This window comes from Onychomys torridus, chromosome 11 (assembly GCF_903995425.1).
Source record: "Onychomys torridus chromosome 11, mOncTor1.1, whole genome shotgun sequence".
NCBI classification, from domain to species: Eukaryota; Metazoa; Chordata; class Mammalia; order Rodentia; family Cricetidae; genus Onychomys; species Onychomys torridus.
The window spans coordinates 4,632,418-4,873,803 of NC_050453.1; the positions used below are offsets into that span (position 1 = coordinate 4,632,418).

General features: G+C 45.1%; 3 protein-coding genes across 6 annotated transcripts; 2 read left to right on the top strand and 1 right to left on the bottom strand.

The window, feature by feature from the left end:
• Window positions 1–4,381: 4,381 nt before the first annotated feature.
• LOC118593297 (ubiquitin-conjugating enzyme E2 variant 1-like) lies at window positions 4,382–4,857 on the bottom strand. The gene is made up of 2 exons (XM_036202663.1): window positions 4,679–4,857; window positions 4,382–4,552 (listed from the first exon to the last, which is right to left on the bottom strand). Exons 1-2 carry the CDS (start codon window positions 4,846–4,848, stop codon window positions 4,405–4,407), a joined length of 318 nt encoding a protein of 105 aa, XP_036058556.1. The 5' UTR covers window positions 4,849–4,857; the 3' UTR covers window positions 4,382–4,404.
• Window positions 4,858–8,903: 4,046 nt separating this feature from the next.
• Window positions 8,904–169,595, top strand: Rps6kc1 (ribosomal protein S6 kinase C1). Of its 4 annotated transcripts, XM_036202277.1 has the most exons (15): window positions 8,904–9,119; window positions 24,484–24,519; window positions 31,236–31,356; window positions 50,893–51,008; window positions 54,694–54,787; window positions 64,019–64,378; window positions 87,537–87,652; window positions 96,055–96,147; window positions 122,459–122,506; window positions 123,517–123,649; window positions 134,967–136,517; window positions 136,789–136,878; window positions 157,280–157,362; window positions 158,365–158,460; window positions 168,725–169,595. In XM_036202277.1, the coding sequence occupies exons 1-15, from the start codon at window positions 9,015–9,017 to the stop codon at window positions 168,833–168,835; spliced, it is 3,153 nt and encodes a 1,050-aa protein (XP_036058170.1). In that variant the 5' UTR covers window positions 8,904–9,014; the 3' UTR covers window positions 168,836–169,595. The 4 variants fall into 4 exon arrangements, with proteins under 4 accessions (XP_036058170.1, XP_036058172.1, XP_036058173.1 ...); XM_036202279.1 differs by lacking the exon at window positions 136,789–136,878; XM_036202280.1 differs by lacking the exon at window positions 96,055–96,147.
• A 62,332-nt stretch (window positions 169,596–231,927) lies between these two features.
• Window positions 231,928–232,627, top strand: LOC118593249 (60S ribosomal protein L29-like). Its single transcript, XM_036202572.1, has 2 exons — window positions 231,928–231,955; window positions 232,176–232,627. The coding sequence occupies exons 1-2, from the start codon at window positions 231,928–231,930 to the stop codon at window positions 232,625–232,627; spliced, it is 480 nt and encodes a 159-aa protein (XP_036058465.1).
• Window positions 232,628–241,386: the final 8,759 nt, after the last annotated feature.

The window sequence follows — 241,386 nt, forward strand, 5'->3', positions numbered from 1 at the left end:
TGTAAAGCTGTGTGTGTGTGTGTGTGTGTGTGTGTGTGTGTGTGTGTGTGTTGGGGGTGGGGTGGGAGAGAACTACATCACTATGACAACCTGGGCTATTTTTACTGAGAGATGTTAGGCTATCTGGAAATATTTCTCAGGATTTGGAGGTGGAAAACAAAGTGCAGAACACGTGTCATTGAGTAAGGTGAGTTGAGCAACACCTTAAATTCTTTTTATACTTATCTTTTAGTTTTTTCTTACATCATCAAAATATCTTTTATAAGAACAGAAAGACAAAAGTAATTTTATAACTTGTAGTTAAATATGAGTGCTATAGACATATATGTATGATTCTGTAATTGGAATGTAGGAGATTTTCACTTAAAGAACAGGAGAAGTCTACATTAATCATTAATTCAAAATAGATTATTGTATAATATCACAGCACCCATTTTTTTTTTACAACACCTATTCTTAGGTATAAAAATATGGAGAGCTCACAACCCTTTATGCATTGAAGCCATGTTACTTTTCATTATCATTGAAACCAAAACCATATTACTTTTGTTATCATTGAAACCAAGTTACTTTTTGTTATTGTTGAAACCCAAACCATGTTACTTCTTGTTATCATTGAAACCAAGTTACTTTTTATTATCATTGAATCCATGTTAGTTTTTGTTATCATTGAAGTCATGTTACTTTTTGTTATTACTGAAGCCTGGTTACTTTTTGTTATTATTGAAGCCTGGTTACTTTTTGTTATTATTGAAGCCTGGTTACTTTTTATCTCTAACTTGTGCTTTTATTTCTTCTGTTATGTTTTCTAAAGGATCTCTAGGAAGTTTTCATTTTAAAATTATTTAAAATTTAAATTAAAATTATTTAAAATTTTAGATTAAAATTATTTAAAATATTAGATTAGCTTTTGCTTGCATGTATGTATGTATATCATGTGTGTCTTGTACCTCAGAAGAGGATGTCAGATTCATTGGAACTAGAGTTAAGGATGGTCATGAGCCACCATGTGGATGCCAAGAAACAAACCTGGCTGCAAGACCAACAAGTTCCAAAATGCTGAGTCATCTCTCCAATCACCTGCCCATCCACCCCTGTGTGTGTGTACCAGTGTACCACGGACCCATGTGGAAGTCAGAGGACACATGTGGGATTGGTTCTCTTCTTTCACCATGTTGATTTGGAGGATCAAACTAAGGTAGTCAGGCTTGGCAACAAGAGACTTAACCTGCTGAGACATCTCTCCATCCCTGATTAACATTTTTTTAAAAATTACATTTATTTGTGTGTGCATGTGGGAATGCCACAGCATGTGCGTGCAGAGGAGAACATGCAGGAGTTCTCTCCTATCAGTTTGACCCCTGGGATTGAACTGAGGTAATCAGACTTGCTGGCAAGTGCCTTTATGCAGTGAGCCATCGCCGTTGTCCATGAGTTAGTTTCGATCTTAGCTTTGGTTAATTTAGACATGGTTTCTATTATCTATGCTAGTTAAAACCTTTGTCTAGTAGGAGTATCCTCTCTATTTTCTTTTCTTTTCTTTTTTCTTTTTTTCTTTTTTTTTTTTTTTGGTTTTTCGAGACAGGGTTTCTCTGTGTAGTTTTGGTGCTTGTCCTGGATCTCGTTCTGAAGCCCAGGCTGGACTCAAACTCACAGAGATCCGCCTGCTTCTGCCTCCTGAGTGCTGGGATTATAGGCTTCTCTGTTTTCTTGTAGACATTGTTTCTACTGCATGTGTATGTATTTTAAGCCACCCCTGTATGGGGGCCATACTTTATTGTTTTTATTTTTTGGTTATTTTATTATTTATTTATTTTAGACAGGGTCTTACTATATACCCCTGTTTGACTTGGAACTCAAGAGCTCCACCCATCTCTGGGATTAGAAGCATTCACCACCACGACCCCAGTGGAGGCTTGGATGAGAACGGTCCCATAGGCTCATGTATTTGAATACTTGCCCCCCACCCCTCCACCCCCCCGCAATTGATAAAGCTGTTTGGGAAGGATTAGGAGGTGTGGCCTTGTTGGAGGGAGCAAGTGTGTCACTGGGGGTGGGTTTTGAGGTTTCAAAAGCCCATGCCATTCCCAGTTAGCTGTCTGCCTTGTGCCTGTAGATCAGGATGTGAGCACAGATATTGCTTTAGCACCATGCCTGCCTGTTGCCATGATATTCATGGACTCTAACCCTCTGTGTAGATGGACTTTTCTTTGGGCCTCCAGCTCACAAATAATGACATGGAGACTTATTAGTAACTATGAAAGCTCTCCCTTAGCTTAGGCTTGTCCCACTAGCTCTTACAACTTAAAATAACCCATTTATTTTAATTTACCTTTTGTTGTGTGGCTCAGTTACCTCTGATCTGTACTGTATGTCTGACTTCTTTAGAGTTCCCAAGGCATCTCTTTAGCACCTAGATTCCTCTCCTACTTCTTCTCTCTCTGCCTGGAAGTCCACCTATACCTCCTGCCTAGTGATTGACCATTCAGCTTTTAATTACACCAATCACAACAACACATTTTCACCCAGTGTACAAATATCCCACAACACTCTGAAACCATAAGCCCCAATGAACTCTTCTCCTGTATATTGCCTTGATCATGGTGTCTCTTCACTGCAATAAGTGACTGAGACACTCACTTAGGACATAAAACTTTATGGGGTTGGGGGAGAGGTTTCTGTGTTAGGAGTTGGATTTGTTTGTTTGTTCATTTGTTTTTGTTTTTTTGAGACAGGTTTTCCCTGTGTAGCCCCAGCTGTCCTGGAACTTGCTCTATAGATGATGTTGGCCTCAAACTCAGAGACCCACCTGCCCCTGCCTCCCTAGTATACCTGGCAGCATCTCGTCACGGAACACATTTTTTCCCACATAAGATATATGCCACTGAAGTTAGTCAGTTTTTGTCCAGAACATCCTCAGTAATTAGCTTGAATTTTCTAAATGCAACTTTGCCATTCTGTACACCAGCAAGGCTCACTTCAAACACATGACTCTTGAGTCCTTGTGACTAATATTTTCTAATGTTTCTAATATTGAGCATTGCTGGAACTTTCACATCATACCAATCTCTCTTTAAAAATGGATCAACCACTTTCTTCCTAGCTCCTTTCTTTTCTTTTCTTTTCTTTCTTTCTTTTTTTTTTTTTTTTTACCCTTTGCAACACAACAAATTGCCTTTATTTCGGTATGCATCCACATTTCAACATTTAGTGGTCCTGAACAGAGTGGGGAACATGGCGATGAGCCAGGAGGCCAGGCCCACTGATCTAAAATCTCATGACACAGAGCTCCTCCAGGTCCTGGCCGAGGGTCTGAGAAGCAGCAAATACTGAAACCTGAGTCTGCAGGGTCAGGGACTCTGTTCAGCTGTCGGGCTCCACATAGACCTGATGGATGGCCAGGGAGCCCTGTCCAAACCTCTTCAGTGTGTAAAAGCAAAGCAATTATGAGAAAAGGAACCGACTCAGAAACCTGTGCGCTCGGCCTCTCTACATGGCCTGTCTCTAGGCGTCACCACCAAGGCCCCTGAGCACTGGCAGGTTTGTGGCCCCGTGACTGCTCTGTTCACCTTGAGACCTGAGCTCAAAGTGCATCAGCTGATGGTGGCAGCAAGGCTGAGGACCTGGCACCCCATTCCCGGGCTGGTAGCAAGTGAACGTGTGGTCCAGAGCTAAGTGAGGGAGGCCAGGCTCTTCCAACCTCATCTGATGGCTTCTGGCCACAGCAGGTGTTGGGTGGTGATGGGCAACAAGGGAATTGAGGAGGAGTGGAAAGCAGCACCCCTTGATAAAGGTGGGGAGACGGGAAGCCCTGAATTCCTCACCCACAGCCAATTTCTGAGGAAGGGGAGGGTTACAATCTAAGCTTTGGCCAAGGGTGGGAGTGGAGGATTGGGGGGGATGATGGCTTGGATGGGGCATCACTTAAGACTTAAGAAAGCAGGGGTGCGGCCAAACACCCCCAAGCCCAGCAGTGGTCCCACAGCTGCTACCTGAAGCCTTCCCATCTATTCTAAGGGCCACCACACAGCTGTGGCAGGAGGGCGGGGTGGGCAAAGGCAGACCCAGGCCATGTGTCAGCAGCAGGTGATTGTGTGACGTTTCTGTTCACAGTTACGTTAGCTGTGCCCACTGCTCCCAAAGGAAACCGATTTCAACACACCTTCTTGATCCCAGAAGTTCAACTAGGCAGCCAGCGGTTACACTCACCAGAAGATGTTACACAGCACAGCCTATGTATTTCAAATGGACAAGAAATTAGTATCAGAGCAGTGTTCCAGATGGAGTCTCAGTGGAGCTTTCTCTCCAGTACTTTGAGGTCTACAAGATGAATCTAGAAAATTCACTACTGTGGAAAATGAAGACTTAGAGTGGACTGGGGAGGGGAGAATGGGGCCTTGGTGACTAATTGCTGTAACACTGTCCTTCTGGTGGCTGTGGTAGCTTCATGTTCTCTTTTGACATCATCAAGCGCCGAAGCTCCTGCAGGATGACTTTGATGCTGTGGGAATTCTGCCGCTTGGCCAGCACTGCCGTGGCCCTTGGGTCCACCACCTCATTTGAACTGCTCACACCACTCATATTGACTTTTGTTACAAATCTTACAGATGGGGGTGCTTCTGGGTATTTAGGCCTACATTCTATTTTAAGGCTGTATATTCGGTTTTCATAAATTGTTCTTGGAGGCCCAATTATCATCCCTGTCCATCTTGTAAGTGTCATGTCTTCATTGTCCTCTAGACCCCAGCTAACTGTGCCGTCACCTACTCCTTTCTGGCCTTCTTCCAGCTCTTCCAACAGTCGGAAATTTCGAGGGACTTTTACTCCCGAGCCTGTGGTGGCTGCCATCTTGCGTTGCTGTCGCTTGAAGGCCCCTAGCTCCTTTCTTGCTGATCACTCTGGTATCAAAAGGTCTAGGAGACAGCGGTAGGTGGATCTCTCATATAGTCATGTACCTCTTCACAATGTCTTCCTTAGGTAAGTAAAAATGCTAAAGCCTAGGTTTGAGTTGAGAAAACTCATAGTGTTTCATGGTGCAGGTGGAAGTTCTGAAAAAGCCGCCAGTGAGGAGACAGGCACTCAAGCTGACGAGCTGACGAGCTGATGGACAGGAAGCTGCAATTGAAGGACCTGTTCAAAATTCAATTTCTTTTTCTCCTCCTTCTTCTTCTACTCCTCCTCATTATTTATTATTATTATTATTATCTTTTAGATAAGGTCTCTATGTAGCCTTGGCTCACCTGAAGCTCATTGTGGAGACTAGGTTGGTCTTGCATTCATAGAGACCCACCTGTCTCTACCTCCTAAGTGCTGGGATTAAAGGTATGTACCACTATGCTGGCTAATTTCCTGATTTTTTTTTTTTTTTCTTTTTTGGTTTTTTAAGATGGATTTCTCTATGTAACAGCTCTGGCTGTCCTGGAACTTGCTTTGTAGACCAGGCTGGCCTTGAATACATAGAAATCTGCCTGCCTCAGATCCCAAATGCTGGAAAAACATTTAGGGTTAGGGATTTAGCTCAGTAGTAGAGCATTTGCCTATCAAGGGCAAGGCCCTGGGTTCGATCCTCAGCTCGAGGAAAAAAAAAAAAAAGAAAGAAAAAGTTATTGGTTGGGTGAGATGGTCCAATAGGTAATGGTTGCTGGCAAGCTTGGTTGTCTTATGTTCAATCCCTGGAACCCACATGGTGGAAGGAGAGAACCAACACACATGGGGGGGGGGGGGGGGGGACAGACACATGGCACAGGGAGAGAGACAGACACACAGGTACACACACACATATATAATACAAATTATTGACATAGGTTTTTAAATCTCAGATATAATTGTAGAATTGATTTTAGTTTCAATGTTTTTGCTTCATACACTTTAAAGGCTTGTTATTAGGTACTAATCCATTTAGAATTAGTCTGTCTTCTTAATGGATTAGACTCTTTATCAGTAAACTTGATCCTTCCTTATTCCTGATGCTTTTCTTGGGCTGTCAGGCACAGAGCATATGCTTAGCAAGCGGAGATGCCTGCCTTTGAGCCCTAGCACTGCCTAAAATAACAAAATCATCCAAAGGGTGGACACGAAAGGGAACAAAACCATTCTTACGGAGTCCCCTCAGTGGTGTTTTCAATGCTATCTTTTCTTTTTCTTAAAAAAAAAAAGATTTATTTTTATGTGTAGGTGTTTTGCCCGCATGAGTTCTCAGTGTCTAAGGAGGTCAGAAGATGGCCTCAGAGTCCCTGGAACTGGAATTACACACATGGTAGTGAGCCACCATGTGGGTGCTGGAAACCAAACCTAGGTCCTCTATAAGAGCAGCGAGAGCTCTCAACAGCCGAGCCACTTCCTGAGTCCCGGCATTCCTTTTTCTGGTCTATTTTGACTAGTAGCATTTGGTAAATCAAACACTTGGAGACAGTGAGGAAGGCAATCTCTAAGGATGATTCCCAATAGCTGAATAACATAATAACACAGAGAGTAAAACTAGCCAGGGAAACAGGAACAGGGTGTGAAGGAACAGCTCCGACTTTGATCGGCCATGCTTTCAGTGTCAACTGGATGTAGACAGGGTCTAAGACACAGCAGAGAGATGGGAATGGAGACACAGATTTGTGAGTCCACCAGAGCTGACAAAAGACCAGAGGCAAAAATCCTGAGAAATGAGTAAAATAAAGGCAAAGTGAACTCATACTAGGTAAGAGCAATGAAAATGTAAGATCAGCCAGAAATGCCTAAAGCTGAAAGTCCTGGGTATGATGGGGTTATTAGAAAGTTTATTTGGAGCATTTTTGAAGTATCTACCTAGTCCTGAGGCTAGGCTGACCAGGAGCAAGGGAAAGATGATGCAACATTCATGCAACTGAAGGGGGAAAGGCAAGGGGATCCCTCTGCTCCTTCTTTCTGGACTGTCATCCGCCTTTCCATGGCAGCCAGTGTCCCTTGAACAGAAAGCCTTAGGGAACCATTCTGGATTCATAAGCTATGTATCTGTATGATTTCATGCTATGTATCTGTCATGATACTCATCACGATATATTTTGTTACATACTACATAGAGAGGGATGATCTTTGTAATTCCCATGCTTAATTAACATCTGGCACATAGTAGGTAGCGAATTCAGGGTTAATGAATAAGCGAAAGGCAGTTTTTAAGAAGGTATAGGTTTGAGCAGGAGAGAGAACGCAGCAGTTAAGAACACTTGGTGCTCTTGCAGGGGACCTGGGTTTGGTTTCCAGAACTTACATGGTGGTTCACAACCATCCCTAACTCCACTTCCAGGGGATCGGAGGCGATGCTCTCTCTGATCTCTGTGGGTACCAGGTGTGCATGTGGTGCACATACATGTAAGCAGGTAAAACACTCACATATATAAAAGGAATAAATCTTAAAAAAAAAAAAAAGAAGACTATATAGGCCCAGTAGAGCCTCGTAGTGGGAGATTAAACATAGAGTGGACATACTACTGGAACAATGTTTTCCTTCTGTCATGAGGGTAAGATTCAGCCCACAAGGGAAGCAAGTATTCAGCAAGACTGTCAGGCTGGAATGGAGATGTGAGAAGATGAAGAATTAGTGGTAAAGTCACTCTCCTTTTTCTCTTTGTAAAAAAGGTTTTTATGTGTATAGGTATTTTGCCTGCACTTAGGTGTGTACACTGCCTGTGCACCGGAGGAAGCCAGAGAAGAATACTGGATCCCTCGGAACTGGAGTTACAGGCAGTTGTGAGCTGCCACATGGATGCTGGGAATGGAACCTCACTCAGTCCTCTGGAGCAACCAGTGCTCCTAACCACTGAACTTCTGTCTCTAGTGCTTGCTCTCTCTCTCCCTCCTCCCTCTTTATGTGTGTGTGTGTGTGTGTGTGTGTGTGTGTGTGTGTGTGTGTCTCTTACTCTCTCTTTCTTCCAATTGTGTATTCTAAGAGTTAGGCGCAGGGAAGCAAGAGATACTGATCTGAGAATGACAAAGCCTTGCAACGAACATTTTGGAACTGGAGACTCTTTGGAGTGACTTTGCCTCCCTCCATGAACCACCCAATAGATGCGCATTTAAGAATCTAGGAAAGTTAAAAACAAAGCAAAACAAAACAACCCAACCAAACAAAAACTTTAAGCCTGGAGGTGGTGGTGAATGCTTTTAATCCCAGCACTCAGGAGGCCGAGGTAGCTGGATCTCTGAGTTAGAGGCCAGCCTGGTCCACAGAGCAAATTCCAGGACAGCCAGGGCTACACAGTGAAACCCTGTCTCGAAAAACCAACCAACCAACCAACCAACCAACCAGCCAACCAGCCAACCTAGATGTATAGCAGCCTATCCTGAATCCGGTGGCCGAGTGGGTTTTGTCTGTTTTTAGAGAGGTTCTCCCCATGTAGCTCAGGCTGACCCGAAACCTCACTATTTTACTCAAGTTAGCCTCAAACCCGCAGGAGGCCTCCTGGGAGCGCGGGTTACAGGGGTGAACCTCAATGTGTGGTTGTTTGCTGTGCATGCAGCCGTGGTAATGGCAAGCAGGCTGCAGGCGAGAGGCTTCATCTCAAGAAAAATGGAATGTATCTGGGAGAGCGCTGAGATGTCGCTGTGGGTACCGTGCAGGCAACCTGAGTAGGGAAGGAAAGGAGATGCTTGGCTTGGGCGTTCCTGCTTCCATCCCCAGGACTCTACAGGAGCTTGAGCACAGGGCGGGAGGCGCAGACCTCTCACCAGCTCGCAGATTCTAGACTACGTCGGAGCTAGTGCACAGGGAGACTTAGTAGTCACGCCTCGGGTGTCCACAGCGACTGGGACCGGTGCTCATAGGGTACCCGAGGACACAGCTCGGAGAGAATCCAGTGTGGCGCCTCTCCTTTCCCGATCGCTGACGAGGCTGGTCCGGAAGTGTGTGTGGTGATCCGGAAGCAGATCCCCGCGGCAGGCCCCAGGAGCCACCGCCCCCTCGTCGCGGTGCTGTGTGCTGCTCGGGGTCCGCTGTGGCTGGGGAATCCCGATGGTCCCCAGCTGGCGGAGTCAGGGGCGGAGGGAGGATGACCTCTCCTTGGGGTCACAGTGCCGACCTGGCCCGCTTCTACACTGTCACCGAGCCCCAGCGACACCCCAGGGGCTACACGGTCTATAAGGTTACCGCCCGGGTGAGTGCCTGGATAGGGACACCGGGGCGGGGCACCGGCTCCCGACTGCGGCTGGGTGCGGCTAGTGGTAGGTAGGACTCTTGGGGATGGAGACTCAGACAAGAGACCCTAGGTGTTAGACAGAAACTACAGGCAGAGACGGGACCCCGGGATGGAGATGCTGGGGACCCCAGGCAGGAGACAGGGACTCCAGGCATGAGAAGAGACTCAAGGGTGGAGGTTGTAGGGACCCCCGGCAGGAGACTGGACTCCATGATGGAGGGGATGGAGACTCCCGGCAGGAAACCGGACTCCAGGATTGAGATGCTGGGAACTCTTGGCAGGAGTCAGATCTCCAGGATGGAGATGATGGGGACTCCCCAGGATGGAGATGATGGGGACCCCAGGCAGGAGAATGGACTCCAGGATGGAGATGCTGGGAACTCTTGGCAGGAGTTAGGACCCCGGGATGGACATGATGGGGACCCCAGGCAGGAGAATGGACTCTAGGTAGACAGACTAGGGTGGTTGCAGATATGGGGTGGCAGGCTCCACTAGCCATTCTGGGGTGGAATACTGGTGGATGACTTTAAATGGATGACCTAGTCTCTGTCCCATTTGGACTTTTCTCTTAGAATGAAATTTGCAGAAATGGGCTGGCATGATCCCGAGGGAAAACACAGACTTAAAAATGTTAGTGGGTGCGTTGTCTGGCTTATGTAACTGAAGAGCTGTCTCCTTTTAACTTCTCTTTAAATGGGCGGTTTGCTGTGAGGCAGGTAGGCTGTTGGCAAAGGTCTCACTGTTAGTTTGCCTGTCTTGGACCTCTGGCCTTTGGTTCTGAGTCCTTCTGAGCCTTTTCAGATGCATGTGTACTTAAGTGATCTTACCTGAGTTGACTTGAGGGCAGGCTGGGCTGGCCAGATGGCTCAGTAGATAAAGGTGCTTGCTGTCAAGCCTGAGGACCTGTGTTCAGTTCCTGGGACCTATGTGATGGAAGGAGAGAACTCACTCCTGCAGATTCTCCTCTTCCAGCCAAAGGTGTCCCCCCTCCCCATGTCCCCTGCAAGTAAATAAATGTTAAATTTTTTTCTCGAGGCTGTTTACATGAGTTCATTGTTCCAAATTTAGCACTGTTTCTCTTAAATTTTTGTTACTCAGCTTGAATTTTAAAAACTACTCATTTTCCCAAGAGGAAGGTGAGAGTAATGATAACATGAATGTGTAGTGCTTGTGTGTGTAGTGCTTGTGTGTGTAGTGCTTGTGTGTGTAGTGCTTGTGTGTGTAGTGCTTGTGTGTGTAGTGCTTGTGTGTGTAGTGCTTGTGTGTGTAGTGCTTGTGTGTGTAGTGCTTGTGTGTGTAGTGCTTGTGTGTGTAGTGCTTGTGTGTGTAGTGCTTGTGTGTGTAGTGCTTGTGTGTGTAGTGCTTGTGTGTGTAGTGCTTGTGTGTGTGCTAGGGACTTTTTGTTTTAACCCATCCCCCAGTTTAGTTTTCTACTTCACGATGAGGAAACAGATTGAAGGAAGTTTAGAAGTTTGCTAAAGTTTCTGTTGCAAAGCAGTAGCAGCTTTGGTCTTTGGAACCATTTCTGCCTCACTCCAAGATGAACACAGTGTCAGGAATGGACTCAGTTTTGAAGAAGACAGGTATGGGCGAAGGAGTAATACTAGCACAGTATCTATTTAGAAAGCACGCAGGAAGCAGGCCCCGAGAAACCTGAGAGAATAGATTGGGGTACACCAAGCTTGGGACATGCAAGTGGTTGATGGCATTTGGAAATGTTGCAGAGTCAGACAGATGTAAGATGCTGGGTTGAGCAACTTTGTTTAAGATAGCAAGAAGAGCAACTTCGTGAAGAATAGGGAGAAGTTTGCCTTCTCTCCTTGTAGGTCAGATTGTTGTATGGGTGGGGTGTGAGACTATAAGAGGATGAAGGGGTTCTTCTTACACCATTCTTGAGGCCTTTTTAGTCATTGAGATCTGTGGTTTCCTTTCTACAAAGCTTATGGGATCAGAACTGTTCAATAGACAAGACAGCAGTGTACTGAAAGTCCTCACTGTTAGCACCAAGGTCGCACCCATCTGCACACAGACTTTTGCCTCTTACTAGACAGAGAGGAGGTTTCACTTCAGCGGAAGGAACCACTTGCTGCAGTGGCCCCCAGATGGAAGTTTTCCTCTTCTCTTTTCTTTTCAAGATTTATGTATTTTTGTTTTATGTGTGTGAGTGTTTTGCCTGCACGTAGGTACGTGTACTACAAGTGTGCTTGGTGCAGGCAGAGTCCAGAAGAAGTAATCAGTCTCCTGGAACTGGAGTTACAGACCATAGGAAGCCACCATGTGAGTGCTGGGACCTGACCCTGGGTCCTCTGCAGAAACAGTGAGTGCTCTTAACCACTGAGTCACTCTCCAGCTCAGAATGCCTTCCTCTTTATTCTAGGCACCATTTGTTGTGCGTGTGTAGTTCCAGGTACTTGGCTCCATAAGGTATGCAAGGGAGTGCTCGGGCTTCCCTTCTCGATTTATGGGCGGAATGGAGTTTATTGTGCTTAGATACAGTGTATAGGAAAGTGTTTAGTGCCACAGACACCACAGGAAAGGGCTGTGGGAATTCAGAAGACAGATTTTTGTGGCGGGAAGATGGGAGGAGTCAAGAAAGGAGAGGATGTTGGATGTGGAAGAAAGATGGAGCCTATAAAGGCCTGGGAGTGTTGCTGTCTGTGAAGCTTAACCGAAAGCCCTGAGTATGATAATCGTATTATTACTTTTCACAAAGGAAGGTTGATCAAATGCAGATTTAAAATATCCCAGTATAGGGGCTGGAGAGATGGCTCAGTGGTTAAGGGCATTAGCCTCTCTTCCAGAGGTCTTGAGTTCAATTCCTAGCAACCACATGGTAGCTCACAGACATCTGTAATGAGATCTGGTGCCCCCTCATGGCGTGCAGGCATACGTAAAATATTCCAATATAAATTAGGTGATGTAGCTCAAGACGTGCCCTCATGCACTTGCTGTGTATGCCTGTTGCCATCGTCACTGAACTTGAAGATTATTGACACTGACTTTCTTCTCTCTAAGTGCTTGTTGTCCCCATTTACTGCTTGTGTTACAGATTGTGGTTTTTACAATGTTAGTGGTTTTTTTTTCTCCTGTTTTTGTGGTTGTTGTCAGAGCTGGGGATCAAACCTGGACTCTCACAGAAGTGAGAGCCTGTGCCACTGAGCTGTGCCCACAGCCTGAGGTTTTTGTTTTGTTTTTAACATTATTTCTCTGTGTGTGTGCATGTGTCTGTGTGAGTGTGGGCCACTGGCATGCATGCGGAGGTCAGAGAATAGCTTGTGGGAATAGCTTGCCTCCTGTCACTATTTGGGCTCTGGAGATTGATCCTGGCTTGTCAGGCTTATCCACTGAGCCATCCCGGTGGCCCCACAGCCTTCATATTTTATTTTTTAAATTAAGGATCTACATGGAGGTGCATTTTAAAAATAATTAGGCCTAACATTATAAATCAAGTAAAATGTTCATTGCTTTTTGGAACTTAAGAAGAAAAACATTTTTCCTCAGGAGACCTAATCAGGTAAATGGTGCTCCCCCGAGAACTCCCCAAGATGAAAGTTAGGAGAACCTTCTGCATATTTCCTGCTCCTGATTGAGCTTTGAGGAACAGTTAATATATTTTTGATGTCAGGAGTAGAATTAGAATCATTACATTTTGGGAAACAAAGAAACTCTTTTAAGTCTATGTAGTACTTTTCTTTTTCTTTCTATTTTTTAAAAAAAAAAATTTATTTATTTATTATGTACACAGAAGAGGGCACCAGATCTCATTACAGATGGTTGTGAGCCACCATGTGGTTGCTGGGAATTGAACTCAAGACCTCTGGAAGAACAGTCAATGCTCTTAACCTCTGAGCCATCTCTCCAGCCCATGTATTTTTAATTTTCTGGAACCTAGCAGGCTTGCAATAAATGGTAATTTACAGGCAAACCAACAGGTTCCCTATTACTTCTTTTTAGTTTTTGTTTTTAGAGTAACCAGAAGTATTTTACTAGAATGTAAGAATTACAGACGTTTCCAGAGCAGTCATGCACAGTGGTTGGAACCTTTTTTGACCCAAGGTTAGGCTTATATAGGATTGCATCTGAAGAACTGCTTGGCTGGTTCTGAGCATGCCCACTGTGTGACTGCTTATCTTAGAATTGATGAGTTAAAAATAAGGAGTCTTGTGGAGCATGTCGACATAAACATGTCAATTCCCCATTTGTTTAACTCTTCAATCCGAGCAGTCTTTGAGGGTTTCAGTCTCAGTCTCTCTCTCTTTGTTTTTGTTTTTGTTTTTGTTTTTTTTCAAGACAGGGTTTCACTGTTGTAGCCCTGGCTGTCCTGGAACTTGCTCTGCGGATCAGGCTGGTCTCTAATTCACAGAGATGTGCATGCCTCTGCCTCCTAAATGCTGGGATTAAAGGTGTGCATCACCATAGCCTGCCGAGGTTTTCAGTTTTTCACATAATTTGGAATTTCAGGCTGAGCCTACATCTATCCTCATTTCATGTAGCTAACATTTATTGAATGATGATAGCAGATACTTAGATGGTGCTTACTGTGAATTAAGCATTTGATATAAACAAACAAAAAGTTGCCCAGTGAGTGAGTACTGTTGTTTTTTCTCATTTCTGATGGGGAGTTGAGGCTTAGAGAAGTTACTTATTCAGGATCACTAGTAAGCAGGGAGTGGACTTTGCATTTGGATGAAGTTAGGCTGGTGACAAGCACTGTACTGTGCTGCTGATGCCCATATGAAACATTTCATTAGATACTGTTCATGTCCTGCATGGGCTTTCCTGTCTGTTGTGAGTGATGGGCACTTAAATATTGGAAAACTCATGGCTCAGATTTTTCTGTTCTTTCCAGGGTCTGGGTTTATTCTACCCTTCCTTTCGACTGTTACACTGTTTAACCTAAAACTCTCATATGCCAACATTTTAGTAAATGGATTTAAAAAATATAAATTTGTTTATTGACATCTCAGATACTCACATTTGTTTTAAACTGCAGATTCTCTAAACGTTCAGAACCTTTCTTTTCCTTTCTTTCTTTTTTAAAAATGTACATTGGTGTTTTGCTTGCATGTCTGTGTGAGGGTGTTGGATCCCCAGAACTGGAGTTGCAGACAGTTGTGAACTGCCGTTGGGTGCTGGGAATTGAACCTGGCTGGGTCCCCTGGAAGAGAAGCCACTGCTCTTAACTGCTGAGCCATCTCCCCAGCCCCTGAATTTTGATTTTCTTTGAACCTTGGCTGGGAAATAGTTTGCTGTAGTTTGTGCTGTAACTGTAAGTTTGCTAAGAGGAAAACAACAACTTGGGCAGCATTTGAGTGTCTACCATTCAAGTGTTTCTGCCAGGCTCTTGATAGCTGGGGTCTTTAATAATGTAGAAAACTGCTATTCTTGTCTGCTGTTACATTTATTTATTTGTGTGTGATAACATGGAGGTCAGAAGGCAACTTACAGGAGTTGGTTCTCTCCTTCTTCCAAGTGAGTTCCAGGATTTGAACTTAGGTTGTCAAGTTTGGCAGCAATCACCTTTAATCTACTGAGCCACCTCAACAGCCTTCAATTCCTGTCTTAGTCAATTTGTGTTCACCAATAACAAGATACTATTGGCTATGTGGCGTAAGCAGCAGACTTTTTTTTTTTTTTTTTTTTTATCATAGTTCTGGACGCTGGATAGCCCGTGGTCAAGGTGTAGCCGTTCACTATCTGGAGAGTGCCTGATTCTTAGGTTGCAGATGTCTGCCTTCTTCTTGTATTTTATGATTGAGGGCTCATTTATATTCTTCTTGTGAGGATACTAGTCCCTAATTATTTCCCAAAGGCCTTATATCCAGACATTGCGATCAGAGGGAAGTGTCAGCATGGGAGTTTTGGGGGGACACAGACATTCAGCCCATTGTGCTTTCACCTTTCATGAAAACTCATTAGAAAGTGGAATGCCCAGAATTTGTCCCATTGACTTGTCTGTCTTGTCTGGGAGCTCATTGGCGTCAGAGAACTAGGCAATGTAAATGTCTGATGATGGTTTGTGCAGGTGCTGTCTCTGGGGGCCAGACTACCTTGTTGGCAGGTGATAGCTGGCGCGCATCTTCTTGCCAGCCTGTGACACCTGCATCTCTGCAGGGAGGGAGATGCAGGTGCTACGGTGAATTGGAGGTTGAATTTGGTAAGAAGACAATTATATATATGAGCTGAATGCTTTGACGTGCTTAATCATCCTGCCAGAGTCATGGTTTTGTGTGTGTGAGATGCAATTTAAAGATGGCAATGTATCCGTATGAAATTATGGGTTTCCTGAAAGTTAATGTCTGAAAGCCAAGGTTGCATGTGTTATATTGATGAACGTGCCTTTTGGTGTACTGGGTGACCGCAGGGAGTCCTGTTCAGTGTCACACAGAATTCCTTTTGTGTAGCCTGCCATCTCTTCAGCACTCTTACAGATTTGTGTCTGTGAAAGGTAAAACGGGCCCGGCCCTCTCTGATATATTTTATTATCTTTACTTTGCATTTCATGCTGTATTGAAGCACAGTACTTTGTTATTTACCTTCTTAGCTGGGTCCTGATGGTGGAGTAGCCGTGAGAGGGCTTGGGTACAGTGGGTTGCCTGGTGCCCATCGGGCCTTCTGTGCAGTGTCTGCCAACAGCAGTGACCTTAGCAGTAGATGCAGCTAGCCTCTTGCTTGTCTGGGTCAGGCCCTTCCAAGGGACATTTGTGTTTCACATGGAGCTCTTCCTGGTCTAGGCTTTAGGCGTTATGTGGAGGTGCCTTTGGAAAGTCCCAAGGTTCATGTTGGTCAAATCATTGTGTCCACCTGCATCAAGCTGCAAAGCAGAGGACACATGACTGAGATCTTACAGGGTCAAGGTCTCATTTCCTGGCTGTTGGATGACCTCTACCTCAAAGAAGTGGGATATTACTCAGTTTAATACTGATGCCTTGGAGAGCTCAGGGCCATGGATTTTCTCATTTCAGACTGCTGTGGGATCGTATACATCCAAGCCTCATTCCTGAGCACCCGTGATAGGCCCTCTGCTCAAGAGGTCTTACACTGTGTTGCCTCTCCTTTAGTCTTAACCATCAGTAAATCCTGTTTCCTGTCTCTCCTCTCCCCCCCGGCCCCCCCACATGCAGTTAGCTTCTTAAAACTGAAGTTGAACGTTCTTCTGTGACTGGTTTCTGATGGCTTAGGAAATATAGTAATGAGAGCTGAATACTTTTTGTAGTTTTATTTTCTAGTAGCTATTTATTCAAGAAAAGGGAACTCCTTTATACAAATCTGAGAGGATGATGATTAGCTGGAACAGTGTGCATGCACATGTACATGTTTGTGGTGTGTACACGTGATGGTGAGGCTTTACCATACCTCCACTCCTCACACACGCTGGGTGTGTTACTGTCTCTCTTACTGTTGGGGTGAAATAGCTAAGAGAACAGCCTGGGGGAGAAAGCTTGCTGTGGCTCACTGCAGGAGGAGGGAAGCTGTGGCTCACTGCAGGAGGGAAGCTGTGGCTGTGGCTCACTGCAGGAGGAGGGAAGCTGTGGCTCACTGCAGGAGGGAAGCTGTGGCTCACTGCAGGAGGAGGAAGCTGTGGCTCACTGCAGGAGGGAAGCTGTTGCTGTGGCTCACTGCAGGAGGGAAGCTGTGGCTCACTGCAGGAGGAGGAAGCTGTGGCTCACTGCAGGAGGGAAGCTGTGGCTCACTGCAGGAGGAGGGAAGCTGTGGCTGTGGCTCACTGCTGGAGGAGGGAAGCTGTGGCTCACTGCAGGAGGGAAGCTGTGGCTCACTGCAGGAGGAGGGAAGCTGTGGCTCACTGCTGGAGGAGGGAAGCTGTGGCTGTGGCTCACTGCAGGAGGAGGGAAGCTGTGGCTCACTTCTGGAGGAGGGAAGCTGTGGCTCACTGCAGGAGGAGGGAAGCTGTGGCTCACTGCAGGAGGAGGGAAGCTGTGGCTCACTGCTGGAGGAGGGAAGCTGTGGCTCACTGCAGGAGGAGGGAAGCTGTGGCTCACTGCAGGAGGGAAGCTGTGGCTCACTGCTGGAGGAGGGAAACTGTGGCTCACTGTAGGAGGGAAGCTGTGGCTGTGGCTCACTGCTGGAGGAGGGAAGCTGTGGCTCACTGCTGGAGGAGGGAAGCTGTGGCTCACTGCTGGAGGAGGGAAGCTGTGGCTCACTGCTGGAGGAGGGAAGCTGTGGCTCACTGCAGGAGGGAAGCTGTGGCTCACTGCTGGAGGAGGGAAGCTGTGGCTCACTGCTGGAGGAGGGAAGCTGTGGCTGTGGCTCACTGCAGGAGGAGGGAAGCTGTGGCTCACTGTAGGAGGGAAGCTGTGGCTCACTGCTGGAGGAGGGAAGCTGTGGCTCACTGCTGGAGGAGGGAAGCTGTGGCTCACTGCAGGAGGGAAGCTGTGGCTCACTGCAGGAGGAGGGAAGCTGTGGCTCACTGCAGGAGGAGGGAAGCTGTGGCTCACTGCAGGAGGAGGGAAGCTGTGGCTCACTTCTGGAGGAGGGAAGCTGTGGCTCACTGCAGGAGGAGGGAAGCTGTGGCTCACTGTTGGAGGAGGGAAGCTGTGGCTCACTGCAGGAAGAGGGAAGCTGTGGCTCACTGCAGGAGGGAAGCTGTTGCTGTGGCTCACTGCAGGAAGAGGGAAGCTGTGGCTCACTGCTGGAGGAGGGAAGCTGTGGCTCACTGCTGGAGGAGGGAAGCTGTGGCTCACTGCTGGAGGAGGGAAGCTGTGGCAGGGGCTGCTCTGTGTGGTGTAAACATGTGGTAGAGTTCCTTTGCAGCTTTGTAGACAGGAACCAACTAGCCTGGAACCAGACACAAGCATAATCTTGAAAGGCCTGGCCCTGTTGCCCTGCTTCTATCAGCTTGCTTCAACTCCTAAGGTTCCACAACTTCCAAAACCACACCACCTGGGGACCCAGTGCTCAAACATAGGAGTTTACGGGAGACACTTCATACCAAGCCAAGCATTCAATGTCCAAGCTACATATTCAGTCCATGAAAGTACTTTTATCGCTGGGCGGTGGTGGTGCACGCCTTTAATTCCAGCACTCGAGAGGCAGAGGCAGGCGGATCTCAGTGAGTTCAAGGCCAGCCTGGTCTACAGAGTGAGATCCAGGACAGGCACCAAAACTACACAGAGAAACCCTGTCTCAACCCCCCCCCCCAAAAAAAAAAAGTACTTTTGACTTCACTTTTAAGGAATGTTATAGTATTTATTAAGAAGTAGGGAAAATGGGTTAGCATGCTGTGTAATTTTGGAAACTGACTGGTGTTGTGATCTGTTGATCGTTGTGGCCTGAGGTAGGGTACACTGCAGAATGTGGCCATTGTCTCAGGATACACATGGAGGTCATGAAGCAGGGTAGAAAGACAGGGACACTGTAGAGATACGGGAAGGCGGGAGACTACCTTATGCCTGAGTCGGATTGAAGTCTCTGGCCAGCCAAGAAGCACAGTTAACAGCACAGAGTTAAATTCCATCTAACAGTGATCCAGGCTTAAGGCCTGATTGTGTATAACCATGGACAGAGCCTCATTCCTTGACCTGGAAATTTGCCCAAGAATCTCAAATGTAACCATTATCTTAGTTTACTGTGGAGATGGAGATAGCCTACCCTTTGTGTCCCTATGAGCTACAATTTTACTTATTAGCTGTAATCTTTTCTGGCTAGACAGGACCACCTAGCAAGCTCATTTCGGTATCTTGGCAACCCTGTAAAGATAGTAACTTCAAATCTCACCCAAATCCCTGGATGGCTGTAGTAAAAAACAAGGAGCTGCGAGTTTCCTTGAGAGGCCACACCCTCACTTTCTGTGACTCTTTGAGAAGCCCACATGGTACTTCTGGGTGTCCTTCTGAGTGTTTCTCTTAACCATTATGCTTAAAGTTTATATTAAAATGTCCCTGATAAACTCCAGCTCTGCCTCATAAACTAACTAATTGTGAAGTTCTTTCTGCACCAAAGCTACACATCCTGGTGTCCTGGGTTAAGGTCCCTAGAAGTCTAGGGGAGTTCCTCAGGCTGCCAGGTGATGGATGATGGGGAGTTGTGCTCTGGCAGCCCATTCTTTGATTTAGTATTAAAGCGACAGAAAACACAACCCCACGCTAAACCCAACTCTAACAGGTTTATGGCCAGGACTGGAGCCACACTGTTCAACCCCTTTGTTTTTAGTTCAGAGCTCCTTCCTGCTCCGTCTCCCTGCTGTGCTAAAGTGCATCTCCTTCTTTCTTGCTGACTTATTTTTCTTTGGGAATGAAAAATTTAGGGTGTCTGGACTACTCAGTTGTGTTCTGGAAAGGTGGGGTCCTGTCCTGCTCTGTTCTTGGGGCACATCCAGGTGCCACTGTTGTGACAAAGCAAAGCATTTCATTTTCTGTGCAATAGAGGTGGTTAACCTCACTGTAGACTTTGCTTTCTTAAACTCAGGTGACTGCTGGAATGAACTGAGTCACCTGAACTACAAACATAGGCAGCGTCCCACTGTGTTCCAGATTTTAGGTGTTATATTAGTGATGGTGATCATAACGAACCAACAACCTAAACATAAAAGTTGAATTGTCAGGGGCTGCAGAGATGGCTCAGTGGTTAAGAGCATGGCTGCTCTTTCAGAGGACCTGGGTTCAGTTCCCAGCATGTACATGGCAGCTCATAACACACGGCAGCTCATAACTGCTTGTAACTCCAGTTTCAGGGGATCTGACTCCTTCACACAGACATACATGCAGGCAAAACATGAAAACACATGAAATAAAGATGAATAAATTATTTTTAAAAGAGTTGAGCTGTCAGGTGACTCTGGGAGACACCACATAGTATGGCATCCCTTTAGAGATGTACAAGGGTGACTAAGGACTCTTTCGTACATAAAGGAAAATGGAAACTCTTAAGTTCTTCCTTTGAAGCGGATGTTAGTGAGCACCGCTGGTCCATGTGGTGCTAATGCAGCATTGTAAGAGAGTATGTCTCAGGATGATTTGTTGACAAAATTCTTAACACTTAGAGACTCTTGGAAAGAATGCCTGGCGTCCCTGGACCCCTGTATCGGATGCTGCAGCGGATACCGTGACCTTTAGAGGAGTAACCTCCTCATCCAGGTTTAGCGGGACTTGGTGGCTGAACCTTCTGACTGTGTAACTTCACTCAGAAAAACACCGCTAAGCACTTGGCAATCTAGTGAATTTGCAGTGTTTTTATTTTAGTGTTATTACTTGTAATTGCTAATATTCGTTTAAAAGTTCCAAAAGTTTGGGTTTGAGGGATTAATTTTATTCATGTTGGGTGTGGTTAAACACTTTGCTCAGATTTCCAGTGACTGATGAGAATGATGCAGAAAGCATTGCTAGGGTGGGTAGGGTGGCTCAGTGGGTGAGGGTGCTTGTCACCAGATGATGTAAGCATGACAGCCTGAGCTCCATCTCTAGAACCCACATAGAAGTGGAAGGAGAGAACTGACCACAGTTGTCCTTTGACCTCCCTGACACACACACATGCACCCTGTCACACACACATGCAGCCATCACATACACGCACCCCATCACACATATACATGTACCCATCTCACACACCTACACTCCATCACACAGACATGCACCCGTCACATCACACACATGCACCCTGTCATACACACATGCAGCCATCACATACACGCACCCCATCACACATATACATGTACCCATCTCACACACCTACACTCCATCACACAGACATGCACCCGTCACATCACACACATGTACCCTGTCACACACATACATGCACTCTGTCACACACACATGCATGCACCCCATCACACACACACACACATGCATGCAAGATAATAATAAAATCAAGTGTTGTTAGCAGTAGACATTTGGACTCGATTTATGTTATTCTAGTCTTTGTGTTTGTTTACTTTCTCCTTTGAAAATACTTTATTATTTGTGTGTGTGTGTGTGTGTGTGTGTGTGTCTGTCTGTCTGTCTGTCTATGTGAGTGTATGTCACATGTGTGTGAGTGTCCTTGGAGGCCTTGCTCCTGGTGCTGGAGTTCAGAGTGGTTGTAAATACTATCCACTGAGCTCTCCAGCTCCAGGGTACAGGAGGGTAATGTAGGTACAGAGCCCCTTGCTCAGATGGCAGGGATTGAACTTGGCTGTGGATCTGGGCAGTGACAGCATTTTTATGCAAGTAGCATAGGAGACAGACCGTGTGTGCTCCCTTGTCCCCAGTGTGTGCTCCCTTGTCCCTGGTGTGTGCTCCCTTGTCCCAGTGTGTGCTCCCTTGTCCCCAGTGTGTGCTCCCTTGTCCCAGTGTGTGCTCCCTTGTCCCCAGTGTGTGCTCCCTTGTCCCCAGTGTGTGCTCCCTTGTCCCCAGTGTGTGCTCCCTTGTCCCCAGTGTGTGGCCCGTGTGTGCTCCCTTGTCCCCAGTGTGTGCTCCCTTGTCCCCAGTGTGTGGTCCCTTGTCCCCAGTGCGCGGCAGCACAGTGGGCACTAGGGTGTGCTGGATGAATAAATGTAATAATGAAACCTAATGGTGGCAGGGCCTTGTAGAAAGGAGAGATCTTAGTTATTGCTGAAAGTACCACAGAGCAGATCAATCACGGTTCTAACTCCAAGTCTGAAGGTGACTGACATGAGCTTTTGTTGTCTGAAGAGGTGAGTGCACAGTAACCCACTCTAGCATCACTTAAAGAATGTGGAAGGAATGAAATAAATCATTAGTACAAAATGCTGTGCGAATACACAGTCAGATGGTTTCCCTCCTTGGCAGAGTGCCTTGAGCTGAGTCAGCACAGGTCTAGCCAGCCCACTAACGGTGAAGAGGAGGCTGAAAGCAGGGTCCTGGCCTGCTGCTCAGTGTTCACGTGTGGAGCGGGAGGAGGAGCACAGAAGGGAAGCAGAAGCCCAGAGGAGGAAGGAGAGTCAGGACGTGTGGCCCTGTGCACTTGCTCTGACCTCTCTGAGCTTGGCTAAGCTGTGGGGAACGAGACTGCCAATGCTCCACAATTAGCTCTCTTCTCCCCTGTGCACGCCTCAGGACCCTGCATGCCAGGCAAGTGCTCGTTCAGAGCCACATCCCCGGGCCCCACAGATAGCTCTGGTTTAATTTTCTGAATTCTGTCTACATACATTTCTCCTTTCATTTGGGAATATTTGGAGGGTGAAGCGTGAAGCGTAGTGTCTTTTGTAACTGAAAGGGTGGAGACCTTCGCTTGGCTGTCCGAGTCCCTCAGCTTTGACTTCCTGTGTTTCTGTAACAGCCATGAGATGCTTCTGTTATGAAGACTGACAGACTCGACCCTGTTCCTGGAGGTTTCTAGGCTGCCACTGTGTCCAGTGAGGGCCAGTTTCACTGGAAGGGTCCAGGACAAAGTACTGCCCCGCCTGCTGCTTCTCACACTGTGTTCTCTGAGACGTGGAAATAAGTTGGAAAATAGACGCTTCTTCCCTTTGAAGTTCTGTTTTTTCGAGACAGGGTTTCTCTGTGTAGTTTCGGAGCCTGTCTTGGATCCTGCTTTTTAAACCAGGCTGGCCTTGAACTCACAGAGCTCCGCTGGACTCTCTACCCAATTTATATAAGAGATCAAGATGGGTAATTTGAACTAAGGCTTAACTTTAAGTCCAATATTTTTGTTTTTCTTTTGGACTTAAGTGTAGCATGAATCTTAGAAGGTCTTTTTAATAAAAACAAACCTGGAGCCAGGTATTGGTGTGAACGCTGAAAGATCAGAGAAGCAGAACAACCCACAGCTACCTCACCTCACTAATTCCTCAGCTGATCCTGTTTCCTCAGACTGGAAGCTTCTGAGTCCTCATCCAGAATGGATCTCAGCTGAACTGCTGCTCAAAAGCCTAAAAGCTTAAACACCTAGTTTCTGGTCCTCACACCTTAAATACCTTTCTGCCATCACTCCTTGGGATTAAAGACTCTTGTTACTACGCTTGGCTGTTTCCAGTGTGGCTTTGAACTCACAGAGATCCAGATGGATTTCTGCCTCTGGAATGCTAGGATTAAAGGTGTGAGTGCCACCATTTTCTGGCCTCTATATCTAGTGGCTGTTCTGTTCTCTGACCCCAGATAAGTTTATTAGGGTGCACAATATTTTGGGGAACACAATACCACCACACTTAAGTCACAAGTGATGCCTTATTTATTTATTTATTTATTTATTTATTTATTTATTTATTTTTTAAATATTGGGTTTTACTATGTAGCCTTGGCTTGCATGGAACTTGACCTCATGCCGACTAAGCTAGTCCTGAACTCACAGAGATCCTCCTGCCTCTGCCACTGCCTCCTGAATGTGCCACCATGCCTGGTGTAATAAGTTGATCTTCATTTCCAGTTTTTGATATGTTGTCACTGATTATTAAAAACCGTTTCTTTCTCTACCCACAAACAACCATTTTAACGTGCTCGTGTGTGTTTCTCTCTTCAAAACACACCATTGTAGCCCCAAGTTCACTAATGTTGTATTTAAGTAAATAGATGATCTATAATCTAAAATTCATAGGAGATTTTCCCTTCCTACAATGCTATTTCTTTTTCCTTACTGAAGTTTTGTCAGTATTTCGGGCTTTTTAACCTCTGTAATCAGAGAAGCCTGAAAGAGTTGGTTGTCTTTCTTTTTGCTCAGAGTGTAGCTGTGCTTTCCTGTTGCTGGGGAGTGAAGCGAGGGCCTCACATTCACCAAGCAGACACCTTTGCTACGTCCTGGCCTCGCCCCTCATCACGGGTTACTAAAAGAAGGCTTACCCTTGTATTTACATTTTTGTTAATTTTGTTTCCTTTTTCACTGTTAGGTGTCCAGTGATCACTCCTCACAGATATTGAATGTGTTTGAACACTGGGGTCTCCTTATGTTGAAGTGTTGAGGCTAACTGCATTCATACACAATTGTAAGAAATAATACACAGAGTCTGAGGTGATAGCTCACAAGTAGTACTCACCTGTTTGCACGAGGCTGGGCTCAGTCCCCAGTCCCTTGCACCACAAAGGGACAATGTGGAGAGGTCAGTGTCCACGGGCCCAAGTGCAGCTGTCCCTTATGCTTGAGTTTGTCTGGGGTCTGAGAGGTGATAGCTAGCCTGCTGGAATTCTAGTGTGCAGTGACTGCAGCTGAGGTGTTCTCTCACAAATGGGATGCACATGGACTAAATGTTCTCTGCTTTTCTCCTGAGGTTTTAATATCGCAGAGTGAAATTACCACATTGATTGAGTTTTTAGTAAGTGATATAGCATTCATTTTCTTTTGCACAGATGGAATTTTGTGCAAACAATATTGAAAGTAATTACAGGGCTGTGAAATCTTATTTGATAACGAGCTATTTCTGTCTGTTTGGTTTTAGGTTGTTTCGCGAAGAAATCCAGAAGACGTCCAGGAGGTAGCATGCTTATCCATGTGAAAATTCCTCTTATCCTTGTTGAAGAAACTGCCCGAGTTACTTGTCTGAGTGTTTGTGTTTGTATGACGGTTTCTCTAGCTACATGACTTCATCCTGCTGAGTAGGCGTTTAGTGGTGGGCGTGAGGATTTGAGGACTAGTGAGTTTTCTCTCTAACCTTCACCTGACCCATTGCTAGTCAAGGGCTTTGCTAACCTTTTCAGGCATGATGCTTGTTCATTAAAGCACAAGGATTGGGTGGCTCGTGTCAATTCTAAAGCTGTAGTAATAGATGAGGGGCTCTGCATACTCCCACTCCCGTGTTGAGTTAGCATGCTGACGTCACGACTGCGCTGGTATCCCTGCTCATGTTTGACCGTTTTGCTTAGTTCTCTTACAGGCTTCTCACGTGTTCTGCCCGTCATCCTCTCCCCAGGATGATGTGGCCTGGCATGTTCTGCGTAGAGTGGTGGGTCTCACACTTGTGTTACTCTGTGCTTGGTGCTGAGTTTAGGGATGCTGATCCACAGGCTGCTTCCCTCAGTGCATGTTAGTTACTTCCTGTTTGATTCCCACTCACTTTTGAACTGGAGGCACTATGTTAGGGATCCCACCCCAGCCAAGTGTTCAAACAGATGCTGTAAATTTAACAGTTTTTATTCTACGGTGGTGTCGGTTGTCCCCCACTTGGGTTCTTTAGTGTCTTCTTTAGACAGGGTGTGGACTTCTGCTTAGATGCAGGTACCACTCCTGCTCAGAAGCACCTGGCTTGATTCCTAGGTTGGAGCTGATTGTTTCACACTGGTGGTCCAAGTTCATTAGACTCTTGATGTGTCTGACTTGGTAGTTTTTGTCTCATGACTCAAATCCACAGCGAAAAATGACTCAAAAAGATCTCATGGTATCTCCCTCATGGGGTGGAGACACCTTTGTTGTCTCCCTGATAGGGAGCTTATCAGAAGAGAAGGACCTATGTGTGTGTCATGATTAGTTGTTCTCTCCTTGCATGCCCATGATAGCATGAAGCGTTCTTTAGAATTACTGCCACTGTAATAGATTTGGCTTTTGAAAGTTTACAGCTCTGTTAGCCTTGGAAATGGGTTGTGTCACCTTGGATCATGACGTCTGATTGCCGTGCTGTGGTTGTACCTTGATGTTCCCTTTTCCAGGGAGAATCCTGAGCCAGCTTGTCCATGAGTGCACTCTGCCATTTCCTTAGTCCTTTTTTGGGGAAACTCTTTTATAATACCAAGTGCTGGTGACCCATTCATCAGCAAGCTCTTGTAAGTGTCCTTCAGTTAGACAGTTGCATGTTCTGATGTTAGAAATGATAGAAAACACTTAAGGTCCTCTATGTAGCTGACTTCCTAAACCGTAGACTCATTCTGAAGTTGTAACCGTACCTCTGGGCTCTTGCTTGTCATGTGTAACCATTGGCGTCCTCACTGAGAAGTGGTTATTGTTCAGGCTTCCTGATCCTTTCTTTTCATGTTCTTAAGCTGTGAACTCATGGATTTAGTTTCTGCTTTAGAATATACCCAGACTTTCCCAAAGCTCTTGGCTACTAATAAACACACACTTAGTTTAAGCAAACTATGTCTGTACTGTCTTTATAAAGCTGGAGAAATGTTTTTGTCCTTTTGGAGAGCTGGTCTGACCTCTCCAGATCTGTTCTCTTCCTAAGAATGCTAAAAGAATATATACAGGGAGTGAATCACTTGATATTATGTAGGGCAGTTTCCCTTTCCAAATTCCCTCTAAATTTTTAAGAAAAAGTTGAGTGGTTGGGGAAATGATTCAGTTTATTAAGTGCTTGCTGCACAAGCAGGAGGACTGAGTTTGATTTTAAGAGATCACATTTTGCTAGGCGGTGGTGGCGCATGCCTTTAATCCCAGCACTCAGGAGGCAGAGCCAGGTGGATCTCTGTGAGTTTGAGGCCAGCCTGGTCTACCAAGTGAATTCCAGGACAGCCAGGGCTGTTACACAGAGAAACCCTGTCTCAAAAACCAAAACCAAACCCAAACCAATAGAGCTCACATTTTTCCTGGATTCAGTGGTGTGTGCTTGCAGTCTCCGTGCTCCTTGGGGTTGGCCGGCCCGCCAAACATAAAGTGGGCAGTGACTGAGGACGACGCCGATGTCGACCTTTGGCTTCCACATCCACGTGTACACACAGGCAAATAAATAATGTGAAAATTCAAAAAAAGGGGGAAGAAAATGCATAAGCAAGTGCTGTAACAGTCATAATATTTGTTGATAGCAAAGATGACCCAGTAAGTTTATAGTAGTGAACGAGAGTGAAAGTAGAAGTGTTGTTGGGTGACGTTATAAAACATAGGGAAACATGTTTTTTGGTGTCATTAAGTTTAAGTATCTGAAAAAAGTGTTTATCATATGTTGAAATGCTAAAGGGAATGCTTTAATGAAAAATTGAGCTTTTGCCAAATTTTAAATCTACATATGGCCATCCCTGCTGATCTGGGGAAGTGTGTTTTTGTTCTCATTTCCACTTGAGGATTTCTGGGAACTTCAGATTTAGTGGAAAGGAGTAAGAGGAAAGGAGAAAGTGGCTGGCGTTCTGGAGCCTCGAGTAGAACAGGACCGTGTGACGATAAATGGGTATCTGGTGAGAGTGCTGGCCCGACAGGTTTATATGGCTTCAGATAACCCGGTGTCTTAATTGTGACAATGTTCTTAACTAGGATGTTTTATCAGCAAATGTGATTGCTTCATAAGCTCTAGTTTTCTGAATCTCTCATGCTCATCTTGTAATGGTTGGTAACACCCAGTTTGTTCCTGCACTAGCCCTGCAGAAGACGCTGCATTCAGAAGCTCATTATCCAATCCTCCCGAAGCTCTTGGCAGCATGGCACTAGCATAGTTTGGGTTACTTGTATATTTATGGATCCATATTTATTTATTTTTTTAATCTTCTAAGATGTGCTCTTGCTCTCTAGTTCAGACTGTCCTGAAACTCACTGTGTAGTCCAGGCTGGCCTTGGGTTCATGATCTTCCTACCTAGCCTTACTGTGTAGCCCAGGCTGGCTTTGGGCTCACGATCTTCCTGCCTAGACTTCTGAGTGCTGGGATTTAAGTGCAAGTCATCATGCTCAGCTCAGTTTGATACATTTTGAAATGTAAAAATAACACTTTTCCTCAGACAAAATTATGTTTCTGTGTTAAGATCAGAAGCTACAGAGAATCAAGAGCTGTGACAGTTACAGCTACTATTGTCTGCCCGTGCCCTGAGTCCCTGACTTTCTAGGTATTGGTCTGAGGAGGTTGATGCTCTTGCCCTTAACGTTTGCTAGAACTGTTGGTTCTGGTGGCCAATGTTTCTCCTGTTCACTGGCCCTGCAGACCATCTCAGCATAGCCAGGCTTCTGTTTTCCTCTTCCATGCTCCTGCCTGGTCCTGTGGTGTCCACTGTCCCTTGTTGGACTCTTTGTCCCATCGCAGACACAGAGGCAGCTGCTGACTGGTCACCACCTGTCTGCTGATGGCTCTGGTGGGAGAATACTTACACTTAGACCTTAACCTATGTGTCTTGGTGAAAGGCTCACAAGCATGTGATCCAGATGTGCACAGGTGGCTTCTGACAGGCTTTAAGTGCTGCTTCTTCCTTGCTCCCCACCCAGGAGACAGTACCACCACTCCTCAGTTACAGACACCAGGATTCTAGAACTGTCTGCCCTTGCATCTTTCTCTTTAGAAACGTTGTCCACAGCCGCCCCTCTCTACCTCTCCATGCTTTTTCACTCTGGTGACTTCTCCTCTAGATGCCATTCACTGTGGCCTCGTCCGGTGTCCAGGCTGGGTGGGGAGCCCTCTATACACTTGGGTGCATTTTCTCGGCATTCGCCAAGCCCTTTGTGAAGTCATCCAGGCTGGCTTGTTCTTCTCGCCTTGCTGTGAACCCTGAAGGGGGCCTGTGGTTCCTGTCTCATACTTTGGGACAATAAAGTGTCCAGCACAGGGTAGGGACACTGGTTTGGGTGACCATTTTTGTTGAGTAAATGAATAAAAATGAAGCATTGGGCATAAGCAGCTTGTCTAGTTCATGCTGTTGTCGTAGAGCCGCCTAGGCAACTGTAATTATGAACACCAAGAAACACTCTTCAAGGCTAACTAACTTCAGATAATAGGACAACGTTTGACAAGACTTGAAAATGGTGTCTAGAGACATTCCTGGCCTAGTGTTTGGTCATTATCAGCATTACCCTGCAAATACATGAAAACACTTAGACTCTTTTAAAAGTGAGATAATCAGGCTTTTGGGAGGGAAGGAATTTATGATTTAGGTTTTCTTTACTTTGTGGAACTCAGAGCTGACAGTGGCATTAAGGCCATGCATCAAATATTTCCTTTTTATAAAGTGTGTTTTTCTAATTTAATCTAAGTAAGGTCAAACAATTTAAGCTAATGACAGCAAATTGCCTCTCCATGTTGTCTAATCTAGAGGACTGTTACTTTGGTTTTTGCAAATGTGGGTTTTAATTGTATTCTGGTCAATGTTTACTTTGTATTCAGGAATCTTAAAGATTTCTGAAGAAATTATGGAATGTAAACTCATGTTTTCCTTCCTCACAGCCACTTCTCCTCTCTGTTAGTCTTTTTCTTTTTTTTTTTGAGAGGGGACAAATGTTATGTTCTTTTTGTTTAAAATTTGCCTGAGTTGGGGGCTGGAGAGATGACTTGGAGGTTAAAAGCCTTTCCTGCTCTAGTTCCTGCTCTTGCTGAGGACTGGAGTTAGTTGCCAGCATCTACATGTCTCTGTCATGGACCATGGGAGACCAGCTCCCACGATCAGCTCCGGGTAATAAGAGGAATGCCTCAGTATCGAGGGATAGGAAACTTGTTTATCTGAGGGTACTTAGGAATAAGTTTTAATCTGTGAGGGGGAAGTAAGGAAACACACTTGCTTTCTGATGTTAACTTTCTCTTTTACTTCATCTGAAGAATGGTCTCTGACTCTTTGTCTTCACACAGCTACATATCTCCACACTGCTGCACACAGCTACATATCTTTACATACATACATCTTTTCACATGGTTGCATATCTTTCTTTTACATACATTTCTCTTCTACATCTCTTTTCTATACAACTTCATCTTCCTTGTCTCCACACAGTTACAAATCTCCACACAGCCACAGCCGAACATCTCATTTACACAGCGCGCTCACCACACAGCACTTTCCATGGTTGCTAGGCACAGCTCCTCTATGCATCAGCAGCTCTTGCACACAGCTCTGTCTCTCACACTCACACATCTTTCTTGTATTTTATTCACTCACTCTTTATTCACTCTTTCATCCACTCACTTCCTCACACTTCTCTCATGCTGCTTCTTCTTCCCTCACCCAGCATGTGTGCGCACACACTCACACACACACTCACACACACACCACTCACATTCTGTAGCTCTTAAATAGCTCTCTACACAACTGTCTCTCTCCATACTGTCTCTGTTGCTCACTCAGCCAAACTGTGGACAATTATAAGTTACATTTTTCAGGGCCCTGCCCATTCTCAAAACACAAGATAAGTCACACCGTTTCTCTTGGGCTCGTAATGTCACATTGACCCATGCACGTAGCTCTAAGTTGGTGAAGGGTCCCAGACATTAACAGTTGGCTGAACCTTGAGGGGTCAGGGTACGTGCCAAAGGGAGCTACTGTAAGGACTATGTCTTGATGTAAACAGCCTGGTCTTGATATAGCAGTAAACACCACCTGGGAATTAGTCTTTGTGTATATTCTGTAGGGACAGTTTTGGACTAGTTCTAAGGTCTTTGCAAAATCTTTAAAAGGCTATCTTTGAGACTGAGAATACTGTTACTTTCCTGTGTCAATAAAGAAGAATATTCTGGTAATATTTCTGTTCATCAGAACTATACAGCTTAAACAGAAATCCATGGCTAAATGTGTGCCCGGAGATGTAAAACATGCTACCACAGGGCTGTGGAAAGCACCCCACAGCTGTTCTTATAGGGAGGTATAACAGTGGTACCTGAGAAAGTTACAGACAGAAAACAACCGGTTTCCACAGCCAGTGACCCCATGGCTTTGCTAGGCGGGGCTCCCCATCAGGGAGTTTACATGTCTGCTGGGTGGACTTGCCAAACACTGGTTGTCACCTGCTGTGTACTCGCATGGCCCTTGGCATGTCTCACAAGTACCTGCGACTCCAGTTCCAGGGCATCTAATACCCATTTCTGGCCTCTGAGGTCTCCTGCATGCATGTGGTACACATAAACTCATGCAGGCTCATATACCTGCACATAAAATAAATGGATAAATCTGAAAAAAAAAGATTTAAAAAATTGCCCAAGTTGTTTTGTGCCTTATAAGCATGATATTTGAGATACTATTTGTCATTAAATTCATTCCAGACCAATAGTAGCTGGTTTTTGGAGAGAATGCATTTTTTGTAGCATAGTCCATTTTGTACCAGGTGGAATACTTTTCTAGAAATGAATTAAGAGGGTTTTAGGAGACAGGACTTGGAGCCTCAAGTCAACAATATTAGAAGAAGCACTACTCTAGATTTTAAGGTGGATTTTAGTTCACTTCAGACCTTGAACCCAGTAGGCTAGAGTGTGTATATGTTTGCTGTGCATGGTAATTTGGACTATTTAAAGAAAATATTACTTGTGGCACAGAGACAGAATGGTTATGCTTTGAAATATGCATTTAATTTTGTTTTCTTTTCAGATAATTGTATGGAAGAGATACAGTGACTTTAAGAAGCTGCACAAAGAATTATGGCAAATTCATAGAAACTTATTCCGACACTCAGAGCTGTTTCCTCCATTTGCTAAAGGGATAGTATTTGGTAAGTGCTCTTCCGAAATTGTGACTTACTGTCCCTGTCCGTTCAGTCCCCCCACCCTGCCCCCCATCAGACTGGGACTTGAATCTCAAGCCTCATGCTTGCTAGGCAAGTTCCCTGCCACTGATGTACAGCTGAACCCTGAAGTTGTGATTTAATGTGATGATTAGCTAATGATGGTCTGTGTCTAGCCCTTTCACCTTCTGTGGTAACTCACTTAGTTTAGCAAGCACTTGACACTGTTCTCTCATGCCCTCAGTATAGTTCATATAAAATAACGTTTCCTCTTCTAGAAGCTGTGGGGTAGCTCTATCTCTGGCCAGGCAGAGAGACTAGGAAGCTAAGAAAAGATGTATTATCCAAAGTCATACATATTGGTTAAATTATTAAGGCCACTCCACGTAGTTAAAAGGGAGGTTTATTTTGTGGGGTAACTTACAAATGAAGGGGTAGGTTGCAGGGTCTGGCAAAGGTATAGCGCAGTCCGGCAGTGTTCTCTGGAGAACTCTGCTCGGTCTACCTCCAGCGTCCAGGGTCTCTGAACCAAGAGAGAGCCCTCCTCCTGATCCTTGGTCTTCCACTTCCTCCTCCGCCCTGCCTTGTGGGCGTGACCATTACCGAAGCCTCAATGGGGGTTGGAACTTCCAGGCCAGTGCTGGGATGGCTATCCACTACACATACATGTGACCCTGAATGTTGTCTTAGTTAGGGTTTCTATTGCTGCAGTGAAACACCATGACTAAAGAGCTAGTTGAGGAGGAAAGGGTTTATTAGGCTTACACTTCAGCATTGCTGTTCACCTCTGAAGGAAGTCAGGACGGGAGCTCAAACAGGGCAGGGCAGGGACCTGGAAGCAGGGGCTGATGCAGAGGCCATGGAGGGGTGCTGCTTAGTGGCTTGCTTCCCATGGTTTGCTCAGCCCACTTTTTTTTTTTTTGGTTTCTCGAGACAGGTTTCTCTGTGTAGCTTTGCGCCTTTCCTGGAACTCACTCTGTAGCCCAGGCTGGCCTCGAACTCACAGAGATCCACCTGCCTCTGCCTCCCGAGTGCTGGGATTAAAGGCGTGCGCCACCACCGCCCAGCCTCAGCCCACCTTCTTATAGAAGCCCAGGGATGGCACCACCCACCATGGGCTGGGCCCTCTACCATTGACCCCTAAATGAGAGAATGCCCTACAGCTGGATCTTGAGGAGGCATTTCCTCAGCGATGACTCTAGCCTGTGTCAAGTTGACACACAACACTACCCAGTGTAGATGGGTTGACTCTTGCCCTCCAAGTGCCTTTCCTGTGTCCCAGCCCCAGTGTAGCGCCTCTGTGATTGCATTAGTGTCTTGAATTACAGGTGCTTTACCCATGTCACCCCTGTTTGCAGCTTTAAGTACATCATTTTCCACGTCTTTCTCCACCTTTCCCCACTATAAGCCTGGCTAACTGCAGTACCAAGAGATCATGGCACAGCCTGGCTGCTGGGCTGCCTTCAGATCTCCACTACACACATTACTCTATTATTTTTAAATTTTGCTTCACTTGATTTTCAGGATGTAGGCAGAATGTAGCCTGGGTCTTTGCCAGAGTAGAACACAAATGGTTTCCAGCCGAATTCCGGTAGAGTTTTTTTTTTCCTCTCTGAACCTTCTGTCTTGGTTTCTGTGCTTCATTTTTCTGAGCATTCTCGTCTTCTGAGTCCTGCTAGAACGGTCACTAGGTTTTTAGGCCTCTCTGGTTCACAACTCCAAATCCCCCTGTTTCCGTGGCCTGTGAGCCACACAGCATACAGCTCCACTCCCAGTTCTAATATTCTTAGTTACTTTCCTCTTTTCTGTGATAGAAACAACTTATGGGGGAAGAATTTGTTTTAGTTAAGGGTATACAGTCTGTCTCCGTGTCTGCAGTGGGTCTGTGTTAGCGGAGTGTGTGTAGTTCAGGGTATACATACAGTCTGTCATGGTGTCTGCAGTGGGTCTGTGTTAGCGGAGTGTGTGTAGTTCAGGTATACGTACAGTCCGTCACGGTGTCTGCAGTGGGTCTGTGTTAGCGGAGTGTGTGTAGTTCAGGTATACATACAGTCCGTCATGGTGTCTGCAGTGGGTCTGTGTTAGCGGAGTGTGTGTAGTTCAGGTATACATACAGTCCGTCACGGTGTCTGCAGTGGGTCTGTGTTAGCGGAGTGTGTGTAGTTCAGGTATACATACAGTCCGTCATGGTGTCTGCAGTGGGTCTGTGTTAGCGGGTGCTTGTAGCTGCTTGTCTCACATAGTACTGAGGAGGGAGCATAGAGGGAGGACAGTAAGGAACATCAGCCAAGACCTTCATGGCTTGTCTGCAGTGGCCCATGTCTGCCCACCAGGCCCTACTCCTTAAAGGTTCCATAGCTACCCATGAAAGTACTACCTGCTGGAGAGCAGTATTCAAATATATGTGCTATGGGGACATTTTACATCCAAATCCACAGTGTCCTTATGTCGCCCTGATACTGTATCAGGGCTGGTCACTGGGATCTGTAGCAAAGGTGACGACGGTTCCTTGTTTCTGAGGTTTGGCAATAGAAGTCTGTGGCTTCTCCCTTGATGCTGTTTCACTTCCCTCTCTCTCCTTCCCTCCTCCCTTCTTTCCTCTCTCCTTCCCTCCCCCTGCTTTCCTCTCTCTCCTCCTTCCCTCCCTGTCACAGTCCCTTCCCTTGCTCTGAGATACCACCTTTCTTATAGGATACTAGAAACCTGTGACGAGGCCCACATGATGAGAAATGAGGCCTCCAGCCTCAGACACTAAGTACGAATGTTCCCGGCCTGTGGGTGAACATAGAGCAGATTCTCCAGTGCTAACCTAGCCCTGTGATGACTGCAGCCCTGGCTGACAGGGTGGGACCCCACGCTAGAGCCACCCAGCTGCATCTACCTTTAGGTCCTGACGCTCAGAGGCTGTCTGAGATGGGAACTGCGTGACACCAGTTTGTCCTGTAGTAATAACTACTTCATGGATTTCATTGCCTGGAAGTAGGGTTGCTGCCACCAAAGGCACACATGTGACCCTGGTTTTGGAATTGCCCTGAAGAGGTGATCAATAGAAGTGGCATGACTGAACCTTTCCAATGCCCTTCCTGACCTTGGGATAATTCTGAATGGCTGTGTTTATTGGCCCCTGCTCTGTGCAGCATCTCCACAGAGTAGGGATTTCTTCAGGCTGCTGTAGGACTCTCCATCTTCACACTATTTCCTCAAGACATTCTGCATGTTTTATAACTGGAGATTGGGGCACAGATGCAGGGAACCCTGGATGGTCTAGCAGCATCAGGGGCATTCACCTGAGTATGAGGTGGGCATCTAAAACTTGTTGCCAGTATTAATTAACAAATACTTGTAGTCTGAGAGTTTGGTCATTACCCTGAAATAAGTCCTAACGCGTCTTGGGTGCTGTTGATGTTTAAATGTGAACTCTGTCTCAGGGGCTCAAGTTTTGAAGGCTATTCCTCTGCTGGTGCTGTACTGTGGAACCTTTGGAGGTGGGGCCTGGCTGGAGGAAGTGGGTTATTGTAGAGCGGGCCTTGAGGTTTAGAATCCTGTCCTGCTTCCTGCCCTTTTTCTGCTTCCAGATCCTTCCTGGATGAGTAAACTTTTACCACCACATGTCTCTGTCATTATGGACTGTGTCTCTTCAAACCATGGTCCAAGTAAATCTGCCCTTAAACTGTTTCCTTTAGGTATTTTATGACAAATGAGGAAAATAATAGATATAGCGCCATACCTGGAGAGGAAGCACCTTTCTGTGCCAAGCTAAGAGTTCGAGACCTGGGCGTTAGGGCGGTAGCATCAGAACCACTGGTTCATTTCCGCTCCTGAGCACTGGGGTGTGCTGTTCCCCCCGGTTGTTTACGTCTAGCCTTGGGTCTCAGCTCCAGCATTCACAGTCATGTCTCCACTTGTTTCTGTTTACAGTGTGGGCTGCTCTCTGCTGCTGACCTTGGGGGTCACTCTTGTGCTGCCACTGTGCCTAGCAAGCATGGGCAGATGCTCAGATCTGTTAGTCAAAGTCTTCTTGGATGAAATTCAGCCCAACATTAACTTCTTTGAAAATTGTGTGGCACCCTTACTTCAAGAAACATTTAAAAAAGCAGGCATTGGGAATGAGGACCCAAATAAGCTCTGTCCCTGAAGAAACTCAGTGTCCTGCTATGGACGACGTGAGCGGCAGCCTCTTTGTCACATTGCTTTGTCTTGCATGGGAAGCACAAGACTGATACACCACTGGCCCACTTCTGAGTATAAGTGAATGTGAAAATAACTTTATGAAGCTTCTAGGCTCTATGTGGTTGTGCACACCTATAATCCCAGCACTCAGGATGCTGAGGCAGGAGATTACTAGTGTAAAGCCACCCAGAACTACAAGGCTTGTGTCAAAAACAAAACAACAACAAAAAAAGCAAATTGAAAGTGAAGTCAGCGGTGTGAGGAACCTTAGCTGTTGTCTCCAAAACTACCCCAAAGAACTTATTCTACAATAAGAGCACCCCTTCTCTGCTGCTTAATAAATAGTGATGTCACTGAGAGTATGTTCAGGGTCTGCCTAGTGTAGGGAAATAGTCACAGGAGGAGGGTAAGCTGCTCTGTTTGTTGGAGTTGAAGCATACTTTTCCTAGCAATCTTTCAGTGAATTTCATGGTGACCCATTCTCCTGTCTACATAGGAAGTACACATGAATGATGGGCAGGCATTTGGGTTCCAGAAATTCTCTTAATCTTCTTAAGGATGATTGAGGGCCAGAAATGACCATTATTTATATGGATTCTAGCCATCACTATTTATCACAGTAGCATTTGAAAGAAAGAAAAGGGGAACAAAAGGGAAAAGAAGACGCTGGATTTGAGCCAGATTTCAGTTCTGTGATGTGCCACGCACTCCGTGGGAATCCATCTCAGAAGATCTGATGGAAGGAGGATGTTTAACTGTTCGTCTTTGGTGGACCAGAACTTTACTGGTGATTAATTCTTGCAGACTAACTGTACCATAGACTTTGAAGCTCTGTGGAGGAAGGAATGATCTTTCGGAGTGCCGAGTTACAGTTCTTGGGCAGTCTTGTGAATGCACCTGTTACCTCTGTCTGACTGTAACATTTTCCTTTGCTCATTTGGAAAGTACTCTGTTAGGGCTGGAGAGATGGCTCAGCAGTTAAGAATCCGGACTGCTCTTTCATAGAATCCTGGTTTGGTTCCCAGTACCCTCAAGGCAGCTCACTACCATCTGTAACTATAGTTCAGTTCTGATACCCTTTTCTGACCTCCGAGATCACCAGGCACTCATGAGGTGGCCAGACTTACATGCAGGCAAACGCTCATAAGTAAAAATGAATCTTAAGAAAAGACAAATATATATATATTTTCAGAGCTGAGGATTGAACCCAGGGCCTTGCGCTTGCTAGGCAAGCGCTCTACCACTGAGCTAAATCCCCAACCGCCAAAAGACAAATATTTTGATGCCCATGTTTTGCAGATCTTATAGATGGTTCCTGGCTTGGTTAGATGATGCCAGCAAATGTTTATATGGTCAGAGATCTCTAAAAAGATTTGAAGCCCCAGGAAGCTGGCAAGCTCAAGTTGTCTCATGGCAGCAGTTAGTCCTCCTGGAAGTGTTATACTCACTTTTCTTTTTTGAGAAAATGTCTGTCTCCTGTCCAAGTCTGACTAATCACAGTTTGTTCTCCAAGGGTCAGGATTTAATAAACTTAATAATTGTTACTATTTCCTTGAGGGTATTTTCTCAGTGAAACTGCCATGAAAGTTTTAAAACTATGAGTACGTGGCAGAAAGAAGTGAAAGGATTATTAGTGGGTTGGGTGCTGTGGCCTGGTGTCCTGCGGAGAGGGCCACAGTTTGCTACCCTTGTGTCTGGACCATTACACAGTGTCAACACAGAAAGATGCAGTGGCTGCCGTGGTATTATCACAACAATGATTAGCCATGTTGATTGACCCTCAGGACACCTTGGACCACATTTGGAGAATTGTATCATGTGTCTTGTCTTAGTCAGTGTTCTACTGATGTGAAGAGACACCATTGGCTGCAGCAACTCTTGTAAAAAAAAAAAAGCATTTAATTGGGCTTGCTTACAGTTTCCGAGATTTAGTACATTATATCATCTTTGTGGGAAGCATTGCCAATTATAGGCAGACATAGTGCTGGAGAAGTAGTGGAGAGTTGTACTCCAGATCCACAGGTAGCAGGAGAGAGACCCTGGGCTTGGCATGAGCTTTTGAAACCTCAAAGCTCACTCCCAGTGATACACTTCCTCCAACAAGGCCACACCTCCCAATCCTTTCAAATAATGCCACACCCTGGTTACCAAGCATTCAAATTTGTGAGCCTGTGGGGGCTGTTCTTATTCAAACTACCACACATGACATGGATGTACCCCAGTCTGAAGCTATTGGAAATGTGCTGGTATTAAAAGGGTGCATGAAGGGTGTGTGTGTGTGTGTGTGTGTGTGTGTGTATGCATATACATAGACGTGAATATGTATTTAGTTTTCTCTCATCTAAAGTTAATTAATTGATTTTGAGACAAGGTATCATTCTGTGGCACTTGCTGGCTTGGAACTTGCTATGTTGATCAGGCTGGTCTCAGACAGAGATTTTTCTGCTTCTGCCTCCTAAGTGCTAGGATTAAAGGTGTGAGGCACCATGGTCTGTCTGCAAATGTTGAACAGTGTTGTGTTTAGTGAGATTGCATCTGTAGAGAGCAACACTCTTGCCCCTTATGAAGAGCACCTGCCCACGTTGACACCTTCTGAGAGCTATTAGGGATGTTTGTATCCTCTTGTACTTTCTAGACTGTGAATTTTTAAAGCATTTAAGTTATGGTATGTGCATATGAGTGTGGTACCCATGGTCCCCTGGAGCTCAGGTTACAGGCAGTTGTGAGGCATCCAATGTGGGTGTTGGAAATTGAACTCCGGTCCTCTGCAAGAGCAGTATGTGCTTTTAACCACTGAGCCAGCTCTCCACCCTCCTAGACTGTGTAATCTAACAACTTTTTGATGTTGAAGACAAGTTTTGGCTTTTTAAGTCATACAGTTGCCACTGTGTGAGAGTAGCTTCTAAACAGATACTGTCAGCTTAGTGCTTGTTGTTAATGGGTTGTCTTTATCTGTCCCTACATTTCCTCATCACTTTTAATAAATGAGTGATTTATCTCTTTCAGTAAATGGTACAGCTTATTTGTAGCACTTGATAACTCTAGTGAGCCCTGCAGGCCACAGCTGTGGTCTTGTGGAGAGAATTGTTGGTTAGCCATCCATTTTTTTAGCTTCTCTCATACTGAGTAGGTAAAACTCAGCAGTAAGGAGTATTGCTGCAATCTGCAGAATGTCAGTGATGTATTTACTCTGCTGGGGCCATAGTGAAAGAATACTCCATTGCGGTCAGATAGCTTTAGGCCACATCTGCTGCCCAGCATTTATTACTCTTGCAATCTTAGGATCCCATACAGTTCAGGATGGTCTTGGATTTGCTACTTAGCTGAGGATGCCCTTGGATGCCTAATCTTCTGCCTCCTCCTCCCCAGTGCTAGGCATTTGCAACCATATCTGGCTTTGCAGTGAGTCTTAGAGAGTTACTGCCCTCTGTTAGTAAATTAATGGCTGAAATTGCAAGGAGACAGTTCAGCCCTGGAGGATGAGGTATCCCAGACACTTCGAGCTGCTCAGAACAACAGCTCTTTCCTGAAGGTGTCCAGGACACCTAGAGCTGTTTAGCACAGCTCTGACAGCTGGGACTGCAAAGAAACAGCCCAACTCTGGAAGGGAAATTTTTCTGACTTCTTGGGAGAGTCAGGCCTGGAACTGCTTTAGCAGGGAAGGGTATCCTGACTCTTCCGGAAAGTCAGGCTATCCCTAATGTGATGGGGGATGGTCTCCCTACAGGATATAGCAGTCCTGCTCCTCTCCTGGAGAGCCACAGTCTCTGGCTCAGTATTACCAGCTCTCTCTTGCTCAATCCACTATGGGATGTCCCAGCAAGGTTCTTCTGTGCACCAGTGAATGAAGGTCTTCACCCAAAACTCTTTTGAGAAAGAGGTTTATTTGGGAAGGAGGAGTCCAGGAGAGTAGCTGCCTCTACCAGGGTGGAGAGAATAGCTCACAACTGACCAGGAAGGGTGGATGTCCAGGGGGTGGAGTCAACTGTGATTGGTTAGTTTTTTCTGCCCAGGGATTGGACAGTTTCATGGGCAAGGGGCAGAGATGGCCCTGATTTCAGGGCCTAACTGTGTTTCTTTCACTGGCCTTTCTTGGCTTTTTGATACTACCTCTAAGGTCAGGGCACATTTCTTTCACTGACTCTGATTCTAGGGGCCAAGAGTGTTTTTTGGTACTGGTTTCAGAGTCAGGTCATGTTTCCTTGGTTCATTTCTTTGGCTCTGGTCCCAAATACAGGCTGTGTTTCCTTCCCTGGTCTTGGGCCCTAGGGCCAGGATTCTGCTGTGCTGCTCTGTGATTGGTTGGTTTCACAAGTCAGTTGGACAGGGACAGAGATGGCTCGATCTGAGCTAAACTGTGTTTTTCTCACTGGCCTTATCTGAGCCATGCTTCCCTAATTCTGGGCTCCAGGGTCAGGGTGGGTTTCTTTAGCCAGCCCCTTTTCCCTACACCCACTGTAACTTCTCACTGTATATCTGCAGGGCGTTCTTGTCTCCTGACATTAGCTGTTACCTGAAGCGAGAATCTAATTAGTCTTCTTCAATAAACACCCAGAGTCAGATATCAGGGTGAAAGCTGAAAGATGAGAGAAGCAGAGCAGCTGCCACCTCTAGACTCACCGCTATATAATCTCAGACCAAATGCTGATCCTGTCTCAAGGAATCCTCAGGTGAATGTGGCAGATTCTGTCTCTATCCAATTGATAGTCCTGTCTCCACCTCCCTAGTGCTGGGATTAAAGGTGCGCGCTTCCACCCCGGCTCTGTTTCTCTTTTAGACTGGTTCAATCTCACATAGCCCAGGGTAGCCTTGAACTCCTGATCTTCCTGCTTCCTCCTCCCAAGAGTTGGGATTAAAGGTGTATGCCACCACTGCCGGCCTCTATGGTTAACTAGTGGCTAGCTCTGCCCTCTGATCTCCAGGCAAGCTTTATTTTTCAGAACACAAACAAAATATCACACAACAGTTAACCTGTTGCTCAGTTCACTGTCCTGCCCTCCATGGGTCTCCTCTGGCATTGTGCTCCGCTACTCAAGTCTCTGTTTAGCCCTTTAGACTTTCAGTTTATATTTCCTGTGGGCCGAGCTGCTCTCTTTTCCTGATTCTACAGATTATCAACACAGCACTTTCTATTTAATTTAAACTTTTTTAAAAAAGGATTTATTTATTACATATACAGTGTTCTGCCTGCATGTATCCCTGCAGGGCAGATGAGGGCACCAGATCTCATTACAGATGGTTGTGAGCCACCATGTGGTTGCTGGGAATTGAACTCAGGACCTCCGGAAGAGCAGCCAGTGCTCTTAACCCCTGAGCCATCTCTCCAGTCCTAATTTAAACTTTTTGTAAATACTTTATTAATATTTTTAATGCATACTATGTTCAGTGATATCAGTTAGCAATCATTTTATCTTTTTTTTCATTTTTTAAAATTTACAAGTGTTCAGCTTTAGAGAAGAGAACATAAAAGGATGGGGCAGTGGGCACTTAGATACCATTTTCCATGGTTGCTCATTCTTAACCCTTCTGTGTTTTCTCTGAGCACAGGTTCCCCTGCACCATTATTTCAGAATAAGTTGCAATTTTGTCATATTTTAACGGAACTTCCTGTATTTCCCTGATGACCACTGTAGATGTAACCATCTTGTTAAATAAGAAACACAGAGCCAAATACAGAATTAATTGCCAAGAGGTCAGAGCAGTAGCTGAAAACCTTACCCTTCACTGCTGCTGCTGTCTTTCCTCTCCGCCAGAGGCCTACTTCCTGTGTCCTGTCTTTTTTATAGACTTTCTGTTCTGCCTTCTCATTGGTTGTAAACCCAACACATGACCTCCTCGTCACTGCCTGTCTGTACAGACCTCCAGGTCTTCTGTGGTTGGTATTGAGATCAAAGGCATGTGTTGCCATGCTGGCTATATCCTTGAACACACAGAGATCCGCCTAGCTCTGCCTCCCAAGTGCTGGGATTAAAGGCGTGAGTGCTACCATTTTCTAGCCTCTGTATCTAGTGGCTATCTGTTCTCTGACCCCAGATAAATTTATTAGGGTGCACAATATTTTGGGGAATACAATACCACCACATTTCCCCTTTTTTGTCTAAAATTTTAAAAAAGCTTATAACTAATACAAGAAAAACTATCCAACTGTATACAATATATACAGTCAAGAATTACATTAACAATGTCTAGTCCATTAACATTTGACAAATTCAGATAAAAATTCCATTATATATATTAACAATGTGTAGTCTAGTAACATTTGATAAACTCAGACAAAAAATTTTTCATTACTTATCCTATGTAAAACAAATAGTTCCTTTTTAAATGTAGATTCAATAATTGACCTTTTTATCTTATCATATCAATATTCTATTTTTTTTTTCAGAGTTAAAAGCCAAGAGGTCAGAGCAATAGCTGAGAGCTGAAAACCTTACCCTTCACTGATGCTGCTGTCTTTCCTCTCCACCAGAGACCTACTTCCTGTGTCCTGTCTTTTTTATAGACTTCCTGTTCTGCCTTCTCATTGGTTGTAAACACAACCACATGGCCTCCTCGTCACTGTCTGCCATATGCCACTACCGCCCAGCATCTGCTATGGCTTGCTATTAGCTCTGACCCTCAGACAACTTTATTTATTAACATACAAATAAAATCACATTTCAGTACAAATAAAATATCACCATATTTCCCCTTTTCTATTTTAATAAAAAGAAAAAAAGGAAAAAAGCTATAACTAATATAAGAAAAACTATATACAAAAGTACAATAACTATAAGCAATAAGTACCCAGACAATGTCTAGTCCATTTGTATTTGACAAATTCAGAGAAATAATTCCATTATCTATCCTATTTTGGTAAGTCCAAAATGTACCTGATTCACTTTCTATCCTAACTTATATTACTAACAGAACTGTCTTAACGTCTTTCAAATTTATACACTTACACCTCTTAGTGAGTTTCTTTTCTGAAATTCTTAACAAGGACAACTATAACTATAACTAATTGATCTTCAACTCCCTCAGAGACCCAAGAAGGAAATAATACTACCTAATAAAAAATAAAAACAGGAAGTGCATGCAAGCAGCTTCCAAAAAAAATGTGAGTTGACAGAAATAGCTAGCTGCCTGGACAGTCACCAGATGTTTCTCCGCATTGTTGGGGCATCATCTTCAGCCTATAGGCTTAGCGTATCTGACAGACTCATTTGTGAACTAAGATATACACAAGGTCAACAGTTTGACCTCACATTTGGTGAGAGCAGTCCATGTACCAGAAACACCTGAATTCCACTAGTGTCATGTCATGATTCAGGATTTTAAATTCTGGAAATTATTGATGTTTTTCCTTCAATTCAGCTGTCCATTCTTCTTGGCTGTGTATATGTGGCTTCACCTCGGCATCCCGTTCTTCTCCACATCTCTCTATTAAATGCCAGTCTACTATTGAGAGGTGTGAGCTTAGTTACTCTTCAAGAATAACTGTTTCATCTGATGTTCCATTGCACATCAGAAGCCATCAGCCCACTCCCTGTTCAGCTGCCTTTGAAGAAAAGGGCATGATACCTTTTCCAGATTGCAAAGGCCACTCACTTCAGGGATGGTGCCATATTGTCCTGGCTTCAGAAGATGCCTTTTGTGAAAGCCACAACCACACTTGTTTTGGCAAGAATTGGTAGTCCTTTGTTTCATGTCCTGTCTGTCCTGTTTGTCAGCAGTTGATTCGAGGATACTTTGTTGTCCAGTGACTAACTTTTGCCTCAATGAAAGTTAATTCCATATGCAGTTTCTTCAATGCCCATATTTTCTCTGAAGTAGATTGGTCCTTCCAGGAGCCGACATGTCTCATAGTCATAACAAAAAAGAAAAAAATTCTAAGTTATTAAAACATTTTAAATGCCATATTCTGTAGATCTCTGAAGGGTTTGAAGATGATCTGTCTATCTAAAATATAATTTGTTTGATCTTGAAAACACACCTAATATGACTACAAGTTCAATTGTAATGTCTAACTACTAACTTTCATTTCTATATATCCTAATAGTTGGTAATAATAACATTTAAGGATCAGCAAATTGCATTACATTGTTAAATGAATGGTATAAGTACAATATCTTGAGCAAGATTAGAAATATGTGTATGGCATATTCTAACAATCTCAATCACAATATATATATATATATATATATATATTTGTATGTAGTATAAAAAATTAGATTCAGAGGTTTTGTTTAAAAAAAAGAAAAAAGAGAATATAGATATGAGGTAGATATGAATCTACTCTGAGAAAAAAGATAATAAGAGGATAAATGGATAGATCACTGAATCTACTGTAAATAGAAAAAGGGGAAGATATAAAAATGACAGAAGGTAGACTACTGAATCTAGTATGAAAAGAAAAAAGATAGAATATGGATATGATAAGATGAAAAGGTCAGTTATTGAATTTGTTTTACATAGGATAAGTAATGAAATTTTTTATAAAACATTTATTTATTTATTATGTTCACAGAAGAGGGAGCCAGATCTCATTACAGATGGTTGTGAGCCACCATGTGGGTGCTGGGAATTGAACTCAGGACCTTTGGAAGAACAGTCGGTGCTCTTAACCTCTGAGCCATCTCTCCAGCCCTGAAAATTTTTTTTGTCTGAGTTTATCAAATGTTACTGGACTAGACATTGTTAATATATATAATGAAATTTTTATCTGAATTTGTCAAATGTTAATGGACTAGACATTGTTAATATAGTTCTTGACTGTATATATTGTATACAGTTGGATAGTTTTTCTTGTATTAGTTATAAGCTTTTTTAAAATTTCAGACAAAAAAGGGGAAATGTGGTGGTATTGTATTCCCCAAAATATTGTGCACCCTAATAAATTTATCTGGGGTCAGAGAATAGAACAGCCACTAGATACAGAGGTTAGAAAATGGTGGCACTCACGCCTTTAATCCTAGCATTCCAGAGACAGAAATCCCTCTGGATCTCTGTGAGTTCAAGGCCACATTGGAAACAGCCAGGCATGGTGACACACGCCTTTAATCCTGGGGAGTGATGGCAGAAAAACAGAAAGATATATAAGGCGTGAGGACCAGAAACTAGAAGCATTTGGCTGGTTAAGCATTTGGCTGGTTAAGCATTTGGCTGGTTAAGCTTTTAGGCTTTTGAGCAGCACAGTTCAGCTGAGAGCCATTGGGATGAGGACATAGAAGCTTCCAGTCTAAGGAAACAGGATCAGCTGAGGAACTGGCAAGGTGAGGTAGCTGTGGCTTGTTCTGCTTCTCTGATCTTCCAGCATTCACCCCAATAACTGGCCTGGGTTTGCTTTTATTAATAAGAACATTTAAGAAACCTGCTGCAGACCACAGTCCCATACCACACCCATGCAAGGGACATTGGTATAGTGTTGTGAAGTGAGCGGTCCCTGTGCAGAATTCCCATCTGTCCTTTATGTGTTCTTTTAGACCCATAGTTAAAGTTACTAAGCTACACCCCTTTCCTGTCACATGATTTTAGAATGGATTTCTTTAATTAATTAATTTATTTATATATTTTTGAGGCAAAGGCTTACACTGTGGGCTAGGCTATCTTGGAGCTCACTATGTGGCCCAGGCTAGCCTTGCACTCACGTTTCTCTACCTCAGCCTCCTGAGTGCTGAGACAAAGCCTAAAACATGGCCATTGTTCAAGCTACAAAAATCACAAACCTAGGGCTGGTGTGTAGCTCAGGCTAGTACTTGCTGAGTGTGTGGGAGGCCCTGGGTTCCAACTCCAGCACTGAAAAACCAAAGGACAAAAGGAAAAAGGACACTGGTGACCCTGAGTGCTACCACCTCTTTGCATGTCACAGCCTGAGCTTGGCCACATGTGTCTTGCTTCACAGTAAGATTTATTAAGAACGGCAGACTCAGAGAGTCCGAGTCCCTCCCATTCTTCACAGCATGCTACTCTGGACAACCTTTCCTTTCCTGGGCTTTTCTCAGAGCTCTTGACAGAGGCCCAGACTCTGTAGGCACAGTCCTAGGTGCAGTGCACCTGTTCTGCCCAGCTGCTGGGCGTCAGGGATCCAGCTGTGAACCCGCCATGCTTGTTCTCTGTCTGACCTGTGAATGGAGTTTTCCACCTGGAAGAATCATGGCATTAGTACCAAACTTCTGCTGGTTCATGCTGTTTCACACTGGGTGAGCATCAGTTTCAGGTTGTAGGACTCGTGTGGACCACTGGTATTGGCATTTTATATTTTGTGATTAATTAATTCTCATTCTCTCTCTGGCTTAGTCTAGCATAGAACTCACTTTGTAGCCCACACTGGCTTCACCCTTGTGGCAATTCTCCTGTCTAGCCTGAATGCTTACTCCACTGAGGAAGGAGCTTCTGTGCCTGGTTCAGCATTGTGTTTTCAAAAATTGTAGTGTCTGGAGAGATGACTCAGCAGGTAAGAACTGAGTTAAGGCTGTTCTTCCTGAGGTCCTGAGTTCAGTTCCCAGCACCTACGTGGCAGTTTACAACCATCTGTAATGCCCCATGAAATCTAATGCCCTCTTCCGGTGTGCATACACATAACTAAACAAGTAAATTAAAAAAATTGTAAACGGCTCTTTGAGTTCTTCTAAGTCATAGTAAAGAAAATAAGATGGGTACATTGCACACATCTCTAATCTCATGAGGTGAGGCTGGAGGATTGCCATGAGTTCTAGGCTGGCTTAGGCTAGAACTAGATTCTGTTTTAAAAAAATCTTGGAAAAGTGAAATCCCCAAGAGTACTTGTAAATGATAGACAGTGGCTCCTTTTCCTGGGACCACCCAGTTTGGTTAAAATGTTGAGTTCTGCCCAATGTGGTGGTTAGTAAGGAAAGCATTACTGGACAGTTTTCGGTGGGAGAGTAACTTGCTTTGAATGGACAAAGTGTATGTGATTTGAAATATTGTGAAGTGATGAACGTTCCTAAGGAAAACTTGCTAGTATTTTCTGTCTTTGCTGGCAATCTTTCAGTCCTGCTCACGGGCATGCTACCATCAGCGCTGTGAGTGGAACCCCAAAGCAGCTGTGAAGGAGGCACCTATACCGCTTCCTCATGCTTATGCATGTCTAGGGAAATCAGAGTACCCTGGAGGCTAACCATGTGCCAGGGTTGCAACCGTATCTGCCCAGCTCACACTTGAGTGTTGCTACATAAAATTATTAAAAAGCTGGGTGTGGTGGCACACACTAGCAATCCCAGCACTTGGAAGGCAAAGGTGGGGGATCTCTGTGAGTTGAAGGCCAGCCTGGGCTACATAGCAAGTTCTAGGCTAGCCAGGACTGCTTAGTGAGACTCTATCTCAAAAAAAGGGTGACATTTTGCTATCTCTGCTAGGGTCAGTAGTTATTGTAATAGTATTTTTCTGTATTTTTGAGTTTATTCTGCATATGTGTGTGTGTGTGTGTGTGTGTATATATATATATATATATATATATATATATATATATATATATATATATATATATATATTTATTATATGTGTGATGTTTTCATGTATGCACAGATTTGTGTACCCAAGCATGTGTTGCATGTGTTGAGCCAGAGGTAGACATCAGATACCTTCTCTCTCTCCCTTCCACTCTTACTTCCTGGAGCTCACTGATTGGCTGGACGGGCTGGCCAGTGAGCCTGCCTAGCACTGGGACTCCAGGAGGTGCTGCCATGCCTCGCTTTTCATGTGGGTGCTGGGGATTTGAAGTTAGGTCTTTGTGTTTGTGCAACAAGCACTCTATTCACTGAGAACTCTCCCCAGCCCCCAGTACTAATTTAAAAAATTCCAAGATATCTCAGAAACAAAGAAGGGAGGGTGTTCTTTCCTGGTACTCTGATGATATGGTTCAGTGTAATCAAATCTTTTATCACATATGCCATTATTTTTCGTGGTACTCTGACAACATTGACTTTATCTCCTTTTATCCAGATTCAGTTGACTAGAAATGCATTCAGGTCAATAGAAATATAACAGGCAAACTTCGAACAGATAGATCCTGTTGTTTAAGCAGTTTCATTTGGCTTGATGGGAGGGTGAGCTGAGTCATTAGCGTTAGAGACCACTCCATGTCTTTAAACATTTTATTTTGTATGTATGAATATTTTGCTTATGTGTCAGTCTGTGCATCACATGTGTGTCTGGTGCCATGGAGGGCAGAAGAAGGGACTGCAGTGCTGGGAATTGTAGTTATGGGTGGCGGTGAATAGTTGTAAGCCACCATGAATGTGTTGGGTCCTCTGCAAGAATAAGAGGTGCCCTTTACCACGGAGCCATCTCTCTAGTGCCCCCCCCCCACCCCCTTATGTACTTGTTTCAAATAGAGATAAGATCTTTGCAGGGCATCATTAACTTATTAGTAAGTAAGTCCTTTTGACTTTTCAGCATGTACTTCATGTAGTTGAAGATATGTGCAGTGGTTGTGTGGAGTAAAACTGAAAACCAGCATTATTTATGCTTCTGTTCCAAAACCGTAGATGCTTGCAGCAATATTAATTCACTATTAATAACTATTTTTGTGTGTATATGTATTTATGTGTTTGTGCATGTGTATGAACTTGCATGGGCGTGTGTGTGTGTGTGTGTGTGTGTGTGTGTGTGTGTGTATGTGTGTGTGTGTGATGTCTTTTTCAATCATGCTTCACTTTACTTTTTGAGACAGGGTCTCTCAGTGAACCTGGAACTTGCTGATTCATCTAGATGGGCTGGTTAACAGGCACCCAGGGTGCCCTGTGTCCTTACCCAGAGTGGGATTTGAAGCTCATGTTGCTGTGCTTGGCTTCAATGTGGTTACTTCAGATCAGAACCAAGTCCTCATACTTGCATTGTGTTCTGGTTAACTTGACACAAGTTAGAATCATTTAGGAAGAGGGAACCTTAATTGAGAAAATGCTACTACCAGATTGACCTGTGGTTGATTATGGTGGGCCCAGCCCATGGAGGGTGGTGCCACCCTTGGACAGATGGCCCTGAGCTGTATAAGAAAGCAGGTTGAGCAAAATAAGAGGAACACGCCATAAAGCATCCTCCATTGTCCCCGCATCAGCTCCTGCCCTAGGTTCCTGCTTTGAGTCCCTGCCTTGACTTCTTTTGATGATGGGCTGTGATGTGGAATTGTAAGCCAAATAAACCCTTTCCTTCTCAAGTACTTGGCTGTGGTGTTGATCACAGCCATAGAGATCTAAGATACATGGCAGGTGCTTTACTTAACCAGCCCTTTCTCCTCCGAATTAAGTAGTCTTTAAAGAGAGAGATACTTTGGGCTGCAATTGTAAGTACAGGTTCATGCTTACTTACACACCAGAAGGAACCATGGATATTTCACCTGTTTGACTACTGAATTTTTCTTAATATTGAATACATTGTAGATTACTTCAACTCAGATGTTTATTGTACTTATTGAGATGTTTGACATTTTGTTTCCAGATGATGTGATGGATAGGGAAGTGTTCTTGTCTTCAGGAAAGTTGGTTTTACTTGTTGCATGTGAACTGAGAAGAAGCGAGTCAGATTTAGCCTCGTGGGTCATCTGCACTATGGTTACATGTGGCACAGTTTCATGTAAGATAGAAGAATCCAGTTTCTTTTGCATGTTTGGAAGTCTGGGTGCAGCCTGGGATGGAAGTGCCACAGTACCCAGAAGTCCCCTCTGCCTTTCACAGTACCGTTTCCTGCTAGCAGGAAGGGACCCGGGAGAGAAGCAGGGAGAGGGTGTTTGCAGCTGCCTTCTATTGGATTCCGGGGAAGCAACAGTGTGCTTTATGTCGATATTCTGTTAGTCAGACCTAATCAGGCCTACAGGGGATGATGCAGCTTGGCTGGCACGTGTCAGGGGAAGTCAGGGGCATTTTGATAAGGAAGAAAGTGAGAGGCTGGACATGTGGCCTTTCATCTCAGCATTCTGGAGGCAGAAGCAGGCAGATATTTTTTAGTGCAAAGCCAGCCTGGTCTATATAATGGGGTCTAGGCCAGCCAGAGCCTAGAAAAATTTTTATTTGGATAGTGACTGGTGACTTGTTCTATAGTAAACCAGAATTCCAGATGGTAGGAACCCTGCAGCTGACTGCCACTGGCTTTTACCAGGTCCAGGGCTCTTGAGAGCAGTGAAAGAACATGTGGAGTTCTCTAGCATTGCTGACTCTAAGCCTGTCTGTGAGCTGTGGTTCGGTCTGTCTGTGTTTCTGTCTGTCTTTCTATTTACACTGTTAAGGTCTTCTGTAAGAATTTACAGTGTAAGACAGTTTTTACAGAGGATTTTTCTGTCTTTGTTAATTAGCAAAAGCCCACACAGCTTTGCTAGCATACTTTGTGTGCTAGTCACTATGACACTTTGTGAAGATTCAGACACCATGATCATCTGTGTAGTGTTCAGAGTTGTTGTGGCCACAGGAGACTTAACAGTCTGTGACTCACATTGTCTATGGGACACCTTCTAGCAGGGAGTGCAGTAGCTTGTATTTGAATCCAGGACTAGCTCTATCTCCTCCCCCGAGTCCTATAACTTTTAAAAGTTACATAGATAGATAGTTTACCACAAGCACAGGGATTTCAGTGTCTTGGTACCTAGGAGCACCTTAGTCTTAGTATTCTGTTAATGCTCTGCAAAACCACTTAGAATGTTTTTAGGCTGTGAGGACATTGCCCTTTTGATTTGGTATTTTTAAAATGTTACAAGGCAGCAGCCAGTGTGATGCAGGGCAGGCATGTGACATGTCGACGGGTGATCGAATGGGAAAGCTGTATAGCGTTATCACATTGGAAAATCTCGTATGAGTGCTCACATTGTGAGTATCATTAGAACTTGTGTGCGAGCCACTGTGCCGTCTCCTTGTGGAGTGGAGCACGCCTGTGCTTGGTGCCTTCACGGGCCGCCACCAGCCGTACGTAGAAAATTCAGCATGAAAGCTTTCAGCTTCAAGCCGAGGTTTTTGACCCCATTGCTGATACAGATGTTCTCATAATTCCCTCTCTTCAGCCTCCTTTGTAAATAAAAAAGAGTAGAAAAGGGAAAATGATATGAGTAATTACAGTATTAAATTACTAGAGGAAGCCATTTGAATTCTTTAAAATTCTCTTTTCAACTTTAGTTTCAAATTGCCATCTTCTTACATAGTGAGTTTCTTACATGGGCAGGACCTGGGTTGGATACAGTCTATTTATCACTTGACAGTGCTGCTTCATTTCATCAAAAACATTGTAAGGCTTTGATATGACTTTGAAGTTTGCTTGATAAGCACTGCAGATGGGCAGCATGGCCTGTGGTGGCTTTGCTCCCTGGGCCTAAACTGTCACAAAACCAAACCATCCTTCTATCCCTAAGTGTTGATGCTCATTGAATTCTAGGGCGATTTGACAAAACCGTTATTGAAGAGAGACGCCAGTGTGCTGAAGACCTGCTGCAGTTCTCTGCCAACATTCCCGCCTTGTACAACAGCAAGCAGCTGGAAGACTTCTTCAAGGTTCGTAGTTTTTCTGAGAAAGCATGTACTGTAAAATGTTTTCTCACGTGGCATGTAGAAATTCAGGTAAAAAGCTCCATCACTTTGGAGTTTTGGGATTTACTAGGAAGTAGAAGTTGTAGCTGGGCATCTGTTGTATGTGGCAGAGCTTCTGCTTGTGATGGTGTAGGAATTGGAAGTTTTCCATTCATAGATTTTTGGTTTTTTGAGACAGGGTTTCTTTGTGTAGCCTTGGCTGTCCTGCAACTCACTCTGTAGACCAGGCTGGCCTTGAACTCATATAGAGATCTTCCTGCTTCTGCCTCCTGAGTGCTGGAATTAAAGGCGTGCGCTAATACTTCCAGGCTCAACTCATAGACTTTAAAGCTTTGGTGCACAGCGCTTGGAGAGTAACTGATTCTCTGTTGTATCAGAATACATTGAGAAGGTGAGAGAGATGTCATGGACTCTGGGAGTTCCTTCAGGAGGTGTTCTTGAGTTACAGCCTTTCTGAGCAGAGCCCACACTCTTTCCTTGTGAAAGGATCTAGCAGAAGTGGTCATTGCACAGTTTTTTAAAGGTGGATCTGTGCAAATTGTATTTCTGAGGTCCTTGACTGAATGTGGCTCATGTTTTTTGAAGTGTGGCACTCTTGCTATGACTTTTTCATTTGTAGACTTGAGACAGGGTCTCAGATGTCACCCAGGCAGGCCCTCAGCTTGGGACCCTTCTGCCTTGGCTTCCCAGGCACTGGGGAAACAGGCAATGTCATTGTTAATGTTTCCTCACTTGTTTTGAATGTCAGTTGTTGTTGGGTGTCTCTGTTCTCAAACACGCTTCACCATTTCATTTAATTAGCTTTCTAGATAGAGCTGAATGACTGTGTCATGTTTGTTCCTTTCTCTGGCAATAAACACACATTTGTATAACTTCAGTTTCTAGGATATATGATATTGGTTGAAATATTAAAGCAACTCCACATAGTTAAAAGCGAGGTTTATTTTGTGGGGTAACTTACAAGTGAAGGGGTAGGTTACAGGGTCTGGCAAAGGTGAAACACAGTCCAGAGGTGTTCTATGGGGAGCTCCGCTCGGTCTACCTCCAGCGTCCAGGATCCAGGAACCAAGAGAGCTCAGGTCTTAAGCGCTCCTATCTTGGCCCCGCCTCCTAGGGGTGATAGCTTACTGGAAGCCTCAATGGGGGTAGTACTTCCAGGACAGAGCTGGAGCAGCTACCCACTACATATGATCCCCAAGACACATGAGTGCCAGGATATTGAATTTCCCCGATGCTAGTGGATCTAGGCGAAGATGAATTTTTTTGACCTCCTTAGTTGACTGCAGAAGGGTGATCTGTTGAAGGACATTGCAGAGTCACAACCTAGAGTAGTCAGTCCATGGTGCCAATGTTGTCCCCAATGCTCTTCATGCTTCCTTTGTCATTGTTCTGGACACCAGGCTCAGGCCATGAATCTGCTGCTTATGTAAACCCAGTGTAGGGCTTCTGGGAGAAAGGCCAAGCGAAGTTAAGCTGCCTTCTCATGCTTCCCTGTTCTCTGTGGGAGTAGAGTCCTGGAGGATTTTGCCCTATTGAGATATGAAAGACAGGCTCAGAGACTGGTCTGGGTGTTAATGGAAGTTAGATGGGCTTTAAACACCGGAGACAAGGGACCTGCTCATTCTTTGTCTTTGATGTGGGATTGCTGATGTAGCTGCTGCCAACTTTGTTTCGGACATGCAGTGAGATGCACACGTTGACAGTCTGTGAAGATTGGACAGTTTAGGGGAAGTCAAACTGGCCTTGTCTGATACAGGCATTTACAGTAATAACATTTCCCCTGAGCATTCAGCCTCTGCATATATTTATTATATATATTATTTCCATTTTTCTTCAGTTCAGTGTCTTTTCTGATTTATCTGTAATTTCTCTGTTGACTCATTGGCTATCTAGAAGGGTGGTAACATCTAAATATTTCTTGATTTTCTGGTTTCTTCTGTTGTTTCTCTTTCTAATTGTTTTCATTGCTGTCATCTTCGCCTGTGTTGTCATCTATGCCCTCTTGGTTCTGTGTCTCTGTCTTATCTCTCTTCCTCTTCATCCTCGTGTTCTGAGGCAGGGTCTCACTTTGAAGCTCAGCGGTGTCGATCCTCAAGGGCCCCTGGGTGCTGGCTTACAGGCAGGCAAATGCAGGCCCACCTAGTCATTTTTTTCTTGTGATCAGAACACACAGTCTATGGTTTTAATCCCTGTAAATGGACTTATCCCCTAGCATGTCCTAGAGAACACTGCACACGTGCTTGAGGAGTACCTATTCTCTTGTCAGATAGACATGTATGAAGAGTTCACATTAGTGAATCTTATCAGGTGGAGAGGAGAGAGGGTTTCGCTTGGCATTTGATATGTTGATTCTAGTATTGGCACAAAAAACTGTTGAGAAGACCAAGATGGATGTTAGAGCACAAAGGAGTTAGTATTTCAATGATGTAATTGCTTAGGGATTAAACATCTGCTTGTCTGTGATTGGAGTGTTCGGTCCATGAAGTCCCGTCATGGTGTCCCCAACTGTACCACTCTGGTGACTGCTGTCTGAGTGGGACAAAGAGGCAATAGCCTTGAGGCCTGAATCTGTAAACTTAGAGATCCAAGTTTAGTTAATTTTTAAACAAGGTTTCACACTGTAGCCCAATATTTCCCAGTGGTCCGCCTGCCTTATGCCTTAGCCTCTCAAGTGCTAGGTTTACAGGTATGAACACCATACTTTGCTCAAAAAAAAATTTTTTTTTAAAAATATGTCTGTTCTCAGGAGTTAGGGCTCTTGCTGTTCTTGCAGAGGACCTGGGTCCAGTTCTTAGCACTCACATTAGGTGTGCACAGCTGCCTGTAACTCCAGTTCCAGGGACTCTTACACCTCTGGCTCTGTAGTCACTGTACACCTGTGGTGCACATACATCCATTCAGGCACACAAATCTACACATACAATAAAATAAAATGACTCTTTACTGAAGCTACCTTACATTTCTTTATGGTGTGCACAGGTGGCTTTCTCATATAAATGTCTTATCAGATCACCTGAGGTGCTGTTGATATGATATCATTTGTAATTTGATAAAATTTGATGGCTTTCTGATGAGCCCACAGTAGTTAAATGATCAGCCCTAAGGATACTGAGAGTTGTTTTCTTTTCTTTTTTCTTTTTTTTTTTTGGTAGTGGTGCATTAAAAAAAACTCTGTGACAGATTTTAAACAGTGTGCTTTCCCACTATAGCTAGTTATGGAGGTACACACCTTTGATTCCAGCATTCATGAAGCAGAGGCAAGCTTCTGAATTCTAGGCCAGCCTGGTCTACATAGTGGGTTTCAGGTCAGTGAGGGCTAGACAGTGAGACTCTGTCTAAAAAAAGTTACATTAAGCCTGGTAGTATTATTTAAAGATTACGAATTAAAAAGTATCAGATTATCTTTAGAGCAGCTTAGGTTTATAGAGAGATCCTTTAGAAGTCATGTACCCCTTGCATCCCCTATTTCACCCACGGAGTGTGGCTGTGGCACATCATTATAATCGAGCATGGCAGATGTACTTTCCTGTTCTGTAAAGGGGTAGGTCTGTGAAGTAGGTACTGCAAGTCTTGTGAATGCTTCTATGTTTATTGCTGATCTTTTTGTGCTCTTACTGACAAGGGGACACGATTGCTCTGTCCTTTTCAGGGTGGGATAATTAATGACGGCTCTGCGTTAATTGGTCCTGCTGAGGCATACCCAGATTCCCTGCCCGATGCCTTTCCTGAGTGTGGTGCCGAAGGTAAGACACTTTATTTTTCCTGTGTTTCAAAGGTTGCAGAAGATGTGAGTCACACTGCGTTGTAACAACAGCTGTCTACAGAGGAGGAAGGGCCTTCCTTTAGCTGACATCCCTTCCCTTTGGCTCTGCTCATCAGCACTGGTGATGTGATAGCTCACATTTAACCCACAGCTTTGCTCTTTCTTGCTGCGTAAGAAATAATGATTCACCAGGTTGTTCCCGGCAGCTTTGCTATGATAACATAATGAGGATGTTGGACCTCAGGAAGACATTTCATATAGACAATGCTCCTTGCTGTGTGAGTGCCTGATGGAGTCCACCCAGCCATACCTGACTCTTAGCCCATTTCACGGCCAACCTTAAATGGAGCTGTCACCTGGAAAGAATACTCCCAAGGCCTTTGTTTAATGTGTTTCCTAATCACACAAATTGCAACCAAAGCAATGCTTTGCTTTTAACCACTTTAATTCTCTCACTTTGTTTTTATTAAGCTGTACTTGAACTTACATGTAGATTTTAATATATGTCTTTCAGCTTTTGGATTTCCTAACTACTTTTTTTTTTTTTTTCTTTTTCTTTTCAAGACAGGGTTTCTCTGTATAGTCTTGGCTGTCTTAGAACTCGATCTATAGACCAGGCTGGCCTTGAACTCACAGAGATCCATCTGCCTCTGCCTTAACTACTGTTCTTTTAGGGCAAGTTATAGAATATTAAAAAAAGAGAGATTGGGATGGATGGGATGGATTTTTATAAATAAAACAATCAGATTTTTCTGAGCTAGCCTAGGTTTGGCTTGTCAGAGGTCATTCATAGATGAAATAATACACCTTGATGTCTGTCATGAGGGCTGACAAAGGAGGCTGAAACTCCTGACGGCCTGCTGGGAGGACCTGGGGATCTCCTTGGCACTGGGTGCAAAGGGTGCACCAATTAGACATTTGCTGCCACACTGCCCTAGATGTGCTGCTGTAGGACATCTTGGTTTGATAAGACTTGCAAGTTTCTGTCTGTTGTGTGGGCACATGTGTGTATACAGATGCAAATAGGTAGACACACTCACACACATGCACACACACACACTCATACACACTTACACACACTCACGTACCCTCGCTCTTTCATTTTCTTTTGGTGTTACCTCCTTGAGTAGAGATGTGCTCAGCTTGTAGTCTCTTCCTTTGCCTCCCATTCTTTTAGACCTGTATTCTGCAGTGCACACAGCCTGTGCCCAGGGCCTTCATGGAACTCTCCGAATCTGTGACTTCAGCCTCCGTTCTGCTGCAGTCACAGTAAAACATGCTGAGAGTTGTTTTACTTGATGATCCACCGTGCTGTTGAAGAGGATGACTGTTATCTGGGGCTGTTTTCATCAAGGGTTCTTGCATGGGTTTGGGAGTCTGCAGCCCCAGCTTGGGGGTGCTGCTGTGATTGTCACTCTAGAACTGGTTTCCGGGGGTGACTTTTCTGGTCTAGCTGATCTCTCTGTTGCTTTCGAGTCCCTGTTCCTGAGAAGGAAATAGCTGTCTCCTCCTGTGTATGTGCTGATGCTGTGATGCCCAGCAAAACCAGGAGAGCGAGCAAGATTTCTAGGGAGCACCAGTGAGGAGGTGACTCCGGGGTGATGGGTGCTTCTGTTTCTAACGTTAGCTTTGATTTGAGAATCCTGGGCTGTGATGGGGAGTAGCCTTTGGTGTCCACAGGGATTCTTAATTGCACATGGAGATCCACGTGAGGAGGGAGGCTACCCAGAGCCCATTTCATGTGGACGCTGTCATGGGTAGGAGTGGTTTGGAGGCCTGCCTGTACTTTGTGGTGATTTTTTTGGGGATGCTATTTTAAAATATTGAAGGGTGTTGAAAGTGAGCAGATGGCTGACGTCCTCTCCCTGCAGAGGCGTCTAAGCCTGGCTGGTCAGTTCTGCTGAGATGTCTCCTTCAGAGCCCCCCACTGGCCTGCTTCTCGTAGCTCCACCCTGCTTCCAACACTTCCACCACTGATTGGGAACCAGCTCAGACATGTGCCTGTGGGGCACATGGGCACATTCCAAACACAGCACTTGCCTGGATAGGAATCCAGCCTGGGGTGGGCCAGTCTATCTCATCAGGTCCCACAAGAACTACATTTATCTCCTCGGAAGGTGATGTCCTCTGGTGGTTCTACTTCATCACAGTTCCCCCGGGAACCACGCACACAAACTTCTGGAGAAGTCAAGTCCCAGAGACAGGCATGCTGAGTGGTTATTATTACGGTTGTTGTTTGCACTTTAAACATGGCATTGACAAATTCCAATTACTTCAAAGGGAAGTACTGATGGAAACATGAAAATATGGAATTTGTTTTTGTTTTAAGTACAGTGGAAGGAAGAACCCTCTTTCAGATTGCATAAAACAAGAATTTGATGGTTAAATTGGCAACTACTTTAGTGTGAAATCAAATTATGAAATGAGTTGGTTTTCAGACAAAATGTAACATTTTTCTTTAAATTTTTTTTTTTTAGATTTCCTATTTTATATGTATTAACTGCATATATGTTTGTGCACCTACATGTGTGTATGATGCTGTTGGAGGTCAGAAGTTTGTCAGGTTCCCTGGACCTGGAGTTCTGGACAGTGTGAGCTGGGACCTGAACCTGTAGGAGCATGTGCGCTTAACCACTGTCCAGCCCTACATATGACACGAATTCCGCTCTGTCTCCTTTGTCCAGAGCAGTTAGATGCACCCCTGAAAGATGAAAGGAGTACTAGTTGTTCACGAGCGTCTTTTTTCCATTTGAAACTTGTGTGTTTTATTAGAATTACTGAGATGGTGGGGGGGGTCATGGGAACACAGCCTTGGGGAGGGAGCACTTCTCTCCTCTTCTGGCTTGCGTGAGGGATGCAGGTGGCCTTGCTGCCAAACTGCTAGATTTTGGATAGCATTGTTTATTTATTTATTAGGACTAATTGGAAAGGTGCATTGTTATTTAAGTTGGATTAAAAAACAACTCTTTTATAAGGCTGGCTCAGGCCTCTGTGGTGGAGTGCTTGCCATCTCAGGTGTGAGGATCTGAGTTCAGATCCCGAAAACCCACGCAAAAGTCAGGTGCAGTCCCACCACTCCTACAGAGAGGGGAGGTGGAGGCAGGAGACGCCCCAGAAGTGTGTAAGCCAGCTAGCCTGGGGTGTGCTGTGTCATCTGTGTCCATGCTAACACATACAAACATGCATGACATACGTACATGAAAATACAGAGGGTAAAAATACCCTCCCTTTGTTTTAAGTTTTTCTTTGTGTTATTTTTATTTAGTGAATTTAATGTTTGTGCTTCGAGGCAGTCACTTTAAATATGAATATACTTCAGTTGGTCAGCTAACTAATAACGTAAGTCTGTTTTAAGATTATCCTAAAGTGTGGATGGTGCAGAGTATCATGACAAAATACAAAATCCAACTAAAAGCAGTTTACATTTGAAATAGAAGTTTTGTCCTACAAATGTCCACAAGATGGCACCATGAGAACTCAAATCCCAGGGCTGGGCTTCCTCTCCTCCCTCTGTGCCCTAGTGGAGTGAGTGCCTGTCAGCCTGAAGGAGGTCTGCTTTTTGTTCTTACGTGCTTGTCTGCTCACCACTGTTCACTGTCTAATTACATTTGCTTCAGTGGGAACGCTTTCTTAAGATGAGCACAGTTGAACAAGGGCTGGTGGTGCACACCTGTAGTCCCTGCATGCACCTGGGAGATGGAGGCAGGCACATCAGGAATCGAAGGCCAGACTCACCTACACAGTGAGTTTAAGGTTAGCATGGGCTACAGAGTTCCTTTCTCAAAATACCAAACCAATCAAAACCCAACGAATAAACAATAAAGGTAAACACATACGTGAGTGTATATCATTGTATGTATGTTGCTTGAAGAATAGGGGGCACTCCAGGGCTGTTGAGGGTAGCACTGGATATTTGGAACTTTGTGGCAGGGTGAGTGGGCCAAATAAAAAGTTCATGATTTGTTAGGTCACCTGGGTTTTGGATTAGAAGGGGCATTAGATGTTATACAAATGCCCCCTCCTTTTCATTTAGACACTAGAGTTTGGCAGTAGTCAAGTAAATACTTGGTTCTGTTTGGTAACTCCCAGAACTTTGACTTGCTGTGAAGGGATGAGCGCATATTTGGTGGAGGAAGCTCAGGGTGTGTCCAGAAAGATGGTTTAGCACTTGCTGAGTTCAGTTCCTAGAATCCATGTTGGATGGCTTCACAACCTCTTGTAACTCCAGCTCTAGGGGATCTCATGCCCTATTCTGGCCTCAGAGGGACCTGCATGGACATAGCATGTCCACTTCTACACATGCATGTATAGGGTAGCAGAATTGGAACCTGGACTCTACAGAAAGATGGGCAGTGGGACAACAGGCCCTTGGGCCGAAAGGGAGCTGGGGCAGAGCTTAGTCATGTTCTCGCTTGGCTGTACTTGAAGCCTGTTCTGTTCCCAGTGGATGCACAGCAGGGTCTCTGGGACTTTTGGTAGTTTCTCAAAGGTAAAGTTTAGGCTTGTTATTAACCTTGGGACTGTCAAAGGCTGGTTCTTCTTGGTCCGTAGCCATTGCTAGCTATTGAGTAAGTAGCACGGTTGTGTTTAGCATACAGCTCTGGATTTAGGGATTTTCTCACAAACATATTTAGAAGGGCCCGTTTCTTTTCTTTTTAAAAATGTATTCTTCAACAATTTCCTAAATGCATATAATACATCCCTACACCCTCTCACACTTCCCCACTCTTTCTGGACCCCTTCTTCTCCCCAACTAATTTCCCTCCTGCTTTTCCCTATTTAATTTTAACGGCCCACTGAGTTTAGTTGGCTTGCTGATTAGTGTGGGTGTGTGGCTGTTAACTGAAGCATAGGTTTCTTTCCATGGCTACACTACTGGAGAAAAATGACTGCTCTCTCAGCAGCCACTAACTGCCACCAGCTCCCCAGCTAGGGTGGGACCTCATGAGCCTCTCCTCTAAGAAGGGCTTGATCAGATCCATCCTGTCAGGTCCTAGTGCCTTCCGCCTCCTGGTAATCTTGGTTCTGGCTGGGTGCTCTTTGCTGTGCATATAGCAGGAGTGACTGCTGCTGGGATAAGTAGAAACTCCCTTTGGTTGACTGTGGCAATGTTTGAACCGCAGAGTTGAGTAGAGGTGATGGGCTAATAGTAACGAGGCCATGTGTTTTATATATAGTCACCCATGAGAGGCCACCTGTTGTCAAAGGAGGCCGATCTCTTTGTGCAGATGGTCTTCAAATGCGGGGTTCTGATGGCTCATAGTATAAAGCTCCTGTGTGTGGCAGCTCAACCTTTCCCCCAGGCCCGTCTTTCAGAGATGGTGTCCTAGGCAGATTTCGCTATACTGCCTGACTCTGAGCAGTTCAAAGCCCAGAGGTGAGGGCAGGCAGGTGGACTGGGATGCTAAACACACCCCTCGTGTCTGTAGCTGCTTTTTAACAAGTCACCTGGGGCCCTCTAATAGCACCGAGACTGGAATCTCTGTGATCCACACCCGGAGGCAGGAGACTTTCATGGAACCTTTGACTTCCCCTTGTATCACTTCCAAAAGAGGCAAGGGTTTTGAGTGATGGTGCTGTGGAAGGGTGCGCCTGCTACTCTGCTCATGTCCTAAGGGTCCCTGTCAGAATGGCTTGGCTTCAGGTTGGTTTAACTTTGACAGGTAGTCTGTGATTGTAAAAGTACCCATGCTGCCCTGCCCCACCCTCTTCCTCCTCAGCGAGACTCACAGCCTGTAATGTGGTTGTCGCTCCCTGTCTCATACTTACTCACTCCCTGTCTGGGTTGTAGTCTCCACTTCACGGGATGCTCAGATATAGTTTTACATAAAACAAGCTGAGTTGTAGGACCATATCAAGTTGCTGAGCAAGACTTTTTTATTAGCAGATGTACTTAAGTAAATAAAGTAGGTATTGACTTTTATGTGTCATGTCTATATATCTGTAAGTGTGCCCATATGTACATTGGTGTTTTTACACATTGTATCCATATACATCTGTATGTGTGCACAATACACATGTATATTTACACTTCTATCTATATAGCTATACATGTGTGTACATATATATGAGTAGTTACATTTTATATATACAACTAACACACACACATATACATGTGTGTATATTTACCTATCATGTCTCTCTGTACATCTATATGTGTGCACATATATATGTAGTTTGGATTATGTTTGCTGATAAAACGAAGTTGTAAAAGCAGGAGGAAGTGAAACTATGTTCTTAGATTTTTGTGGTCAAAAGCCAAGAAACTGAGTGAACATAATCACCTGCTTGCCTTCTGGTCCTGTTGGGAATGGGAAATCAGGCGCAGCGTTGAACAGCCATGAGATGGAGGAAGGGGAGGTTCTGGTGAGAGGGCTGTGTGGCTGATGGAGCACTGCTCAAGTCAGGAGGCATTGGATAACACACAGAAGCTCCCAGCTCTTTCCTTCTCTAATTATCTGGATATGCAGAATTTTCCTCCAGCCAAACGTTTATTAGTTTCAGTGTGGTAGTTAGACAATGGCAACATTTAAGGAAATAAGTTTGCATTGACACATATGAAGTATTTTAAAATTACTCAAAAAGTTAAAATAGTTTTTAGAATAGTGGGTGAATAACTTTTGGATGCTATAGGAAGATTTTGACTATGAAATGCTATCTACCAGATGCTGTCTTCGTCTAGAATGCCAAGAACTGACCTGATGTTCCCCATGGTCTAGTAACATCCATTTGAAGCTGTGGATTTAATGAAATCTGTTCCTTTTTGGGAACAAGGTAGTTCTTAATAGGGACCCCAAGAATTTGAAAGAAAAAAAAGAGCAAATGAAAACAGTGCTATATTGACAAGGTGCCAAAGTTGTGTGTAAAGCTGATTTGAACATGGACTTAGCTGCTGGTCACATGTTCTTACTCTTACTTTATTTGATAGGAAGTGAGCAATTGAGGCTACCACTGGCTGACAAACTGGTCCCCAGCTGTTTTCCTATGGCCTGTGAGCTGAGAGTGGTTTTTTTTTTTTTTTTATGTTTTTAAATGTTTGAAAACCACAAAGGATATTAGCTTTTGATGTGACATTACATGCAATTAAAGTTTCAGGGCCCACAACTAAAATGTTAGTAAAGCCCAGCCGTGCTCATGTGTCGGGGTGGGCAGCGTGGAAACGAGTGGTTACAGCAGGCCTGACGTATGAACTTCCCAGCTCTCCACAGACAGGAATTGGCTGATCCCTGCCTTAGAACTGTGTCGTCTGATCAGCCTGCACTTTGCATTCTTAGTGTTGACTCCTGTGGAGAGAGCTTTCTTTCAAAATGCCTTCTTCTGGAAACTGGACATTTTATAGTCAGTGGTAGTGCTGGCCAGAGATGTAGTTCAGTGGTAGGATGCTTGTGGTGGATTTGATCCCTAGAATCATCAAAAAACCAAACCAAACCAAACCCTTCCAAAAATCAAAGCCGGGAGACAGCAGTGCAGATCTCTGGCAGTGTCTAAACTGCTTCAGGCAATGTGATCTTGAGTCTTGTCTCAGAATCAGCAGTTTGGTGAATGGTTGAGACCTGTATGTGTTCCTGAGATCTCCAAGGATTCACAAGGCCAAACCCTTTTTAATAATGCAGTCACCTGGGATGTTTTTTTCTGCACTGACCTTTGCACTGAATGTCACACACAGAAGCAATGAGGAGCCAACTGTTGGACACGGAAGAACTAAGATTGGTTATTGTACATGCTCACGGCATAGCAGCAGTGCAATGCCTCCTCTGAGTGCTCTTGAGAGGGCAGTGAGCAGTGTGCCTGCTGTCCATCACAGCCCAGCACACTGGGAAGCACACACCGTGCCTGCAAGGGGAAGGCGGCTGTGAGCAGTGGAGCTGAGCTGAGGAGCCACTTGCTCACAGGAGGCCATTTTGCTTAAATCAGTAGTGGGTAAACAGATGTTGTCACACTTGTGTGTTTGGTACATTTTCTTCTTGAAGTAAAGTGAGCTGAGTCATTAAAGCAGGTCGGGGAGTAGACTGTCTCACCATTAGTGACACCAGCAGTGACAAATAGTACGAGCTGTTCTCCTCCCCAGGTTTGGATTTTTGTATCCTCTTTGTCTGTTTGAATTTGAGTTTCCCAGTGTGATTTTTATACCATAATAAAGAAATGAGAGGTTGATATTTGGAAGATCTGTAGTACCCAGGGAACTGACATTTTAAAAATAAATGATTTGTCAGGCTATAAACAGCATAGATAAAAGATTATTCAAGACAGACTGATGGATTTAAATGTAGTGAACCAACAAATTTCATTGTTTAGATTTTATGTGTTCTGCATTGCAACCAGCTTTCATAAGAGAGCAGCAGCGTAGAGTTTTGGTGTCATATAGAGAAACAGTAGTAGCTGGGCGGTGGTGGCGCACGCCTTTAATCCCAGCACTCAGGAGGCAGAGGCAGGCGGATCTCTGTGAGTTCAAGGCCAGCCTGGTCTACAGAGCGAGATCCAGGACAGGCACCAAAACTACACAGAGAAACTCTGTCTCAAAAAACCACAAAAAAGAAAAGAAAGAAAAAAAAGAGAGAGAGAGAGAGAGAAAAACAGTAGAATGACAAGGCTCAGCAGATAAAAGTGTTTGCTAAGCGTAATGAGTTGAGTTGGGTCTCCAAGCCGGACATGGTAGAAGGGAAGAACTGACCACCACACAAGCCCCCCTCCAAGAATAACAAAAGGGAAAAACAGCAAACTCAATATCTTACAACACTTTCTCTTTTATCCACATCTTCCAACCACAACTGTGTGATGACAGATAGGAGTCAAGGGTCAGAAAGTCCTCATGTTCTGTTCAGCCAGACACTGAGACTTGAAAAATGTCAAAAGATCGCCACTTCTTCCAATAAGTTCTCTTTTGTTTTGACAAATGTAGTTAGTTTTCATTACATTTATTAATATTTTAATAGATTTATTTTTATCTTGTATGAGTGTTTGCCTGCATGTATTAATATGTACCACATGTGTGCCTGGTGCCCTCAGAGGCCAGAAGAGGGTGTTGAACCCCTTGGAACTGAAGTTACAGGCAGCGCAGCATCCGATGAACCAAGCTGAGAAAATCTGCTGGAACCTTTCAGCCACCAGTAGGCCACACTGCCCTGGCTGAGCTGGTTATGGGAGGATGGGCAGTGTGTGTGCCCTGTGGCTACTGCCAGCCTCATGTTGTCTCCTTTCTTCCTCATTCCAGGCTTCTCCAGTGACAGCGACCTCCTGTCCCTCACTGTTGACGTGGACTCTCTTGTAGAGGTAGATGATGGAATGGCTTCCCGTCAGGGTTCTCCCAGTAAAACTTTTGGTCTGAGTCTGTCTGCGGATTCTTCGGCAGCAGGGGCTGCTGCATCTGACGGTGAGCCAAGCAGAGCAGAAGACCGGGAAAGCCGAAGCCTCTTCCCCAGCAGCTTGAAGCCCAGGCTTGGCAGGAGAGATTACCTGGAGAAGGCCGGGGAACTCATCAAGCTGGCCGTGAAGAAGGAGGAAGAAGATGACTATGAAGCTGCTTCTGACTTTTACAGGAAGGGCGTTGATCTGCTCCTAGAAGGTGTGCAAGGTATGGTTTTGCCCACAGTCTTGTCCTGGCACACTTATGCACTGTGAGGAGATGAGAAATGTCTGTTCTGTGCCCGACACTCTGTGTCTCCTGTGTTCAGGGCTGGAAATAAGAAAGCCACATCAGTGACATCATTGCAGGTGCTTGGCACTCTGAGCAATGTACAAAAATGGATTACTTCCAAGAGCAGCATCCCTGAATGCGCTGAGTGGCAGCCTTCCTCCTGTGACAGCACGCACGGAGGGCGATGCTGCAGACTGTCCCTGAGTTTACTCAGTGGACTCTGACAGTGGAGAAGGGGACGCTCATGGTCTGTCCACCACTCTGCTCTTTGTTAGCTGCCGTGACTGTCACCTTCACCTAGTCAGTGCAAGTGACAGGAATATGTGGAGCTGAGCATGCTTTAGTGTCTCTAAGTAGAACTTACTTTGTTTAATGCACCAGGCTTTATTTTTGTTCTCTTCATCTCAGACACAGAATAAAGTGCCCTGTAGTGAGTGAAGCGACTTCCTGCATAGGACGTCATAGTCAAAGACTGATGGCACTTTCTTCAGTGTCTAAGCCTTTGCTCTTTGTTCTGTTGATCTGCTTCCATCTACTAACACTTCCCTTCACTATGTTCTCTCAGTACACCTGGCGTCCTGTTATTCTAGAACCTTCTGCCCTCTTTCTGGAGTGTGTGGTGTTTCCACACTGCTTCTTGTCAAGCATTTTGACTGAATTTCTTCTTAAAGAACACTTTTTTAGGTTTCATTTTATGTGTATGAGTGTTTGCCTGTGTGTATGTCTGTGCATGTACTACTAGACCTTGATGCCCTGGGAAGAAGGCATCAGATCCCCCAGAACTGAAATTACAGAAGTCGTGAGCTGCTGTGTGGGTGCTGGGAACTGAACCCAGGTCCCCTGGAAGAGCGAAAAGTGCGCTTAACCGCTGAGCCTTCTCTCTGGCCGCAGATTCTTCCTTTTAGCCTTCATTTCTACCTGTGGGTTACCTAGTGCCCCAGGTGCCCTAACTTCTGGAGGCTTTTTTTTTTTTTTTACAAGTTTTGTTTTATCTCTCCAAGTGACCCTTTATGACTCTGTACAGTTATGAAGACTGCTTTTTAATTTTATTTTTAGTTTATGGGGGGAGGCAGGCATGTGCGTGTGAGTGTGTTTTGCCCACAGAAGCAAGAGACCCCCCTGAGCTGGAGATGTAGTTTGTTGGGAGCCGCCTGATACTATGGATCTTCTGGAAGAGCAGGATGTGCTGTTCACCACTGAGCCACCTCTCCAGCCCCCATTGGAGGCTTTTTATTGGCCAGGGAAGTACATGTGTATGTTTGCTAACTGCTGCTTATCTAGCGTTTTCACTGGTTCTCTTCTTTTACAAAAAGGGGTCTGAGACACTCTTTCCAGCCATGTATTCCCTAATTTCTAGGGTTTTGTTGCTGTTCTTAGCTCTCTCGCCCTCTGCTCTCTTAGGGCTTTACCCTAGGTGAATTCTCCTGCTGTCATGCTAGGGAGTCTCAGGAGTGCAGAGACGATTGTGTCCCATTGTCCTCTTTAACTGGAGTTGCAGCCTGATTCAGAGGTTGGGTCACAGAGCTGCTGACATCTGTGTATGTGGAGACAAAAGGAGTGGGCTCTGTTTCCTTTTTGGCTGGTAGTTGTCTTGCTGATGTTGCTGGATGCATTCGTTTGACTGTGACATGGAGTTTCAAGAGCTGATTCTGGGAACTTCAGTATTTAAAATTTTATTTTAGCTGTAAGTTTTAACATTTCAAATTGAGAAACTAACTCTGAAGTCATTTGTTTTCACCTTTTGATTGGTAGATGATTTTGGACCATTTTATTTTTCACACCTTTCATAGTCTCGCTGGGGTTTGTGTGTGGAGTGTTCTGTCTAAAGGGCTCTTAATTTCTCTTCTTACCCTAACTGTCATGTGTAATTGGGGTTTGCAGTGGGATGAGTTGCAGAATATCTGCTCTGATGCTTCTCCTTTTTTTCCAAACATAATATACCAGCTTGCTAAGACATCATGGATATTTAGTTAGCATAGGTGAGCCATATCATTGTGACATCTTTCTGTCTAAAAGTTACTTGTACTTAATAGGGACACTTCATAATGTTGCCACTTGATGGCACCAGACAAATAAAAACCATTGCTCCACCATGAGAAATATATATGAAGATCAGCAAGTGACAGACGATTCAGTTGGTTTGTTAACTCTGCTGATTATAGTGGGTTGTATCTCCAATTCGCTACAAAGCTCACTGAGCGTCTAAGTCCAGTTAGCTGTTTAAGTTGTATCTGTCTTTCTATGCATGTCTGTCTGAAACCGCAGTGTTCTGTCTGCTCCTGATAGGGTTTCATTGTTAAGGCACCATCCAGAAAGAGAGCAGTTGACCTACTGCTTGTATTGTTTTCTGTTTACTCACCACAAATGGCTTTATTCAGACAGACTGGGAACCTCAGTTACTGAGTTCAGTTTTCTGTTCTCACTCAGCTCCCATCTATGGAATTCTGATTCTTTATAAGGAATGTGTTTCAGCCCATGCAGTTTTGCATGTGACAGTGTGTAGAATATGACGTCAGAGTGGTGAGCACAGTCTGAGGACTCTGCTAAAGTACAGTGCTCACCACCCTGTGGACCTGTGGACCTTGTCCTTGGTCTCTAGCTGTACTTGGTTTGGCATTCATGCTCAGAAAAGACCCCTCCTTGGGGAAGGTTTGTCCTGGTGTGACAGTTCTGTCACTAAAACGTCCTTGGAGTCAGTACCACTACACATAAATGACCACAGCTCAGCTCTTTCCATGGCAGTTGTTCTCGGGCGGTTTGGGTCTGCATGCTTTGGGTAGTGACTATTTCGGGGCCCCTGGTAATCCAGGGGGAAGCCTTTCATAGAGAAGCCTGCAAGTTTTGTCTATGGTTCTCACGGGTTGGGGGCCTGTCAGGTTGTCGTAGAGCTGGTGGAATGCTGGTGTTTTTCTCACGGACTAGCATTTTCACAGCAGAGACTAATGCAAGCAGAGTGGTACAGACCAGAAGTGCGTCCTGTGGGGGCGGGGGAGTGCTTTGCCCTCTGTGAACCTGACTTTGCTGGAGATGGTTCGCAAAAGAAAGTACTGTTTTCCAGACTCTCAGGTTGCTATGGATTTAAAAGAGAAAGTCTGAAAGTCAAGGTTGCAGGAATAAACCTGAACCTTTGTAGAGGATGGGTAGTCCATTCCACACCATCCTTCCTGTGTCCTCAGAGTAGGCTTCTTGGAGAGTTAGAATAATACAGCATGGCAAATGGATGCCAAAAGGTGCTAATGAATTGTTGCAGCAGCAGCGGCGGTGGCAGCAGCCTGTCATGTGTTAACTGCCCGTCACAGCACCAGCTTTTAAATTTTCAGGAAAGCCAAGCCGAATTCTAGTAGTCACACTGGGCATTGTCTAGGCACACTGCAATTTAGAGGGTGCAAATAGTTGGTGCAATGACCCTATAATCTTGGCACTTACTTAGCAAGAATAGTTATTTAAGACAGGAATCTGCCAGATGGCAAACATTGTTCCTATACCCACCTCTGGTCCCCCTGGGAATCACAGAGCTGATCTTGCTGCCTTTGACTGGTGTGTCTTGGTTGCCAAAGTGACATGTTTACTGCCTTTGAGGTGATCTCAAACCCTCACTTTGAGGTGAGGAGGCCGAGGCCTTCCTGGGGTCGTGCGCCGTAGTCGGGGCAGTGATGTTGAGCTGAGGTTCAGTCTAGGCTTTTCCACACACAGACCTGGTTTCTTGGCTGTGGTGCTGCCCGGTGCAGTACCAGTGTGGCAGCCCTCACCCACTCCTCTCCTGATCAGATGAGCTTTGTGATCCGGAGACACACGTTTGGTTGCATACTGAACTCGATTTTGCAGATTCCTCCTCTTTCCATCTCCTGTTCCTTGACCATCCAGGTGAACATCCTACAAGCATTGTTCACATGTATGTACCATGCACAGAGATGGAGAATTAAGTCATGTTTGTGATGGCTCTTCCTGCTGTATGTGTCTGTGGTGTGTGGTAAAATGGTGTACATCTCCTAAGAAGGTTTGGTGTTTTCTGTCCAGCTACAACTGTTTTTCAGGGACTTGGTGGCAGTGCCACAGTTGACCCTCTCCCCTCCCCCTATTTCCTTTTCCCTTGATATCCCCAGTACACATTAGGAAGGAGATTTATAATGAAAAGATCTCCAGAGTTACTGTTGATATGTATTTTACCTTTGGAAATTCTGTTGGTGTCAGTCACTAGCGTGACTGGTTCTAATGTTACAGCTTAGCTTAGAGACACAATTCACTTTCTGCTGTTTTCATTCTAGCAAAAGATTTAATAGCAATACCCAGCCTTTCCCACAGCTCACTCCACCCCCGTCAGACTATGACTGTGCCCATGTTGTGCCGTTCTGTCTCTTCCTGGACTCTGCCTCTTCTTCCTAGAAGAAACCATGAACTCCTATGTACTTCGGGTGACAGTCACCAGGCGAGCTCTAAATTCAGCCATGTGTCAAATGGCTGGTTTTAGGACATGCCTGGGCCTCGTTGCTGAGGCTACATGGTCAGTCATTCATGCTTAGGTGCTGTGTGAAGCAGCTGCGGTCACGGACTCTTCCCACACATTCAGAACCCCTGTGGATCCCCATGTTTGCTTTAAAGTGGACAGACAGACAGATGGGACAGCCAGGAAAGTGTGGGTCTGATGGAGGTAAGCAAGGTGCTCTGTTATTGGCTCTTCGGAATGGAAAGTGCCACTTGAACCCAGAGTTACTTCTGTCTCCCCTAGTGCTCCTAACACCACATCACAGATGCATTTTCTAGTTCACTTTACCTGCCGCTCACTTCACTACAGACATTGCTGAGCATAAGGACAGCGTGTAAAAAGCTGGTGTGCTTTGTCCATGTACGTGTCTTGTTTGGGAAGGGTCTGACATCCACTGCTGCGGATGCTAAGGTGGTTGGCCACTGGTGACCAGGGATTCTTCTGCCTCCACCCCTTTTCCCAAAGAGCTGATCTGCTGACATGCACCACACACTCCTTTCCTTCTGTTGGCTGCTTTAAGCCTAAGTTCTACGTCCACAGAGTTTTGTGTTGTGATGTGAGTCATGCTGTGGTTTTGTTATTTCTTTTTATTTTATTCATCATTTAGTATGGTTGGGAAAGAGATCTTTTCAGTGAGTAGCATTATTAAACAAATTTAGGTATTTTCTAAGTGAAATTTTCTGTAGTTTTTTAAAATTCTAAAATAAAGATTGTACTTTTCCCTATAATTCAATAAATTGCCTTAATTGAGAGTTTTCCAGATCTTAACTATTTTAAAGCTGCCCAGAAGAATTTTAAAGCACTAAAATTAAGACTGAAAATGGAAGATTTGAAGTAGGTTAAGTACCCTCAGCTCGCCTCTATTTTTTGTGTCCACCAGCACGCTAGTTTCTCTCTTCTCAGGCAGGTTTAGGAATGAGCCAGCAGAAGCCTGTTTGGAGGCAGTGAGCACAGGGACTGTTGCACAGGCTTGTAGAATACCTGTTTCCTTTCAGGTGACACCTGTGCCCCAGTCACTCCTCTCAGACTTCCTGTCACAGGACTTTTCCAGTTATGGGTAACAAACCCTTAGCAGCTCCAAGAAGTTCATATACAGAGGAATGTTAGTCCAGGAAAATGCTCGACTGTGTGGTCAGCTCACCTTAGGTGTCTCAAGAAAGACCAGCTGGTCTGTCTTTGCATTGCCTGCTCTGCGCTCACACTACACTTGCTGTGTTCCTTGCTCAGGTTGGATCCTTGGGATCGTGGGGAAGAGGCTATCCTCCCTCCTAGTTTTAATGAACACCCAGAGTTCACTGCCCTGGTATGGTGTGGTCATGTACCCTCACTTGTTTTCCTAACTTGATAAGGGACAGTCACCCCTGGTGCGCTGGGCAGACTTGTCCCTGGTTGGTGGACTCCTCCTACTAGATAGCAGAACTGCCTAATGTGAGGAGAGTGGGCTAGCACCAGGGAAAACAAAATCTGCTGCTCACCCTCCTGGGGGTCATGGCACTACCCTCTGCTCACCTTCCTGGAGGTCATGGCACCACCCTCTGCTCACCTTCCTGGGGGTCATGGCACCACCCTCTGCTCACCTTCCTGGAGGTCATGGCACCACCCTCTGCTCACCCTCCTGGTGGACATGCACTTCTGCTCACCATCCTGGTGGACATGCACCCTCTGCTCACCATCCTGGTGGACATGCACCCTCTGCTCACCATCCTGGTGGACATGCACCCTCTGCTTACCATCCTGGTGGACATGCACCCTCTGCTCACCATCCTGGTGGACATGCACTCTCTGCTCACCATTCTGGTGGACATGCACTCTCTGCTCATCATCCTGGTGGACATGCACCCTCTGTTTATCTTCCTGGTGGACATGCACCCTCTGCTCACCATCCTGGTGGACATGCACCCTCTGTTTATCTTCCTGGTGGACATGCACCCTCTGCTCACCATCCTGGTGGACATGCACCTTCTGTTTACCCTTCAGGGGGACATGCACCCTCTGTTCACTATCCTGGTAGTTGTTATCATTTATTATTATTTCTTTGGCTGCCCATGTAAAAAGGTTGTTTCTTTTATTTTTAATCGCTTGTGGGAGAGTTAGTCCTCTCCATCTACCATGTGGCTTTTGGGGACCAAACTCAGGGGGCAGGAGTGGCGTAAGCATCTACCCTCCGAGCCATCTTGCTGGCCCTGTTAGTTGTTTGTGTGTTTTCTCTTATTGGTTCTTAGACTGTAATTATCTAGAGAATAGGTAACTCTTTTGAAAAATTTCAAGTATAGTTATATGTTCAGGAGAGTATGTAAGAACATGGCTCCTTGTAGTTCCACGCCCAGAAAAGTCCTTTAGAACTGATACCTGTGCGTTGCATCCTGCGTTGATCAGCATCCTGCCGTGGCCCAGTTCCCGCCCAGCTGCTCCTGTGGTAGTTGCTGTCCAGGTCTCTTCACAGAGTGCAGTGGACCGTCTTTTCCTTCTTGTCCCTTGCAGGGATGGGCTCGTGGTGGAGGTCTGCTTTCCCCTGACTTAGCCCTAGGGGCCAGCACTGTGTTTCTCTGTGGTTGGTTTCTACAGTCTTTGGTTGGCATTTCCTTCTTGCCTTTCACCTCTTCACTGACACATCTTCCTGAGATCACCCGAGCCCTGGTTAGTTTCTGTCAACTTGATAGAAGCAGGAGTCCTTGGAAAGGGAGCCTCAGCTGAGGAACTGCCTCTGTCAGATTGGCCTGTGGGCAAGTCTATGGTGATGGTCCCTTTGAATGAAGTGGTCTATTCATGGTGAAATAGAATGTAGTGTAATCCAGCAAGTGAAGTCAGTCTGTTCCATGTCCTGGTAGTCCCCCATATGTGTGGGAAATCTCATTCTGGACTGGAGGATAGGGTCAGGAATTCAGTGCTCCTCCTTTGAACTGGGCCCTCAGTCCCCAACATCATTTTGTTACCTCATGTCCAGCTAACAGTGACACTTTCACGGTGTAGCTTCTGCCTTGAGAGCCTTTTCTGTTATCTCAGTGACGGCGTCGATCTCTAGTTCGTAGGCTGACTCACTCCTCTCCCAGCTCTCTCTTCACTTTAAGTTTATGGGACTTCATTGCAGGCTTCTTGGACTCTTAGCTAATCTCAGTATTACATGACTTGAGTAACGAGCTACAATAGCATTAGACAGTCACATGCAATCTTGGAGTTTCTTTTAGTAGTCACATTAAGTTCAGGATTTCTAGGGCTGAGGAGATGGCTCAGATATAAAGTGCTTTTTGTCATGAAAGCATGAGGACAGGAATTCAGATTCCCCAGAATCCATGTAAACTCGACTTGGTAGCACCTGTCTGTAATCCCGTGTTCCTGTGGTGGGATGAGTGTCAGACACAGGAGCACCCCTGGAAACTCAGGGACCTCTAGCCTGCTGTTTGCAATGGTGATCAACAAGGGATCTGTTTCCAGCAAGGGGGATGTGAGTACTGAAGGTGCTCACTATATGACCGCTATACATGTGCTGTGACATGTGTGTCCCATTGTCCCCACATGAATGTCTGTGTGTGTGTGTGTGTGTGTGTGTGTGTGTGTGTGTGTGTGTGTGTATCCCTTCCTCCAATTTTTACTGCTGGCCAGCATGGGTAACAGGGACTATATATACTCTTTCTGAAGCAAAATATCACACGTCAGTGAAGGACCATGGTTTCTGAGAAACAGGAACCAGAAGAGGGGAGGCTCATGAGTTCTTTGATTCTGGACCTGTGCTTCCCTAGCCTGTGGTGCAGGAAGAGGCTGGCACAGGGCTCCTGTCTTGTATATTACTAAAGGACCAGCCTTAACAATACACTTCCCAGGGGCCCAGACGAGAAACTATGAACGGCGAGAACTACTTTCGGGAAAAGAATCTAAGCACACCAAGCTCTTTATCCGTCTACTTTGTTCCTCTGGGATAAAATCCTATCTACACAGCTACAGTTCTGTACTCAAGCCTAGCTCCTTTCTTGCCTGATTTCTCTCTACCTTTATCTGCTGTCCCCTCTAAGTTCTAACTTAATCCTCTCATCTTACTTCTGCCTCATCTGGGTCCTTCTCATCTCGTTCTTATCCATTCAGTACTTTCCTGTCTGGTTCTTCCTCATCTTCTATCCTGACCTCCAGTTCTCTAGTCAGAAATCCTCTCCAGCCAAAATCCTCAATATCCTCTCTTCGTTCTCCTTAGACCTCAGTTCCCCTCAGTCTCTGAGGTGTTCAGTTATAAACCCAAGCCATAGCGATCCTCTGGCAGAACAAGGTCACCGGGTTGAATTCTATGGGGTCATGAAGGCAGGTAAGACTTTTCCTCAGGCAGTGGCCGGCAGGCTTTCTTTTACAACTCACGTGAGTGCTAATGATGGGTTAGTCAAGAAGGGAATTTATGTGCTCAGTCTACATTCCTAGAAGTGGTTGGGTAAGAAATTAGGAGTCTATTAGTAAGGCTGTAAGGAAGGAGGATTTCACCCTAAATTGCACAAGAAATAAAGCTATCCTCCAGACCTAGGAGACAGGTGTTGTTTCATTTGGCCTTGGATGCTTGATAGCTATTTTAGATAAATAAATAGGAGTTCGTGGAAGCATGCATAGCATTACAAGAAAATCACTGTAGGAAACAGCTAATATATATGTAAAAGCTAAAATATCACCAAGACTCCTTAAGCCATGGCTTGACCTTCGGAAAAGACCTTGACCTTTCCAAGCAGTAGCTTTTGTGGTAGCAGCTGGGTTCCGTTACACTTTCCCGTGGCTTGCAGCACTCCTGCAGAATTTCCGAGCTAAAGAGGTGCAGTTAAACCACCAAGAAGACCAAAGCTGAGGTATAGTTAGGGCTTGCTGGCTGGAGATGTGGGAAATTCATGCAGTGATGGCAGACTATACCCAGGGCACTCAGCACTCGGAGCAATGCATGGTTATGGGGCAGTCACCACTGCAGGAGCAGGGAGCCACACCATGGGCAGTTGTGCAGAGCTGAGGACAGTGTCTGCTGCAAAGAGGCAGCCTGACTAATTCAACCATGGCTATTGGGTGGGATGCTGAGAAGTAGTAAAATGAGTGTATAACAAATTATAAAAATGACCTCAGAGAATTAAACATCCTAAAATAGACTCAAGAATTAAAAAAAAAAAAAAATCTAAAACCCAACAAGGAAAAGTTCACAGTGGCTGAGAGCCAGTAAAACACCGTTTGTTCAAAGAAGCAGGGAAATGGCCATAAATGAGGATAGCGAAGCTCACTCAGCAGTGATACAGGTGGAATTACTGTCGTGTTCAGTGTGTGAGGCAAGTTAGGCAGAGACAGGAATTACAGAAGACCCAAAGTGAACCAGAGATGAGCGTTACGTTATCAGAAGAAAAAAGTACTGTAAGGTTGATTTCAGCGTCCTCACTTGCTGAAGATTCAGTGGAGATAAAGGTAGATGGGTCCTTACAGCTACCATCCCATTGCATTAGGTTTGGGAGCAGACAGAAGCAACTCCATGTTAAAATGCCACAGGCCTTTGCTTTTCTTACTGCAGTCACACACACACACACCTCTCCCTCAGTTCTTGTCTGTCCCTGTCAGTATCTAGAATTGATGCTTTAGGTAATTTTATATTGTTTTATCTGGGGAGAGTTTTTGCCAAGTGACCACCCCCCCCCCATTCTGGAAGCCTGTCCTCTGTTATCTCTTTAATAACAACTTCATAATTATTTTTACAACTTCTGTTCTTATTGATTGTAACCTATCCTTTCTCTTCTTAGAGCCTAGGCGATCTGTGTGAATGCATGCACATGTTTGCATGTGTGTGGGCCCATGTGTGTGCAGGCCAGACACTGATGTCCTTGGCCTGCCTTCACCTTATGTGCAGAGGCAGGGTTTCCTCCTGAACCTGGAGTTCATGGATAGTCTTGTCTAGCTGGCCAGCTTGCCCCAGGATCCTCTGGCTTGACTCTTGAGTGCTGAGATTATAGGCAATCGACCATACCCACTTGAGATTTATGTAGGGATTTGTACTCTGTCTCCATGTTTGTACAGCAATTGGTTTATCTGAGTGAGCTATTGAAGATGGACTCACTGGTTTTTAGGACTCACCCAGTCACTGTGGCCGCAGGGCTGTGCAGTGGGCTTCTACGTCCCTCCCAGGCTATCTGGACTCAGGCCCCTTTGCTTGCTCAGCTTCAGCCACAGGGACTTCTTGCATCTCTTGGGAAGCACCGAGGTCTTTGCATGCTGGACCTCCGTGTGGCTGTGCTTGGGATAAGTCACTGTGCTCCTCCGTTGGTTGACTTTTTGCTTAGCTCCAATGGCTTTCCTGGAGGAAGTCTTTCCTCAGTTCTGCTCAGACCAGAATCCCTTTCCTGACCTCTCTTGCCACTGTACCCCTTTAATTGTGTTCATGGTGGAGGGATTCCTGTGCTGTCAGTACTCAGGGGGTCTGTTTGTCTTGTCTACAGGGCCCTTAAAGGCAAGTGGTCAGTTTGTTCATTATTGTCTTCTAAGGAGCGCCTAGCACATAAGACATTCTCTGAAAATATGTTTGCATTAGAGAACGATTCTATCTTCCATGTAAGTAGGTGCTTGGTGAGAGAAGGAGATGGTACTCGGAGAAGGCAACAGTGAACTGAATCTTGAAGACTGTGGCCAGCAACCAACAGGCAAAAGTGAGTTTGAAAGTACCAGATGAGTTTAAATGCCCCCACCTGGGGTCTTACTGGACCCCCATCATTTGACACTGTGCAGAGCCCAGCCATTGAATTGCATTAGTTATGTGTGTTATATTATATTACAGCTTTTTAAGTCAGAGACTTTTGGCCTTAGCATACTGTCTTGCTTCCTTTCTGTGCCTTGACCATGTGCTTCCTGCAACCCTGGAACTGGGTTTTTTTTTTTTTTTTTTTTTTTAAATCTATTCAGGAACTCCCTCTAACAGGCTTGGCAACTGGGCAACCATCATTTGCTTGGCTGTGACATTTCTGATCTTTGTGGAAACAGCATGTTGATAGATTCCTGTGGCCCAGCGTGGTTACTCATGTTCAGGAGAAGCAATGTCACAGAAATAGTCCACTGAAGAGCATAGGAGCTAGTTATCAAATATTTATATCCAATAGTTAAGTTTGGACCTGCAGCATTGATTCTCGATGTCTGCAACAGACAGAACCTTTGTGAGTGCTCCTGATGGCCAAGACACCGAGCTGCTGTGACCATGCTCCTGCTTCCCCTTTGTGTTCTTGTTCTTCTTGTTCTTCTTCTTTTTTTTAAATGTATATCTATTTATTTAATTAGTGTTTTTGTGTGAACACAACATACATACACATGCATATTGTATATTTGTGTGTCATGGCATGAACATGGAGATCAGAGGCAACCTGGGGAGTAAGTTCTCTCCTCCTGTGGGTCCCAGTGATTGAACTCAGGCCATCAGGTCTGGCAACATGTGTCTTTACCTACTGAACCATCTCACTGGCCCATGTTTTTTTTTTTTTTCCCCCCTCTCATTTTTATTTATTTATTTTTCTATTATCAGCTTGATACAGTATAAATTCTTATCCTAATAGTGAAATGTTTCGTTAAAGCTTGCCCAGTAATTTAGCAAAACCAAAGCTTATTATAAGCCACAGTCACCCTAGGATCTCCTCTGTTATGTAGCCTCCCTGGTTCTGTGGGTTACAGTCTGATTGTTCTTTGCTTTATATCTAGAATCCACTTATGAGTGAGTACATACCATGTTTGTCCTTCTGGGTCTGGGTTACCTCACTCAGGATATTTTCTAGTTCCATCCATTTGCCTGCAAATTTCATGCTGTCATTGTTTTTCTCTGCTGAGTAGTACTCCATTGTGTATATGTACCACATTTTCTTAATCCATTCTTCAGTTGACGGGCATCTAGGTTGTTTCCAGATTTTCCTGCCCTTGTATTTTAGACAGGGTCTTCTTCTATAGCTTAGGCTGACCTGGAATTTGCAATGTTGCCCAGTCTGGCGGGGAACTCCCTCCTGTCTTTACAACTAGGGCTGAGATCATAGGGGTTAGTCACCACACCCAGCTGTTTTTTGTTTGTTTGTTTTTTTGAGACAGGGTTTCTCTGTGTAGTTTTGGTGCCTGTCCTGGATCTTGCTCTGTAGACCAGGCTGGCCTTGAACTCAGAGATCCACCTGGGACTAAAGGCGTGCGCCACTGCCACCCGGCGAGCCAGGTGTTTTTATTGTTATTGTTTTATTTCTTTGGGGAGAAGGAGCTGGAAAAAATTGTATAGAACTTTGCTTCTTTTGTAATTTTGGATTTCATTGCCTGTAGAAACTGAACTTGAGAGGTCATGTGCATTGGGCCATTAGAATGAGTTATGATGACAGCAGTGAGGGGTGTGGTGTGGTCCCTGTGGGTCAGCTCAGCAGAGTCCACTGACATGAGCAGAGTGGGTTTGGGAAGGACCTGCGTCTTCCTTTGTCAGCTCAGTGTGCACTGGGTGGGCCTGGGGGCCACTGTGTTACTCAGAAGCAGAACAACCTCGTAGCTGGTGACTATGGGTAGCTACAGTGCTGGGGTTCCCCCAGGGTCACAGCCAGAGGAAGAAAGTCAAGATGTTTACAGCATATACTCCTCGAATTTTTCACTATTTTCATGTCAGTTTTTATGTTGAGACTTTCACATTTTAATGACAAAAATGTTTGCTGGAAATTATAGCTTAGAAAAAGAGCAATGCTTTCGTGCTTCAGCAAAAAGCTAGGTAAAGCGCTGGCTGATGTGCATAAAGTAGCCATGGAGTTTTATATTCAGATTGTCTGAGCAGTAAGCAGAGCATCTGAAATCACCACTTGCACATTGCAACAAACACATCATCATCTGCTTAAAAAAGAGTTATAATTACAGTTGACGAAGCATGGACACCATAAAAAATGCATTAGTGTGGCTTGACACATTAATTACCTGTTTTTGCAGATGTTTTTATGTATTGTTGTGTGAACAGTTTACAAAATAATTACAGGAAAGTCATATGGAAAATAAACTAAGTGGGTGGCTTCCCATCTAAATATTTTCATTCATGTGAGTCTGTGTGCGGCACAGCTGCTGTGCCGCCCGGGCGAGGACAGAGAACTCCCCAGGGCTGAGCAGACGACCTCTGTCATCAGCTCAGCGCGATTTTTATATCTTTAGCAATACAGTTTACAAATGTTCACTTCAGCGGATGGGTTAATCCATGTGATTACTAAAAAAATCCTTGATTCAGATCGGAAGAAATGTAAATATCCAGGAATAATGTAAGTCAATCAAGTAGAAAATCAGCACAAAACCCCAGGTGGAGAACAACCGCTGTTGGGTTACCACTGACAGGCTGTGAGGCTCTTCGAGAGAGTTCTAAACAGGAGTCTGTGATTCCTTGCATTAAGAGTTGTAATCCCTAACTTGCAGCTTGTTATGTAGTCATCATTAAACGTCGCTGTTGTCAATTAACCAGTTCAGTCTCCCTGTTGTTGTTCAAAGTCTGAACCTGCCTTTTCTTAGCAGCTAGCGTGCTGCGGTGAGTGATCTCAGAAGTGTGTGTCATTTGATAGATTGCCTCTGTGCTTTTACAGACCATTTAGAAAGGTGTCTTGTACAACTGAGGCTGTCAAGGAGGAGAAATAGTTGGTAGTCTTGTCTACTTACTCGTGGTTTATAATTACTTAGAGTGTCCGTGTTTTTTTTTGTTGATATCGTTTTGACAGTTTCAACAGAATTATGTCTGTTTGCCATTTCTCTTTTTATTGTAGTCCTGCTGCTTAGGGACTGTATTCTTCTAGGTCCCTTTGGGTGCATTTTAGCTACTTAGACTGAAAACACAGCAATTATGGCAGTCCCCCGCTGCACATCTTATGCATTGGTTGTTTTTTAGGAGAAAAGCATGCAGGTCTAGGGAGGGGTAGCAGAGGCACCTCTAGCTGTCTAGGTACAGTCCCTCCTCGCCTGCTCCAGTTTGAAAATAAGTGGGAAATGGAAGAGAGTCACAGTTAGCAGTTATAAATGTGTGCCTGAAGTCTCTTGTCCCTCTGCGCGGGACACAAGCATCCTTTTGTCTAGCTTTTCCTTTTATTTAGATTGTGTACTGGCCTGATCACCAGTCACTTCCAGCTTGTCTTGATTGTAGACTGTTTCTGGTATTGCAGAAGCTTTATGGACTTAGTTCTCTTGGAGACCTTGGGTGTCCACTGGATGTCTTGAGCTCAGTCCTGTGGATAAGGGGAAAACCACCATGTTGTTTGTCAGACCTTGTAATGCTGGCACAGTTATTCGCTTATGTATTCAGTTAGCCAAGTTTTATTGAAGGGTCTTCTGTCTGTGATGTTCTGTGATAGTGCTGAGATGACAGTGTGGCTGGAACCTAGCCAGCGTAGTGACCAGGCCTCGTTCCTGAAGGAGTGGGAGGGCCAGGAATAAATGGAAGAGAGAAGTTTTTCAATCTAGCTACTTCCTTCCTAAAGAGACCATTGATAGGAAGACCCCCGTGCTCTGCAGTTGGCTGGAGCAGTCTAGTCCAGGGGTGCTGCTCAGCCTGAGCTGCAGTGGGAGAGGTGGGTGAAGTGATGGACACCACGTCAGTCTGGTTCATAAAAAGGGATGTGTTAGAGCTGGCGAGGTGGCTAAGCTCAACAAGTCCATTTCCCACAAGCCTGATGACTTGAATCCAATACCTGTGACCCACATGATAATAGGAGAGACTTCCATCTTCTGCAAGTTGACCTCTGACTTCCACTTCTGTACCATGGCATAATAAATAAATAAATAAGTGTGATTAAATTTTTTTAAAAAATTGTTAAAGAAGGGTTGTGTTAACAGAGCCTGTGAAGCTTCTAGGATAGCAAATAATAAAGTACTTACAGCCAGTTTTCATTTTACTTGATTTCAAAGGAAAAATAATGAAATTAATATGATATCAAGAAAACAGATGCCAATGGTGGTGGTGCATGCCATTAATCATAGCACTTGAGAGGCAGAGGCATGCAGATCTCTGAGTTTGAGGCCAGCCTGGTCTATAGAGTAGTTCCAAGACAGCCAGGGCTACATTGAGAAACCCTGTCCTGAAACCCCCCTTCCCCCGCCCCCAAAAAGATAAATAAACAAACAAACAAACAAACAAACAAACAAACAAATAACAGAAAGAAAGAAAGGAAAAAACCCAGTTGTTGTGTTTAGAGATGGCTCATTTGCTACGAGCGTTTGCTGCTCTTCCAGAGGATCTAAGTTCAGTTCCCAGGACTCCATGGTAGCTTACAACTCTCTGTAACTCCAGGTCTAGGGGATCTGGTGCCCTCTTCTGGCTTCTGCTGGCATTGCATTCACGTTATGCACACACATTATATGCAGGCAAAACACCCATACACATAACATGAAAATTAACCTTAAGAAGAAAACAAAACTGTGGTGATATATTGTATACCCTAATAAATTTGCCTGAGGATTACAGGACAGAGCCAGCCACTAGATTAGACACAGAGGCCATGCAGTGGTGGTACACACCTTTAATCCTATCACTTGGGAGGCCAGAGATCTGTGTAGATCTCTGTGAGTTCAAGGCCACACTGTGCTACATGAGATTGATCCAGTATAAGAGAGAAACAGAGCCAGGTGTGGTGGCACACACCTTTAATCCCAGTACTTGAGATCTCATGCCTTTGCTTGGGAAGTACATACGCCTTTAATCCCAGGAAGTAATATGGCAGGGCAGAGAAAGGTATATAAGGCATGAGGAACAGGAACTCACTGTCTTTACACTGAGGATTTCATAGAGGTAAGAACTAGTGGCGCCAGGTGGTGGTGGCACACGCCTTTAATCCCAGCACTCGGGAGGCAGAGGCAGGCGGATCTTTGTGAGTTCGAGGCCAGCCTGGTCTCCAAAGCGAGTTCCAGGAAAGGCGCAAAGCTACACAGAGAAACCCTGTCTTGAAAAACAGAACAAAACAAAAACAAACAAACAAAAAAAAGAACTAGTGGCTGCTGCTCTGCTTCTCTGATCTTTTAGCGTTCACCCTGATATCTGCTGTTGTTTAAAAAAAATAATCTTGGGCTGGAGAGATGGCTTAGTGGTTAAGAGCACTGGCTGTTCTTCCAGAAGTCCTGAGTTCAATTCCCAGCATCCACATGGTGGCTCACAACCATCTGTAATGAGATCTGGTGCCCTCTTCTGGTGTGCAAGCATGCATGCAGGCAGAACACTGTATACATAATAAATAAATCTTAAAAAAAAAAAAATCTTTATTAGGAGGAAGGTGGGTACAGAAGAAAGCGTGGCCAGGCCTGGGGGAGATACACATGCAGGAGAGAGAGAGTGAGGGGAGGAGTCTGTGTCTGGCTTTTTAAGGGCCCCCTGTACATCTGTAGGTGGGCTTATGGAGGTATGCCACACATGCACAGTCACACAGTGGACTGATGACATAAGATGTAAGACCCCTTACTTAGCTACTGAACTGTGCATGTGCGATTACTCAGCTGGAAGAGTGGCAGAATCCTAACACGGTCTGGGTTTTTATAATAAGACGATTTAAGATTTGAGCTGCACAGCGGTTAAGAGCACTGACTGCTTTTCCAGAGGTTCTGAGTTCAATTCCCAGCAACCACATGATGGCTCACAGCCACCTGTAATGAGATCTGGTGCCCTCTTCTGGCCTGCAGGGACATGTGCAGACAGAACACTATATATAATAAATAAATATTAAAAGATTCGAGCTGCAGAAACAGTTGTTGGGGTTGGTTCTTCTGTGGATTGCCACTTCTATCAGGATGACAAAAGAATGAGCAGAGGGCTTTCTGGAAGTTAGGGATCTCCCCATATTTACTGGAAAGTCAGATAGTTATTTATATGATTTTCATCCCAGCTTTTCTTGTATTTTTAGCCCATATTATAAAACACAACAATGTTTTTGCATTTTAGCTGATGAGTTAATCACTTCTATGTGTGGGGGTGAGTGGGTGTTTTGGTGGAGTTGGTTCTCTCTTTCTACCCTGTGGGGCTCAGGGGTCAACTCAAGTCGTCAGACTTGGTGGCAAGTTGTCTTCCCAGCTGGCCCCCACCTTTTAAGTTTTCACTCTTTTTTTTTTTTTCTGTCAAAGTCACCTGTTAGCTGCCTGTCTTACTTGGTCTGTCTCTGTCTCTCTTCTTGTATAGATGTCAAACTCCTAATTCTCCTGCCTCAGCCTCTTGACTGCTAGGACCAAAGGTGTGTGCCACACGCTTGGCAAATTAGTTCATTTTAATGTTTCTCCTGATCCTTTAAAAAGCCCTATTTGCCTTGAGAACATAAGAACATTAGAAATTTAGGAGTTGCCAGTGTTTCTTATCAGAGGTGGGGTTATAGCTCAGTGCTGGAGCCTTGTGTAACACGTGTGTGACACACTGATGGTCCTTTTCAGTGCTGGGGCCTTGTGTAGCATGTGTGTGGTACACTGATGGTCCTTTTCAGTGCTGGGGCCTTGTGTAGCATGTGTGTGACACACTCAAGGTCTTAATTTTAGCACTAAACAATTCATAGAGCAGACCCAGCAGAAAAGCCAGCGGTTAGTGAGTGCAGTGGTACATGCTGTCATGTTAGCATTCAGAAGGAAGATCCCAGTACTCAGGAGCTGAGACACGAGGCCAGGCTGGCTTACACAGCAAGACTTACTCTGTTTAAAAAACCAACCAAACAAAACAAGAGCTGGCTGTGGTGGTGCACACCTGTAGTGCCAGTGCTTGGTAGGAAGATCAGGGGCCATCATGGTCTTCGATGATCTTTGAGATTATATTCCAAAACCAAACCAATAAAAAGACACAACTCAGTTGGCCTCTTGAACTCTTGAACACCCACCCACCCTGTTTCTTGAGTGCTGGAATTAAAGGTGTGCACTACCACACGTGGCCAGTAATGATGTTTTGAAAGAAAGAAATGAAAGTCTTTTGATTATTCCCTTTTAAAATGGCAAAATAAAGAAAAGATAGAGAGCAGAAAGAAATAGTGAGTCTTGGGGTGGCCCTGCAGATGGCGGTTAACACAGGACCTGCTGCTGGTGCTGCCTTTCAGCGCCCACAGGAGCCCGGGAAACTGGTGACTGTCACGGCAGGCATCAGTGGAGGCCATGAGTATTGTTGGGACTTTTGCGTTAACTGTTCTTGGTGACTTTTTCACTTCTGGGGTTACCTCACAGCTGGTTTTCAGAACAACATGGTAGGGAGTTGACTCAGTACAATACAAAGCAGATTCCCCGGCTGACCGGCTCTTGTTAGACTGAGTGCTGATGGCTTCACCTCCTGCAAGACATGCAGATGCATAAATCATCCCTCTCTCAAGGCTGCCTTTTGTTTTCAGAACACTTAACACAGGACAGAAGTGGTAGGCTATACCTGAGAAGAACAAAGCATCATTAAATATAGTCAATCATCACTTAAAAACTGTAGCCACCAAGGCCATCTCAAACAGGAGCATTCTTTTATGTGACCCAGTTGCAAAACAAAAACAAAAACAAAAGAAAAAGTAAAGAAAAAGCAACAAACAAAACTCACTGCAGTACATAGATCGGCCTGACGTCCTTGCCATAGTGCTACAGCCCAGGGAAGCTTGAGGCCTCTGTGTGGGCCCTGTTGGGGTAGAGAAGGGGAGCTCAATAGGGTGTGCTCAGGAGAGTCTAGTGTGGACATCAAGTTCTGTGCATGTGGTGGAAATCTGGCTGAAACACTCCTCCAGTCTCTGGGAACTGCTGGTGAGGCACCCATTACAGACACCTGTCTTCTGAGAAGTCCAGTTCTGCGTCCAGCGATGAGGGCTGATAAAGGAGAGTATCCAGGAAGAGCTGCTTCTGATGTGGGGTCTAAAACTGGGATTTATTCCCTGCCTGACTTACAACATGCCCTTTGCTCTTTGGTAGGTAAATGAGAAAAGACTCCTTGATTTCCAAGTAAATTCTGGGGTAACCAAGATGTGTGAAAGATGTTTTCTCTCCTGCAGGAACCATTTTTCTCATATTGATGTGGTTATGACATTTTTTTCTTTCCAGAGTTACATCAAAATGTAGATTTTCTTTCTTTCTTCTTTCTTTCCTTTCCCTCTTTTTTGTTTTTGTTTTTTGTTAATTTTGTAGCTTTTGAACTAGGTTCTTCCATATTCCTCTGGTGTACCTTTCACAGTGAGGATGTAGCTGTGTGGTCTGTGTTCCCTGCATTTGTCTGTCACCTGGGCATGCTCGGACTCTCCCTCTCTGTACCTGTGCACCTTTGCTCACCACTTACTGTGCTTGTCCATGCCTTGTGTTTTCTTCTTCTACTCAAACTGGACAATCAATTTCAAGGTCTCTTCCTTTCCCCCATGCCACATACTGTAAAGGGGCAACTTGGCTCAGTTTCAGAGGTTATAGTCAAGGTTGGCTGGACCCATTGCTTTGAGGCTGGAAGGTCGATGACTCGGGAGCATTGGCAGAGCTGCTCACCTCTCATCAGCTCGGGGCAGGAAGAGCCCCAAGAACACCGGCCCAGTGACCTGCTTCCTTCACTTAGCCCCTGAAGTTATTTCTGAAGGTTTCTGCCCCCCCCCCCCCCAAGCAATGCAGTCACATGATGACTCCATTTGTGGGTCTGCACACTGGTGAGGTCAGAGCTTCAGGAGTGAGCCATCTCTCAGTGGCTGCACCCAGCAGCTGTGGCCAAGCTCCAACAATATTGGAGCAGGATTGGTTTAGGCGTAGAATCTGACATTACCTCTGTAACTGAGAGAAATGTTTCTCATCCTGAGCTTTTGTTTTTAGTTATAAAGGAGAACAAACAACTGTCTTGTAAGGAGAGTGCAGCTCAGTGACTGGCCCAGTGGTCATGGCTTCTTACATAATTTAGTATTCCCATAGTCTAGCATACAGAGAACATACCTTATGTTGGACATCAGAGTTGATGTCCAGAGAAATGCAGTTTTCAAATTTTCCTTTTATATTGAACTCCACTTTTATGCAGCACTGGAGCTTTTTGACAGGACAGTGATTGCATTGTTATGGCCCCGAAGCCCTCTAAAGCCGATAGGCTGTTTATATGTCTGTGAGAGGAGGTTTGCTAATCGGCTTATGCCGTCAGAGTCTGAGCAGACGCATGGCTGGCTTCAGGCTGGAGAGCCTGGGAAACCAGTAGCTGCTCAGTAAGCTGGATGGCTTGGGACAAGAGGGGCCAAGGACTTTGCTTGGAAGCTCCTGGGCAAGTTGCTGGGAGTACATCTTGAGGCAGGAGGATCTAGAGGCTGGTGTTCATGGGCAGGTAAGTGGGAATGCCCCCTGCTTCGGAAGGACGGAGCTGTGCAGGCAAGCTCCCTTCTGCTTTCCATTCCCCACCCCCAAGCCTATTCAGGGTGGCTCTCCCCACCCCAGCTCCCTGCCCCACATGTCAGTCATTTCTGGAAACACCTTCACAGATATCCAGAAATCTGCTTATCAATTTTCTGGGTATTTAAAAAGTCAACCCAGTAGTTTGACAGCTAGGGTTAACCATCAGTCTTGGATAGTGGGAGTCTTTCTCCTTTGAATGCCAAAGCCCAGTGAAAATTCTTGCTCCATTTGAGCCATTATTTCTTCTTACTCAATTAAGATCTGTCTGAAGCCATATTTGTGAACAACGTGATGACTTGGAGCTGTGCTGGAGAGCTGTAGCTTTATCTTTGTGTTCTGGTCCAGCCCATAGGCACTGGGTGGCAGCTGTCTGCAGGGGCTGGTCTCCATCTGTGGCTGCTGTTTGTCCGTCTCCGTGGCCTCTGAGAGGGCCGAGTGAGGAATCACGGATGTGTTTGTGGAAGGTGCATTCTGAAGCCCTCCCAGCATTTCTCCCGTGCTTGTGGTTTCCATGGGATTGGCCCACCGTCAGCAGGGGGCCCTTTCAGCACTGGCTTCCAGGCCTTGTTTCTGTTACTATGGAGACTGCCTAGAAGGTGGCAGAAAAGCCAAAAGTTAAAAAAAAAACCAAACCAAACAAAACTAGTGATTCAATAACAAATGTGATTGGAACTGTGTATAGCCATGTATTCCATAACTCAGTGTGAATTTCCAGTGAGCGTGTGAGACAAGCTTACCAAATGGGGTGGAGCCCCAGGTGGACCAAAATGCCAAACGGAGGTTTCAGTTAGAGCTTGCTGAATATTATTACCTAGAATGTGAAGAGCAAGTGGGTGGTGGTCATCACAGTCCCAGACTGTGAACCCAGCCACGGCCTTGGGCACAGAACTGGAGAGCAGCATCATTAGTGTGTGATACCATCTCTGAAGCATGCGACAGTTATGTGATTTTTTTTTTTTTTTAAATTTTGGTGTATATGGGGTGTGTATGGTGTGGTGTGGTGTGGTGGTGGTGGTGTGTGTGTGTCCACCTGGTGCTTTAGGAACATTTTAGAAGAGGGGCACAAAGATTCAGCCCGCGGACCAGGAATTCTACTGTGAGGTGGTGTCTTTGTTTGTGACGGGTGCGGCACCTATGAAATCTCACCATGTGGACGGGTGCGGCACCTATGAAATCTCACCATGTGGACGCCTAACACAACCTGCACAGAGACGGCGCCAGTTGTCGTTCCAGAGCGGATGAGGGAAATCCTCACCCTAGATGACTGCTGAGAGAGGGGGAGTCAGTCTTTCCCAGGGAAGCCCCTAGTGTGGTTACCTAATCCCAAATAGTCAGCACTGCACACACGCGTGCGCGCGCGCGCACACGTACACACACACGCGCGCACACACACGCACACACACGCACACACACACGCGCACACGTACACACACGCGCACACACACACGCGCACACGTACACACACACACACACGCGCGCGCACAGTACACACACACACGCGCACACGTACACACACACGCACACACACGCGCGCACACGTACACACACGCACACACACACGCACACACACACACACGCGCGCACACACACACACACACACACACACGCGCGCACACACACGCACACAGCCTTTGGGGGGACCATTAGGTCTCACTTATCCATCTTTGAAGGAAATGGTGCTTCTTAGTCCACATGGCATCCCACTCTGGAGAGGAAGGAGCCCAACACTCAACACGCTCTCTGGAGGTCTTGGGAATCTGGAGGCTGTTTTTAGGAACAGACTTACTTAATCCTATAGTGTCAGGATTTTAGGCATGTTCCTGCTTTCCTGTGTAAGATGAGTGACAACTGGTTGCTAATGAAACAACCATGAAGTTTACACAACTCAGCTAGTGTGTTTTTAATTCAGAATTACCGAAGTGGTTTTATTCTCAGGTTGGACTGGATGTTGGTGCATCCTGCAGTCTGTCAGTCCCATGTCACCGCTCACTGAACAGGCATTATGTTGGCTCCGAGTTTTGAGTCAGAAATTGAATACTGCCTGACCCGGGGTTCCTCTCACCCTCAGAACTGTCTACACAGTTTCCTACACACCTGCCTCTCCCTAACATGCTGAGTTTCAGTGCGCACTTAGACAGCAGCCTGTCAGCTTTGGGCAAATGAGACCCTTGAGGGGTAAGGTTGAAATTATTTCCAAGTTTGACTCTCCACAGTTACAGATGTGAAGAAGCAGTAGACGGGGTAAAAAGAAATAAATTGCTGTATGGGTTAAAAAAAAAAAAAATGCCTGTTTCCCTCTCACAAGGCCAGGCATCTGCTTTGTCCTCTCAGGAGAGTCGAGCCCCACACGCCGGGAGGCTGTGAAGAGGAGGACAGCGGAGTACCTCATGCGTGCGGAGAGCATCTCCAGCCTCAGGGCCACGTCTCAGCTGGACTCTGGACTGCAGGTATGCTGGGGGCCTTCTTATGTTCTTTAGCTTGCCCTCCCTTCCTTCCTTCCTTCCTTCCTTCCTTCCTTCCTTCCTTCCTTCCTTCCTTCCTCCCTCCCTCCCCTTCCTCCCTCCCTCCCTCCCTCCCTCCCTCCCTCCCTTTCTTCCTTCCAGCTTTATTTATAACTAGAATATTTGAGAATTTTGGTCTTCAGAATTTTTCTGTAATTTTCTTTCTTTTTTGGGGGTGGGTGGGTAGTTTTGAAACAGGGTTTTTTTGTGTAGTTTTGGAGCCTGTCCTAGATCTCGCTCTGTAGACCAGGCTCGCCTTGAACTCACAGAGATCCCCTGGCTCTGCCTCCCGAGTGGTGGGATTAAAGGCGTGCGCCACCACCACCGCCCAGCTGTAATTTTCTTAGTTGTCAGAAGGGAAGCCACAAGAGTGGAGTCAGAGGGCCTGCTTCTCTCCGCTCAGCCTCCCACATCTTGTCTCTGCCCTGGGTGGATAAGGACAAGAGTTTAAGGAAGGAAGATTGATTCTGGCTCATGGTGTGAGCAGCTTTCTAGGTGGTCATGGTGTGTGTGTGTGTGTGTGTGTGTGTGTGTGTGTGTGTGTGTGTGTGTGTGTGTGTAGTGAGTGCGGCCTCTGTAGGAGTGCTTCTTTTCCGCTTTTTATTCTGTTCTGGACCTGAGCCCATGGTGTGGTGCTGCCCACTTCAGGGAGGGCCTTCCCTCCTCAGCTCAACTTCTCTGGGGACATCCTCACAGACATGCCCAGCAGTGTCTCCTGGGTAATTCCATGTGAGACTGACAGTGACATGAAACCGTCCCAATCTCACCATCTATTTATCAGCCACGGCCCTGCTCTTCAGTGTAGCATGAGTCTTCAAAGTTCTTATTAATAAGACCAAACCCAAGCCAGGTACTCGGGTGAACGCTGGGAGATCAGAGAAGCAGAACAAGCCACAGCCACCTCACCTTGCCAATTCCTCAGCTGATCCTGTTTCCTCAGACTGGAAGCCTCTGAGTCCTCCTCTGAATGGATCTCAGCTGAACTGCTGCTAAAAGCCTGAAAGCTTAGCCAGGCTCTAGTTCCTGGTCCTCACGCCTTATATACCTTTCTGCTTTCTGCCATCACTTCCTGGGCTTAAAGAGGTGAGTCACCATGCCTAGCTGTTTCCAGTGTGGCCTTGAACTCACAGAGATCCAGGTGGATCTCTGCCTCTGGAATGCTAGGATTAAAGGTGTGTGTGCCACCATTTTCTGGCTTCTATATCTAGTGGCTGTTCTGTTCTCTGACCCCAGATAAGTTTACTAGGGTGCACAATATTTTGGGGAGCACAATACCACCACACTTCAGCTTTGGAAGCCACAGTTCCTGTGCAAGCCTGTGCAGCTTTATCAGTCATGTTGAAACTGTTCTGGGGAAAATTCTGTAAGGATTGCTGGAGACCGCCTATAGCTGCTGAGGCACAATGGTGTGGGGATGTCGTAAGCTATTTGGGACTGCCTCAACCCTGTTTGCATGGCATAAGCTTTAGAAACATTCTTGTTTATTGCTTTGATGTCAGGTCTACCTGGGTTTGGCCAGTTTCTGGAAGTAGCTTTTTTTGTTTTAAATTCCTACTAAGGTTTTCTGAAAATGGGAGAAAGTGTTTAGTTTACTTCCTTAATTGATCCAAGAGGCAGGTAGTCTTGGTATATTCTGTGACTTGAAGCCATGAAAGAGACAACAAAATTCTTTAAAAATTGCAGTTTTTAGTGTGCTTGTGTGTGTGTGTGTGTGTGTGTGTGTGTGTGTGTGTGTGCACCCATATAGTGGGAATAGGTTTTCCCAGTGTTGGTTGGTCCTAGGGATTAGGTTCAGGTTGTAGGCTTGGTGACAAGGTGCTTTCCCGATGAGCCATCCTGCTAGCTCTGCACATGGTTTGGCAGAGACACTTCCTAGTGTCTGTTTCTGAATCTGGAAAATGAGGGTGAGCATGCTCCTTTGCTGGGCAGTTACTATGACTGTTGATAATTATGAACGCAGAACTTCTGTCCCCCATAGAGCAAGTGTCTTCCTTCCTGTGCTCTGGAAACACTGTTGAAAACATCAGATGACATATGTGCTATACTGAATCCATCCTGTATGGCTGTAGTGTCTTATGAATGCCCCCAGGATCATTTTAAATGGTACCTATGCTGCCTTCTGTCCCTTCTGTGCGTCCCTGGTCAGCATCCTACCGGCTTTCCATGGAGTCATAATTTCTTTTTGTAAGATTTACTTTATTAGCCCATACTGCCTGTAATGGTTTATAACATTTGGAACAAGCATATGACATACTTGGAGACATAGCAAATAAACACAAGGCCTCTTTGGAGCTAGTGATTGGAGATTCAGCCACTCTGTGGATGAGTCAGAACCTCACTTGAAGCATAACTTGTAGTGATGCTAAGCTGAGGTCTAAAGAGGAAAGCTGATTGGACAAGGCTGCTCATTCACTAAATGTCTTTTACGACTGGGTGTGTAGCACCCCTCCAGACACAGAGCATGACACAGCTGCTCTTTTTGCAAACCTTACAGCATGACTGAACACAGCTCTGGAGCTCAGGAGGCAAAGCTTAGAGAGACTGTCCAGAGCTGACAATAGTGGAGAATTCTTTCCGAAGGCTAAAAGGGGGTGACCACTGGTTCTGAGTTGACAGGGTATCTGTGTTTGTTTCTGGACGAAGGCAGCTGGAGGAGAGAGTAGACATAGTGTCTTTCTTTTTTTTTTAAATTTTTTTCTTTCTTTTTTTCTTTCTTTTTTTGGTTTTTCGAGACAGGGTTTTTCTGGTAGCTTTGCGATGGTGTCTTTCTTATAGCAAACATTTGTTTTCCATTTTCCATTTGTGTTTTTCTGCGAAGCCTGTCTTTCCACTGCTCAAGAGCAGGCTTGGTTGTTTTGTTGAGATTAGCTTGGTGAACCATTGTCTCTGTCCTTTCACTCGGCCCTTTTCCTTAGATGCTGTGCAAAGCAGACGTGGCGTCTCTGTTGATCCTGTGCAAACATCTCCCTGTAGCTGATTCAGTAGCTAAAGGAGTCCTTGGGGGCTTGAACACTGGTCTCCGGCCCCTCTGGGGCAGTGGCTCCCTCTGCCCTGGCCTTTTCTTTGCTTTATTGAACTTTGGCGCTTTGGAACCTCTTAGGTAGTAAATGTAGAAAACCTAAATTCCCATTATTTGTAATCATATCCTTTGCAAACGAATGCTGGAGAAGCAGCCAGTAGGAACTTTCCCAGCTGTGCTTCACTCATCGTACTGGAGAGGCTCCAGGAAAACTGGAGAGGTAGGTTTCTCATAGAGGTAGAATCTTGACTGTGCCAGACAGGCTGCTTTTATTTTTATTTTTCCAATTTTGAGAGATTTAAAACAGCATTTTTGTCTAAGAAAATTTAAAATCAATTAAATTTAGAACAGGGACAGTAAGTTATCTAAACAGAGGACATAAAACATGTAAATGCCATTTTATCCTGCAGTTACTAGGGGTGAGTGACTGTCACCATGCACAGTGTTCTGAGGTCCTGCAGATTCTGAGCACAAGTGTGGTGCGTCTGTGTTTGCGGATGCTGTTGGCTGACGCGCCAGGTGTCATTGGAAGATGCTGACACTCAGAGAGGTGGCGGTAGGCTTGGGACTCAGCAACAAGTGGCTAAATGTCCGGTGTACCAGCCACCTAATGGAGAGTGGTCGAGCTAGCCATTGGCTCAGGAAATAGTTGTAAAGCGAGAACTCTGTAGAAGAGCTTCTGTTCAGGGACTCTACGTGCTGGATATTGAAGTTCTGAATTTGGATATTTATTTGTTGATCGATTGGATATTTATTTCTTTATTTGAGGCAGGGTCTTGCTGCATCCCCCCGCTGGTCTCCTGTCCTTCCTGCTGTAGGGATTATAAGTACTCACCACTGTCCTCAGCCAGAGTCTGGATTCTTAAACGTTTCTTTCCTTTTGTTTGTTACTTATTTTCCCCAACACCAGTGACCCCTGCTAGGTGTTCTGAGTGGGGCTGGTGAACCAGCATCAGCCGCCCCTTCGGGAGCTGTGGGAAGTACAGAGTCTTGGGTGTCCTCCTGCATCTGATGTTTCACTTTGATGGGTCCTCAGACGATGTGCATGAACACTGTGGTTTGAGGACTGCTCGCCTACAGGTGGGTGGAGGCTGCACAGTGACAACACCCAGTAAAAGACTGTGGGTAGGTCAGCCGGGCCACAGAACTCTAAGGAGCGGCCAGGCGGTCTTCACTCAGCCTTTTAGAGAACAGAAATAGCAACCGGGTTTGAATGTGTGCTCACTGCAGGTAACAGGTACCCGCTGTGGGGAGCACTGCAGGGCGCTAGGCGTCCCAGCTGCCGGGCCTTAGGTGAGCAGCATGATCTTGCCATCTCCTGGGTCTTCACTCCTTGTCTCATCTCCCGTGTCTGTGTTTAGTCCTGGCATAGATGATCTCACCATCCTTTCTTGGCCCCTAGAGTAGCTCTTGCATATAAGAGAAGCACTTGGGAGTCACCCCTGCTCCTCTGACAGTGTGCTGCTGTTGCCACTGGTGGTAATAGAGGTTATTATTTCATTCATTGTGGGACAGGGTCACCTTCATGGCAATCCTCCTGCATCAGCGTCCTGAGTGCTACAATTACAGGCTTGCACTACCTCCCCTGGGTACAATTACAGGTTATTCCTCTCTTCTCTTACTAGCTTTTGCCATCATAGATGGCTTAGCTGTGTCGCTTCCCAGTTTCCTCTGTTAGAGAGAGGAAAGAACCTGAGGTGTAGATTTGGTCTCTGCAGCCTCTTTCTAGTTTTATAATTCTGTAGATTTATGTTTCCCTTTGCTGTCTGAAGACAGGAACAGATCTGTGGAGTTATACATAATTTAAATGATACCACATAGAAAGGATAAAAGATTTTTAAGAATAATATGTTTATTTTTTGAGTATTTTGTTTGTCTGTACAATATATTTTGATCATGTTCATTCCTCACTTCTCCCAGATCCACTCCCCACTTTCCTTCCCACCCCCTTCCAATTTTGTGTCCTCCTTTATGACCCACCAAGTCCAAGTGTACTATCTATGTACTCATGGGCGTAGGCTAGTAATAGGGCATGGGAGACCTACCAGGGGCCACACCCTCAAAGAAAACCGACTCTCCCTTCCACAGAAGCCAACCATACAAGGTTTTTAAATGATACCTTTATTTGGTAATCCTTGAGTGCCCTGTCTCTGGTCCTAAGCTTGCAAAGCGGTTTAAAGAATTAAGACAAATTTTGTGTCTATTGCCTTTGCTGTTCCCATCAGCACCCAGCTCTGTTTTATGGCTTCTTTCGCACATAGAACACCTGCTCTCCCCACTAGGAAGAGGACTGTGCACATGTTTCTTCTTGGCATTCCAGTGCTGTGGAAACTGATGCTAAGTATGGACTTTGGTTCTCCTGTCCTCCACTTGGAATGCTTCCCTCACTCAAGGAGACCCCCATGCCTCTTACTGATTTGTAGTGTCTTTGTTAGCTTTTTAATTGCTGGAAAAGGATGGAAGGGTTTATTTTGGCTCATGGTTCCAGAGGTTTTAGTCTGGTCACTTGGCTCTGTTGTTGCCAGCCTATGGCAAAGCCTTGTCATGATCAAAGGCCTGTGGTAGACATGGGTGTGGGAGGCAAGTCTCCAGTGACCCACCTTTCTCCACTTAGGTCCACTTCCTAGATCCCATTAACACAGCACCCTTTTAAAGCTACAAGCCCCTAAGTGGATTCATTTATGACATCAGAGCCCTCAAGACCCAGTCACCTCCCAGAGGACTCACTTCTGAATCCTGCTGAGCTGGGACTGAGCCATCAACATAAGGGCATTGAGTGGCCCCCCAGTCCAAACCCTAGCACTGATATCTGTTACTGTGCATGGGATGGTGCAGTGGAGATTTCTGTGGTTCTTGCTTTGCTGTTGTGATAAGTGAAGTAAACTGCGTTCTTTGGAAACTGAGAGAGCAGTGAACAGTGACTGACAAGTGTGAACAGAAGACAGGGTGCCATGTTGGGGCATTTGGTGTATTAAACGTCAAGTGTAATGGATAAGATATCACTTTCCCCTGATAACTCTTTTGCTGAAATTACAAACAGGTCTTCCTTTTTCTTGGTAATGCAGAAGGGTGTGTGTGTGTGTGTGTGTGTGTGTGTGTGTGTGTGTGTGTGTGTGTGTATGTGTGTGCTGTATAGTAGGATTGCCAGCAGCAGTTCAGGGGGCTGAGGTCTGTCTAGGATCCCACTGTCTCTCTTTGTGATGGAAGCAATTCACCTTTCCATTTTCCTTTATGTAAAGTGGGTATTATTAGAGCAACTTTTCCTGTGAGCATCACATTCCCAGTGGGGATGGGAGGATAAAGATGAAGTAATACAATATAAACCATGTAGAAGAGGTTTTTTACAATAGTCCCCACGTGTAACACTAATATCATGATATACATTTGTATGCATAAACATCCTCTTTAGATTGTAAGCTTTTAAAGAGGCATCTAGTTTCTGACATCTGCTCTACTTCCTAATGAAATGGGATATCAAATAACATTTGTTGAGACAGCTAAGAACTCCAAATCACATGATTTTTAAAAAGGTTATTTTTATCTAGTACAATTGAGATACTTTCTCAAGTTAAAGTATCTCTAGAACAAAAGCTGGGGCTGAGGATGGCTCTGTTGGTAAAGCATGAGGACTTTGGATCCCAACAGCATGGCATTGTGTGCTAGCACAGGAGAGGTGAGGACAAGACCTCAGGATCCACGGAGCTTCCTGACCAGCCAGTGTAGCCATTCAGTGAGTTCCAGGTTCAGTGAGAGACTCCGTCTCCAACTGTAAGATAGAGAGTGACTGAAGAAGACACCCAGTGTTGACTTCTGAACTCCTCATGCATGTGCATGCACATGTACACACACACACACACACACACACACACACACACACACACACACTCACATACAGCCTTAGCCAGCTGTAGTACACACCTGTAATCCCAGCATGTGGGAGGCAGAGTGAGATCAGCTTTGGTTACAAAGCAAACTCAGGGTCAGCCTGGGTTACATGAGTCCCTGTCTACAAAATCCAAACCACACCAGACACCTCCTCCAGATGATCTGGATTCAGCCTTTGCTCTACAGCCAGAGATAAGTAGACAAGCTGCGGGTGGGTGGTCAGAATGGCTTCTTTAGACAGTCTCATTATAACTGGCACCAGGCCCCCAGACAGCCTTCTTGCTAGCTCCCCCCTGCTTCCTCCTTTCTGTTGGCCAACCACCATCTCAGCTGCTGCTGTAGGACCTCCCCCGCCCCCCAAAACAAAACAAAACAAAAAAACCAAAGGTGACCAGGCTGCAGTTCTTCTTAGGAGCTCTTTCTGGCCATGTTGGTCTGCAGAGGGACATAAATGTCCAGAGTGGCATCTCAGTAATTCCTTCACCATGCTTGAGTATTTGCTGTCCCTTCTCTGTTCTTATCTAGTTGTTGCTAAGGCCTTCTGTCCTGTGTGACAAGGCTTTATGTCCCCTGATATCCTTCCAAGCGTCGCTGTTGTACTGTGAGGAATAATTACAGAAGTACTTTCTGGACATACGTGCCAACTGGAGATGCTCTAAGTTTACTTCCAGGGCAAAGCTACCTGGAGTTTGGAAGTTAATACTGTTCTTAACTGTACCACTCAAGCATCCCGCTCTCCTGTTCATTATCTTGTTTGTAGCTAATAGACTGTTTTCCACATCACAGATACTCAAATATTTGAAGAAAAGTTCTTTCTTCCGTAAACCACCCCCAACCTTTGTTCTAATAATTACTGGGTATATTAATGAGACTTTTTTTTTCACCGTTGTTTGGTGATTTTTCTGGTTGAATTTGAATGTGCAGATTCTTCTTAAAACATGTGGTCCGTATTTAAGGATCTAAGTGCTTGCTTTGTTCTGTAAGGAAACACTAGAGGACTGTAGTTTCAAGGTAAGAGATCGTCTGATGCCCTTCTGTTCCAAGTGAATCTGTTAATTACTATTTTTTCTTTGTTTCCCTCTTCTGAATTATTTTTGGTCTGCTGGGGTACACACAAGGTTGTCACTGACTCTGGCCCACTTACTTGATTGTTAGACATTTTCATGATAGCTCTGTACCAGCATCAGCTCATTAATTTTTCTTTTTAAAAACCTGTTTTCAGTGCTATGACTTATTTCCTTGTGCTTTTGTCTTGCTTTGCCTTTTAGATTTTTTATTTTGATTTTTTTATTTTGCATTACAGACAACAGTAGCTTCCCCCTTTCATCTTCTTTTCTCTGATTTATGATAAATTTAGTTTCTTTGGCCTGACGTTTGCTGCAGTAGGCAGTCTTCCTTCAAGTACCTCCCTGATTGATGTGTAATCTTTGATATCTTCCATTAGCCTCCAGGATCACTAAGTTCAAGGCCCCCTTGGAACCTAAGGAGCCCTGCCGAGGAGCTGAAGGCCTTCAGAGTCCTTGGGGTGATTGACAAGGTAATTCTTCAGTGTCTCTTCAAGAGTTCAGTCATAAATGGACTGCATGCTGGCATTCTGTCTTTGAAGCTTTGGATCTTAAGGATATGAAACAAAAGAGGAAATGGCTCAAGTGCATCCGCACTTTCAAATGACAGAGCAGCGGGGGGAGCTTTTACCTCAGCTGTTCTCTTAAGGTCATGCAGAATACACTGTGCTGAGGAGAAGGGCTGTGTTTGTGGGCGTTCAGTTGAGAGCGGGGGTTTTAATTTTCCAAAGTGTGGCTGTTGGATGATGCACTTTGTGAATGTGCAGCTGTGAAGCATTCGTCAGTACAGTCATTTTAGTGGTCAGGAAGAAAGATGGAATTCCTGGTAGCTGTCATTTATGAGCACCTACTGTGTGCCTACCCCACATTTATTTGAAGTGGTTTATGGAATCCCTCTTACAACCCCATTATTTGCATCTTGATGGGAAAGTGATACAAAAACATAGAGTAACTTGCCCGGAAGTCCAACTTGGAAGACTGCTGATTGAAAACCTTGAACTTAGTTGACTCCAAAAATGACTTTCTCAGTACACTGAGCCCTTTCTACACCAAACACACACACACACACACACACACACACACACACACACATCACACACCACACACCACACATGCATACACACAAAGTTTGGTGACATGTCAATGATGCCAATTGTTTATCAACACTGAGCCTATCATTTGCATGCCTTGGAAACACTAGATTGTTCTGCCGTTATAACATTAAAGAAAATGCCATTTATGTTGACATAAATGAGTCTTTGACCTTGTGACCACTTGGCATTGCTCCAAGACACCTTGGTGGTGTTCGTTTTGGTTCATTAAATGCCACCTAGTCCATGCTGCTCCTGAGCAGCGTGCAGCACAGCTTGGAGGCTGGGGCAAGTGCTCACAGTTCGGAGTGTTCCAAAAAGAGCATCAAGTCAGAACTTGGATGATCCTTGTCTCAGATAAACCAGGACAGATGAGTTGGAGCTTAAAGAAGTCTACAGTGGGACTTCTGTGTTGTTTCAGAGTCTGCGATATTCTGTGACTGTCCCTGTAGCCTTTGCATTACAGAGAACATTCTGTTTGGGAGTAGACACTGAGCGGATTCAGGCCCTGTGAGTTTGGGGTAGACATGCCATCTGCACGTGCTATCTCATCACCTCTTAGACTGTGTCTTATGGCCCTGTGACTGGTCATTGTTGTGCTATGAGCCTCAAGTCACACTCAGTTCTGGTGATAGCTAGAAGTCCCCAAATGAAAACAGGCAGACGCGAGCCGTGGAGGAACCTTGCTTCTTCAGCTGAGGCACAGTGCATTGCCATCTGTCTCCATTAGCCAGTGCCACTCAGATGCCATTTTCTAAGTGGCAAGAAGTGCTCAGTGTCTGGGAATCAGTGAGCTTTGCAGGTAGTCTTAGCTTATCACATCATCTACTGGTAAAAATATTCGAGCAGGCAGATTTTAAAATTTGGATTGTTCAAGGTAAATTTCTTTCTGTTCTACTAAGGAATACCTTAAATTTGGGTTTTAGCAACTTGGGGTTTGGGAAAGAGGTGTTGAATAAATTCAGGTCTAGAAAACACACACAGGGTACGACAGTGCTGATCTGGGACAGCAGTTTCTCTGATTCTAGTGTTTTCTGATTCTAGATTTTAGTGTTTGCTATTTGTGAATTACCTTGAGTTGTTTATTAACTTAGCAAGTTCAGTTTTGTATTGAACTTCATTAGGAAATAAATTTCCTAAACCTCTATCTAGAAAGCAAATGAAGTGGCATTTTTATTAGTGTCTACACTGCGGACTTCATGAAAACAACGTTGTGCTCTTTTATCTCATACTATGTTCTTTGTGCCCAGAATTATGCCTAGCACACCTTGGGCCCTCAGTGAAGTTGTTGAATGAGTGAATTGAAAAGAATTTAAAATATGTCATAGAGTGACACCTACTGGTATAATGTGAGACTGCTGCTCCCTAGAACCATTCTCCAGTGAGTGTCTGCCCAGGGGAGGGGGACAGTCATGCTGTGGCTGTTGTTGGCTTAGTGTTCTGACAGTGGGAAGTGATCTTCTGTTCTTGGTTGGGACTGTAGGAGCCTTTATGCAACAAGGAACTGAAGCACCAGGGCTCTTAAAATTTAGAGCATAGATACACAGGCGCCCATTCCGTTGCAGAAATGATCAGGCTGATGAAGGCCTTCAGAGTTTTATTTTAGGAAGACCAGATGGAGAAAGCAGACATTTTCACCTATCACATCATGTGTAGACTTCAGGTATTTGAGGGCTGGAGCTCTGTCATGCTCGTTAAACCTAGAGGGCAAGAAGAGCATTGACTATGCTGGAAAACCAGGGTATTGGAGCCTCCCTGTGAGGGCGCAGTAAGGAGTGGAGCTGCTTGTTCTCCCTTCCTCTCAGGAGGCAGCTAGAACCAGAGGAGCTCCAGCTGCAGAGAGCAAGAGGGAACTGCATGCATGGTTAGAAATACCCATTTTCTTTTCTTTCTTAACTTTTCCCCTCCCTCCCTCCCTCTCTATCTCCCTCCTTCCCACCCTTTCTTCCATCCTTCCTCCTCCTCCTTCTTCTCCTCCTCCTCCTTCTCCTCCTCCTTCTTCTCCTTCTCCTCCTCCTTCTTCTCCTTCTTCTTCTCCTTCTTCTCCTTCTCCTCCTCCTTCTTCTCCTTCTCCTCCTCCTCCTTCTTCTTCTCCTCCTCCTCCTTCTCCTTCTCCTCCTCCTTCTTCTCCTTCTCCTCCTCCTTCTTCTCCTTCTTCTCCTCCTTCTTCTCCTTCTCCTCCTCCTTCTTCTCCTTCTCCTCCTCCTCCTCCTCCTCCTTCTCCTCCTCCTCCTCCTTCTCCTCCTCCTCCTCCTCCTCCTCCTCCTCCTCCTCCTTCTTCTCCTCCTCCCCCCCCCCCACAAGACAGGGTTTCTCTATGTAGCCCTGGCTGTCCTGGATCTCGATCTATAGACCAGGCTGGCCTCAAACCAGGCAGCCTGCCTCTGCCTCCTGAGTGCTAGGATTAAATGTGCACACCACCAGTGCCCAGCTAGAAATACCTTTCAAGGACTAGTGTCTTAACTAGAGATGGGTTAGATCTGAGACCTTATGAGCATCTTGTCAGTAGAGGTGTCCAGGGAATGGTGGGGGTGTCAGTGGACGGATGCTGTGGAGGGATCCAAGCATTTGGTGGATTTTGTTCTAGATAACTTTGATCTTCTTCTGCTTCCAGCTGTGTTTGTGGTGTGGCTGCAGAAGGAAGCGAGAGCAGAACTGGTGGGTGCCGGGGGTGGGCGCCTTCCTCCCTTGGAAGGCTGTTGCCTGTGCAGGCGTCGAGCTTTGTGCTGTAAGCATGTGGAGTATGAATGCATGCTGTGTATGTTCCAGTGCACAAGTGCTAACATACAGTGTGGTGGTATTGTGTTCCCCAAAATATTTTGTACCCTAATAAACTTATCTGGGGTCAGAGAACAGGACGGCTACAATATTAAACATAGAGGATAGGCAGTGGTAGCGCACGCCTTTAATCCTAGCATTCCAGAGGCAGAAATCCATCCATTCAAGGATACAGCCAAGCATGGTGACTCATGCCTTTAATCCTAAGAAGTGAGCCTTTAATCCCAAGAAGTGAGCCTTTAATCCCAGGGAGTGAGGGCAGAAAGCAGAAAGGTATATAAGGCCTGAAGACCGAAACTAGCAGCATTTGGCTGGTTAAGCTTTCAGGCTTTTAGCAGCAGTTCAGCTGAGATCCATTCTGAATGAGGACACAGAGGCTTCCAGTCTGAGGAAACAGGATCAGCTGAGGAATTGGAGAGGTGATGTAGCTGTGGTTTGTTCTGCTTCTCTGATCTTCCAGCATTCACCCCAATAACTGGCACCAGGTTTGATCTTATTAATAAGACCATTTAAGATTCCTGCTACACTACAGTTCGTTTGAGATCTGGCTTGGTTGTTTGGTGGTTAGAGAGCAAAAGCTGGGAGTGTTTCTGAAGAAGCTCACTGTTACACAGCTCACTTTCAGGGCATAGCCTCATGAGCAGTTAAGAAGCTTTGTCAAATTCCTGACCTTGCAGCTGTATCGATGCTGCATAGGTTCTCCTCATGGACAACTAGACGAGGAGTAAACAGGACATTTTTAAATAAGTTGCAACTTCCTGTGAGTTAAAAACAAATTCAAAAACAAAAAAAAAAAAAAAAAAAAAAGCTGAACCAATGGAATTGAAAACAAGATCAACAGGGAAATTAACCACACTAAAGGTTGGTTCTCTGACCATCAGTGAGGTCACTAAACCTTTAGAGAGGATAACTAAGGAAGAAAGAACTCTGTAGGAGAAACCAGAGAGGGGACATCACTCCATCTTCTACAGTGAACAGCTTTAATCACTGTACAATTTCCCACTACCTCCCTAAGAGACAAAGCCTGCTAACTCACAGAAAAGGAACAGACCATCTGGGGAAGTGCATATCTATCTACTAAGGAAATTGAGTCAGTACTTACTAACCACCCCAAATAGCAAGCACTAGGCCCCAAGGGAGTTGAATTTAGTCTAATATTTACAGAATACATTGAGCCAGCCCTCTCTAATGTCTTCCACATATATAAAAGGAACTAGTGGTTTACAGATTGGGAAGGAAGCTTTCTGTGTTTACCTGGGTATGACATGGCTGTGTAATATGAAAGAACCGACAAACTCTTAGGACTGATAGACGGTCACATCAGGGTTGCAGGATACAAACCTAGTGCACCGTCATCAGTTGCTTTCCTATGTGACCCATTAGATTCTGAAATAAAAAATAATATCAAGTGGTTGATGTTGTAACTCAGTGGTAGCAGGCTTGTCTAGCATGCACAAGGCCCTGAGTTTGATCCTCAAGCATCAGCCAGATGGTGCACATCTATGATTCCAACACCTAGGATTCTGAGTCAGGAGAATTCTGAGTTTGAGGATAGCCTGGGTTACATAATGAGATCCTGTTTGACCCTGCCCTCCCTCAAATCTCCAAACATACACTATCATTTCCATTAGTGCCCCAAATTAAATACTGATGTGTAGCATGAATCTTAAAGAGTCTTATTAATAAAATCAAACCCAGAGCCAGTTATTGGGGTGAATACTGGAAGATCAGAGAAGCAGAACAAACCACAGCTTCCTCACCTCACCAATTCATCAGGTGATCCTGTTTCTTCAGACTGGAAGCCTCTGTGTCCTCATCCCAATGGCTCTCAGCTGAACTGCTGCTTGAAAGCCTGAAAGCTTAATCAGCTCTAGTTCCTGGTCCTCGTACCTTATATACCTTTCTGCTTCCTGCCATCACTTCCTGGGATTAAAGGCGTGAGTCACCATGCCTGGCTGTTTCCAGTGTGACTTTAAACTCACAGAGATCCTGATGGATCTCTGCCTCCCAAGTGGTAGGATTAAAGGCGCAGAGTGCCACCATTTTCTGTTCTCTGACCCCAGATAAGTTTTTTAGGGTACACAATATTTTGGTGAACACAATATCACCACACTGATGTATAAGTTTAAGAAAGTATGCATGTTACCTATATAAGGAAGACTATATAGTCCGATTAAATAAATCAAAGAACTGTAATGGAGAGTTACAGGCATGAGTAAGAAGAGCCTTGTTGTTGGGAGGAGATCGGTTCCTTTTAGCCTGAACTGTGGATTTAGTATAGTCTGATTCAAAATCTCAACAGGTAACTTTGTGGACATCAACAATCTGATTCTAGAATTTATATGAAAGGACAGAAGACCCCAAATAACCAGAGTCATATTGAAAGAAAAGGGTAGACATCAGGACTGACATTTTCTGACGTCAAGACTTACAAAGTCTAGCAGTCAAGATGGTTACAAGACAGACTTAGTAACTGTGAAAACCACTGCGGTGGGATGACAGACAAGCCTAGTAGACTGGAGAAAATCCTTTTAAAACTCAGTGACAACAGAGGAGCAAGCCTTGGTGTTCGCAGTGGCCTGTGGTGAAAGTAACGGGTAGGTTTGTCTGTGTGTCAGGACTGCTGTGGTGGAGGCCGCTAGCGGGGGCCAGCTGCGTGTGTTGGGAAATTGCATTTTTGCATAGTTTTGCCAAATTGTTCTAAAGACAAAGTATCTAAAATGGAAACAAAACAAAACAAAACAAAAAACTACCATTTGGATGAAGATGTGTCTTTAACAATATCTTCATCCCAAACTTTAATACCACAATTAATGTGAAACTATTAAGAGACACAGGAGAAGCATTTGGCCCACACAGCAGCTGCGGGGTGGCTGCAGATGCAGGGTGGTCCTGTACCTTTGTGTGGGGTTCTGATTGCCAGGGGCAGCCTCTGGATTGCAGACTGCCTGTCTGTGCAGGCTTCTGTGGTCTCTGTAAATTGTTTAGATTTTGACTCAGGAGTATGGATCCTTTTTGTGTTGACAGAGCGAGGGTTTGAATCCAGATCTGTCTCTTTCCAAAACTGTAACTCTTCTCGTTGTTAGAACTGGATTGTTGTAATGATGATGTCCATATTTTCTATCAACCTTTTCTATTCCATTCTCAGTAAAATTTTATACAAGCAATTGTGCCTAATGAACATAAATCAATATGTGATTAACACCATTTTTAAAGCTATAGAAGTAGAAAATCCCCATAATGACTAAAAGGACTTAGTTATTACTAATTGAATAATAGCTAAGTCATGATCTCATTTATCCTTAATACCTACTGTACATGAGAATTTTACAGACTCCTGATGTCTCCAAACTATACCATTTTAAAGACAAAATTATTGTGATTGTATTTATTGGTTAACAATTTGAAATGTACATAATTACCATTTTTAATGTATAAACATTAATTTTTTATACAATGTAGTTAGGAAGTGTTCTTCTCAATTTTCCTGATATTTTCAGACTGTTCTGCATGTATTATAAGTCACTTAATTACCTCCCTATTGTTTAGCCCTAGATTACTTTACTGCTTGCCTCTGTTTGTGCTGAATGTGCCAGGAGGCAGATTGTCTCCTGCTATGACTTTATTTTAGAGTTGGAGATAGTAGGTCAAAACAGTGCACCTGTGTGTCCCTCCTTCTGTCAACTTGTACCAGTGTGGCCCTGTCAGTGGCCTGGGGACCAGGCTTCCTCAGCCCAGCACCACCTGCTGTTTGCTGGCTTAGAATGTGGACTTGAGGTTGTGGTGAGGTTGTGGTGAGGCTGTGGATGTAGTAGTCCTCGTGGTCCGGGTCCCTTCTGTTTCTGAGATGCTGATCCATATTATTTTAAAAGTAGACTTGTTTATTTTAATTTTATATGCACGAATGTTTTGCCTACATATTTGTCTGTGTACCATGCATGTGCCTGGTGCCAGAGGTCAGAAGAGGGCGTCAGATCCCCTGGAAGTGGAGTTACAGGTTTTTCTGAGCTGCACGTGTGTGCTGGGAACGGAATCCATTTCTTCTGCCACGCAGCAGTGCTCTTTTCCGTGGAGCCATCTCTCCAGCCTGTATGTGGTTTCCTTCTGTCTGGTCCAGTGACGTTCAGCAGTTATCTGAGAGTATATTCATATCAGATTGGGGGGCTGGTGCTGGCGTGTCAGCTTGCTGTATCAGAGTGATGCTGGCTTCCCTCTGGTCTCCATCATTTGCCTCCAGTGTTGTGTGACTAGCTTCTTTAATCACCAGGAACGTCCCCCTGTGCTGCTTTGTAGTTTTACAGCGTAACAAAGCATTGTATTCTACATTGATTAATATGAGTTATCCCATTGTAGGCTTGTTAGAATATGCTAAAATGGATTACACACACACATGCACCACATACATACACACCCACACTATACACACACATACATACCACACACACATACACACCATGCACACATACACACCACTTATACCATACCCACAGATACACCACACATACCACATACACACACATACACACTACACACACACATACACACTACACACACACATGCACACCACACACACCACACACATACCACACACACACACACACACACACACACACACACACACACACCACACCTGTGTTCTGGCACTCTTAGTTTGCAAATGTGAAGAAAACACCCCCCCCCCCCCACACACACACACAGGGTTTCTCTGTGTAGCTTTGCGCCTTTCCTGGAACTCACTTGGTAGCCTAGGCTGGCCTTGAACTCACAGAGATCCGCTTGGCTCTCTGCCTCCTGAGTGCTGGGATTAAAGGCATGCGCCACACCGCCTGGCGAAAATAGCTTTTTATAATTTGCTGTTCAATAGTTATTACTTCAATTGTTACTTTTAAAAATTTTGATTATGGGCTGGAGAGATGGGTCAGTGGTTAAGAGCACTTATTGCTCTTCCAGAGTCTTTGGGTTTGTTTCCTAGAGCCCACATGCCATGTAGCTCATAACTGCCTGTAACTCCAGCTCCAGGGATCTGATTCCTTCTTCTGACCTCCATGGGATCCTGAATGCATGGGGTGTAAGTGTAGTTATGTGTATGTGAGGGTAGGTGCCCTGGACCTAGAGTTCCAGGCAGTTGTGAGATGCCCAATGTCAGGGCTGGGAACTGAATCTGGGTCCTCTTCAAGAGAAGTACATGATTGTAATGGCTGAGCCATCACTCCAGCCCAAGAATGATGTCATTTTTAACTGTGTCCAGATCCTTGAACATTTCACCAATCCTGAGTTGCCTGTGGTCTGAACTACAGAATCATATACCCAGCTTTAGATTCTTGTCATACACACAGTTGTCATACACATATTGTGGACTTTGTGTCCAGTAAGTTGATGCTTTTTGGCTTGATGCTGGCATAGAGTTCTATCAGAGTTCGCTTTCTGGTGTTTATTCCCTCTGAACTGATGCATTAGGATCTAGCTATATGAGACGTTGTGTAGGAAGGGCAGTGTGCTGGGGAGTCACGGTAGACAGAGGTATCCCTCAGAATGTCTGTTGTGGTGAGCGGGGTCATGCATGAAGCAACCTGAAGTTCTGTGACTGGACTCTCACTTTATGAGAACTTCGAGGATATCTGTAAGAGACCAGGTTATTTGGATCGTGCTAATAACTTCAGAGGAGTGGAGAGATACCGTTGAGAGGGATGAGCTTACCTGTAGGCATTTATAGCATATGTATAAAGCTAGAGCAGCAGGGTTTATCTAAGAGTTCTGTATCGAAGAAACTACCTGGAACATAGTAATATAGTGATAATATAGTAATATAGCTGTGTTGAAATTGGGGCAACTATATATTTGAGAGACACACATTTTAGTTATGTTAATATTAGTATTTTGTGCTTTGCTATATTATTCCGCTGTTTATATACTTTTAATTACATGTAAGATATGCCTATCTGTCTAGCACCTTATTACAAAATTCTTAATGCATTGGATTTATCGGTTATTTGTTTTGTTCCAAAGGACTCAATTTCTCGAGATATGTTTAGAAATAAGGCTGAAGAGCAGTTTTATACTAGGACCCCTTAAACAACTATGAAGTAAGGGGAGTAGTCTCATGTTGCCTTGTAGCTCAGGTTGTGTAACCTCAGATTCAGGAGGACCCTCCAGGCCTTCTTACCAACATTGGAAATGCCTGTTGAAGGCTACCAGGTGGCAGGCACCTGTTAGGAGATGGGGCAAATGTGCCATCTGACACATGGTCCTTTGTCTAGCTGGAGGGACCCAGGGAGGTGCATGAATGCTGGGGGGCTGGAGGCATCTGTAAGGAAGCAGAGATGCAGTGCTCTGGTAGTGTGCCTGGCCCTTTAACAGTTCCAAGTCCTGTTGTGTCTTCCACCAGATGTGGTTCTGTCTACCACCCCTTCCCAGGGGCTGCAGTTTACTTCTTCAATCTGGTTAGGTTGTCTTTTGATTAACCTCTTTTGTGTATGTGACTCTTTCAATGTTTATCTTGATTAAACAGGCCCAACTTTCAGCCTGTTGCAGTACCTTTGGCTCTTCCTTGTATAATTTTTTCTCTTGGGAAAATAAATTGCCTTAATTTCTTGTTCCTGTAAGTGTAAATGTACAGATCCTCTGACAGACTGCAGACAAGCCTGAAGTGGAGACACCCAGAGCTTCCCACAGCGCCGTGTCCTCAGGCCTCTTCAGGACTCCTCTCTTGTGTTCTTGACTGTTGACATCCTGGCTCCTGCTTTGCTCACACTTACCTATGAGTGTTTTCTTGTCCATCTTTCTTTGCTGCTTTCCAATCTCCAAACCTTTGGGTGGGACCAGCTTTCTCTTGCCTTTTTCCTCTGTGGAGGATATAGAATTTTCTTTTTGGTTCCTGAGTTCTAAATTCACAGTGGCATGTTTTGCGGTGAGGTCTTTTCATCTGTGAGTGTGAATGTGAGCATAGCTGCTCTTTGTCAGTGTGGGAGCCATGTGGACACTCTTAGACTTCATGTGGGCCAGTCTCTGTAGGGAGTTTTTCTTGGTCCAAAGGGTCTACTTGGAAATGAACACTCCAGGGGTTCATGTGGGGCATGCTCAGATCTCCCTGGGAAGGGGAAATAGAGATTTCGTGAGTGGACTGAGGGTGGGTGGAAATGGGAACATGAGCGATCAGGTTGGGGGGTCAGAGGGGGAGAGGAAAGAGATTACTGGAAGTGGGGGCATTTCCGGGTCAGGTAAAAATCTGGTTCAAGGGAATCTTCCAGGAATCTACAAGGATGACCCCAGCTAAGACTTCTAGCAATAGCGGATATATAGCTTGAAGTAGCCACCTCCTGTGACCAGATTGGTGCCTAATCCAATTGTCATCAGAGAGGCTTCATTCAGAAACTGATGGAAACAGTTACAGACCCATAGAGAAACATTAGGCAAAGTATGGGGAATTCTGCAGAAGGGGAGAAAGGATTTTAGGAGCAAGAGAGGTCAAGAATACCACAAAAAACCTCACAGAATCTCATAAGGGCTCATAGAGACTGAACGGACAACCAAGGAGCCTGCAGGGACTGACCTAGGCACTCTGCATATACATGACAGTTGTGTAGCTTGGTCCTCCTGTGGGACTCCTAACAGTGGGAACAGGGACTGTCTCAGACTCTTTGACTGGCTTTTGGACCCTACTCCTCATACTGGGTCACCTTACCCAGCCCTAAAATGGGGACGTGGTCAGTCTTACTGTAATTTGATATTCCATGTTTTGTTGATGCTCCTGGAAGACCTGCCCTTTCCTAAACAGAAACAGAAGAAGAGTGGATTGGGGGGTGGGGACAGGGTGGGGCTGGGGAGGGAGGAGAAACTGCGACCAGGATGTAAGATAGATAAATTTGTTTAAAAGAAAAGAACACTCCAAGCTCTTGTGTGGGGTTGGTGTAGGAGCGATAGTATTGTAGGAGCCCCCGGGGGAAGGAGCGGCAGTGCCTTGTGTCCTGCTTCCGCTGATTTCAGTACCCATCTCAGTGCACGTCTTCAGAGGACAGACCTCAGGCTGCTGCTGTGTGGCAAAAGGCAGCAGCTGCCTGGCAGGTTGCATAATGGCAGGGAGCATGGAGGCTTTCTCACATCTTCCTGTTGAGGGTGCCTGCTCTTTCTAGGGTTGTGCAGCAGAAATTAGCTTGCTGTTTGGTGGCGTTTCTGCCTGTAGACACCCAGCATTGCTTTCTGTCTTCTAAAATGTTGCCAGCCTTTTCCTGTGCTTTCCTGTTTGCCTGGAGTCACTGTTGTAGACCCTTAAACCAGTGGACCTCAAAGGGTCGTAATGCTGAGGCTCTTTAACATAGTTCCTCGTGTTGTGATGTCCCCCAACCATAAAGTAATTGTTGCTGCTACTGCATAACTGTAATTTTCATATCGTTATGAATGGTAATATAAATATCTGTTATGCAAGGTATCTGATATGCACCCCCATGAGGGGTCATGACCCACAGGTTGAGAACCATTGTCTTAAACTCTTTCATGTTAGTTGGTGGTAAACTGATGTCAGTCTGTTCCCTCTAGACACTAGTTGTAGTTAGAGTTTTCCTGCCTGGCCCAGTCAGGACAAATCTCTCTTACCCGCCAGTCCCACAGTCGCTCAGACCCAATCAAGAAAGCACACAGACACTTACATTGTTTAGAAACTGTATGGCTGTGGCAGGCTGCTTGTTATCTACTTCTTCTCTCTTAAATTAACCTATTTCTGTTAGTCTATACTTTGGCACATGGCTTGTGGCTTACCAGTGTCTTTACATGTTGCTGCTTCTCATGGCGGCAGCTCGCAGTGTCTCTCCCAGCCTTCTACTTCCCAGAATTCTCTTCTCTCTTGTCCCGCCTATACTTCCTGCCTGGCCACTGGCCAATCAGAACTTTATTTACACAGAGCGATATCCACAGCAACTAGTAATCACACCCAGCCTTTCCTTTATCTGTGTTTCAGATTGAAATGCAGATAGACAGAATCATGTCCAATTTTGAAGTATGTATTTTCTTTATCCCCATCTTAAAATGCACTGTCCATGTTTGTGCTGGTTTTCCTCCATCATTCACACTGATTCTGCAATCACTTATGAAGCTGATGCTTTGGAAGAGCAAGCCCCTAAAACTGAGCACTCCTTGTGTAACCTTCACACAGACTCCAGGCATCATCATCTTGATGTAGCCCCTCCTCTCCTCTCTCGCTTCCTTTTCCTCCTGCAGAACCGTCGCCACCTCAGTGTTCTGTGGTTATGGCCCTGCTGTCTTTCAGGTCTGAATGCAGTGTGCAGTAGAGCATGTGCCCAACACTCCCTTCTCCTACTTATTCACTCGCTTCTCACCTTTATTTCCGCTTCAATGTTGCCCTTGCTTTCCTCTCCAGTTTTATCTACTTCTCTTTTGCTTGGGCTCTTTTATGCCTTAATTTATGCTGTAGAATTGGTCCGCCTTATGCACCAGTTTCCCTCCCTCCTTCCTTCCTTCCTTCCTTCCTTCCTTCCTTCCTTCCTCCCTCCCTTTCCCTTCCTTCCTTCCTCCCTCCCTCCCTCCCTCCCTCCCTCCCTCCCTCCCTTCCTCCCTTCCTTTCTTCTTTCCCTCTTTCTCTCTTTTTCATTTTAAAACAGTAGCCTTGGCTGCCCTGGAACTCATGTAGACCAGGCCAGACTTGAATTCAGACATCTATCTACTTCTGCCTCCCCAGTGCTGAGATTAAAGACAAATACCACATACCGGGCTGTTTATAGTTTTGATAAAGATACTCACTCTTAGCCCCAGCTGTCCTGGAATTCAAGGCACTCCTTTGTCAGTCTCTTAAGTGTGGGTTATGGGCAGGAGCCACTCTGTCCAGCTCTGCACAGTAGATTTTGATGGTTTCTGTGCCTCTCCCAACAAGCCTTAGATTCCTTGAATGGCCAAGCATACTCATTGAGTAATTTTGTAGGCAATGGGCAGAGACAGTAAATATGCTGCATGACTTCCAACAGTGTTGAGGCTGTGCACACCTGCGGCATTGCTGGTGCACCCCCACCGTGGTCACAGCTCCCACAGAGCACAGCTCCCACAGAGCACACCTGTGGATTGTTGGTAGGTGCTAGGTCGCCATCAATGACATTGCCAGTTTGACAATGAGTGTTGTGCCTTTGTGTTTTATAAGGGTTTGAATTGTTGGGAGGACATGAACACACTGCATTCTTACACTAAGTACATTTTCTGGATTACATCAAAATGCTACATTTCAACCAGTACCAAACTTTGGCTTCATCTTCTATAAAAGTAAAAACTCACCAAAAAATTTGAAATAGTTTTTAAAACTTCCTTGCTTTTGAGGCATTTTCCTTTGGAAAGGGAATCAGGCTTCCCAGGCAGCTGATTGGGGCATGTACTAACAGGCAGGGAGTTGCTGCCATGTCCATTATCATTGAGAGTGAGCATCTGATTGGCCTGTACTTGCCATTTCTCACCAGTGTATGGTAGATGGCTGTGTGGGTAGACTGCTGCTTTTTGGAGCCCGTTCTAACTTCTAGGCATTATACCCTGATTCTGGCATATCTGTGGAGGGCATGGGCAAGGAAAGCCTGAATAGCAATCTAAAGAGAATTAGGTTTTCTCAGCAGATGCAAACACGTCTCTGAAGTGGGAATATAATAATAGACTATGGTTTTAGAGGGATTGATTTTTACCTGAACTTAACTTAAGTCAAGCTGCCATCTCGGGGAAACTTCAGAATTCGAGCCAGAGAGACAGGATAAAGAACTCAGTATGGACTTGAACGGCTGGCCTGAACTTGGGCTTGTGGACCCAAGACTTCAGTGTTTGTCCTCTCCTTAGTCATTCTCCCTCTCTTTATGGCTGTGGGCAGGTTCTGCACGAAAACAGAAAACATACGTACAATTAAGAAGACAAAGATGTTTGGCTCTGAGAAGAGCTTCCTGAGTGTTGTTTTCTTCACTCTTCAGGTGTCCTGTTAAGCCGTTCTCTGTCCTTTATACCCTGCCTCTGCTGTCTTTGTGTGTGGTTCCCTGATGAAACACCATGTTCTGTGGAAACGGGTGTTATGCAGTAGTAGGTGTATAGGCGTAGGATTTGAAGACTCACACAAAAGCTGTCTCTGTGATGGAGTATTGTTCATGGAGGCTCACCCCGCACTAGAGGTGCCGCTGAGGGGAGTTCAGAGACTTTAAATGGATGTTTGTGTTTGAAATAGTTACTGCCTGGGTTATTTAGTGGAGAATAACCCACATTTGCCTTGTTTTAGCATATGAGACATTTAGTTATTTGCTCCAGAGTTGGAGATTTGGCCAAATGACTTGTAAACAAAGATAAAAGATATAAAGACTATTTTTAGAATAGTTTTAGGGTAAGCACAAAAGTGAGAGGAAGTAGAGAGATTCCCCATCATCATGGCTACACACATGATAGCTTTCACTGGTGTTGGCCAGAGAGAAGTTATGTTACTCAGTTTGGTCTGGAAGCTACAACCCAAGAGCATAAATTAAGCTAAAGACAGCTTCATAGTGTATGCAGCCCCTTAGGCTGTGACAGAGTCCCTCAGTAGTCAGTTGCAGAGGAAGACAGGCTGATTTTGGCTCATGGTTTTGGAGGTCTTTGCCGATGCACTCTTGGCTTTGCTGCTTGGCCTGAGGAGATGTAAGTGGCCTGTGCTGCCCTTCACACAGACAGAAACCAGGACTTGAATGTTCAAGCTGTACTTTGTTCAAAGAGCTGGCAATCTGGGAAGACAGTGGGTTAGCATCCTAAAGATCTGCCTGCCATTCCATCTTCAGCCAGAAGATTCAGGGCTTATGCCTGTGGTAGCATGTGTCATAGTCTATATCGTAAGATTACATTTGTGCTTCATACTGTAGGAAGGTTACACACACACACACACGCACACACACACACACACACACACACACACACACACACACACACCTGTTCTGAGTTGATTGCTCTAGCTCAGGGCAATGCAAGACTTGATGGCCTTGGCCTTTGTCTCCAACCCCATACACCATACAGAGAGGAGCTGAGGAGAAAAGCCCAACACTGTGAGATGGACTGCCTCTCCAGGACAGTCTGACTGCCTTTGTGTCTCTTTAGCTAAGGGGCTAGGGGCCAGTATCCAAGGATGGACTCCTGCCCTCATGCCCTTCTCTTGGGTCCTCTATACTAAAAGTTCCACCACCCCCTGACAGCACTTTGAGCTGCTTCTAACACATGGGCCTTTGGGAAGTGTTCAAAGTCCCAACTATCACACACATTTTTATAACAAGTTACTGAGTCTCAGCCAGTCACAGCAGCCTGGCTCCAGTCAGTTGTAGGCAGCCAGCTGATCAGACCGTGTTCCAAATAGGCAAACGCTGCACTGTAACTATCTGAGCTGCCCTGCTCTGCTTCCCTGTTCTGTCACATATGCTACCTGATGGTGTTATCTGAACCTGCTCTGTCTCCAAGGCTGCTTGATCACAGATCTGTGCTAATATAGTTACATTTTAATTTAAAAAGGATCAATTATATTAAAAAAATTCTATATATATATTTGTGTGTCTGTGTGTGTGTGTGTGTGTGAGTGCAGGGCCTGCAGAGGCTAGGAAAGGGGTGGGTGGGGCCCCTGGAGCTTCAGTTACAGGGGGCTGTGAGCTGCCTAATGGAGGTGCTGGGAACCCAGTTCAGGTCTTCTGGAAGAACAGCAAGTACTTTTCACTGCTGAGCCATGTCTCTTGCCCCTAAAAAATTGAATTTCAACGTATCCTCATGCGTATCAAGGCTCATTTTTGCTGTTGTCTGCAGTGTATGTCTTTGTACAGGTGTATGATGACTTGTGCCCACACCGCTGTGGTGTTATTCAGGGTGTCTTCATTGCCTTGCTCCTCTGGCCATCCCTCCATCCTTTGCCCTGCACCGTGGTGCTTCTGGTCCTTTCCCTGTCTCCATGGTAGTGCCTCTTCAGGGTGCCAGTGTGCAGCCTGCAGTCTGCCTTTCTTTACAGGTGAGGTGTGTGGACGTTTCCCACCTCTTCACGGTTGCTCTCGGCAGCATCTCACTGGACTGCACTGCAGTCTGTTCATCCTCTTGGCTACTGAAGGATGTCTTAGTTGTTCCTGAGTTCTAGTGAAAAACCTGCTGTCCATTTTGTGGGCATTTCTGTGTGGGCATATTTTCAGTTCCTTTGGCAGACAACAAGAACATAATTGCTGAATCATATATGGAGAGGGAAGACGTAGTTTTGTAAGCAACTACCCAGCAATCTTCCAAGGGAGCTTTGTATTTCTACCAGCTGCTGTGCAAGTAAGTCACATGCTCTGTGTCCTCCCCAGCCTTTGGTGTCAAATCCAGGACCTCTCCATGCTCAGCAGGTGCCTTACCACTGAGCTCCATCCAAGAAAGAATTTTAACTGACATCCAATGATTGTATATGTTTATGGGATACAGTATAGCATTTCAGTAGGTGTGTGTGTAGTGTGCAGTGAGCAGGGTAGTTTGTATAGCCCCACTTGAAGTGTTCAGTTCTTGTTGCTGAGCAGATACAAAATCTTCTTTATAAATTGTTTGGAACTATACAATTATTTGTTGTCAGCCTTACCCACCCCCATTTCTGGCCTGTGAGCCCTGCTCTGTAGGTGACTTTTACAATCCATTTGCTTTTAGCTCTTGATGTAAGTGAGAATTGTAGTTAGAGTTTTCCTGCCTGGCCCAGTCAGGACAAATCTCTCTTACCCGCCAGTCCCATAGACGCTCAGACCCAACCAAGTAAACACACAGAAACTTATATTGTTTACAAACTGTATGGCCGTGGCAGGCTTCTTGTTATCTACTTCTTCTATCTTAAATTAACCCATTTCTATTAATCTATAAGTTACCACATGGCTCGTGGCTTACCAGTACCTTACATCTTGTCATGGCAGTGGCTGGCTGCATCTCTCTCCTTCGCCTTCCACTTCCCAGAATTCTCCTCTCTCTTTGTCCCGCCTGTACTTCCTGCCTGGCTACTGGCCAATTAGCATTTTATTTATACAGATCAATGTCCACAGCAGAGAATGCAGTTTCTGTCTTTCTGTCTTTGGCTGGCTTCATGATGGCAGGCCCCAGCTTCACTCCTGTGTGGCCCACTTTAGAGCCAGGCTTCTGCTTCTTATTTCTGAGTTTGAAGAATCTGTGCGTGTTTGGCTACTGGGCCATGCTTTATGTTCACATTGTCTTTGCAGAGCAGAGGTTTTTAATTTTCATGATGTCCACTTATCATTTTTTCATGACAATGTGTTGGCTGGTTTTATGTCAACTTGACACAAACTAAGAGTCACTGGAGAGGAGAGAGCCTCAGTTAACAAAATGGTTCCTTAAGGTTGGTTTCTAGGCTAGTCTGCAGTGCATTTTCTGGCCTCCTTGGACACCACACATGCATACATACCTACAGGCAAAACACCCATACACAAAAAATAAAATCAATACAAATTAGAATAAAAGATTGGAATCAACACAAACTGAATCACCAATTATCATTTTGAGACTCAATTTAGAAGATGCTTTTGGTGCCATTTTGTTCTATTTATTTATCTATTTATTTATTTTGTTACATCATCATTATTATTATTATTATTATTATTATTATTATTATTATTAAATTTTTGTGTGTGTATGACAAGATCTCACCACGTGGCTCTAGCTGTCCTGGAACTCACTCTGTAGACTAGGCTGGTCTCAAACTCGCAGAGATCCGCTTGCCTCTGCCTCCTGAGTGCTGGGATTAAAGGTATGCACTACTATGCCTGGCTTCCTTTTATTTTTAATTGTTTTGCTTTTGGTAAGTATTTTTCTAAAATTTATTTTGTGTATTTTTTCTAACTATGGTTAAAAGATGAAAAACAAAATTTTATTTTGATGAATTTATGTTAAGGTGAATATATTTTTTGAGATTCAGTGTTACAGTTGAGCAAACACCACAGTATTGTGTGTTATGTATGATAGCTAAATGTGGTTATTCCCTTAAGTAAAGTGATGTCTGTCTGCCTGTCTGTCTGTCTGTCTGTTTCTCTCCCTCCCTCCCTCCCTTCCTTCCTTCCTTCCTTCCTTCCTTCCTGCCCTCCTGCCCTCCCTCCCTCCCTCCTTTTCTTTTTTGAGTCGAGATTGGCCTTGAATTTGCAATCCACCTGCCTTACCTTCCTAAATATGTTTTCTAAGCACCGAGATACCTTTCTTCCAATATTGCAATGTTATGATTTGTCATGATTATTAGCATTTCTTGGAAGATTAAGTTACTCTGGAAGCATTTGCTTTTTTTAGTAATTTATTACAATTAATAATGATAATCACTAAAAAAAAATCACGAGTGGTGGTCAAGTACATAAATATTTACAGGTAAGAATTTGTTTGCTGGGGTACAACATTGTACACCCAGTACAATATTGCTATAGACATGTGCCACCATGCCTGGAGAGATGCCATCTGTCTTCCCACATCAGGTTTTGTATTTGGTGTTCTGTTAAACTTGTTCCAGAGTGTATTTTCCTTGGGAAATGTTTGGACTTGAAGTGCCTGGGAGAGAAGTCCTTCCTAGCATGCACTGTTTGTGTCTGTGTAAACCTTTGATTTTATTGTCATTATTCATGGGTTGAACAAACAACTTAAATCTTACATTTTGGCTTACTCATAACAGGCTTATTTTGAATAAGGTTGATTTTCCAGTGTGATCAGCCTTCTGTTAAAAAGAAAAGCTTTCACATCTCCTCAGCAATGGTGTCCCTTGCCCTTGTTTTGGCTGGTGGAATGGCTGTGACCTTGGGTACTTTTCAGTGTGTGGCTGCTTCCTCCCAGTGTTCAGTATTTTCTGGTAGCTTGCCCGTTGCCTGCCTCTGGCTTCATCATCTCCCTTATGCTGACTTAGGCAGTATTTCTTCAGTCTCTTATCTTTGGGCTTTGATGCATGTGTTCTGAAGGTGGCCACCGTGACTTTGGGTAGCAGCAGATGGTAAACCTTCAGGCCGCCACTAGCTATACTGGTGCTGAGTCGGGGAGTTCACGTTTGATGAAGAAACAGAAGTGTGTATGAAAGCTTTCACTGCCTAAATACCTTCTCATTAAAAAATTAGCATACGGAAACCTTTGCAGCTGCCTGAGCATTTGAAGAAAATGAAAATTAGTTGTTTTCTGAGAAATGCAGTTATTTACCAGTTTCGTGTCTCATTGCTTGTGCCTCCTAACAGCTCTTTCTCTTTTGTCCCAGTTTGATTTTGGCAGTAGTTGAGGCAGCCAGCTAGGTGATTAGGTAGACTGAAATAGGGGGCCCTTTAGAAGTCACAGATGTTTGTACACTTTAAATTAAGGTATTTTGAATTTTACTTGCTAAAATATGTAGCTCTTGAGTGCTTTACACAGTTTTGGTAGATTTGATTTGCTGTTTTCTACTTTGGAAGATGTTTCTGGATTAAATACATGCTTGAAGAGTTCATCCTGCCCCAAGGCTACCCTGCTTTGTCTGACAGAGCAGGTGACTTGTGACTCCTGTTCACAGGTGGGGTTCCATGGGTCATGTATTCACTTCATAGTGATGTATCAGGTTGGACGGAAGTGCTAGCATAAAGAAAACTTTGGTTTCATCTAAAGAAATTTAAAATTATTGTGGGTGAATCCTAGAAGTCTCATGCATTTGCTACCGAAACATCTTGAGTGTAGGAGGCGAGAGTGTCTTGGAGTTGAGTATCCAGGTCACATTTACTTTTCAGACTTCCATTCTTTTCAGAGGACTTCTGGGAAGCCACAGACAGATGGCGTCTGATCCAACAGGAGAAGCATCTTTGCAGTGTGTTCTCTTGGGGCCACTTCCTATACTGTAACTTCCTGGATGAGCACAGTGGCTCATCTCTGGGTTTCAACATTGTGGACAGTGTACTAGAAACATCATGGCCTGGCCTTGTGGTGCTTGTGAGAGAGACTTAGAGGGCTGATGTCAAAGGAGCCCAGTACCCTGCCCTTTTCTCTGGTAGTTGAAGTTTTATGAGTGATGGCTTATGAGAGTAGGCATGGGGCTAACAGTCAACATTGGAACATACTTTGAGTTTTATAAGAATGCACACTGAGGTGGGTTTAGATCAGAGTATGGAGAGCATGTGATCACCATCATGTTACTGAGGACATTGAAGTTTTAGTGCTAGAGATTTGCTGTGTACAGCCAATTCTGCAGAAGGGTGACATTTTAATGTTGCCGACACAAATTGCTTAAAACTTTGCCTAACTGTAGTCCAGTGCAATGTGGCCTATTTACAAATGAGAATGTAGCGTGCATCACAGTCCTCTTCCCTCAACTAGGAGATGGCTGGTTTGTAAACTGTAGGTTGTTTATTGTTTTCTCTTCTGTTGTGAGTGAGTGAATGAGTGTGTGTGTGTGTGTGTGTGTGTGTGTGTGTGTGTGTGTGTGTATGTGGGAGGGTTGGGGGGTGAAGAGGAGTGTCCTAGTGGTGTAACTTGTTGACTGCTTACTCAGATCTCACCCAGAGAACAATGTAAGTGTCCGAGGTGACATAGTTCAGGGCCAGGCTGCATTTGTCTAAGGTGATTCTCCCGATCCCATCTCCCTTCTCTCTTAAGCACAGAGTCCTACAAATTACCACCAAAATAGAGGCAAGAATTTTCCTCCAAATTATTTGGTTAATTTTTCAGACTTCTAGACTTCTGATGCCAACATTTAAATTAAATAAAAAGATTCAGGAATAGGCAACCGTTCCACTCTGAGAGCTTGTATCACCCTTTCATTGCAATTGTGGTGTGTGTGTGTGTGTGTGTGTGTGTGTGTGTGTGTGTGTCTGTGTGTGAAGATCTCTTTTCTTCTCTTCAGCTTTAGTCTTCTTCATATCATTAAATTAAAATCATCATTTGATGCCTTGGGACCCCGCCCTGTCTTTGCAGAGGTGTGGTGTGGTTATCTACATATCTTCCCTACTTGGGCTTACAGAGCTGCAGACCTGTAACCACTTGGGACTTCTGCTATGAAAGAAGAGTGGGCGAGGGTCTTGGTCCTGCTGGCATTGAAGCACAGATGAAATTAGTTGTCCGCCCCCAAATCATTGTCTGTATTACTGTGGGCAATCCTTTCCGTTAGGCCATATGTTAATATAGTGCTGATACATAAGTGTGAAAAATGAAAGAGAGAAATATGTTATTCTTTCAGTAAGATAGGCTGTCCAAGGTAATTATTTCATACAGTGTTAGTAATAGTACTTGTTTTATCATGAAATAAAAGATGGTTTTAGGAGCCTTTTATTGGAAAGACAATTGTATCAAATTAGTACAAATTAGATTTTTGCCTTTACAAAGGTGACCGAACCCATGAGCAGTTTTTAAATTGCGTTTGAGTCTACAAATGAACAAATTCAGTTTGAGGGTTAAAGACGCTGTTATTTTGTCCTTTATGCTGACAGCTTCGTTACGGATTGGCCTACTGTTGGCACTAAAAACATGTCTGGCTCCTTATGATCTTTGTGTGCACAGCTATGATATTGATGCCATACCACTGTTCATCAAGGACTCGGCTTCAATGAGGCTGCAGCGCGCAAATGTGGAGAGATACAGATGTTAAATGCAGACGTTTCTCTTTGTGTACAGCCGTATGGCTAATAATTTCCAAGTGGCTAAAGCTCTTGTTAGCAGGAGTGCTGGTGTGTTAGGAATGGTGCTATAAATAACTTTAAGAATGGAAGTTGAAGGTGCTTCTTTTAAAGACTATTGTTAACTAAACATTATTGCCAAACAGATGGAGAGCACTCACCAGCCTGATGTTTTTAGGTCTAATTATATTATCACCAGCCCTGTATGGCTCAGTTGAAGAGGTGTACCCAGAGGCCAATTTATAATCATTTAGACAACACCTGTTTGGGAGAAATTGACAGTCAAAGGGCACATTTAAAAAAAAATCACATATGTTCTTGTGTTTATTACCTCAATGTGAACGTTGTCGAGTCGCAAGCAAACTTGGTAGGAGAAGAAAGGCTGTATCAGCCTGCCGCTTTCCTGCCGTTTGTCCATCTCAATTCATCGTATTTATTTGTCTGCTTCATGCTTCATGACAGAGTGAGGCCAGCAAAGAGAGGAATCCCCACCCTCTTCCTGCAGGTATTTGCTGTTCTGTCAGGCAGGTGGCTTCTGGTAAGAAAATGAAGTTCTCTGGCCTTACCTTTTACCCAGAGAGATGTTTTCCATTTCATGTAAATGTGTCTTTGCAAACACGATTGGCTCTCTGGGGAGTGACGTAGAGTTGTAAGTTGATGTAAAACCAGATGAGATGCTAGCAGAACAGATGCCTCCACAGAGCCCACAGCTGCCCATCACCTTCCATGTAGGGAGGGGACCACTGTGTGATTCACCTTCAGGTTCAAGGGCTATGAGTTTCCTTCCATTCCTTGGAGGGTCATTCCTTCTGGAAACTGTGTCGGTAGCCCTGCTGGCAGTTAAGAGCGATAGGTCTTTCCATGGGTAAGTAATGAAAGCCTAAGCCTTTGTTTGAACTGAGGGCCCACATCCCCTTTCATTCAGTCTGTCACCCCAAGTTTTCATTCATCTGATTGACTTGGAGCCACCTGGCTTCTGTCTTAAGCAGTTTATGACAGTGACCTATGACTTCCCCATGCCTCCTCCAGTATTTTTCCTCAGTCCTTCATGGCGGCCGCTGCTTAGAGGGTGGATTGCTCCCCACGCCTGTAGTTCTGTCTCACATCTGAACCACTCTTTCCTTGTAGCATCCTGCTTTTCCTTGCTGCTTCCATACTTACCTATAGTGTTCCAAGTGTGCACAGCTCTCTAAATGAGACGTCAACAGTATTTGTTTGCACATGCGCAGGGCAGTTTCGCAGCAAGGGAGGAAGCATTCAGAGCTCACTGTCCCAGTACAGATTGTCCCTTCTTTGCTTGGTAGCTTTTTTGAGCAGGGTCAGTTAACATTTACCATTGTTTTCTCACCTTCACAATTTGTTGATTAGACATGCACACTTGTTTGGGATGTTGAGAGTGTTTCATGGTTGAACTACTCTCCAAAGCCCATATTGCGCATGTTGTGAAGGGACATTTCAGTGCAGTTGTTCGCTGCCTTGAGGTTGTGTCTTTGTGGGGAATGCTCAAATATAAATTCTTGGTCCTCACTTCTTTTTTTAAAAAATATATTTTTATTTTATTTTTATGTGCATTTGTGTTTTTACCATGGGTGTCACAGTCCCCTGAAACTGGAGTTACAGACAGGTGTGAGCTGCCATGTGGGTGCTGGGAATTGAACTCGGGTCCTCTGGAAGAAGAGTCAGCACTCTTAACCCCTAAGCCATCTCTCCATTCCGGTCCTCACTTCTTTTCCAAGTTCCATTCCCACCTTGCATGTCCATTAGAACTTGCTAGCTGTGTGCTTACTGGTTTCCTGTGTCAAAACAGAAATACCATTTCTACCCTACTGTCAACCATAGCCCATCATAGCAGATTTAGTGTCTGAAGACACTAAACGTATTATGTTAAAGTTGTGTAAGTCAGAGGCATGATGCAGGCCTTATGGGCTGGCAACACGACTTTCCTTGCGGTAGCCTGTGGAGGACCTGCCTCCAATGTGCACTCACGCCAGTAGGCTGCTGCCTCTGCAGCTGTAGGCACCAGCTGTCTCCTTGCTGCTGGCCAGCTGAGGGCTGCTCTTGCTTCTGCTCCTCCCATACTTACTCTGAGCTTAGATGTGCTCCTTTGGTTCTTGCCCCTTGGTGGGTCTACATCTTAGCCAGGTAAACCCTTTCATACTAGAAAGACCCCCTTCTACCATGTCACTGTGCTTCCCCTTCTTTCTGTCAGGATGCAGTCTTTACTTTTAGGTCATGTGATTCAACAGAACCCACCCAGACAACCCAAGTGATCTGTCAGCTCTGAATTAATCACATCTGTGAAGTCCTTTCTAGCGCAGCACGGTCCAGTCACAGAGTCTGGAGGGGGTGAGCATTTCTGAGGACTATGACACTGACTGTGACAGGCCCATAGGAGTTTGACATCTGGTTGGGAGATGGCAAATGAACAAATAAAGCCAAGTTGAAGAGTTGAGATGCCATAATAGAAGTTAGCGCCATATAAAATGGGAGGACATAGGAAGCAACCGTGGCCCTGGATGTGCTTTTGTGAGATCACCTCAGAGAGATGCTCATCTGTGGCGGCCACCGTTATCACCTTCCATCACAGCATCACACCCAGAGCTGTAATGTCGGCGACTGTGGAAGAGGATCGGTTGTTGAGAGGATCCACATTGATCACCCATGGCTGACATAGCACACACTTACAATGAGGCCAGTGAAGGAGCAGGAGGCGGTTAACAGGGCTCAGGAAGTACAGTTGGCTTGTTGACTTAGTGCTGATTCTGTAGTTGGAGAATTGAGAGAGATTTGGAGCGTGGGTTTGGGAACTCTGCAGGACATCAAGGAGCTGTCTATGTGAATAACATTCTGTTGCAACACAGGTTGACTTAAATAGCGCAGCTCAGGTGCTCAGGAGATGCTGAGGTCAGAGAAGATGTCAGCAACATTCTTAATGCCTGTGTCTAAGAAGGGACTTGCCATGTTATCCCTGCCCTCACCTTCCCACCTGCAGCTCTGTCTCCTCACCATTCTTTTGTTTGCAAGCTCAACAGCCCACCTTTGCATGCCGTCCCTCCTCTAGGGGTGCTGTCAGCCAGCTCTCTGAGGGAAAAGTCCCATTTGCAGTGTTCGCTGATTTCTGTTGTATAAATTCTATCTAATTTGAGACTGTGGTTGGCTGGCTAAAGTGATGCATTTGAAAGATGATAGCAGACACTTAAGGGCCTGCAAAGTCTCGAATATTTGCTAATTGGCCTTTGTGGCCTATCTCTGCCATAGTATTTAACAAAAATAAACCATGGTTGTGGTAGGATTTGTCCGTTTCCTTCTCCTACGGTGGCAGGGATGGCCATTCAAGGGGGCCGTGTGTGAGATGGTCCTTGTGTGGGGGGGTGAGAGAGTGACACACTGAACTACACTTAAAAAGAAAGCCTGAGCCGGGCAGTAGTGGTGCACGCCTGTAATCCTGACACTCGGGAGGCAGAGGCAGGTGGATCTCTGTGAGTTCGAGGCCAGCCTGGTCTACAGAGCTAGTACAGGACAGGCTCCAAAGCTTCAGAGAAACCCTGTCTCGAAAAACAAAAACAAAAACAAACAAACAAAAAAAGAAAGCCTGGTATTTTGAGAATTGACCATAGAGCTGTGCAGTGCGGAGGGAGCAGGGGGCTGTGCCAGCTGGACAGAACTGGTTCTTGCTGGGTTGGGGGCATTAGTGGGAGGGGCAGGGCAGGACCATGGTTGAGTATAGAGTCAGCAGGATTTGCTGACATGGAAAGAGGAGTTAAGCTCTGGTCCAGGGTTTAGAAGCAGTACCCAAAGGACACCTGAGATGGCGCTAAAGACTCAGTTATTGAGCTCATGTTACGGTGGGTCACTAAGAGATTTCAGAAGGAAGTTGGAATTTATGTTTTAATAAATTATGTCCTATTTACCATGGGAGAACATTCTTTGACCGTCTACCCACCCGTACCACCACTACCTTGATTTGGAGTTCTCCTGCTCTCAAGGGTGGCCTTGTTCTTGCCAGGCTTCTGTCACCAATTTCCAGCTGTACCACCAGCTGCATGTGCACCGTGCCTGGCGATGGCCTGTACTTTTAAGAAATATATTTAAAAAATAAATCCAGGAAGCATAGTGATGTTTCTATGCTGTAGCATTTTTAGAAAAGAAAGTTGCAATAAATCTATTTTGGACAAGGCTGTTTGGGTCTTATGAGTTAAGATTTTTAAAAAGTCTCTTCAGAAAATAGAATTTTGGAGAGAATCAGAACTCCACCCCAACTCTTAGTTTCTCAAATTAAAGCATTAATATTTGATTATATTTTGTTAAAATTATTGCTCGTGTCTTTTGCATAGGTTTTACTTGTAATGGACACAAGGACAGACCAAACATTCATTTTAAAAGTAAGTAGAATTCATATGTTTAGTGAATTTAAAAAATGACTTCCAAAAACTTAAAAAACATGCTTTTGAAAGAAAAAGTAATATTTGCATAGCATTTTAGTCTTTTATGTTTGTGGTGATCCATATTTCTGTCTTTCACAGCTGATAACATGCTATAGCTTCTCTTTAGAAAGTTTATGTTAGAGAACGTGTTCTCAGAGTGCATCTGAGAACCAAGAGTGTTCAGCTATGTTTGCTGTGATTTGTGAGTCTTACTTGGGTTGTGGAAACTGTTACCTGAACTCTGACTTGTTCCTCAGTGAGAATGTAGTATATAATTAAATGAATAACTTTAGTTTTGAAATTGTTTTTGGAATGGATTATGATAGTATGTATTCTAAGTATGTCCTGATTAAACATTCCTATGACACCCAAACCAGAAGCTGCTTGTCTTGAGCATCCCCTTTCTCTTGCTGGTCAGGCTTGATAGACATGTGTGAATCCTGCCTGTCTTTGTGGACATTCCGTTCCATCACCCAGTGGCATTTACCAAGGTTTTCAAACCAGGGTGTAACACCAGAACATACATACGTCTGGTCCTTTGGAAGGTTAGTTGGTAGTGTTTTGGAATAGAATTTAAAGGTTGCTGCTTCATCCAGAACACGTCTGGTGCCTGGAGAATGTGACTCTAACTGATTGCTGCCTTAAAGATGTACATAAGGAAAATCAAACTTAGAGGTCGTCGAGAAATAACTGTATGTCATCCTGATGACTTAGTTTGAGAGCATCGCTAATAAAAACACTGACCCACGTAATTGATTTTAATGGCAGCTTTGTGGCATCTTCTGTTGTCTGGATTCACGCCAGATGCCATCAGCGGAGCCTCCGGGGACTGAGGGGCACAGAGCAGCAGATGAGTGGTTTCTCTGAAGCCCGAGTACCTCGGATAGATTAGCGTGGTTGATCAACACTGAGCACAGCAGGCTCCAAAGGCAACTGTGGGCACAACTGACCTTTTTGTTCTCTGTAAGGGTCTAAGGAAAAGCAGTGAGTACAGCAGGAACAGGAAGACCATCATCCCCCGCTGCGTGCCCAACATGGTGTGTCTGCACAAGTACATCATCTCGGAGGAATCGGTGTTTCTTGTGCTGCAGCATGCTGAAGGTGGGTTGGCAGGTCCGACTGTGGCCAAGTGGAGAGCATCACCTGCCTTGTGCTCGGTGTCTGGGATGCTGCTTTGCCCGTGTTCTTTCATGAGCACCAAGATGGGGAACTTGTCTCCCCACTCCTGCTCAGCCTCCTTGCTGTGAGTTTGGGGGGAAGAGGAAAACCCAGGTGACCAGCCAGCTTCACTTGAACTGTGGGGCCATCCTAATGTGTTCACTTTGCTCTGGAATTAACTGACAGGGTGAGAACTTGACTGTGAACGCATGCCGAGAGAACTGGGTTTTATTTAGAGATTGAGTTCTGTTCCCTTGTCTGCACTAAAAAGCTACACTTCCGTTAGATGACTAAAAAAGCATCCCCTGCAGAATTAATTAATTGCTTCCTTTACAGGGAGGGCAAGGGTGTTTGCTTAACGTTTGACATTGCCTCATTTTCTGATCTGAGCCTCATGAGCACAGCCATTGGCACCTCATGTGAGTACAAAGCAGAGGCGTGAGCTCTGCCTTCAGCCACTTCCCAGGGAACAGGTGGCAGAAGACACTGTGTGGATCTGGTTTTTCCTCTTAACACCTGAATTTAAATAAATATTCCTTTATTTAGGTGACTGTGGCATGTAAATATAAATTCACATAACACATATTGCCTTTGGGTGTTTAAACAGATGTTCTTAAAATAATGAAGAAAATTTAAATTATTTTCCATATTTCATGAGTCATCCTTATTTTTACATTGAAAATACAATACTATATTTTACTAATAGGTGTAACATTAGAATTTAATACCTTTTTCTCAGGAAAAAGAGGCACTGCTTTCTGGAATGAGGTCTCTCATAATAACTAATGCAAGATTTTTGATGGGGGCAATAAAGTACTAATGTTGTTATTATGAAGTCCACACAAGGTAACTACAGATGGAAGGAAGACCTCCATATGCAGTGTTTAATAGGAAACTCAGAGGGGCTCCATGGTCTCACAGGTATTAAGAGAGTTAATTGCGTGTGTGAATTGGATAACTAATTCACCTTTGTTCAGACATTATAGACAGCTTTTATCTGAGGATACCAGTGCATTACAGACATTATTGAATTAGAGGTCATGTCATCTGATAGCAAAATACAGCCACCTCTGGTGTGGAACAAAATAACTTGCGTAGTAATAATCCATAATAATTTAGAACAAGGTCAGTAGGATGAATGTAATTATGGTCAATATTCTATTACCCGGTGTGGATTATTCATGTTGGAGATGATCTGTGGCAAAGCTTCCGCCCTCGCTTACCTCCACCGTTGGCGGCTTGCCTTCCTCCTCCTCCTGAGTCTCCCTGTTACACTTGTTTTCCTGTGCTGTCCTCCCTTCCGCCTCTCAGCACTGAGGTTGTAGCCGATGCTGGTTCCATGAGGCGTGCTAGGGTTACAGTGCGCTGACGTCAGGCCTCCTGCTCTCGGAAGCCGTCTTGTCCACAGGTGACAAGTCGGAAACATGATTGAAGACTGTCATGGACTTGTAAACCTAGAAGGAATGTTTCAAATGTCTGTGGCTTAATTTTCTAGAAGTCTTTGTGACGTGAAGTAAGTTAGTGCAAACAGTAATCCTCAGTTCGTTTGCTCGTAGCAGATTGATTGAGTGTGCTGCACAGTGTTTCCAGTGAGCACAGCAGCGGGAGGCCTACCCTTTCCACTTAAATTGCTGCTGAGGAATCAAACAGGAGAAAACGAAAACAAGAAAGTACTGGATGCAAGTCAGGCTGCCACTCTGATCCTTAACACAGGGTGACCTAACAGGTCACAATGAAAGGACTGCTCATGTGCTCAAGGAGCCCTCTTTGAAATGGGGACATTTAGGAGGAATTCTGAGTCACAACCCCCCTGCCATTTGCATGTCAGGTCCAAACACAGGGACAGTGTGACAACAGGGTGTTTGATGAACGAGAAGGATACTGTGGCTGTGGCTGTGGCTGTGGTCGTAGGTAAGGACAGCAGAGATGCTGAGGGCTGTGGAGGCTGAACCTGCGGAGTGAGGTCACTCACTAGCCAGTCATCTCAGAAGCAGGAGAGGGTCCCTCCTGATGTCAAACAAACAGAACCAAAAAGGCCACTCCTTGTGTGGAGGTTGGTGTCCTAGTCTGCTTTCTGCCGCTGTGACAAAAGCACTGTGGGGGAGGAAGGGTTTGCGTGGTTTACGTGTTCTGATCACAGTCTGTCATGGAGAGACGTCAGGGCAGGAGCTTGGGGCAGGCACCTGGAAGCAGGAACTGAAGCAGAGACCATAGAAGAGTGCTGCTTACTGGCTTGCTCTTCGTGGCTTGCTCAGTCTACTTTCTTATAGAACCCAGGACCACCAGCCCAGGGATGACCTCCCCCCCCACGATAGGCCAAGCCCTTCCAAATCAATCATTAATCAAATAAATGCCCCCACAGACTTGCCTACAGCTCAGTCTGGTGGAGACAATTACTCATTTGACCTCTTCTTTCCCCTGATATGTCTAGGTTTATGTCAAATTTACGAAAACTGGCCTGCACAGATGGGTGTAGGTGAGCTAAGAGCAGAGCAAGTGCTGATGTAGAGTCCTGGCAAAAGATGATGGTGTGGTCTTCGTGGTCCTGTGGACCTGTGCATTTCCCAGGTTTGGCTCAAGTAGTGGAGCTGAAAAGTGTGTGTTCTTCTATCTACCATGCCCTTCTGCGGCACCTCCATGGATGAAGATGTTGTGCACAGTTCCACGTGGTGGAAGGAGAGGACCAGCTCCTGTGAGTTGTCCTCCTACTCCCACATACACTGTGGCACTACCCCTGAAATGATTATAAAAAGGATGCTTTGATAGTGTAAACTCCCACATACACTGTGGCACTACCCCTGAAATGATTATAAAAAGGATGCTTTGATAGTGTAAACTCCCACATACACTGTGGCACTACCCCTGAAATGATTATAAAAAGGATGCTTTGATAGTGTAAATAGTTCTGCTGAACTTAGAGCATTTATGATTCACAGATTTGGCTACCTCCATGTATTTTCCCACTGTTTTTACTTCCTTCAGCTAGAAGCTTCTTGAGAGCTTTCTGGGGCATAGATGTAGTTCTAACACAGCAGTCAGCAGTGCAGAAGAGTTGGCCTGCATGGAGCCCACATGGTGTTTGAGATGGGGGCAGACGGTAAACATGGACATAGGAGAAGATACGCAGCTGGAGGGAACTAAGAGCGCAGAACGGCAAGGGATGGCGGAGTTGTTCTCACTGATGGTCACCATACTGAGAAAGGAGCATTTGATGAGGGAGAAGGAACAGTGTGTGTTTGTGGGGGAAGAGTGCCTTGGCAAGAGAAAACAAGCGCATAAGCCCAGAGCCACGAGTGTGTTTGGTGGATAAGCAGCAGCCAGACGAGGGTGGCTGAGCAGAGCAGGGGATGTGAGAGAAGCAGGAAGCCTGGAAAGCAGGGCCCATGGTGTCTCATGGGCCACTTTCACTGTTTGTAAGAACTTGACCGAACAAGAGGAGCTGTTGCTGTAGATGCTAAGTAGAAGCATGGCAACATAAAGGCCACTGTGCCTGCTTTGTGGAACATGGTAGCTTGGTGACCAAGCAGAGCAAAAGGCGTGAGGGCAGCTTGGAGGTTTTGCAGCAACTAGACAGAGTGATGGTGCTTGGGGAGTGTTCACACTAGCCCTTCTCTGACACCCTGGACAAATACCTCAGGCACGCACCCAGGCAGGAAAGGATGTCCAGGGCCGTGGGACTTGCGTCTGCTTGGTCCTCGTGACCTCCCACTGAGAGGCAGCAGCACAGTGTTGGGCTCCTGTACAAGACAAGGTAGGAGGGTGAGAGAGAGGTCAGTGCAAGCCTAGGGTCCCATGAGAACTGCAGTGATTCCTTCCCCAAGGGTGAAACCCAGAGACCCAGTGGCCTCCTCTGGTACCACTCTCAGAGGTCTCCATCTCTTAGCAGCCCCACACTGGGACCAGAGTTATGGCTTGTGATCTGTGGGAGACACACTTTGGCTATATCCAGGCCACAGCAGTGCTGGTGTGTGCTGGTGTGTGCAGGTGTGTGCTGGTGTGTGCTGTGTGTGCTGGTGTGTGCTGGTGTGTGCTGGTGTGTGCTGGTGTGTGCTGTGTGTGCTGTGTGTGCTGGTGTGTGCTGGTGTGTGCTGGTGTGTGCAGGTGTGTGCTGGTGTGTGCTGGTGTGTGCTGTGTGTGCTGGTGTGTGCTGGTGTGTGCTGGTGTGTGCTGTGTGTGCTGGTGTGTGCTGGTGTGTGCTGGTGTGTGCAGGTGTGTGCTGGTGTGTGCTGGTGTGTGCTGGTGTGTGCTGTGTGTGCTGGTGTGTGCTGGTGTGTGCTGTGTGTGCTGTGTGTGCTGTGTGTGCTGGTGTGTGCAGTTAGGATGTTTGTTAGCATCTGAATGTCCAGGCCCACACTCACTTTTTATTGTTTGAGTCTGAATGCATTTCAAAAGCAGATCTGACTGATAGGATTCTATCTTGCAGGACTTCAGGGTGCTTGGCTCAAAACATTGAAAAGGGGGCTTTTAGCAAGTTGTGGGCAAAGTAGATTGAGTCAGGAAAAACAGGGCTTAAGGTTTGGAAACAGGACTTGGAGGTAGTGTGTGTGTGTGTGTGTGTGTGTACGTACATGTGCATGCATGTCAGCTATAGATGTCATTCCTCAGAGAGCTGTCCACATTGTGTTGTTGAGACAGGGTTTCTTACTGGGCTTGGGGTTTGCCGAGGAGGCTGGTCTGGCTAGCCAGCAAGCCCCAGGGATCCTCCAAGTGTTGGGGTAAAAAGCATACCTCCACCACACCCAGCTTTCTTATGAGGCCCTGGAGATTGGCCAGCAAGCACTTTTCTGAGTGAGCAATTTCCCCTGGGGATGCTTATTAGTACCAAGATGAAAGTGGCTATAGCAGAAACATTTTCAAGAGAGCTGCAGAAGACAGCTTAGTGGTAGAGCACTTGCCTAGCATGCTATAGTTCTGTGTCCAAAAAACAAGTTTGGAAGACAGGTTTCAAATAGTCACTGTTCTTTTTAATGATTTTCTTAACTGTGTTTGAGGGAGCAAGATGGAGAAACCATTTAGTCAAGGCTGTAAGTGATAATGTTACTGAGATGGAAGGTTATAGAATATTTTCAGATACAGCCTGGCCACTAGTGGCATGCTCAATGCGTGGATGGTTCTTAGGGAAAAAAAAAAGAATGACCAGGTTAGAAGCCCAAAGCAATGAGAGCAGAGCAGGGCATGAAGGACCTTCTCCTTTTATTAACTGAGTTTTCAAATTATTAGCACACAGACTCCAGCTCTGTAGATGTGAGGAGAGCCTTCTTGTTGGTGCGGATGCTCAGTTAGAAGTCCTTTCTCTTGTGGACACAGTCTCCTTCTGTGACCCAGGCTATCTTTGAATTTGTGATCCCCCTGCCCCAGCTCTACAGTACTGAGATAACAGGCCTGAGCCATTGTGCCCATTATTTCTGTTTTTGTGTTTTAATATAAACAGGTCTTACATGTTGCCTCTGGTCTGCTTGTCACCTTAGCAATGCACATTAGACACCTTTCTGAGCTTACATAGAGCTGTGTCATAAAAGGTCATGGACACTGTGTGGTGGCACACACCTTTCATCCCAGGACTCAAGGGGCAGAGTCAGGCAGATACCTGTGAGTTCAAGGCATCCTGGTCTATATAGTGAGTTCCAGGCCAGGGCTAGGTAGAATGCATAGTGAGACTGACTGACTTGACTTCTCTCTCTCTCTCTCTCTCTCTCTCTCTCTCTCTCTCTCTCTCTCTCTCTCTAAGTGTTCTCTGGGTGTAGTGGTATCCATAATCCCTGTATTTAGAAGGCTGAGGCAGGGGGTTATAACAAGTTCAAAGACAGTCTGGAATACAGAGCAAGAACGATGTGAATGTGAGTGCTGTCTTACCATTACTAGTTCTGTGACCTTGGGCACATTGCTTAGCCTTTCTGTGCCTTAGTTTCTTTGTTTGCAAAATAGAGACATTGCAACTATGCACTCAGTAGGACCTACAGAAGATTAAATTGCTACATGTGTACAGCACTTAGGGTGGCAGGCATGTGGTGAGCATGCATGTCTTTTAAGGTGGCAGACATGTGGTGAGCATGCATGTTTCTTAGGGTGGTAGGCATGTGGTGAGCATTCATGGCTGCAGAGTGATGCAACTTGTTCTCTCCTACTTGCTTTGTGAACTGTTCTGTTATTTGCATGTATTTATCTTTTTGCATTTTTATTTTGTTTTGTTTTTAAGAATTATTTGTAGGGCAGATATTTTGAAGTGGGAATTTCTAGGTCAAAGATGACCTTTCCCATTGCTATAGGAATATCATCTGTGTTAAATCCAAGTTTTAATTCTTCTCAGGCAAATCCACATATTTACTGTGCAGTCTTACAGAAAACCAGCAAATTATAATGAGAGACAGAGGGGTTTAATTAAATGTTATTAATTACTATTTTATAGCTTAAGATGGTTCAATAACTGCAATTTCCTATGCTTTAAGGGGCCTAGAAAATATCAGTTATGTGCTTGATGTGCTATAATGATCAATAGTTTGGATGTTCTCTGTATTTGAGATTTAATGAACAACAGTTGTTTTAAGTTAATGTTGTTATAATAATATTGATGTTTGGTATATTAGTTTGTTAGGGTTGGTCTTAATTCTGAAGAAAGCATAACACACTCAGAGTTGTAGGAATGATGTGTTCTGGTTTTGTAATTCATGGTTTAGCAGTGCAGGAGAGGATGTGATCTGCACTGAGCTCTTCCACACAGAATGCTAGGTTGAATTGGTCCCAGAGTGAAGCTGGAGGAGCCCAGACAGCTTCTTCCCCTCCTGGAAACCCAGTTTTTATAATTCATGTTAGGGAACTTGTGTGAGCCCAGAAGGTTCCAAAAAGAAAGCGCCGACAGTCACATTTAAGATTGTTACCCAATAGTGAAAACAATGGAAATTAAACAGGATGGCATGATGGTTAATAAAATGGTAATTGCTAATGTCTGGTACAGGCAGCTTGCTGAAGGAGGTGCTGTGTTGTCCATTGTGTATGGAAGGGATTTTGGCAGAGCAGCGTAGCAGCCCACACACAAACCTTAGAAATACTCATGCTCTCTAGTCAGCTGCCAGGTGCATGGTGGTGACCTCAGGGCCTGCGTACCAGCTAGAGGAGGGTCTTCTCATCTACCTGCCAGTTCCAGGCTAGCCTAGGCTGCAGGAGACCTTTCTCAAAAAGCCCTTGCTCTTACTCGATGGAGCCATCCTTCTTGACTGAGCACTCTCACAAAGTGGTTTATTATTTTAAATAATTCTTACAGCAAAGACTGGAGACTGTACTCCACTAACAAAGGAGTGTTTAACTGTGTTATAAACCTACTGTGTATGCGGCCATGCTGAACACTCATTTCAACTCATTTTCTCATGAAAATGTTTATATGATACTATGTTAATTATGAGTAAAAGCTTGAAAATAAAGGAATGGTTAGGAGTGTCTGTCATTGGTGGTAAGAGTATGGATGGTATTAGGGTTTTGTGCCTTCTGTTTTTCTTACTCTCTTTGGCATTTGCTAAGAATCTTACAGTAAAACCATATATGAGTTATAACATAGGAAGAGCCAATGACCCCCTACATATAACACAGTTTGTACTTACATTTTCACCAAAAGCTTTTGAAAAACATTATAAAGATGTCATACATTTATAGCTCAGTTTAATAAATTTTTATTAAGTGTGTTTTATGTAATAGGTAGAATTCTCTGCCTGTAGTTATGAAGCCCTTGCTGTCTCTGAAAGGACACTTCAAGGACAGTGTCTTACTCACTGTTTTATTACTGTGAAGGGACACCATGACCATGGAAACTCAACTCTTATAGAGGAAAGCATTTACCTGGGGGCTGGCTTACAGTTTGAGAGGTTAGTCCATTGTCATCATGGTGGAGAGCATGGTGTCATGCATGGTGCTGTAGCAGTAGCTGAGAGTTACATCCTGATCCACAGGCAGCTGGGGAAGAGGGGGAGAGAGAGAGAGAGAGAGAGAGAGAGAGAGAGAGAGAGAGAGAGAGAGACAGAGAGAGAGAGACAGAGAGACAGAGACAGAGAGACAGAGACAGAGAGACAGAGACAGAGACACACAGACACTGACCGATCCCTGGCCTAGTGTGGGCTTATGAAACCTCAAAATCATCCCCAGTGACACACTTCTTCCAACAAGACCACACCTCTTGATCCTTCTAATCCTTCTCAAACAGTTCCACTCCCTGATGACTAAGCATTCAAATATATGAGCCTCTGGGAGCTGTTTTTATTCAAACCACCACATTCTACTTGCTACCCCCCCCCCAATAGGCTTGTAGCCATATCATCATGCAAAAATGCATTCAGTCCAACTTCAAAAGTCCCCATAGTCTACCAGGATCTGCTTACAAGTCCAAAGTCTCTTTTGAGACTCATGCAATCTCTTAACTTTAATCCTCTGTAAAATCAAAATAAAAAAGCAGATGACATACTTCCCACATACAGTGGCACCGAATATACATCCAAAAGGGAGGAAAGGAGGCACAGTGAGGAAACACTGTACTAAGACGACCTAAACCCAGCTGGGCAAACTCCAAACTCTGCGTCTCCATGTCTGATGTCAAAGCACTCTTCAGATCTCCAACTCCTTTCAGCTTTGTTGATGGCAACACACTTCTGTATGAGCTAGTTCTACACCTGGTCTGCAGCTCCCTTGGCAGGTATACCACGGCTCTGGCATCTCCAACATCTTGAAGTCTCCAATGAAACCCAGGCTTCACCTTCACAGCTTCACACAGTGGTTACTGTTGTCAAAGGATTGTGGCAATCAGTTGAAAGTCAAGGTAGATCCTTAAATGTTAGTGTACTTAGAGGGAACTCTGAAGCCCTGAACATACTCTAAAGACAACAGGAGACATGAAGGGCTACACATTGTCTGTACTCCCACCAAAGTGGGAGAAACTTACTGCATGGGGGGGGGGGGAAGAGAGAGAGAGAGAGAGAGAGAGAGAGAGAGAGAGAGAGAGAGAGAGAGAGAGAGAGGTGCGAGGCGCGAGGCTTTGGGACTGACACAGTGACAGTTACAGCCTGCACTGCTCTTCATGCTGGGGGCAGGGCAAGGTGATTTGTGGTTTCACTGAAGTCCTTGAATTGTGAAGTAGAAACTTCCTGGGTGGGTTTGGTGGCCAATGGCTCATGATTATTTGCTTTGATCTAGCTCCTTTGGTATATGATGCCCAACAGCAAATGAAAACTGGTCTGAAAATTCACCCTCTTCATCTAAGAAGAGAGGCTTATTTTAACTCATTCTTTTAAAAAATTTATTTCTTGCGTATGTGGATGTGCACATCATGATGTGCATGCAGAGATCAGAGGACAGTTTGCAGAAGTTGATTCTCTCCTTCCTATAACATGAATCTTAAAAGTTCTTAATTTAAAAAAAAACAAAAAAAAAAAACCAAACACAACAACAACAACCCAGAGCCAGGTATTGGGGTGAATGCTGGAAGATCAGAGAAGCAGAACAAGCCACAGTCACCTCACCTTGCCAGTTCCTCAGCTGATCCTGTTTCCTCAGACTGGAAGTATGTGAGTCCTCATTCAGAATGGATCTCAGCTGAACTGCTTGTCGAAAGCCTGAAGCTTAACCAGCCTAGTTCCTGGTTTTCACGCCTTATATACCTTTCTGCTTTCTGCCCTCACTTCCTAGAATTAAAGGCTCACTTCTTGGGACTAAAGGCGTGTGTCATCATGCCTGGCTGTTTCCAATGTGGCCTTGAACTCAGAGATCCAGACAGATTTCTGCCTCTGGAATGCTAGGATTAAAGGTGTGAGTGCCACCATTTTCTAGCCTCTATATCTAGTGGCTGTTCTGTTCTCTGACCCCAGATAAGTTTATTAGGGTGCACAATATTTTGGGGAACACAATACCACCACATTTTCCCTTTTTTGTTTAAAATTTAAAAAAAGCATATAACTATACAAGAAAAACTATATCCAATAAGTATATACAATATATACAGTCAAGAATTACATTAACAGATGTCTAGTCCATTAACATTTGACAGATACAGACAAAAAACTTCATTATATACATTAACAATGTCTAGTACAGTAATATTTGATAAACTCAGACAAAAAATTTTCATTACTAATCCTATTTAAAACAAGTAGTTCCTTTTTAAAGTAGATTCAGTAATCTACCTTTTATCTTATCTTATCCATAGTCTTTCTTTTTTCTTTACTGAGTAGATTCAAAAGTCTACCTTTTATCTTATCACCTTCCCCTTATGTGGGTCCCTGGGATCGAATTCAGGTCGTTAGACTTGGCAGCAAGCTGAACCATCTCCCTTGTCCTTAGCCCCTCTTTCATTTCCCAGGTTTTGAAGCTGGTTCTGTCTTGGTAGAGTGTGCATTTGCAGCTCCACTTCTTGAGACTTTGGCACTAGATTTAATGAATTTTTCTTTTGATATGATTTTTAATCATTAAATGTTTAATCCATTATGGTTTCTATGATTTTTTAAAATGTAGATTCTAGTTAGAAAACCTCTCTGAGTTTTTAAATGCTTAAAATAAGAAATCTATAGTAAAGCCACTATCTAGCCAGCATTGTAGGTGGTATATTGGGTTCATTCGTGCTCACTTGGTGTCTGTGGTCTTAGTTTAGTTCTGTGACATCAGTGGGCTCTGGGCCCAAAGGTGTGTATCAGAACACATTGTCAGGGAATTCTTACCTCGGTGGTTCGCCTTACTAAGAGCTGCCTAGCTAGTCTTCCCCAGTAGTTGTATCTGTTCTGACAAAGCGTGCGGCATGTACTAGGGGCAGAAGATGGGAAAATAAATCAATGTGTCACTTATGAAGGCTTCATTATGTAGCTTCCAGATCCCCACTCCAGTTCTGGACTGGGCATTTTCAGAATGGGGTGATGTTGTTGATCCCTTACTATAGTATATACTTTTAAGTAGCACATATATCTCTGGTTGACAAATTTTGACCTCAGCAGAAGACTAAACAACATTTAACTTAAAGATTTTAGTTATGTGAGGATTACAACGAATTCCTTTCACAGGAAGAAACAGCACCAGGAGATGCATGTGTATCGTACTCATGGTAGTACTTAGCAGTAGTAAACTCTAGAGGAGAGTGTCACATTGTATTGCATATAATTGTCTGAAAACACATTGGATCTTTGATATTAATGAATTTATTGACTTATTTGTTTTTGGATATATATATATATATATAAAAGTGACTTAAGTATCTACCAATTTGGAGATCTTAATTCTTCGTTGTACTTGTTCACAGGTGGCAAACTCTGGTCATATATCAGTAAATTTCTAAACAGAAGTTCTCAAGAAAGCTTTGACATTAAGGAAACGAAACCTTCCTTGCCTCATCATGTTTACCTGAAGCAGCCAAGCGCTAGTCCTCAGGACAGCAGCAGCTTTGAGTCCAGAGGGAGCGACATGGGGGGCATGTTAAAGGTCCTGCCGCTGAAGACTAGCCTCACCCCAAGTTCTCAAGAGGATAGCAACCAGGAAGACGACGAGGACGAGGGGCGGGATGGTTCTCCCAAATGGCCAGATTCAGGCTCCAGTTCAGAGGAGGAGTGTACGGCTGGCTACCTAACACTATGCAATGAGTATGGGCAGGAAAAAATTGACCTGGGGTCCTTGAATGAGGAGTCTATCATGCAGCCTGGAGGGGAGAGAGCTGACACCCAGGCTATTCTCAGCTTCCCAGCACCCCTTGTTACTGACAGTCTGAGCCCTAGCACCCAGCTCAAGTTCTTCCCTGGAGATGAGGACCTAGAAGTAGCTTGTTCCCCTCAGACATCCGATTCCCTCACTATGTCCAAAAACAGCCCTATGGAGTTCTTTAGAATCGACAGTAAGGACAGCACAAGTGAGCTCCTGGCACTGGATTTTGGCGAGAAATTGCACAGTCTGAAACCAGAACCTTTGAAAGTGCTCTTTACCCTTGCAGATGGAGACAGAGAAAGCAAGGGAGAGACAGCAGCTCAGGACTCCATCAGCCGGGGCTCAGATGACTCCGTCCCAGTTATCTCATTTAAAGAAGCTGCTTTTGAAGATGTCAGTGGTGCTGAGGAAGGAAGGCCCGACCTTCTGGTAAACCTACCTGGTGAACTGCAGGCAGCCAAAGAGGCCTCAGCAGTGGGTCCTACTGAGTTCTCACAGGCCAGTGTAGGCAGGCTGGAGAGCCAACTGTTGGAAGCCCCGGATGTGTTATGCCTCAGGCTGAGTCCCGAACAGTACCATGGCCTAGGAAAAGAAGGCCCGGAGGAACTGAGTGACCCCACTACATCCTTGCCCTGTGGTGTGACCCCAAAGCAACATGCTCAGGCAGATCTCGGGGTGTTATTCACAGCTGCTGTTGATCACGGTAGCTCAGGAGACCAGTTTCCCAGCTCCTATCCAGAGTCTGAAGGGCTGGCACAAGTGGAGGCAGTGGTCACTGCACATGACACAGGAGAAAGCCTGTGCCACATTTCTAGTCCACGCCCAGGTGCCACGGGGCACCGTGCACACACCGACACTGCCACAGTGGAGGAAGTGTTACTGTTCACAGAGCAGGCTAAAGAGGAACCGAGCTCTCTATTTCAGAGAGACTCTGAGACCAAGGAGCAAAGCGTGCTCGCCCTAGGAGGAGACAAGGAAATTCATCAAATTTTTGAGGATCTTGATAAGAAATTAGCAGTGAGCTCCAGGTTCTTCATCCCAGAGGGCTGTGTTCAGAGATGGGCAGCTGAAATGGTGGTAGCCCTTGACGCCTTGCACAGAGAGGGGATTGTGTGCCGCGATCTGAACCCAAACAACATCTTATTGAATGATGGAGGTCAGGAACTTTCGCAAATGCATTTCTTTTTATTCGCTGTTGCTTCCAATTAACTGAGTAGGCGTTTTATCTTGTAATTAGTATCTTCATTTCCTGTCTAGAGCTTCATTATCAGTGCGGCAAATTCACCCCCAGTAATAGCTTCTAGTACTTAATGATGCCATTATTCTTAATGATACTGTTTTTAGCTACAAAAGGAGTAATTACAGTTCGCTTCTGCAGAAAATGGAAGAGAAAAATGTTTTGATTTCTCCTGTCGTTTTGTTTTTAGGACACATTCAGCTAACGTATTTTAGCAGGTGGAGTGAGGTTGAAGATTCCTGTGACAGCGATGCCATAGCGAGAATGTACTGTGCCCCAGGTTAGAGCAATCTCCTCAAATGCTCCACTTGAAAAGGTGCCTCGGTGGCTCTTACTTCTCTGTACAAGTTGTGTTTTTTCCTGGCAGTTTACGTATGTGTTGGGGCTGCTTATCCGTCCTTTCTGCCCTCCAAAGAAGAAAAGTAGGGGATTAAACTGTATGTGGCCCAAAGGGTGTGTGTGTGTGTGTGTGTGTGTGTGTGTGTGTGTGTACTTACTGCCCTTGTTAAAAGCATTTATGTGTCTCTGGAAACTCATTGAATTCTTTGAAGTGTCTTAAGCAAGGCCTTATGTCCCCTGAGCCTCTTCACATGGGTGAACTTTATTAAGTTTTATTAAGATGTCAGTGAAATTCCCAAGGCTATCAGTGGGTAAAACGTGCTCTTTCGATGCAGTGTGCCTTCAGGGATGAACTATCCTGGAAGTTGTGAACGCATTTTAAGACATTCTATATTTGAGAGCATAATAAACCTGTTTCCCCCCACTTTAAAATGGCCCATGTAGCCAAACACTTGAGTCAAGTCTCTCTTGCCCTTACTGCCTGCTCATTATTTTTTAACATTACAGATGTGTTACTGTGGCCATTCGGGCCTCTGTAGGCAGCCATAGCTAAGGCTGAAGGTTGGATATGAGTTACTCTTGTCAGTGCAGGCGGGCTCTGTTTTAATCCACAGCTTTCTCTCCTAACCTGAGCACTGAGTTTCATAGACTCGCAGTTTATCCATTGCTCACCTACTGACTGACAGGTGTCTCCACCGATGGAGCAGACAGGATTCAGTCGGTGCATAGTCTAGTTTGTACTAGCTCACTGTCATGTCCTGTTAACCTTGTTTAGCTCAGCTTCATAGGAAATGATAATTAAGAATGAAAGAACTTTATTATTTTTAGGGAAACCTTCATTGTTAAGAGTGACTGGTCTGAGAAAAGGCAAAATTTCAACCCATAATGCACATCCTCAAGCTTTGTACCCCAAGCAACCGCTTGGGACTGATACTGTTTATGTAGTTAATGGAGTAACAACAACAAAATGTAGTGAAATCACTTGATCTTGCTTTCATAGGCACCACTTTCTAATTTGGTACCAGCTAGCATGAATATGTTTATTAATTACAATGAATTTGGAAGTTTTAGAGTCTGCCTTAAGTTTGGGAGATCCTGTGAGTAAAGTGTGATTTGTCCTGAAGTGGGGTCCAGTGTGTTGTGAGGATCAGAGCTGGATGCTGTTGCTGCCTGCTCAGCTCTGGCTTCTATTCCGAAAGGGCTGTTGGGCTATTTTTCCATCTAAGCACATCAAGGCTGCTCTACTTTAGCATCTGAGAGCTCTGTATAATGGGCTGAAACTATTCCGCATGAACTCCCAGTTTCATGTACTGACTCACTATGTTTACCCGTTTCCAATTCCTAACTTCATTTCTCTGGGAACACCTCTGCTCGACTTTAGCCAGCAGGTGGCAGTGCACCATTAATGGTGTCTCTCCTCTCTGAAGCTCTCTTCCAGGTTGTTGTCCTTCATGGTGTTTGGGGGAAAAATCCAGCCAAACTGTAGTCCAGAGAGAGGCTTTGTTGTAATTGTTTGCATGAAAGAATTGCACCTTCCAGCTGCTTAGTTGCTCGGTGCATGAGCAGCAGGGAAGTCCCTCCAACCCTTGGGCAGATCAACTTCAGCAACAAGGAGAAACAAATCGGGAATGGCCTTCCCAAAGAGTGGTTCTCGCCTTCCAGCTAACATGACCTCAGACCTAGAGAGGTAGGGCCTCCTCTGTGATCCTAAGGGAGAGTTGGGAAGCCTCGCTTAGAACTGCATAGCAGCACTGCCTGTGAGTAGGTAGTCTTCCTTCTCATTGGGAGAGAGCAGTGGTAATGGGCCAGTATTTCATGTGTAGTGACCACAAGGCAGTAAGTAAATAGTCCTCAGGCAGTAAGTTCCCTCCCACTTCCCAACTCTGACCTGAGCACTGACTGCTGCCTCAGTCACTGGAGCTGGAGCAGAGGTCAGAGGGTGAGGAGGAGTTTTGCCCTCTGCTTATACAGCTCCCCTGCCCCTCCCCGCTCTGGGAATCCTTAGCACCTGTTTGTCCAAAACCATCACCCACCTGCCTGTACTTTATACCATCAGTGTACCCTTTTATCTTGTGGGTGGTGTGCCTTGATATTTTGAGGAAAATTTCCAGTAACAGATTCGATTTACATGGACAGAAACTTGAGCAAATGCCAGACTAGCAGGGGGGCCATTATTCTGTTCTATAAATAAGTTTAGACCAGAAAACACTCACAGAAACCTGGGAACCAACATGTTTTGGTCTAATTGAGGGGGAAAGCAAGATAGATTAATTTTGAAGTGCAAATGATCACCTTCTGTTATTTAAGACTCGCTGCTGCCGACTTTGTGATCTTAGATTGAAAGCCACAACCCTCCAGCCATGTGTGCTGCTAAGGTAGTTCAGGGTTCCCAAGAACTTAAAAAAAGAAAAAGATGCCCTTTCACCTAAAGAAAACAGATCCAACAACACAAAGGCAGAAACGTGGCGCGCTCTCTGTCTGCGGCTGTGGAAAAGCCAGCCAGCCCTTCAGTGGCTGCAGCTGCAGACCCATCCAGAGGTCTGAGAGTCGGAATTCATGCTTCAGACTGAGCCCTGTTTTCAGAGGTCAGGCGTCTGTTCAGGTGTGTCTTGTTCCTTCTGTTATCTAGCGAGGTTTTATTAAACAAACACCACTCATGGTAAATGGGTTCCTTTCGTACCACAGACACTCGGGGTGGAGGGAGGAAAGAAGAAAGCAGAGAGAGATGTGCCAGGTAGGCAGAGGGTAGGCAGCACTGAGTGGGACCCTAGCACTGTCTTCTCTGCATGCACTTCCTCCCTCGGGAGCTCCTGGACACACTGGGAGATGTGGAGCAGAAGCCAGGGCGCTGCTCACCTTTCTCCAGAGCACTTGCTTGTAGCAACTCTGAGTTTATTTTTATTGTTATAGAAACCACAAGTTCACCAATTTTTTGGCCCAAGGATTTGAAACATTTCTTCACTTGGTAGCATAGACTGAATTTTTGTTATGGCATTTTTAGTGTAATAGCAAAGTAAAATATGGTGTTGGGGGCTATGTTAATGTTTTCTTAGCAGTCTTGACTTACTGTCAAAGGGAGCTAGGAACAGAACTTACACTCTTACCCTGTGAAATACAGAGACTGAAAATTGAGTGGACAGGCTGGTACAAGGATCAGGGTTAGCCACATGTTAGTCACTAAACTGATATCACTCACATTCCCAGCATACCCTTAAACAAGTCCCTGGGCATCTTCACTGTTATTTTCCACCCCACTACGAGACTTTAATTGTAAATATTTCAAATGTATCCTGGTATTTCCTGCAGAATTATCAGCCTGGAGAATGCACAGGTGAGTGTGTGTGTGAATTGAAGGTCTCCATAGTCCTCACTGCAGCCCATCTCCACGCTCCCAGACAGCAAATGACAGCTTGGCTTCCTCGGTCAGGCAGCTTCACACCTGAAAACAGCTCACAGCTGCCGGTGGAGAGTGAAACACAGAAAACTCACATTGAAGAGTGACTGCAAAATTCAGTGTGGAGCATGACACTTCTGGGCTTCTGTTCCATGCTCCCCCAGCCCACTGCAGAGTCCATAAATATATTTGAGTAGTCTCCCTTGACCTTCTCTGTAAGAGCCTTTCCCCTCCGTTTCTTTCTTGGTAAGCGTGGTACTCAGCAGTATAGTTAGGTATTTGCTAGGAGTCAACCCAAGGATGGTTTAAGAGTGTGAGACTGTCAGATGCTGTTATATCAAAGACTTAGATGCCTTGAGCATCACTAACCCCAGACCTGTCATCAACTCACTGCATGGCCTCAGACAGGTTTTTTAAGACCTTCCAGTACTCAACGTAATAGTAGTAAGTAGATTTGTTGAGTGGAAATAAATCACCTGTGTCAGTCACATGACACCCTTCCTATACAAAATTTAGTCAGAATTCAAGTTCTTCTAGTGCAGAATCCCACCTAACAGTACAGTTAAAAGAATTATTTTTCTTGGAAGACTTTTAAAACTATATATTTTTACTCTTTTGTATATAAACTATTTACTGTGGAAATGAGGGACTTACTGAAAACATTTTAATTAGAGGAAGAAACCAGACACTTTTGAATGCACCAAAAGTTGAGTGTGTGATTCTCAGCAACAATAAGAATTATTTAAAGAAGTGAGGTTTATTTAAATATGAGATTTAAGAGTCCTAGAGTGATGTCAGCAGGCAAGAACATAGTAATAAATAAAGCTGTGTATTCAGAAGTCGTGAGGACATAAGCAGGAATGTAATTGTGGCCTTGGAGTCTTTTCCTCTCCTGGAGAAAGTAATGGATGGCATGGCTGAGCTGTGTTTGTGGCTAAGATGCTGTGCTGAACTGAGGGTATTGGTAGACTTTCCCCTTGAGCAAAACTTGATCAGTAGGTACCTGGTACATGGGTATTTTTTTTATTTTTCTGGACTGATCAGCAAGTGTCTTCCGTCCTTTGCCTGAGTTCTTGCTGTAAAGCCAATTTATTTCTTTCAAGGAGAGTAAACTGTCAAATTTCCAGAAAAGGGTGGGAATTTCACACTTGTTCTCCACCACATGACAAAGCCAAAGGCGCGTCAGGTCAGAGGGCTTTCCTGTCTAGGTGAGGAAGCCCTTCTGCTGCTGGGGAGGAAGAGAGTGAGGGTAGGTGGGCTTGAGGGGCTGGTGCCCTGGGATCGCTCCCAGGCCCAGATAGGAAGGGCCTTGGAGCCTCATGTACCCTGACTTGGTCTGCCACCTTCACCGGGTTAAGATCCCAATGTCTTGATGTCACACTTCTCATGTGGGCCACCGTGTGGCTTGTCTCTAGAGTGAGAATGAGATGGGGGACACTGAAGAGCTTAGCTCCTGCCATTTGGTGTCGTAGGACTGTACATGTTTGTGCATCATAAGAAACGTGTCAGCTGCTAGAATTAGGAAATGTATAAGGGTGGCCGATAGGTAGTGTTCATGCAGGAACGTGAAACACGCTGCCTGTTTTCGTACACTTGCAGACACCGCCTGGAATTCCGTGGTGAGGGCGGCTTTAATCTGCTTCCTGTTGCTGTAATTGAGAAAGTCAGCACACAGAAGAGAGAGTTTATTTTGGCTTTTAGTTAGGAGGTTCTAGCGCAGGCTTAGTTGGCCTTGTTTCTGTATATCAGGGCAAGAGTGTGTGGGGTCAGAAGCTCCCCTCATGCTTGGATCCTACAATCCTCTTTAAGGACATGCCCCCAGTGACCTAAAGACTTCCTGCTAGACCTCAATTCTTAAAAGTTCCTTGGCCTCCTGTAGGGTCAAGCTGGGGACTCCAGCACCCAGACCCGTAGGGAGTTTAATATCCAGACTTTGGATCTTTAAGAGGAGGTTAATTTAGCCTGGTATTTTTGCCACCCCCTTACTTTCTGATCTGATGCATGTTTTGTTTTCGGAGGACAGGTCCTGGAAAGTAGTACCTGCAAAGTGATGCTTCTTATCTTGGTGCTGGAGTTGAGGCAACTGGCTGCAGCATGGTGCTGCTCTAAAGAAGGAAGGGCCTTTCCTTTGCCTCTGATATTTAGCAGAGAAGATAGAATGCTGAATCTTGGAGTGTGTGTACATGTGCATGAGTGTGTAGGTGTGTGTGCATGTATACATGAGTGTGTGCTTGTCTGGTGTGTTCCTCTATTGCTTTTCACATTATTTTTGAGTCATTCTTTCAGTGAATGTGGAACTTGCTGTTAGGCTAGAGTGCCTGGCTAGGGATCCCATGGGTCTTTTCCTGTTTCTGGCCCTTGCTGCCCCCATGATTTTGATGGGTTTGGAGTTGGAACTGAGGTCCTCATATTTGTGCAGAAAACACTGTACCCACTGAGCAACCCTGCTGGCCTAGAATGCTGAATCTTAAGCATTAAGTTCCTAAGCCTTTGAGTAGCTTCTTTCATTTAAACCATATTCTTATTTCCTATAAAATCTTGTCTGTCTCAGTCTCCATGCCACACTGAAGGCTTATTCCTTCTAAGCAGTTCTTCACAAATATTCCCTTCAGATAACATCTGGGAATGCTAAGGTTTTCAAAAGTGAATGGTGGTGAGGCCAATGGCGCTGTAGAAGCTCTGTTAACAGCAGAGCATGCTGCTCTGGCCTGCCTAGCCCGGCAGCAGAGCATTGGGAAGAGCGCTGTGCCTGTCATTCTGTTTCCAGTTGGCCTTTTTCTCATCCATCAGCCGTAATAGCTTTGGTCGGGGAGCACTGTGACACCCGATGGCCATTCAGAGTGTAGTTGCTGTGAGGTGATCAGTGGAGAATGGAGCATGCTGGTGGTTTTCTTCTGTTAGAAATGTGAGCTGAGGGAGGAAGCAAGATTGTGTAGCACTAGGAACTATCATCATAATTGGTCACCCAGAGGCCACATGGCACTTACCTGCTCCTTATTTCATCTCCCAAGAAAATGGCTTGTACTGACACCTATAAACTCCTTGAAGAAGTAATTCTTGGCCCCAGAATGCTGATCAAAGTGTTTTGACTCCAGTTGTGCAGATAATTCAGGAAAGTTTAGAACATGGTTGTCAGGTGAGTAGGAGAGGCCTAGCCTGAGCCAGCCAGTGTGGCCTGTGGTCCTATGCTGCTCCCTACTCCACAGCAGCCCCTGGGGGCAGATCACCCAGTCACTTAAGACCAGCTGAATTAGGAGAGGAGGCAGAAAGCAGATTGGAGTTCAAGGTGAGTTCAGAGCAGGCCTGTGTAAGTGGAGGAGGGCTGTGTGAGGTGGAGGAGGGCTGTGTGAGGTGGAGGAGGGCTGTGGTGTGAGGTGGAGGAGGGCTGTGTGAGGTGGAGGAGGGCTGTGGTGTGAGGTGGAGGACGGCTGTGCCTTGTTCCCTGGGAGGAAAGAGGGAGGCACAGCCACAGTGTCCATGGACAGAGCCATGTTCCTCTGCCTGGTGTGACAAATGGGCCTCAGCACAAGCCGTAGGGTAGTGCTGAAGAACTTGGGAAGTATGGAATGGCCAGTGGGGCAGACAGTGTTTCTGAAACAAGACAGAGAGAGCAAAATGTTCCTTTGAAAGGATAGGCTGGAAGTGGGTGTTCCTGTCTGTCTGTCTGTCTGTCTGTCTGTGTGCAAATTAAGATCTACTGTGGAGATATTATGATCACTTAGGCAGGTAAGTCTTACCTCATCAGATGAACTGGCTTTGAACCTGGGGCTCCTGTGAATAGCTGTGATTTTTCAGACTTAAGTTCTAGCTGCTAAAGCTTCTATCATTTTGTTTACAGTATTAGAGGGCCATGTGAACCTGTAATGAAGTGTGACTTTGAAGACTAGGGAATAGGGTGCAGCTCAGGAGCAGCCCTGGGCACAGTCAACATTGCAGGGTATAGGGTGCAGCTCGGGAGCGGCCCTGGGCACAGTCAACATTGCAGGGTATAGGGTGCAGCTCGGAGCGGCCCTGGGCAAGTCAACATTGCAGGGAATAGGGTGCAGCTTGGAGCGGCCCTGGGCACAGTCAACATTGCAGGGAATAGGGTGCAGCTCGGAGCGGCCCTGGGCACAGTCAACATTGCAGTTAAGTTTCACTCTCTTGTTGCAGTGGCTTCACTTGTCAAATTCTGTCTTGGTTGTGAAATCATCTCTAAGCTGGTCCTGGCAGCACTTGTAGCCCAGCACTTGGAAGGCTGAGACGGGAGGGTCATGAGTTCATGGTCAGCTAGACCTGGGCAAGGCTGTCTTAACTCCTAACACCCAAAGAAAAGATTTTCCTGTATCTAAAGTAATACCTGGAGCTTAGTTAGATAGTGTATCTGTCTATGATTTTGTTTTTGAAAACATTAAAACAACAACAACAACAACAAAATCTGACACCCATGGTCCCTGGAGAGCCAGTAGGTGTGAGTCTGTTAGTCACGACTTTCTCAGCCTTGGGTGCTGGGTCCTCATGCTGGGCAGGGCCAAGAACCTGGACTTCTCCCCAATGTCTCCCTCCTGCCTGGTGTTTGCCAACCTTTTTGCCTTTTCCAGGCCCATGGCACCTGCAGCAGGGCAACCACTGTGTCCCGTGGGGAACACTAGGAAGTCTCACTCCCCAGCTGAAGCCACTGTTAGCTGGCTGGTGCTGCAGTTAGCAACTGCCTGACCTCCATTTCTGACATCTCTAAGCTACCTTCCTCCTGCTAGTAAACTTCGAAGTCTACAAGGTGTAAAAGTGCAGAGGACTTGAGATAGATCATGGCGCTTAAAACAAACATCCTAGGATATTTGTAGGTGCTTTGGATGTCGTGAATAAATAGTGCTATAAGATGCAATTGGAATATGTATTCAAAAACATTTATTAAATGCCTCCTGTGTTCCAGGAACTCTGCCTGGGAGCCAGAAACAAAGACATAATTGGTATAATATTGACAGTTACTTTTGAAGTTATATCAAAGAAGACTACCCCAACAGAGGGCATATACAATTGGCCAACTAGGATGTTAATAGACCTTCATAGGCAGCTACTTGTATTTATAGAATGGAAATGCTCTGAGCTAACAAAAGACATGCTTAGCTGTCCCTCTTCCCACAGTTGAGCCCATATAATGTTGGACACAAAACTGCTTTCTTGGGTCTTTCTCTTTGCTCTTTAGTCCTCAGCTGTAGTGGAGACTAATGCTAAGCCCCTGCATAGAAAATCTTTACACACAGCAAGAGCTGGTAGAGAAATTGACTAGGATTTTGTAATTCTAGTCCCTTTCAATTAGCAACAGATGCTGCAGGGAGAGCTTGTCTGTGTGGGAGCGTGGGACTAATGCTTCCCAGCGCTAGCTGAGGGATGCTGCAGCAGGAGGAAGATGTTCTTCCCCAGGTTCACATGTCACTGATGACAGATGGTTTACTAAACCACCTTTCCTTACTATCTAAGTGCACCACTTATGCCTGGCTCCCTTGTAAGGACTTAAAATCTGGACTTTTTAAAATTTCACAAAATACTTAAAAATTTTAGGATAATTTGGATAGGCCAGCTTTTATCTTATCTCCACTGTTATAAGTATGTGCACAGTGCTTAATTTTAAGTTAATGAAAATTTGCCTTTATTTTTATGTTGTTTCTCTCTGATCCTAAAAGATAATATATTTTTCTTGGTTGTTTTTCCAAGAGTGAGTTTTAGCATCCTAAAGGGGGCTACGGAGATGAGATGGTTTAGTTGGTAAGGTGCGCACATGCAGGCATACACACAAGACACACACACAAGGTCAGACACTTAGTGTAGCATCACTGACATGCACACATGCAGGCATACATACATGACACATATGAAAGGTCAGACACTTAGTGTAGCCAACACTGACATGCACACACACATGTATATACACAAGGGCAGACAGTGTAGCCAATATTGATATGTACACACGTATGCATACACAAAAGGTCAGACATTTAAATAGTTTAGTCAGCACTGACATGCACACATGCAGGCATACATACCTGACATACACACAAGATCAGACATGTAGTGTAGCCAGCACTGACATGCACACACACATGCATATACACAAGGGCAGACAGTGTAGCCAACATTGACATGTACACACATATATACACACAAAAGGTCAGGCACTTACATAGTGTAGTCAGCACTGATATGTACACACTTATCAAACACAAAATCAGATACTTAGTTTTTGTTTTTGACAATTTGAAAAAAAGAGCATCCTGTAGCATCAGACAGCTCTGTTTCTCCTTTTCCCAGAGAGTACTTATGCTGTGATTTTAGTGTAGTGTGTGAGTCTGTGCCTGTAAATTGGTCCATATGTCTGATGTTTGTGATATCACTTATGAGACATTGTTGTGACGGTGTTGACTCACTGGAAGTGTTATTTAAAAACTTTACTTGCTACAATTTCTGCTTTTTCATTAAGTTTTATTTTTACCCCGGGAAAGAAAAGTAGTAAAATCTAGTAAGATTTTATGTATTTTTAAGAGTGTAGCTAAGAACAATCTAGCATCTTCATTTATCTACAGGTATGTAGATATGTGTCCCTTCTCTGTGCCCTTGGATGTTGTGATATTGTTTGTGTGTTTGTTTTTCAAGACAGTCTTACACTGTAGGCCAAGATGACTTGGAACTCACTGTGTAGCCTAGACTTTCTTCAAACTTGTGAATCATCCTGCTTCAAACTACCAAGGGTGGGAATTATAGGTGTGAGCTACCATGCCTCGATCTAGGAGGAATAGTTATCTTAAATTAAACTAGAATTTTTCTACATATAAAATTCTCTTAAAATTTTAAATTTACTGATTTCCTGCTGTTTCAGGAAAGCTAGTGAGGATACCATGCTGACAGGAGAGGTTATGAAATTTTTCCTTGAAGGCAGTTTAACATCTTTTAAAAGTAAGGCAAATTCTGAATTTGGGATATTGGAGGACCACAGTTGCTTAAAATACACAGCTGACTCATCTGTAAAGCTTTGTAGGAAGGTGGCTTTCATTCAAAGCTTGAGTGAGTTTAACCTGCATTTTCATGTTTTCTCAATTTTCAAGTATGGTTTCCAGCAGAGTTTTAGCTCTGTCACTGGTTTTATTTTTGTCTTGAGCCTTTGCTAACCCCTGAGTTCAAACTGCATTGCCTGGGGTTGCAGGCCTGGCCCATTAGGTGTACAGGTGGTGCTGGCTCTACATGCTGGAATTGTAGTTATGGCCCCAGTGTCTGCAGATCTCCTCAGGCCTGGGACGTGTACACTGGGCTTGGCTTCTTTGCCACTGGCTATGTGGCTAGAAACTGTATTTTTGGGTGGGTGGGTGGGCAGGGTCTCCTTTTGTAAACAGACAGGTGGTCCTTCCTTGAAGTGATGATCTTTCTGCTTCAGCCTCTGAGTGCTGGGATCATAGGCCTGCCACCACCACAGGCTCAGAAGTATGTCCATGCTCCTGTTCCTTTCTGTCTCAGGGGCTGCTGATTGTAGTTTTACCTTTGGACTCAGGTAAAACACAATCATTTGGAGCTGTGAGAAGGAGACTTAGAAGACCAGCAGTCACAGCCTAAGCAACTCACATTCTGTGTTTTAGCCTTGGGTTGTTGCACTGCTAAGACCATGACTTAGTTAAGCTTTCTATTGCTGTGAAGAGACACCATGACCATGGCAACTCTTATAAGGAAAACATTTAATTGTGACTCACTTACAGTTTCAGAGGTTCAGTCCATTGTCATCATGATGAGGGGCATGACAGCCTGCAGGCAGACATGGTGCTGGAGCTGAGGGTGCTACATCCTGCAGGCAAGAAGAAGTCAACTGACAGTCACACTGAGGGAATTCTGAGCAAAACAGATCTCAAAGTTGGCCACAGTGACACACTTCCTCTAACAAGGTCACACCTCCTAATAATGCCATTCCTTTTGGGGACTTTTTTTTTTTTTTTTTTTTTTTAATCAAACCACCACAGACCATATTATTTTTCTGAAAATGATCCTGGCTTGTTGAGAGTTCTTGAGACAGTCAACACTAGTAAGACAAAGGTGGCATCTCACACCTGATACTGTAGTCTTCGCTGTTCTATCCAAGTTTGTGTGTTCCCCTATGAAACATGGTGGTTTGAATCTTTAGTGGTAATTAGGATTCTGTACTGAAGTTAGGAACTAGAATGGGTTGTACTAAAATGAAATTCTGGAGTTTATTAACTGTTGGAACATGCTGGATGTCCTCATCATTTTCTTTTTTTTGGATGAGCTGAAATATAATTCAAGCTCTTCTATCTTTGCACCTTCCTTACACAGACCACCAGGGAGTTCTGAGGGGAGGAGGGGTGGCATGGTGGCTGGCTGCAGTGTGGGGGCAGGGAGGGGCTGAAGCACACGTGTGCACTGTGGCGCTATCCACTCCTTGGCATCCTAAGTTAATGGACGGAGGGAAGTTATGAGCACAGCTCATGAGCACTTTTGAAAGCACTTGCCCAGAAGATAGAATTAAAGCATAAAGGTGGAAGGAGTGGAAGGAACCAGTCTCCTCATCTTAGAGAAGTGCTCAGCCACAGAGCCAGGGCCCAGTCCTTTATCTCTTTCACACACAGGCAAAAACCTCTGAGTCTTAAATGCCACCATCTTGTCATGTTTTTGTGAGAAGAACCTAAGGAATTTTTTTTTTTTTTTTGAGGGAAGTGAGTTTTCGCTGGTCATTTTGCTCAGTTCTTGTGGTGAACAAGGACATTATCCAGCCTAGAAGTTGCAAAGACAGATGGAGTGGTGGTACTGGGGTACATGGGAGGTTAACCCCTTGGGGGTGCATAAGAAAACCATTTTGAAATCAGTAGAATGTCCTTTAACATGCTTCAAAGAATTTTAAATGGAGTTAGGTCTAAAGGGTTTCCCAGCTTCCCTGTTACACTGCTCTTGAAATAGTCTCACAGCTTTATGTGGCATTTCTTACATTCTCTACATTAAAATTTTAATTAATCTTGGGTTGGGGTTGGGGAGAGTGCTGCAGTGTGGGTAGGGTCTCCTATCCAGTGCTGCTCTCCACATGAGCCTCTGGCCGATACATCTGTCTCTTGTCTCATTATGGGAGTGCTGGGATTATGGATGTCAGCCACCACATCCAGCTTTCTTTTTAGAAATGTGAGTACCAGGCTCATGCAACCTTTACCTGCTGAGCCATCTCACTGGTCCACATTCTGTACTTGCAGTGAATGTATTAACTGTCTGATAGCTTTCTGTGTAAGTCACTGCCCATGCTTTATGCTGGAATTTTAATATTTTTAAGATTTGCAAGTAAAGCAGTTCTAGAGCAATGGGTTTGACAACCACAAAATCAGTTTCTTTTTAGCAGTGTAATTTTATCTTATATATTAAAAATTTTAATTTAGGAATAATTTTTTTCAAGGGTATTAAAAAGGCAACCAACATCATTCATTCTGATAATTAAGGGAGATACCTTGTTACAGCCTGTGAGAAAAGAGTTGAGTGAGAACTTAGCTCACTTGTTCTAATATCTCAGTCTCCAGCTGCTAGAAAGTTCTTCTTTATATCCTACCTACATGCAGAACTCTTTGTTATAGAGTAGACTCACCTGGGAAACCAGGTCTAATAGCTCAGCTCATGGTGTCAGCTTCACATTAATTAGACCCTGTTTGATACGAAGTCATTTTGAAGTGTTTCAAGCTGATTGTTGGATTTAAAACTTAATTTTCTCCCCATGGGAAAACGTGCATCACTTTACAGTTGTCCTCATGCCCCAGCCACTCAGGTCAAAAGCCCACACAATGCCTTTATACTTTTGCACACAGGTTCTCAGATGGCCGGCAGTCTCTTTAGGCCTCTTACGATTTGAATCTGGCATGTTCTCTGAGGCTGTGTGCTAAGGTGTGGTTGAGTGGCTGAGTTTGATGATCTTGTCTGTGAGTGACGCATTGATGGAGTGCTGACTTGGTATTATTTGGAGGTTGGGATCCTGGCAGAGGAAGTGGGTTGCTGAAGGCATGTAAAGGCAAGGTGTGGCTTGTCCTCAGCCCCTCTGTCTGTGTGCCCTGGTCTCCATGAGGTGAGAGCTTTGTTTCACTGTGTACTCCCGCCAGGGTGTGCTTCATTTAGGAGCCATAAGCAAGGAAGCTGGCCTGCCTAGACTGGAGACTACAAACCATGAGCTAAAGCAAGTTCTTCCTCCCTTGAGTGATGCCAGATATTTTGTCATAGCACTGAACACTAGTGTAAGACCCAGGTGCCTTTAAAGTATGGAGCTAGTTGTGTCTGAGAAATAAAGAGATCCAGGGGAAAGGAAGAGAAGTGGGCTGTGACAGGAGTGACAATCAAGGAAGGATGGAAGAAGAAATGAGGAATGACAGCAGCAGGCCCCAGGGCACACAAGAATGTCACCACAGTGTCTGTGCCTTGTACATCCTGGATGAGCTAGTGAACCCACAAAGGCGAGAAAGGAAGTTGGCTTTGAGGCTGCTGTGCTGCCATTACCCACTCACCATCCACAGCTGAAACAGCGATGGTAATTATCTACCTGTCAAACACCTGGTTGATGCAACCAGGGATTTCAAAGCGTTAATGTTGATGAATATCACTCTTGGAGGACTAGCTGGCTAAGTCCACAGCACAGAAAATGATATGCCTAGTCTGTCTCATGAAGTACCTGGGAATTTCCACCCAGGGATGTCTGATTGCAGAGATGTCCTTGTAAAATGTGTTACATTAATGGTGCAGGCCCACCTCAGCAAGCCTGCAAGTGGAGACGGGCATGGCTCCCAGTCTGGAGCTCCTCAGACATGTTGTGTGATCCTAAAAGGCATCTTTGAATGTCCACATTTGTGGGAGCCCAGCTGGGAGACTGGCTCCCACATTTTATGACAGGATACTCTTGAGGAGTGAGGGATAAGAGATAATAGAAGAGTAGAGGGGAGAGAGACAGATAGAAACACAGGATAGCCTCAGGAGAACCTGGAACATTATCCATCAGCCCCTTCTGTTTCTTGTAAAGGGCCTTTTATAGGAATGCCAAGGGGGTGGAGCAAAAGACCTCCCCCTAGCACAGCCAAGTGCAGACCCTTCCAGTCACCTAGTAACCACACACGTGGTCAAGCAATCCTCTAGTGCAGCCCTGCTGGGTAAAGCAAGCTCAGAACTCACTAGGAAACCTTTGTGGGCCTCCACAACTCCCCCTTTTTGATATAATACCCCCCCCCTCCAGGCCCTTCAGATAGACTGTGCCTGTCTTAGGTCATTCTTCTTGATTAATTTTATATACAGACATTCAGGAAGCTATCAAGAAGAAAGTTGCCTGTCTTTGGCCACCAGCCTCTGGCAAGAAGGGGTACAGAGCTAACTCAGCTCTGGCCCCAGTCCCTACAAAGAACTTGCAAGTAGTTACAGTGATCTTCACAGCTGCCACACCTCCCAATAAAGGAGTAGAGGATAGTAAAGATGGAACCACGTTTTTTGGAATGGGTCTAAGATGACTACAGCAGTCATAGCTGCACCAAGCCCTTTTCAAAACTTTCTCCTAACAGATGCTCAAAAAAATTTTCAAGAGACTACTTTGATTCCCAGGAAAAAGCAGTCATTTCAAAACACTTCAAAGTATCCACTCCAGTAAAAACAAACAAACAAAAAACAACAACCCATGCTAATTATAGAGACACTCAGCTGTTTAAGTAGCTCATATATACATGTGTTCTTATCACAGCAGTAGAATTTTTATACAAACTAACTTGATTGTGGAAGGCCTACCCCTTTCTGAACAGAAACAGAAGGAGTGGAATCTTTTAGGAAGAAGACAGAAACACTTTCTTTTTGGGGGTGGGGAGACTTTGAGACAGGGTTTCTCTATGTAGTTTTGGTGCCTGTCCTGGATCTTGCTCTGTAGACCAGGCTGGCCTTAAACTCACAGAGTTTAATTCACCTGGCTCTGTCTCCTGAGTGCTGTGATTAAAGGTGTGAGCCACCACCACCTGGCGCAGACACCTTTGCTTAAGTTTTCTAGGGGCCACTGAGACCATAAAATTATATTTTGAGCTATCATAAAAAGTATTCAGATAGGGGCTGGAGAGATGGCTCAGCGGTTAAGAGCACTGATTGGTCTTCCAGAGGACCTGGGTTCAATTCCCAGCACCCACATGGCAGCTTACAACTGTCTGTAACTCCAGTGCAGGCTAAAACACCAATGCACATGAAATAAAATAAATATTTAAAATAAAAAAGTATTCAAATATATCTGAAGATAAAAGAGTAATTAAAAACAATTCTAGTGTGAACATCAGTATACACTTTTTACAAACTTACATTCAACATTCACACTTTTTACATTCAGTATTTACACTTTTTACAAACTTATATTCAAAAGGAAGAACTCCCTTTACACTTTTTGCATATTTACAAGTAGCATGAATATCACTATACATATTTACACTTGTTTATAAACTTACATTATGCATTATTTACACTTTTTACAAACATATTCAAAAGGAAATTCTATAGGACTACTTTACAAACCTTACCAAACATTTATAAAGAATCTCTTAACAGAACTAACTTACATTCAAAAGCAAACTCTATATGATTATTTTACAAACTTTAGCAAACATCTTGAAGAGCTCTCTTAGCTGAACTATTATATTTTGTTTCAACAAGATAGAAAGTACATAAATCATTTCTAAAGTTTGGAGTTTATAGTCAGCTTTGATGTTATTCTGAAAGTTTTCTTGAGAGTTTGAAGTCAGAGTCTAATTCATCAGTGGCTTTAAGCTTTATTTGGTGACTGAGGGTAAAATTCTCTCTTGTTAATTTTTTAAAGCTGCTTTTTAATATTACCATGAGTTTTTCAAAGTGGCTTGCTGACAAACGATATTAGGATTTTAATTGCCTCCTGACAGGTGGGTTTTGTTGACTTGCTTCTTGTTTCCAGGAGGTAAGCTAAGCTTTCTAACAGTGCTTATTTTGGGGGCAGCATTTGAAAGTTTTTGTTCCAGTCTATCTGCCTTTTTTCCATGCTTGCTTGCCTATGCTGCCTCTCTTTTACGAACTACCTTTCCCAAGCCGCCTTTCTGTATAGCGTCATGCTACTACAAACTACCTTTCCCAAGCCGCCTTTCTGTATAGCGTCATGCTACTACAAACTACCTTTCCCAAGCCGCCTTTCAGGTCCAACTCTGACCAGTGGTGCCTGTTGCACTCCCAGCTCCTGCTTACATGATCTGTGTTCATACTGAAATCAAGATTTTGCTTTTTTGCCACGTGAGATTTCTGTTCTCTCTGACCTGGCATTGACAGGTGTACTTCCTTCATCTGACACTGTCCCTGGAGCAGCCTGTGCCTGCCTGTCCACACTTACAGATCAGCACTTCTCCCATCTTACTGGGTCAGTGAAAGAAAATGAAAGTTCCCAAGATTTCTGTCCCTAAACTTTGGCTTCATGGCCAAGAGGAAACTAATTCTGATGGTGCAGTGTTTTCATACAGCAGCAATGCCAGCAGAGTGAAGAGTTTTATTTTACCTGCATCCGCCTCAGGAAAAATTCTTTCTCTGCCTCTCAGGCCTTATATCTAAGCTGTCCACAGGCCAAAAGCTTCCACAGGAATCATTTTTCTGCCCATTTTCTTATATAGTATTTTTTTATGACTCTGATTTTTCCCAGTTTGTGTTTATAGTCTTATAGTTGGAAATCAAGGACATGGTTTCTCTGTCTTTAAGTTTCTTTTTACCCAATATTCCTAATTCTACTCTAATTTTAAATTTCTCCTTACACTATATTCTTACATTCTATCTTACATTTTTCCTTAATTTTTATAGATTGAAATTGAGAGAGAGAAAAAGAAAGAAATCTAGATAGAGAAAGATACTTGCTGCTTCACTTTTCACTTTGGCATCTTTCAGCCACCTTACTTTATCTTCTGAGAATAAAATACTGTTGCCTTTATTTTTAATTCTTTATTGGGCATGCCTCTTTACACCCACAATGCCACTGACACTCCTTTGCCAAGTCCCTGGTCCCTGTTCCTGGCACCATTTGTAGGAGCTCAACTGGGAGATTGGCTCCCACATTTACGACAGGATACTCTTGAGGAGTGAGGGATAAGAGATAATAAATAGAAGGATGGGGGGGGGAGACAGATAGAAATACAGGATAGCCTTGGGAGGGCCTGGATCATTATCTACTGGCCCCTTCTGTCTAAAGGGCCTTTTATAGGAATGCCAAGGGGTGGAGCAAAAGACCTCCCCCAGCACAGCCAAGTGCAGACCCTTTCCAATCACCTGGTAACACGTGGCCAAGCAATCCTCTAATGAGCCCTGCTGGGTAAAGCAAGCTCAGATCTCACTAGGAAACCTTTGTGGGCCTCCACACACATTCTTTGAGCTGGCTGGGTCAGGCATCCTTTTGCCTGCTCACAGAGAAATAATGTCTCTGTCTTTATAGTTAATTTATGCAAATAAGTTCTCTGTCATATTGTTAGGAAATTTAAAGTGATTAAAGTATGAGACACAGTTTTGTACTTAGCTTGTCTAGTTATATTATATAATACATATATTCTAGAATATATATATATATATATATTCTAGTTAGCCTGTGGCTGTTTTGTGACTGCTGTGCCCATGGCTGTGATACTAGTCTAATAAAACAGTGTCTATGCATGGAAAGTGCAGAGTGTTGCCAGCACATTCTAAATGGGTGGCTGATCTGTCCCTTTGGTCTTGAGTTCTGAACAGGTAAAACCTTAAAAAACTAAGTAGCATGTGGCTACCAACTCTATGCTTAAGGAAATGGAATAGAGGAAATATATATATTCCCTATGGGTGCTGGTGGGAAACTTGTTTTAGATTCACATTAATCATGTGGCAGAATCTGTGGAGCATCTGGGCCAATACAGAGCCTCATTTATGCTGCTTCTCTGTTGGTACTAGTTGGTGAGATAGACTGAGTCCCTACATGGAGGTCTGATTACATGAATAAACCTGAGCAAGATGCTTACATGTTCCTGAATGGCCAGTGAGATGCCATGCAAGGATTCTGAATCAAGCAAGCCATGTGTAGCCTAGAAGGAAATGAGCAGAGGGTATATTTGATTGCAGGTCTATGACCACTTCCTCTTCATTTTTCTGAGGCTTCTGGGGACACACAACCTGGCTAACATTTCTAAGAGCTCTTTTCTGAAGGCAACAGTGGCTCTGAGTGGAGGTGGGGGTGGTGCAGCTTTGAATCAGAGTCCCCAAGGACCTGCGTCTCTGGAGGGTTTCTGAGTAAGGTGTGAATTGTGGAGTTTAGAGCAAAATTTAACCCATAGACCCTCAGATCAAACTCACCTGATCCAGAAGAGATCTGAGACTCATGCCAGGCCTTCAGTGTCTGGTCCAGCCTTCTAACAGGGAACGTTAAGCTTGTAGAAACTGTGGGAGAGTGCACACATGCCCCTCCCTACGCCGAGCTCTGTTCTGCAAGCCTGCCTGTTTTCTCCTCATCTCACTCAGCTCTTGAGTTTGTGCCGCCGAGGTGTTTATGTAGGTTGATGAATATTAAAAATCTCACCATCCCAGAGGAAGATCACTAAAATATTTGTCAGTTCTCTCAGCTCATTCCCTTTAATCAGAACTCTGTTGTTTGGAAACAGCACACATTCTACTTTGGCCATATTGGCCGTATGTAAAGATGTCCTTCAACATGGCTCTGTAGTGGGCATGCACTTCACAGTTTATACACAGGTCTGGAGGGAGTCTGGTCTTCCAGCTACATGGACAATAGTTGGCAGGAGCTACTTTGTTTCTTTTCTGCTACTTAGCTGAGGTCAGCACATCAGAGAATGGAGGTTGTGAGTTGGTATGAAGCACTGTAGGCAGAGACAGGTTGGGAAGGTCTGTGGTGTGGGTCTATTTATAGTTAGGCTGTTTGGAGCCCCAAAGAGGCAACAAGAGGCTGCTGAAATGGGTCCATATCTGGTACTTTGCACGAGGGATAGAGTGTCACTACCCCCACCCCTTGCTTCAGATGTGAAGCTTGATGTCCTGAGAGCTGTGTTGTTCTTCTCCAACGGTGCTGCTCTGCAGAGTATTGGTTAGAACCAGGGTTCCCAGGACTGCTTCGCTTACATTTCAGATTCTCACTAACCCTCTAGAAACTTCTGAATATTTTGTCTCAAGTTGTAAGCTCCCTGTAGTCAAATAATAGTAAGCTGCTTTTGTTTGAATGGTGTCAGAAAGATAGATAGCATCAAGGCTTTGGGACTAATCAGCTGTCGTTACAAAAGAACAAGTTCTCAAGTGGGATTTAGTGGCCGTGGCCTCAGAGTTGGTGCTCATTATGGAGTTTGAAGTTCCTCTAGGAATGGACAGGTAGAACTGTAGTTCCTGGCTGTTCTAAACTCCTAGGATTTTCACTTCGTGGGTTTAAACAATATTTCTTCTATTCTTCAGAATGCATGGGTTTGCATTTCACAGGCTTCTTCAGTGAAAGATGAAGGGAGAGGGTGGGTCATCATTTGCTCTTATGTGACATTGGGTGATGTGTGCCCCCTGGTTTCTAACAGGGTAATTAATATTGGCTTAGGTAATTTTTGAAGTACCTTGTGGTTACAAGGAGTCTTTATTTCTGAAACAAAAGATAGTTTGAAAGGGAAGTCAGCTGTGCTCCCTTGAATCTGAAAGTGGAAACAAGTGCTGATCTGGTTGGTTCATGAAACCTTAAGTACGGTGTCTTGAAGGTGTCCCTCCGTCAACCGAAGAACAAATGTCTCCGTTTAATGTATGAATGTGTCGGGAAAAAATGCAACCCCAGTAGGTGACCAGAGAGACTTTCAGGGATTTGAAAGCCCAGGAGTGTTTAGTATTTGCTCTCTCAGCATTAACAAGGTCACCTTGCTAATACATGTTAATTTTTGAAAGTTTAATTGACCTCTGGAATTTTAATATCCACCTTTTTTGGTGTGTTTAGAGGTTGGAGCAGTCACAGAAGAAACTGAAGCTTGTGATTGGTGGAGCCTGGGTGCTGTCCTCTTCGAACTTCTCACTGGCAAGGTATGCAGTGACCTAGACACCTAGTGCACATATCCAGATGCCACCCTGACTCCAAGTCAAGCACGTTAGCTTTTCCTATAGTCGTTAGGTCAGGGGCAGAGGAAAACTTCAGTGTCAGAAACAGGCAGAGCAATTGATCAAGATTCTGATTTTTTAAAGATCCTGTAACATTGAATAAATTGATAGCAATCTTTTGCTATGCCACAGCTAGCCAGTGAGAGTCTCGGCTCTTCCTCTGCCCTCTCTGGGAGGTAGCATTAACAGAATCACATCTGTGGGGTTTGTAATAGGCACATTGTCAGAATCCTCAAAATTCTTCAGGTTCTTGTCTGAAGCCAGGGTGCATTCATATTTTAAAAATTAGTGTTGATATTATAGGTAAAATCTTTCCTCCTATACCATACATTTTCCCTATCTGTTCTTGTATGGGGACAGAGAATGTACTCTCTGATTAGTAAGTTTTAAGCATGATGAGGTTAATAGTCATTAACTGAGTTTTGTGTCTGTTTCCTCCTGGGAAGAAACTGGAGGAGATGCATAGCCCCACCTTTGTTAAGTGTGTGAATTAGCAATGTGAGATCACCGAGAAGTACACACGAGCTGGTGTTTGTAGTTAAACTGTAAAGTGTAACTATATACATGTTGAAGCACCGTGACCAACAAACTTACGCTAGAAAGATTTTTAAAAATATTAGTTATTTCAAAGCTCTCAGCTCTCTCTTTGGAGTTTTGTGTTATTTAAGCTTTTCTGTTAGGATCCAGTCCCTCAGTAATGCCGAAGGGATGGTTGCACAAGCCTGTGATGTGCGCGTGGCGGCTGTCAGCTGCGTTACAGATGCCCTCTAGGTTCACAGCCTAATCTTCCTCAGCGACAATGCTGTGTTGATGGCTGTGCCTTCAGTTTACATGGTTTCAGCTCTCTGTAGTTGCTGCCTGTGTGCCCTGGGATAGAATGGTGTGATGTGATTCGGGATAAGAAATGTAACTGATTGACTCTTTCAGACACTGGTGGAGTGCCACCCAGCAGGAATAAATACGCACACTACCTTGAACATGCCAGACTGTGTTTCTGAAGAGGCTCGTTCACTCATTCACCAGGTAACTGAATCGACCTCTGGCCACATATCTGGAACTTGCAGGTTAGCAGAGGCCACTGCAGCAGAGCCATTAGGAAGTTATTTTGGGACAGGGAAGGCTCATGTACAGTCACATTCAGAGTGAACATGGTGCATTTGTAGGATCAGAGGAAGGGCTGAAACTTGTTGGCCCTAATTTTTGTATTAAGTTGAGCTAATATTAGTGTGTTCCATCTATTTATGGGAGTGTGAGATTGCATTGCTTTGGTTTGTCTGGGGCTGCCCTGTTTCCCTAGCGTATTATGTGGCCATTTGCTGAGTGCCTGTCCCTCTTTCATTCTCATTGCACAGGGAGAAGAAGGGTGTGAAATGTTGCCAAGTCAGCCCCAAGGCCTCCTCCCCCTTGATGGGACTGGAGCCCTATGACAATTAGTATATTTCTGGGGGCTTTGAAGAAAGACTCTTGAAAATTTAGGTGCCGCGTTTCAGAGTTCTGGGCTCAGGCAGTTGCTCCAGCTAACTCTCCTCTATTTAATAACCACGTTGAAGAGCACAAGCCCCAGTGACCGGAGCTGCCAGGTTGTGGGGTTTTGTAGTGTCTGTGTAGACTGCATGGCTAGGCAGTCCTGATGAGAAAAATTCACATTCCAAATGCTCTCAAGTCTGAAACTTTTTGTGTATTTTGTGAAATTTAAGACTTCAGGGTGTTTGAGAATTTGTGTTCAGGTGAAGACTCCTCACCTGCCCCAGTTGTCCTGAGTCGGGGAGTCTGATGAGGGTGCTGTGTTTTGTTGTTCTGTCCGGAGGGGCTCATAACACTGCAGTCCTCACACTTCCATGAAAATCCTGAAATGAAAAGGGGATCTGAACTGGTGAACTAAGTGAACTAAAATTATTCAGTCAATGTGGATGTTTTGAAATCAGAGAAAATAAAAATTAAAAGAAAAAAAGGGGGGCATATGAAGATAAAAATCACCTCCTGTTTTCCTAAAGAGTAATTTGTATCTATTTGGCAGTACTGTGGGCATGGCATAGTGCTGAGGCCGTGGGGGTGAGACCAGATAACTGTCCACAGGCAGGACGGAGGAGGGCTCAGACAGGCAGAAACTACCTCAGAGTTCTTCAAGTGGAGATGAGGAGGGTCCTAGTGGGTGCCGGGGGAGGAAAGTTGTTAGGGACTGTGTGTTGTTTTGCTGGGCCTTTGGCATAATTTAGTAGGGCAAGGTTAGATATGGGGAGTAGCATGGGGGACTGAACAGTGACAAGGGGGCTCACCTAGAGTGAAGGATGAATTTAGACTCAGAGTTGGGATTTTCTCAAGGATGCTGTTGTCATGAACAGAGGGTGGAAGGACACAGCTCTTTTACAATGTGGGATTTGCTGTTGTGCAGAAAAAGGAAAGTATCGGAGTTGGATTAATTTGCTCAACTCTGCAATATAAAGAAATGTAGTCATGGGCTGGGAATGTAGTTCAGTTGGTAGTGTGCCTGCCTAGCATGTGACAGAGCCCAGTTCCCTTTTCAGTCTGTATAAAAGCAACACAATGGCACATACCTGTTGTTAAGGTAGTTCTTGGTTACTGGTAAGTTTGGGTCTAGTCTGGGACACATGAGATCCTACCTCAAAACAAACATACACAATTAAAAAGGGGGGGCAAGGAGAAGGTGGAGGAGGAAGATGGGGAGGAAGAGGAGGGAGAGGTGAGGAGGAAGAAGAGGAGAGGTGAAGAAGAAGAAGGAAGAGAAAGATGGGGAGGAAGAAAAGGAGGAAGAGAGGGAGAGGGGAGGAGGAGGGAACCAACAGGAAGAAATGTGGGGCGGAGCAGCCTGTTTAGAGACACAGATGTGTGCACTCAGAGCCTTCGGTCTCTAGTAAGTCAGAGAAACCCATGTAAGATGCTCCATTCTAGCCGATCCTTTGGTTCCATCTCTTTTATTGTGGCGCAAGGAAGTCAAAAGTATTTACAGGGTGGGGCTACAGGAAGACTGAGACTTTTGTTTTCCTCAAAGAAGTTGTTATTCCCTAATGCCGAGCATAGAATTCGTTATGGTAATTCACCACTGTGCCCTTGTCTTTACTAGGAGTCTCTGTGGAGTGTTTGAGTCTGAAGGTCTGCTTTGTTCTGTAATGGCAACACTCTGTCACTGCCCACGGAGTGGCCATTCATGCTGAGGAAATGCCGTCTGCCATCAGAAGGGAGAGGGGTTCCCTGGCAGGGTTATGTGTTCCTCTTGCACTCCTTCAGGGTATGGAGGTTACCTTGAAAAGAATCACACCTAGTTTATGTGGAAATAACTACTCTGCTCTGGGGGTATTTCCCCTCTTTGTGCTCTTTCTGCTCCTTCCTTGATTCTTAGAAATGTCAACAGTCCCGAGCGAGGTAAACAGTTTCTTTGACATGCAACCACAAGTCCTGAGTCCATGGGTGTCTGCATGGACTCGGTGCTTGAGGATCCACCCTTCATCAGTGGGGATGCTGTCCATGAGAAAGACCTTTAAACAAGGTCGCTGTGTCTCTTGCTTGGCACAGTCACCTGGCTGAAGCTTGGCAGACAGTTCCTTCCATGGCTCTGCCGGCCGGCCGACACATTCTCCTTGACAGCACTTGAGATGGCAGAGTGAGCGGACGTTGTCGGTAAAGAAGTTAAGAGCCTGATGATGACACTTGCAGAGCTGCAGACTCATCTCCAGACTAAGTAAATTGATGCCAGCAAATGCTAAAATACAGACTTGAGGAATTTCACATTTGAGGCCACATTTTAGAGTGAGTGGGTGGAAATCCAAAGAGAAAGACTCTCTGTGTAGCTCCCCCTTGAGGTAGTGCATGTGCCCCAGAAACAGCAGTATTTGGTGTTCAACTTCCTAAACTACTGGTATATTTCAAACAGCAGGTGTGAACTGTTTTTGAACTGAGTCTATTATGTTCATAGCAATAGCCTTTAAAACATACCTTGGTGAGCTGGGAGGTGATTCAGTGCCTCTGAGCACTGCCTACTCTTTCAGAGGACCTGAGTTAAGTTCCCAGCACCCACACAGCAGTTCACAGCCACCCATAATTGCAGTTCCAAGGGATCTAACACCCTTTTCTGACCTCTGTGGACAACTGGTGTGCATATGGTACACATACATACATGGAGGCAAAACACTCACACACATAAAAGAAAACAATCTAAAAACCCACATTTCAGGAACTTCTAATATAAAAGTTCTTTGAACAGTTAGCTTTAATAAACAGTACTAGAGCCAGGTGGTAGTGGCACATGCTTTTAATCCCAGCACTCAGAAGGCAGAGGCAGGTGGATCTCTGTGACTTCGAGGCCAGTCTGGTCTACAGAGTGAGTTCCAGGACAGCCAGGGCCACACAGAGAAACCCTGTCTTGAATACCCCCCCCCTCAAAAAAAGTACTAGGATGGTTTAGAATGCTAGGCAAGATAACTTCAGGTAAAAATTTATTAGTATTTTGTTTGTTTACTTATTTTTGAAATGGAGTCTTATCATGTAGCTCTGGCTGGCCTAAAACTCTAAGAGCAGGCTGATTTTGAACTTACAGTAACCCTACTGGCTCTGCTTCCTGAATGCTGAGATTAGATGTGTGCCACCATCCCAGGCACTTTTGAAGAATGTGCTTCATTCTGTGACCAGTAACACCCAAGTGAAGGAACGGGTTCTCAGACTCTCTACTCACATCATGTCATGCTTGTGGTATGGGTTCTGGAGTTCAACGTGCTCGAATTCAGACCCTTGCTTGGCAACTTAATACCTGTATGATCTTAAGCAGGATACTAATTTCTTAGTGTCTCTGTTACAGTGAGTTGAGTCCCTAAGTTAACACATGTTATACATTTAGGCTAATGGCTGGCCCATGGCAAGTGCAGTGCCCACATTTTTATTATTATTTGAAGGGCAGTGTTGAGGCTCATGACTTTTGTAGTTTGATGGGGTGTGTGCTTGCATTATGGGGCTGGTTTCACAGGAGAAAAGCTTTAGAAGTTGTGGACTAGAAATGCACCAAAATTAGTTACACACATGATGAAACTGTGAGAAAAGGCTTTAAAGCCATGGACTAACATACACAGCAGTTGTTTATTTGTAAACAGCTCATCAGTTGCTGTTTATTTTACAGATAGTTGAGTTAACAAATAATGAGCAAAAATTAGAAATAAAGAAAAAAGTGGAATCTTTGATTAAGATTGGATAGTGGCTGTTGGTGTAGGAAGATGCTGGCGTGTCCTCTCCCCAGTGCTCCAGTGAGGGGCAGGATTGGTGCAGGTCATCATTTCAGTGCTCTCTGAAACCTATTAAAGGGTATAATGACCTGGGAAACAGCTGAACTTGGAGCGAAGACATCATGCCTCATATTCTCTACAATATGCTCCTGTTTTTCCTTTACTACATGGTCATGGGGCCAGGCTGTGAGGACAAACCCTGAGCATCAGGAATGTGTGGACAAACCCTGAGCATCCGGAATGTGTGTAGGAACATTCTGTGAGCCAGCATAGACTGGTTGGGGCCTGAACTGTGAGCAGATTCTCCTTTCTGTGGGAAGAGATGGAGGCTTGACTGGCTGAGGTGTTTGGACACAACCTTTACTTAGTATCTAGTGGACAGCTAAGCCATAGAGACATAAGAAGCCCAGCCTAAAACTCAAAACCAACCAACCAGAGATGTCAGCAATATATTCCAGTGCGGGGGGTGGGGGGCTCTGTGGACTTTCAGAGCTGGCTGAAGTAGGTGTCCAAAGAAACAGACCAACAGCATGGCAGTGTTCATGGGGACACACCACCAACAAACACTGTTTTCAGGGAAATGAAAATGAGACGTAGCGGAAGCAGAAAGTGGGGCTTGTGCAGAGAAAAGCACCACTGATGGAAATGTCTCAGGTGACCCCAGACTTGGGGTTAACAAAACATCCACCAGTTACTATAAATATCTTCAGAGAATTAAAATAAGCTGTGTTTAAAGAATCAAGGGAAAGTGTCACAACAATGGAATAAATTACAAAATGAAAAATTGAGGAAAATCAGGTTGAAATCTTAAATTGAAATGTTCACTGTAGGTGGAGTTTTCCTGTCCCAGCAGCTGTTTCCCAAATAAGCAACACTGATACTTAATATTAATTACAAATGCTTGGCCAATAGCTCAGGCTTGTTACTGTCTACCTCTTGCATTTAAATTGACCCATGTTTTCTTTAACTATGTGTTGCCACCTGGTGGTACAACATGGCACGATCATGTCCTGCTCTCTCTGTGTCTGGCTGGTGACTCCTCTGACTGTCCTTCTTCCTCCCAGCATTCTCATTCTGCACTTCCTGCCTGGCTACCAGCCAATCAGCTCTTTATTAACCAATGAGAGAAATACACATTCACAGTGTACAGAAGGATTATTACACAGCAGTTCACTGAATGAAATAAGAAATCACTGGAAAAATGCACTGGCTCATCAGAACCAGGAGGATAAATCAGTAGAAATGACCCACTCTGAAAACAGGCCCCAATATGTGAGGAGTGGTGAACAGGGCCACAGGGGTCTGTGAGGCAATATTTTTTCTTTTAAACGCACCAATGTATATAGACGAATTTTAAAATGTCTCATGAATAAAAACACTCCGGAGCCAGATATTGGAGTGAATTCTAAAAGATCAGAGAAGCCGAACAAGCCACAGCTAACCTCACCTCGCCAACTTCTTAGCCGATCCTGTTTCCTCAAACTGGAAACTCTGAGTTCTCATCCGAATGAATCTCAGCTGAACTGCTGCTAAAAGCTTAAAAGTTTAAAAAACCTCTAGTCCCTGGTTCTCACGCCTTATACCTTTCTGCTTCCTGCCATCACTTCCTTGGATTAAAGGTGTGTGCCTTTCCCAAACAAGACATGAGATCTCAAGTGCTGGGATTAAAGGTGTGTGCCACCATGCCTGGCTTCTATGTCTATCTAGTGGCTGTTCTGTTCTCTGACTCCAGATAAGTTTATTGGGGTGCACAATATATCAACCACAAATGTACATAAAATGAGAGTTCCAGAAGAGGAGGAAATTGGGAAAAGAAGCAGAAATACTTGAAGGAATAATGTCTGAAAATAGTCCTGGTTTTATGAGTGACACAGAAGAAACTTAGCGGACCCTGTGTAGAAAAATGAGAGCCACATGCAGACACATTGATGCCAGATTGTTGAAAAGCAAAAACAAAGAGCAAAACTGTAAAGCCAGCAAGAGAAAGACTCCTCTCATTGGAGGGTTATTAATGCTAGGTTCTCATCGAAAACAACAGAGAGCAGAGGACACTAGAATAGCATTCCTAATATTGAAGGGAAGTGTCAGTCAGCCTATAATCCAGAAAAGTTATTTTCCATAAAAGGTGAAATAAAGACATTCCCAGATAAAGGATGATTAACTCCCAGCCATGGATAAACATGTCAAGAGCTAGCAACTTGGGGTGTAGGGATGTGGCAGGGTGGGGCTCAGGTCTGAGTACAGTGCAGTGGTAGAGAGAAGTTCATAAAAAAGTCTAAATATATTTTCCCCATTTATCTCCCTCACCTGTTTTAAAAAATATGGACATAAGTAATGATAATTATTAGATGGTGCTGTTGGGTTTATGACATGTTTAGATACAGTGTACATGTAGCTCTTTGTAAGTCCGTTCTTCATCCCCAGATTCAAACAACAGGTCAGTTATATGTATATTTTAAATCCTAGGCTGTCTGGGCTTGGCAGCTCACCTATAATCCCAGCACGTGGAAGGCTGAGACAGGAGGACTAGCCTGGGCTACATATTGAGTCATGCCAGGCAGATCTGAGTCACAGTATGAGACCCTGCTTCAGAAAGAGGAAAAGCTAGGAAGGATCGTGTGTGCACATTTTTCTCATCACCTCTCTCTACACAATGCAGTATTTGCATATTGGTTACATTGTGTTGTGGGTCAGTCTTCTGAGATGATGGGAAGCGAATGGGACTATGTGCTTATAGATGGTCAAGGACTTGAGCACGCGGGTGTCTTGATATTCATGCAGACTCTGGAACAAGTACCCTATGGATACCAGCTGGTGACTGTACCTAGAAACAGTAGAGGGACAGAATTGGGACATGAAGGAGAAAATTCCTGCCTGTTACTGAGTTAGTACTATTCTGAAGTAGATTGTGTGAAAAATTAAGTTGTGTGGTTTCTACTGTAGTTGCCGAGTGTCTGTACACAATGCACAAAAGCTCATTAAAGTGCCTGGGAAAGTACACGGGGTGACTTTGAGTTCAGATACAAATGGGTGACAGGTAAACTGTGCACAGTCCCCCCAAGGCTGGAGGGATACTAAAGGTCAGCCAAATGGACATTAGAGCAGGGGCTGCTAGAGACTGACAGCATCTCAGGAGAAGGAGAGGCCGACACAGAAGCGTGTAATAATAGCAGCCCCAAAGTACATACAAAGACTGAGTTGAAAGGGAAAAGTTCAGCAAAAGAAATAGAGTCATCCACATCTCATCTAGGTAGTTACAGGCACCAGCAGGCTGCTGAGGACACATGTAACCTACAGAGGGAAGGCTCTGCAGTAACTGCAGCGTGTACACGTTCAGCACACGCATTGAAAGCAGCCTCCTGGATGACCCTGTTCTGTGTTCAGATAGACCTCCGAGATTAGCAAGGCTGAAGTCCAGCAGTGTACTCTGACCACAGCAGAGAAATGATCAATCTATAACAGACAACAAGCAGGTCAGAGGTTCAAGGTCATCCTTGGCTTCACAGCAAGTTCTAGGTCAGCCTGGGCTGCAGGAGATCCTGCTTCAAAAAACAACTCACTCCCCCAACCCCAACCCCAAAAGAGTCAGCTAAATCCACAGATATTTGGTAATTAAACCACATACACTTCTATGTAACTTATGGGTCAAAGAAGAAATCATAAAAGGAGTCACAACATAGTATTAATGGGATGTAAATAGAAACACACATCCCAGGGTTTCTGGAAGAAGCTGCACCAGTTATCATTCTGCATTTACAAAAGGAAGAGACCTAACATCAGAGTCTAATCTTACACTTTAAGACACTGAAAAGAATGGGGCATGGGGGCTTATGCCCTTGATCCCAACACTTGCCAAGCTGAGGATTGCCATGAGTTCAAGGCCAGTCGGCTCTAGAATGAATCCCTACTTAAAAAATGAATATCGGGGCAGTGGTGGTGCACGCCTTTAATCCCAGCACTCGGGAGGCAGAGGCAGGAGGATCTCTGTGAATTTGAGGCCCCCCTGGTCTACAAAGCAAGTTCCACGATAGCCAAGGCTACACAGAGAAGCCCTGTCTCAAAACAAGCAAACAAACAAACAAACAAAAAACAAAATAAATAAATAGAATAAAAAAATGAATAAATACATACATAAAAGAACTATACAAATAAAGTAAACCCAAAGCAAACAGAAACCAGTGAGAGAGAAAATGAAAGAGAAGAGAGAAAAGGGAAATATGACTTAGAAAGAGCAATGGGATGGGGGACCTTTTCCGACTACAGCACACCAAGGCAGAGAGACCTTGGCATCTTAAAGAACGCTGGTCCAGATGGCAGTGTGCTCTATACATAGCTTGGAATCAATCCTCACCTGCCAAACCACAGTGAGCTAGGCCCTACCCTTACTTCATACCATATGCCAAAATTAACTCAAAGTAGCTCACAGACCTTTGTGGAAGTGCTACAACTGTAAACCCTGTAGAGGCAAACATGAGAAATCACCCATGGCCTTGGGCTACAGCAGAGCTAATTAGATATAACACCAAAAGCATGATCCATAAAAGGAACATTGATAAAGTCGACTTCATTAAAATTAAAAAGTGTGAGGACTTCAAAGATATGTGAAGAAAGTGAAAACAAGCCACAGGCTGGGGAAGATGTTTGCAAACCGCTTGTCTATCCTGTGTTCAGAATGAATGAAGAACTTTGTCACCAGCAAGACAGACCACTTAGCCTGAAAATGGGTGGGTGGTGAGCCATTTCAGCAGAGAGGCACTATGAATGGTTGCTGGGCATACAGCTACAATCAGTGTCACCAGGGAGAGCAGTTAAAACCACCATGAGATGCCACTGACCCTCTGGAGCTGCTTTCAGTCAAGGCTAGATGTTGCTGAGGCAGAAAACCCAGAGCCCTGGCTCATTGCTGATAGGACTGTAGGCAGGTACATCCACATTGAGAAAGTCTGGCAGTTTCTTAGGCAGTTATGTACAAACCTGCTGTGTGAACCGGCAGTTCTGACCCTAGAAATGAACTCAACTAGAAACACGTGTCCTGAGGAACACACACGAGTCTGAACAGCACTGTTATTCAGTATAGTCCAGAACTGGGAACTTGGAGGCCCACGAGCCAGTGAGTAGATTAACAGCAGTAGAGGCACCGTGGAATATCGATCAGGAAAAAAGCCAGTGCTTACCTCCAGATGGTTCTATCTCTCAGGTGCTGTGCTCAGTGAAGGAAGGAGTGTGAAGGCTTACTTAGTGCTGCACACCATAGAATGACCAGAAATGGCTGGTTCAGAGACAGTGGCTGCTGTGGCCTGAGGTCGTGGGGGAACACAAATGTCACAGAGCAGCTGTCGGGCTGTTCAGAGGGCTGTAGAGCTAGACTGCATCCTGTACAAGGCTAAATTGACCACAGGCTGTTGACCTGTGACTTGCAGTAGATGTCTATATAGTATATAAATTGTCCCTTAGTAAAGCTATTGACACAAAATTTGAGGATGCAGGAATGTCTCAGGCACATTCTCCCAGCATGCCCAAAGCCTTCATATGGTTGTACACAATTGCTTCTGGTTTTTACTGTTAAAAAATCTGACTGCCTATGACATTATTTGCTTATTTTTTACATAACTCCTAATTCTGAACAAGTCATAACCTATTTCATTTGCTGGATCAAATTACTTCATCAAATGCACCAGCCATTCCAGAGAAAGTGGTTTGGGTGTGTGTGATTTGCTTGTTCAGATTTGAGCATATGCAGTCTCGATGTGTTGTAGTTGTTAAGGAACTGAAACTTTGTGGGGCTCCCAGACTCTTGAGTCATGGAGAAAGGAGCTATCTTTCTTGGTCCCGTTATCCTGTTTGAGGATGAGGGAAACCAGTGAATACTCAGGGCTATGCTTTCAGATGTTGACAAGCTTGTCACTCAAGTGGGATGCTCCACCGGCCCACAGCCAGGCAGCTGGTTGGCCATAGATGGACCATTTATGGTGTGGTTGAGTCTGAAGCCTTCTCTCCCACAGCCCATTTTCCTCTCACTGCCACTGTGATTCTGTCACTCACAGAATCTTCTGTTTCAGCTCTTGCAGTTCAACCCTCTGGAACGTCTGGGTGCTGGAGTGGCTGGTGTTGAAGACATCAAATCTCACCCATTTTTCACCCCAGTGGACTGGGCAGAACTGACAAGATGAGCATCATGGAGTGTTCTTCACAAGACAGATCCCCTGTGACAGATCTTCAGGAGTGGCTAGGCTTGGGCCACCCTCCAGTTGATGTGCCAGAGCCTTGGGACAAGGCCTTAGAGGAAGTGATGGGGCAGGGGGCTAACAGACTCCCATACATCTGCTGTCTAGACAAGAGACTAGTGAACCTTGCCAGCAGCTGCTCTATACTCACCTTCTCCAAGATGTGACGTAACTTGTGTTCAGGGTTTCAGGTGTGTTGCAGACATGAATGAAATGAGAATGCCTGTGCAAAACACCTCTGCTAGGAGGCTGTAGGTGTGGAAGGAAGGTTTACATGCGTGAAGGACCTTTTGGTGGCAGCTAATGGTGCTTTTGCTAAACAAGACTGGTTTACATGATTAAGTCAATATTTGCTGAGTAACACACTAAATGTGCTCTGTGAACAGTCACTAGTGGGCTGAGGAAGTGAAGAGGAATGCCCAGTGCTGAGCAGGGCCAGGTTATCTCTGAGGAACAACAACACTCTTGCCAGCTGTGAACTTGCTGGTCGATGCTGCTAACTCTAGGGGCTCATGGAAACAGTCTGTCCTCTAGCTCCTCTCCCCTGCTCCATTTCCTGCATTCTCTGCTCGTTCTCTTGGATTCTGCTTTCTCTACTTCTGTTAAAACACAAGCAACAAAAAAGGGAAGGGGTATTTATTCCCCCACACTGTCAGAGTAACAAGACTAAGAAATCATGGTGTAAAATAAATGTGGTTAAAACTTGTATGGCCTCTTTATTAATAGCTTAAGATTTAAAGGTTCATTTTGAAGGGTCCTTTTTTCTGTTCCTTCTCTTGTGGAAGGTGGGCAGTTTCTTGTGCTGTGGCTTAGTGTATTTATTTTCCTTTGGGCTGGTGTACCTGGACCCATAGTCTGTCATCTGTACACAGTAGATGTCCTGTTTCACAAGTCAGCAAGGTGATGTTGAGCTGAGCTCCTGGTATTCTGGAGAGAACCTGAGGTTCACCTGTCTCATGTTTACTAATGCCCCTTCTTCATCTTGCTAAGGTAGCGTGGCCGCCACCGTGCTGCTTGCCAAGACGTACAGATACCTTAGAAGGGTTGGTGTCTGATTGTCAAACTTCATGCGGAGATGATAGAACAGGCACTGCTTCCGAGCCAGAGGCCACCAGGAATGACTGACATTCTGTTCTTTTGTTGTTGTCTTTGCTTGGTTTGTGTTTCTTGTATCAGAACCCTGGTCCTGCATGCTGGGCAAGCACTGTTCCATTGAGCTTCGCTCCAGCCCCTTAATTTTTCTGTTCTAACACACGGGCTTTTGAGTCTGTGTGAGAGGCCACGCTGGCCCCAGGAACATCTCAGCATCCATCTGCTGACTCCCAGGTCTCTCGTCAAGACAAGCAAAAGCAGAAATGTTTGCTGAAAACACAGGAAATGTGCAAGCATTTTCCTTTTTCTATTATTTGACTCCCCTTCCCCCTTTTCAGTCCCTTTATAACCCGAAACCCAGCTGAAGGGCTGTGACAACACCAGGTTGGGATGTGGCAGGTCACCAAGATCAGACCTCAGTCAAGATGACATCAGTCCCTGGAACTGGGTTTGGCTCCCCACCCCTTGGCCTCATGACAGGAACTCATGCAGGTGAGACCCAGAAGGACTTCCTGTGTGGGTCAGTAGGAAGTCTGTAAGCATTCAGAGCCGGCCAGTGCAGAACTTCCTTCCAGAAGTGCCCTGTGACACAAAATTAGGACTCACAACGAAGGTGAAGGCCCTACCCTTCCGTGGACTCAAAGGACAGTAACCTAAGCAAATGGATGCCATGTCAGTTGTGGACATATTTCCTCAGCTATAATTTCTCTTTCTGCATGTTTGATTGTGGCTTATCCATAGTGTAAACACATCATTCATGTTGGACACGAATTATTTTAGAGATAAAATGGAATAAATGACTGGGTGAAGCCCATCTTTCAGGCAATGCTATATACATGCTTGAAAGTTCTAGTGGTGTGAGACTGGCCTCTGTTGTAGTTCATATTTTGTTTGCTCAAGTAGAGGGTTGGAATATGGTCAAAATCATAAAAGAAATTACCACTTAGTATTTCAAATCTGTTTTTTTTTTAAAGTGGAGTAAAAGTAAATTTTGCCATTTTAGTCATTTTGAATGTGTGTGTGTGTGCACTCATATGTGCATGTGTACGCTCATATATGCATGTGTACATGTGTGTGCAGGTCAGGAGTTGACACTAGGTGTCTGTCTTAGGGTTTCTATTGCTATGACAAAGCACCATGACCAAAAGGTAAATTGGGGAGGAAAGGGTTTATTTGGCTTACACTTCTATATCACTTTTCATCATCAAAGGAAGTCAGGATGGGAGCTCAAACAGGGCAGGAACCTGGGGGCAGGAGCTGATGCAGAGGCCGTAGAGACTGCTGCTTACTAGCTTGCTCCTCATGGCTTGCTCAGCCTGCTTTCTTATAGAACCCAGGACCACCAGTCCTGGGGTGGCCTCACACACAATGGACTGGGCAGTATTAAGAAAATGCTCTACAGGCTTGCCTACAGCCTGATCTTATGGAGGCATCTTCTCAACTGAGGCTCCCTCTTAGATGACTTTAGCTTGTGTCAAGTTGACATAAAACCATCCAGCACAGTGTCTTCTTTGGTTTCTTTCCACTGTAGTTTTTAAGGCAGCATCTCTCCCTGAACCTCGAGTTCACCTTTTTGTCTAGACTGGCTGTGAGTGAGCCCCAGGGATCCTGTCTCCAGTGATGGCATCACAGGCACACGTTGCCTGTGTTTCACGTGGGATCTGGAGATCTGAACTCAGGCCCTCATGTTTGTGTAGCAGAAACTTTGCCCACGGAGCCATCTCCCTGGCCCTACTTCAGCCAGTGTTAGGCACACAATGCAGAAGTGACATTTAGCATGCTTAAATCTTTGTGTACCTGTCACCACTGTCTCTTCAGAACTGAGCCGAAAGCATTATCTGTTCCACAGCCACTTCCTGTTCCTTCTCTCCCCAGCTCCTGGTCTTCATAGCTTGGGCTATGGTAGGTACTTCCTGGAAGTGGGATCATATACTGTGTGTTTTTGTGTGCCTGTTTACTTCGTGTGTCATTTCCAAGGCCCATCCATGCTGTGGGTTGTATCTATCATCTGTTAAAGACTGATTCATACTCTACTTCGTGTATATATCACATTTGGTTAAGTGACTCTCTTGGTGAGTGAAATCCAGCCCTAAGGGGATCCGTCTTCTTGACCAATCTGGTGGCCTCTTCTCCCTAGCCTGGCTGACAGTCCATTGGTTAATAGTGCTCCATTGTGGGCTTACCACATTTGGCTTAACTGTCTGTCTGTTCGGCAACTTTACATTGTTTCACCTTTGGGCTGTTTTGAATGATGGTGTCCTGAACTTGGACATGCAGTTTCCTATGTGTCTCTCTCCCTGTGACTTTATGGTTTTACTTGGAATCCCCAGTGTTAACTTTTCTCTGCTCTTCTAGAGGGCTTTGTCAGACAGGTTGTCAGTGGCTCATATTACAATATGATGATCACTGACTCCACCCAACAGGTAGGTGACTGAGGTTTCCAAAAAGCAAAGAGAACACCATCTGAGAATGTTACCATGGTAGAAGTTTCTTGACATTGTGACATGAGCTTGTATTGTTTGAGACAAATATTTTTGATTTACTTAACAATAATAATGAAACTCTTTCAGGTTTTATTTTAATTGAAAGGTAATTATGTATTTTTGGATACGATATAATGTTTGGGTACTTGTGTACTTTGTGGAACTTATGGACATGCATCCACACAAGTACTTACCGTGTCTTTGCATGAGAATACCCTCCATCTTTTTGCCAGTTTCAAATATGAATCATTCGTGGTGGTAGTCATGTGGGTAATCATGTTCCTTTGACTAGCACCTCTCTCTGGTAGCCGCTGTTCTTTGTAGGGGTCCACTGGGGTCTTGGTAATCTGTTCAGACTGCCTTGTGTAGTTTGTATAATGTATGTGCATAATGTTCATGTGGGTTTGTGGAAGTTAGAGATGCCCCTCACCTTCCACCTTGTTTGAGACAGGTCTTATTTGCTGTGTACACCAGGCTAGCTGGTCTGCAAGCTTCTGGGAGTCTGTCTCTGTCTTCCTACTCGGCACAGGAGCCCTGGGAAACAGCTGCCCTCCATTGTGCCTGGCTTCCCATGGGTTCTGGGGATCTGGATGCAGGTCCTTTCTCTTGTGTGACAAGCCCTCTACCCACTGAGTCATCTCCCCAGATTTATTCAAACATTTTTTAAATAGCTCCAACTTGGTCAGGTTTTCCCTTCAACCTTTTCCCATCTGTACTTACTTCAGGGTCACTGGGAACCAAGAATGGTTTATCTCTCATGGAATGCATGCACTAGGGGTGAGTGGCCAGTAGCACTACACTAGAGCCCCACAAGCCTTGCCCCACAAGTTGGCAGTGCTAAAGAAATCTGACTGTAGTGCTGAGAAGCACTTGCTTCCCAAGGGCCCCTCTTGCCATTCTTCCTGGACTCACACATATCTCTCAAAGACTTGGTTTCTGCTTTGAAAATGCTATGGGTGATTGAGGCTGGCATTTCAAGATATTTCCTCGAAGATTATGGCACACAGTAGAGAATCTGGTGTCCTGGCTGTGTCTCTCACTAATTGGCCTTCCACCTCAATCAGATGCACTGTGTGGGTTCTTGCTGCAAAGGGAGAAGGGGAGCAAGCTCTGAGCTGTATAAGAGCATGGTTGGTTTTCTGTTTGCCACCATGAACTGGTATGATAACCCCACATTTTAGAAGGCAAGGTTAACAAAAACCCTGAATTGGTACTTCACTGTTTCCTTATAATTATTTTCCTAGTATTTTAAGAGGCTTGGTTGCTGCCATACCCCACTCAGTAGCACATCCCTTTGTGGTCACACCAAGTCATAAAGTCTATGACTAGATGGGCTGCAGAGGTGGCTCAGTGGTTGACAGTGCTTTGCTTCTGCTCTCAGAGAGTGCCCAAGTTTGATTCCTTCTACATCAGTGACTCATAACCATCTATAACTCCAGGGGACCTGAAATTCTCTTTTGGACTCTGTGGGCACTGCACTAATGTGGCATACATTTACTTACACACACACACACACACACACACACACACACACACACACACACACGAGGGGGAGAGAGAGAGAGAGAGAGAGAGAGAGAGAGAGAGAGAGAGAGAGAGAGAGTGAATCTGTTGTGTACTACAGAATGCCAGATGAATGGAGCTGGTGGTGGGTCCATGGGCTGGGTAAAAGGCCATGCTGGGACATGGGATGTCACAGTCAGGTTGTGGGGGACTCAGTAGTTGGTGTGGGTGACAGCTGCTGCTGGAGAGTTAATTTTAGGGTTAAACGAGAGAGAAGTTTGAGGAAAGGAGACTAGAAGCGGGAGTGTAGTTAGGGTCCACTGCAGAAGTTTGGCTGGAGGCAGAATCCAGAGCGAGGGGAGAATATGGAGGAGAAATTCCATTCCTTCTCCTCCAAGTCTAGAACCTCCTCACCAAGTAATTGCTTTCTTCTAGAAAATAGTTAGTACCTGGAGTTATCCTGGGTGGGGGTGGGGGTCCTCAGAGAAAACTGAGCAAGTGTATTTGTGGTTGCTAATGATGCTCCACCGTTCAGAGCCCCTAGCCCTGGTCCCATGGCCTTAACATTTTACCCTTATGTTGTAGGTTTGTTTTTTGTTTCAATAATATCCTGACCTTTGTTCTTGGTTTCCTTTGCTCTTGTCTCAGACCTTTGACATAACTTGGTTTAGCTCAGCGGTTCTTAAAAATGTCCTGCGTTATTGGCAAATTTTCTTCTTGCAACTCTTCTTTGAGATGAAAGTGCATATCTACACAGAAAGCTTAAGGAAAACAGCTTGGGGCACAGTTCGAAAGGCTGGTTCTGGTCTCCGGCGTCATCCTGCTGCACTAGGGCAGCACATTTCCAGGAGAGTCTGTCTCACCGGGCCTGGGATGGGTAGGAGCTCCTTACCCTGGGTGCACCTTCTAAGTCGGAAGGCGTTGTGACGTTACCATGGAAATTGGCCCAGACAGTCCCCATATCAATGAGAAAGGCTGATTGATAGGAGACAAGTGGGAACCGGGGAAAAAGAGGAAGCCAAGCTGGGCCTTGGTGGCATATGCTTTTAAGAAGAGCACGTGTTGGAGAGTATCCCCAAAGAGGTCAGCCACATCACCACAGTTGCTTTGACAGCTCCTGTTTCCACAGGCCACTGTCACAGTAGATGGCATAGACATCAGATGTCCTGAGTTTTGACCCCTAGGATGGATTGGGTTTCATGTTGCTTCTTAGGGGTGCCACAGTTGAAGTTCAGCTTCTAGTTCCTGTTGTGCTCAAGACAATACAAAGCAAGCCTCGCTGACTTATGAGCCTCGTCCTGCTGCTGTATGGGTTCTCTGATAGCCTCAACTGGACACCTTCTGGGTTGGCTCATTTTACATTTTGCAAGGGGGTATTAAATTTCACAGTAGAAAAATGGGGTGCCTTTTTATTTGTGTGTGTATGTGTGCACATATATGTAGAGGCCAGAGGTTGATGTTGGGTGACCTCAGTTGACCTCTACCTGTTTGTTTTGTTTTCTTTATTATCATATATGTGGGTGTGTGCATGTGCCATGTGTGGAGGTCAGAGGACATCTTTGTGGAATCAGTTTTCTCGATCCCCCTTTCTGTTGGTCTGGGCTGGAATTCAGGTTGCAGGAATTGCTCAGGAAGCACTTTACCTACTGAGCCGTTTCACTGGACTTGTCTACCTTATTTTTTTTGTGACAGAGTCTCTCACTGAACCTGGCACTTATGAGTCTAGGCTGACAGATCAATAGCCCCAGGGATCTTCTGTACCTGCCCCCAGGCTTGGGATCATAGGCCTATGCCATCACACTGGGCCTAACACGGGTCTGAGGATCCACATGCTTGAACAATAAGCACTTTAGGAATAAGCCATTTCTCTAGCCCTGAGACTGTATTTAAGTGTGTAAGTGGGGGGATATAGAGGATCCAATTAAAACCATTTACTATAAGAATATTTTATAAGGTATTCAGGATATATCAGCTGAGACTACTTATTTTACTCTCTCTCTCTCTCTCTCTTGACTTTTTGATAAACACCTGTAAAATGTTCAGATAATTTTGTTTGCAATAGGAGGGATTTGGGGGAGACTGCAGCAGAAGGATCAGAAGTTCCAGGCCAGTCTCTATTATATGAGCCCCTGCCTTATAAAAACAAAACTGCATAGAAAACGGAAGCCAGGAGGGATGTCAGTGTGAGCAGTCACTTCATATGTCTATGTTGTGTGGACTCGGCTGTGACACTGGTAACACTGGCTTTTCCAAGAGACTATTGCCTGAGAAACTATACAAAGGAAGTGCTTGTCAGTTTTACCAGTGATGGCCAGAGGTCCCCAAAGTGCCCCACACCCGATGGCCAGAGGAGCATCAGGTAGTTCTGGGTAGAGGCTATGGTGCCCAGCACCAGAGAGATGCTCCTGGGACAGTGTTTGGTTCTGCAGCTATGGGTGGGATTCCTCTGAACACAGGCTGGCTCCTAGGGCTCAGGCACAGAAATAGAATCAAGAGAATGCTGGGTAGAATTTGTTATTTTGGGAAAGAAATGCAGCTTGCTTTTCGTTTTCTTGTTTTACTTTCCACCCTACACTGAGCCCAGCCTCAATCTATGTGACCACCCAGGATGGAAGCCTTCATTGAACCAGGAGCCACTGTGAGGTAAGGCACCTCCTTTCTCCCTCAACCTGTTCCGAGGTCAGAATCCTCTGACTGCACCTTCTCTGATTGTGAGGCTCTCTTCAGTATAGGGACTGGCTGACACTCTCATCATTTTGTTGGTCTTGCTGGCACTGGGGAGCCTTGGCACCTAGAGAGCAGGATCGACAACCATGGATACTGCTACTCCATCCCACTGCTGCAGATTGGAGCCATGTCCCCAAGCTTAGCCTCACTGCGGGCTATCATGGCTGAGGGAGAGAAGGCTGCCTGCTGCAGCTGTCTCCTGTAGAATCAACCACCCCCACTTCCCAGGTGCCAGAGCAGCCCCCCATCTCTACCTCTCCTGCCCCCTGCAGCTCCTGCAGCAGCTTTCCAGGGAGGCTTTTGTCAGGTGAGGTTCTAAAGCCACAGTGGGGAAATTACCAAGAGACCCTTCCTCAGGCTGATCTCCCTCCCTCCTTCCCACTCTTTCTTCCCTGCCTTTTGTCTCCTTCCGAAGCTGGGGTCAGAATCCCTAGCCAGACTGAGAACATGCTTGCTATTCCAGGACCCAGATGCCAATGTGTGGCAGCATCTGGCTTGTTGGCAAGCATCGCCGGCAGTTGAGCTGGCGGCTTCTGGGCCTGTCATGTGGCGGAGCCTGTGGATGGGGGCCTTGTGACAGAACAGAGTTTCTTTGAGAATATGGTTTCAACCATGGTGCTCACCAGAAAACAATGCGCTCCATGGAGGGGACCTGGATTACTGGGCAGGGGACTGTGGGCTCTGGCTTTGATGGTGCTCCCGGCCTGATCGGCAGAGCCCCTATTTCATGCTTCAGAGCTGGCTTCTCCTGCAAACTTACCTTCTTGCGCTGTGAGTGTCGCAGGTGCCTTAAGGCATGGAGCTCCTTGAAAGAGAAACACAAATCACTAGAAATGCTGAGATCAAATCCTGCTCCTCAGAGGCACCCGTTTGGCACGGGGAACGCATGGCAACAGCTTGCCTTAGAAAGGTGACATTTCTGCTGAAGGCTGAATAATAAAAAATGCATTTTAAACACTCAGCCCTTCCATGTCTTCTGCTGGTTGACGTTTGAAGTGAAGGCCATTTCTTCTATGCGAAGGGTCTTTTTTGAGGGTAGCCCTCAACCATGGACACATTAACCCTTGTCACTGCTGATGAGGCTCCGGGGCCTTTTAAATTAATGATCACATCGTAGGGCTTTCAGTCCTCCTTTCAAGGTATGAACCTGCAGTGCTCAGAATGTGTCAGACACTTGCTCTCCAGAGTGAGGAGGGAGGGACAGCTTGGGGGATGCTTAGCTCTGCCTTCAAGGATGAGGCCATGGCGGAAGGGTGACACAGGTGACCTCACCTCCTCACAGTCTGCGTCCCACTTGTACAGTCCTGTGCCCAGGGGTGGTCAGTTTAGCAGAGAGCCCTGAGAAGAGCACACAGGAGCTGCTCTGCAATCGAGGTGGTTGGAGTCCTGAGCACACAGGAGCTGCTCTGCAATCGAGGTGGTTGGAGTCCTGAGCACAGGTATGTTGGGTTCTTGGTTCTAAACTAAGAGGAGAGACTGCAAGTTGCAACTCTACCTCATTTAGTAACACATGGTTTGAAGTATCTGTAAGGCTCAAGTGTTGAAAAATTGGTCCCCAGCTAGTGGATTCCACCACTAGGAGGTGATTGGATCATGAGAGCTCTGGCCTGATGGATGGATGTGTAATTTGGTGGCATTACTGAGGGTGATGGAGTGGGTTGATGTGGGTGTGTGTACCTTTGAAGGCCATAGCTCTCCACTGTTCCTTGCCTCTCTCTGCTTCCTGGCTGTGAAGTTATGAGCAGCTCTTCTGTCATGATGCTCTCCCTCACCATGAACTGAGAAATCATGAAGCCAGCCAGCCACAGATTAAAGCCTTTCAAATTGTGGGTGAAGATTAAGTCTCTCTTCTGAAGTGTTTCTCTCAGGTTCCTCTCATGATGAAATCTGATAACAGAACTTCACACATGACCCCTTATTCATACAGCTCCCTCCCAGCACACTGCAATACAAGGGCTCTTTACAAAGCTGAAGCACAAGACCAGCTGAGGAAGGGGCCAAGAGGAAGCAAAGAGCAGCTTGAGTTCAGAGCTTCACCATCTTGTAGAGCAACTAGAGAGCAAAAGAGGAACTTACAGACAACATACTCCACCATCAGGTGACCACACAGATGAACCAAGATGTCAGCAGTTGAAAATAAAATCCCAGCAGCCAAGAGATTATGGTATATGGGAGAGAAAGGCAGCAGAGCCACAGCTTCTGCCTGCAGCCCACAGAGCACCGCATCTTCCCATGAAACCCTGGGCTGCTTGGAACCAGCAGCTGCAGATGGAGGAAGAAGTCCATTCTACCACTTGTAAGTGCACAGAGTTTAGGAAAGGAACGCCAGCAGCTGGCCTTCAAACTCTGCACATTCACCTTCAGAGCTGTTGTCTAGTTCAAGGCCCCATGCCAGCTGAAAGCTGCTGAGTACAGAACTAAGGTGAATAGGACAGAAGGAAAAGGCTCAGAGCAGTCTCAGGGAGTGAATGCAGACATGTTTCAACACTTTATCCAGACAACAGAAGAGGGAGCCAGAACTACTCGATTTATCCCCACAGATTAGGAGAAGGGCAAGCTTACAGGAAGTGGGGTCAGGAGGAAGAGGCCAGTGTATGCTGCACTTACCACTCTAAGCAAGCTGAGACAAGATTATCACGAATTTGAGGCCAGCCTGGGCTATATAGACTAGGGGTCTTGGGCTTGCTCTTTTTCCTCCCTTTCTCTCTTCACTCTCACATACACAAAAAGAAAAGAAAAAATAATTGGAAATAGAATAATGTCCTAATACATAAGGAACACACTCTAGAAAGATATGCCCCCAAATAAAAACTAACTGACATTAAGAAAATTACATAAGACAATAAGCCATAATTAAAATTAAACAGTTATGTATTATGGCTATGTATGTGTGCTTGAGTGTATGGTCTCCTGGAATGGAGTTATAGGTGGTTGTGAGCTGCCATGTGGGTGCTGGGAATTGAACCCTGGTCCTCTGGAGGAGCAGCCAGTGCTTTTAATTGCTAAACCATCATCTCAGTCATAAAACCATAATTAGGATACTTGGAAATGAGAGGCCAATTCAGAAAAGAATTGTCAATAAAAAGAAAAGCTCCAGAAATGAAATTTGAACTAGAATGACCAAAATCACACAAAAAAAAACCCAAGAAATATCTTCATAGAAATAGCAATTGATGATAATGTTATAAAAATAATGATCAAAAAGCACCAAGTACTGAGCTGAGCAAAGATGGCATATACTGTTTTTAGATTAAAAAAAAGAGAATGAATCAGGGGAGGCTGACTGAGTCAAACCCAAGAAAACACTCTTGAAAGTAAACCACGAAATTCCCTGTGGACCAGGCACACTGCACACTGGCAATGCTGACCATATGACAGCAAGGCAAGTGAAGAATGCTTGGAGGTCCTAGAAGGGGAAGAACAGGATGAGTTTCTCAATAGCATCATTTGGTGGAGAGGGAAAATATGAGCGGAGATATTTGAAAAACAGAAGCAAAGGACGATGGTATGTCAAGCAAACCTGACTTCTGAGTGGAAAAGGCTCAGTGATTGTGAGGGAATGCAGGGAGACTTTCTCTGCTGTGCTGCTGGACCAGGGAACCACAGGTTGATGATGTAAAGACCAGAGAGTGATTTTTTAAACCTGTTTTAGAGGCTAGAAGTATGAGATCAGGGGTAGCATGGTTCGGTCTGCCAAGGGCCTTCTCCTAGTTGTACACGGATGCTGTCTTCTGTCCTGCCTTGGGAGTCAGAGAGAGGAAGCATGTTCTCTTGTGATCCCTGTAAGGCACTAATCCCCTTCATGAGGACCCCCCACCCTTATGACCTCATCCAGTCCTAATTACCTTCCAAAGGCCCCACTTTCTAACATCACACGTTGGGCTAGGGTTCACCATGAGTTCTGGGAGGACCCAAACAGTACATAATAGTTCCCACAACCTCTTCCTAAGGAATTGAGTGGACAATACATTGTAGACAACTGGAGTGCAGAGAAAGATATCAGCTAAACATGTACAAATTCAGTAGCTGTCTGTAGATCTGTGACCACAGGAGGAATGGGAAATGTGGACACACCATCACTCAAACCATGGTGCACAATATCTGTGTTGGCCCTTAATGACCATTGAGATAGCATTAAAAGACCTTTGGGGATGTGAGCAAGCCATGAGGGATTGTTGTCTTTATAAAAGAGGTCCACCTTTTCCATCACATGAGAAAGCAGAGCACAAGCCATCAGACATGAATCCCAGCCACTGAACTAAAATCAGTGTTTGCTGTGTGTAAATTACCCAGTATATAATAGTTGGAACTGATGGGGATGTGTGGGATAAAATGATGTTGTTAATGCAGGAAGTTCGGATTACCTATGCCCTCTACTTCAGGGACCAGGAGAAAGAAGAGTCTGAAGTTGGAGAGAACTGCTTAAGACTTAGCAACACTTAATTTGAATGGGGCATCTCTAAATAAATTTGTGATGTGTTTTTAATCTTTGCTATTTATTACTTTGTATATTTTTTAAAGCTAGGGTCTCATGTGGCTCATGCTGGCCTCAAACTGCTATATAGCTGAGGGTAACTTTGAACTTCTCATCCTCCTGATTCTAGCTCCCCAAAATAATCTGTCTGTCTGTCTGACTATCTATCTATCTATCTATCTATCTATCTATCTATCTATCATCTATCTATTATATGTGTGTATGTATGTCATAACACACATGTGGAGATCATGTGAGAACAGGGATCTAATTCAGGTTGTCTGGCTTGATAACAAGCATTTACCCACTGAGCCATTTTGCCAGCCTCCCATGTATTGCTTTTTTATTTTTCCAGTTTAGATTTATGTTTTATACTTAAACATACAGATGAAAATTCCAAGTCTTCCAATCAGCAGTATTGCCTAGTTTGTCCTTGTGCCAAGCCCTAGAGGTGACCACGACTCCACAGAGCAGCTGCAGTGTGCAGGCTGTGCTCTGTCTTCTGGAAGAGCCTGGCTAGAAAGTTGACCGGACTGAGTGGGGACATCTTGCAACAGACAACACAGAAACAAACTTCTAGGGTCCTCTAGTCTGCAGAAAATTCCAAGGCTTGTCAAAAGGACTCACAACCTTTTACTATCCAAAGAGAGGACAATTTGACCTTTACACGTTTACATACTGGACTTAAAAATGGTAAGAGATGAGTTGATCATCCATGGAGGATTCCAGGGGGCAAATCTATCACCCTGAAAATGAGAAAAGAGAAGAAAAGGAACATTCATCTTTATTTTCGCATGAAGTGTCACTGTGCACACAGGACGGCTATAAGATGAAAGACAAGTGTGAGGTTAGAGTATGCACTGCCTCTTGGGCACCCCCGTGTTGGACTCAGGCTTTAAGGAACCAAAGCCTCCAGGATTCCCGAACAAAGCCAACATGCCTCCTAGAGGTTTTCATACACCACTTGCAGCCAGTCAAGAGGGTTCCAGCCTGGAGCTGCCAGCTTGCAAAGAATACAACACAGGGGCATGAGTTGAAACTCCACTGTGTGTGTGTGTGTGTGTGTGTGTGTGTGTGTGTGTGTGTGTGTGTGTACGTATGTACAGTCCACAGCATCAACATGGGAAGCTCAGGGCAAGGAGCCTGGGTTCTTCAGCATGTCCTTGGTGAAAGAAGCCTGTGGCTTAGACCCATAGGATGGAAAGATATTAATGTCCAGGGAGGCACTATCACAGGATAATTGTTACATTGGAGGAAGGGGGGTTGATTGAGGAGCATTTGTAAGAACTGCTGGGGTGCTTATGTGTATGTGTGTGCATTGGGTGTGCATGTATGTATGATTTGTGTTTGTACACTTAACACATGCATGTGAGTATTTGTGAGCATGTGTGTATGTATGGGTTAGTGTTTATCTGTGTGTGTATCATGTGTAGTGTGTGCATCTGTGTGTATACATGTCTGTGTGTGATGTATATAAGTGTGCATGTGTGAATGTGTGTTCATGCATGTGCATGTGTATGTGTCTATGTATATAAGGTAGGTACTGGCTTGTCCTTTTCCCAGTTCTACAGGACTGTCTCTTTTATTGGAGTATTTTTGCAATTTAGAAAAAGGCAGCCTTTCCTCAAGGCATTTATTGCTATTGCCCAGTAAACAGAAACATCTACAGTGTCTGTGATGTGAAAGGTGCCTCTTTGATGATGCTTTTGTCCAGTGTACAACCCACACAATTTTATGAAATGGCCTTGGGTCTCCACATTGGTCCAAGCCCATCTCCATTCAGAGTTATTAAGGACAGGGATGCTTTTTCCAACATGATTTTGTTCTTTGAGGAATTTTACTTCAGTGCATTGTGTGATCTAGTGGGAGCTAGGCAGTGCTAAGCTACCTAATATTTCTCTTGTTTGTTGCAGTACATAGCATCCCTGAGGTAGAATTAAGCGCTTCCTGAGATGTTACACAGCATTGCAAATGGAGGAGCTGCCTGGCAGCTGAGGCAGAAAGTTCCATGGCATCATATCCTGCTGTGGCTGGCACAATTTGGGCTCTGGATGTCATCTTGGCCTCCGGAATTTGAATCACTATAACTCAGATTGGGGGGGGGTAGATCCATGGTAGTAAAAGTTCAGATCAGAATGCCAGTTTGCTAGTTTTTGATAGGAATCATAAGTGGTAATGCCCCAGAGTGGTACTCCTGCTAGTTCCATGCCCTCCCTTCTGGGTAAGTAGCTGTGAAACAGAGGGAGGTGGCTGATCCTAATCATCTGTGACATTCTCATCAAACTCTGGTCCACCCATCTCTACTCCAGGGAGATTCCTGCCAGCTGGACCAAAACACTTGTGTCAACCATGTCAGCATCGTGGCACACACACCTACAGATGCTTTCTTGCTCATCTCCACTGGCTCCAAAAAGAGGGAGGAAGGTACCGGCTTCCCCTAGTAAGCCCGAGTGCCGTGGTCAACCCTGTAAAATCTGTGACTTGACAGAGAGAGCAGCCAGCTCTCCTCCCATGTGGAGAATCCCAGGGGGAAGAGTGTGACAAACACGGGCACCTTCTGCTGCACACTAGCAACCAGGGCATCTTCAGTGGAGGCTGATCTGAAGGGGCTTAGCAGGCTAACAGGCACATCTGAACATGCCGCGTGGCCTTCCATGAGTCAGTCAAGAGAGAGCAGGCTGGGCATGTCACTCATTGGTAGAGTACTTGCCTAGGGCATGTGATCCTCAGTACAAAGAAGAAGAGGAAGAGGAAGAGAAGAAAAAAGAAGAGGAGGAGTCGTAGTTTTAAAACTGTCGTAAAATGTGGCAGAATACTTACTTGGTGCCAGCATGCATGAGGCACCAAGGTCCAAGCCCCAGTACATTGTGGGGTGGGGCAAGGAGAGACCAATGGATGGTGTGATCCAATAAAAGAAAACACCAAATTAAACTTCAGGCCAGGCATAGTGGCCTGAGATCCCAGGACTCAAAAGATCAGAGGTCTGTAAATTAAGAGTTCAAGGCCATCCTTGGCTACATAGCAAGATTGAGGGTGGACTACACGAGACCGAGCCAGAATACAATTCAAACTGTACCAGGCCGTCACAGGTCTCAAATTTCGGATGACTACACTCCCGTCTGTCGGCTACTTTTCTGTTGCTGTGACAAACCAAGGAGACTTGTGGAAGAAAGAATTTACCTGGTATTTTTGTTAGGGTTTCTATTGTGGTGTGAAACCCCATGACCAAGGAGACTTGTGGAAGGAAGCGTTGATTTGGCTTAGAGTCCCAGAGGGAGAAGGCATGATGGCATGCATGAGCAGGAAGCCAGAGCTCACCTCCTTGATGTGGCTCCCAGGCAGGAAGAGAGAAAGCCACAAAGCAGAGGGAGGACCGAGAAGCCTTCACCCTCAGAGCCAGGCTCTGTGATACACTCCTCTGGCCACACCCGTAGTTCCCAACCTTCCTAATGCTGTGACCCCTTCAACACAGCTCCTCATGTCGTGGTGACCCCCGGCTATGACCTTCTTTTTATCGCTACTTCATAACTGTAGTTTTGTTACTGTTACGAATTGTAATGTAAATATCCTGTGCTTTTTCGACAGTTTCAGGTGACCTCTGTGAAAGGGTCTTTCAGCTCCCAAGGGCATCACCACCTACAGGTTGAGAACCACAGTCCTAAACCATCCCAAACAGTACCACTAACGGGGGGCCAAGGATTCAAATGCCTGAGACTGTGGGGGACATTTCTCATTCAGACCACAACACTGTCTAAAGTTTTGGCTGTCTTCCCCGGCTGTTGTATAAGACTGAACTGTGCGTGTATCCAGTCCTTGAGTTTACCGCATGTGCCCAGCCCTATGGAGTCAGTCCCTCTGGGTGCTGCTGACCAGGTGGAAGTCTCCTCTGTGTTTAGAGACACAGAAACTTCTGTTGGAGCTACAAAGTCCTGAGAAACAGGCTGAGTCTCTCCTCCGCCCTCGCTGGTGTGGTCTGCCTGGCTGTTGGGTTGTTGGTCTATCTTTATCTCTGGGTAGAGCATGGAGCCAATACTGCTGCTGCTCCAGGGTTTCTCAGCCCAGCTCTGAGCTCAGGCCACACTGCTTTTCAAGCCTCTCATGGCTCTCTGAGCCCCTCAGCCATAGGGCCACCCAGTCATCTTCTCACATGCCTGGTACCGGGTCTGGAAACATCTAAAATTAAAAAGTTCTTTCCGCCCTGGAACTCTGAACAAACCTGTGGCTCTCAAATGCAAGCCTGCTGTCAGTAGAATTAACCTGGCAAGTTGGATGTCCAAAGGTTCCAAAGCTCCATCCCTTAGATGGATTGGACCTGAAATGGAGATGATTTATGTATATTTTGAATTTAAAAGAATTTTGTAAAGAAAAAAAAATCTTCCCTGAGTTTTTGGTTTAATTGCCTGGCAGGAAGGGAAATCCCAACACAACAGCGTGGAAGCGGGGCGTGAAGAGCAGCAAGTGAAGCGGATTTATGAAGCCCATAAATAAAAATGAAACTCATTCCATTGTCCAAATTGAGTGGAAAGGCACATTCTACCCCGGTTCTGATAAATGGCAGGATGGGTCGCACGTAAGGGAGAGTTCTTTCCATTTTAATAAAGCAAGACAATGGATGGAAAATAACCGAGGGGATGGAAAAAAGGGCATTTCACTCTGCCCGACATGACTATGGAGGCATGCCCCCCGGGCCTACTCCATGGGGAAATGCACTTTCCCAAAAGACCTAAAACCAACTGTGCATTTGGACTGGGCTCGAGGGAGCATGGGCAGTGGTGGTCGTGTTCAAGTAGGGGTGAGATGAGGCAGGGCGCCTGTGTCTGCTCCTCATTATGTGCCTCTGACACAGGGCCAGAGATCTTTCCTACTCTGTCAGTCTAGCCTGTGGCTTCCTAGACCAGATCATAGTCTTGGGTTTTGTTTGATTTTGAGAGGTTTGGGCTGGTCCATCCTCATTTTCCAGCTAGGTCTCCTTTTGACAAGGGTGGTCATCAAGTCGGTTGGCCCAAATTAGAGGAAGTCACTAGGCACAGAGGGAGAGTGTGCTGGTGGGCTTGTCAGGTTCACATCCTTAACACCTAACTGTGGATCTGTGTCCTACACCTCTCTAGACACTGTGACAATGAGTACCAGGATACCCCACCTCTCACCAGGCTACTCCACCCCTCACTGCTCCACAACAGATGGCCAAGCTCTACCTTTTCCACTCCCATAAAATCACCGGTAGGATACTCTAAGAAACATTTAACCCAAGGACAAGGGGAATATTTGCTTGCAATTGAGGCTTTCAGAAATAGTTCTTTGTTTTCTGTTTCTTTAAGACAAGGTCTTGCTGTATAGTTCAGGCTGACCTTAAACTCACAACTCTCTTTCTCTGCCCAGAGTGTTGGATTCACAGGTCAGTGCCATTTACTCCTGGTCAGATCAAGGTCATTTAAACATATTTATTTGAATTTTTACTTTAAGTAAATAAATACATATTTATTTATTTATTTATTGAGGGTAGGTGATTATGTGTTCATACGTGTGCTGTAGCCCACATGTGGGAGTCAGGACACCATGCAGGCTTTTGTTCCCTGCTTCACCATATCAGTCCTGGGGTCATACTCAAGTCTTGGTGGCAGGTGCCTTTACCCACTGAGCCATCTTACGAGCCCAAAACAAACTCTTTAAACCACTCCAAGGAGACTGCCCTGACAGCTGCTATGAGTGGAACTTTGGAAGGTACCACAAGGGTGTCAGGATCCTAAATGTAGTCTATCAACTAAACCACGTCTTCATCCATAGCTGGCTTGGAACTCCCAATCTTCTTGCCTCAGCCTTCTGAGTGCTGGAATTACAGGCATGGACCACCACATCTGGGCTCTCAACCTGCAGGTTTACCACTCAGGCTGAACCAAAGAGTAGACTCTCTTCCCCCTCTGAGATGTTCGGGAAGCATCTTATGTCTTTGTCACTTTATACCCTAGGGAGAAACCATCCCTCTCTGAGAAATGGTGATGTTCTCTCCAACATCCCCACCCTGAGGACTTAACCCCACACCAATGCAGCCAACTTGATTATTTAAGTATTTTTTTGTGTAGATCCCTGGAATTGGTCTTTTCTTATTTAGTGTTCAATCTTGATTAAAAACTTTGGCTCTAAAGAGTTTCTTGTTTGGTAAGAACTTGAACAACTAAAATGACCACAGCAGGAAGTGCTTTGCTGTCCAGTGATGATCTCTTCACCTAAGCCAGCAATATTCAAGAGGAATCTACATTGAAATGGGACCCAAAGAGACCAAAGTAGGTATTGATATTATCCAAATGTCTGCTAGCTTTGTTTGACAGATGTAACATGAATTTCTAAATGGTCTTATAATAAAAAATTAATATCAGATATTAGGGTAGATGCTGAAAGACCAGAGACACAAAGGAACAAGCCACTGTCACCTCTTATCTCTAGGACTCCTCAGCCTGAAAAAGCCTCTAGTTCCTGGCTCCTCACACCTTATATACCTTTCTCTGCCTAGCAAGTACTTCCTGGGAATAAAGACATGTGATTTCCAAGTGCTGGGATTAAATGTGTGTGCCACCACTGTCTGGCTGTTTCCTCTCCTAGACTAAGTCAATCTCACATAGTTCAGGGTGGCTTTGAATTCACAGAGATCCAGACAGATCTCTGCCTCCAAGTGCTAGGATTAAAGGGGTGTGCTACTACTGCCTGGCACCTATGTTTGGTCTAGTGGCTTGTTCTGTTCTCTGATCTTTAAATTTTATTAGGGTATACAATATGTCACCACAGGCAGATGTAAAAACTTTCTCTTTTGGGTCAAGGGTGGGTTATTTGTCTGTTTAGGGAGGAGTGGGGGCTGGCTTGTTACATAGCCCTGGCTGGCCTCACACATGTAGTTCTCCTCCTGCCTCTAACTCCTGAGTGCTGGGGCTCTGGGTGTGTACCACCGTACCTGGTTCTTCTGTGTCAAGGATTTTAGTGACTCACTTTTAAAACTCTTAATTACCAGATAAAATTGAATTCAACAAAATATTCTGAAGTGTCCATATATTGTAGAGCAACCAAAATCTAGCTAATTAACATGCACATATTAGGTCACATGGATATTTTAGTGGTGAAGACTCTTTATTCTCTTGGCATTTTATATTAGAATAGTGATAACATGTCATATTGGAATATAATATATGTTGATCTCTTAACCTCCTTTGTCCTATCTAACTGAAATTGTGTGTCCTATGGGTCAGAGCGATTTGACCACAGGAGAGCGGCTCCTTCAGTGTTTACTTGGAAACCATGATGCTGATGTGTCAGTCATGTGAACTTGGTTAGAAAAGGGTCATCACTAAAACACCAGCATCTGACTTAGGAGGTGGAGGTCAGTATGGAGTTTGTTTTGAGATGCTGCAGAACCTGCTTCTACACTGCCACTTCCAGCATCTTCACAGTCCCCATGCCTTCCCGTCCTTCAGACTGCTAGTTACAGGCTGTTTTCATTCTAGGATGGTTAGCGTTGCCTGTCAACTTGACAGGATCTAGATTCCCCTAGGAAACAAACCTCTGAGCATGCCCGTGAGGGTTTGTCTGTTTTGGTTTGATTGAGAAGAGAAGACACACTGTGCGTGTGGGTGTTGACATCCTGTGGGCTGGGGTCCCAGACTACAGAGAGAGAAAGTGAGCTGAGCACTTTGTCTCCCTCTGCCTCTCGACTGTGGATGCCACGTGATAGGCTGCTTCCGGCTCCAGCACCACGTGTTTCCACTGTGATGGACTGTACCCCTGAACCGTGAGCCCAAATAAACCCTCCCTAAACTTGTTTTGGTTGGGTATTTTGTCACAGCAAGAAGAAAAGTAACTAATACCACCTCCTTGCCATCCCGGGAGACATGGCCCTTTCCAAGCACACAATTAGAAAGAAACATAGGGAAGCCTGCAGCCTCTGGAAGGGCACTGGGGTCTTGTTCTGATTTGCTGATGTAGACTTAAGCAGCTTCTTCCTGACCAATGAGGGCTTTCCTGCTGTCTTCCCTACAGACAGAGAATAAAAGAAAGAAACTCACCCTTCAAATCAGGCTAACCTCTCCTTTGAGTGACTCTGACATAGATGAGGGGGAAATCCAGAAGGAGAACATTTGAAAAGTTTACTTCAGGTTGAGCATTTCTAATTCCACCACTTTTGTGTGTGTGTTGTTGTTTGATGGACAGGACAGCATCTCCTCATTATTATGGAAAATATAGGGTTGGTGGTAATTACCATCTGAATGCGAAAGGGAGCAGAAGTGGGCACAGCCCGCACTGGCCTTTCTTTGACAAGGTATAACTTTCTTCTGAATTTCTGTGTTAATTAATGCTTATTTAAAAACCACTTTAATTGGTAGTAAACACCTCAACTTTTTGTACTCATTAAAATGCAGCCATTGATGTGTGATGGATTTTTTAAAAAAAGCTTAATTAACTTTCCTTCTGTATATATAACCTATAATAATGACAAACATATTGGGAAAAAATTACCCCTGCCTTCCCCCTCTCTTCCTACCCCCATTATAAAGATGTGGGAGCCTCACTTTGCAAGGACCAGATGCCATTCATGTAGTATTTGGGAGGAGAAAACTAAAGCTTTTCAGTCCTTGGTCATTTCTGAGCCACATGCATGTCTGCTAGGGAAAACTCTCTCTTTTTTTTTTTAATTTAATTTAATTTTATTTTATTTTATTTTATTTTATTTTATTTTATTTTATTTTAAAGTAAGCCACAGCCCTGGAGACTCAAGACTGGAATGTTTTCTTAGAAAATAGCAGATTTTGAAGACGTTCTTAGAAATCTCTCTCAGGGAGAATTGGTTATAATCATGTGGGACCGAGAAAGGCATGGCTGGCTTTTTGTTAGGAGAAATGATTTCTCAAGATCTTGAGCACTATGGAGAAACTTTGGAAAGTAGAAAGTGTGACCATCATGCCATGTTGGAATTAACCTTTCATAATTCCCTTTGAGCTCTTTGTCTGTAAGGGACACGGAGTTGCTGAGCAGTGAGGCAGAGTGAGAAGGAAACAAGCAGGACCCCATTTTGAACTTTAATCACAGTGGTAAGGTGACCTGGGAAAGGCCCGAGAATTCTACGTTGAGGAAGGGCAAGGATTTCATATGACTTAGCAAGAAAAGTCAGAGAGGCTCTACTGGTTTGGTTATGGTAGCCCAAGACAGTCCTCGGAGGAGGTAAAGTCTTTGTCATTGGCTTATCACAGGAGTGTAGCTGTTTCCTGTGTGACCATCAGTGTCTTGAAGCAGAGCTACCATGTCCACTCTTTGGAGACCCCAGTGGATCTGGGGTCTAATAACATTGCTGCTTGGAGGAAAGAGAAAAGTCACGAGGTTCACAGGACTCGAGAGGTTTGCACAGCGTCTCATGTAGCTCTTCTCTTCCCCAAGTCATGCATGTATGAGGTAAACTGCTGGGGATGAGATTCTTGAGTAATGTAGCTGCCATGAGTCAGATATGTTGGTGGTGAGGTGTCCTGGTGAGGTGGCTGTCTTTGAGTCACCCATGCTCCTGTAAATAACTCCAGTAAACTCACTGGTTCACCAGGCTGAGTTCAGACAAAATTCTTTCTTTGGTCTATCAGTGCCCTATATGGGGTGAAGCGATCTTTCATTCTGTCTCTCCAGGAAAAGTGATATAATACCATTATTGCCTAGGAAATCTGGGGTTTCTCCAGAAGTACGGGAAAAACAGGTGCAGAAGCCACACCCCACAAAGACCACAACAGAGTATTTCCAGTCACCTGGGATCTCTTACCACTTAGTCACCAGAAATACCAAGTCTCATTCATCAATTGATCATTTTTAGATCTGTTTACTCTTCCAAATGACATAATTCTTCCTCTGATTTAGCTTCTGTCTCAGACTCACTGGCTACCAGAGTGTCCTGTGGCTTTTGCTTTATAGTGGAACTTCAATCATTCTTGAGTGAGTGACTGCAGAAGCATTTGTGACTGGAGAATCATGATGAGTGATTATGACATGGATAGCAGAATTATCAGAAGACCCTAGGTAATGCCTGTGATCAGTCAGGACATTCCAACCTCAACCTGAAGAGAGGCATGCCATAGCAGTCAACTCGCCTGAAGCATTTTCAACCCCTCAACTTCCAAGTTTTAATCTCTGGCTGATAGGATAATGTGATTAGAGGAAGGTTTTTTTTCCCCTTCTTTCTTTCTTTGTTTCTTTGTTTCTCTCCCTCCCTCTCTCTCTCTCCCTTTCTTTTTCTTTCTTTCTTTCTTTCTTTCTTTCTTTCTCTCTCTCTCTCTTTCTTTTTGTCTCTCTCTCTCTCTCTTTCTTTCTTTCTTTCTTTTTTATTTTGAGATAGGGTTTCTCTGTGTTTCTTTGTGCCTTTCCTGGAACTCACTTTGTAGACAAGGCTGGTCTCGAACTCACAGAGATCCGCCTGGCTCTGCCTCCCTAGTGCTGGGATTAAAGGCATGCGCCACCACCATCCGGCTGAGGAAGGGTTTTTAAGTATCTTATTTTAACAAAGCTTCTGAAGGGAAGAGGTGATTGTGAGTGCAGGATGGGGAGAGCTGAGGGTCTGAATATGGCTGTCAGGGAGTCACTGTCATCTGGGTCACAAGCTGGAGGTCCGAGGCAAAAGCTGCCCAAGTCTTTGTCTATTGTTTGATTTGACATTCTTGGAAAGCCAGCTCAGTTCTTAGCATTTGCTTCTGAAGAGTCCCTAGGGAACCCAAGTTACAGATCTCTGCCAGAGTGGAAGTATGGCATGCAGGCATGATGTCTATGGAAGTGCTTTTATTTGGTAGTACCTGATAATGTCCTTCCAAGATGCGCACCTCTGCCCAAGGACCGACATCTGTGGATAAAGCAGCTGTGGTGACATCAGTTGGAGAATGGAGTAGTCCTAGTTTCTGTGAGATTGGGGTGCTAAGAGAACTAGATTTTTGCCATAAAAAAATTCAGTCAGTTTTGACATGAGAGATTGCAGGGACAGCTGTTAAGAGACCCTGTCCTAGCATGGAGATGGATGCTCTCATGTTATCCTGACTCTCTTGGGACTGAGATGGGGTCATCAGGAGTTAGCCACCTGGGCTACATCGGGAGACCCTGTCTGAAAAGAAAAAGATATTCTTTCTTATGTTTGTACATCTACTCATGATCATTGTTTTACCCATAGAGTTGACACCATTTTGATTGTCAAATTGATAAAGATGGAGTGTTATGGTTTGAATGGGAAATGTCCCCCACAGGCTCACATGTTTGAACACTTGGCCTCCAGGTGATGGCACTGTTTGGGGTGACAGTAGACTCTTGAGGAGGTGGAGCCTCACTATACAAAGTGGGTTCCTGGGGTGCATCTTGAGGCTTTAGAGCCAAGCCCCACTTCTTGTTTACTCTCTGCTCCCTGAGGATGCATGTGATGTGACCAGACTGCCTCCTGCCCCTGACTCCATGCCTTCCCTGCCCAATGCCATGTCTTCCCTGATGTCACTACATCCTTCTAGCACTGTTAGCTAAAGTCACTCTTGTTTCCCTTAAGTTGTTTTGTCAGGAGATTTTATCACAGAAACAGAATGACACACTAAAGCACCTAATCCTTGATTCTTAATTCTTAGTTAATATTTGTCTTTTCTTTCTAGAGATTAGGAGGTCCTTAGCTCAGTGATGCGAAAAATACTGGTTTTGACCAAGTATTAAAGTAAAAAACCTATCCATCTTAGGAGTGATCTTCAGTCCACATCTATTTAAAAACATCATGAGGACACCCTGTCCAGTGAGAGGGAAAATGTTGGGGGATGGGAGGGATCTGGAGAAAGTGCAGGAAGATGAGCAGGGCCAGTAGGAGAAGGAGGTTGATGTGAAGGGTGAATTGGGACCAGCCCACAGTGAGCTGCTGGAAATGGGGAGAAGAGTTCTACTTTTGCTTTTATAACATCCAGGTTTGTTATTGGACTCTCTCCCCACTGTTTTCAGTATTGGGGACATGACTCAGGCTTCACATGTGCTCAGAAAGCTTTGTCTTGCTAACTCATTCAAGCAGACTTTGAGCTTAGGATCTTCTTTGTCCTCAGGACTTTAAATGAGATAACGTGAGCATAAATAACTTCATGTTACCAAAACGTTGTAGAAATAACTTAGTATCTAGGTTCTAAATGATATTATAATAATATCTTATTTAATTAATAGTACATCCCCTCCATAGAGACATTACACTGAGCACCAATGACCTTTATCCTGGGCGGCATCTGGGAGTTACAGAAGGTTGAATCAAGGTTTTCTCCACCACAGAACATTCCTTGGCGTGATTGAAATCACTAAGCCTACTATATAAATTTACTTTTTTTCTAATAAAATTTCACCTGATTCGACTGGGGGGTGGTGGCACACGCCTTTAATCCCAGCACTCTGGAGGCAGAGGCAGGTGGATCTCTGTGAGTTCAAGGCCAGACTGGGCTACAGAGGGAGTTCCAGGAAAGGCTCCAAAGCTACCCAGAGAAACCCTGTCTCAAAAAAAAAAATTTCCCCCTGATGCAGACTATATATATATTAGAAGTTGTTGTGGGATATTTGATCTCATTGTGAAATTTCGAGGCTGTGTTAATAAAATTAACCTTGGATCAGAAAGCAGAGCCAGCTACTAACTGGCAGGAATTAGCCATAGAGATGATGGGAGAGCCAGGATACGGCTAGAGAGATGCACAGGAGGGAGTAGGGAGGGCCTTGGAGATGTGTGGTCTTTTTGGTTTGAGAGTAGTGGAGAGATGCTCTCTTGCTGGGTCTCTGGCCAAAAAGGAAGGTCAGCTGGTTGCGTCTAGGCCTCTCTGAGCTAGCAGGTTTTCACCCCAGCATCTGACTCCTGAGTTTTTATTGGTAAATAGAATGATAGAGACTTAGTTAAAAGCTACATTTGGCAGCAGCCACAGAGCCAGTGTTAGAGGGAATGGAAATCCCTCTAGACCGCTGTCTAGACTGAGGGGCTTCAGGGAGCAGATAGTAGTTAAAGTATCAGTAGATTCCAGTGCAGCCACTAAGCCAACAGAAAAACAAGAAGTAATTTGAAAAAATGTAGAAATCTTTAAAGAAAAAAAAAATCAATACTTAGAGCTTCTCATTGGTAAAATTTTGACATCTTTTTCTCCTAGGTTTTTTTTTTTTTTGAATACTATGGATTTTCTAGAAGTTGAGATCATATGTCTGGCAATTTTTGTATCACATCACATCATTCACCAAATATGTCAGCATTTCTATAAACCACCAAGTGCCTTTGACAATATCACTTTGCTTAGCCTAGAATATTCTGTGATATGGAGGGTGTTTATTTGGGAGGGATTCATCTTTTGGTGACCACACAGACCCGTTACAGCGTTTGCCTTTGGAGCAGGTATTCTTTCAGAACTGGTGGACTCATTCACTACATATTAGTCAGGAGAAGCTAAGTAATAATACGCAACAAATGACATTAAGGTGTCAGCACCTTTATATAAACAAGTTTCTTCCCACACGGGCAGCTGTCGCACAGTGGATGTGACCTCAGGAATCCAATCTGTGTGGCTGTTGTGGCAGCTTGGCCTTAAGACAGATTTGTGAGTTGCCATGTCTTAACCTTGTGTCACTGTGACTCAATACCCGAGGCTCACAGCGACAGCCGCACTGCTCTAGTCCGTGGTTTCTTGGCCCTTTGCTTTGGGCTGTCATGACACAGGACGTTATGGCAGGAGCCCATGGCAGAGGAACACTCTCCACTTCACAGTGTCTTTAGAGAGAGAAGGGGAGGGACCAGAGTCCCAATTTCTCCTTCAAGGAAACACTTCTAATGACTGTACCTTCTTTCTGTGAGGCCCCTCCTTCTGAAGGTTTGTTCACCAGCCAATGGCACCATACTGAGGTCCCAGCCTTTAACACATGGGGTGGACTCCAGACCCAAGCTATAGAACTATGGTAAGTGATGAGTGCATAGAAAACTGAGTGTTCTTTTGTTAGTGACATGCAGTTAGAGTCTTTCGTCATGATTAGGTCTGTAGCCCCACCTCACCGCACCAGGGGTGGGGAAGTAGGTGCTTTGTATGTTCCAGAAGGAGACTTGGACATACTGATGACAATCATGCCTACCTGAATTAGAAAAAAAATCTTAAAACATATTCCAAACACAGTAATTAGAGAAAAGCACCACTATTAACGATGTGCAAACAGTATTGGCAAATAGTGAGTCAAGAGCATCCATTATACAGGCTTTATGTTTCAGACAGAATTTGTTGTTTACAAAATACATGAAACTGTTCCCTGAATGGTGAAAACAACTGCATGGAATTAACCTGATGTTGCCAGGGAGCTGGGGAACTGGGGCTCTGCCTTTAGTGTCAGATGGGAAGCACTTCCCTTAAAGGGAGAGTGTTAGGATTTTAGCTGATCATGACAGGGTAGTAAGAAGCTTTCAATTTTCTGTGCCCCTCTACTCGGTGGACAGTGGATGGCCAGGCATTCTGCTGCTGGCCAAAGATTCCAAGGTAGAATTTAGAATTCCCCTCCACTGGGGACTTCGGTGATTCCTTCATTGAACAGAACAGCAGGCACTGCACTAAATGCTGGTGCTTCCAGCCTGTGTGGGAATGGTAGCATCAGCATCCTCCAGTGCCATCTGGCATAGCATGAGTGTGGTGGGTGAAGAGCACAGGGGACCACTACTTTTTGTCCCTGAGCCTATGAGACCATGCAGTGGCCAGTTAGCCTGGGCTCTGAGTATTTCCACAGGCTGTCTCTCCCATGGGAAGGATGTGGGTTTGAAATACTTTCTTCATTACGATGGATCCCCTCAGACGTCACCAAGTACTGATAGTGTTTTGGAAGCTGGAGGTGACAAGTCTTGTCTCCTTTGTCATTTCCCAAGTGGGGATGGCAACAATGCTCTTCCTCTACATAGGATTAAAACAGATTTAAAAAATGACTTTTGAGAGTGTGTGTGCCCATACAGGCTGAAAGATGGGGTCAGATCCCCTGCGGCTGGAATTATAGTGAGCATTGGGAAAAGAATACATTTTTAACTGATGAGCAGTCTTTCCAGCTCAAAACTTTTTTTTTTCTTTTTTGAATCCACCTCAGGTCAACTTTCTTCTTCAGTTCTTTTAGGAGAAATATCAGAATGACCAGAAGAATCTTCAAATTGACCCACTCTCAGCCAAAATCTAAGGCTGGCTTTCCTATGGAAGATGTGTCCTGCATATACAGGGACAGTCGAGGATCGAGCCTCTGTAGGGTATGCCCTGCCAGCTTGCCACCTCTGTCTTCCTCAGTTTTCATGCCTTTCCTGGCTTAGCCGATGCTCTCATTCCTGTGTGTACAGCATTTGCTTAGATGAGTGGTTCTCAGCCTTCCTAAAGCTGTGACCCTTTAATGCAGTTCCTCGTGTTGTGGTGACCCCCAACCATAAAATTATTTTTATTGCTCCCTCAAAACTGTAATGTTGCTACTGTTATGAATCGTAATGTAAATATTTTTGGAGATATAAGTTTGCCAAAGGGAGTGGTGATTCACAGGTTGAGAACCACTGGCTTAGAGCCTTCACAGGGTCTGCAGTGGGTAGCAAACCAAGGGTCACACTAGATTTGGGGATGTTGTCAAAGTTAAAAAGAATGAAGAAAAACATGAATTTTTTTAAAAAGAATAATAACTGCTTTTACCTCTTATTTTTTTCTGTACCTGTCTAGTAAATATGCAACGACAGGTTATGTAAAACACTTTATGTCTGAGAACCCATGTTATCACTATATTTATGTTATCAGGTGTTATCATTATATTTAAATACAATTAGATGTACTGATGGATGCTGGGAAACCATGTTTCCCTGCTACATGACATTTCAGGCCCATCCTCAGAGACTTAATGAAGCTGGCTGCTCATTGGCGTGAGGATCCTTCTCTTAAGTATTTTTCACCCCAGTTTCCAGTTGCAGATGAAGAGAAAACCACTCAGCTGTAGTCAATCACTTACAAAACCGTTCTCTCCTCACATGTCCCCTTGATCCACACCGGCATCTTAACTTCGTGTGGAGCCAACATCTTTAGCATCTTGTTCTTGGCCTATCTCTTCACTAATTTTAGGATGTAGAAAACACTTGGCAACACCAAGGAAAGCAAAAATCTAAATAGATAATGAAATTTTACAGAATTCTGCAGGAGGTCCAGATTTTCAAAAGGTTGTTGGTAATGATACCTAACCACTCCAGTCATAGGCAAAGACTCACCTCTACCCCGAAGATTTGGTAGACCTGAGTTATAAAGAAATCAAAGAGGAGAACACAGGAGCTAGTAAGATGGCTCAGTGGGTAAAGATGCTTGCCTTCAAGACTGGCAGCCTGAGTGCCATCCCCAGGACCTACATGGTAGAAGGAGAGAGCATGGGAATGATCGATGATCCCACAGGTCTTGTCTTAGTGACTTTTCATATTGCTGGGATAAAATGTATAACTAAAGTGACTTGAGGATGGAAAGGTTTTTTGTTTTGTTTTGTTTTTTATTTTTTGTTCATATTTTAAGGGTGTTGTCCATCATGGTGGGGACATCTTGGGAGCAGGAGCTGGAGGCTATTACTGTAATTACGAGGCAATTCCACATAATTTATCTGGTAATAAAGGGAGGTTTATTTCTGGGATAACTTACAGCCAATAGGGGTTGGCTACAAGATCCGGGAGAGATGAGGTACCATCCAGCGGAGAACTCTGGCTTGGTGTCCCATCCAGCTTCCAAAAGCCATGAGGTATCCAGAAGGGCCAAACAAGTAAGCACCTCGAGTCTTAAGGGGTTCCCTCTCAGCCACGCCCCAGGGGCAGGTCAGCCCCAGGGGCAGGTCATAGGCAGGTGTGGCAGTTACCTGCTGTCACTCTAGGGGCAGTGTTTCAAGGTCAGAGCTGGAACAGCTACCCACTACAAGAGGCAGATGCTCACCTTGCATCCACAGTCAGGAAGCAGAGACTTCTGCATGCTGATACTCAGTGTGCTCTCACTTTTTAACTCAGTTTAGGGAGCCCTAGGATGTGGTATGGTGCAGTCCAGGCTTAGGGTGGGTCTTCCCATCTCAACAGTTCCATGATGATTTTAAATCCCACCAAGTTGACATAACGAACTGTCACAGGCCATATTTGAGTTGTAAGAACTCTTGAGTTGGTAGCTGGATATTTAAACATGATCTGCTGCAGACTTTTCTCTCATGTCAAACATGGAGGGAGAGAGGGAGGAGTCCACAGGAATGTCACACGTCTTCTAGTCCCACTGAACTTTGGCGATGAAGCTGGATGAGAAAGGGCAAAAGCATTGCACAAGATCCTGTTGCTGTAAGGGCAGGACCAGAGCCCACCTCTCTCTGCCTTCTGCTCAGAGCCATGCTTGGCCCTCATCTCATACCCCACCATGCCCAGCAGCAAATCCCTCAGGCTCCTCTCAGAACCCTTATGAACCTGATGGAGTCTGACTCACCCATTCTCTTGCATCGACACAGTGAATGGACACAGTGGTGGTCTAGCTGGTCTCCCACAGAGTCCCCTCCATGTGTCTGTCACGGATACCCTTTGTAAATAGATCAGAAACGTCTTCTCTCTCTGTTTGAACCTTTCCATGTCTTCTGACCCTGAGAACAAGATTCCAGTGCTCACTCAGATTTGTTACAGTCATGCTCTGGAATCAGTCAGGATGCCATTGGTAGCAGGGAAAATGGGATACATATACAAAATAGCATTTTGTTCAGTTATGAATAATGAAATGATACTGTTCACGGGAAAGCAGGTGAAACTGGAGATTGTTAGACACAAAAAGCCACCGTTTTCACTCATCTGGGGAATCCAGATTTTTTTTTTTCAGTCATAAAAGTAAAAGGAGGTCTATTTGGGATGAGAAGGGGACACCACAAAGGTCCGAAAGAGAGAGAGTGACGATGTCCATGACCAGAGTACACATAGGTGCGACATTGTTACAATGAAACTCACTGTTTTAATATTAACATATGCTTAAAAATACCTAAAAACAATAAACAAGCAAAAGCAAACAAGACCTCACTGAGGTTATGAGGCCCAACCAGGTCATGTTCCTAATTCAGCTTGGGGGCTAGCCACGGCCCCTATGCTGCTGATTAATCTCCTTCAAGCCCTAAAGTGCTCTCTGCTCATGCCCTTTGCATTTCTTCCTCTCTTCCCCAGATGCCTCACATACTTCTGGTTATCTTCACATGGCCTCAAGTGCCTATTTGAAATGGCGCCCTACCCTATCATCCCATTATACTTAGTTTTTCTTCCTGTGAAAATCGGTCCAGACTTGACCTTGGATGGACCTCTGGGTTATTTGGCTTCCTGCGGTCCTGGTGGTTTGTTTGCCTGTTTGCCAGCAGCTGTGTCTTTTTTGTTCACAAGCCATGTTCCAACATTAACACTTGTCACAGCAGCTGAAGCTAATAAGTAAGACTTGAATGAGCAAAGAAATAAAGACATTAATAAAGAAAAGAAGAAATCACAGACTATTCTGAGGCTTCCTGTAAGAATGCATTTCCAAAGTCTGAGTGGTTGGGTACTGCATGCTTTCCAGCTTAGCACTCAGGAGGTGTAGAGGCAGGAGGGGGTCAGGTTCCAGGCCAGCTGTGCTAGGTAGAGAGTTCTAGATCAGTGTGGTCTACATGGTAAGCTCCTGTCTTACAAACAGCATTTTGCAGATGGCTCACCTCCAGGGTTCTGACCTTCCTGGACAGGGTTTCCTCTGCCAGGCATGGACCAGTGCTGCCTTCTTCCCTGCAGCCCTTCGCCAGGGTAAGGCTCACTTACGGAGTCCTCACTGACCACTCAGGTACCCACTGCTCAGTCCCCTGATTGTTCCGCATCCAGAACCCTGAGTGCCAGATGTCCATGGAGGCCATGGGCCTCACTCCCACATCTTACATGTGTGGAGGACTATTTCTTCTCAAGACAGGACCTCTGTAGGTCAAGCTGGCCTGGAACTGCTGCCCTTCCTCACCCAGGCACTGGTGCTGGGATCCAGGAGTGTGCCACCACCGCTGGCTCAGAATTTTCTCTTTTAAATTCTCAGTTTAGGACTTAGGCTGTGCTCTTTTCATTGGAACTGACTTAGGTTATTTCTAGGCTTTGGGCATTTGTTTGTTTTCCTTCTTCTCCTATTTTGTGGCCAGAGGGAGCAGGGAAAGTTGCCTAAGTGTCAGACTTACAGTGCAAAATCAGCATTAGCTTTCATGATGTGCAATGCATGTGTGATGTGAAGAATGTGTGTGATTCACAAGGACATGTGTGGTGTGCAGGTGTGTCTGTGGTGTGCAGTGTGTGTGTATTTGTGTGTGTGTGTGTGTGTGTGTGTGTGTGTATGATGTGCAGTATGTGTGTGATTTTCACTATGTATGTGATGTGCAGTATGTGTGTTATGTAGAATATATGTGATGAGCAGTCCATGAATGTTGGACCATATAATGGAGACTTGGGCAGGGGAGGTGTTCATGTTCTGTGGGGGAATTCATTTTGAAATTTTGGAAAGAATCAAGGACGAAGGACTTAAAAATCTTATTGGCTGGAATCAGGGGCAGAATCTTTGGGTTACGTCAGGAGATGGGGTTTGACATAGCAGCAGCAGTGTAACCAGGCAGAGTGTGACCCAGGACAGACTGGGGAGGGCACTGGGAGCAGCTGCAGCTCAGGGCACAGGCCCAGTCCCCCTTCTGGGGGGGGGGGCTTAGGTGTCTGCTCACAGGACTGCTTGAGGTGACCCATTTGTCATTCATAAGCCTCTGATTCTGGGTCTTTTCCGTGAATTTCATGGTCAGCCAGTCTTAACTCGTTTGGAGGTGACTGATCTGAGAAAGTACTCCACTCTGGCTCCAGGTATCTCCTCCACAGCAGCTGGGACTTGGGGAGGAAGGAAGAGCGAGGGAGAGGTACTAAGACCCTGAAGCATCCCTGCTGCAGTGGGAAAGCCATCCAGCCCTCTGCTCAAACTGCAGCCTGATGGAGATGAGGAGCCTCCCACCCATCATCTCCAGCATCACCCCCAGCCCTCCAGGGGAGGGGGTAATGACGTCCAGTTTTGCACACTTCAGATCCATTAGTAGCAATTACCTTTCCCCAGGTGTTTTGAGTTAGTTTTATCATAGCGTTCTTACAGTTGGGGGATAATGACAGTAATAACGTACACAGCATTTTCAAGTCACTGTTTTTAGCCGCAATAACACCATTAGTGGGTCTATTTAACAAGCGTATTGCACACTAAAAGTTAAGGTGTTCCCGATTCCCCTCCCTTCCCCCACAGAAACCCTTCACCATCCTTCTACTCAGTGGAGATTTTCTACTTCAAAGTTTCAGAGAGATCTTTCCTATCCTCAGTTTTTCTCTGGAAACAGTAGAAGGATGTAAATGGCTTGACTTCAAATTGTTAATTGTTTAGCTGTTGTTTTCCTGATGGGCAAGCCAGCTCCAGAATCTAATGGTCATGAAAATGGAAAATTTATGTATTTTGCAAAGCCAGAGATCCATGGGTTGTGCTGGCACCTTCAAGGCAGATAGTTTTGAACTTCACAGGGAGAAATCTTTCAGAGACGTGTGGGTCTCCTCTAGTCAGCTGAGCTCTCTGTGTGTCTCCAGCTACCACTCTAGAGTGGTGTTTGTGGTCCTTTGAATGAGAAATGTGCTCCAGAGCCTCAGGCATTTGATCCGAGGTTCCCACTTGGGCGGTGCTGCTTGGAAGGTTCTGGTGGTATGGCCTTGCTGGAGGAAATGTCACTGTGGGTGGCCTTGAGAGGGAAAGCCTGACTTGCAGTGCTCTAGTTGAGAAGGGAGCTCTCAATTTTCTGCTCCACATTTGAGCTGCCTTTGTCTGCCACCTGCTGCCTTGCTTCCTGGCCATGATGGACTCTAACCTCTGGAACTGGAAGTCCCAGTAAAGCCTTCCTTCTATAAGCTGCTTTTGGTCACAGTGACTTACCACAGCAACAGAAAAGTGTTTGCACTGTCCTTACACCCCCACTTCCTTTGGTCACCTCAGAGGCTAGAGAAGCCCTGAACCTTTCTTTTGACACTTTTTTCTGTTCACTTTCTTCCACCCACACCTGTTGCTCGTGTTGTTCAGTGTGCTGTGTGTGTGTATGTATGTGTGTATGTGTGTGTATGTATGTATGTGTGTGAGTGTGTGTATGTGTGTGTGAGTATGTGTGTATGTGTGTGTGAATGTGTGTATGTGTGTCTGTGGATGTGTGTGTGTGAGTGTGTGTATGTGTTTGTGTTTCTGTGTGTGAGTATGTATGTATATGTGTGAGTGTGGGCATGTGTGTGAGTATGTGTATGTTGCATGGTATCTGTTTTGCAGCTATGCACTGATGTGTCATGTACCCCCATTTGAATTCTCTCCTGCTGACCTACCAGAATGTTAACTAAAAGGTGGCCTTGGACAATTGACACTCACTCTTCTGCTCAGCCCTGGACTCTGGAAGTTCAAAGCCAATGTGTCAACTTCCTTGGACACTCTGAGGAGGAGGCTATCTACTCTGTTCTAGTTTCTGGTGGTAGCGCTGCTCCTTGGCCAACCTTGCTGCCTCTTCAAGCTGTGTTCTGCCTCTGTGGTCCTATGGGCTGCTCTGGGGTGTCTCTGGTTTCACATGCCCTCTCTTTGTAAGTAACCCTAGATACAGATCAACAAGACACCAACCCTTGATCACAGTAGTGAAGACCCAGTGTCCAAATCAGGTGATGTTCACTCACAGCAGAAACAGTTAAAACATCAGTATATTTTGGAGTGGATAATCCAACCCCTACTCAGTAAACTGAAATTTTCTCAGAGCACTTGGTGGAACTTTTGGCTTTGAAGAGTCCTTAGGGTTTTCTTTTACAGCAGCATCCCATGCCCTGTTACAGGACTTCTAGGACTTAAGATGCCTTATAACATGTTTCTCTTCCCTACTCCATAAATATGAATGTGGTGTGCACACATGTATGCATGGGTGTTTTTGTGTACATGGGCACATGAATGTATGCAGGTGCAGTTGAGTGTGTGTGTGTGTGTGTGTGTGTGTGTGTGTGTGTGTGACAAAATTAGAGCCACAGAGGTAATTAAGGTTGCTTGCAGGAACATGGGTGAAGGGTCCTTTGCTGGAGCATGGTCACCTTACCAGTGACTATACCACTAAAGGTGTCTCTTCCTCCCTCAGCAACCATTAATTTGCCTATAAAACCTCAGGGAAGGGCTCAGTCATGTGTGGGGCATCGAAACTGTGGTGAGTTCAAGAGTGCAAGTGCCAGGTCATACCAGGATGACAACATTCTGCACTTTTCTCCTGACTCTCATGTCTTTTTGCCCTTCTTTGGCTGTGTTCCCTTAGCCTTCGGGTGAGGGGGGAGATGTAGATGTCCCATTTAGACAATGCTCACAGAGCTGAGCATTCAACAATCACTCCTTCTCAGCACTTTGACCAGCTGTGAGTCACTGCAGGGGCAAACTTCTCCAAGTAAGGACAGCAGCACCACAGCTCTATGGGCATCAACATAAATATCTGGAAGGCAGTTTGATGGGCTCAATGTGTCTGGGTATTTGAATAATAGTAGTAGTTTCCACATGAGGGCTGATGGCTTTCTAATCCACAGAGTTTTGACCAGGTTTGTGAAGCCAGGCATGGATTCCCTACTGTGCAGCAGGCCTCCAGTGTAGTCCGGAAGCAGTTGGTGCCCCCGTGACGAATGTGCCACTATTGCGACAGTGGTCGCAGCTTGCCTGGCAGGTCAGCAGCGTGGCTGGCAGGATCCAAGTTGAGTACAACTGTAGATGTCTGTTTTCCCCCGGCAGCCTGCATTTCATTTTCCATCACTGTGAAACTAGAAGGCTAGCTAGCAGTGGGGAGCTTACGGTTCAATTTTAGTTGATTTCTCTGTCTTGCAACCAAAGCATGTGGCATTTTCAGCAACAGGTCTTAACCATCCAGCAAAACTTATTTTAACCAACTTTTTTTGACTATAGAAACTTTAAAACATTTCTTAAATTACATCAGATTTTTTTTCTTCATTAGCAGCTTGGGAGATATCTTGGATGGGGGTGTGAGATACAGGCCCAGGCTCTGCTGCTTATGCCATATGGATTGCTCAAATGAGGAGAGTGGAATAATATGACCTTCAGCTCTGTCTTTTTCTTTTTGAATAGCTTGAAATGGGTACTGAGGAATGGAAAGGGTTTTCAAAAACCTCAGTTCTGAGTGATACTCAAATTTAGTCAAGAGTTGGATGGAACAGCCATAGTGTCACCGCCCCCCACCCCAGCCTCTCCCATCACCATTGTGAGGTGAAGAACAAGTATGGATCTTAGAATGTATGCTGTGTAATTGCTGTTTGAGTCTAGTGATTCAGCCAGGAGCCTTAGCAGAGTCAGAGAGCCCTTATGCTATTCTATATTTTCAATCACAATGATTTTAAATGATGTGATAAAATGCTGAGCTGCCTGAGAAAAACTTGATTTTCTGTTTGTTTTTCAAAGAATATAATGATGATAATTTTCAACAATAATAAGTCTTCATTTTACCCCTTGTAGCATCATGTGTCTTTTTGATAAAAGTTTAATTTCAGATAGGCTTTTTAAAAAATTCATCTATTTATTTTACATCTTGGCCACAGCCTGTTCCCCCCATCCTCCCCTCCCAGCCCCTCTCCCCTGCCCTCCCTCCCATCCCCCCAATCCCCTCCATCTAGGAAAGGGCAGGTCTCCCATGAGTATCAACAAAACATGGCATATTGAGTTGCTGTAAAGACTAAGCCTCTCCCCATGCATTAGGGCTGGGCAAGTTGGATGGGCTTTTTATCAGACTCACAACTGCGAGTCTGCCCACTGGCGTGATTTGGGGACATAAGTCTATTTGTTACTAGCTTGAGCAACACTTATTTAGGAAGGAGTCTTGGTGTGAGTGTGAACTGTGCCCTGCACTCTTTGAATACTTAATCCCCAGGTTCTGGCGCCTCCTTTGGGGCAGGAGGCAGGGCTGACTGTCCTGGGGTAGAGGTGGTGGAGGTGGGTCAGAGATTCAAGCCTGGCCATGCTCCTAGCACCTTCTCTGCTTCCTGGTCCACTGAGATCCAGACAAGACACACCAAAGGTTCCTGCCTCCACAGGTGGGACTCCAGTTACCATGCCTTCTCACCACGGCAGACTGTGTGTGTCCTCTCGTTCTCTTAAATCAATGAGAAAAGTAACTCATATAGAAAGTCGATTAGCAGAATAGCTCACACTGTATCATACAGCCAGATATGTCATGTCTTTTGAAGTGTGGTATATTCTGGTGTATTGGCCACCTATTGATACATGGGAGGAATAGTTACTAAAAACCATTATTTTTTTTGTTAAGATTTTCATGATGTACTCCCCCCCCCCAACACATATACAACTTTTTCTTCTTGAGGTAGAGTCTCATCTAGTTCTGACTGACCTTGAACTTGCTAGGAAGCTGAAGATGTCCTTGAGCATCTGATCTTCATGCTTGCATTCCCCAGGTACAGGGATTATAGGAGGTGTGTTCCCTGATGCCTGGTTTAATGCAGTGCTGGGAGCTTACCCTAGGGCTCTGGACATTCAAGGCAAGCACTCTACTTGCCTTGTACTGAGTTATACACCTCACTCTGTAAGTTCCCTTTGAATAATAGTAAATGTTTCAGTTAAGGTTTGATTGAGATGTGTTTGGCTCTCATGTTAGTTTCCAGGTCTGTGTCAGCATTCAGATTGGTGAGGAGCATGAGCTTGTAAAGAGACAGACCTGGGCTCAACCCCTGACCCATCTCACGCCTTTCTATCCCTGTGGGCTTGTGCTGATATCTTTCTCTAAGAGTTTCGGCCTTCTTGCCTGTAAAACAATATTAATAATATGTCCTTCAAATGGTTATTATGAGAGCCAAACATGGTGACTAACTAAAGCCCTGTTCCTGGTGTGTGGAGACTTTAGCTCACTCCTTAATGTTTTGCAGATGATGAAGATGAACAGCTTCCAGCACCATGCAACAATGTCACTACTTTTATTCTGCTACTTATTAATCACAGACAGTTTTCATTGATTTCAGGAATATCTATGGAGTGTCTTATGTTCCAGGCACTGATGAAGCTGATGGAAATAGGAAAGAGAACACAGATGTTCCTACTCAGGAAAAATTTGTGTGTGTGTGTGTGTGTGTGTGTGTGTGTGTGTGTGTGTAGGTCAAAGGTTGACATCATTGGATGTCTGCCCCTATTACCTTCTGCCTTATTTTTGAAACAGGATCTCTCACTGATCCTGGAGCTCACCAGTTGGAGAGACTGGCCTGTTTCTGACTGCTAGTGCTGGGTCACAGGCGTGTGCATTGCCATGCCCTGATTTATGTGGGGTGGGGAAGGGGGTGGGGAAGAGCAGAACTCAGGTCCTCCTTCTTACACATCAAGTATTTAACATACCGAGCCATAGACTCAGAGTGATGAAGCTTTTGTTTTCAGGGAGAGGCAAACAATAAAGAATTTGACAAGGAAATAATATGCCAGGAACAGAGAGTGGTTGTGAAGGAGAAGAAAGTGGGGTGTAGTAGATTCAGAGAGGCGGAGGGAGGGAAGGAAGAAGAGAGGAGGGGAGGGGCTACTGGACTGATAGGGAACGACTAGGGGACACCTGGATAGTAACATAACAGCTGAGTGGAGACAGATGGGAAATGAGGAAAGGGCCATTAAGGCCCAAGGAACACTGAGGAAGGGTTCTAAGGAAGGTGTGTGCTCTGTGTGACCTGAGAAGATCCATAGAACCAGCTTGGCTAGGGTAGAGTGAACCAAAAGGGGGAGATGGGGGTAAGTCAGAGAGGGCCCTGGCTACATTGCCTTCTGTGCATTGGGCATTTGCTTCTGAGGAAGACGGGCCTGCTGAGAAAGGTGTGACTAAATTCACCTTGTGATCCACAGGACAAACCTGGCTCCTGGGCTGAGGGTGTGCTAGACTGAAGGATGTGTATAACTGACCGTCTAGGCACTTTTAGGTAGTGGGCCCTCACGCCGAGCTGTTTAAAGAAAGCCTTCTCCGACCCATGGCTCAGTTTTTGACTTCTTCCTCTGACCCTGACTTCCTGGCTCTGTTGTACACCCATCATTGGAGCAGCCCACCTCCCAGGGCAGTGAAGTGCCATGATGCTCAAGATGCTCTTCTTGTTATCTCGGGCTGCTCTAACAAAATGCCTGTGACCATGTAGCTTAAAGAATGGAAATTTGTCTCTTGAAATCTGGAAGCTAGAAATCCAAGATTGAGGTGTTTTGTCATTCTGAGCTCTCTCTCTCTCTCTCTCTCTCTCTCTCTCTCTCTCTCTCTCTCACACACACACACACACACACACACACACACACACACACACACACACACACAGAGTTTTGAGTGTCTTCTCACACTTCTTAAACAAAGGGATAAAGGGCATGACCCTTCTAAGGACTTCAGTTCTCGTGGGTCAGGGCTCTGCCCTGTGACCTCATTTAACCTGAATTCTCTCCTAAAGCCCCTGCCTCCCAAGTACATTTAGATTGGGATCTGGGGTTTCAGCATATGACTTTGGGTGGGAGCACAAACATTCAATTTGTATTAAGTAGGGAGCTGTAGATGAGAAGTTCAGTTCTTTTGTTAACTCCAGGAGAGAATGGGCATCACCATCATTTGTTATATGGAAATTAGTGGCATCTGCAGTTGATGGCAGTGGCTATGTGGCATCTGGTGTGGGTGGAAGTGACCGTGTGGTATACGCCAGGAGATTTAGATTTGAGCGTAGGTACAACATCCTGTGGGTCTCCACAGGTGATATTTTAAACTGGGGTTCACTTTACCAGCAAGGGCTGAAGAAGGGAACAATCCCAAGTTGACATCCCCCAAGTAGGGCCACCCAAGGGCTCTTGTACAGGTTATGGGCCCTTGCCTTAGGGGCTTATTGAAGCTAGAGGCCAACCCTACACCTGCAGCATGAATCTTAAAAGGTCTTATTAATAAAAGCAAACCCGGTACCAGTTATTGGGATGAATGCTGGAAGATCAGAGAAGTAGAACAAACCACAGCTACCTCACTTCACTAATTCCTCAGCCGATCCTGTTTCTTCAGACTGGAAGCTTCTGAGTCCTCATCCAAATGGATCTCAGCTGAACTGCTTCTCGAAAGTCTGAAGCTTAACCAGGCTAGTTCCTCATCCTCATGCCTTATATACCTTTCTGTTTCCTGCCCTTACTTCCTGGGATTAAAGGCGTGAGTCACCATGCCTGGCTGTTTCCAGTTTGGCTTTGAACTCACAGAGATCCAGATGGATTTCTGCCTCTGGAATGCTAGGATTAAAGGCATGTATGCCACCATTTTCTGGCCTCTATATCTAGTGGCTGTTCTGTTCTCTGACCCCAGGTAAGTTTATTAGGGTGCACAATATTTTGGGGAACACAATATCACCACATTTCCCCTTTTTGTCTAAAATTAAAAATGCTTATAACTAATACAAGAAGAATTATATCCAATAAGTATATACAATACCTACAGTCAAGATTACATTAACAATGTCTAGTCCATTAACATTTGATAAACTCAGACAAAAAATTTTCATTACTAATCCTATGTAAAACAAGTAGTTCCTTTTTAAAAGTAGATTAAATAATCTCCCCTTTTTATCTTATATCCATATGCTCTATTTTTTCTTTTCATAATAGATTTAATAATCTACCTTGTGTCATTTTTATATCTTCCCCTTTTTCTTTTTAGAGTAGATTCAATGATCTACCCATTTATCCTATTATTTCTTTATCTTTTTTTCCTCAAAGTAGAGTCAATGATCTACCTTGTATCTATATATTTTTTCTTTTTTTTAAACAAAAACTCTGAATCTAATCTCCTTGTTCAGCTTTTTCCCTGATCATTAACAGTTAACCAACCATTATAAACAATGACAATTATCCATAAGCCATTGAATGACCAAAAACCATCCACCCCACCTCTTGGGAATGTGGGCGTCATTTTCTTAATATTACTTCCTGCTGTCTGGGGGTGAAGACATTTTTAGGGGATCCTGAAAAGGAAATTTTGGGTTAATTGTCCAGTCCTGGGGGAGGCGGCTGTGTCATTTGTTATCCAGTCTCTGTGTGATGGGAAAGTGCAGGGCTTGTCTCAGGTCCTTGCTCAAGTTGTCTGTGAATCTGGATCATCTCAGCTAGCCATCTCAAAATTGTCCTGAACAGTTCAAAGCTGATATTTCTGTGGTGTTTATCAGCTTAATGGCTTTACCATAGTCTGTGTAGAATGATCATTGTGGGATTCTGTCATCCGTTTGAAGATTTCAAAGTTGCTGTTAGACTCCCTGCAGAATTTGTGTGTGGGGGGGGTCCCACTGCCTTGGTGCCTCCCTAACAGTTCAAGCTATTCAACTGTCTCACTTATCCAGAGGGCCTGATCCAGTTGGGGGCTCTGTAGCAGAAATCTTAAAAGGTGTTATTAATAAAAACAAACCTGGTGCCAGTTATTGGGATGAATGGTGGAAGATCAGAGAAGCAGAACAAACCACAGCTACCTCACCTCTCCAATTCCTCAGCTGATCCTGTTTCCTCAGACTGGAAGCTTCTGAGTCCTCATCCAAATGGATCTCAGCTGAACTGTGCTATTCCAAAGCCTAAAAGCTTAACCAGGCTAGTTCCTGGTCTTCTTGCCTTATATACCTTTCTGCTTTCTGCCATCACTTCCTGGGATTAAAGGCTCTTGTTACCATGCCTGGCTGTTTCCAGTGAGGCTTTGAAATCACAGAGATCCAGATGGATCTCTGCCTCTGGAATGCTAGGATTAAAGGTGTGTGTGCCACCATTTTCTGGCCTTTCTATCTAGTGGCGGTTCTGTTCTCTGACCCCAGGTAAGTTTGTTAGGGTGCACAATATTTTGAAGAACACAACCAGCACCACTTCCTCTTGGGAATCCTGCAGTTCAACACACAGAGGTGTCTTTGTCTTCAGGAGAAATTCCTCTCAGCATCAGAAGTTGCTGTTTCATTCTTCCAGTCTGTTTATCCTACAGTGATTTACCCATTCCTCTTCCTTGGGCTACTGGAAGGTGTAGAAGCAGGCTGGATCTTCCTCTAGCAGGTGAATGGGATCTCATGGTCATACTTGTCTCAAAGGGCTCCTAGATATTTTGAGCAGAGCTGGGGACCCTGTAGATCTTACTCATTTGCAGAACATGACCTATGGCCTGCTTGAGTTTTGGGTCACCTACTTTGCAGGATTATAGTAAGCTTGTATTTATGCTGTGATGGCTAAAAAAACCCCTCCATTTTATGCTAAGTATCTATCTTGGTACTCACTAGCCCCTTGTTGTCTGTCTCTGACTCCAGTCCCTGGAAGATAAATTCTCAGTAACTGTGACTCAGTGACTGCCCCCTCTCCATGTACAGCCATGACTATCCACTTGTTATGATATGACTGCTTTTTCAGCTTTTGTAACTTGCTTACACAGATATAAAAAGATTGTTTTGAGTTGCCTCAACCACTTAACTTGGCAGAACAGAACAGTTTTTGTGGTTTTTCCTTTTAAAAGCCCTTCCGCACACCCCTCTTCACAACATGCCTGAGATCTGGCTCTACGGCGGTCATCCTGCTAGCAGCTAATCAATAAATCCTTTAATTGTGGCTGAATTGAGTCTGTGGTCTTTTCCCAGGGGTCACAAACTCCATAACAATTCAACAAATACTGAGGGTAGAACTCTGTCCCGGGAGCAGTGTGGGGCAATGTGGGGCAATGGCCAGCAAAAGGCCTTCCCTTGAAGATATCATCATACTTATCGAACACGAGAGTCACTGCTGGGCTGAGATACAGCCCTCTTCACGCAATGTCCTCTGAATGGCTAGAACAATTGGCATGATAGGAAAGGAAGGATTCTGCTGAAGGCTGGGAGCTCAGTGACATGACAGGGTCCCATCTCCACTTTCCTAGGGACACTGTGAGGGGTGGGAACCTGAGCTAACTTGGTGGAGGGACTTAGAAGAGCCAAGACATCCATTTTGCCCACAACTCAGTGTCTTCCCTTGGGCCCAAGGGAATCTACTTATGACTCTATTACCCGGTAAATTAGGAGAGTGATTCAGTCAGGTGTATTTATCATGAAGAGAACTAAAGATAATTAATATACTGCATTGAATGCAAATTGTACCCACAGCACTTATCTCATTTTCAATTAGCACAAATGTTACAGCACTGCAGGCTTGTTAGGGTTTTACCATGGGCTGGGTAATTAATTTCTGTGAGCCACGTATCAGGCACCTGGTAATGCCGTTTATTAATAAATGTCACCCCAGGTATCGGTTTGTTGGAAGAGGTAAATAAACGGAATGTGCAGTTGTCTGCCCTGTGCAAATCTGTTTTTACACCTCATCAGGTCTTTTCGAGTGTTTGTTTATTGACTAGCTCTACTGCAGAGACTGCAACTGCAAACAAAGGAAGTCCCACCTGTCACATGGCCTTCAAAAGGCTTCCTTTGCTTCCTCCTCAGGGACATCAGGCCCTCCGGTGGAGATGTCTTGGAAACCATCTTTCCCAGGAGACCATGGTGAGTGATTACACTTCTCCTGGGAAGTCAATGCCACCGGGCCTCAGCAATCCAGGAGTTGGTCTTCGGGGAGCAAGAGGTTGATATGCCCTTTCTTGGTGTCCCTGACCAATCCCTTTGCTTGTGGCCCCTGCTCTGACTCTCACTAGTTGCTCCTTGTTTCTTGGGACTCCAACTTGAGGAAGAGAGCAGGACCTGAGGCTGGCTCCGAGCAGAAGTCTAAGAGTTTTGCGGAGTTTTCCATTTTTCCAAACTGGCAACCTTTTTGTCCCTAGCGGTGGTGATAGTGGATTTGTTATTATTGTTGTTAACAATGTGGTGTCTGTGAGAAGATGGCACAGTCTTTACCGTGCTTGCTGTGGGAGCGTGAGGACCTGAGTCAGGCACCCATGTGAAAAGCTGAGCATGGTGTTGCATGCTTGCAATCACAGCACTGGGGAAGTGGAGACAGGAGGATTCCCTGGGACTCACTGGCCAGCCAGCCTAGCCTAATAGATGAGCTCCAGATTCCAGGGAAGAGAGCCTGTCTCAAAACAAGGTGGATGGATCCTGTAGAATGACACCTAAGGTTGATCGGTTGATCTCTGACTTCCACATATGTGTGCACACATGTACATATGCACTTGACCACACAGGTACATATAAGCATGCACACTACCCTGTACACACACACACATGCACGCATAGACACACATGCATGTATACACAATGGCATGCACACACACACACACATACACACACACACACACACACACAGAGAGAGAGAGAGAGAGAGAGAGAGAGAGAGAGAGAGAGAGAGAGAGAGAGGCGGCCCAAGTGCACGATTCTGCCTGCCTGCTGCTCTTGATGCTCCACATTTTCAGAGGGTGGTGGCCTGAAGCCTCCTTGGCACTCTTGGGATGACACTGGTTTGCCCTCACTGGTAATACTCCCCTCCTCCTGTCCTCAGGAAGCTGTGTTCACATGGTATGTTGGAGAGTTCCCTTGAGGGACATGTGTGGAGAGCCTCTGTGGGCAGCTGGGTCAGCACACTTTCCTGTGCTCTGCTTTTAGACTCCACTGGTGTCTGTTCTCTCCACTCATGGGACTGTGGCTGTGAGTCCTGCCTAGGAGAAACATCAATGTCGTGGTAGAGGGAACGGCTGGAGGAGAGAGATCATCTACCCGGCAGGTCTTTGTTGCACTAGATGTGTGTTTGGTGATTTAGGTGAAATAGGCAAGCCCTGGCTGTAATGAAGTATACATTTTACTGGAGATGGGAAATAGAAACAAGTAGGTATGTCAGCAAGTTGAATACCAGAATAGGGAAAGAGGACAGAGTAGAAGAGGATTCTAATTTTATTTTATTGTAATGATTATTTGTTTATTATGTGTGTGTGTGTGTGTGTGTGTGTGTGTGTGTGTGTCTGTCTGTCTGTCTGTCTGTCTGTCTGTGTCTGTGTCTGTGTCTGTGTGTATGCTATTGTATGTGTGGGTATCCCCAGAGACCAGAAGCAGGTATAGGCACTGGATACCCCAGAGTTGGAGTTATAGGCAGCTGACTGACATGGGTGCTGGAAACTGAACTGGGATCCTCTGTAAGAGCAGGAAGTTCTCTTAACCACTGAGAAATCTTTCCAACCCTGGACCACAGCTTTAAACAAATGCTGAAAAGCCACTCAGAGTGCCAAAGACATGAGGGGGCAGGAGGTAGGCTGTTCCTTCCTGCCGACTTGATACACCTGGGAAGAAGGAAGCTCAGCTGAAGAGCTCCTCCATCAGATTGGCCGGTGGGCTTGTCCGTGGGCATTATCTTGATTGCTAATTGATGTAAGAAGGCTCAGTGAGACTGTGGGTGGGTGGTGCCATCACAGGCAGGTGGCCTGGGCTACACAAGGAAGGTAGCTGGATGTGAGCCTGAGAGCGAGGCGGCAAACGACATTCTTCCACGGTCTCTGCTTCAGCTCCCACCTCCAGGATCCTGCTTGAGTTCCTACCCGGGCTTCCCTCAGTGCAGACTGTGACCCAGAAGTGTAAGTCAAATAAACTCTCCTTCCCCAGGTTTCTTTTTGTCTAAGTATGCTGCGGCAAGAGAAAAGCCAACTAGAACAGTTGGGCAGAGAGCTGTTGAGGGATGGGGGCCTTCTGGGGAGAGGCCAGCAACACATTAGCATCTTAGTGTTTACATAAAAATTTGCTTACAAACTTAGTGGCTTAAAACCCACAATCAGAGTCTTAAAATCAAACTGTCAACAGGTTGAAATCTTTCTGGAGTCAGTGAATCTATTTCCATAATCTTTCCAGCTTCTAAAGGCCACCTGAACACCTTGACTGAATTTTGACATGGAAACTTCTGGAATTCGCTGGGCCTGTAGCACGGGTGGGTGGCTTTCTTTTCCTAATCACTTCTGCTGACGTAGGGTCTGGTTCCTGTGTGAGGAACCACAGCTGTTATCAGCCCACTGTCCCTCTTTCTGCTAATCCTTTTGTTCTAGGCCCACTTAAAACTTGTTAGCTTTAACATTGTTTTAAAAAGACATGTTTTTGTTTCAAGGGCAGTTTAGGTTCACTAGGAGGTACGAGTTTCCCATACTGCCTCTCCTCTACGGTGCATCACTTCCCCATGGAAACAGTCTTCTTCCAGGGCACTCCGCTTATTTCAGTAGAACTATGGGGGTACATCTAAGTCTTCCAAGTCTATTGTCTATGTTGGGGCTGGCTCTTGGCATTGAACATTCTATAGTCTGAGCCCGTGCATGGCATCTCCCCAGCACTACGATATCATCTGGAGTACTTTTCTCTCTCTGAAGATTCCCTATGAAGTAGTTTTACTTTATCTGTTGATTCGTACATTCCTTCATTTAGCATTTTCGGGCCTTGGGTTTGAGTGGACTGCCTGTGCTGTGTATGGAGGAACCTTAGTTCTGGGGTTCAGGATGTAAGTCCACTATGGGCTTCCTGCCTAGGATGTCTAAAACTCCAAATTCAATACAGTTGCAGTGTGCATGTGTGTGAGACAATCTTTTCCCTCAGGAACAGGCGTTTGGGAAGGAACTGGAGGACAGTCACAGTGAGAAATCAAACGTAGGAACTGTGCAGGGCAAAGGGGGCAGCGCACAGTGACACTTGTTGGAGGAAGTTCTGGGTCACAGATTTCTAATTGTTAAACAGACCAGAGGCTTTCTGGCTTTTAATGTTCTTAAGAAAGGACATTATTAGGAAAATCCTTTCCCTTTCTTCTGCTGTCACTTCCTATGGCTGGGACACTTAAGCATCTAAGCTACATTGAGGACCAGGATCTTAGGATGAAGAGAATCTTGATCTTAGATGTCCAGTCTTTCCAAGTGTGGGCTGAGACTGGCAACGTCAGCAAACTAATTTAGATGGCAGCCCAGCAGGGTCAGGCCTGCTGTCTTTGAAGAGGAAACAGCTTGGTCAACGCAGCATGTGGTTCTAAGATTAGTTTAGAAGGACCTCTGTGATACCTGTGCCCTTGGTTCCGTCTTCTCTGTGCCTGCTCCTGCTGATTGTGCCATGTGTAGGCGGGGCAGGGCTGGAACAAGCTCTTTGAGAGGATTTGAGGAGTGGGGCACCCGTGTGTACGTGCACAGAGCACGGATTCACTGCATTCAAGTTCTCTTTGGCCCCAGGTTCAGGGATGCATGACCACTTGGGGGTCTGATACGGAAGGGAAGGGCTGGGCAGGCCAGGGGCTCTGACAGCACCTGTGTTCTGCGCTTGGGGTCTCATTATTGCTCTCCAAGGACCTTGAGCTCATCTAGGCCATCCCCGCCCCCGGCACCCAGCACACATTGCAGGCCTGTGTTCTCATGAATATGGATCCCATCATCCCTCCCCGTAGGGATAGATGTTGGGGGCAGAGCTGTTGATTACATTTCCAGCCAATCATTGCCCATTAAGAGGAAGAGCGTGGGCATTATGCCTCTTCAGCTAGGGGCCATTTGCATTCTGTTGGGCTGGGCTTGCTTTCTGGGCATGCATGGGCCCTTGGCTCTCAATTACTCCCGCATCCGCTCCTCCTCTGTGGTGCTCTTTTCCTCTCTAAGGGTCCTGATTGGATTCACCAATGAGCTTTGTGTTCCTTACAGCTGTGTAGCATGTTCTTAGCTGGAGGTTAGGAGGCCATCAGGACTAGGAATGGCTGGAACAGGAAACAGACACCTTTCTGTTCCCTTTCTGCTCTCCCTTCCTTGCCAAGGAAGAATTCCATCTTTTGGAGGACACAGCCCCAGCAGACAGTGGGGGATATGCTCCCCATGCTTACTTTTCCAGAGTTCTTTGTCTCCTATCCCACTCCCTAGAGATGTTGGCTTCCTGATTGCTTTGCTTGGGGGACATGTGAGGTCTGGCGTGTTTCCTTTACCGCTTCCCTTTCTAGAGAGAGGGGCTCAGTAGACGTAAGGCCAGCTTTGGGCAAACAGCCTGTCTACCCGGATTTCCAGCAGAGACCTGGAGGCCTGACCCAGGCCACAGGCACATTTGTATCCTAGTTCAGACCCCCATCTACAATAAAGTGTGACGATGTCTGGTGATGACAGAGAGCCTTCTGCTTGCACAGGACCATGTTATTTTAACCCTCTTCTGCTGCCCGTGTTCCCCTGAAAAGCCCTCCTCCGGAGTCACCAACACTTGCCTGCTCTTGTTAAGGTTGGAGTCCCAGGCCGTCCCCTCTCCACTCCCCCACACAGCCACCAGAACACTGCGTTCTTCTTCACTTTTCCTTTTTCTCTTCTTCAAGAAAATGAAAGTGAACATCTCTGAGATGGAGAGCAAGGGAGGCAGTGTGCACCGAATGATCTGAGCCTGATAAAGGAAGGTTACCTGTGTGTTTGTCAACAAAATGAAATAAATAAGAGAAAAAAAGAAAGAAAGAAAGAAAAAAGACAGCAGGCAGAGGCAATCAAATATGTATTTAATTAAAGCAAACATAGAAATAAAAGTTACATGTTGAATCAATAAACAGCACTTTTTTCTACATGCATTTTGAACAAGACAGATCAGAATCTTCATGATGAAGACATAATGTGTCACAATAATTAGGAACACAGACAAAAGAACAGCTAATCAGCATGCAAATGTATGCAGTGCTGGTGATTCAGAGGAGGCAGATTCCTACCTCTTTTTTGCTTGATTCATCTTCATTGCTAATCATCTGAAGGCTGCCAAATGTTCAGTGACACTAATGTATTATAGGTCAAGAGAGGCAGGTCTTCACCTATTACCCCCAAACAATATGCTCCCCTTCCCTGCTTCCTCTTCAGGGTTTTCAGCAATCACGGCCAGATGCAATCAGACTCCTTGAATAGGAACAACTGAGGCTTGTTTGTGGCTCGGCTTCATTAGAATCAGGAGGCTGAAGAAAGGAATAAATTACTTAATTGCACAAAAAACTTGCAGCCAAAGTGTGGTGAGAGAAACTGATTGTGCGGCCCCGCATCGGGCACTCTTGGAATGGGGCGTCTTAGAATAGCTGGTAGTTTGGCCTCTCAGATTCAGACAGATTTGGGTGTCCTCCAGAGCAGATGGCTCCAATACCATCTATTCTTCCCTTTGTCAGGTTCCACCGTTTATTTGATCTTGGTCCCTCTCTGATGCTGGTTGTATTGGTTGTAACACAAATATGCATTCAGATCATACCCATTGAGTCTGGCCTCTCCCAACTTTTGTCCCCCCCCCCCACTTCTTTTTTCTTTTTGTCTTGACAAAAAAAAAAAGCGCTCTTCTAATTTTTCCTTTTGAGAGAATGATCAAGTTGAATTAAAGCCTTGTTGTCCAACTTTTGAATGTTCGCACAACATACAGGAAAAGGAAGACTGCATGGCTGGCGCTGGCTTGGCCGGAGGAGGAGGAAGGCATTGCCAATCGGGAAAGCGAAGAAAGAAAAGTCATGCTATTTGCTAACCACGGCGATATGTTTCTCACCTCTCAGACTCTAAATCTACTTAAAAAAAAAAAAAAAGGCACATTATTAAGCAGTGTTGTTCATACAGAGCTGAGGAGAGAGGGAATAGTCGAGGCACAACAGTCCCCTGGCACCTTTTTCTCGAGCTTGGTGGCACGTCCACCCAGCCACTGGGCCTCTGACTCACACATTCCTCTCAGGGGTTTTGGTCATGTGCCCGGCTTATGGGTGGTCCTAAGATCTTGAAGAAAAGACTTCATTTTTTCTGGGAAGCCCCTTAGCTGTGTGAGTGAGTGTATGCTGTGCTGGGAGGCAGAGGGGGACAGAGAGAAAAGACTGGAAGAAAACAGGATGCCCAGGCAGGGAAGAAATTACGACTGCATCGTATCTGAAAGCACGGACGACGTACTCAGAAGAGGGGGGTTTTGCTGGAACCCGGAAAAAGGACTGGCCAAGCTGATTTTTCTTGTAAAGGTTGCTGCTCATCTTACCAGCCAGCCCCAGATCTTCCCAAGCCTTGGTCTCCTCTGTAGGTTACATTTGAGCATCAGTTCTAAGTCCTCAGATGAGATGGTTCTACCTTCCAAAGACCAGAGAGCGGTCACCCTTCCCTCATCTGTGGTCACCCTTCCCTCATCTGCGGTCACCCTCCCCTCATCTGTGGTCACCCTCCCCTCATCTGTCTCCACCATTTTCGCTTCCCTTGCATCTCTCACGTCTGCCTGAAGTTTATCTAAGGTGTTGCTTATTTTCACTCATGAGGTTTTGTGTCTGTTGTCCCTGTTAGCCGGGCAGAAGCAATGTCCTTTTCAGCATTATTTCCCTAGACTTGGCCTTAGTCAGCATGCAGCAATGATCCGATCTGTTGTTTAAACAAGTGACCCTTTTTATTTTTGTGAGATGCGATCTCATGTAGCCCAGGCTGGCCTATATGGCTGAAACTCATCCTGAACTCTTGATCCTCTTGCCTCCAACCCCCCCCCCCCCCCAGTACAGAAACTACAGGAGTGTGCCACCTTGCTAGGTTTATGCTGGGGATTGAATCAAAAGTTTGTGCATGGTGGGCAAGTGCTCTACAAGCTGAGATACATCCCCATTTTTTTTTTTTTTTTTCCGAGACAGGGCTTCTCTGTAGCTTTGGAGGTTGTTCTGGAACTCGCTTTGTAGCCCAGGCTGGCCTCGAACTCACAGAGATCCACCTGCCTCTGCCTCCCGAGTGCTGGGATTACAGGTGTGCGCCACCACCGCCTGGCTTACATCCCCAATTTTTAAAGAGTTGTTTTTGAAACTTATGCTGCCTGGCTGCCAAATCACATTTACCATCAAGTCTATGTTCCTCAGACTGTGTTTTGGTATCAGGAAACCATAATTTGTGTTTCTGGAGCTAAACGCCGTGGCCACTGAAAACCATGATCACCAATAACCACTGCCCAGTTCCTGTTGTAAAAGCTGGTAATCATGGCATGGGTGAGATATGAGTTTTTAGAGAGCAAAACCTTTTTCCTCCTTGAATTAATCATTTTTGTTGTGTCGACTTGCTAAGAGTATGTGTCAACCATGGTTCTGTGTAGCTCTCTTGTGAGAGAGAGGAGGAACAGCTAGGTGGGCTCTGTAGTGTGTGGAAATAGGAAGGAGGCGGTGTGGGGGGGGGGGGGGGGGGGGGTCGGGGTCAGGGGAGGAGATCGGAAGCAGATGAGGGAAAGATTTTCCAGAAGTAGTATGACTGCATGGGTGTGCACATGTGTGTATGTATATGTGGATATGCACATACACGTATATATTTATCTTTGCATATGCATGTATATGTAGGCATGCACATGTGTGTATTTATATGTACATTTGTTCATGTACATGTATGCATGTGTGCATTCCATGTCCTTTCTATGTCTCCTTGTGCTGTCTTATGCCACCTACTGCCCAATTGCAAATGTTAGAGACCTCACATGGGCTGAGAAGGAAGTAAATTCCAGTTTGGTCTTAGGAAACATGGACTTGGTCTAACTGCTAATTCCAGGAGCTTGATAAGCCCAGAGGGTCACAGAGAAAAAGGCCTTTCCAGTGTGACCTTCCCCTTTCAGATGCTGATTGCGTAGAAAGAGATCTCAGGAGCTGAGTGCTCCCTGTCCCAACCCAGGACCCCAGCATGGCACAGGTATTAACTGCACCTTTGGGGAAGTGGCAGCACCCTTTCTGTCGGGCAACGTCGCTTGGGCAAAACAAAACAAACAAAGCAGCACAGGTTTTTCTTTTTCTGGAACTTACTGTCACTGGGATAAGTTGTAGCTTTGTGTGTATGTGTTGGGGCTCACACCCAGAGGCTTGGGCATGCCAGGAGGTAAGCCTGGAGTGCCTGTGCCCCAGTAAGCCCTGCCCCTCGGGTCTGCTGTCCTTTGTTGGTCTTACAGTTTTAGTGACTCTTCTCTCCAAGGAAGTTCAGTGACACATCTTCCAAGAGGCTCTATCTTGTTCCCAAACCTCGGGGGACCCTTGCACACACTGTTGTGATGGGAGTGGAGCATAGGATGGAGGAGGTTCCCAGTGAGCCATTCAGCAGGAGGTATTTTGTTCCATGTGGAACTGGCAGGGAGAAGGCCGGAGCAGGCCCCAGACCCTCTAATCCCTTATTGCCAGGGTCCCAGCTCCATGCCAAAACCTCGACTTTTGGAGAATGGCAGTCTTGGGGGAGGTTCTCCTCTCCACAGGCAGCCAGCGAGCCGCATGGACAGCACTAGATAGAGTCTTCTATAGCCAGTCCAGGGCCATCTGATTATTCAGCTGATGGTTTTGTTTTTTTCTGGTCCAAATAAGCCTCCAATCTTCCACTAGAACAAAGCTGAGCGTCCCATGCCCTGCTGGCGGTGTTGGCCGTCTTAGGTTCCTTAGGATGATCTCCGTGGTTACCTTTCTTTCCCCTTTCCTTAGATCTTTTTGTTTGTTTGTTTGTTTTCTTTCTCATAAAATAAGAAAGACGTGCTTCTGTGCCTTGGCAGGCAGCTGTCTGAGGTCCTTTCTATTGGGGGGTCTCGCCGTTGGGCCCCCCTCCCAGCAGCACTGGCAGCAAATCTCCTCCGGCTTGGCCTTTCATTGGGAAGGAGCTGCTCCCAAGCCAGCATGTGAAACCCTGGCACCCTCTCAAAGAAACCTGGGGGGAGGAGGGTTCAAGAGGGAGGTGGCTTTGTGCCGAAAAGCTCCCTCGGACCTCCTCGCCAGCCTGGCTGAGGGCCTCCCCGGGGGCCCCGGGAAGTAGAAGCCTCTCACACTGGGTATTGTGTCCACCCTGGCTCCTTAGACCTTACTTCAAACAGCCCGAAGAAAGAGATTCCCATGGGATATAGCAGAAACCTATCAGGCTCCGCTTTTATCCGTCTGAGCTTTGGATTAGCTTTGCCTCACTTCCCCTCACCCCCGAGTTAGCTCGTGACTCTCTACTTGTGAATGCCCTAACCAACTGGCTTCTGGGTTTGTCTTAGGCTTGTGCTTCTTTGCACAAGCCTGCATTTATGGCTGGACTCTGGGAAAGTTAGACAATGGAGCCACTGTCCAGCAGGATCCAGGAAGGAGGCGCAATGTGAGCACTGCACGCTGTGTATGAAATGGCTGAGTGTGTGTGGCTTCTACCTGACATCCCAGGGAGAAGATGTCTCTCTGGCAGAGCCATGTGCTAAAGGGCTGGAATTCTTCCACTGAGGCTGGGCCATGGCCTCACCCATCTTGGGCTCCAAGGAAGAGGAATTTTGGCAAAACCAAGTTAGGGACCACTGGAACCAGGAGGAACCACCCAGAGCCCTTCATATTTCACTCATGCAGGGTGGTGACCAACCTAGAAGTCTGAGAAAGCGACTTCAGAACTCACAGAATGAGGGAACTCTCTGCTCTCCTGTCCACGACCCACACTTCCAGGGACTGTGAACAGTGGAAACTCCATGGCAGAGTTGCCCAGCTCTTGGCTTTGAATGCTTATACCCCTTGAAGACAGTGTCTCATGACAGTGGCGGCTGCTTGGAGGGAGACTAGAAGCAAGAGATGAGCTCACAAGCCAGAGAATCCACCAGAAAAGCCGAAGAAGAGTGGGGTGTTCCATCCTGGTGAGTGGAACAGGAAGAGGCAAGAGATGGTGGCGAGGTGGTGTCTTCCTGTTCAAAGAAGACACACAACGAGATAAGCGCTCAGCCACTGGTTGTGTGGCGGAGGTGAGGCCGTGTCCTCATGGCTGCAGATGTGCTGGCGCTACAGATGCCTGAGCTGTAAATGAATCAGGAGAATTCATGTCTGAGAAGACTGTGCTTCTAGGACCTCTCTAACTCTGAAAGTTCTGCTGTCAGGAGTGAGCCTGGCAGAAAAGAAGTATTAGGTGCTATGAGCAAAACTATTTTTATTTTTAAATTTTTTCCTATCTATTTATCTGTCACCTCTGTCTTCTCTCTCTCTCTCTCTCTCTCTCTCTCTCTCTCTCTCTACCACTTTTTATGTGTGGAGGTCAGAGGACAACTTTAGGGGGATAAGCTGTCCATTACCATCTGGGTTCTGGGGATTAAACTCAGGTTGTCAGGCTTGGTGGCAAGTGACCTTATGGATGGAACCATCTCGCCATCTTTAGTTCCAATTGGTCAAATTCTAACTGCAGAACTAACTGAACAAAATGGTACTGGCTTAGTGCTGGCTTGGGATAAGGAGATGCAGGAGATGGAGAGGCATTGGGGGGTCCTGGACCAGGCTGGGGCGCAGGTGACCTCGAAGTGCTGATTGTCACTTCCTGCATGTCACGATGGCTGCTATTACTTGATTTTTGAGGGAGGCTGTGATTGGAAAGCAGAGGTGAAAACACGAAGTTCCTTTGTTCAGGCACAGGATCCTGTTGTTGGCGATTCTCTGAAGACTCTGAGGAACTTGGGTGGTGGATGAGCTTGTGCCCTCTGACCTCCCCTCTGGCTGCCAGGCCAGGCCACTTTTGTTTTGACATCTTTTCATTCTCCTCTCTGTGTTTCCTGTTTTCCTGGCTCTTCCCTCCTGCAGGACTTTTCCTGTGTCTGTTTGGGTTTCCAGATGTTGCAGCTACTGGTTATTTTGGTAACTATCTGGATCTCACAAGATATGGGGAGGTGGTGGTGGGAAGACAATGGAAAAATCCTATATTGGGGGAAGGAAAATTCCATATAAGTTTCCCAGGCTGGATAATGGGCCAGAGGCATGGATTGCATATTGTCACAAAGACTGACTGGGAGAGCCAAGTGAGACATGACAACTTCCATAGCAATGCTGGAAGAGCATTGGGGAGATGGCTGGGTCAGCAAAGTGCTCACTGTGTGGAGTGAGGACCTGAGTTTGTTCCCCAGAACCCACATGAAATATGAGGCTTGGGGGTGAGTGCTCATTGTCTGAGAACTGGGGAGGGGAGGGCTGGAAGATCTCAGGGGCATCTGGCCAGCATCAGCTCATTGAGTTCCAGGTCCAAGGGAGAAACCCTCTGTCTTAAAACTCAAGGTAGACGGTTTCCTGAGAAATGACACTCAAGGTTGATACCTGGCCTCCACATACATGCGCACACACATACACGTGAATCTGAACATGCATGAGCACACACATGCCATCAGACAAAAACTCAAAACAAGGAAAGACTCCCATTTTTTTCCCCTATGTGCTCCTTCTCTAGAGCACAGGCTGTTACAACCATCGGCTGAATTTAAGGCTTCAGCTCTGGGCCTCCCTGTGGGTGATTCTCAGGCATGCGGTGAGCGAGTTCACAGTTCTTTCTAATACCTTTTCAATGCTACATGCCATGGTTTCAAAATGCCCCACCAATACAGTCCAGTCAAGCGGCAGTAGAGACCACATTCCTCTGTACATACAAATAAGAGATGCCACAGAAGACATATGCTGCTCTGATGGGACTCTAATCGTTCTCTGGCAGAGGTGGTGATGCTCAGGAATTTGGCCTGAGTGAGGCCTATAGGAAGAGTCTCGTTAGTTAATTCTGTGTGGGCCAGCTCCTGTAGGCAAGTAAACTGTTCCCTCAGACCATTTAGTCAGCTGCTCTGTGGGTGGCTGTGGTGATGGCATGGCTAAGCTGTGGGGGGTCCCTTCTCTGTAGACAGTGTCTTCTCTCTGCTGGACCATGGGCCACACTGTTATCCAAAGGCTGGCCTCAGATGGCCTTGGCAGGTGGGACTGGAGCCTAACAGAGACGAGGCCAGCCCTTATGGCTTGGTTAGGGGTCATAGGACACGGTCAGAAAGAACTGAAGCTGGAGGAGGTGAACTTTGACACAATAGAAAAAGCAGTGGGCTGGGAATCAGGGTGTGAGCCTCCTACCCAGGCTCTTCCTGTTCTGCACTATATTCCTCCCCTCAGTGGGAACATGGAATAGTCTTCCCAGCTGCCTTTCAGATCTGCTTCTTTCTGTCCTTCCACCTGTGCGAATTGTTAGAAGGTCTTATTAATAAAATCAAACCTGAGGCCAGTCATTGGGGTGATTGCTGGAAGATCAGAAAAGCAGAACAAGCCACAGCTTCCTCATCTCGCCAATTCCTCAGGTGATCCTGTTTCCTCAGACTGGAAGCTTCTGAGTCCTCATCCAAATGAATCTCAGCTGTACCGCTGCTCCAGAGCCTGAATGCTTAACCAGCCAAATGCTTCTAGTTTCTGGTCCTCACGCCTTATATACCTTTCTGTTTTCTACCATCACTCCCTGGGATTAAAAGCATGAGTCACCATGCTTGGCTGTATCCTTGAACAGAAGGATTCTGCCTCTGGAATGCTAGGATTAAAGGCATGTGCTACCACTGCCTATCCTCTATGTTTAATATTGTGGCTGTTCTGTCTCTGACCCCAGATAAGTTTATTAGGGTGCACAATATTTTGGGGAACACAATACCACCATAGATAAACAGCGTATTTAAAAAAATTCTTTAGTTTTCTTTTTTTTAGAGACAAAATTGTAGGTCCCAAACTTTTGACTTCCTGCCTCAGTCTCCCAAGTGCTAAGATTATAGGCATGTACCACCATGCCCCACTGAGGAATAACTATTTTATGGTTTGGGGCTTAAGTTTTTTTTTTTTTTTTTTGTTTTGTTTTTGTTTTTTTAAGAGGGTCTTGTGTAGCTCAAGATGGCCTAAACTCACTATGTAGCTTAGCTGAAGATGACTATCAACTTCTCATTTCTCAGAGTGCTGGCATTATAGGCCACTACACCTGGTTTATACCATGACTGGCCCAGAACCCAGGACCTTGTGTGTGCTAGACAAGCACTCTACCAGCTGATCTACAACCACAGCCTGGAAATAACTGTTCCAAACTACTCTAAAGGATTATATTAGAAGTGCTCCAGACAATCACTCCTACTCAGAGTCTACCAGACATCAGCGTAGGGGATTGTGGGCCACAGACATACACTCCCCAAACCAAAACTAAATGTATGGACACCTTGGCCCTCCTTGGGCGGGATCTCCTAAACACCACAACCACACATTCTTGCCCCACTGGAGCGGTAAGAGGTGAGGTGATAACTCAGAGGCCCTAACCACTTAGGACTTAGCATAAAGGAGCTTGCTTCTGCAGTTAATAAACACACACATGGACACCTCAAGAGTCCCCAAGGATCTTGGAAAGTTTGTTTGTAAGCTGTTGCTTATGCCCATTAATTTATAATAAATTTGTTTCTGGCCATAAAACTCATACACTCTATGAGTGTGAAACACATATGTAATATGTAAGCGAGTACATGCTGGAAGTCTAATGGTGTGATGGCAACTTTTAAATGTCAATTTGTCATAACCTAGAACTAGGAAGAGAATCTTTTTTTTAAAAATCAATCTATTTCATGTATGACACTCTCATATGTAAGATATAACAATACATAGTTAAAATTAACTTCCTAAGTTGAAGGTATATTTTCTAATTGAAAATTGTTTTTTCTCTTATTTAGAGAGAGCGTGTGTGTGTGTGTGTGTGTGTGTGTGTGTGTGTGTGTGTGTTGTCATATATGCACCACAGTGCCCATGTGGAGGTCAGAGAACAACTTGCAGAAGTTAGCTTTCTCTTTCCACATTACAGGTCTCAAAGATTGAGCCAGGTTGACAGGTGTGACAGCGAGCACCTTTACCATCTGAGCCATCTCACCAGCCCGTGTTTTCTAATTTCAATAAGAACTAGAGTAAAAGCACCAAAGACGTCATATAGGCTAACACTTGGTATATGGTGTATCTAATGGTGTTTTTTACTGGCTGCTAAACAGCTTGAAGTTCAGTGTTTTCAGAACCTCTTCAAAGCTGAGTTTGCAAATGGCTGACCACCCCTCACTACCTGCGGCAGGTGGAGAGCTGGCTTTGGAGTCACTAGAAAGAGAGAGCTGACCCTGCCTTTCACCAGCTGCATCACTAGGCAGAGTGGCCCCTATACCTCACCTAGGCAACACAGTAGCAATGGCTTTGGTAGTGTAGATGTGGGTGAGGCAACCCAGAGGACACCTTGAATCGGCCCTGCCCCTTGCTGCTTACTACATAGGATGAGCTAGCTGGGTGATGCTGGAGAGCTCTCCCTGGTGTTGAGGATGAAGGAGAGCTGGTGGGCTAACCAACCCAGCAACCACCCAGAACCAGAGCTATGAGTTGGTCCCTCCCATTATCCACCCCATCTATTATCTGCTGGAACGCTTGAAGGGAGCTGGTCCTGCAGACCCAAAGTTACAGGATCTCTGTGACACAGGACAACAGGATATCCAAGAGGAGCTCTGGTGAGGGCCCAATATTGATGATTTAGAAAAAAACAGAGACCTCAAACCAGACCAAAGACTCATTGCAATGAACACAGGCAAGTGATAATATAGGGACTAAAGGACTGTGTGACTCCCTGGGTCACACTGCAGCTTCCACAGAGATTTTTCTTTTCTCTTTTCAATTTTATCCTGAGGGGAGGAAGTTGCAGGGGTAGAAGGCAGATGGAAAGGAATGGGGAGATGTGTGGGATCGAGATGCATGATGTGAAATCTACAAAGAATCAGTAAACAGTTAAAATTGAAAAAAAGAAAATGACTGATCTACTCCAAAATTCTCATTATGCAGGAAGGATCTTGAAGCCGAGGGTGTTAGGTTGACTTGGTCAGCACCCCAGGATAGACAGTGGCAGAATGAGACTAAAATCAAGGTTGGGAATTAATATGTATGGGCTGTTTGCATTACTGTGGCAGGTGCCAAGTAATTATTAAATACTTTTGTATTTGTTGCCAAGGAGACCATTGGGCACAGAGATGCTCTCAACAAACAATTATTGATGAGAAAGGTGTAAGATTAGTGATGGCATAAATCAAATTAAGGAAAATCCGAGTGACAACTTAGTGGTTATGTTTACTGGCCTTGCTGAGGACCCAAGTTCAGTTCCCAGCAGCCACATGATGGTTCCCAACCTCCTATAACTTCAGTCCCAGGAGACCTAATGATGTCTTCTAACCCCTGAAGGCACCAGGCACACACATGGTGCACTTACATGCATGGGAATTCATGCACATAGAGAACAGACACCCAAATGGCCATGGAGTCCATCCATGGTGTGGGAGAAAGCATTGCCTAACATCTGCTTCCCTCTTTGCGTGTTCACAAAGAGTCGTAAATACATGCTCAACAACATTCTCAACAATCAGAGCAGATTCACTCTTACCCTACCTTACAGTTGAGCAAGCTGAGTTTCAGGGACGTGGGTGACTTGCCTAAGGACATGGAGCAAGTGAGTCAAGGAGCTGGAAGTGAATTCATGTTTGTTTAGATCCAAATCCAGACTTCCATTCTTGATTCTCACACTGAGCATTGAGTTCTTCACAATTACCCAGTCTTAACCTGGGCTGCACATCCCTGGGTGGGCATCCTACTGCTGGGCCAAGTCTGTTTCGGTCTTTATGTGCAGAGCACCATGTGCATGACTTCTTGGTGTGGCACAGCGGCTGGTGATGCCTCTTCACTGGAAGTCCTGGAGGGGAAGTGTGTTTCTCTTTGTATCACAGACACTCGAACAGTGTTGTGTGACTTCAGACTATCAAGCCTGATGATTTCATCTGTACCCTTTTTTTTTTATAGTGGAATAATTTAAGGTGTGTTACTTTTGTTTATGTTGCATTTGTTTAACTCTGTGATGCTGTGTGACTGTGCCTGTCTAGAACACCTGATGGTCTAATAAAGAACTGGCCAAAAGCAAGGCAGGAGAAAGGATAGGCGGAACTGGCAGGCAGAGAGAATATATAGAAGGAGAAATCTGGAAGGGAGATTGAGAAGGAGCCAGAGAAGGAGGAGGACTCCAGGGGCCAGCTACCCAACTAAACACTCAGCAAGCCATGGAGTAAGAGTAAGATATGGAAGTAAGAGAATGAGAAAAGCCCAGAGGGAAAAGGTAGTTGGGGAAAGAAAAGTTAAGGAAAGCTGGCTAGAAACTAAGCCACACTAAGGGCGGGCATTCATAATCAAGAATAAGCCTCCGTGTGTGATTTATTTGGGAGCTGGGTGTCAGCCCCCCCCCCCCCCAAAAAAGAGCAAAAACCTCCAACCACCTCAGAGCTTGGAAAGGAACAGGGAACACGTCTTAATTCACAGTAGGACTCAAGAGTTCTCACTCAATCAGGCTGTGCCTCAGAGCAGTAAGTGTGATGGGAGTGAAGGTTGATCTGAGGCCAGAAGACAGGTTTGTGCCTCACTTTTATTATCATCAGCAAGCCGATTGGTCTTGGGTAAGTCCCCCTTTCTCCTCTGGTTTTGGTTTCCACCTCCATAAAAGACAGATGTTCTTCCAACAGTGCACTGAGAGATGACAGCCATAGGCACCCTGTCTGTCAGCTTCTGGGTGGCAAGGTGCAATGGCAGAGGAGCTGATTTGGCCTCAGTGGTGGCAGTCTTACTGAATTGTCATGAAATATAATGGCATTTCTCCCAGCATTCATGATTATTCTGCTTAACGTGTTTAGTGCTGTTCTGGTGTTGACCAGACCCAGATGATTGGTTCCTGGCATGGGATGTGCATCCATTTCCTCGTTCACCCAACCCAACAGGTACTTACTGAGGGTCTGCTGTGTGTCAGGCATTGCCCAGCAACTGGGGATGGCAAACACGGGACAAAATGGATCCAGCTTCTCTCTGAGCAGTTCCAGTCCTGTGGGGAAATGCAGAAAGAAATACACAATACAACACAAGGCGGTGGGTATGTCTCTGAGGCCCGAGAAGCACAGTCAGGGGCCAGCGTGGGCCAAGGTGCATGTGTGCACATCTAAGTGTGCAACACAGATGTATGAGCACACATGGAGCTGCTGGGAAAGCCTCCCTGAGAAGCAAATCTGTATTTAAGAGACCAAATTATTGTCCGGGAAGGGCCGAGTTCCTAGACTCTTGGGAACTTTATGCTTAATAGTAAATAAGTAATATGAATGGGTCTTGGGCACAGTCTGTTCCGATTCCTTTGCTTTTCTGCTTACTCCTGCATCAAGTCTGGAGGCTTCACTGGGCCTTTCCAGAGTGACCCTTCCGTCCATCTCATCTGTGCTTGCTGCCTCCTGCGTGTGGTGTCATTCTGGCTACGCTTCATCAGTCTGGCCTTGCTGACCTTTCCATGCCTGCCCACTTCCTTAGCTTCCTTTCTTAACCCCATTGATCTCTTGCTTCTGGGCCCTAGCGCTATGGTTATGCTTAGAGTATGGACCTCAGTGTTCACACTGGCTTGTCTCTCACTTGTCTGTGCTTCCTCCACTGACATGGGCAATGCTGAAATGGTCTGTGTCGTCATCATCTTCTGGATTCCTTGTGGAAGTCTGCAGCACCAGGTCCACAGAAGATGTCCAGGAAGCCCTTGGTTGTTGTCTAATTGAGGAACTATTTTCGCCTCCAAAAGAATAGATGAGTGTCTGGGAAGATGGCTCAGTTGGCAAAGTCCTCCATTCCCAGTACAAGGACCTAAATTCAGTCTTCAGAACCCGCAATAAAAAGTTGAGTGGGACATATTTGTAGTCCCAGCACAGGTAAAGTTGAGACAGGAGGACTTCCCAGCCAGCCAGAGCAGCCTAAATTGTTGAAATCTAGGTCAATGAGGGACCCTGTCTCAAAAGATAAAGTATATGGGGCCTGAGGAATGAAATGTATGGTGCTTAGGTGCGCACACATGTACACACACACACACACACACACACACACACACACACACAATTTGTATTCACATATAAATGTATGAGGACCTGCATATACATGTACCCATGGATATGTGTTTACACACATGTGCACCTGCATACATGTGTTTTACACACATGTGCACCTGCATACATGTGTTTTACACACATGTGCACTTGCATACATATGTATAAACACATGCATATGCAACTGCAGCATGTGTGTACACACATGTAAGCACACATGCACATGCACCTGGATACATTTGCACCCATTGGCACACAGACATGAGATACACTACTTATATGTGACTTGATTGGAGGTAAGCCTCATGGTGAATTATAGACCATAGCACAGATTCCTCCCATGAAGACACGGTGTCTATTTCCCCAGCCCTTGAATCTGGGTTGCCTTGTGAGACATTGTGAAGGTGATCTACAGGTTTTGGTCTAGAGGCTTTGTAGCTGTAGACCTCAGGCTTCCAAATGATCAACCCTACAAGGCTAGCCTAATACAAGACGAGAAGGTGCATGAAATAGATCTCAGCCATCCCTCTTGTGATAGAAAACTAGTTGAGTCTCGTCCATCTGGAGAGTTCCTCAGCTGAGCCTGGCCTGGCTATACAGCCACACTACTAGAAGTTTGTGTGTGCGTGCGTGTGTGTGTGTGTGTGTGTGTGTGTGTGTGTGTGTGTGTGTTTCCATGAACAGCATGGGGAGAGTTACCTAGCTGTACAGTAGCAGGGCCTGCTTAGCTTTTGAGTTCAGAAAAAAAGACATCAAGTGTGTTCATGGTGCCCTAGACATGGGGCTTGTTCAATCCTCTGATTTTGGGCGGTGTACTTGGCAGCATGTGCTGTAAGACTGTGCTGGTAGGGAGACAAAATAAAGCTCTAGGAATAGCCCCCATGTCTAAACTGCCTCCACAGTATGCTTCAGACTCCTCATGCTCACTAGCTCTTCAAGTCTTGTTTTTAAATGCACTTGAGTATGTGTCCATGTGTGCAAGTGAGTGTGTATATAAGTGGAGGACAGAGGTCAGCTTCAGCTGTTGCTCCTCAGGCTCCATCTTCCTTATTTTTTGAGTCAGGGTCTCTCACTGCCTGGAGCTTACCAAGTAGGCTTGGCTGGCTGGACAAGGAGCATCATGGAGTTGTCTCCACCTCCCCAGTGCTGGGATCACAAGTGTGCTCTCATACCTGGCATTTTAAATGTGGAATTTTGGGTTCAAACTCAGATCTGTGCTTACAAGGTAAGCACTTTGCCAGCTGAGCTGTCTGCCATGCTTAACTTTAATCCTTGAAGAATTTTCTGTGGAGCCAGGCTCTATTTCCATATTAGAAAATGAGAGCAAGCTGGCTTCAGAGGTACCTGGTGGAAGATGTAGGATTAGGCCTGCCATCACACAGAGATCCTGGGACACAGGGTGGTCTTCCCTGAGGAGGAGAATGGCCAGAAGTAGGGAAGAGGGTGAGCCTGAGGCCCTCACTCCAGCTGACCAGGCTTTTCCTACCTCCAGGTAGGGCAGCTATGCAGGGAGAGGCCCCTAACGAGGCTGTGTCTGCACAGCGACTCTCTGAGCCTCACTCAGCTCTGCTGCAGGACTGAGCTGCTTCTGGAGGCTTCTAATTCGAGGTCTTAATTTCTGTAAAGCGTGAATTACAAGAAGTCAGAAGAAGGATGCAAAGAGCATTTAATAACGCACATCACAAAAGAAGTGGTGTAACTACATTAATTAGGCAAGTCTTGCGGAAAGATGCAATGTAATTATATATTTGAGACAGTTAATTAGGGAGCTACTTGGAAATTTCAGTGAATATTAAGGTAATTATACATAAATACTATAACCATTAAGACTGCACCCATAATGAAAGCAATAACTAATTACATAAATAACAGCATACTTACGTTTTTTACATTACCAACACCTAACAATGCTTCCTAGCCCCCCTCCCTTCACCATGCAAATGACAAATCTTCCATTTTTAACTCAGATATTCTTGCAAATGGTTTGGAACAATAACCTTTCCTCCCCTTTCTCTCTATGTTGACGCATCTGGGCCTGCTGTGGGTGCTTCAGTGAATGGACTGAAACAGGAAAGGAGAGCAGGAGGCCTGTCTGCCTCCACCTGTGTGGCTTTGGGTGGGAGGGAATTGGGGCCACAGAGTGCCCTGCTAGTGAGGAATGAGACTGGGCCATGGGCAAGAGGAAGGTAGGTGTCTGGGAGAGCTGGATGAGCATCTTCAGCAGCTGAACCACCTTAGAGAAATCACATGGCATCACTAAGCCTCCATTTCCTTGTTGTATGAATAGAGAGGTCATAGTGATGACATCTTCCCTGGGCTAGAAGGGACTATTGATATGCAAATGTCCAATGTCCCCCTGTGGAACTGGTAGAAGGTTGTGTCTAAAATGCACAACCACTCTTCTAGTCCCAGGCACTTCAGGAGCTGCCAGTCATTCTGACCTGGTCAAGTCCAAGAACCACACCACACACAACCAATCCCAGAAATGGCACAGAAATGGTATCAAGAAACCCTGGTCACAAAGATATGAATCTCTTAAGGTGGTAGACCCTGAGTTCCTGAGAAACATGAGCAACAAGAAAGGTCTGAAGAAGATACAGGCCAACAATGCAAAGGCAGCAAGTGTGCGTGCAGAGGCCATCAAGGCCTTTGAGAAGCCCAAGATGCCAAAGGGCCTCATCTGCAAGCTCAGCTATCCTTCTTTCATCACTCACCCCAAGCTTGGGAAGTGGATTAGAAGCTACATGGCCAAGGGTCATAGGCTCTGCCAACCAAAGCCCAAGGCTCAAACCAAGGCAGAGGGCTCAGCTCCAGCTCAGGCTCCCAAAGGAGCTCAGGCCCCTGTGAAGGCCCCATAGAAAAGGTTTCTGTCTACCAATGTGAAGACAGATGGACTGGTATGACGCAACTACACACTATATATTTGCTGACCCACAGAAGAAAGACAGAGGGAAGTGGGCAAGAGTGTGGACAGGAGTCTGAGATGACTGAGTCAACCTCAGTGCCCTTCCATGACCAGCTCCTCAGCCCTTCCAACAATGATAAGGTGCTAATGTTTATTGAACAGCTACTACATGGCAGGCATTGTTTTAAAGACTCCCTTTGATTATTTTTTAAAGGTTTTAAAAAAATCAATATGGCAGTTTCTCAGAAAATTGGGAATCAATCTACCTCAAGACCCAGCTATACCACTCTTGAGCATATACCCAAAGAATGCTCAGTCATACCAAAGGACACTTGCTCAACTATGTTCATAGCAGCTTTATTTGTAATAGCCAGAACTTGAAAACATACCCCTCAATAGAAGAATGAATAAAGAAAATGTGGTACATTTACACAATGAAGTATAACTCAGCTGTTATAAACAATGACATCAGGAAATCTGAAGGCAAATAGATAGAACTAGATGATAATATACTGAGTGAGGTAACCTAAGCCCAGAAAGACAAACATGGTGTGCACTCATTCATAAATGGGTATTAGCTGTAAAGTAAAGGATAACCAGGATACAATCCACAGACTCAGAGAATCTAGGTAACAAGGAGGGCCCAAGGGGGAGCGCATGGATCTCCCAGGGAAGGGGAAATAGAAGAAATCTCCTGGGTGGACTGGGGGTGGGTGGGCATGGGAACTTGAGGGATCAGGTTGGGGTGGGTGGGCAGAAGAACAGAGTGCAAACAATTAGTTCCTTGAGAATTCCATACATTGTATTTTGAACATATTCACCCCTCCCTCAGCTCCTCCCATAGTCCACCTTTTCACCCTTCCCTCTCTTCCCACTCAATTTTGAGTCCCCCCCCCCCCATTGACTCTAGTTTGCATTGCCTAACTAGTCTTGGGAGTGAAGCGTGTCCTGGAGTGTGGTTGACCTACTAGGTGGCATATCGTTAGTTCTCTTGAGATCCTTTCTCTCTCAGTAGTGATCAAATGATAGCGCTCCTCAGCTAGGGATGGGATTTCATGCCTATCTTCCCCTCTCTGCTGGGATTTTGTCTGACTGGAGCTTAGCTTGTGGGTCTTCTGCACGATGTCACACTCTCTGAGTTCATATATTCAGCTTTTGTGTCTGGAAGACACTCTTTCCCTGATGTTGCCTGCCACCTCTGGCTCTTCCAGTTTTTCTGCCTCCTTTTCCTCCAAGATCCCTGAGACCTGGGGGGAGGGATGTGATAAATATGATCCAATAAGTGACTGGCTACTCCTATTACATTTGTGCTACTCTTGTATGAGGGAGTGTCTCTTGTCAGGCAGGCCTTTATGGCAGAGTTCACAGAGGTGAGGAAAAGGATTCTTTTTCTCCTTTAGAAGTGTACACAGCACCTTCCAGCTCTATGGAAGCTAACCAGTAGGGATGGAATTTCCAGGTGAGTACCAGCTTGAGGTGTGTGTCTTTCACGTGGTGTCTCCAGCAGTAGGGTCTTACTGTCAAGTTCTGGAGGGTCACCAAGAGCACTGGCAGTAGTCTACAATGCCCGGGGCACTATGTGACTAACAAACTTCAAAAGAGGAAATTAATTCCTAGCACTGGAACTTGGCTAGCATGAGGTGTCTGGTTCACAGTTCCCCATTGTAGGACGATTCTCTTTTACATATGTGTATGCTTATATCTTACACACATTAAATCTCTTTTTGTATTAGGAAGCTTCTACAGTAGTTGGGTTTCATAAGGCTTTTAATAGTGTTAGTTGCCCTTCCCATATCCCCTCCTCCACCCTCCCCTCCCACCCCCAAACCCAATTTAACCCTTCCTGTTCCATTTACTCCTCTTTAGCCATTTATACTGCTGTGTTCTAGCTCCCCTCCTTCTTAAGTCCCTCCCCCTCCACGAATCCTTACCAGATTCCTGACCTCTACAGGTGTTCTAAATGGAGTATACATATCTGAAGATCTTAAGAAAACATTTGTATTTCTGGGTCTAGGTTACTTCATTCAGAATGATTGTTTCTGATTTCACCCATTTACCTGCAGATTTCATTTTTCTTAATGACTGAATAATATTCTGTGTGTAAATGTAGCATATTTTCATTGTCCATCATCAGTTGATGGGCATCTGCGCTGTTTTCCACCTCCCGGCTAGTGTGACTAGAGCAGCAATGAGTGTGGCTGAGCAGGTGTCTCTGGAGCAGGACACAGAGTCTTTGGGAGTGTGTTCCAGAGTGGCATAGCTGGATCCTGTGGTTGATTGATTTTCAGGAACTTCCAGGCTGATTTCCACAGTGGTTGTACCAGCTTGTGTTCTCACCAGCAGCCAGTTGGTCTCCCCTCTCCCTACAATCATGCCAGCGCCTGGTACTGTTTGTTTCTTCAGTCTTGACCATTCTGACTGGGGTAAGATGAATTCAAAGCAGTTCAGTTTTAATTTTATGTTATGTGTTTGGGTGTCTTGACTGCAAAAATATTACTCAGCCATTTTTTTATTTCACCTTTTGAGAACTGTTTAGATCTGTGCTCCATTTTAAAACTGGTTTGCTTGTTTTCTTGATTTTTTTTTTTTTTAGTTCCTTGTACATTCTAGATACCAAGCCTCTATTAGATGAACAGCTGGTAAATATTTTCCCCTTCCATAGGCCATCTCTTTATTTGAATAATGGTGCCTTTTGCTGCATAGAAGCTTTTTGGTTTCATGAGAACCCAATTATTAGTTGTTGATCTTAGTGCCTGTGCTATCAGTGTCCTGTTCAGAGAGTCCTTTCCTGTGCCAGTGAGTTCAAGACTACTCCCCACTTCTCCTCATCAGAGTCAAGGTATCTGGCCTTATATTAAAGTCCTTGAATTAATTTAATTGTCAAAATAGTCTTACAATGGAAGTCATGTGAAGGGGGCATGTGGCATTTTCATCTGGTAAAGCCTAGCCACAGAGCTCTTAAGTGGCTCATCCCAGGTCACAGACAAGAAGGGGCACAGCTCAACTCTGAATGTCAACACTTGCCTCTACTACCTGAGTTCTGATTTCTTTGTCTCACTCTATAGCCCAGGCTGGCCTTGAACCCCTGATCCTTAGATTTCAGGGTGCTGTGATTACAAGTGTGTGCTCCCACACCTGGCTTATGATAAGAATCCTTTGTCACTATGAGAAATGTCTTCTCATCAGATGCAAAGTGATAGCTACATGAGACCTACTGGTGTGCTCGGGCTCAGGGCTTAGCTCAGAGAAGCACAGAAGGGCCCCTTGCTGTCTGTGTTTACCTCATGGCTGGGTGCCTTGACACACACCTGTGGTCCCAGGACTTGCAGTGTAGAGGCAAAAGGATCAGGAGTTCAAGATCATCCTCAACTATATAGTGAGTTTGAGGCCGGCCTGGGCTACATGAGAACCTATCAGATAAAACTAGAAGTAAAACCTAAATCAGCAGAAGAGCCATTTCCTCTTGTCTATGTACAAGAACATGTTTGCGTCATTCGAGTCTTCTCGACCAGACAGAGATATTTCGGAGTCACTTCTGTGATCCCCAGTTCCTGATAGCTTTCCTCATTTACAGCATTTATGCTTGTTTGGAAGGTGAATAGGGGTAATGGGTCTGATTCTACCTGACCCACCAAATGAACAATGCCCTGTGTGCCTGTACACATGCTGCAGCCTACAGAGTCACTACTGCATGGAGGCTGCCTGGGGCCATCACCTTCTACCATGTTCTACTGACTGCTTGGAATTCACATGTCAGTTTTCATGGAGAAGTATCATGAATGATGAGATTTACAGTGATAAGCATCATGAGTGATAACACATGATGATGGACATATTCTCTTAAGAAATGTGAATAGGGGCTGGCAAGATGGCTCAGTGCAGGGAGGCGCTTCCTGCCCAAACTGATGGCTTGTGCTTGAACATCAAGACCCATGGTGGCAGGAAAGAACTGACTCCTACAACTTGTCCTTGTCCCCCACATGTGCACCATGGCACCTTCCTTGTGTAAATGAATGAGTGGTGTGTCTAGAGTGAGAGATGCTTCTCACTGTGGCTCCTGTGGTCATAGTAAGAAAGCACAGCCTTCCTTAGTTTGTCCTAAATCAGAGACCAGCCTGTTTCTGTTGTATCCTAGAGTAAATGCACTGGATGGCTAGCCATTCCACACAGCGTTTTCCCTCAGGGGAGGATATCCAAGGGAAAAGATTTATGCAGTATCAGAAGGAAGTTATGCCATTCACCTGTATTCTCAACCTTTCCTCAGAAGTATAAATAAACTCTTCAATCTCATGTTTAATAGATACTGTGCTAATTGGTTTTCCATGCCGTAACAAAATACCCAAGACAACCAAGTTAGAGAGTGGAAAGGCTTGTTTTTGGCTCACAGTTTTGAAGGCTGCAGTCCACATATCATGGTGGCAGATGTGGCTGAGGAAGCCATTGACCTCACAACCAGGACACCAAAGGTAAAGAGATGAGGGTGCCATGCCCCTGTCTGATGGTACACTCTGGTGATATAAAACCTCCCACTAGATCCTACCTGCGGAAAGATTGCAGTAGTGCAGTGGGGGACTTTGGAGTCAGTCCTGGATCCCGGCTGCAGCAGACACCGGGATGGAAGCTGAGCACAGAGTAGACAGTGGTGCCGAGTTCAGACTGGAAGTGACAGACGCTCCCAGAGCGGGGCCAGGAGCTCACTAAGGTTCAGTTTTCCCGTTTCACTGATGGAAATGAAGACAATGGAATTAGTACTGACCAGCAATGAAGTAAATTAATGTAAAACATTTAAAAATCACATTTATTTATTGTGTATTGTAGAGGAGAGGGAGGTCTGTGTGCCACAGCACATTTGTTAGGGACAAAGGACAGTTTTGTGAGTTGGCCTTCTTTTCTACCTTGTGGATCCTGCGGACAGACCTCAGGTTATCAGGCGTGGCTTCAGCTGTCTTTTCTCACTGAGCATTCTTGCTGACTTAAACCTTTATTCCCCTTTATTTCACAAAGGGTACAAGAAAAATTGCTGTTGGTTTTCAAGAGAAAAACAGCTCATGCTTCATTGTGGAGATTAGCAGCATTTACACATCTTCATAATTAGGGAAATATGTAGTTATTTATGTAGAAGTGTCTGGGTAATTAGCATAATAATATAAATAAAATACCAGCTTTTAAAACAATAGGAAAATGAAGATGCAAAGGAAACTTTACTAATCTCATAGGGAAGAAGATAGAAGCGGCTTGGTTCCCACAAAAGGCTGAAGAGAGAGGCTCCTTGTCCAGGACGGAGCTTATCTCAGCCCCTGCTTATAGGATATGCTACATTAGTATGCTGTTTAAAGTAACAAGGATTGGAAACTCCACAGCATGCAAAATATTCCCAACTGATATGGTAAAAGCAAGTTTTAGTGTTTCCTAGATGAACTGTGTTCCTGTAGATGCAATAGGAAAGTACATACTGACCCTGGCTCTCTCCCTCCTCTGTGCATAATGAACCCTATGTGGCATGCCTACACAAGGATTCAATGGGACAGTGCTTGGTACAGTCTCGGGACAGAGAGAGTGCTTACTGAATATTGCTTGGGTTGAATGAATGAGTGACTTTGAATTTGTTGAAGGGCTGTGAGAAAACTCAGAGGATGTCAATGTATTAGTCTTCATCCTAAGGTTGCTCTTCTCTGCTGTGGATATTGCTCTGTGTAAATAAAGTTCTGATTGGCCAGTGGTCAGGCAGGAAGTATAGGCGGGACAAGAGAGAGAAGAGAATTCTGGGAAGTAGAAGACTAGAGGGAGACACCGCCAGCCGCTGCCATGAGAAGCAACATGTAAAGACACTGGTAAGCCACACGCCATGTGGCAAAGTATAGACTAACAGAAATGGGTTAATTTAAGATAGAAAAGGTAGATAACAAGCAGCCTGCCATGGCCATACAGTTTGTAAACAATGTAAGTTTCTGTGTGCTTTCTTGGTTGGGTCTGAGCGACTATGGGACTGGCGGGTAAGAGAGATTTGTCCTGACTGGGCCAGGCAGGAAAATCTAACTACACTTCTCAGATTAGGACTGCAAATCACTTTGGCTCTCTTGGGTCACTGTTCTTTTGTTGTGTTGGCTGGCTTTGTCAACTTGACATAACGTTGAATCCCCACAGAAGAGAGTCTCTATGAAGGACTGTCTAGGTCAGGCTGACCTGTAGGCGTGTGTGTCTGTAGGGGATTATCTTTATTTTGTTAATTGATGTAGGAGGGCTCGGCCCACTGTGGGCAGCATCATTCCCTGGGCAGAGGACTATATGTATAGAGAGCCAGCTGAACATTAACAAGCACGTGCACATTCATTTCTCTCTGCTCTTGATGAGCTGTGATGATATCGACAGCTTACATTCACGTCTGGATGTCCCCTTGTACTTGTGGTAGTTTGAATGTAATTGGCATAAGCTCATAGGGTGTGGCACCATTAGGAGATGTGGCTTCCTTGGAGCAGGTCTGGCCTTGGAGGAGGAAGTGTGTCACTGTGGGGGCAGGCTTTGAGGTCTCCTTTGCTCAAGCTTTGTTCAGTGTGACACTGAGACCACTTCCTGATGCCTGTGGGTCACAACATAGAACTCTCAACTCCTTCTGCAGCACCATGTCTGCCTGCACACCACCATGTGGCACCATGGTGATAATGGACTGAACCTCTGAAACTGTAAAACCAGCCCCAATTAAATGTTTTCCCTTATAAGAGTTGCCATGGTCACAGTGTCTCTTCACAGCAATAGGAACCCTGAGTCAGACAACACTGTAACCTGAGACTGGAAACTGAATAAACCTTTCTTCCTAATGTTGCTTTTGTCGAGTGTTTTATCACGGCAACAAAACAGAAGCTAAAATGGTGTTACTCATTCCATATAAAGAATAAACTTCTATTAGCGCAGGAAAATAAGGCTTTAAACCAGATGCAGGTCTTGTACATGTTTTCCTTTCTTAAGAGGAAGAATCAGTTAATTTATTCTTATAAAAATTATACAAACTGGCCACAGTGACACATGGCTGTAATCCCAGCAGGCAGGAGGCAGAGGCAGGAGGATCGCAGTAATTTTGAGGTCAGCCTGGTTGACACAGTGAGTTCCAGGCTGGCCAGGGCTATAAAGGGAGAACTCCATCTCAAAAAAAAAAAAAAAAAAATACCATCAATGTACTGTGTGATTTGAGCACAGCCTCAGTTTTCTTCTCCGTGAATGCTGCTCACTCCCTGTCCCACTGATCTTCTATGCTGGTAGCATGTGGTCTTAGCGATGGCCTAAGGCAGCAAAGAGAGTCAGGATGGATTTAGGCTTTGTGGCATTTTGGGGTGCTTTGGAGCATGGTCTAGCTGCTGAGGTGACATCCCATGGTCCCTGCCCCAGGTTTGCACAGGTTTCTGGAGCCTGCAGCTTAGCATAGTTGCAGGCAGGACCCAGCCTGCAGTCTAAAGCTAGCCTTTACCAGATCTTTGGAGGTTCCACGACTGGTGAGCAGATGGAAATCTCCAGGTAGTTTGTAGCTGTTTTGTTTTAACCCACATTTACAAACCTGAAAACCTTTACAAATTTGGAGGTATGGACCACAGTGACACACTTCCTTCAACAAGGCCACACCTACTCCAACAAGGCCACACCTCCCAATAGTGCCACTCCCTTTGGGGGCCATTTTCTTTCAAATCACCACAGAGTTGTTTTCAATGAGACTGATAATTTTCCTTTGTATGTTAGAAGATGGTGTTTTATTTCATTTTGTGGCTGATACTCCACCTGAGTGCCATAGGGCCATTGCGATCAAGCTGCAGGGCAGGTGAGGGGCTCTGGCAAAGGGGCTGGATGCTTCTGAGAGACATGTAGGGCAGGGAGGAGGGGAAAGAAAGATGTCTCTGAGTGTGGAAGAAATTAGATTTCTCCAAAGCAGACACCTGGAAACTCCCTTGCCACACTGGTTTTTTGCTTCTTAGGGCTGACATAACAGAGTTGGAAAAGACCCAAGATAGAATAGCTAATTCATAGCTGGAATTAAAAAAAAAAAAAACCTTTTATTTTTGGATTGTAAAGTCTTACACATTCACTCTAGGAAATATTTAAGGCTGAAAGTAAAAATAACACAGTGTCCAATCACTCTGCAGTACCAGAGTTTAACTTCCGGTCCTTGTTTTCAGTGTCTTCACTATGTACACAGTTGTACAATGAAATGGCTCATCTGTGCGTGCAGTGGTTCACATACTTTTATATACACACGCATATATATGCATATATGAATTTACACCCTGTTTGGTAATGTTCTATAGCTGTGGTTCTCATTCTCCCTGATATTGTGATGCTTTACTACAGTTCCTCATGTTGTGGGGATCCCCAACCATAAAGTTATTTTGTTGCTACCTCATAGCTGTAATTTTGCTGCTCTTATGAATCATAATGTAAATATCTGATACATGACCTAAAGGGGTCGATCCACAGGTTGAGAACTACTGTTCTGTAGCCTGTTGGATATTTATTTTTCTGTAATATATGAAATATGTTTCACAACTCTTTTTGAGACAAGGTTTCACTGCAGCACAGTCAGGCCTGATCATAGACCCTCTGCCTCAGCCTTCAGAGCCCTGTTGTTATAGGCCTGAATCATTGTGCCAAGATTTAAAAAAAAATTAATGACTATAAATAAAGCAGTTGATGGGTTTGCAAAAGTTTATTTGACTGCTCCTATATTAATTA

What these genes read in the sequence shown, in the direction of transcription:
- LOC118593249 (XM_036202572.1), top strand. Translation starts at nt 231,928, where the DNA reads ATGAGACTGGGCCATGGGCAAGAGGAAG. An exon ending in GGGCCATGGGCAAGAGGAAG is followed by an intron (nt 231,956 to 232,175) that starts GTAGGTGTCTGG and finishes CCACTCTTCTAG; the next exon opens with TCCCAGGCACTTCAGGAGCT.
- LOC118593297 (XM_036202663.1), bottom strand. Translation starts at nt 4,848, where the DNA reads ATGGCAGCCACCACAGGCTCGGGAGTAAAAGTCCCTCGAAATTTCCGA. An exon ending in ATGATAATTGGGCCTCCAAG is followed by an intron (nt 4,553 to 4,678) that starts AACAATTTATGA and finishes TTCAAATGAGGT; the next exon opens with GGTGGACCCAAGGGCCACGG.
- Rps6kc1 (XM_036202277.1), top strand. Translation starts at nt 9,015, where the DNA reads ATGACCTCTCCTTGGGGTCACAGTGCCGACCTGGCCCGCTTCTACACT. An exon ending in TCTATAAGGTTACCGCCCGG is followed by an intron (nt 9,120 to 24,483) that starts GTGAGTGCCTGG and finishes GTTTGGTTTTAG; the next exon opens with GTTGTTTCGCGAAGAAATCC. An exon ending in CTCGTTCACTCATTCACCAG is followed by an intron (nt 158,461 to 168,724) that starts GTAACTGAATCG and finishes CTTCTGTTTCAG; the next exon opens with CTCTTGCAGTTCAACCCTCT.